The 236,702-nt window shown below is 46.9% G+C and overlaps 3 protein-coding genes, 1 long non-coding RNA gene and 1 pseudogene across 33 annotated transcripts; 3 read left to right on the top strand and 2 right to left on the bottom strand.

Annotated features, from left to right (window-relative positions):
* Positions 1 to 10,288: 10,288 nt before the first annotated feature.
* LOC102513514 lies at positions 10,289 to 10,943 on the top strand (annotated as a pseudogene).
* Positions 10,944 to 21,266: 10,323 nt separating this feature from the next.
* On the top strand, positions 21,267 to 95,000 carry USP48 (ubiquitin specific peptidase 48). Of its 5 annotated transcripts, none has more exons than XM_032495383.1 (27): positions 21,267 to 21,631; positions 44,496 to 44,616; positions 45,925 to 46,081; positions 48,907 to 49,034; positions 49,367 to 49,491; positions 49,977 to 50,085; positions 52,481 to 52,614; positions 53,302 to 53,384; positions 57,938 to 58,117; positions 60,213 to 60,338; positions 61,102 to 61,251; positions 65,474 to 65,671; positions 67,014 to 67,128; positions 68,065 to 68,192; positions 70,622 to 70,693; positions 75,321 to 75,445; positions 75,609 to 75,731; positions 76,193 to 76,254; positions 76,520 to 76,630; positions 77,207 to 77,337; positions 77,709 to 77,815; positions 80,348 to 80,452; positions 84,664 to 84,819; positions 89,544 to 89,669; positions 91,118 to 91,166; positions 93,371 to 93,397; positions 94,454 to 95,000. In XM_032495383.1, exons 1-27 carry the CDS (start codon positions 21,498 to 21,500, stop codon positions 94,474 to 94,476), a joined length of 3,105 nt encoding a protein of 1,034 aa, XP_032351274.1. In that variant the 5' UTR covers positions 21,267 to 21,497; the 3' UTR covers positions 94,477 to 95,000. The 5 variants fall into 5 exon arrangements, with proteins under 5 accessions (XP_032351274.1, XP_032351272.1, XP_032351273.1 ...); XM_032495381.1 differs by having other exon boundaries at positions 21,268 to 21,631; positions 68,062 to 68,192; XM_032495382.1 differs by having other exon boundaries at positions 21,268 to 21,631; positions 60,210 to 60,338.
* Positions 95,001 to 103,653: 8,653 nt separating this feature from the next.
* Positions 103,654 to 166,444, top strand: RAP1GAP (RAP1 GTPase activating protein). Of its 20 annotated transcripts, none has more exons than XR_004325394.1 (26): positions 103,676 to 103,766; positions 119,720 to 119,755; positions 138,443 to 138,536; positions 144,812 to 144,847; positions 145,816 to 145,863; positions 147,090 to 147,128; positions 147,609 to 147,794; positions 150,018 to 150,121; positions 150,384 to 150,462; positions 150,855 to 150,908; positions 151,991 to 152,074; positions 152,266 to 152,366; positions 152,500 to 152,629; positions 153,682 to 153,837; positions 154,304 to 154,375; positions 155,000 to 155,086; positions 155,522 to 155,659; positions 157,445 to 157,576; positions 159,511 to 159,588; positions 160,535 to 160,644; positions 161,611 to 161,766; positions 163,284 to 163,407; positions 164,119 to 164,221; positions 164,572 to 164,706; positions 164,977 to 165,017; positions 165,395 to 165,608. XR_004325394.1 is itself a non-coding variant. In XM_032495386.1 (26 exons), the coding sequence occupies exons 1-25, from the start codon at positions 117,584 to 117,586 to the stop codon at positions 164,983 to 164,985; spliced, it is 2,280 nt and encodes a 759-aa protein (XP_032351277.1). In that variant the 5' UTR covers positions 117,436 to 117,583; the 3' UTR covers positions 164,986 to 165,017; positions 165,395 to 165,608. The 20 variants fall into 20 exon arrangements, 7 of the variants coding, with proteins under 7 accessions (XP_032351282.1, XP_032351277.1, XP_032351279.1 ...); XR_004325386.1 differs by lacking the exon at positions 103,676 to 103,766 and adding an exon at positions 117,432 to 117,627 and having other exon boundaries at positions 163,344 to 163,407; XM_032495386.1 differs by lacking the exon at positions 103,676 to 103,766 and adding an exon at positions 117,436 to 117,627 and having other exon boundaries at positions 164,627 to 164,706.
* On the bottom strand, positions 130,172 to 151,936 carry LOC116668282. The gene is made up of 3 exons (XR_004325396.1): positions 151,925 to 151,936; positions 148,249 to 148,251; positions 130,172 to 130,269 (listed from the first exon to the last, which is right to left on the bottom strand). It is a non-coding gene; the product is annotated as an uncharacterized LOC116668282 (long non-coding RNA).
* A 12,709-nt stretch (positions 166,445 to 179,153) lies between the features above and the next one.
* ALPL (alkaline phosphatase, biomineralization associated) lies at positions 179,154 to 233,594 on the bottom strand. Of its 7 annotated transcripts, XM_032495377.1 has the most exons (13): positions 233,414 to 233,594; positions 230,551 to 230,637; positions 197,277 to 197,441; positions 193,781 to 193,900; positions 193,369 to 193,484; positions 192,154 to 192,328; positions 191,226 to 191,401; positions 187,841 to 187,984; positions 185,867 to 185,936; positions 183,680 to 183,814; positions 181,458 to 181,649; positions 180,873 to 180,992; positions 179,154 to 180,177 (listed from the first exon to the last, which is right to left on the bottom strand). In XM_032495377.1, exons 3-13 carry the CDS (start codon positions 197,335 to 197,337, stop codon positions 179,912 to 179,914), a joined length of 1,575 nt encoding a protein of 524 aa, XP_032351268.1. In that variant the 5' UTR covers positions 197,338 to 197,441; positions 230,551 to 230,637; positions 233,414 to 233,594; the 3' UTR covers positions 179,154 to 179,911. The 7 variants fall into 7 exon arrangements, with proteins under 7 accessions (XP_032351268.1, XP_032351267.1, XP_032351269.1 ...); XM_032495376.1 differs by lacking the exon at positions 230,551 to 230,637; XM_032495378.1 differs by lacking the exons at positions 230,551 to 230,637; positions 233,414 to 233,594 and adding an exon at positions 207,165 to 207,398.
* Positions 233,595 to 236,702: the final 3,108 nt, after the last annotated feature.

Raw genomic sequence — 236,702 nt, 5'->3', positions numbered from 1 at the left:
AACAAAGTCAAGGACCTTTAGTTTCTCCTCAAGGACTACAGATAATATTCTGAGCCATATCCTTTGAGCTGTTTTGCAGTTACCCAAACCTCTACCAACTGGAAGAAATTAACTGTATGCTGCCCACAAGCACGTAAACCCCAGACTGGTTGGAACCAGAAGGCTGATGATGTTGACTCCAGGTGACCTCACCCCAGCCAGTCAGAAGAATGTCCACGAGCTGATCACACACCCCTCATCCTGTATTTAAAAACCCTTCCCTGAAAGCCACTGGGGAGTTCGGGCTTTTTGAGCACTAGCTATGTGCACTCTTTGCTTGGTACCCTGCCATAAACATTGCACTTTCCTTCACCATGACCCCGGGTCAGTAGATTGCTTTCCTGCACCCAGGGAGGGGACCCAATTATGAATCGGTAACACTGGGGCTTGCCCATAGATACTGTGTGATGGGATATCTGCAATCTGCCATGAAGAACTGGCTCTGTGGATATTGTAACAGACATGCCATTTGGAAAAAGGATGGGCTGGAGAAATTGGAATCTTTATCCAGCTTGCCTACGGGAGATGAGCCGTGTCTGTAGACCAAGGACAGGCTGAGCTGCACTACTTGCTCAGGACAAGAGATGCTTTACCGAGGCATTATCCAGGACAGGATGTGCATGGTGGAAGGTGCCTACCATCTGGGTGAACATAGCGGGTCTTCTTGCTGCGGTTTGTCTTCTGAAACATACACTTCAAACTTTTGTTCATCCCTTCAGAACAAGATGGAGAAAGATCTCCTTGGTAATGCAAAGAATGAAGATGATTAATAGCACTTGTGCTTCCTGACACTGGAAATGTCAGCATGAAGAACTTGCTTTGAGAGAAAACTAGTATTAATGAAAGTGCAGTTTGGTCTAAAGCAAGTTCTTCATGCTGACATTTCCATTTCCTAGGTAGCAAAAGGTGTGACTGGAATGGAATGGAATAAGTCTTATGAGAAAGCAGAGCTTTTCTTTGCAGGTGTTTTGAAGGAGTAATTAGGCAATTAGCAGTTTTCTTTAAATTCTTTGAAGATGCTAAGCCCTGATAGAATGCTCTGGGATATGGGTTTGGAACATTTTGTTCTCAGGCTTTACAGCAGTTTCTGTTTTCCCCTGTAGCAGGTGGAAAGCTATCCTGGCCTAATGGAAAGGCAGAGCACGTAATCAGAGCACAGGTTACATGTCGTTGCCCACACAGCTTTGCTATTTAGGTGCTCAAGTTCATTTTCTCAACTAAAAAACAATTAAGTATTGTTACACTTTGTAAAATAGTGTTTGCCCCCTGACAAGATGAAATCTCACAAGATCTAAAGGAAAGTTTACCACCTGCCTTAAAAATTATAATATGCAAAACAACGGGGAAATTATAATATGCATCAGTTATTCAGATTTAATACATAGAACTAGACATTTCTACTTGTAAATAGCAGTAAATACACTGGTAGATGAAGCATGAGGCCAATGAGACAAATTTAAAGAAATTTTATTTTTCTCTCAGTACACAAAGTTGGTGTTGCTTTCAAAGTCAAATATAAACCTGTCAAAGTACTTTTGTTGGTTCCTTAAAAGCACCAGGGAACAAACTGATGTCTCCCTGAATTAAAAACTTCATGTAAATTCAGGAAAAAAAAAGTTGTTGGGATTTTTTTTTCTTATCCTAAATAAATACTCATTTTGAAACCTGGTTTTGTGTTTACAATTTCGTATTTTTAAAGAGGGCCCTCAAACTGTCTGTGCTTCAGGACCCAAAAACCTGGCCCTCAGGCAGCTCTCAGCCTGGTAGGGGCTTCAGATTAAACAAACAAACAAGCAAATAAATAAAAACAACCTTTAAATAAATTCCAATCTTAACAGGAACATGAGGTACCCTGGGAAGTCAGGAAAGGCTTCCCAGAGAAGGGCACTTCTGTGTTGGGCCTTGAAGGATGCATAGGACTCTCCATGCAGAACTGTATTAAATGTAGTAATAGTAACTTCCTGGCCCTTTGACTGGGCTCTGTGCCTGAAACATCCCTGCTTTTCATGAATTCCATGTAGACCTTTTCATATTTCTAGCAACCACTTCTTAAGTGTTTACAACACTCCAGTCACAGGCTGTAAGCTTGTCACATGCTTTATCACACATAATTGTCACAATGAACCTACAAAGAGGGCATGCTTATGAGCCTCATTTAAAGGATGAGCAATCATGGTACAGAGAATGATAATATATAAGGTTGGTAAATAAGGGGGTAGAATATTTCCCCAGGTCCCATTTCCTAGCTCTGTGACCCTTAAACAAGTGACTTACCCTCTCTGTGCCTCAGTTTTCTCATCTATAAAATAGGGACAATACTAAATATCCTACTGTATTGTTGGGAAGATTAAATTAAAAGAAGGATGTAAAATCATTTTTCAAATATCCCTGACATCTGTTTCCAGCATTGGAGATACATTATGGAACAAAATAAATGAGAATTCCACCCTTGCTGAACTTACATTCCAGAGAAGGATAAAGGACAAAAATGTATGGTGTGTTGAATAGTGATAAATATTAAGAAAAAAAAAACATAAAGCAAGGCCAGGAGATGTGAAATGTCAGAGAGATGTTGCAATTTTGATAGGATAGCCCGGGAAAGCCTCAAAAAAAACTGTCTTTCAAGAGCTGAAGAAAGTGAGGGAACCAGTCATGCAGTTCTTTTAAAAATATACTAGGTAAAGGGAATAGCAAGTGCAAAGTTCCTGAGGCAGGAGCATGCCCAGCACAAGCAACAACAGTGTGGAGTGAGTGCAGCAACGTAGAGGATGAATGGAGATAAGTCAGATCATGTAGGGGCCTCGAGGTTATTTAGGGACTTTGCCTTTTTCTCTGACTGAAATGAGAACCATTGGGCAAGGCCAGATGCTGCAGGACCAGACAGGAGATTATTTTAGTAAGTCTAGAACTGATGGTGGCCTGAACCAGGATCGTGAGAAGTAGTCAGATTCTGGACATATTTTGAAGGTACAGCCAATAGGATTTGTTGACAGACTGGACTTGGTGTGAAGGAAATAAGATGAGTCAAGGATGGCACCCTGGGACTTAACCTTAGCATCTCAAAAGATGGAGTTGCCATAACTGGGATGGGGAGAATAGTGAGAGGAGCAGGGCAGGGGGAGGATGAGGAGCTCAGTTTTAGACACGTTTGGATTAAGATGCCCCTTGTCCATTTCGGTGGAGATGACAAGTCAAGGTTGGGTCTCCAAGTCTGGGGTTCAGGAGGGAAGTGTGAACTGGGGATATAATTTGGGGAATAGTCAGCACGTGGATAATATGTAAAGCCACAAGACGAGGCGAGACTGCTGCAGGAGTGAGCATAGAGAGAAGAGGAGAGGACCAAATGGCTTGGACAGTGCCTAACCCTTCTGGGGAATTCAGTTCGTACCCATAGTGCTAGAGAAAATGTCCACTAGGGGGCAGTCAAAGCCAACATGAGGATGAGGAATGAGGAAACGTGAAGCGCACTCTAGAAACTGCCCCTGGGAGGCTGCAGGATGCTATCTATTCAGCTTAAGGGCCAGAGATGATGGCAGCTCACCAAGTACTCAGCATCTTGGGATTGAGGCGTCAGTCTCGTCACTACATGTTTCAGATAACTCTAGAGAAGGACAATTGTCCCACCCAATCAGCACACCCTTATTATTCTGTAGGATGGGTGAACCAGACTGGACATTTCCAAGGGCTCTTTCCCCTTAGCTCTTTGAGTCCTGGATATGGGCTGATGTTCCTGCATCAAGGCTGTCACTTCTCATCTGTCAAATTCTTCCACGCAACTTACAGTTTGATAAGCTACTATCAAATAACTATTCATTTATGACAATTCCAAGCCTGGTTCACTCCAGAAAAGCTCTGAGGCAGGTATAATCATCTCATTTTATAGATGAAGAAGCCAAGTCCAGAGAGATTAGGAGCCTTGTTCAAAGTAGCCCCGGAAACAGGAGGCAAAGTTAGGTGCCCATTTCCAAGGGTCTCGGGACCCCATTCTCTTTCTATTACATCATCCCACTTTGACTTTGAGTCCAAAAGTGACTGACTGGCCCTGCACTAGGAGCTTAAGGATAGGGGTAAAGGACACACCTCTGCCTTTAAGCAGCTCAGGGCCTAGGAGACACTCACAACAAAAGTACATTTCTGCATTATAAGAGACAGGGCAGAGGGAACACAGCCTCTGCTGGAGCAGAGAACATGGAAAATAATAAAATAATAAGAACTAATAAAATGAATAGCTAATAATTTATTAACAACATTATTATTAAGGATAAGTTAATCATAATTTACTGAGTGCTTTCTGTTTGCCCGGGACCGTTGTCATGCATTGGCTCATTTGCTTGTCACAATAATGCCATGAAGTAAGTACTATAATCATCCCCATTTTACAGATGAAGATGTTGAGACACAGGGCTACTAAGTGTAACTTGGAAGTGGGGAAGCAATCTGGCTAACCAGAGGAGGAATTTTCTGAGCTGAAGTCTGGGTAGAACCTGGCCAGATGAGGAGAGGGTCACCAGTGTCCCAGGCAGACGGAGAAGCGTGTACCAAGTAGAGAAGGCTTGGGAGAGCCCACTGTTGTAGTTTCTACCCTGAGAAAGTGGCCCCTTCTGGTCACAGTGGACTCAGCTCCCACACAGGCCAGGCATGGCATGAAGATTCAATTCACAGCCAGAATGCGCAGAGTTGGAGCTTGAATTCGGGGTCTTGCTGACTTCCAAGTCCATGGTCTTTCCAGGATAACAATGTTAGGCAAGATTTGTCAACCCTGAGTCCTGTGGGGAGATAGTTCTTCCCTTTCCATGATCCACATTTTAGCAAAGGTTGTTAATGCCCCACAACACAAAATTCAAAGATGAAATAATGAGATCAGAGTCATTTTTACTGAACTAGAGAAAGAAGACATAATGAGGTGAACCTAAGCCCTAACAAGTCATTAGAGGGGCCTGAAGAAAAATGAAGAGTGACAGCAGAAATAAAAATAAAGTGAAATATAATGTGCAAAATAAAACAAAATGCACAAAAATTAGCATGAGCTCTTATATAACACATTAGAAATCCCTGAAAGGATCTCTATATATCCAAGAAAATAATGTCTACCATAGATACTAGTAATATGTTTTTTTGTAATGCTAATATCTCCAGGTCACCAGATCACTGAGCCCAATTTGCAATTACTTGGTAAGGAAAACAACAGACATTTCAGAAACTACCTGGGATGTACAAATAGCCTATTACCGGCAAGGATTTGAGAATGTTAAATTCCCTTAGACTTTATTACATATGTATCATAGGGGCAGATTGAAAATATACAATAACTTGAACAGATAAACTCATAAAATATTTAGAATTAAAAGGATGGACAGTTGCCTACCATAAAATTGTAGAAGGGAGTAACTTAGTTAAGATTTTAAGTAAAATCTGGTCATTAGAGTAGAATCAATTAATGAACAGATAAAGGACATAGCCTAGGATTAAAAAAAAAAAAAAGTAGCCCTGGTGGGAAGGGAAATAGCTCAGTGGTAGAGCACATGCCTAGTATGCATGAGGTCCTGGGCTCAATCCTCATGTATCTCCATTTAAATTTTTTTTTAAAGTAGGAAAAAAAAGAAAAAAATAGCCCCTAAAATTTTTAGGATTACTTATTTGCCTATTGGAGAAAACATATTCTATGTTAGTCTTTTATAATATATCAAATCATTAGGGAAAAGAAGCCCAAGACTTTCCAAAAGGGTCAGAGAGCAGACATCCTCAGATGAACTAAAGAGGGCAGTATGGCATCATCACCCTGAGCACCTGCGTCACTGGAGAAGACAGACTGCAAGGACTCGTGGACACGCAGATGGGTCACTGTCAGTTAGACTTTGAGAATCAGGCAGCGTACTATTTCGGCCTATTAAACAAAGATATTTTCTTTTCTTTTTTTTCCCCTCTCCCCCTCTTTTATTGACATATAATTGACTTAAAATATTATATGTTTTATGTATATAACATCAACATTTTTATACATTGCAAAATGATCACCACGATAAAGACATTTTCTGATAGAGAAAACTAGCCCAAAAGGAAAAAAAAAAAAAAACTGGTTACATTCTTTATAATGTAAAGACTGTTGGTTACCCCAAAATAAGAACCAAGTTACTCATCTCAGCACAACCTAGACTCAGTCCTGACCAAACCTACCAAGTCCTACTCATCTAAAATGGAAATGGTTGGGGGAAGGTATAGCTCCTGGGTTCAATCCCCAGTACCTCCTCTAAAAATAAATAAATAAACCTAATTACCTCCCCCCAATAAAATAAATACATTCAAAAATAAAATGGAAATAGTATATAAGGGAAAGGACAAAGCAGGGTCCTCTGTTGAGGAGGCAGCATCTCAGCCTTGTTAGACCTGCCCCATGAGCGGAGAGGGCAGGGAACATCTCAGCCACCACCCTGGAGATGCAACCTCTTCTGAGCTGGAGCTGGGGCTGTGCCAGTGATGTGATGGTTCAAGGATGGCAGTGTCTCACTTACACCAAAAGGGATCAAATGGAAAGCAGCAGCCTTAATTTCAACCACAGGGGACACCCTGGCAGATGGAGGGATGAACAAGTCAGCCCAATATGATGATGAATTATAATCAGTTCAGTTGCCAATAAGTCATAGCTTACAGAAAGGAGATCCTAAAGTTATCTTGAGTTCTGATCCATGGGCAGTAGCCAATGGCCTGATAATTTGGTGCTTAAAGTGGAAAACAAATGATTGTCTAATAAACAGATAACCAGTATGGAGAAAACCAAAATGAAGGAATATGCATCAGGTTTGACAACCTTACATATTAGGAGACCATGCCTTAGTACCCAGAAAGACAAAACTCAAAAAGCAAATTCTTAGGAAGTAGATAAATTAACTGGAAATATAACATCAAAAATGGTTAACTGACAAAGTATTAGCTAGATGGGTTCCCCAAACAAATGGACGTTTGGGCCCAAACTCATCAATTAAATGATCAAGGGAGAGAGTCCTAAAACAGCACGTGCTTAAACATTGTCAAATCTGCCCACCTTTTCCCATATTATTTGACAACAGAAAAGGGGGCAAACAATCCAAAGAGCTAGCAGAGGGTTAATCTGGTGGGTAGACTACATCGAAGCCATGACTGAGTCACAAGGGAAACAGAAATGCCTGTAGAAGTTACTTCTTCAGGACTGGGATTTGCATAGATGCTAAATCCACAATACCAGACACCTGTTAGTGCCTCTGGAAGTGCCCAGACCACAGAGTCAAACCAGGCAATAAACTTTACAGTAAAGAAACTGGTCTAGGCCAATAAGAAGGAAATCATATGCCTCATAGTCCTACAGCATCAGGAACGGTAATAAGTTTAATGAGCTACTAAGGAAAAACCTAAATCCAGAGTAGGTAGGAAATAAATGAAAGATTGAACAGTGTTCTGATAGAGTAAGTCATCCAAATTACAAAATAAACAACTATCCTGACATCCTAGAGCTATTCAAACTGATACAGGAAAGGGGGGGGGGGCGGTGAGGATCCTTGGATTCCCTCAGGAAAGAATTCAAGAGACAGCCATAGGCTGAGTAAAAGTAGATTTATTTAGAGAGATGTACACTGGTGGAGGTGGGGGAGTTAAAGAAAAGGTGGATACACACTCCACAGAGTGCAGGCTGTCTCAAGGCAAGAGAGAAAGCCACCATGAGGTACCCTGTTGCTAGTTTTTATAAGCTAACAAGTGAGAGCTTATTCCAATTACTATAGGGAAGGGGCGGGGATACCCAGGAACTGGGCCAAGGCCCTCTCTTTGACCTTTTACAATTAGCTTCAGAACTGTCATGGCACCTTGGGTGTGGGTGTGTCCTTCACCATGCTAGTACATTACAATGTGTATAGTGAAGCCCAAAGTCCACTGGAGGTGGAATCTTCTGGCATCTTGGGCCTCCAGGTCTACTGGGAGTTGGGTCTTCCACCATCGGGGTACTAATTGCTGTGTCATTCCTTTAATAGCTGTGTTCTGCCCCCTCCCCTCCTGTCTCAAAACAATATAACCTACTTGAAACCCAGCAGGTTTGTCCCCCATAAATTAGCCCCCTAATGAAGGCTTTTCAGAAAAAAGGCTTCAGCCTCCTAGGCCTCCTCAGAGTTCCAAAGGGCAGATTCAAACAGTTGCTAACCAGGGAAGGGAGGGAGCATAGAAAGAAAGGAGGAGCAGTGAATAAACAATAGTGCAGCCTTGGGGCAGGGTCCTAGTTCCTCCTCAAGGGATATGCATAACAATATCTTTGAGGCCTGATGCTAGAACTAAGCACCCCCCCCCCACACACACACACAGATGGAGGAGGGTAAATTCAGGCTGAGGACCAGGTTCCTAGAATGCCACCCTGTTATCTCACCATCAACCAATCAGAAGAAAGTCACACATCCTGTAGCCTTCACCTCAAATTTTTTTCACCCGAAATTTTGTCTTTAAAAACTCTTACCCAAAAACCATCCAGGAGTTCAAGTTTTTTAAGTTCTAGCTGCCCATTCTTCTTGCTTGGTCCTTGCTAGAAAGCTTTTTCTGCTTCAAACTCCAGCGTTTTGGGTTGTTTGGCCTCATTGTGCGTCGGGCACATGAACTTAGGCTTGGTAACACTATAATCAAGTTTAAAGACATTAAACTTAAAGATTATGGGGGAATAATAATACAAATACAAGATACTTATGGCTTCTCTTTCAGAATAGAAAAGCGTTTACATTGACAACTCTCAGTAAGTTTATTATAACCATCTGAATTATCTGACAGTGTGTACCCAGTTTTCCTGTAAATAAACTGAACATAACCTAACAAGTGGATGTTATGAAATGGAGCAGGACCCTGTGGTGACCTCCCAGGTCCAAATCCTTTCCCTGTCCCCCTTCTCTGGTCTGTAGGAAATAACCCTCATTCAGCCTCCCAGGCCTTCCTTGAGTACCTAAGGGCAGATTCAAACAGTTGCTAATCAGGGAAGGGAGGGAGCACAGAAACAAAGGGAGACCAGTCAGGAAACAATAGTGCAGCCTCAAGGAACAGACACAACAGTATCTTTGAGTTCTTCTGCAGGGACTAAGGCCCCCACCCAGGTGGAGGATGGTAACCTCAGGCTGGGCCCAAGATTCCTGGAGCACTGCCCTGTTACCTCACCAATCAGAAGGAAGTCACACCCTGCAGCCCTCACCCCATATTTTGCCTGCTTAAAAACTTCTCCCCAAAAACCTTTAGGGAGTTTGGGTTTTTTGAGCAAAAGCCACCTATTCTCCTTGCTCGGCCCTACAATAAACATTTCTCTGCAACAAACTGGCATTTTGGTTTGTTTGGCCTCACTGTGGGTCAGGTACACGAACTTGCGTTCAATCACAGTCACAGCCTGACTGTGAAGATGATGAACACCCTGTTTGGATCAAACAATCATCAGATGCAGATCATGGACGTTTTACGATAACCAAAATACATCCTTTTAGTCCACCTAAAACTGTCATGAGAAAAAAAAAGCAATGGTCCAGTTTCACATGCAAGGAAAGAAAGTCTTGTGACCCCCTCAGATGACACAGATGAGGTCAACATGATCTCAAGGGATCTCAAATGGGGAAACTCACCCCATTCACTCAGAATAATGTCAATAGAAACAGAGCACCCACGTGGGCCCGTGTGGGCCTGAGACTTAAAACGTCACCTCACAGGCATCTAAGAGCAGACCCAACAGGAACGATGTTGCCTTCCTCAGGGGAGACAAGTGAACTAAAACATGGGGAAGATTTACAACATCATCAAAGGGTTCAGGGCCATTAGCAAGATTGGAAAAAAAAAAACCAAACAGGCTTAAGAGTGGATATCACAAATACTCATGGATGCTGGGCATGGTAAGCTGAAGAGAAACACAGAACAGTTACAACTAAGTTGTAATGGAGTTATGTCTTTTCCAGGCTTGGCTAGACTATGTGCCATGGGCATTTAGGGGTCTCTTGACATGACTTCAGTGATTGTACACATTGCAATGTTATCAAATACTTAACAAATATGCCTCGTTTGCTATGATTTTGATTATATTGATTCGGATATATTGTAAAGCTTAGTGTGACAGAGTCAGGGGGTGAGCATGTGTTTATGAATTATGTTCTGAGTTTGACCACAGCATCTTATTGTTTCCAGCTGTTGAGGGCTGCCCGCATTCCGGTGAAGGCCAGCTCACATCTTAAAAGTGTCAAAATATTAGGGTTGCCTCATTTGTATTTCTGTAAAACCTACAGCCTAATGGGTGAGGTGGCAAGAGCCAGTATGTACAGTAATCGTATCAAGGATCAACAGTTTTCTTTTTCACTGGAACCACCATCTTCCAGTAACTCTCCAAAATGACCAGCACAAAGGGAAAGAAGAGAGACACCCGCTATATGTTTTCCAGGCTTTTTGGAAAACATGGAGTTGTTCCTTTGGCCACATACATGCGAATCTGTAAGAAAGGTAATACTGTGGACATCAGGGGAATGAGTACTGTTCAAAAAGGCATGCCCCACAAATGTTGCCATGGGAAAACTAGGAAACTCTACAATGTACCCAGGACACTGTTGGCATTATTGTAAACAAACAAGTTAAGGGTGGGATTCTTGCCAAGAGAATTAACGTGCATGATGAGCATGTTAAGCACTCTAAGAGCCAAGAAAGCTTCCTGAAACGAGTGAAGGAAAATGATCAGAAAAAGAAGGAAGCCAAAGAGAAAGGTACTTGGGTTCAGTTGAAGCGCCAGCCTGCTCCATCCAGAGAAACGCACTTCTTGAGAACCAATGGAAAGGAGCCTGAACTGTTGGAACCCATTCCTTATGAATTCATGGCATGATGAGTGTAAAGAAAATAAAAGACCTGGACTGTAAAAAAAAAAAGAAAGAAAGAAAGAAAGAAAAGAGGATCACCACATTAGGGCTTGCTAAATTGCCTATGTGAAATAAAATTCACATTTTATGGCAAGGCAAGAAAATTGTAAACATAAAAATTTTTTCCAAATTCCCTTTGGCCTCCTCTCTCTCCACTGTGCATTGTGTATCTGCATTATGCATCAATCAAACCTCCCCCTCTGCAGAAATACCTGCTCAGTCATAAAGAGTAACATTCTCTTAGCATCAACAAGACAACTCCTTAAAAGATAATATTCCTTCACATGACCCACCAGGATGATGCTTAGATCTGGATTGTGTAAATTGCCAATAATATATCATTTCATGTACAGCCCTCTGTCTCATCAAACTTACATAACTGCGCCTTGATTTCTAACTGACAGAACAGTTCCCAGAGCTTCCTGAGATGCTCTTCTGGGGTTAAATCCTCAAATTTGGCCTGAACAAATTAGAGAGAGAAGACATAATAGCAAGCAAGTAAAGAAGAACATGGTCACTTCAGATGTTATCAATGTTAGGAGACAAGCAGGGACTTAACAGTTGAGGGTGAGAGAGTGTTACCAAATTAGGTCGCATGGATCTCTACATGGGTCCTAGCCTGGCTGAGGCTCCCCTCTGCCTTGGTGGGGAATGTGTTTTTTCCATTTGGGTTCGTGCAGCCAAAAATGATTCTGAGGCTGAGAATGAAGCAGCACAAGCTTTATCCAAAGGCTAGAGAATGGGGAAACAGGAACTTAGCTCACAAATCAACTTCCCACCGGGGGTACAATTAAGGCAAAATTTTAAGGGCAAGGTTAACGAGGTGGTGGTATATTCATTGGTTTTCTGGGAATAGGTGGAGTTCTTCCTGGAACTGGGGTGTCACCTCTTTTCTGCCCTTGCAAGGTCCTTTGGCATCTGAGTAGGAAGCCAGTAGAATCATCATGGCCTGGACAGGCAGAGTTCTTACTCAGCCTGACTGGTTGGTGGTAAGGTCATCAGGAGTCAACGTTATCAACCTTCTGGTTCCATGTGACTGGGGTCTATGTGGTCAGGACACAATTAACTTCTTCCTGGTAGGGGTTTCAGTATCTGCAAAACAGCTCAAAGAGTATGGCTCAGAATATTATCTATGGCCCTTGAGGACGTACTAAAAGTCCTTGATTTTATTTAATGGCTAAACTATTATTTTGTCTTGCTAGAATGTTTTCCTTTGTTTCTGCATTTTCTCACTTCTCTGACTAAATTTATTCTCTGTAATTTAGGGAGGCCTAGGAGGCTTAAGTTTTTCTATAAACAAGAGGCAGGCAGAAGACATGGATGGGTGTGGGGATCTGTTCCAGGGTGGTCCCATAGGGTCCTGCTTGGTTACAAGAGGGATATCTACTCTTGACAGGCTGGTCAGGGAGGCCTTCTCTGTGGAGGTGACATTTTGAGACAGGATGGAAGGGGGCAGGGCACAGCCACTCAAGGAATGACAGCAATTTAAAACCAAAATGGCAGAAGATTCAACTCCTAGTTAGCCTTGAGGATCAAGAGGTTTGACTTCTGGTAGACCTTGAGCTTCATTATATGCTTATTGTAACCGCGTGATAAATAACATGCCTGCAGGTGCCATGACAGTCCCAAGGATAACCGCAAAAGGCCAAAGAATGGGTGGCGGTCCAATTCCTGGGAATCCTAGCCCCTGCCCCAGAGTGGTTGGAATGGTCCTACTTGTAGGCATGTGAAACTACTGAGCCCATAAAAACTGGCAACACCAAACCTAGCGGCCCTTTTTCGCTCCCTCCTCTTTGGAGATGGCCCGCATTCTGTCTATGGAATGTGTACCTCCTTTTACTTTAACCTGAGCACCCAATTTCCACACCTCTTTCCTTACCTTTCTCTTGCCTTACACTCTATGCAGTATGTAGCTCTCTAAATAAATCTACCTTTACTCAACTGTGTCTCGCACTTGAATTCTTTCCTGTGCAAAGCCAAGGACCCACACTTGGTGGGGCACATCCCAGGGACTCAACCGAGACCTGGGACACAGCCTTCCTAATGCCCCACATCCGTTTTCCTGCATCACTTTGAGCTAAGATATGAAGGAGCCAGACATGCTAAGAGCTGGGGGAGAGCATTCGCAGGGGGAATAGAAGTCACAAAGGCCCTGGGGCAGAAAAGTATTTGATCCTGTGGCTAAAGCACAGTGAATGAGGGAACAGTAGTAGGAGGTTAGAGGTGGGAATGGCCAGATCATGAAGGGGGCTTGTATTTCCTATTACTGCTATAACAAATCACCAGGGCTTTAGTGGCTTAAAACAATTTCTAAGTCTGGAGGTCAAAAGTCTGAAATGGGTTCACTGAGCTAAAATCAAAGTGTTGGCAGGGCTCCATTCCCTTTGGAAGGTCCGGGGGAGTGCATTTCCTTGCCTTCTCCAAGAATCCAGTGCTTGGCTTGTTTCTCCTGCCTTCAGAGTCAACAGTGTAGCCTCTTCTCTGACTTTGACCCTCCTGCTTCCCTCAGATAAAATCCATGTGATTACATCGGGCCCATTCAGGTAATCCAGGATAATCTCCCCATTCTAAGATCTTTAACCTAATCTCATCCACAAAGTCCCTTTTGCCACATAAGGTAATATATTCACAGGTTTGGGGAATTAGGACATGGACATCTGTCTTACTCCCTTTGGGCTCTGTTAACAAAAATATCACAGACTGGGTGGCTTATAAACATCAGAAATTTATTTCTGACAGTTATGGAGGCAGGAAAGCGCAAGAGCGAGGCACTGGCAGAGTGTTCAGTGAGAACTCACTTCAGGTGCATAGAGGGCTATCTTCTCACTATGTCCTCATGTTACCAAAGTCAAGTTCTTGCATGCCACCCATAATGAGGCCAAACAAACCAAAATATCAGAATTTGGAGCAGAGAAAGGTTTATTGCAGGGCCAAGCAAGGATAATGGGTGACTTGTGATCAAAAACCCCAAACTTCCCTAAGAGATTTTGGGGAGAAATTCTTAATAGGCAAAATGTGGGGTGTGGACTGCAGGGTGTGTGACTTCCTCTGATTGGATGGTGATGAGGTAACAGGGCAGTGCTCCAGGAATCTTGGGCCCAGCCTGAGGTTACCATCCTCCACCTGGGTGGGGGCCTTAGTCCCTGCAGAAGAACTCAAAGATACTGTTGTGTCTGTTCCTTGAGGCTGCACTATTGTTTCCTGACTGGTCTCCCTTTGTTTCTGTGCTCCCTCCCTTCCCTGATTAGCAACTGTTTGAATCTGCCCTTAGGTACTCAAGGAAGGCCTGGGAGGCTGAATGAGGGTTATTTCCTACAGACCAGAGAAGGGGGACAGGGAAAGGATTTGGACCTGGGAGGTCCCTACAGGGTCCTGCTCCGGCTTCACTCACATGGTGGAAGGGGCAAGTAAGCTCTCTAGGGGCACTAATCCCATTTATGAGGGCTCCACCCTCATGACTTAATCGCCTCCCAAATGCCTCACCTCTAAATACCATCACATGGGGCTAGATTTCAACAGTTGAATTTTAGGGAGACAAAAACGTTGTCTATAGCAACATTTTGGGGGGGGGCATTATTCTGCCTACAAGCCATGGAAAGGAATTTAGATTTTAGTTAAAGTACAAAAGGATGCCAAAATGGAGTGACGTCTGATTTATGTTTATACTTCGTTTCCATTTTTTGTTGACTGATATAGAAGAGGGCCTAGAGCAAGTGCTAGAAGAACTCCAGCTGTGATATTGCGATTTTTAAGAAATATATATTGGGTCTTCCTCCACTTCTCACAAAGCTCCTAAAATCTTTGGGATCTCTGAAGTGATTAGAGTGATAAAGGTGCCTTTTGTTATTCATTATAAGCATAACTGCACCAGAGTTTATGTTAATGAGGTGACTTAGAAAGCCCCTAGGCAACCTAAACCAGGGGTCTGGTTGTCAGGGGAACCAACCCTGATTAAAGGACTGGAGCTTTCAGCCCTATTCCCACCCCTACCTCCCAGAAGAAGAGTTTGAGGGACTAGAGTTTGAGTTCAATCACCAACAGCCAATGATTTAATCAATTATACCTGCCTCCACAAATACCCAAAGGAAGGGGTTTGGAGAGCTTCCTGGTGGGTGAACTGTGGAGGTGCTGGCAGGGTGGTGGGCACAGATGGCATGGAAGCTCTGTGCCCCTTCTCAGGAGACTTACCCTATGCGTCTCTTCCATCTGGGTATTTCTGAGCTACATCCTTTTATAATAAACTAGTGATTAGAAATTAAAACATTTCTCTGAGTTCTGTGACTCACTCTAGAAAATTAATCAAACCTGAGGAGGGGTTGTAGGAACCTCAGATATACAGCTGGTTGGTCAGAAGTATAGGTGAGAACCAAGACTTGCAGGTGGTGTCTCAAGGAGTGTGTGTGTGTGTGTGTGTGTGTGTGTGTGTGTGTGTGTGTGTGTTGTGCATGCAGTCTTGTAGGACTGAACCCTTAACCTATGGAATCTGATGCTAACTCCAGGTAGATAAAGTCAAGAACTGAGTTAAACCGTGGGACACCCAGCCTGGGTCACAGAATTGCTCGATGTGTGGAAAACCCACACACCTGGTGTCAGAAGTGAAGTAGTGTTGTAGTGGAGTATTAAGAGTAGAGGAGACACCAGGAACAAGTTTCTTTCCTTACACCAGCATTTGGAAAGCCAATAGAAGAGGAAGAGGTGGCAAAGAAGACTGAAGGAGGAGCAGCCACTGAGGGAGGTGGAAAACCAGGAGATGATACTGCACAGAAACCAAGAGAAGAATATTTCACCATAGTGGGAGTGGTCATCTGTGTGAGTGATTTCAGAGAGCTGAGGACAGAGAGAACACTGGATCTGGTAACATGGAAGTTACTGTAACCTTGATAAAAGCCACTGTAGAGGAGTGATAAGGTCAAAGGCCAGATTGGACTTGGTTGAAAAGTGAATAATATCTGAAAATTGGGTTTGCCTCGGTGAGATGTCGAGACAAAAGACACAACTAAGCCAAAGAGCAGGAGAAGGATTTACTAATTGCAGCAAGCAAGAAGAACACTGGGGATCTTTCCCAAAGCAGTCTTCCCGAAAAGCAAAATTGTGGAAGATTAAGCAAAGGAGATGTGCATATTCATTAAGGGGCTTGAGTAGTTTATGTATATTCATGAAGGGGACTTGCACAAAGAAGGATGCCACACAGAATGGGGCAAAGGTTGACCCAAACTTTAGTTGACTGAAATCTTGAGGGTCAGAAAAGGTCATCATCATCATTCCTTAGGTTCCGGGGTCTCAGCAGGTAATTACCATCCTCCCTCTGTGTGGGAGCCTTATTTCCTGCAGAACTCAAAGACTGCCATGTATTTCTGTTGAGGAATAACTAGGACTCTGTTTTAGCCCTGAACTATAGTTTCTTGACTGCTTTTCCTATGTTCCTGCATTCCCTCACTTTCCTAAAGATCATTCATTACTGAGACTTGTTCAAGGTCAAGCATTGTGGCCAGGCTCAAATCACAAAATGGCTTAGGCCTTAAGTGGGTTCTCCTACATCAAGGAAGCCATGCCTGGTTCCCTTTCTCCAAGGACTTCTTATCCTTTCTGCTTACAACAGGAGATGAGGAAGTCTAGAGGATATAGACCTGTGCTGTCTCCTATGGTAGCCACTCACCGCATGTGGCTACTGAGCACTTGAATGTGGCAAGTTTGAAATGAGATGTGTTGTGAGTGTAAAATGCACACCAGATCGCCAAAATATACTGTGACAAAAAGAAAGGAGAGTATCTCATTAACATTTTTAAAATACTGATTTCATGTGGAAATGTAAACACTTTGGAGTATCAGTTAACTACATTATTATAATTTCACCTGTTTCTTTTTACCTTTAAATATGGCTGCTACAAAATTTAAAACTACATATGTGGTTCATATTATATTTCTATTGGACAGTGTTGAGGTAGATAATTAGTTCAATAATACTACTGTGAAGGGAGTCAAGAAATCAGAAGGAAAATTATTAGGGAATTTAACACTGCTGATTATTCCCATCTTCTTGAAACTTTCCTCTCTAAGCTTCTGAGATACTCAATTCTGATTCTTCTTATATCTAACAATTGTTCTCCTGAACCTTCTTCCTAGGTTCTCCCACTGTTCCTGAAACATGAGGTGAAGGAGCAGCCATGTGGCTGTACAGAAGAGTTTCAGGTAAAAGAAATAGCAAATGTAAAGGCCCTGAGGCAGGAGTCTGCTTGGGGCATTATGGAACAGGGAGGAAAAAGGCAGTGTTGTTGGAACAGAGTTGGGGGGAGGGAGACTGGTAGGAATTGAGGCCTGGACTGTGAGGTGTAGAGGGGAGGGCTTTTGTCATTCACTTTGAATTAAATGGGAAGTTTTTGGAGGTTTTTGAGCACAGGAATGCTCTTCTGGTTTATGTGCCAAGAACAAACTATAAAGAGATGTTGGGGAGGGGAAGATTTCCCCCTCAACCCTGCTGAGTTCTTGAGGCTGAGTAACAGGAGAAAAAGAGACAAATTTTAATTCATGCACATGGAGGTCCCATATAAATGGGACCTCAGAAGTGGCCAAAGCAGGCAGCTTTTATATTTTTTAGACAAAGAAATAACACATTGTGAGAAATTGATAGGACAAAAACACTTAGGTTTGGGATGCCACATTAGTGAAGAATCTAAATGAAGTTTGGGCTTGAGGCAGTTAATTAAAGAAGTAATAAGGTTTGTTTATACAGCCTTTACACCCAAATTCCCTAGCTTTGGCAATAAGGATGCACTTCTACCTCCAGATGCAGGAGTGCAGCTTTCACATGAGAGATTCCTTGCTTTCAGGGAGAAGAAAGGGGGCAGTCAGAGTGCATCCCTCTTGCTTTGGACATTTCTTAAGTAACTTTAATTCAAAATAATCAATATGCCATTGAGGCACATTTTTGGGGTGGCCTACTCTGGACCCCAACAGAGGCAAAAATGAAAACAGGGAGACCAGTTAGGAGACTTCTGTAATAATTCAGGTGAGAGGCCAGGGTGGTAACCGTAACTGCAGTGGCTGCATTCTGTATATATTTGAAGGCACCATTGACTGGATTTGTCAAAGGCCTGCATGAGGATGTAAGAGAAAGAGAAGTTAAAGCTGCCTCTAAGATTTCTAGAAAGATGGAGTTGCCACCTGCTGAGGTGGGAAAGATGACAGAAGGCTGTTTTGGGGTGACTGGAAGTAGAGTAAGAATATGTTTTGTCACAACATTGTAAAATGACTATAACTCAATTTTTTAAAAAAGAATGTTTGGGCCCTGTAAAGGGCAAAATACCTACAGAACATTAGAGATGCCAGGTGAGCAGTAGGATACACAAGTTTGGCATTTTGGGAGTAAGGTCATGTCTGGAGATATGGAATTTGGGAAGTCATTAACGCACACTGGTATTTAAAGCTAAGGGAGATCAGATCACCCAGGAAGTAAATGCAGTTAGAGAAGAGGTCCAAGGACAACCCTGGGCCACTCAAGTTTACAGGTTAGAGAGAAAGCAAAGGATACTGAAACAAGATGGCCAATGGGTGATGGGAAAACCAGGAGAGTGGTGTCCTACAAGTTAAGAGAAGAAAGTGTTCCCAAGAGAAGAGAGTGAAGAGCTAGGCCAAATGCGGTGGATAGGCCAAGTAAAACAGAGTTTAAGTTTACCACTGGATTTAACAGTGTGGAGGCCTTTGGTGACTTTCACATGGGTGGTTTGGGGGTGACAGAGGCCAGAGCTTGATTTACAATGAGTTTAAGGGGGACAGGAAAAAGGGAACTGGAGAAGAATATAGACCACTCTTTGCAGGATTTTTGCAACAAGGAAGAGCAGAGCAGTGGGATGGTAGTTGGCAGGGATGTGGGAGTCAAGAGAGGGTGTGTTAAACCTGGAAGAAATTACAGCATATTTGAATACTGATGAGAATCATCCAGTAGAGACTGAGAAATCCATGATGCAGAAGCAATATATCCTGTAAGATTCAGACTCAGGTCTGCTGTCCTTACATGAATTTCCCTGATATAATTTAAATGCACCGTAATAAAAAGTGAAATTGAAGGAGGATTAATAAAATGGCCACAGTTAGGCTAACAGATTGCTTATTCTTATGCTTGCCCTTAAAATGGTCAACTGACCTGACTGACCAGTTGCTACTCACAGTTTCAGGCCCACTGTTAAAACTAAAGCTATTGATCTTACTGTTTCTACTTTATTCCAGTAATTGAAAGTAATAATCAAGCTTGGTCTCTGAGTCCTTCTCCAAGGAGAAGGTTACAAGACTGTAACCTTACAAAATAGCCTGAATTGCCAAGAAGACCACACCTTGAGTACTTATGAGATAAAGAGATCTAACTGCTGGCCTCTACAGAATTGGTTGCCTGGAGGCATCATGATGCCATTCTGTCTTCTGAAGAGAAAATGATTCTGTTGCTTGTTATAGATGCTTTATTGTTTGAGCTATGGTTATGTAACCACCCCACCCCATTGCCAAGGTGGATTCACAGTTTTGAAGGCACTAGCCTGCTGTGAGTTCCCTTTGCCCAGCAAAGCAATAAAATTGCCTCTTTTCTTCTAAGCTCCAAGACCTTGTCTCTGGGTTATTTGGTTCATCAGGGACGGGGGCCGATCTTTCTCCAACAAAATCATCACCTTACTGCTAAACCTTCTCCTTCTGTACCTTTTATCTCACTTGGTAGAAACTTGATATGTTTAACTACCAAAGCTAGAAAACTGGTATATAGCAGTGAAGCACGGTGAATAATATTCACAATTTCAACATGTGCTAAGTGAGGGAATGAATGACACAGGGAGCTGTAAGTACCTAAGAAAGGGCTAGACTGGAAGGTAAACAGACTTTGATTAGAGCAACTTATCATCAAGTTTAGCAATTCCCAGTCCTAAATATCTTTCAAGTCTGTCTCCTCATTCCATATTTATTACACTACCCCAGTTCAGGCCTGCATTATCTCTGGCCTGTATTACTTCTATAGTAACACACTGCCTCTGACCTTGACCTAGACTGAGGGAGCTATACCAAATGCAAATCTCCATAATATTGCTCACCAGCTTTAGACTTTTTCAATGAGTTCCTCAGATAAAGGCAAAGTCTTGGCCTGCCTCGCAAGCCTTATGTCTCACCTCCCCATCTCAGAATTTGTGACATCACAGTAAGAAGTTTCTCCCTTCTATGCCTCTGTTCCTTGCAATACCCTTTGTCTGGAATGGTGCTTTCCTCTAACATGGGTAAGTTTTATTAAGGGTGGGTTTAGGAGTTACCCCTCCTTTGGGAAGAATTTTCTCAAGTACTCAAAACCTTCCAAGGCTAGGAAGGGAACTTTGAGTTTTTGCCACTCTCCCCTCACCCATCCCCAAGGGCAGGGCCACGTTTTATTTTCACCGTGCCTTCAGCGAACGATTGTCTAATGAATAGCACACATTAAGCTTCCAGTCCAAGCTTACCCAGTTGGTAAACTGCGGAGTCAAAAATTAGTGTTTAGACCTCCCCGCCCTGTAATAGGGCTCTTATTCAAATTACAAAGTCTTCAAAATCCTGACTCAAGCAATGCCCTTTACACTTTGCAAAACATTCTGATAAGCTACTCTTTAGGTCCTGAGGCAGGGATTGCGAAAAAGGAAATGTTTTCAAACTCTGGAGCTAGAAAAGGCCTTGACTAAAGAAAGAAGAAATCAGTAAATGGAGATAATAGTAGTGAGGAAGGCTCGCCAGCTGCAAGGATGACCTTTACGGTCAGAGAAACCCTGCCCAGGCACTCTGGTACGCCCCAGCACAATCCAAGGCACAGCCAGCCCACCACTTCGAAGACTACAAATCCCAGCATGCCTCGCATCCAGTGAGTGGCAGCTGGCATTGCATGCCGGGACACGTAGTCCAGTTCTAGATCAGGAAAAAACACAAAACGTCCCGTGACGTCAGGAGGGCTCGGGAAGAGTCGGAACCGGTCCAGGCTCATGTTAAACCTTATTCCAGGGAGTTGGCGTGGTTTCTTTGGTGACCCAAGTTTCAGGTCCCACCCTACAATCCAACGGACCTATGGTGTGCGTTGAGTAGCCTCTCGCGTGAATCCTTCACGGTTAAAGGGAAAGTACCAGAAGCCAAGAGTAAGCAGCCTTTGGGCCTCGAGGCGCCGGCTTGTAAGAGTAGTGGCTCAGAACGTTACCCTGCACAGGGACTGAGACGTTGCTTCCCCAGCAGCGCCGGTGAGGACTTGACAAGAGTCTCCAACCGCGGATTGCCCTACCTCCGCCGTCGGGCAGAGGCGCGGGAGGCGCAAAGGTTGCCGGGAACGCGCATGCGTCCACCGCGGCCGGGAGTACACCTCCAACGTCTGCGGGCGCGGGGGGTGTCGGGTGTCCGCGGTGGCGCTTTGCGGCCGGTCGTGCGGGTCGGGCGCGGGCGGGCGCGGCGGCAGTGGCGCGCACAGGTGATTGACTGGCCAGCTGGCTGAGGGAGCGCCTGGTCCTCTTCGCTGGCAGGTGGCGGAGCCCACTTGGGCGGCGGTGGAGGCGACGGCGGCGGCAGCGGCGGCCAGGCTCAGGAGGCATTCCTCGGGCCAAGGCCATGGCCCCGCGGCTACAGCTAGAGAAGGCGGCCTGGCGCTGGGCGGAGACGGTGAGGCCCGAGGAGGTGTCGCAGGAGCACATCGAGACCGCCTACCGCATCTGGCTGGAGCCCTGCATCCGTGGCGTGTGCAGGTGAGGCCCGCGCACCGGGCCTCGTGCCCCTCTCGCGTCGGACCTTGGAAAACAGGGCCGGGGGCCGAGGGTCTGGTTGCGGGAAGGAAGAAGGCAGCGGGTTGCGTGCTTCTAGCAGGCGTGGAGAGAACAAGGTGGGGGCTTCCAGCTTTCTGGTGTCTGGGCGACCTGGGAACGCAGTCTTCCAGGGCTCTGCACGGAGGTGATGCTGTTGAAAGCCCTTTAGAAAAGGTTCTGGGTTCTTATCTAGAAGATGGCGGTGGAGATGGTTGAAAGCAGGAGCTGAAAGCTTAGCAAACGTTGGTGGTTGGTATATTTTGGCCGAGGCTCGGGTTTTGGTTTGTAAAACGGGAACTTCTTCGAAGTGAGCTTCATCACTGTGTATCTTGTATTGATGTTGACGCCGAAGGCTTCATCAGTATTTTTGGGTAGGGCTTTAGAAAAACATATGGTTGGCCTGCGTCATCGGTACCCTTCATCCCCAGTTGACCTCCCCTCTCTCGATAATCAAGTAATTTTTAGCCTTTTTTTTTTTTTTTTTTTGGTGTTGTGGGGGTGGGGGTTGTTCTGACTCAAAACCAGTATACTGAGTACGAATGTGTGGATGCTGTTCTTCACTTCTTAGCCCTAGAACCTTGCTTTTATTTTTAGACGGAATCCTTAGCTGTTGTCCACCTTTCAACGCGGGAACTATAGTTTTTGTTCCGGAATGTTGCTGAATTGACTTGGCCAAGCCGGGCATGCTCAGTAGCCTTCTTTTGGCAAGCGTTTAGTAAAGACATTATGGAGTTTTTAACATTCCGCGGCAGGATCTGGAAGGAATGGAAGTCAAGGTTTAAGCTTTGGAGCTTTGGGAGAAGTGAAACAAGTTAGAGAGCTTCCATAAAGCAGATGAATAATTCCAAGCTCTGGGCGTCTGGCTCACAAGGAGGGCAAATCTAACTCCTAACAATCAGTACTGGAATGACAAGTCCGTGTATAATAGAATTAAGCTTCAGTCAATTTCTCCACAGTTAGGTTCCAGAGTAATTAAAAAATACAAACTCTTTCACTGTAATAGTTCTCATTTTGACGGAAGTAAAGGAGTAGAAATTGGCTGAGGTCACTGTAAGAGGAATGTCATAGAGGTGAGTTTTAAGCTGCAATTACAGGGTTCATATCCAAACAGTTTTTTTTTTAAACGACTTTGAGATATAATTCACAATATGAGTCACCCATTTAAAATGTTCAATACAGTGTTTTTTTGTTTATATATTTACAGGGATGTTCAGCTATCACCATAATCTGACTTTAGAACATTTCAGCCCCCCGAAAGAAGCCCAGTCAGTACCCATTAGCTTGGCAACCAGTCCTTCCACCCTGGACCACCCCCCCTTACCCCACAAGCTCTAGGCAACCACTGATCTACTTTCTGTCTCTGACTTTGCTTATTCTCGACATTTCATGTAAATGGAATCATAGAATATGTGGACTTTTGTGACTGGCTTCTTTGACTTGCATAATGTTTGAAGGATCATACTTTAATTTAAAAATTGTGCAAACATTTTTTTAAAATGCACAATGAAGTTTACCATTTTAAAGTATAAAATTCACTGGCATTAAACACCTTTACAGTGTTGAACATCACTGTTATCTAGTTCCAGAACTTCTTCCATCACCCTAAAAAGAAATTCCATATCCATAACCACTAATCTTTTTGTCTCTATAGATTTCTTTTTTTCTGGGTATTTCGTATAAGTGGAATGTCCCTTTTTTGTCTGGGACTTAGCACTTAGGGTACTATTTTCAAGGGTCATCCATGTTATAGCATGTATCAGTACTTTATTCCTTTTTATAACTGAATAATACTCCATTTGTGGATATACCAGGTTTTATCTATTCATCAGTTGATGGATTTAAAATGATAGATTTAAAAATCCCCCTCCCCCTGCTTTATTGAGGTATAATTGACAGATACAGTTGTATATATTTAAAGTGTACAACATAATGATTTGATAAACACCATGGAATGAATACCAAGAACAAGGTGTTTAACACATCCATTGCTTCACATAGTTAAGTTGATAGACATTTTGGTTATTTCCATTTTCTCGCTGTTGTGAATAGTGTTGCTGTGAACATTGCTTTACAAGTATTTGTTAGAATACCTATTTTTAGTTCCCTGGGGTATATACCTAGGGGTGGAATTGCTGGGTCATGTGATAACTGTTTAACACTGAGGAACTGACAGTTTCCAAAGTGGCTGCACTACTTTATATACTCACAATGTATGAGTATATCAGTTTCTCATCACACAGTTTTTATCTTTTCTGGCAGGGGGTGTAATTATGTTATTATTTTCTTAATGAAAGTACTGAGGATTGAACCCAGGACCTCATGAATGCTAGGCATGTACTCTACTACTAAGCTATATACCCTCCGCACCCTCCTTTTTTTTTTTTTTTTCTTAAGCCATCCCAGTGGGTGTGAAGTATCTCACTGTGGTTTTGATTTGCATTTCCCTGTTGACTAAAATGTTAAGCATCTTTTCATGTGCTTATTGGCCATTTGTGTATCTTTAGAGAGATGTCTGTTCACATCCTTTGCCCATTTTAAAATTGGATTGCCTTTTTATTATTGAGTTGTAAGAGTTCTTTATATATTCTGGATACAAGTCCCATATATCTGCAAGTATTTTCTCTAATTCTATGGGTGTCTTTTCTCTTTCTTGATGGCATGATTCGCAGCAAAAAAACGTTTAGTTTTGATGTACAGTAGTCGTATTTACCTTTTGGTCACTTGTGCTTTTGAAATCATGCCTAATCTGAGGTCCAAGCAATTTTTATTTAAATAACAGAAAGGCTTTTCCTACACACATAACTCTTTCCTTTAAGCATTCTTTCTTAGCAACAGGAGATTAAAGAATTAAATAAACATATCATCAATATCTTTTAAAAAATTCTTTATACAACAGATTGTTGTGAGATGCCAGAGCTGAAGAAGTGTTTAGCCATATTCAAAGACTAGATGACTCAGGGTTATTATTTACATTTCTGAAACTGCTTAGTACAGTCACAGCATGAAAGCAAGAATCCTGTATCCAAAGAATTCTGCACATGTTATATGTCTTAATTCTTAAAGCCACACTAATTTGCTAACTGTGAGGATCATAGTCAAGTAAGTTTCTTGCAGTGAAATTGTTGGGTAAGGGATGTGCAGTTTTCATTTTGATCTATATTGCTGAGTTGCCCATAAGAGTGATAGTTTCACTTTATATTTTTACTGCCAGTGTGTAAGAATGTCTCTTTGCCTTATACCATCATCATCAACACAATATGTTAATTACACTTTTTGATCAGATAAGTGGAAGAATGGTGTCATGTTAATTTCTTTTTGTAACAGTTAAGATTTTGATACGAATTTTCAAAGTCTGGACTTATACTTCTTGTTGTGTATAGGAGTATGTCTGTTTTGTTCTTATTAAAGAAACTGTACGTGACTATTATATTAAAACATTATGGAAATGTAATACAGTCTAGAAAGTCAACGTTATGCCCGTTTAAAAAAACACTTCATGGGGGAGGGTGTAGCTCAAGTGGTAGAGTGTATACTTAGCATGCACAAGGTCCTGAGTTCAATCCCCAGTACCTCCTCTAAAAATAAATAAATAGACCTAATTACCCCCCCACTAAAAATTAAAATAAAATAAAATAAAGAAAAGAAATCTTTAAAAACAATAGAAAATAAAAAAACACTTCAATGGCTTCTCATAGCTCTAGTTCAAAACTGTTAATGAGGACTGCTGGGCCTCACTCTTAAGTTTCTCTCTGTTGAGCTTTTCCTCTTGCTGGTGATCCAATGAAACCTTTCAGTTGGTTCATGTTTTCTCTCACTTTCACATTATTGGTCCCATTAACTTTGCTAACTTTCCCTGGCCCTCAGACTAAGTTAGGGGTACATTATTTTGGATTTTTTAAAATCTTAATTGTGGCAAGTTTTAAACACATACAGAAGTGGAGTGGATGGTACAGTGAACCCCCATGTACTATGCGGCTTTAACAGTTAACACGAGACAACCACTTGTTTTATTCTCATTGAGTGCTGTACTTTTACTACTTACACAACTTTAATCTAAAAATTACCAGTTTAATGCATGTTATTGGTTTAGTAAGTGTTTTGTGTTCTATGAAAACTGGGTCTTTGTCTGTTTTTGTTCATAGTTTATCTTTCTACTATCTTAGCACACTAACACTTAGAGAATTAGTCCGTAAGCAAGTTTTTAGTGAAAGTGAGAACCCCTCCTTAATCTCAGACTCACAGATAACCAATGTTAAGGTAGTATAACTACTTGACTTTTTAAAAAAGTTTCTTTCTGTGTATCCGTTAAATTCAGCAAATATTTGAGTGCCTGTTATGTGCCTTGCAGAAATAACTTTTTTTTTTTTTTGGCAGGAGAGGGAGGTAAATACGTTTATTTATTTTTGTTTTTTTAATAGAGGTACTGGGGATTGAACCCAGGACCTCGTGCTTGCTAAGCATGCGCTCTACCACTTGAGCTATTCCCTCCCTGCCAAGGAATAATTATTCTTTTATTTAACAAATATTTTCGGCATTTGCTGTGGGCTTGGTGGTAGTCTAGGTTGGCTCTGGGATAAAGCCCTAGAAGTTAAAGTTCCTTCCTTCATTTGTCATTTTAGAGGTCAGAAAGAAATAAACACTATAATTGTTATTTTACAGAAAAGAGTAGGGATATCACACTGTTACTTTTTTTTTTTTTTTGCAGGTTTTTATTTGATACTTTTTTCTGTATTAGTGCATATAGATTTGCCTTATTTTTAATAGCAATGTGCTATTTCATTGTGTAGAGGTAAATGTATTATAATTTAATCAGTTATCTGTGATGGATCTTTGTGTTTCCAGTCTTTGATACTACAGACAGTGCTGCTGTGAACCTCCCCATACATGTATCTTGGTAGAGTCAGCGTTCCCACTTAGGTTGCAAGGTGAGGAATTGCTGAGGTTAAGGGCATGAAGACTATTTAAATTTTGGTAGATGGTAAATTTCCTACCATTTAACACTGCCACTTTTATTCACCCTATTTCCCACCCCAGACATTCCTATTTCAAACGCTAGTTTGATTAGTGAAAAACAGTACCTTATTTTTATTTGCCTTTTTTTGCTAGTGGCTTTTAGTGGTTTTTTTTTTATATTTCTCCTGTGAATTGTGTATTCTGGATTGTTGATCATTTTCTTTCTGTTTTTCAGGAGCTTATTAAGTATTTATTTGTGTGTGTGTGTGTGTCGGGGGGTAATCAGGTTTGTTTACTTATTTATTTTAATGACAGTACTGGGGTTTGAACCCAGGACCTCGTGCATGCTAGGCACGTACTCTACCACTGAGCTATTCCCTCTCCCTAGAGCTTAAGTATTTCTGTTGAAGATATTTTTACCAATTTTTTTTTACTTTGGTGGTTTTTCCCTCTTTTTGTGTATTAAAACTCATGATATTTTTGTGGTCAGGTTTACCAGTGCTTTTTTTCTTTACGATTTCTGGCTTTCCCAATTCCAAGATATAGAAGTATTCACTCATGTTTTGTTATAGTACTGATGGTTTCAGTTTATGCATTTTAATCTTTGTCCTTTTAGAATTATATTTGATTTAGACAGTAAGGTAGGGATCCATCTTTTATTTTGCTTTTTACCAAATGGCCACTCAGTTTTCTTAAGCCGTTTATTGAATAATCTGGTCTTTCCCTCCTCCACTAGTTAAAAAGCCACCTTTATTATATGACAAATTCTTACATGTATTTGAATTTATTTCCCAGCTCTTTTCTTCCATTGATCCAGTATCTCTGTACTAGGACTACAGTTCTAATTACTTGCTAATTAAAAAAAAATTTTTTTTTAAATTTTTTTGGGGTGGGAGGTAATTAGGTTCACTTATTTATTTTTAGAGGAGCTCCTGGGGATTGAACTCAAGACTGTGTGTGCCAAGCATGCACTTTACTACTTGAGCTGTATCAATCCCCACCACTTGCTAATATTTTTAAAATATCTGATAAGGCAAGACTCTTCTTAAATTCCTCTTGAGGATTTTTCTAATATTGTTATTTAATTAAAATTTATTTTTTATATACAGAAAGTACACGAATCATAAAATTTACACTGGATGAATTATCACACAGGGAACAACGTATCCTATATCTGCCACCAAGATTGAAACAATGCTAGCATTCCAGAACACCCCCATGTCCTATTTTCTGCCTCCTACTGGTGACTCCTATTTCCTTCCTCAAAAGTACCCACTATTCTTAGTTTGAACACCACAGATTACTTAGCCTATTTTAAACTTTGTATACAATTAATTATACATTGTAGTTCCTTCCCTGTCTGGCTAGTTTTGCTCAGCATTGTGAGCTTCATCCACATTGTGAGTAGCAGCAGTATTTTAGTGCTGTGAAGAATTCCATTGTGTTATTTTATACTTTATCTCTTCTACTGGTGATGGTCATCTAGAATTTTTCCAGAATTTGACTATTATGAATAAAGCTGCAGTGAACATTCTTGTATGTATCTCTTGGAGGTGTATACACACACGTTTTTGATAGGAGAGGAATTGCTGGGTCACAAGTGTTTATTTAACTTTATTTAATAGTGCCAGACCATTTTCCTAAATGATTGTAGCACATTCTGCTCTCATGAGCAGTTTCTGAGAGTTTATTTGCTGCATATCCTCACCAACAGTTGGTATAGTCATTTTAATTTTAGCCATTGTGATACAGGTGTGTCATGGTATCTACCATGGTCTTAATTTGCATTTCTCCAGTGACCAAAGAAAGTGACCTGTTTCATATTTGACTATTTGCATATCCTCTAGTGAGATGACTATATGAAATCTCTTGCCCAGGTTTTTTATTTGGTTATCTTGATTTGTAGGAGATCTTTATTTTTTGTTACAGATGGTTTTATTGAATATATGTATTGCAAGTATCTTCTACTCTTGTCTTTTCACTCTTAATAGCATCTTTTGATGAACAGAAGTTCTATTTTCAGTGTAGTCTGTACTATATATTTTTCTTTATGGCTGTTGCTTTTTGGTGTGTGTATCTTGTTTAAGAAATCTTTACTTTTCCTAAGGTCCTAAAGATATTGTCCTATTGTCTTCTACAAGTTGTATTGTTTTTTCTTTCATAGTTAGACCTACAATCTACTTGGAATCGATTATTTATTGACAATTGAAAGTAAGGGCATCAAAGAATTTAAAGGTTTCCTGTTCCCTGTGACCTTAGCAAAGTAGAAAGGTTGAATGACTAATGTAAACATCTCCACTAGAAAAGGTAACAGCTCTAAGTGAAAGGGACATATGTAGGGAAACAAACACACAACATTAACCAAAGTATAATTTATCTTCTGCAAATCCTCCACACCTAATTTATTTCCTTTGGCTTCTGAGGTTATTGTTAAGAAAAAGCTAGCCTTATATTTGGGGCAGTCTAAATAAAGAAATGGAGTAGAAGAAAAGCCTCATGTGATCTAGCAATTCTGGAGTTTTCTGTGTAATGTTTATGAAAAATTCCTTTAATTTTTTTTAGTGAAATGAACTGAAGTTTAGGTTCCAGGACGGCACATAGTATGTTTTTCTTGTGGTTTTATGTATCTGATGTTTTCACCAATTGTACTACAGTCTGAGAAGCTGGGATAAGCTCAAATGAGATAATAAGTTAAATTATCTGTGAAGGAGTCTGATCTCACTGCTGACTTGATTAATTCGTTTCAAATAAAAGTCATCCAGAGAACAAGGTTATAATTTAAATAATTCATTTGGATTTTGTTCATAAAAACAACATGTGCATTTTGTATAGGTCTTTTTAAACTTAACATTAAGGATGTTTCCCCGGGAGATTATATAGTTTAAAAAGTAATTTCTAATCATTGCATAATTTTCCATTTTATATACCCTAGAGTATTTAACTACTATTTTTTTAACATTTTTTATTGATTTATAATCATTTTACAATGTTGTGTCAAGTTCCAGTGTTCAGCACAATTTTTCAGTTATTCGTGGACATATACACACTCATTGTCACATTTTTTTCTCTGAGTTATCATAACATTTTGTGTATATTTCCCTGTGCTATACAGTGTAGTCTATTCTACAATTTTGAAATCCCAGTCTATCCCTTCCCACCCTCCACCCCCCTTTAACTACTATTTTGTTGGGCATTTGTCTGCCTTCCTTTTTTCTTCCCCTCTTTCCCCTTTTTCCTCCTCTTCCTCGTCTCTCTCTCTCTCTTTTTTTTTTTTTTTTTGTTAAGCTCTTAATGTTGTGAGCATCCTTATAAGTAAAAATTGACTACTTTTATGGTTATTTTCTTAGGAAAAATTGTAAAAGTGGCATGGACATTTCATACACATTACTATTACAAGATTTGCTCCCACCCACTCTGCAGTTATATGAACTTCCCTGTCTCCCTCCTTGCCACCACTGAATATTAAGTTTTACAATTGCTGCCAACTTCATAAGTGAATGATGGCATCTTTTGATCCCTAGAGAAGTTGAAAGATTTTTTTCAAGTGTTAGGCCATTATTCCCTGAATTTGTATAAAACCTGAAATGTTTCAAGTCATCCTCCTTGGAGAACTAAGTCCCACTGTAAAGGGAGGGGGGCTACTTTTAAGTTTTAATAGTTAATTAAGCCTATTTAGAGAGGGAAAGACTTTCTTTTTAACTTGCACTCCCCCCAGCACTTTCCTGTTTGGGTGGTATCCTGTTAGAAAGTAGATTCATAATATTTCCAAGTAAGGTTACTTTTTAAATCCTTTTCTGCTTGGCTTATCCTCCTTTTCCTCATAGAAGCCTCAGTTTCAGGCCAACTAATTTGATATGTTAATTACAAGAGTATTGGATATACTGATCATTTTTACAGTTTTAGAATCCCAATTTTGTAGGGCCTAACTTTGAGGTTTGGAAAAATAAAGGTATTCAAGGTATTCCACTTTCATTAGGTGGCACAGCTTCAAAGGTTGATTGGATTTTTAAGCTTGAAAAAAAAATGCTTTTTTTTTTTTGGAATACCCAATACAACAGTTAACAAATTACTAATACTTCAGGAAAGCTTCTGTCCATGATGCTTTACATAAGTTTGCTGTTGAATTTTATTGACTTTGCTTTATCAGTTGCTTCTCAAAACTTTTTTGCCCAGGATTTCTCTGTATGTGGCAGAGGAGTCCTAGAGAGTGTGGGCATATGTGCTAAGGAACCTGTTTGTGGTTTTGCTTTTATTTTTGCTTTTATCTTATATGTCTAGTATCTGAGCTGTTGATATAATAATGCTAAGAGGAAACACTAAGTTCTTCAGTGACTAGAATCTAGAGTTTAGATTATGTTGTGTTTCAGGAAAATACGTGCTTTAGTCATTTAGGTATACAAGTTTCCTTTTCAATAAAAATTTGAAGTAAAATAATTAGCTAATAGTCTCATTAAGTTTAAATATGAAAGCGACTTAAAAAGTACACATTGAGAACTCTCATTCCTACATCTGTCCCCATCATCCCATTCTTTCAGATCCTCTGTAAGAAACAACTTTTATTTTCTGATTATTCTTTCAGTGTTTATGCAAATATAAGGAAACACAAACATTTTCTTCTCCCTTTTCTTACACAGTTGTAGCATACTACATACACTGTTCTATACCTGTAGACATGTCTCTATCAGTACCTAACAGCTTCCTTGGTTTTTTTTTTTTTTTAAGAAATTAAGGCTTTAAACAATTGAGGTAAAATTATATATGGTGAAATGTTCATTCAGGTTTTTAAAAAATATAATTTTAGAGCAGTTTTTGATTCACAGCAAAATTGAGCAGGAGATAGATATTTCACAAGTTCTCTCTGCCCCTGCACAAGCATAGCCTCCCCCAACATCAACACCCCTTGCCAGAGTGTTACATTTATTACCAATTGATGGAGCTACATTGAAACATTATTATCACCCAAAATTGACAGTTTACACTAGGGTTTACTCTTGGGTGTTACATATTCCGTGGGTTTGGGCATTACAGTATTCTACAATATAGTTTCATTGACTAAAATCCTCTGTGTCCTGTCTATTTATCCCTCCCTCCCCTGGCAACTACTGATCTTTATATTGTCGCCATTGTTTTGCTTTTTCCAGAATGTAACATAGGTAGAATCACACAGTATGTAGCCTTTTCAGATTGACCTTCACTTAGTAATATGCATTTAAGCATCCTTCATGTTTTTTCATGGCTTGATAGCTCATTTCTTTTTAGCACCCAATAACATTTCATTGTTTGGATGTACCACAATTGCTTTATCCATTCACTTAAGGACATCTTGGTTGCTTCCAAATTTTGGCATTTATGTGTAGAGTTGCTTTATAAACATCAGTGTGCAGGGTTTTGTGTGGACATGTTTTCGGCTCCTTTGGATAAATACCTGGGAGTGTTTTTGCTGGATTGTATGGTAAGAGTATGCTTAGTTTTATAAAAAAAAAAAAAAACAAACACACAAAAAAACCCGGCCAAACTGTCTTCCAAAAGTGGCTGTACCATTTTGTATTCCTAGCAGCACTGAAGGAGAGTTCCTGTAGTGCCACATTAGCATTGGGCCTTTTCAGTGTCCTGGATTTTGGCCAGGCTGATAAGGTGTGTAGCGGTGTCTCATTGTCTTTAATTTGCATTCCTCTGAGGACAGGATGTGGAACATCTTTTTGTATGCTTATTTGCTATCTGTGTATGTCTTTGGTGAGGTGTCTTTTAAGGTCTTTGGCCTTTTTCCTTTTTTGTTTTTTCTTTTTTTAAAATTTAATTTAATTTTTCGGAGGGCGAGATAATTAGGTTTATTTATTTATTTAATTCTGATGGAGGTACCAGGGATTAAACCAGGATCTCGTGCATGCTAAGCACACACTCTACCACTGAGCTATATCCTTTCCCCTGGCCTTTTACTTTTTTTTAAAATTTAAGCATAGTTGATTTATAATGTTGTGTTAGTTTCTGGTATACAGCATCATGATTCAGTTACGTACACACCCTATATATATATATTATTTTTCATATTTTTCATTGTAGGTTACTACAAGATATTGAATATAGTTCCCTGTGCTATACAGTAGGACCTTGTTGTTTATCTTTTGTTTGTTTGTTTGTTTGTCTGTTTTATATATAATAGTATCTGCAAATCCCAGACTCCGCATTTATCCCCTTTCCTTTCCACCCTGGTAACCATAAGTTTGTTTTCTATGTCTGTGAGTCTGTTTCTGTTTTGTAAATAAGTTCATTTGTGTCATTTTTTTTTAGATTCCACATGAAAGTGATATCATATGGTATTTGTATTTCTCTTTTTGGCTTACTTCACTTAGTATGATAATCTCTAGGTCTGTCTGTGTTGCTGCAAATGGCATTTCATTTTTATGGCTGAGTAGTATTCTGTTTTACACACACACACACACACACACACACACACACACACACACACACCCCTTTATCCATTCATCTATTGATGGACATTAATTTGCTTCCATGTCTTGGCTACTGTAAATAGTGCTGCTGTGAACATTGGGGTGCATGTATCTTTTTAAATTATAGTTTTCTCCAGATATATGCCCAGGAGTGGGATTGCTGGATCATACATGATAAATCTATCTTTGGCCTTTTTTTTTTTTTTTTTAAATTTAACGGAGATTGTGGGGGTGAACCCAGGACCTCATGTGTACTAAGCTTGCACTCTACCACTGAGCTATACCCTCCCACCTCTTTGGCCTATTTTTAAATCAGGTTTTTATTTTTGAGTTGGAAGAGTTCTTTTTATATTTTGAGTAACAGATATATTACTCAAGCATAATATGCTACTTTTACAGGTATGTCTTTTGTAAATATTTCCCCCTAGTCTGTAACTTGTCTTTTGCCTGGTAGAAGTTTTTAATTTTAATGAAGACCAGCTTATCAATTCTTTCTCCATTGGATTGTACCTTTAGTGTTGTATCTAAAAAGTCATCCCCAAGCCTAAGGTTGTCTAGATTTTTCTCCTATGTTATCTTCTAGGAGTTTTAGAGTTTTGTCTTTTACATTTAGTTCATGATCCATTTTGAGTTAATTTTTGTGAAGGTAGTTCATTGAGTTTTGATATATCCCCTAATCAAGATAAAGAACATTTCCATCACCCCAGAAAGTTCCTTCATACCCTCTTTCCAAGTAGTTCTTCATCTCCCTGAAGGTAATTATTCTGATTTCTTTCTACATGGATTTTCCAGTTCTTGAACTTGATATTACGGACTCTGAGAGCAGTTACTCTTTTGTGTCTGGATTCTTTTTTTTGATTAACATTATGTTTTTGAGAATCATCCATGTTCAATACGTCAGGTTTTTTGTTTGTGTTTTTGTTTTGGTGGGGGCAAGTTCTATGGTATGATTTTTTCGTACTTTATTCCATTAATGGGCATTTGAATCATTTATAGGTTTTGACTGTTGTAAATAGATGCTGCTGTAAACTTTCATGTGCAGTCTTTAGATACTTGTATCCATTTCTCTTGGGTCCTCATTAGGTGCACAGTTACAGTGTATACTGTTGTATGGATTAACCTTGGTTTATTTAACTAGTTCCCTATAAATGGACTTTGGGCTTTTTTCAGTCATGCTGTTACTAAGGTGCTTCAATAAATAACTTTCACTTTAAATTGTTTTGCACGCATACAGAGGAATCTGTAGAATAAATACCTATGTGGAATTGCAGGGCGTCAAGGGTAAATGCATTAGTAATTTTTCCTAGAAAATGGAAATTATCCTCTATGGAGATCATTCCATTTTTTAGCTTCACTATCAACGTATGAGAGACTGCCTGTTCTGTTTCCCCATGGGCTTGTCAGACTTTCTGGATTTGGGCTAATATGATAGACTAGACAAGATGTATTAGAGAAAATGGGCTAGGTTATGCTGTGGGAACAGATAACTCCTGAATCTCGATGCCTAAAACAACAAAGGTTTATATCTGGCCCAAGCTACAGAAAGGCATAAACTGGGGGCAGAGTGAGTGGAGATGGGGGAGGCTGGCTTATCCGGGTCACTTGGGTACCTGATGTAGGAGCCACCGTTTGAAACACTGTCAGTTCTGTTCTTCTGGAAGGTTTCAGTGCTAGTAGTTAAATGCTTGCCTTGACATTGCATGTGTCATTTCTGCTCACAATTCATTGGCCAGAGCCTGTTTCACGGTTCTACTGATCCAGTATCTAGGAGGAGAAGAGAGGAATACTTGGCATACTGCAGTGTTGGTTGTCACACAAGCTATCTGTTTACAAAATGAAACTATTCCTTTTTTTTTCTTTTTTTCTTTTTTTAGTAATTAGGTTTTTATTTATTTATTTTTAATGGAAGTACTGGGGATTGAACCCAGGACCCTGTGCATGCCAAGCATGCGCTCCACCACTGAGCTATACCTCCCCCTCAATGAAACTATTCTTATGACAGTGACTGAGAGCATCTTTTCATGCATAGGGGCCATTTTTATTTCTCTTTGAACAGCCTGTTGTCATATCCTTTACCCATTTTTATATTGGGTTATTCTTATCAATTTGTAGGAGTTCTTTATATATTAAGAAATTAGTTCTGTGACATGAGTTGTAAAAATTTTTTTAGTTAGATCATTGTCTTTCGTTTTTGTTTTTTTTGGATCATTGTTTTTTGACTTTGCTTATGGATTTGTTTGCCACACAGAAAGTTTTTATGAGATTGAATTAATGGATCTTTTATGGGTTATGAGTTTTGAATCATAGGAGGGCCTTTCTCATACCAATGTTATAAAAAAATTTGCTGATGTTTTCTTGTGTTGTTATGGTTTCAATTAATGTTTAAATACATTTGGAATTTGTACTGATGTATACTGTGAAATGAATCCAACTTTATCTTTCTTCCAGGTAGCTGCCTGGTTGTCTCCACCACTATTTATTAAAAGTTGTATCTTTACTCCATGGTTTGGATACCTTCGTCGCATACTAAATTGCTATATATATTTGGGTCTGTTTCTGAACTTTTTATTGTGTTACATTATTTAATCTTGGGGACTTTATGATTCAATATCTTATAGTGCTTAATCCCTCCTGATTATTATTTTAGGAGTTTTTAAAATTTTTTGTTCTATTCCATTATGTATCTGCTTCATTTAATAAAAATTTTCTCCTAATTTTTGTGTAAAACTTACAATCCATAAAGATTTAACATGTTTACCTCATGGCTGGGAATATTGGAGTTTGAGAAGTATGTCATGAAGTGTTTTGGGTTTTTTTCCCTCCTGTTTGTTTTGATTTTGTTTTTTTTTGACATGCAGGACTGAGCAACTTCAGTTGTTTGGTTTTTTTCTCAAATTGAAATCATTATTGTAGAAGGAGGAGGGCCCTCTAGGGGTTTGGTAGTCTGCCCTATGGTAACCTTTGAAATTCTGCTTGGGCACTGAGCTGTATTTTCTACTAGAGGATTTACTCACATTGTTTTAACAGTTAATTTACTTTTGGGAGTTTTTTGTTTTTTTTTAACCTGCTTTGAAAAATTGAAAACTTTGGATGAAAGTGCCTATTTTAATACCATCAAATGTTTCATGGCAGCTTGAATCTTAGAAGGATGAAAGAGAGAAGGCTTTTTGGTGAAAGATGGTCTTCCAGCCTTGGAACTCTTTCTAAAAGAAGAAGAGCAGCCATAGAGCCAGTAAACCTGCTTCAGGATGGTAGCTACACATTATGAAAGATGCTCAGCCAGGATTCTGTTGCTTAACCTGTCTTGTTTGCTGTGTTTATTTTCTCTTGAATTCTTTTGGTCAGAATTCAAATTTTCAAATGAAGTCAGGTTGTTAGGCAAATGAACATTTTACTAATTTTTAGATGCGTATATTCTCAAAACATTCATTACTAGTGATTCCCATCCTTCTTTTAAAAAATACTTTAAATGAAACCACATACATAAAACCTGATTTTTCTCTCAGTCCCCACAAAAATGACTGATAACAGGTACTGTTGATTTGAACTCTTAGATCTATTTTACATTTCAGGCACTCATTTCTCATCTCTTATAATTAACAGCATTCATGTTAAATGTCTCTGTTTAACTGCCCCTCCCCCATTTATACTTTGAAAATTTCCCATTAAAAAAAACTTAGAAACTTGAAACTTATTAAAAACAGGAGGAGCATTATAATTACAAGAACGACATTGATTGAGAAAGCAAAACTTGTGGAATCTTCAGATAATTCCGATAATGCACCTTGGTTGAGAAGCATAATGAGACGCTCTTTCTAAGATGCAAATCCAGTTATTTTTCTTCTTAAAATCATGTGTTGGCTCCTCGCTGCTTATGGAATGAAGTCCTAGCTCTCTAGTATTTGAGATCTTCTGTGATCTGGTCTAGCCCCAGGCTTCTCTGCAGCCTCATTGGCCTTCCCACCTCCCTCTCCCCAAAGCCTGTGTCTGTGCTGAGCTGCATAAGTAGGAAGACTTCCTTAGGGAGCCATGTGAGCCTTCATTGGTTTTCCCCTAGCTTGCTTCTCTAGCCTCTCTTTATAAGCTTTCCTAGGCCTGGAATGCGCTTTAATTCTCTGCCCGCATCTAGTGAATTCCTGTGTGCCCTTGGAGACTCAGCTTGGCAACACTTCCCTCCTATGAGATTTCTGGTGCAGCATCCTGTGCTTAATGCCACCAAAGCACTTAGTTCTCTGAAGTTGTCCTTTCACCTGGCTGTCACCTCCTGGGTTGTGAGCCCTTCTTTGATGCTTGGGACCTTGTCTTTTATTTCGATATCCTCAGGTCTTGTAATTCCTATCTGAGCATCTTGGCTTGACAGAATGTGTGAACCTGTAGCATCTAGTTGCTTTTATAAGATGATATGTTTTGGTTACACATCATTGTTTACTTGCACTCATTTGCAATGTGGCACACCTTGTGCTGGCTTGTGCTGGCAACATTTATTAGTTGCTGTTTGAAACTGTCCCTGCAGCAGCACTCTGACTGATCACAATCACTGGCTCTTTAACCCAGCATCACTTCCACCCTTGTTTTCATCATCTTCTGTTCTTTCTAGAGGCTGTCCAAGCAGAATGGTCTTACTGACTCATGAACTCAAGTTTCTGTAAATGTGAGTTTCCAAGGTGATCCAAGTTAAGAAAGAAAAACAGAAAATTTTAATGTTCACCTAACCCATCCCCTTTGTTTTTTTAATACATGAAGAAATGGAGACCTCTTTTTCTGTGACCCAAATAATGGAGGAGGGTTTGTTTTGTTTTCTTTCAACCAGTGCATAGGACAGGGAGGTGCCCAGGAATGTTGAGTTGGAAAGGGCTTGAAGTTAGACAGTGACTGCTGTATGTAGCTCCTCACCTTCTCCACCTGGCAAAGGACAAGGAGCCTGGGAGCCTTTTGAATTTCTCTTTACTTTTGACATCTGATAAGAGACCAGTTTGTGATTATGAAATAAAATGATAGAGAGACAAGAATATCCTTAATCAGAGGGGACTAGTTTGGAAGGGAATACCTAAACTAAGTTAATGGGTCTAATAATCCTAAGCAGTTGTCATTCTGATAGAGTGATTGACATTTGGAGTTACAGAGATGATTTGAAGTTTTCAAGGACAATTCAGACAATAAATGGTTTATTACTGAAACCACTTCAGTAATATTTGGTTAACTTTTTCTCTCTTTCCATATATATATATTCACATACACATATACAAACATACACATGCATACACAAATCACTTTTCAGAAGTCTGTTGGCTGCATTCGGCAAAGCCTTAGTATAGTCTAGGATCTTCACCAGAAGCAGGAAAAGTTAGCATGCCATCCTTCATTGATTCCTACCTAGGCTGTTTTGTGTGAAATGATGTCCTAAGGGCAAGAAACTAAAAGGTGTTGAGGAAGAAATTTTAACTCTTTAAATGACCACTCAGAGAGTTGAGATCTCCATCCCTTCTCACATTCAAATAATGAATTTTCTCTGAACTACATAGCAACTATGAAATCATTGATTATAAATTTCCATCCACTGTGCTGGAAGGCATACTCCTAAATGAGGAGATCTGTCAAAACAAGAGCTAAAACTACCACTTTTCCCTATGGCCAGTATGGGAGGAACTTAAGTCATTTGCGCCCCAAGATACCTAGCCTACTGTTTTTCCACTCCCCAGTTTTTTGTTTGTGAAAAATTGTTTCTTTTCTTTACAATTTTGGGCATCACTGCAGATACCTCCTTTTCTTTCTTGCCTACATCATCTAATCAGTTCTCAAAGTCCTATTGATTTCATCTCATTGATGTGCTTGAATTCACCTTTCTTCCATTGCATCACCATTGAATGAATAGGTTTAGGACTGCATCTCTCCCTAGGGAAATTGTTGTGTCTCAGGTGTTGTTCAGCTTTGGTCTGTCATTTACATCACTCCCAAAGTGTTCCCTGTCCTAAAATCACAGCAAATAATGTCACAGCTGCCTAGTATGTCGTATTAAACATTTTGGGAATCTATCCCCTGACTACCAATTTGGCCACTTGGTGTCTTATAATAGTCCTAGGAAAAAAGTACCCACTGGGGTTCTTCATCATTTTGTTTCATTGCTATAGTGTCATTGCATATTCTGTGGACATGTGCCCAGAAGTAGAAGTATTGAAACCAAGTGTTGGTGTTATTTAACATTTCGAGACACACTCAAGTTTTTCCAGAAGAGTTGTGTTTATTTACTTCTCTTTGGCAATGAATAGACAGTTACTGTCACTTTTACCGCAGTTCATCAACAGAAAAGTTTCTGCTGATTCCATAAGTGAATACATCTTTCATGGCCTCTTTTAAATTTACATTTCTCTGGAGCTGATGAGGGGCAAAGCTGTTTTTAAGAATTAGGAGATCTGTCAGAGACTGAAGTAGATTGTTGGCTCTTGGAGTGTTAATGAAAGCTTTATTTGGTTAGTCCATATTTGTTAGTTGAGGCTCTTAGATACAAGTGAAAGAAACTTGAAACTAACATACTCATAAGGGAAATACCTCAGGTAACAAAGCTAGGGAGGTATTTTTTAATTTAAGGAAGATTTGGACAAATAAAGCATGAATAGGGCAGGGAAACAATTGGGATAAGGAGTGATTCTTGAACCTCTTCCAGCTCTGTTTCTCATACAAATCAGTATGTTGATTTCTTTCTTAAGGCTGAGACAGCTAAGCTTCCCAAGCTCCACGCTATTCAGAAGGGTCTGCCACTGAAGAAAGATTGTCATTTTTTGGTTTATTGTTTGTTTTTCCCTTCCCTCAGTTCTCATTTGAAATATGAGGTCTTTGTTTTTGGGTGGTTGGTGGGAGCTGTATCTCAGCAGCTCTTACTAGAACCACAAGAATGGAGGAACAGTTTGTTCTCAAAAAGAGGCAAGGGGGAGTGGAAGAAACTAGACACCTACAGTAATAGGCACTTGCCACATAAAACAAAAATCTAGTCTTAAGCCAACTGATGCATAAAGTAACTGAGAGATGAGAGTGGGAGAGAGCCAAAGGAGAACCAGGTTGACCGCTCTTCATGATTTGTTTTGTTTGTGATTCAGTTTTCCACCTCTGATTCCACTGTAGGCAGAATGAAGGATTTCTGGGAAGAAGACCAATGGGAAGTGAGTGGAGTGTACAGTTATAAGGTTGTAGGGACTTACTATTTCAGAGAAGGTGAGTGGCATCACTCTACCTAGGTTAAATTGGGGCTCTATGTGACCTTGAAAATGTGACTTGATTTCTAAGCCAGCATTAGCAAATCCAGATGTTTTCTAGGACCAAGAAAGTTAGATAAATTTGAGTCAACTGGCTAGGGTTTTTACACATCAAACATATGTCTTGTCTCTCGTTTTCTCGAAACATACAACCTCCTTAATCTGTCTCTTCTTACCCTTTAATAGAAACAAGTACACAGAGATATTTTTCTGCTATAAGTAAATTGGTACAACCAGGATGGTAGATGATACTTGACACCTGTAGCCCATTCCTAAAGGGGGTAAAAAGGAGTTCAGGGCATTGGAGACTGATGAGTGGGAGAGGTTTTCTTCTACAGGGGGATTCCATCTAGTCTTCTGTACTTGGCATTCTGCTGTGCTGCTTTTTGGTTCTCACCTGAACTGTGGCCTTAGGGACCCAGATCCGCTTGGGGTTGTGGGGTGAGGCCCAGTGTTTTAAGAGATTCATGTCATCTACACTATGATGGTGTGATGGTGTTCTGGCTGATTGAACCTTATTTAGCAATACCTCGCCAGCAGTTAATTTAAGAAGACAAGTTAAAAAAGCAAAAACAAGAAAATAACAGTATTCTAGGGCCAAATAATGCACGTTGCTCCCAATTTATCATATCTGTTTTTGAAAGACTTCAAAGTTAAACCTATTGTATGACATTTTGAGGCCATAGCTGTCTGTATGTTTGTATTTGCTTTTTGAGGCCAACTTGGGACCAAGTATACAAGAATTATTTTGTGTGTTTGGGAGGGGAAGAGCAAGGACAAGGAGAGCCTACTTTTTGTTCATTTTCTCTATTTTGCTGTTTGGAATAGGAGACTAGTATCAGACCAGCTCCATCAGAATCGTTGTGTTTTGAGAGAATGATAATGTGTTTGACCCATAGGAGAGTGCCTGCCTTCCTAGCCAAATCCCGTGAAGATTGTACCCTCTTCCTTGTTTAAGAGGCGAAAGAACAAATGAGACTCAACAGAGCTTTGAAAAGCAGATCTGAAAGAATAAGTACCGACTTAACTTAGTTTTAGAGATGCATTTTCATGCTAGTAATGGATGCTAACTTTTCCTGTTCTGAAGACCTTGTAGTTCAATGCTGCTAGCTGTAATTTTCTTCCTAAAAGAAAATTCCTAATAAAGTCTTGCCTCTATTCCAAGGAAAGATTTTAGGTTGCTTTCCCTAGTCTCTGAATCAGGTTTTTTGTTTGTTTCTTTATATCTATTGATAGAAGAGAAAAATTACTCTTGTGTAAAAGGGAAAGTTTTTTTTTACTCGGCACTGTAACTCCCTTGTAGTCATTTCCCATTGGAGATGAGTTACAGGCACAAAAAATATCCTTTTAGATCCTTCTGTCACAGTAGATCAGTCCTACTTTTATTTCTTTAGTAAGTTACTTTCCAACCTGGCTCTGACATAAAACCTGACAAAACTCATAAATCGGCCAAATTTGTTTTCATTTTTATTTTTAAACCCAAGAAGGCAGTACGTTTAAGCAGAACATTAAAAATAATTATTTACTTATTTCTGGACTATGTAGTACTTTCCAAAGTTCTAAGTCTGAAAGATATAAAAGGTGATGGGAAAACAGAAAGCTCTTTCCTTTTTTCTTTAGCAGCTAGCAAATGGAGGTAAACCTCAGAGATGGTTGTTTCCAGTTTATAGTGTATCCTTTTATGTAAACAAACAGGTCTGTAACACCCATTTTTAAACACTGTTTTGTATCTTGCTTTTTTCAACTAATGATACTGTTACATATTACAACAGTAAGTTTCTCCATACCCTCCCCGCGCCCCTGCCCCCCACCCTGTGTTACAGTAGTTTCCATCATTTGGTTATATTTATCAGTTTCCTATTGATGGGCATTTAGGATATTTCCAGTCTTTTACTGCTATCAATAAAGCTTTAGTGGGTAACTTTCTGAAATATTCTGAACATACTGACCTAATAATGTCCTTCATAGCAAAAGAAAATCTAGGCTCATACTTTCAGCCAGTTGTTGTGTCTCTTAAGTCTCCTTTAATCTGGAATGATAACTCAGTCTTTCTTTGTACATCATGACACTGATGTTTTTGAAATTACAGGACACTTTGTAGAAAGTTCCTCAACTTGGGTTTGTCTGGTGTTGGCTCATAATTAGATTTAGGCTGTTCACTTTTGTTCACAGAAGTGATGTTGTGCTCTTAGTGCATCACACCAGGAAGTGCATCCTGTTGATTAGATCTTTTACTGGCTACTTATACTTTGATCATTTGCTTAAGGTGGTATCTGCCGGGTTTCTCCACTGGAAGTTACTATCTTTCCTTTTGTAATTAATGAGCAACTTGACTATGTAAATATTTTGTTACTTCTCAAACTTGCCTACCCTAGCATCCATTGATAATTCTCACCTGATTCTATTATTGATATGATGGAAGCCAAGTGGTGATTTTCTAATTCTGTCCTTTCTTCCACATTGATAGTTGACTTCTATATGGTATAGAAGAGATTTCTTGTCCATCCGTCTGGCGGGCCACCCATCCATCCATCTCACTATGGATTCCCACTTTATTCAGCAGGTTATAATCTCATTATTATTTTGTTGCTCACATTGTTCCAGATTTAGCCACTGAGAACCCCCTTTAAACTCCCCTTTACCATGTCCCTCTTGTTCTTTGAGTACGTCCTTACTTTTTGGGCACAGCAAGACGTTCCATGTTCATCTTGTACTTTGCCTTCTTAGCCTTTGAATCAGCCATTTCTCTAAGGAGCCTTGGGTTCTTCAAGTGGGGAATGTTTAGAAATCAAGATCTGGTTGCTAGGTGTGCTCATGTTATTGCTTTTAGGCCTTCAGCTGACCAAAAGCTATCTAGTTTGGGCTGCACAATTAAATCTAAATTTCAGATAGACAACAGATCCTTTTTTAAATATAAATTTGTCATTTATCTGAAATTCAAGTAACTACTGTCCTGTATTTTATCTGGCAACACTAATTTACCTATGTATATATTATTAACACCCTTGAGTTTAAACTTATACCTGTTACTCCTAATTTGTACTGGAGGATTCATTTTATTCTTCCTCTTTTTCTTATTTGTAACTTTCCTCTCCAAAATTTGATTCCCTTTATCCTCCATATATTCAGTTATTTGTTTAATTGCAGAATGTACAGAAAGTTTTTTTTAGAATTGTTAACCCACGTGTCTGTGAAAAGGAAGCTATTGGTTTGGTATTTGTTCCTTTTGTCTTTATCCTGAGACTACTAAACAAACTTGCTAATGACTGAGTTCCAGTTACTTGGGTCAGTGCCCCACCCTCTTCCTTTCAGGATGGGTATGTTACTCAATTGGAATGTTTCTGTTTGTGTTGAATTAAGGGTTCCCTCCATCCTTACTGATTTATTGTGTGTTTAATGTTCACATGGCCCCCAAATTCAGCAATGTGTGAAACAGTATATTCAGAAAAGTGTCACCCATTTCTCTTTCTCTCTTTTTTTCCCCCTAATCCCACTCATACTTTGGAGGTAACCAGTTTTCACTAGTCTCTGATTTATCCTCTTTGTGTTTTTCTTTCTGTTCAAATGAGCAGACACACGTATATTTGATTTCCCTGTCTTTCTTACGCACAAAATAGCATACTTATAGGTACCCTTTTGCACTGTGCTTTATACTTACTAATACATCCTGGAAATTGCTCTACATCAGTTCATAGAGATCTTCGTGTGTTTTTCATGTTACAGTGGTGTGGTACTCCATTTTGTGGATGTTTCATATTCCCCATGTTCGGTCATTCGGGTTGTTTCCAGTATTTTGTTATTACAAACAATGCTGTAATTTGAATAACCTAGTATATGTGTTTTTGGACTGTTGGAGGTGCGTCTTCAGAGTGAATTCTTAGAAATGAGATGGCTAGGTCAAAATAGCTGTGTATGTAGATTTGTTAGTGATTGTAAAATTCTCTGAGAATTCTACCAGTTCGCATTCTCATCAGCAGTAAATGAGTTGTTTCCTTACAGCCTCACAAACTGGATATATGTTATGCTTTCTCAGTTTTCCTGATCTAATAGATGAGCAACAGGTGAAAAATGATATATCATTCTAGTTTTAATTTGCATGTTTGTTATCATGGAACTGTGGTATTTTTTTATTAAATGCTTTTTTTTTTTTCCCCACAGACGAAACTGCAAAGGAAATCCGAATTGCTTGGTTGGGATTGGTGAGCATATTTGGTTAGGAGAAATAGATGAAAACAGTTTTCATAACATTGATGACCCCAACTGTGAGAGGAGAAAAAAGGTAAGCCAGTATTTTAAAGGAGATTCTTTGTGATGCTCCTTTGTGCTCTGTGCCTTTGGTCAGAAACCATTACTGATTTCAGGTAACCTATGCAGCTTTCAGATATATAATGGAACTTAAGACTCTAACCCACTTGACTTGGAACAGTTCTTAATGGTGTGCTTTAAAACAGGTAGCCGTGTAACCCAGTAAGTCAGTCAGTCTTTCTTTCTTTCTTTCTTTCTTTCTTTCTTTCTTTCTTTCTTCTTCTTTCTTCCTTCTGAAGACGTAAGGAAGGGAAGACGGAAGGAAGGAGGAAGTCAATAAGGAAAACTCCTTAGAGGACATGAAGGACTTCCTTTTTTTCCCTTCCTTTTATTTCCTTCCCTTCCTTTTTTTCTTTTTCTTTCTTTCTTTCTTTCTTTCTTTCTTTCTTTCTTTCTTTCTTTCTTTCTTTCTTTCTTTCTTTCTTTCTTTCTTTCTCTCTCTCTCTCTCTCTCTCTCTTTCTTTCTTTCTTTCTTTCTTTCTTTCTTTTTCTTTCTTTCTTTCTTTCTTTCTTTCTTTCTTTCCCAGTAAGCCTTTAAACAATGGTCTTAGTTAAATACTGATTCTCTGTTTGCTTTAACATTGCACGTTTTATTTTGAGCTCTCTTAAGTGTTAAGTCAAGGAAATAAGCTCCCATTTGCTTTCTTGGGCTTGTATTCTTACATATTATGCATACAACACATAGTTTTACTTTTTTTTTTTTTTTTTTTGGTGATTTTTTCTAACCGTAAATTTTTTTGGCATTTGCAAAATAGATGTATAGGTATTTCTTCTGTTAAAAAGATTGATTCTTTGCAAGTTCAGAAATTCTCAGTCCTGTCTTCGGAAAAAGTTGCAACCAACTCCCTCTACCCTCCATTTCCCAGATCTATAGGATAAAAAGGAACTTTTCTAGAAGTTTCACTGTGTCATTCTACTGAATGCTGGACTTCTAGGTTAATTGCAAATGAAAAACCTATGTGCACATGTTCAAAGCCAATCTTTTCAAGAGCCCACTGTCCTCTAAGTTAGATCTAAGTGGCTGGAGAAGACTAGAAGATGATTAGCAGACTAGAGATGAGCTGTGGTGCTGTCTTCAGTCTTTCCTGCTCCTGTAGTCACCCCCCCCCTTGGGACTTTCATGACAACTGTGCCCTAACCGGAACCCAGGAGAGGCTTATGGGGATTTATGGGTTGAGACAGTGTAACAGATTTTTAACCTGAAACTTAAGGCTTCTCATAATTTTTTTTTTTTACTTAAAAGGAGATTGATTTTATAACTACAAGTTTTGTGTTTTTGTAGAACTCATTTGTGGGCCTGACTAACCTTGGAGCTACTTGTTATGTCAACACGTTTCTTCAAGTGTGGTTTCTCAACTTGGAGCTTCGACAGGCGCTCTACTTATGTCCAAGTACCTGCAGCGACTACATGATGGGTGATGGGATCCACGAAGAGAAAGGTTAGTGGGGGTGGATGTGGGGAGGGCTCACTTATGAATACATTGCCAACTAGGCCACATCTGAACCAACCATGTAGGGGAAGCTTTTGAGTGCTCCTTACTTGCCAGGTGTGGTGCTAGGTCCTTGACAAATATTGTCAAGATTCAAAATTGTTTTTCCTTTTTTGGATATATTTACTCATTTATGCACCAAAATGGCAAATACTCAAGTGAAGGAAATATATTTGATTATTCTTATGTAGCTTATAGCTACAGTTTCTCTATGTAATATGCTGTGATTGAAGTCCATTAAAGTCTAGTGGTTGATTAAAAAGTCAGTCAAGAAAGCAAACAAGATTACTCCTTTCTTTAGACTTAATAGGTACTTCAGTGTAACCACAGTCTTTTGTCTTGATTCCCAAATAGACTGACTTATGTAAGACCCTCTAAAATTAAGATTAAATCAGCCAACCTTGGCAAAATTGGCCACTACATATGCGACTACACTTATTGCAAACTTAAAAGCCAGTTTCATACTGCTCCTACTGAAATAATTTAGTTTTTTCATGCATAGCATGTTGATTGTTACTGCTAACTGATATTTGTATTTAGAGATTATTCTCTTTGAGATGGAACTTCCATGGAGCAAACCAGATTTTTCTTTTTCTCAAAGCTGGGGAGTGGGTGGAGGGAAGTGTTTTAAGGTCTGGGAGCTCCAAGTTGAGAACTTTGGACTCTTGCTCATGTGTAAATCCTGTGCTATCTTTCATATGATCTTACTTGGGCACATGGCTCACATCTTTGGCTCTGACAGAGAAAAAAATAGGATTCGTAAGCCCCACATCTTCCTTCTTGCTGTCTGCTACGTAATGGTAACACTTTAGAGTTTTGGTCCTTGTAAATAGTAGTCTTTGCTTCAAAACATAGTGCTTGAACATTATTGTTTTCGCAAAGCTTTATTTCTATAGTTCTGAATATTTAAATCTAGATTAATAGTATGGTAGGTATTTAAAGAATTGTGTATGTAAAGGATGAGTAATGGAAAATGGATCATTTTTACTTTTTAGCATTGTTTTTATTGAATTATAAATTTACTGATGAGGTGACAGCTAAATAATAAGTGAAAACTAAATTTCTGCTTTGTAAAATGAGGTACCATGGTCTTTGGGTATTGTAGTTTTAATGTGTATCTTCAAGAATTGTTTTTTAAAACTTCTAAACACTTAAATTCCAAAGTCCATGATCTTGTTCTGATAAGAGTGTACATTTCTGCTATTAAGAGACAGTGCAGTATAGTGAAAGGAGTTTATGCTGGAAATGATGGGATCTGAGGTCTAATCCTGGCTCAACGACTCCCTTATTTTACAGATAGCAAAGCCAGCAGAGTCTAAGTTATCTAAGATCTCATGAAGTATCTACGGGTATAATAAGAGTTGGAGTAGATACAAACTTACTTGTAGCTTTTAACATCCTGTAAAGCCCTTGCACTCGAAGTAAGATTTTTATCTTTATTTTACAAATGAAATATTGGCTTCCTTTTCACAATTGGTGAGTCACAGTTGGTAGTAAAGAGATAAACCCTTCAAACCAGTCAGGAGACAGAAACTACACAATAATTTGAAAGAGAAAGAATTATTAACAGGAAATTAGAATAATGGGGGAATTGGTTAGTCAGGCCTGAGATCCAGACCTCACTGAAGAAAGCACTGCCTGTGCTCACCAGAAGGCCAAAAAGGTGTTGAAATGCCTCAGTTGGCTTCCCTGCTGGAAACTGTCCTCAGGGAAGTGCTGGGCCTCAGTCCCCTGCAAAGTCACCTGAGAAGGTATCCAGGAGGTCATGCATAGGGTGGTCCTTTGGGAGGGAGTGCCTCAGCAGAGGCATCCTGTTGTGAAGCTACTAGAGGAGATGCTGGAGGAAGCTGCTGGCCACTGCTGGCTGCAGGAACCCAGAGCCCTGAGAGAGCTGTCCCCTGCGGGAGCCTGGTGAGAGGCCCAACCAAACCCTCCAGTGCCCTCTGCTGACAAGACTCACCCGTGCACTAGCTGGCAAAGGAGGGATCTTTGCAGAGCTCATCTCTGTTAGTGTAGAGTAGACAAAGAAAGGTGGATTTGGAGCTGAAAGGCAATGATTTGATAACTGGCAGAGAAGATAATACTCAGTCTCTTTGCACTCTTGAAATCCATGCTCCCTATTTGCTTACCTTCCCCCCAACTCATTAAAACTTGACACTAAATTTTAGGATTTTGGTGGGGGGCAGCGGGGGAATTAGGTAGGTAGGTTGGTCGGTCGGCTGTCTGTCTATCTGTTTTTGGAGGAGGTACTGAGGATTGAACCCAGGACCTTCTGCATGCTAAGCATGCGCTCTACCACTTGAGCTATACCCTCCACCAAATTTTAGGATTTTTAACAGTAAATCATCATATACTTCAGGTTTGAATCCCTGTCCTTGAGATTGCTGTCATTTCCCCCATTTGTGGCAAGTTCACATTAATGAGACTATATTAAAGTATCAGGCCATTTTACATGAACAGTAAATATAGTATATTGTTTTAATTACTGGATTGGATGTTTTGGTGTGATTTGACACTCTAGAAACTAGTCGTAATTGCTATTGTTGTCTGTATAGTCTCTTGCCTTTAGGGGATGTATAGAGACAGCCATGGCTGTCTCATTATACTGTCAAAAGACATGATTACTAATTTGTTTTAAAGTTTTAAAACTATAATAAAAACACTAACATAGTTTGGATGTAAGGGTATTTAATTATGTTCTCATGTGAAGAGGAGTACATACTTTTTAAAAAGTAGCAGTTTTTTTTTTTTTAAACCAATCGTTTCTTTAATAGATTATGAGCCTCAAACAATTTGTGAGCACCTCCAGTACTTGTTTGCCTTGTTGCAAAACAGTAATAGGCGATACATTGATCCATCGGGATTTGTTAAAGCCTTGGGCTTGGACACAGGGCAACAGCAGGTAAGAGCCTATGATTATTATTATTATTTTAATATAAAAAGCACTCTTTACAATATTTATAGAAGGAAATGAAGAAATTTTTAAAAATTAATTATTTTTCTATTTTGAATTGGAGCATTTAGTTACTTTTCAGTATGTTATACATTTTCCTCGATCCCATTTCTGAAAATTAATATGTGGGCAGAAACTGATTCAACAAAGCTCTTGTCTTTATTCAGAAATGCTAAGTTCAAAGTACAGATAGTTTCTGGATTATTTGACTTATTACTATTTGTATCAAGTCAAAAAGCAGGATATGATTTCTTTTTTATTAACCCAAACTTGTGTTGTAGGATGCCCAAGAATTTTCAAAGCTCTTTATGTCTCTTTTGGAAGATACTTTGTCTAAACAAAAGAACCCAGATGTGCGGAACATTGTCCAGCAACAGTTCTGTGGGGAATATGCTTATGTAACTGTGTAAGTGTGTTTCCACTTTTTCATGATATATTTTATTCTAAGGCAGTTGCTCATGTGTTTTCTAATTTTCAGTTCAGTTCCAAGTTATGGCTTTAGTGGGTTATCTTGGGACCTGGAGTATTTATAGCAGTGCATTTCCATGGGAACATGTAAACAGCTGACTTGATAATTGCAGTTGAACCCATCCAGGTGTTGGGATCTGTGTCTGGTTGAGCTCTTGCTGTTATTTTATGGCTGTGATGTGAGCTGAAAGAGTAAGACTGGAGCCAACTGGAATACTAAGAGTAAAGTAACTCTTAACTGCATGGCCTCACCAATCACTTTCTGTTTTTATTTCTTTTTTGAGTATGCATAGTGTAAATGATTTCTATGAAAGAACTAAAATTATAAATGCTTATTTCTATCTTTCTAGGATGTAATACGGTAGAACCTTACTACTGCTTTTCCCACTCTGATCTTAATTTTATCACTCTCTTTTATTATAGTTGCAATCAGTGTGGCAGAGAATCTAAGCTTTTATCAAAGTTTTATGAACTGGAGTTAAATATCCAAGGCCACAAACAGTTAACAGATTGTATCTCGGAATTTTTGAAGGTATTTACATTTTGGTGTATATGTTTCTGCTGATTAACAATTTAAATGCTATTCCGAATTGTTTTTTAATGGATAAATTCATTATTTTGACTTTCTATATATGAAATGTCTTGAAGTGTCTCTATGAAATGATCTAGAAGAAACTTTGTAAATTATAAATTACTGAAGTAGGCTTCATCTTAAAATAACTTTTGGCTATTTCAGGTTATTTTATATTTAGAGTTATGTATGTGCAAAAACTTGTAATGGGGGAATTGTAGAGTAAGAAAATGTAAGCTATGTTACCATAAGGTTAGTTTACCTTTTTACGTTTAATGAGAACTATTGAAAGTGTTGAATGAAGATTTTTCTTTACATAAAAATTGGCCATTCTTCAACCCCTGCACTCCATATTCCTCTCTTTATGTATTTAGGTTTATGTAGAGACCCAGAAGTGGTTCCCTTTTGTTGAGAGTGGAAAAGTTGCTGAGAGGAAACCTTTGTTGACATGTAGGAACAGACATGTAGCACAGCAGATGAGCTTATTATATAGCTTCTTTTCCTAAAGTATCTTGTACTTACCCTACTTCTTTAGCACAGCCATTAGCATGCGTGAAGTACTCATTTATTGAATTCATTCAGCTAAGTATCAAGTGCTTGCTGCGTTCAGGCAGTGTTTCAGCTTTTGGGAATAACCATAGTGAATGAAGCGGACATTTTTCTGTTAAGAAGTTTATAGTATAGTATGTATAGGGATCTGCGAGGGCCGGCGAGTGTGTCAGCTGTAATAAGTGCTATGGAGTAAACTAAAGCAGGGGAGGGGGATGGCATATGGAAGGGTGAGTGAAGGTGATGGAGTAGTGAGCCATCCAAGAATTGTTTGGGGCAGATGAAATAACAAGTGCAAAACATGAGACAAAAATGTGCCTGGTGGTTTGAGGAACAGCAGGAGGCCAGTATGGCTGAAGTGAATAAACCAGGGGAGAGTGATAGAAGATAACATTGTAGGGGTAACTAAGGACCTTATCAGATAGGGCCAGGTAGATAAAAGCAAGGTCCTACTGTGTAGCACAGGGAACTGTATTCAATACCTTGTAATAGCCTATAAGGAAAAAGAATATGAAAAGAAATACATGTACCTATCTTTCTGTATGTATGTATAACTGACTCACTATACTGTACACCAGAAATTAACACAGCATTGCAAACCGACTATACTTCCATTTTTTAAAAAAAAATCTCTTCGAGGGAAAAAAAAATATAGGGCCAGGTAGACCTTTGTCAGAAGTTTGACCCTGAAATGAGATGACATGTGAGGGCTGTAAGCATAGGAGTGATATAGTCTGTTTTAATATGGATTACTCTGGCTGCCATCTTGAGAATAAACTGGTGGTGGGGCAAAGGCAGACAGAAGGAGTTGATGATGGCTTGGACCAAGCAAGGGTTAGCCAAAGAAGTGATAAGTAGTGTTTGGATTTTTCAGAGTAGAGCTGATAAAATTTGCAGATGGGATATGGAGAGAAAGAGAGGAGTCAAGGATTACTCCTGAGCAGCTGAAAGAAGGGAATTGCTGCGACTTGAGTTGTGAAGGCTGGTGGGAGGAGAAGGTTTGGGAGAGGGCTTAGAAGTTTGCCTTGGGGCATGTTAAATTTGATAGGTAAGGTATAGTTCAGGTGAGACGTCAAGGCTGGATAAAAACTGCAAAGGGAGTGAGAGAGACAAAGACCAAGGGCTGACCCCTGGGACATTCAAACATTAAGAGATCAGGGAGACAGGAGCAGCTAGTGAGGGATGCTGAGGGGGATGTGAGTTGAGAAGCACCCTAGAGCCAAGTGAATAAAGTGGTGGTAATAACCTGTACCAGAAAGCTGTTATAGAAACATAAAGGAAAAATTGTAATAATAATAAAAAAAAAAAACCACCATTAGCTCTAACATTGAGCACAATTAGCTTTCTATTGTGAATGTGGTTCAGTAATGTTAACTGTGTGTGTGGTATGAATTTTGTGTATATATATGTAATTTCGTATTCTATTTCCCTTATGTAGTTGCCACCCATTTTCACTGTTTCAAAATTAATTTTGCTGCATCAAAGTGCATATTTTATTTCTTTTTTAAACCTGCTTTCTTACAATTCCCAGAAATGGAATTATCAGGACAAAGGACCTAAAACCAAGTATTTTTATACTCATACATTTTGGAAAGAGGCACATCTGTTTTAAATCACTGTAGACAAATAATGTCACTCCTAAGCAATGCCTTATATCTTCTGTGTCCTTCATATTTATAATAACTTGATCTTGAATAGAAGCTATTAATTCATGAAATTATGCTTTGCATCAGAGATTTGATGACTTAAAACAATCTTTCCATCTTGTTTTAATTTTTTTTAAAACTAATGTCTTATTCCTGATCAGGAAGAAAAATTAGAAGGAGACAATCGATACTTTTGCGAAAACTGTCAAAGCAAACAGAACGCAACAAGGAAGATCCGACTCCTTAGCCTTCCTTGCACGTTGAACTTACAGTTAATGCGTTTTGTCTTTGACAGGTAAATGTGTGCAATTGTAGTGTTCATCGCTCATTGTGACTAATACGTACAGATTTTACCATAGACAGTTAAGAGCAAAATGCTTATAATTTGAAACTCAGGATTTGGTGATGAAAATTATAGATGGAGCCTATCATTTTGAAATGCCAGTATTTCATGACTTATCACAATATTCTTAAAGCCAGTCATATATAATTAAGAATTAAAAAAGTAGAGAATCTTTATTTTTTATTCTGAGAAATTAGTAAAAACTGCAAAGGCCAAGTAAACATTTGGGTAGGAACAAAATTACTTTGACATTCTGTATTATTAAATAAGAACTCCAGTAAATTTTCTACTCACTCTAATAGCCTCTATTTCCATGAGAATGTATCTTTTATTTTATAATTCAAACCAGGTAGTGTTTTTACATGTGCATTTCTTCTGTAAAACAGGAACATCTGTGGTTTCTTTTGTACTAAAATTAAAACTTCTGGAAATGTGCTGTTTGGAATTAGCACTTTAAATTCATACCTTTTAGCCTGTTGATTATTTATTGCCTAATTCTAAGACAGGATTATGTTTTGAGCAAGATTGCTAGATGAAATTACCTAGCTTCTACTGAGTTTATTAAAATAGCTGATAGAGCTTATATATTGTTTTATGATTGTTTTAAATATAAATATAATTAGCTTTCTTCTTGGTTAGGCAAACTGGACATAAGAAAAAGCTGAATACCTACATTGGCTTCTCAGAAATTTTGGATATGGAGCCTTATGTGGAACACAAAGGTACTGCTTTTTACTGAGTGGTGATAATTATAAATGTTCAGAGGCTGTGACTTGTGATCTACTTGTGTTAAGTACAGAATGGCAGTTACTACTAAATTTTATTTGGTAATCTCAGGGAGCAAAGTCATTTTAGGTGAGCTGAGATGTTACTTTCATTTTCTATGAGTAAGTACACAACAAAAATTAGATGGTTCATCAATATCTATATAATAGTATAAAAGAATAAAAATTGAAAAAAGATTTTGCTGTTCCTGAACTCACTCGTGTTACCTTAGCCTCAGTACCATATCTGAAATTCCTCATAAAATTAAGGGTCTTCAAGCTGCCTCCATTCACATTCTTTAAAAAACATTTCATCAAAAACATTAGGTGGCCTAGTTCCAGTATTTGTGCCGTAATTCGTTGGATCTCTGACCACTGATAAGTTGTGCGAGACTATGACACAGTCTCAATAATAATTTGCTACTCTTCTTTTCGTAGTTTCACCTCACCAAATGGGAAGATTCTTGTTAGAGAAAAGAAACATCTTGCCCTTTGTTTCGCCTGCGCTTACTGGGAGGACCATTTTACTTCTCTCTTAACATTGATTTTAAAGTTGGTTAAATTTTTAATATTGAAGTTAAACTCTGTCTCCATAAAAGAGGTTCTGGTGGCGGCTTTTAAATGGAAACAGGCCATAAAGGCATAAAACCTTTAAAAGAAATGATTGGGGAGGTTGGGGGAAATGATGTGGTAAATATTTAAATCTTAAAAAGTATGATGCTTTAACCAGACCTGTGGTTTAACATTCGCACCTCTGGAAGAAGGAAGCTGCTCTACACATTGCTACCGGGCTTTGCTACTGCTGTATTTGGCTGAATGCGTAAACTTAGATGTAGGTCACTTTATATAGTAGTTTGCTTCCTGACTCCTTTGTTAGGTAATTATTTGGAATTAGAGAAGCCCACTAGCTTAGTGGTTTCTCAGGGGTCAAAAACACAGGAGATGTAAAGTTATTTTCCTTGACTCCAGTTTATGATTTTGAATACTTCTTGTTATTAAATTTATTATATATTTGTCCAGTTTATACTGTACAGAAAAACTTTGACCTTAATAGGTGAAGAAACCTGTAGAAATATTTCAATATGTTGTCTTACTAAGTTTAATTTTTAAATGGAGAAATAAAAGTTTTTATTTTAGAATTGTTAACTATGACTTGTAAAATTAATCCAGTAGTTTATAGTTATAGACCTGTCTTTCCAAGGCTGTTGTAATGTTTGCTATACAAATGTATTACCTTGTATAAGTGGAATACTAGACATAAATTAGCTTGTTAAAATTGCACAGGATTCATTCTAGATGATTAGGAAAAATCAGAAAGCATAAAGAAGAGTTGTAAATAAAAACCATTTGTAATTCTATCAGCAAGATAACCAGTATTTATATTTTCCTATGTTCTAACTCATACGTGCTGCATACACACATGCACACAAAGTGGAAAAGAATGATATAAAAGGTGATCTGTTTTTAAAAGGAGAATTCATTTGTTTCTTTAAATAGTTAACCTGCAGATATGCATAGATATGTAAGCTGAGGGGTCCCCATTCCTTGAATGTTTCGTAGCTGACTCTTAACTCAACTCTTGCTGTATTTCTTGGGGATTTTAATATCCCTGTAGTCCACTTTAAGAGTGCATAAAATTCATAGAATTTTAGAAGAAACCAATTACATTTTAATGTAGTTGTCAAAATACTAAGACAAATTTGTAATACCGTAATCAGGTGGACACCAAAGAACAGATTTCAGTGGCTAATCAAAACCACCGTAACTCTTAAGTTGATGAGTAGAATGAATTGATAAGTATAAAATCAGATAATCTGCATTAGTGGTAATGTGGTAATGAAAATTGTGATGTCTGTTGTTAATAAAGTTACAGTCACCGCTAATACTTCTGTGGTTTATTGTCTTCATGAATAATTTAGGGAATGCTATTAACTACTGCTGTTGTAAGCTGTCTTTACCAGACCTCATAAGAACTCTCCAGTGATTTTTTGTCTCCCTATTCCCCTTTTGAGGGTCATATGCTACCTTGTCCTCCCACAGTTTAAATGTCATACATCTTATTCCATCATATCTTTCCTCCTCTTTTTTTAATTTAAACATTAAAATGTTCATAAAAGTTCAAAATACAGAAATGTATGGACAATTATCACAAAGTAAACGTCTTCGTGAGTACCACACGGGTCAAGGAGGAAAACATTCCTAATACTCCAAAGCCTCCTGTGGGCTCCTCCCAGTTACGGCTTCCTGCTCTCAAAATATAGCCAGTAACCTGACTTTTATGGCAACCACTTCCTTTTGAATTTTTTTCCTTTAACATTTTACTTTATGAGCTTGAACCATTAAACATTATAGTTTACCTTTTGCCTCCTGGGATATTGCCAGGTGAAGCACAGCCTGTGATTAAATCTTAATCTGCGCCCTCCCCTCCACCGCCCCGTCTTGGCCATTGAACACTGGAGGAAAACACCATAGGTGTGCCTGTCTTCTCAATCTTTTTATTTTGGAGAATTTCAAATTTAGGTGAAAAAATCTAATCTGTCAATTTTTATCTTTTGACTGGATTTTTTTATCTATTTATACTTAATGTAATTACGAATATTTCCTCTAATTCAAATTTGCGTCACTCTTTGTAGTTCCCTATCCCTTGCATATATTTTCAGGCTTCTCATTTCTCTAAACATAGAAACCCTAGGTTTATAACTTGGGGTCATGATGGACATTGTTGGAATATTATGCAGGTTTATTTTTGCTGGCTCTTTTACTGTTGCCACATCATCTGTACCTGTTATATCTGACATGCTGGTTATTGCACGTGGGAAATTTTTAATGGGGACTCACTTAGGGCTGGGATGAAGCCACCTTCTCCAGAGATACCTAGGTTTCTTTCTGCCAAATACCTGGGGTCATTACTGGTTAGGTATCATCCCAGACCAAGTCCAATGCTGCAGGTTCCCTTGCTCAGATATTTGGTTTTCTCCTCACCTCAAGAGTCAAAGTATAAGGCAGATAATTTTTCTCCTATTTCTGGTGTAGGGCAGGTTCATTTCTCCTATTTCAAACTGAAGAGCCCTAGTTTCATGATGTGAGTTCACGTCTAGACTTCTCACCTTTTGTGGATCTTAGCTTTTATCTAAGGTCCCACAAACCTCTTAACTGTGAAAAAAACAAAGTTCAAGTTGATCAAGTTTCACCCAGGACTCTCAGGAGGAAATTGTTTTCAATGTCCTCACCTCCCTAGCTTGCTGTCTTCACATAGTATTTGGCTTCTGAGAATTCTTCTTTTCTTGCCAACTGACCAGTGCATTTTAAAATATTTTAAAGTATTTTTATCTTACCCGGTATTTTAAATTATTTTCAGCTGGAGCGGGTTAGCTGGGCTTTGGTCCAGGTATTAATCTGCATTACTGTATCCCCTACTGAGCTAAAAAGAAAAATGCAGGACTTTGTCCTTTCAGTCAACTTCTGTGTCCTCCGTGCCTAAAACAGTGTCCAGTGTGTTTATATGTTGAATGAGTGATTTGCTATACCTTGTGACTCACTTCTTGTGGTTCACTGTATTATGGTACTTGTGTATGCTCACTATAAATTTTTAGAAGAATATTTAATGATGTGGAAAGATGTTACTGATAAATTTGTTAGAAAAAACTGCAGGTTTCAATGTTAATAGTGGTTGTATTTGTGTTGTGGGATTCCTAATGAATTTGTTTTCCAATTTTTACTAAGACTACAGTAGAAATGATTAACACAGATAATTTCTCCCTATAATTGGTTTAAGTTTACAATCCTTTAAAGGGTTCTTTTTCAAACTTTAAAATATTTTATATTAAAATATAGATGTTCATTCTTTTGCTGGTGTTTTGATGTTTGGATAAAGCTATCTCTTCTTGCATGAACCATTTGCATAGTACGTAGGCTGTGATGTGTAGGTTTTGTTTATTTAAAATGGAATAGGATCGTAAAATATTTAAAAAGAAATCTGAGTGCAGAACCAGTCTAGATTTTTGTTTCTTCCCATGTTGTTTCTAATTGTCTTGTATACACCTATTTTGAGAGCAATTTTCCTTAATGACTTAACTCAAATTTTTAAAAAGCATTTGTTCTTTTTTCTAGGAATTATAGTCTTTTAGCTTTGCACTCATATCTCACTAGGTTGTGCAGTTAATTTTTGTAACAAGTTGGAGAATATGAACAACTGATTCTTGGTAACTATATGGTCTGCCAGTTTATGCAGGAGGGTAAAATACACTACAGAGTGGCTTCATAACCCTAAGTGCCCAGAATGCCATAGCTTCCCATCTATGTATTTTGCAGAGGGACTAGATAGCTAATACAGTGAACTGCTTAAGACAATGTCTACTACATTACTTTGTAATTTTTGAAATCTTAGGTCACATGTTTTGAATTCTGTCAGATGCATAAAGAATTTTAATCATTTCAATTCAGGCTCAGGGTATAAGAAGAAATAATGTTATCCAAAATTTCTTTCATTTTCTCCCTTTCTACTTCTCCAGGTGGGTCCTATGTGTATGAACTCAGTGCAGTCCTCATACACAGAGGAGTGAGCGCTTACTCTGGTCACTACATTGCCCATGTGAAGGATCCACAGTCTGGTGAATGGTATAAGTTTAATGACGAAGACATAGAAAAGATGGAGGGGAAGAAATTACAACTAGGGATTGAGGAAGATCTAGGTAAAACCTTTAAGTTGTGAGTGCCCTTTTAAAATATAATTTTTTTTTTACAGAAACATTTGTGATAAATTAGAGCCCAAGATTGTTACGGACTATGCACTTCTTAAACACACATAAGATCTTTGAACATCTTTCATAGCAATGCTCATTTTTTAAAAATGATTTTTCTTCAGACATGGTTTCTGTGTCATGTTTTCAGTACAATTTGAAAAAGTTTTACTTTTAAAAAATGCACACCATTTTTATTAGTCAATTATACCTCAGTAAAGCTGGAAAAGAAAAAATGGAAAGTGTGCTGGGCTTGCCTCCTGAGTGGTACTCAACTCTGTCTTCACATTAGAAGTATTATCTATTTTTAAATCACATTTTAAACATATAGCAATCTTGCTCTCACTTTACCTAAGTAATACTCAAACTCTTAACATTTGCTTTTATATCTTATTTTGATATTCTACCTAGGAACAAAATTGACATGTAGCTTTAAATTGTGAGTAATTAAAATTTAGTCTTATTTGACTGTTCTTTACTGAGGTTTATTTGATCCATCTTATTTTTAGTCAGAGAATTGTAGGATTAAAAGCGTTGTTAAGGCTCTCCTGTCTATCTTCTCCGTATAGGTAGTCCTAAATTGTAAAACATTTGAAGAGAAAGACCCCACATATACTGAGGATCCCATTCTAATGTTTTAATGCCTCTCATTGTAATATGCAACTTACATTGCAGCTTTTAGTTCATAAAATCCCATTAGTGATTAATTGCTGTGAATATGAACATTTATGAATTATTTTATATTCCATCTTATAGAAATTAATGAACATCTTAAGTCTTAATACTTCTCATTTAGAAATGACCAACCTCCCTTTGCTTGTGCATGCTCCAGAGATTTTTAATTCCCAATGCCTGTGGTCTTCAAACTTACTGCTCCTGTATTCTCTATAGGAATATTGAACAACTTTGTATTTTATTGCACATTTTAAAATCCAACATTTTCATTATAAACTTAAGTAGCTCCAAATAATGTAAGTTCTGACAAATTATAATTATTGAAACTTAAACCACAACCTTACTAAGTGTATCCAAAATGAAATCACATAATAGAGATTTTATACACACATCATCCTTTTCAAAGGTATGAGAACTGGTCTTTTTTTATGGAAGGATGTTTTTAATACTTCCCCTTTGTCCTGTACTAATGTTTCCACTGAAGCTACAGAATTTTGTTCTAATGGAATATATTAAGTATTCTGTAATCAAAGCTCCAAGTGGTTAAAAAGTTCTTCTGAATTGAGCACTGTTCTTTTTCTTTTTCTCAAATAAATATTACTGCATAATTGATCAAACCAATATAAATGTGTTAGAAATTAAGCACAGCAAAATTGTACTGTAAATATATCTTTTGATGAGGTGGATAAAATTTTGTCAGTGGGTAGGAGGTTATATCCTTTTGTAAAGCAGGAGACAGATGACTGTGAAAGGAATGGTAGAAACCGTCAGTGGAACCTCAACTATGAGACAGAACAATTTTAGAAAAGTACATAGTGGATTGAGCATCTGGTAATTGATTCCCTGAGAACTATCCATGACCTCACACTCCTTGGAAGGTTATCCTGGGATATTCAAACTCAGTATGAAAACCAACTTCATGTGATGTACTTGCCATGTAAAACACTTAATAATGTTTTCCAGTTGCTACTGAATTCACTGAATTAGTGGCTAATCTTAGCATTTCATTTCATTTCTTTTTTAGTAACATGCTGTTTTATTTCTTCGGGCAAATCTGAATTAATTTTTGTAATTTAAGACCAGCATTAAAATAAATTCGTAGGTTTCTGCTGTTGTTGTTCAGGTTTATCTTTGTGAAAAGTAGTACTTTTCAGCTTTTAAAAATGGAAAATGGCAACCAAGCGGTCAATAAGTTGTTTAAATATCCAAACGTTAAATGAGTTTACTAAATTTGTATTACCTTTTAGAGTATCTGGGTTTGTATTTTAGGAGTTGTTTTCTGTGACCTTCCTTGTTCCCCTCCCCTGCAAAAGAATGAACAAACTATAGACATTCTAATTGAGTCATTTTTTTGGTTTTTCCATCTCAGCAGAACCTTCTAAGTCCCAGACACGTAAACCCAAGTGTGGCAAAGGAACTCACTGCTCTCGAAATGCGTATATGTTGGTTTATAGATTACAAACTCAAGAAAAACCCAACACGACTATTCAGGTACCAGGTAAGCAATTTTCCAGGATTAGGTAAGGCAAATATTTTGGAGAACCATTCTCAAAGGTCAATGACAAGAACAGATTGCTTTTATTTATAATGGTAGGTTGGTTGCGTATGGTGACTGGTGAAAGTGTACATAATCATAAATTTGCTTTAATGAAGTAAGTTTTTAAAACAAAGAGCTTTTAACAGAACCATTCCACTGACCTCCCTAAGGAAAAGTAAAAGCAATTTTAAAAAATCCTATGGATAGTCAAGAGATGTATTTTAAAAAGTTTTTGTTAATTTAAGTATAGTCACCTTACAGTGTGTCAGTTTCTGGTGTATAACATAACGTTTTCAGTCATTCATATACATACATATATTCGTTTTCATATTCTTTTTCAATATAGATTAGAGCCGTTTGGTTTTATTTTGTTCAATTTGCAAAGCACTTGTGGATTTTAGCCAATTAGTTATAAATTTTCTAGATTTAACATAAAGAAGAAAGAGCTGCTACTTGCCTAAAGGCAGTCTTAATTTGACTGGGGTTCTGGGCCGCTTGATAGTCCCAGTTGGCCGATGATGTCACGGAGAACCAGGTGGGGACATTCCAGATAATGACTTCAGATTTACTTCTGCCTGCGTCTGGAGGTCTCTCATAGAAAGGGAGATCCCAGTAGGAAGCTGCCACCAAAATCTTAGCCAGTGTTTGATGTAATTTAGAGATCAGCATGGTTATGTGTCTTTGAAAACAGTGTAAATTTTTTTTGTCTTAATGTTCTGAATAGCCTTTCTTCAGGAGCTGGTAGATCGGGATAATTCCAAGTTTGAGGAGTGGTGTATTGAAATGGCCGAGATGCGTAAGCAGAGTGTGGATAAAGGAAAAGCAAAGCATGAAGAAGTTAAGGAGCTGTACCAAAGGTTACCTGCTGGAGCTGGTCTGTAAGATATTCTGGGACAGCACTGTTGCCATTAAGTGCCTTGTTTCTTTTATGATGACAAATGTATTTGAACAAACTTTTCCCCTGCCTTTCCTTATAACCCATTAATGCCAGCTTATGCAGTATAAAATTACTATGTAAACTAGCAGTAACTTCATGTGTAGCATTTCATATAATTTTCATTATCATGTACCTTTAAGAATGGGAAGCTCTCAATAAATTAGAAGGTTTAGGTCAGCACTCTGCATATATGACTCTTGTAGGTATTTCTAATTTCTGAGACATTAACTTGTTAAAGAAAAATCTGATTGAGTTACTATGGAAGCTACTTGCCTAGTCTTATTTCCTTACACACTTTATACCCTAACAGTATTAATTGCCAGGCATTCTCTTATATGAGTACAACTTTTTTATGACACTATTAGGTTATTTTGAAACTTAATATCCAGTATTATATTAAGAATAGGAAAGCTTTATGCTGACTCCTAATTATTATCCCACATAGTCCAGCTCATTACTGTATATGTTTATTCAAGTTTATCCAATGCCTCAAAAAGGAAACTCCAACTTTTTAAGGCTTGAATGCCATTTGTAATAATATGTTTTATGTCATTTCATAGGCGTGAGTGCCCCATACCCAGCCCCTACTTTAAAAAGAGAGGCAACTTTACTGATTTTAGAAAATAAATACTCAAGCATAATTGTTCTTGTGGTTTTGTCTTTTTGATATCTCAGTTTTCCAATACTGGTATAACAAAAGATGAATATAAGTTGCTGAATCTGTAAGAATATCTCCAAACTACGTCTTAGTTTGAGTCTGACCTTTCTTTGTAACCTGTTAATCTCACTCTTGTTTCAAGGGTTGGGATTATCCTAAAGAATTAGACTGACCTTAATTTTATTGGAAATGATTTGGAAAAGAATATGTGATTCATATCTCTAAATTTATTCAAAGGAGTTGGGGCCTAGAAATCTATTTTCTGAACTTTATTCATAATTTCCTGTATTCACTGGACAAGAGAAGGGGACTTACTGGATCTAAACCAAAATGCTGTTTTGAATTACTCTTTAAAAGTACGTGGTCTGAAAATGTTATGTGTCAAGTTGACACTTGTGCTCCTCTTGCCTGTTTTGTCTATAAGAACCTGTGCTTATTTTCTTAGAATATGTATATATATTATCAGTACTTCTACCAATTATGAGCTTTATGATTTTCCCCAAGTATCTTCCCCAAGTAGAAAATCCATGTCCTAAAATGTTGTCAAATTGCAAAGCTAATGACCATGGTTCTGTGCTGCCAATTGAAGTCTTTTGGTGAAGTATTTTCTAAATTTTACCTCTGTTTGTGATCCTATCAAAAGAAGGGTCATTTATCCTAAAATATAAACCTTTCTGGGAACCTGAACTCTTTGGCCCTTTTTATTTAAATTGAAATAAATCATCTCTAAATAATCCTTAATTATTTCTAGGTAAGTTGTTTCAAATATTTTTGATGCTGTGATCTTTCTAGACTTTAAAACTTTGCAAAAGAAAATTCCTGTTCAAAATCTAGCCATTTAAAGTGTTTGTGTATATATAACTTTGAGCCATAATGTACATTTTCCTTTGGCAAATATTTTAACAATTTCCAGGTTCATGAAGTACTAAGATTTTATACAGTTTGTTATGTCTACCTTGATAATTAAAGTTCTCCTTCTTGTTTATTAGTTGACTATCCGTACCTTTGGAAGGTGATGCTTAGTAGTTTACCGAATCACAAAGAATAGAGAACATCTTTGAGAACCTGCCAAGAGTCTGTCTTTGGTACAGAAACATCCATAGTGTAAAAACCTCCCACAAGCGGAATCTCCCTTAACTACTGAGGCTTGTGCTCGACCTGGAATGTTAGGGAAGCTCTTGGCAGAAATGAATACAACTGTTTATACTGAAAATGGAAAGAAATACCTCTGTGACTGTAGTCACTCTTCTTCCATGGATCCGCCAGCATACTGAAACCAGCCCCCAGGATCTGGAGAACTGGTGGAGTTACTAAGTATGGAATTAATCATATTAGAGGCCCTCTTCCTGCTGCTTTTTACTAGAAAATCATACATGATTTTTCTTATTCTTATATCTTACATTGAATTCACATTAAACTACTCAAAACCAAAACAATAAACTTCACTTGGAAGTTTTCTGCAGGAACTTCTGTAGGGAATTGGAAAATGTCTTGAACCAACTGCCTTTGGGTCACATTGTTGCTGTGTGAGTCAGGGTTATCCTCACCCTGGGCTTAAAATTCCATCATACACCCCTTGGCAGGGCGTGCTTTGTACATTTTTATTATTTTAATTTAAATTTTAATTAATTTATTTATTTTGGGGTACATTTTTAGTTTTCCTAGATTCCTTTCCTGGTAAGGGTCAGGATTCTGATGGCTGTCCTTTCAGTTAGCTGTAGCAGGTGTCCTCTACCACCACCCCCTCCCCCAAGCTGCTAATGAAAGGAGAACCGTGGGGAATTATTCTTCAGTGTCGCCCTGTGTCATGATCCTGTTGGTGCTTCATTGATATCCTTGAGATTGCTTTAAAGTTCTAACCTATGTGACTATGCTTGGGGAAATAGTAGATGTGCTGTAATAAGGCTTTTATTTTGCTTCTTGGATAGGGATCGTTTATCTTTGCCTTCTTAAGATACTCCCGTGCACTCTGTCTGTCAGATTAAACTCTATGAATGGCAGTAAAATTAGGAAGTAATTTTTAATTTAACCATATCGTTTTATATTGTTAAATGCCACAACCGTGTTACCTATACTGTATCCGTAAGGTCTCCACTTATATATATTGTGTGAATGTACAATTAACTTTTCTATCTCTTTTCTTCCAAAAAGCTCAAAATGCTTCACATTATCTTATCTTTTACATTCAACAACATCCATGTGAGGTAGGTAGAAGGCAGGTATTATTACCTTCATTTTACAAATAAAAGACCTGAAGCATAGAGAGGTCAAGTGACTTGCTCCAGTTCAGTTTCTTGGTGGCAGAACTTGTTTTAAGACCTTGGCCTCAACCTGTATTCCTGAGCTCTTCCCCTGCAGCTGCATCAGAGCTGAGCAATCAGCCGGGAGGCTTTCAGCTTATAATTTACAGTTTTAGCCCAAGTAAGGGACTAAACAATTCTGAATTCTGTTTTGGTGAAAATTGAAATGTTTTACACTAAACTTAAAAAACGAAAGTTAGCTTTCTAGACTTGTAACTCTCAGGGAAGTGTAAAATTGGTCAAAATGGACTTTGAGTTGAATTGTCTTTCCCTCATCTCATCAGAAATAGTACCATAATACAAATACATAAATTCAACCTCTGTATGTTTTCTTCTATGTTTTATGCTGGGACTCACTGGAGATCTTTGTAAGTAATCAAAGCTGGCCCTTTATCTTTAATTTTGGCTTTTAGGGAGCCCTGGGACTCTTGTTTCCCAAAGTAAAACTCATTGTGAGGTTTAGTTTTGTCTGAAATTCTTACAACTTCAAAATTGATAATAATTCAATTGTAGTGCACTTCAGCCTGAAAGTTGTGTAAAATAGCATAATTTCTTAAAATACGTAACGGTGTAGTGAATAGATTGCGATACGGATTTGGGTGGGGAGATCAAATACCTTTTAATAGACATCACTGTCCTCTTGGATGAGGGAAAGTTCAGTGGTTGAAATGGACTGTAAAAGTGTGATTATAGCTGATGAGGTTAATTTTTAACTTAGAACCTAGTCAGACTTCTCATTTTAATTTTTCAGATGTATATCACACTTTGATGACAAGTGTTTATGAAAATCATGTATGATGTAAACATAGTCGGGGTGAGGTTATGTGATTTGCAAGCCAGCCTGGATTGTGGCTTGTAGTCAACAATCTTGGGTGTCCTGATCAAAGCTCTGCTGTGCTTATCAAGCAAGACACTTCTCTCTGTGGATACCTATTTTGTAGAATGTGGTTAATAATACCAGCCGACCTCATAGGGCACTGTGCAGACTCGTCCCTCCTCTGCATGGCTCCTTGAACTCAGAGTGGTAGTTACATGGAGCTTTGTGCTGTACTCATCAGACCTCTTCCCTGAACAGTCATTCTTCTTCTGGTTCTGCTAACTTTGGACGGAATTTACATTGCTTTTTGAGGAAAAATGAATGTATCACTTAGTCAAAAAGCTGTAAAAATACATAGGCTCTTTCCCTTGCTTTCTTCCGCAGAGCCCTATGAATTTGTCTCTCTTGAGTGGCTGCAGAAGTGGTTGGATGAATCGACACCTACGAAGCCTATCGATAATCACGCTTGCTTGTGTTCCCACGACAAGCTTCATCCTGATAAAATATCGATTATGAAGAGAATATCTGAATATGCAGCTGATATTTTCTACAGTAGATACGGAGGAGGACCAAGACTAACTGGTAATTCAAGATGTCTTCTCTGCTTAAAAAAGAGTAATGCGTTCAATCCTCATCATATGATCTTTATGATCATTTCACCCAAACTGTGCTTAGATCACATGTTTCTTACACTCTGCAAAGAGGATTTGCTACATAAAGTCAGAGTTAACCATATTATACACAGTATATTTATAATGTTAGAAATTGATACTGCTGGTTCAGTTTTGTTGTTTTTTCCCCTCACAAAACAGAGAAAATAGGAAACATTTGAGAAATCCATCTAGTAGTTTTTTGTTATTTTATACAATAATCTTTAAAGTGTTGGTTTGGTTGGTTGCACTTCTTGTTTCTCCCTTTAAGTGTGACTTCTGTGTGATCTATAGATTGTTACTTAGCTTATGGATGGAAGCTGCTTAATTCTGCCTTGAATATGAGCTATATATAACCACACAGTATCTGTAGTCTGCTCTCAGTTGCCTCTCCTCAAAGCATTTTTACTTTTTTTTTTTTGGAGGTGGGGGTACTTAGGTTTATTTATTAAAAAAAAATTTTTTTTTAATTGGAGGTATTGCAGATTGAACCCAGCACCTTGTGTGTGCTAAGCGTATGGTCTACCACTGAACTATACCCTCCCCACCAAAGCATTTTTACTTTTAATGACCATCTGGCAACACAAGGCGCCCTCCAATCTATAGATGAGTCTAATAATCAAAATCACATGACTGTCACCACCACCTCCACTCTATTCCCTAAATTAAATGCTGTTTTCTGATTGTGTACAACTTATTGCATTAAAAAACTGGCATTTAACTGCATGATTCTGGCCTCTTATATACATCTGGAGTTTTGCTTTCTAAATATCTGTTTTTGATTCATAAGCAATAAACTACTATGAGAAGATCTTTGTAAGAATCACGTTTCATGTAATTCCTAGAACTGTTTTGAATCAGGCCCTTGATGTTTCTTTTCCCTTTACTGTTTCAATAGTTAATACCCACATGAAGTTCTTAAATAATCAAGAGTACATATATAGTTGTCTGATACACTGACTACCCTCCCCTCATTTAGAGCCTCAATTATTTGATCATGGTCTTGCAAAACTTGCATCTAAACTTTGTAAAATATTGTACTTTGTGGCATAGATAGTTTTAACATTATATTATACCTCCTTATTCTTTATGCAGGGTAACACTGTTGCTGTCTTGATATTTATGTCACCAAAATAATTTAAGATGTATATCAATTTGCTATATTGTCAAAATTTACTTAAGCTTAGAACTATCCTTGTTTTTTGAATTGCTGAAAACGTTTTAAGAGGAAATCTGTATGTGAATGCACTCTGTTCTCTTTCAATCCCGTCCAGTGAAAGCCCTCTGTAAGGAATGCGTAGTCGAACGTTGTCGCGTGCTGCGTCTGAAGAACCAACTAAATGAAGATTATAAGACTGTAAATAATCTGCTAAAGGCAACAGTAAAAGGGTATGTTACACAGTATATTGTTAGATAAACTGAAAACCTAGAAGCTTATTATTTATGGATAATAAAAGAGCTGGGATTTGGGGAAGAAAGAAAGGTCATGAAGTGGGTGGCAGTGCGGGATCAGACTTTGGAGTGATTGCCACTGTGGCAAAAGTAAAGCTGAGTCATGGCCCTTGTGGCCGAATTCCATCCAATAGAAAGGTGGAAGCAAGAGAAGTAGATCTGAGGCCTGAGCAAATGAAGGAAGGGTGCTGGCCTGTGTTCTGACATGGAAATATGGAATGCTTATATTGGAAAACCATTCTAGCAGGCCTGGGGCTGTCCCCTTTAGAGAGGCTGAAGTAACCAGTTAACAAATGGTACCCAGTGGTGCATCCTTGTCAGAAACATCTGTGCTACTTGGAGTTTGTCGAACCCCATTCTGTAGAGTACATCTGGACTCAGATGGCATTTATTATATCTGGGTTTAATTTAAATTGTATATTTCCCAAAGAAAGATTAATTAGTTCACTATTTTTGGTTATTCCATGAACAGCTTCCTGAGTCCCCTAAATGTGTGTTTGTATATAGACGTGTGTGTGTGTGTGTGTGTGTGTGTGTGTGTGTGTGTGTGTACTTGAAGGCACAGCTGTATGTAGTTCTGCGTAGTAATCAAGTGAAAGTGGCCAGTTGAACAGTGTGATTGGCATACATTTAAATGAGGTTTAGGAGAAGCAGGGTAAGATTTATGATAGAATCAAAGTATTAGATACCTGCAATTTAATAGTGAGTAAAAATGGCCAAAATGAGGAAGTGGGTTTAAAAAAAATTGTCTGCACAGCAGCAGATACTGACTTCTAATTCAATTTGGTTGTGGCCTTTACACAGAAAGAAGGGATGAGGGGGAGCTAGGAAATGTTACTTGCATCATTTCACATTCGCTCTATTCCACAGCAGTGATGGGTTCTGGGTTGGGAAGTCCTCCTTGCGCAGCTGGCGCCAGCTAGCTCTTGAACAACTAGACGAGCAAGATGGCGACGCAGACCAAAGCAACGGGAAAATGAATGGCAACACCTTGAATAAAGGTAACATTTAAAACCTGTTACACAGATGGTTGTGAATCATAACACAAAACTGAGAGCATTTGTTTTTAGTAAAATGTTTAATTCCCATCCATGTAATTTCAAAGACAATTTTTTTAAATTTAAAGCTCTCCAAAAATATCTCAGGACATATAAAAGTATTTAAGCTATTGAAAGTGAGCAAGGGCTCAAGAACTCGGGAGAGCCATTTCTAATAACCTCGCCTGCCCTGGGCTTAGGTTCTTTCTAATTACCCTCAAGCAAGATTAATTGTAGCTTTGCTCCAGCTAAAATTTTTAAGAAAGGCAAGTCTGCCACACATTGCATAGTATATTGTGCACTCAGTACATTTTGGTTATAGATTATCTGCCACATCTATAGGCTGCCTTCCTCTCATGAATGAGCTTGAAAGTCTGTGTTATTTAGCCAGGAAAGAAGACAGGTTTTGAATAGCTTTTTACTTATAAATTCTTCTGACTTTTCTGAAGCTACGCGTTTAAATAGGAAATTATATTAATGTAAGTCAACCACTCAGTGTAATTTTGTAGTCAATAGTTTATAAGTTGTCAAGGGAAATTAAGGCATAAAACTTTATAGATTTAAAGTAGAAACTAGTGCTTTGATTGGTTTACAGTTCTTAGATACAATTAGTGATCCATATGCAATTATTTCACTTCCAGTTTTACCTCCAAGTAGTAATATTTACATACATATTCTGTATTTTCTGCATTCCAACATTTTAAACCATTTAATTTTATTTTGTGTGAATCTTCCTGTATCACTGACTGCCTTAACGGTTTGAGAAAATAAATAGAGCAGAGCCACTGTTAGTTTAAAACTGTGATTTTTAACATTTTCAGATTTGAAGAATGTTTTCCTTTTGGTCAAAAGTATTTTGTGCTATGTACTTCATTAACTTAACATTAGTTTTAAAACACTATGTTGTACACATTAAATTTATTTAGTATTGTACATCAACTACCTCACTAAAAATAAAGAAAAAATTAAAAACCTACTTTTTATGTGTCCTGTGACTCAGCATGTGAAGTATTTATTGGGTGCTCTTTGAAACCTCTTTGTATATCAGTGACCTTTCATCCTAAGTAAAGTTGGATGCCATAGTAGAAAGTGCCTTGATCTTGGCCTAGTGTAAAAACCTTTTTTCATGTTGCTTTCTGAGTAAAATGTTTTTCTTCCCCCATAGAAGTAACAGTCAAAACTGAAATCCCTTCTACCAGATCTAGTTACGGAAATAGTGGCTTTTTATAATGGTGCTTGTTTGGGCACAGTTTATGCATCTTCCTCTACAAAAACATGCAGTTTTTAAAAATTTAGTGGCTGCATTTGATTGTGTATGTATATATATACATATATATGTATGTATGTATATATATATATAACCTATTTCAGTTTTTTACAATTAGTACATAAACACAGATGGCAGTGAGCATCCTTAGATGTCCTTGTACCTACTTTGTCTAATTTTCACATTGTGTGACACAGAAGCAGAGACAAATAGGAGACAGAGAGACAGGTCATGTCTTGTCTTGTGGTCATGTCTTGTCTTTGCTCATTTTTCTACTTGAGCTTTTTAATAAATAGTCTTTATATTAAGTGTATTAAAATTTTGTGCTTGTATAGCACAGGGAACTATATTCAGAATCTTGTAGTGACTTATGGTGAAAAGAATATGAAAACAAATATATGTATTGTTCATGTACGACTGAAGCATTGTGCTGTACACCAGAAATTGTCACAACATTGTAAACCGACCATACTTCAATAAAATATATATATATACAAAAAAAGAAAGTTTGTGCTATGTACATAAGCTGGAAAATCCATGGATAACTATTCTAATCTCCTTATACTTATGGCTTTTATTTGATCCTGTTCTCCAGTATACGCAACTACAAATTGACAGTGTCACAGTGTAGACAAGTAGAAAAAGCAGATATTAGGAAAAAAAACTGTTAATAGGAATAAAGAAGTTTTAATTATGTACATTTGACATTAAAATTTAAGTGCCTTTTATATTAGCCTGCTAAACCTTTCTGTTCTACCCCTAAAAGAATAGGTGGGTGAAAGTGACATGACATGCAAGTGATTAACCTGGTTTATATCACATTCTCAGTACCATGACTAGAATTAATGGAAGGATTTGTGAATTGTTTTTCAATTGGAAAAAAATGCATATTTTCTTGTATAACCGAAAGATTTAAAAAAGTGAAACAGCTGTTCAAATTTCCCCTCCTCTTGTAAGGGAAAGAAATGAAACACTTCTTAGCAGAACTGCGTAGGAATCACTTGGGGTCTGATTTTTAGAATGTTTTAAAGTTTCGTTTGTTCAAAATTGTTGAGTAGTGTCTTTGCTACTTTGATTGTTAAATACAACAGCTACTGCAGTTGTTACCTGTGTTTCTTTTGATTAGATGAATCAAAGGAAGAAAGAAAAGAAGAGGAGGAGGAGTTAAATTTTAATGAAGACATTCTGTGCCCACATGGTAAGGCAGAAGTGTGAAACTTTCATTGTTAGTCTGACTTTAGCATGTCGTAAATATTTTGTTAAATGTTTTACACTCCGAGATTAGGTCCTAATGTGGCAGCCATGGTGGAGTAACTGGTTTTCTAAACTGTACATTTTCTTAATGCTTCTGTTCTCTTACCCTTTTAAACAGCCTCTGCTGCCTGCTTTCAAGCCAATGCCCCTCACACCTTCTTGCAAAAAAATTTAAAAATAATACAAAACAGGATTTCTCCATGTTCTGCAGAAGAATCTTTGTCACTTACCACATTGAAGGGCTTTCTGAGTTTCAAGGAGAAGAATTTCAGTTATTTCCCATGTCTGTGTCTGTCCAATTTGAATACTTGGAAAACAGTATTTGTGTATTTCTTCTCCTCAGGGCTATTGCTGCTTTAGTTTATTAGACATTTTTTGACTAGCTACTATGTATTATATACTCTTAATGATAACTACCAAATCCTTTTTAATTTTTATTTGGTTTTAGTGAGTGCTCACTTGTAATAAAATAACTATTTTGCAAGGGTCTCATTACATGACATGTGATTTTCCATTCTGTTATCACTCGAAGTCAGAAGGGTGTCTACTTCCCAGTACCTCACTCACTTACTGTTTTATTTTGTTTTTTTTCTAACTCCACCCAGAGAAACACTGGACCCAGAGAAGTTGAGATGTCAGGGGTGGATTTGTTAACCCATGTTTGCATGTCTTGCTGTGTGCTAATGTATTGCTAGTACTCAGAATTCTTGTTGGTCCTAGTAAGTTCTTTATTCTAGTTTTTACTTCATGTCCTCATTATGAATTGGCACATGATGCCTCACATTTCCCCATACACAGTAGTTCTTTTATTTATATCAAGAATCCCTGGTGATACTAGTGATAGTAGTTGTCACTTGACTGATACTTTCGTGCTGGTCTTTCTGGATGCGATCTCACTGCACTTTACTAGCTAGGTGACATTCTCATTTACTGGCCACACAGCTAGGAAGATAGGGGATGAAGGGTCATCCTGCAGTATGGGATTGGATCTGTGGATCCCAAGGCCTTCTGTTCTGTCTCCCAGATTGTCCCCCTTACACTAGTAGTGCATAGTAGGAGCACAAATATGAGCATAGATGTGAACCCCTGAGTCATAGAGAGATTGCGTAAGTAAGTAGAGGCAGGCAAAGTGAACAGCCAAAGTAGATTTTTCTCATGTTGCTTTCGTGTCAGCTCTTTTTATTTGACCTTTGGAGCACAGATGTAGACATAGCATGAGTGCCTCCATTTTGAAAGTTGAGGAATCTTTTGTAAAATACTGAGTTTTCATGCTTGGTGCTGCTTAGCAGGGTGAAACAGTGCCAAAACTCAGACTGTCGTCTTTCTCCTCAGCTCGCTGACATTTGCTCTCAGCCCACCTCTCTCATCTTGTCATTTCTGTATTACAGTTTTGACTAGAAAGCATGGCAGAGCTGAATGTGATTTCAGGACTCAGGCTGCTCCGCTCAACTTGTCAGAAAGTATACACGAGCTTTTTTTTTTAAGAAAAGGTCTTTTAGCTTGAGCGATCCAGCGGCATTTTGTTACTGTGCCTTATCATCTAGGATTTCAAAAGGGTAGTTCTGAGCTCTTGCTTTTGCAGACATCACCCGTCTATACTGTATCCATGGGGTCAGGTTTTTCAGTGTAGGATATGGGACCTTATTTAGAAACCTGTTTCACTCTTTAGGTTTATATTAAGACTTGTCCCTGAGATGTGATGGTCATCGTAGTAGTACGAATAGTAGGAAGATGATAGTTGGACATAATTGAATGTTTACCACGTGCCTGGTAGTTTTCCACGTGTATAGTTATAAACTCATTTCTTGTGTCTTATCTATCCACCTTTAAGCTTCTAAAATATTTGTTACCATTACCCCGCCTCTGTTCTCTTTACTGTCATTATGATTTTATATCTTTAAAAAAGATCCCCTTACTGTGGTTTAGTGGTGTTTTAGGAGGCACTGATAGTAAATGCAATTTTAAAATATCATTTTTATCTGGAAGCCCTTGTTTGAATTTTCATATTTTTATAGCAAAATCCTTATTTCTAAACCCTGTGCATATTTATGACAGATTCTATGTGAATTAATCATGGATTATATCCCATCAGATGGTTTATTACTATCAAAGAGCTCAGCATTTATTGCAGATACTCCATATCCATCAGGCTTTCTTATCCATTTCAGTTTATGTTCATTTAAGTGATAACTTGCCTATAGCTTACCTTGTTTATTACATTTGGTTTATTTAGCAGTTGATAAATTTATTTTATTTTATTTTTTACAAGTTCTTTGGATGTTCTGTGGCCCAGATTATTAGAGTTTGAACTAGATTTTGACAGGGGCGGGAAGAGGGGAGGATTTATCCAGAATCCAAAGTCATTGTTAACTAGATTTCTATTTTTACCGGAAGAATCTTTGAGGATTAGGTCATCCAATTATGTTTGGTGAATTAAATCTCGCGCAACTAGTTTGATTTTCTATTGGGAGATGTTGCTCACAAGATGAATTTGATTGGCTTTCTTTTTTCAGATTTAAGAATAGTGTTATATATTGCAGGATGCAAGTCCAATTTCTAAAAATTCATATGTCACAAGTAAAAGTTGATTATTGTGAGGTCATAAACAGTATTCAGATATATTAAATTTAGTTGATATGAAACTAAATTTAGAAACATGGTTAAGAGTAGAGTGGATGACTTTGTTTGCTACCACTTTCTGACTGCCCTAAAATGACTTATTAAACTACTGATTTCAGAAATAAATTTGGGTTATTCTTTTCTAATCATCTGAGTGATATACGTCCAGCGTTATAACCAGTCATAAAGTAAAGGTAGTCTTACATCAAAACAAAAGGCAGTGCATCCAGAAAGTCTGTGGAATCCTGTTTAAAATATGTGTGTATGTGTATTTCTACTATGTTTTCTTCATTCTATACTTTTCTGAACCAGTTTGGGTTATACCACATATGTACAGAAAAAGAGTACTTTTTTTTTTCATAGGAAACCACTTTAAAAGTATAATTGCCTTGAAGTTCTTTCTAAATCAGGTTATACAAATCTGCTTTACTATTTTTTTGTGGTTGCATTATGTATCACCATAAAGACACACTAAATTGGAGTTTTGATAATTTAGTCAACCTTTAAAAGATAATAAATTCCCTAATTGTGTCTGAGGATAAACTTTTTGATGTAAGTTTTTATAACCTCAGAGAAAATTTAACAGCCTATTCAGAAAGAAAGTTAATTTTTACATTGTGACCTGTTTTCTCTGGTAGTAAGTATATTAAAGCAATGTAATCTTTTATATTAAAGCAATGTAATCTTTTCTTGGGATTAGTCAAAGCTCAGTAAGAGGTGAAGGATGAAGTTTAAAAAATCCACTTTGAGGTTATAGAAATTATGGAGTTTGGATGAGACAGATCTGGTTTCATATCTTGGCCTCATTCACCAGCTGCAGTGACCCTGGGTGTATTAATTTCTCTTATTCTCAGTTTATTATGTAAAACACATAAAGCAAAGAAGGATGCTTTATCCTTACATCAAAAGAAGCCCCTGGCTTTATTACGCTTAATAAAGTTACCTTGCCAATGGGAGTAGAAACAAATGTATTCCTTTGGAAACTTGAAGATGATTTTCTGGGTAATGAACCATATAGATACATACATGTAGTTCATTAATTATCTACTGGGGACAGCTGAAGCAGTGCAAACTAGAACCACAAATGGAATAAGGGGTAGAGTGGGGAGAAAGGTCCCGGAATGCTGGAGGAGGGGCTCCTGAGATTGAGGGTCACTGTCCTCTGGGCCTTCCTGTGATCTGAGGAGAAGAAGGTGATATGACTAGTACCCTGCTTATTGTCTTCTGGGATTTTTAAGGATCATGGGTTCGGGGTGTTCGTAGTAGCAATAAGAAACCAATTGGATATTGATTGGAGGTGGTTTTCCAATTGAAAAGTAGATTGCTTTACTATTAACTGTTGGTCTCTAACTTAAGAGAATGGGACTGAAAAGGTTGGGCGCAACCTTAAAAATAACCATTTCTTTTCAGGATGATTTTAGTAACATAATAGAATCAAATGGGAGAAAAATATTCTGCAGGAAATTGTGGCATTGGAATGTAGGTGGAGGTGAAATGCTGTTGAACAACCCCTGTGGTGGCACAGGGACTCCAGGATCCCTGGAAGCCCTTTTACTGCTTACTTCGCTGCTGGCAGGAAGAAAGACCTAGATTATGGACGAAGGAATGGCTGGCTCCTTTAGAATTAGATGAAGTTTAAGGCTTTTTTGGAGATTTTGAAACTAAGGGAAGAGAATTATAGCACTTTATTTTGTTTTTGGTGGGAGGTAATTAGTTTTATATATTCATTTATTTTTTTGAATGGAGGTACTGGGGCTTGAACCCAGGACCTCGTGCATGCTAAACATGTACTCTACCACTGAGCTATAGCTTCCCCCCGAGAATTATAGCACTTTAGAAAGGAAGGAAAAGAGGCCCTACAAATTTTTTCTTACATTTAAGAAAGGGGAGATCAATTTTTGTTGGGTATATTTTGATGCCTCCCCCCCCCCCCCTTTTTTTTTTCAACTCAGGGGAGTTATGCATATCTGAAAATGAAAGAAGACTTGTTTCTAAAGAGGCCTGGAGCAAACTGCAGCAGTACTTTCCAAAGGCTCCTGAGTTCCCAAGTTACAAAGAATGCTGTTCACAGTGCAAGGTACTGAATGCTGTACTGACATCTGTGGAAATGACATGCCACCTCCCTGGATTGACTTCCCAGGAGATTTAACACTGTGCTTTTGATGGGGGTGTAGGGAGGAGGCATGTCCTGTGCTGTCAGCAGGAGACGGTTGATTGCTTCCTGTTTCACTCTTTTTCAGATTTTAGAGAGAGAAGGGGAAGAAAATGAAGCCTTACATAAGATGATTGCAAATGAGCAAAAGACTTCTCTCCCAAATTTGTTCCAGGACAAAAACAGACCGTGTCTCAGTAACTGGCCAGAGGTATAGTGATTCCCACAAAGGACAGAATTCACCTCACCTTTTTAAGGCCCCAGTGAACTATTTCACAATAACCCAGAGCTTCTCTAATTCTCATTACATGAAGTATAGTTCTCTAACCAGGGAGATTTTACTCTAGCTTGTGATTTCTTGGTGGAGGACTATATTTCAGTTTTAGTTATGAAACTTAAATAGGAAAGCATTTTTGGAATGTTTATGGAAACATTTTTCCCTATAGGATTTAGGTTAAGAATGCAGTGAATTAATGTATGCTTTTATTTGATTTTTATATTCTAGTACACAGATGTCCTCTACATTCATAGGTGTATACATCTATCAAAATTCATCAAATTGTACATCTGAAATATGTATAGTTTACTATATAGAAATTATACCGCAATAAAGTTGTTTTTTAAAAAATGCAGTGAATTAATGGATACTTTTATCTGATCTTTCTATTCTAGGACACAGATGTCCTCTACATTGTGTCACAGTTTTTTGTAGAAGAATGGCGGAAATTTGTTAGGTAAAACCCCACAGTTTCTATTTCCTTTTTTGTTGTTCATTCTAATATTTTTAAGAATTCGTGGATTCTGATCGTGGTACCTTACTTTTACTAGCATATACTGAAAACTTTATCTTCTGATAATTTAAATGAATAATCTTGAGAAACACATTTAATTAGTAATATTCTTTTAAATGTATGTAATTTTAAAATAGTCATCTTAAAGACCTTCACTGTAGTTCTGTAATAGTGAAGTATATCGATCCTCTCTGTCTCATTTGAATAGAAAACCTACAAGATGTAGTCCTGTGTCATCGGTCGGAAACAGTGCTCTTCTGTGTCCCCACGGGGGACTCATGTTTACATTTGCTTCCATGACCAAAGAAGATTCTAAACTGTGAGTTTCTTTTCTTCATGTGATTTTTGTTTCTAATGGTTAATAGAATGTGTTTAGGAAATTTCTTGACTGACATAAACAATCTTTTAAGAGTCTGGGCTTTTGTTGAATTGTGGGGTGTTTTCCTTTGATATTCCGTACCAGATTGAGAACACTTGTCTTTTTTAAAAAAGGAAAGAAAGAAATAAAAGACTGCTTTTCCACAAAAAGCCAAGAGGCTGCCCGAGTCTACCTTGTTCTTTGTTTCTTCTTCTTCCTGGAGCCCTGCTTTCTCCTTCTAAGCTGCTGGTAACCAGGACAGTGTCTCTAGGTGGCACCACACAACATTTATCCTTCTGCAGCTAATTTCTTTACTCAGCTTAGACTCTTGAGATTCAGCCATGCTGATTCATGTAGCTCTGGTCTATTTAGTTTGATGGCTGTGAGAGCTTTTTTCTATATGAGAAAAGACACTGTTCCTTGTTGATGAGTCTTTTCCTTCTTAATTTCCTTGTATTAAATATTGGTTTTGATAATTTTGGATTATGTTCTTTTAATTTCCATGTGTCTTAAAGCATGTTGTGTTTTTTTGCACAGTATAGCTCTCATATGGCCCAGTGAGTGGCAAATGATACAAAAGCTCTTTGTTGTGGATCATGTAATTAAAATCACGAGAACGGAAGTGGGAGATGCAGACTCTTCAGAAACACAGTATATTTCTGAACCTAGTAAGTTTTCATACTGTTCTTGGTTTGTGTAGTTAAAAGTTGACATTTTTAAGGGGGGAGGAAAGTGTATACCAATATTGTATTCTCTGCTTTATAACATTAAAGATCATGTGGTGGTCCAACCAAATACTGCCAAGGTAGGAACTATCATATAGTTGTGTGTGTTTGTTGACAGTAAACGGATTTAATTATTATTATTGTTACTAATATTATTATCATCATCATACAGTAGTATACAAGAATTAACAAAATATGTGGAATAGTTTGATAGATATTCACTGGTTACTTTGATATGCATTTTTAGATCTTTCATTCTTTGGCAGTAATTCCTCAGCTACTGCTGTTTTATTTAATTTTTTTTTTTTTTTTAGAACTCTGTCCAGAATGTAGAGAAGGCTTATTGTGTCAACAGCAGAGGGACCTGCGTGAATACACTCAAGCCACCATCTATGTCCATAAAGTTGTGGATAATAAAAAGGTAACAATCCCTCTTGTGGCCGTGACTGGTAATGATCAAGTCTACTTTTTGATTTGCTGTTAGATTTTCACTGAAGACTGTCTAAGCTTGCTCTCGCCCCATCCCTCACTGCCACCCACCAGCCATTGGGCCTGAGTTGAAATTGGACCAGAATTAAAAACAAATACCTAGAAGATTTATGTAGATTTAGTCCATTTTTAATTTGATACACAAATAACTTATTGACTGTCAGCTCTGTGCTAGGAATGGTCTTGGTGCTAGGGATCAGTGGTGAAGAAGGCAGACAAGGTACCTGCCCCCAAGAATATTTGTACGTAGTGAGGAAGATCAAAAATAAACCCATAACTATTTACAGTAACCAAGACATGGAAACAACCTAAATGTCCATTGACAGATGACTGGATGATGAGGTTGTGGTATATTTATATAACGGAATATACTCAGCCGTAAAAAATAATAAATTAATGCCATTTGCAGCAACATGGATCTACCTGAAGATTGTCATTCTAAGTGAAGTAAGTCATTCTAAGTGAAGTAAACCAGAAAGAGAGAAAAATATCATATGATATTACTTAACGTGGAATCTAAAAAAAAAGACGAACTTATTTACAAAACAGACTTAGAGACATAGAAAATAAACTTATGGTTAGGCGGGGTGGTGGGAACAGATAAATTAGGAGTTTGAGATTTGCAGATACTAATTACTATATATAAAGTAGATGAACAAGTTTTTGCTGTATAGCACAGGCAACTATATTCAATATCTTATAGTAACCTACAGTGAAGAAATATGAAAATGAATATATGTATATACATGTATGACTGAACTGTTATTCTGCACAGCATAAATTGACACAACATTGTAAACTGACTGTACATCAACACATAAAAAAATCTTTGAAAAAGAAAAAGAGGAATAAACCCATAAATTCATAAGATGATTTCATGTAGAAACAAGTGTTTTGAAGGAAGTCTAGCAGGATAACGTGAGGCACTGAGAGAGATGGAGGTGGCAGTGGTAGACAGGGAGAAATTGGGAAAATGCCTCGGAGGAGGAGTTGTTTTACCTGGGCGTTAACTGTCAGATCCAGCCTGTGACACCTAGTCCAGACCAAAGCATAAGCCTAATGTACTCACGCAATAGAGTGTGTTGGAGCACCACTGTCCAGTGGAACTTTTCTGCAGTGATGGAGATGTTCTGTTTCTACACTGTACACTATGGTAGCCACTAGCTACATGTGACTGGAGCATTTGAGATGTGGCAACAGTGCGTGAGGAATTTTTAATTGATTTAAATTTAGATAACCACGTGTGGCCTCTGGCTACCGTAGTGGACAGGACTGGTTTAGAGAAAAGTTTCTTCCAAGGAAAGATAGTGATGTGTGATTAGGGACCAAGTTTTATTTTAAGGATTTGGGATCTTTTGGTGTGCATGTTAGCTACTGGAGGGTTTCAAGCAAGTTCATGGTGTGATCTCAATTATGCTTTGAACAGGTCAGCCCGGCAGTTGTGTTTGGAATTGGTGAGGGCGTAACAGGAATAAGGGAGGTCAATTTAGAGCTTCTTGCATTGGTTGATCTAAAGGATTGGTGAAGTAGGCAGGTATGGGTATATTTTGGGAGCAGAGGTATTCCTCTGGATTGTTTTTGGAGCATTTTTACTATATTAGGGATGGCTCTTAGGTAGATTCTGACTCAGATCTCTGGATATCTCATTAATTTGATTCCATGGTTTTGGAATTAAAATTCTTTTTTTAGGGGGAGGTAATTAGTTTTACTTATTTATTTGATGAAAGTACTGAGGATTGAACCCAGGACCTTATGCATGCTAGGCATGCAGTCTATTGCTGAGCTAGACCTTCCCCTAGATAAAATAGAATACATTTTATTTGATGGTAGTTACCAAACACATCATTATAGAAGGATAACTTAAAAATTATTCTGTGTATTCTGTTATGTTCTGCCCCTCTTATTTGGTTGCTCTAATGGTCTAGGGTTCTGCTTCACAAGTTGAATAAAGGGCTCCATTTTCTAATTTGCTGAGTATAAATGTCTCAATTTTTCCCCTAGGATTTTCTTAATGCGTGTATATGTTGGTATCTAGTATAAAATAGTATCCAATTTAGCTAAAATTTTATTATTTATTTTTAGTTTAATATCAGTATTTCATTCATTCTTCATTTTTCTCAGTCTTAAGGAGCATTGGGGCTCCTATATATACTTGAAAAGTCTTGAGCTAGAGAAAATGTAGAGCAACTTAGAACTTCCGCAAAATAACATCATTATAAAATCTGATCATAACTATTCTGTGCAGACTGCTTACATTTATGGTGAATACATTAAATATAAGAATAACTCATAGGATAAAAACTAACATGTTAAAAGAGCACAGGAAACAGAGAATCTTTATCCTCTGTCTGGTCTTTTATCCTACCATTGATAAAGGTGTCTCTCCTGTTGATAAAGGTGGCCTGCACAGCTTGTCTTCCTGGTGTCTGACCTACTTCTCTTTCTGTCTTACTGGCATATTCAGGTGATGAAGGATTCAGCTCCAGAGCTGAATGTGAGTAGTTCTGAGACAGAGGAGGATAAGGAAGAAGCCAAACCGGATGGAGAAAAAGATCCGGATTTTAATCAAGTACGTGTTGAAGCTGCTCTTCATTGTTACATATTTTGCTGTTCTGAAAGCAGTGTCTCCAGCCCCTGGACATCGCTCCGTAGCCTGTGTAGGATGTTGGTTCTCAGCACCCTTGTTTTTCCTCTTTCTTTAGCTGGGTAGCATACTGTAGCTATCCTGATCTCTCATGAAAAGCCATGGACTACATGACTCCAGAATTAATATATTTCATACTTAACAAAAGGATAAAATACACTGCAATGATGAAATTTTTAGCTGGAAAGACTAAAACAAGACCCATAAACTTGGTTTGTTTCTTAATCATGGAATCTTTAAGTATGAAAAAATTATTAGCCTCAGATTCCCTCGTTACAAACAAAATAAACAATAGCCTTAATAATGGAATTTATAGGAGATTTTTGATCTCTAATTAAAGGTGTTAGTCAAATGACTAGATCAGATTTTGTTTTTCATTTTTCATGTGATGAACATAAATTCTTCTATTAAATTGCCTATTTTCTGTGTATTCTGTTAACGTTCTACCCCTCTGATTTGGTTGCTGAATTATATTATGCGTGTTCATAGTGACATTGGAGAAAATTGTCTTAAGAACAGGAAATGTGTTTGGTTGATATTTGGTATAGGTAAGTTCGGCTTCTCAAAAAGTCACACCATTTTATTCCAGGGAATTCTGGATTTAAATTTGTGAAATTTCTATTCTAATTAGAGTTTAGTTTTAACAGAGGAGATATTTGTTTTCTTTCTTTACTGCTAAAATATAGTGTAGTCAACTTATGGTTAATATCCTCCCTGAAGGAATAAAAGTGTTATAATGGCCATCTGCTCTATCTGTTACAGAGCAGAGATATCTGGGTTTGTTGGCCTGTCTGTACACACTGATACTGTTCCTTCATTTTCAACATTGATTAAGAAAGTCTGAAAAGCCCTCTTGACTTGAATCTTGGTCTCCCTGAGGTAAATGTTACTTGTAGTTTCCCAACTGGTATAAAGAGATATGTCAGCATTTGTTTTTCATGGCTTGTTGGATCTCGCAAAATGTTGGCTTTGAAACACCCCCATGAAAGAACAGTCATGCACTTTCAAGCACCACCCACCCTGCTGACGGTGATCAGCCACAGATTTGTATTTCAGTCCCTCAGTACTGGAGGACCCCTTTGTCTCAGTGCTAAGCAGATCGATACATTTCATAGGGATGCAGGTTTTCAGTTTTGTGGGAGGTATTTTCCTATAATAAATAATGCTCTTATTAAAACCTGTGTACATGTATGCCTTCTGTTCCTTCGGATGGTTTTTGATATTATTGAGTTAAATAATAGACCTTGAATAGGAATTTGCAAACATAGCTTTGCTGCCTTTAAGTTGTTTCACATCAGCTTTTTTCATGTCGTCATCTCCTGTACAGTCCATTTTTCAAGTCACAGATTTACAAACTAGTATTTGCTTTTTCAGTTGGTATGTTAAAAGGTATCTGTGTGTGTGTGTGTCCCCATCCATCCCAAGTTAGGACTCCATTCTCTTTCATTTCCTTGTTTTAAGTTTTGTCTCTTGACAGTATGGTTTAATAATCAGTTGGGAGTCTGTTGTTTTGATAAACTTTGTAATTACTTTGCAAAGCTTCATATATGTTCTTACTGTCTGTAGTTTCTGTCATTTCAAGCCTTACTTTTGAGCCTAAGAGTTATTTAGAAAACTATTTCAAAAACATTATCAAGTGATTTAGATTCTGGGGAAGCTAATGTTTTTGAATATGTAGTTCTGTTCACTGGTGTCACAACCACAGCAACTTTTAAAAAATGGATGTGGTAGTATTCTCCTTAGTTGTGGGTGATGAGATTCCACATTTACAAATATGGTGGAGAATATTTGTTGAGGAACATTGTTTTTTATGCTTTAATTATTTTTTATACTTACAATTTTTTTCTGTCTTCCTTGTTATTTTTTGGGTGTTGTAAAAGTCTAGAATGTTTGAAATATTTTTGTTTTTCAATAAAGAAGCATTACCTTCCTTTTTGAAAAGAGTAGATGGTCCCAGAAGAATATCAAGCCTTTTCCCAACATCAGCCTCCTTAAACCTTTTCTTTGTAATAGTTTGCAGTATCTCAATATATAGCTTCTGCAATTGCTGTTTTAAATCCCTGTAATGTCAACTGATGCATTTCTGTTTGTCCTTAATGGAGATGAACAAATCCCCTTTCCTCTTTTCTCTAAGCTAGATCAACCCAGTTCCTTTGACTTTGACCTTATCCACAATTTAGATTAATAATGCACCCAGTATTCGATATTACTTAGGTAATTGAAAGCCTTCTAAAACCAGTGGGTTGGTTTTTGTCAGATAAGTTGGATTTAAATTCTATGGATTTTTAAAAAAATAGTAATTCTGGGAAAAGCTTTTAGACCTATTTAAAATCACAGTCATTTAAAAAAAATCTTGTTTAATGCTCAGCGCTTTGTTATTTGGTTGTGTTTTCTATTTGTAATGTAAAATTGTAGGTTGTTTAGATATTTTCCCTTCTGTTCCTAATTGTGAAATTTAGGTCCAGTTTCACCTTTGAATAGTCAAGATTGAGAAAAATGTTTTATCAACTTTGTTTTTGTTTTGTTTTGTTGTTGTTTTGAAGTCCTTTGTTGACCTGTGTGCTTCTTTAGTGCTGAATCTAGCCTTGTGCAGCACCTAGCCAGTCGACTGTCACCCTGAACACATGCTCTTCTGTGTTTACCTCTTGATCCTCTCTGCTGTGTAAATCTCTGGAGCTCCATTGACAATGAATATGTGGCATCTGTGTCCATAAATGACCCCTAAACCAGCCTGGTTATGCACAGCTGGCACTCAGTGACAACCACAGAAGCCAGAGCCAGGGCTTGAGGGTTGCCTCATCCAGACTTAATTAAACCAGGGGAAAAGATTATTTTTAAAATCCTGTTTCATTCATTCCCTGGCCTGGTTAGCAGGAGAATCTTGACTGTTTATTAACCTTCTTGATGAGGCATTTGTTGGAGTATTGTAGAAAGACATTTGGTCCTTATCCATTATTTTTTCTTAAACCTAGTACAGTATTATTACGTACCCATATGGATGCCTGTACTTTTTGCTGAACCGTCTTTAGTTAAATTGTGTCCATCGTGGCATTTTACCTCTAAATTCTTAAACCAGCATGCCAGCAAGGACAGTATCCTATTACCCATACTGAGATCTCTGCAGCTATCCCAAATATGTCTTGAACAGATTCTAACCTCTCCACCCAGCATACAGTCAAGATGTGCACTGTTTTGTACCACTCTACACTGTAGTCATCTCGATCCTGCCTCCCAACCTTTTCTTGTTTTCTTGTAGATTATCCCGCATTTTGGATTCATCTGATTGCCTCTTTATGTCACTGGTTTTAAATTATTTCCTTTCCCTGTATTTTCTGTAAATTGGAACTTGGGTCTAAATGTTTGAGATTCAGTCTAACAAATATTTTTTGCAAGAGTGTTTCATAGGCAAAGCTATGTATTTTGTGATTGTGTCAAGAGGCACAATGTCCTGTCCTGGTTTTAGTTAAGCTAAATTTGGTGTCTTGATTAAGGTACTGTCTATCATTTTAAAGCTCTCAGAAGTTTGTAGTTTCTGTGTCCTTTACAAAAAAGGAGAGAAAATATTTAATACAAACAAATTAGGATTCAGGGTTTTTTAATGAATAAAATTGAGTAATATTAAAAATTTTCAGTTTATCAGAACGTGTTTTTCTGATTTGAGGTCAAACTTATCATTTTGCTTTTAAATGTCCTTTTTATACTACACACATTTTTAAATCCTAGAGCTTACATGCAGTTAGAAGTGTATTTCATTTATTCTTTTTAAAAATTTCATGTGAGCTTACTAGGAACCTACTTTGAGTTCCTAGTTGTCGTTGTTGCCTATTTTTTTTTAATCTTTAAAAAAATCATTTTATTATATTTTGAGGTTTTCCTTTTTTTCTTTCTATCTTTTCTTCCCTTCCCCTTAACCAAGGCACTGGGAATTGAACCCAGGACCTTGTGCATGCTGGGTATGCGTTCTATCAGTGAGTTGTACCCCTTCCACCCCCGCCCAATTCATTGTTGACACTGAATCTCAAATGGTTAAGGGACTGATAGGTAAGCTGCTTTTGCCTGTCTGATGAACTTTATGAGCAGGGGTCACAGTATCGATAATTTCAGTTCTTCCTTTTTTTTCCGGATCTTTATTGTAGAGCAATGGAGGAACAAAGCGGCAAAAGATATCCCATCAAAATTATATAGCCTATCAAAAGCAAGTTATTCGACGGAGTATGCGGCATAGAAAAGTTCGTGGTGAAAAAGCACTTCTTGTTTCTGCTAATCAAACATTAAAAGAATTGAAAATTCAGGTGAGGAAAATACAACATTTGCTTAAGTATGCTCTGTACGTGGAGGACCTTTGCAAGTTCCTGCTTTCTGCCTATGTTTCTATATGTATCTGTGTTTTCTATCAGGGCTGAGCCTTTAAACCGCTATCTGCTCAATAGTGTTGGGCCACTGAGAGAGGTCTTTTTTGGGGGGGAGTAATTAGGGCTTTAAAATTTTTATTATTTGTTTGTTTTGTTGAAGTACAGTCAATTACAGTGTGTCAATGTCTGGTGTACAGCACAATGTTTCAGTCATGCATATATATATACATATATTCATTTTCATATTTTTTCCATTAAAGGTGATTGCAAGATATTGAACATAGTTCCCCGTGCTATACAAAAGGAACTTTCTTAAAGTCTATTTTTATATATAGTTGCTAACATTTATAAATCTCAAATTCCCAACCCCTTTCCCCAGTAACCATGAGATTGTTTACTAAGCCTATGAGTTTTTCTGTTTCGTAGATGAGTTCAGAGTGTGTCCCCCCCCTTTTTTTTTTTTAAGATTTCACATATGAGTGATCTCATATGGTATTTTTCTTTCTTTCTGGCTAACTTAGGATGATGATCTGTAGGTCCATCCGTGTTGCTGCAAATGGCATTGTTTTATTCTTTTTTATGGCAGAGTAGTATTCCATTGTATAAATATGCCACAGCTTCTTTATCCAGTCATCTATTGATGGACATTTAGGTTGGTTCCATGTCTTGGCTATTGTATATAATGGCTGCTATGAACACTGGGGTGTATGTGGAGGTACTGGGGATTGAACCTAGGACCTTGTGTATGCTAAGCACGTACTCTACTACTGAGCTATACCCTCCTGCTGAGAGAGGTCATTTTTGATTTTAGAATAATGCCTGCAGGGTCCCTAAATTTCTTTCTTTAGAAAGACTTAAAGTTTTCAAGATTAGCCAAGAATCTTTCTATGCAGGTTCTGAGTAGCTTTCCAATAATAATGAGAAATACTGAGATCCATTTAATCTATTGCACATCAAGAAGTTTCTTTTCAAAGGGTCATTTTAAGAATGCCTTTTTTTTTTTTTTAAGGGGTAGAGATAATTAGGTTTATTTATTTACTTATTTTTAAAGTGGAAGTATTGGGGATTGAACCCAGGACCTTGTGCATGCTAAGCAGGCACTGTATCACTGAGCTATCCCCTCCCCTCAAAGGTTCATTTTAGATCATTCTCTCTCCATTCCCCCTCCCCTAAGAGCTGATACTACCGCTCTTTGCACATCAACCCAGTGCGTGCAATGCAGGCATTGTGAAAACACTTCACGATATTGTTTCTCGGTAGTAATACTAAAGGACTATAAATGAGTATGCCAATGGTATGTCTCAAAAGCCAGGAAAAAGAGGCTGATAAATTCAAGATGTCCATGAAAAAAATCTGGCCCTTTATCTGTTTTAGTCACTGATACAGATCCCAAAAGTTGACCGAATTTCCCTCTTTGCTACTTTCATGTGGCATAGTTTACTGGATCTGCATTTTTTTCTTTTTGCTGATATTTATCATTGTAATTGAGGCAAAAGTACAGGCTTTCTTTGAGTGTGTTATATGTTCCAGATTTTCCTGGGAACGGTATTTCCCTTGTTTGAACCCACGGCTCTGAAAATAAACGTGTTGGTGTAATATCTTTACTCCGTTATTGTAGCTTTTTACACCCGAGAAAGCTTGTTTCTATCGCTGGCTTTCTGTCTGTCAGTGGTAAACCTCGAACATTCAAAACCGTTGAATTACAAAGAGAGTCCCTGTGGATAAAGGCATTTTCAAAGCCTGTAGCTGCTTTTATTGTGGACTGCTGTTTTTGAAGAATAAATCAAAAGTCAGCCAAAATAACCTCTATCTAGAAGCATGTTACCTGCACAAATGAGTTATTAGAAGGCAGCAGCTGTTCACAAGAAAACCCCCAGGTGTGCTATTCTTGCACGGCTTCTTTGCAGTGGGCTTCCTCTCATCTCCCACCCTTGCTTCAGGGATCACCATGATCCAGGCAGTCAAAAGAAAGGGCAGTGAAATGTAATTTCCCTTCACTGCACTGTGGTGGTAGCTTTGAAGCTCCTACTAGATGGGACCTTTTAGCCCAGCAGCCTGGGCACTGCTACAGTGTGTTCTGAGCATGCATGTGATCCTCAGGTGGGTGACTCTTTACATAAAGTATCTCTTTCATGTTTCACGGAGCCTTTCCTCTAGGGGAAACCTTTGGAAAACTAATGTTTTATTCTACATATAACCGTTTTATAGTTGTTTAAAACCTTAATTGGTGAAGTATTAATTCATCCACCTATGAGATCATAAAGTAAATGAAGTACAGTTTATCCATCTCCTCTTGCAGAAGATGCTCAGTATTTTAATTGTATTATTTCATTTTCCCAAAGCTAGATTCTGAATAGGTGGTATTGCTTGCCTTAAAAGGAGGACATTTTCCTTATTTCATTTCATTTCCTTATTTCCTTATTGCATTTCCCTATTTCTGCCACATACATGGCCTACAGGAGCATAGAGCTGCTCATCTGTAGGAACAGGGTTTTCACTGATCTTTTTTTTTTTTTTTTTTTATCCTATTTATAATGCTTCATTTAATTTTAAATCTTTGGGGGGGTAATTAGGTTTTTATTTATTTTTTTCTTCTTGGAGGTGCTGGGGATTGAACCCAGGACCTTGTGTATTTTAGGCACACACTCTACCACTAGACTATACCCTCCCCCTTTCATTGGTTCCCTTATGCTCTGTGGATCAATGGTGCTGCAGTCACTTTGTTAAACAGAACTATAGAATGTTAATTCTACTCCAGCATTCTCCTAGCACTTACGATTTATGAATTACCATACCACAGGCCTCCATGCCTTTGATCAGCCTGTTCTCTCATTCTGAAATAGCGTTTTTTTCCTTACCAGTAGGCACTTGTTCATCTTTCACAGCGTCTCCTCTCCAAACCCTGTCTTGGCCTCCAGTTGTACAGCTGACCATTCCTTCCTTTGTGCTTCGCTAGATCCCATATGTACCTTCTGCCACCATCTTCACTGCTTAGTTTTGTCCTCACCCTTACGGCCCCTTCCCGGGTGGGATACTCACTTTTATATTTCCAATATCTAGCACAGTATTTAACACGTGGTAAGTACATCTTCATTAGTTGTTGAGTGAATTTTAAATGTCCTTGTCTGTGTGCTCAAAATATAGTGTGAGCATCAGCCCTTCAGTGATGGTACTCCAGTCTTGAGGTATTTACTGTCAGTTCAGTCTCATAGGGAGGCGTAGAGACCATATACATCACATTTAGGCTTGAGAACAAGTGTTTCCTACAGCCCAGCAGCTATGGCATCGCCCACTTTAAGTTGGTGTCAGACACCTCTACTGTAACTGCTTCGTGGGTCTCATTCAGTAACCTGGGGCTGGTTGCCTCTGCCCGATGCCCACGTGCTGGGCTGGCTTTGGCAGAACTGTCCCGTACGTACTCCTCACTCAGCAGAAACAGGCTTATTGTTTCATAGGCAGTTCATTGATGACGTCAGCACACTTCAGCCGCAGATCCCTGTTTAATCGACCTCTGCTTGCTTCGCAGGGGCTGATGTCCTTCTGAGAAGTTCAGTTACGATTCTGACCTAATAGTTGGGGAGGAAGCCTGTGTTGTTATCCTTGTTCTTACTTATCTGTGTGCTGTTAATTCAAATCACTTTACTGGTCACGGTCTTCCCAGCTTGGAAAGCTCTTGGGCCCTATTATATACACACGTTGGTTGAGGGCTGCTTGTTTTGTCTTTCCAGAGTAGAGGAATAGAGTGCATAAAAACGTAGGACGGTTCCCAAATAACATCATGGATATTGGGTAATGAAAGATACATGCAATAGAATATATCCAGTGAGTATGTAATTATGAAGCATAATAAAATGAATACTCTTGAACTCACCCTCCAAGCGAAGAATCAGTACGTATCATTGAACATACCTGTGCGTGGCTCTCTGAGTCCAACTCCTTGTCCCCCGGTGGTAATTTCAACATGGACATGAGAAAGAGTAAAAAATTTTCTTAATTTGAGAAAAAAGTTTAGATATTATCCGTTGTAGTCTTTTTGAATGTATTTAATTTTTAACACTTGGCTAGAACTGGGGTGGCGTATGTGTTCCCTAACCTTAAGAATTTAATATTTTTGTTCCTAGAGGCAAGACTTATTCTAAGAATATAGGAGAGTCCCAAGGGCTGAATTACATAGTCCAGGCTGTTTGCTAAGGGAATCAAAATAAGAGTCCAGATAGCCTGCTGGTTAATTTAAAGATGGTTTTATGAAAGAATTTGGGGTTGACTTGATATTAAAAGGATGTGGAGCCTGGGCTAGTTGGAGCGAGAGTGATGGCCTCGCCCAAGCCTTATAACCAAAGGAGCTGTCAGCCCAGTCCCACCTTCTGCCCCTTTGATTTCTCCATACCCCCACCCATGGAGAGGTTGTATTGTGCTGAACAAAGGGACCTGCGGGTGTAATTGTTGCCTTATTCTCTACCAGACCTCCTAAGGCTGTTCCCAGATATATTGGGATTATAGTCCCAATAGGAATGTAGCAAGTGGGCTGACTGCAAACAGTGATATCTTTTGTATTCTGAATTCTCTTTTTTTCTTTATTGGAGTCTATGCATTATTTATTCAAATAGAGTGTAAGTCCCAGTATTTGGCTTTATTCAGACTTTGTTTCTTTTATATTGGCACAGATCATGCATGCGTTTTCAGTTGCTCCTTTTGACCAGAATCTGTCAATCGATGGAAAGATTTTAAGTGATGACTGTGCCACCCTTGGCACGCTTGGTGTCATTCCTGAATCTGTCATTTTGTTAAAGGTAGGTAACCGCTCTTTACTTGAGGGATTCTAGAAAGTTTTAATGACACACACCCAAACATGCAGCGGTGGTTAAACTGCCTCGGGTCCTCAGCAGGCTGTGGTAATAAGCCACTGGCCTCTGGATTCTTCATCTCTGGCTGAGCCACAGGAGACTTAGACGGGGTCATGACCTCATTGGGTCATGTGTGGTTTTCATAATTCTTGTTTAAAATAATAGATCCAGGTCCCATCCCTAACTTCTGGATCAACAAATTGCTTAATCATACTTCTACTATTAAAGCATCCCTGCCTTTCCTCTCAGCTCAAAAGTACCAGCTAGTCACGCTAGGAAACAAACAGATACAACACTCATTGGTTGCCTTATGGGATTCATTTCCAGCGTATGGAAACTGGCTTTGGGTGGAATGGATTTAGGAGCAGTGGGAAGGTGTATTTTAGAAAGTAGGGGCTTCTGAGACTTTGTCACAGGAAAAGAATCATTGAACCAGCCTCATTAGCTGTATCCTACCCTCCCTAAGGTTTTGATTCCATTAACTTTTGTTTGCCTCTTTGTTTTTTGGTGGCTAGAAGGCTTACCGTTGCATCATGTGGTAGGATATTTGTCAGGGTTTTGAACTGTGAAATATGTTCTTCATACCATAGAGCTTTGATTCTGGTCAAAGTTAGGCCCCAGAAATGATGATGCGGACCCACATCTACCCCTGCATGCACACACACCCACCTTGTTCTGCTACCTTCCCCCACCCTCTGTTTGCTTTTCTTGGAACTGTACGTTCTGTGGAATTATTTTGAAAACTTACTTGCTTTGCTGAATCTTTAGGACCCTATCTAAAATCCTAGAAACAGCCTGTATTATTAACGGGTTTGTACTTCCAATCCGATGGGCAACTAGGGTGCACGCTGGTCATTGGCCTCTTTACTCTTGCAACTAATCCCACCACCAGCTTGGACTCTGCACTGGCTTCCGCACTAAAAAGGACACGGGTGTTTTGTTCTTGGTGGTTGCGAAGGAATGAGAATGTATTTTTAACTTAATTGGCATTTTTAGAGGACCGTTCTGACTTTTTATTTCTACCTAACTTAATGCTGTCACCACTGGCATCTTAACGCACATCAGTTAACTGACATTTAGTAACCTCAGGGTATCTGAACATTTCTGCATCTAAAGGTGTTTGAGGAGAAGGAAAACAATGCCACATCCAATGTGTGGTTTTGAGGGTGATGAATCTAGACCCCTCATTGACGGGGCATCATCCTTTGTTAATCTGGGACACCGCTGGCTGTGGCTTGAACCCTTTTTTCTGCCGGACAGTGTTTGTATTTGTGTCTTGGAGCAACACACTGCTCTTCTCCTGGGCCACCCTTCAGTGTGAGGAGGATGGGACGTGCTCCTCCTCCTGGCTCCCACTCCTTTGTGGTTTTGAATTGTCTTCATTTGTTTTCTAGGCTGATGAACCAATTGCAGATTATGCTGCAATGGATGATGTCATGCAAGGTAAAGACCAGTTTGTTTCAGGAATTTGTTGACTAACTTGTTCAAAGAAGGTGGGATTATAGTTATTATGTAGACTACAGTATTTTTACTTATAACCTTGAAAAAAGCTTCCATATATTGTTAAGGTAGGTAGAGTCTTAGATCCAAGATCATTATTGATCTTAGGAGATCATAGAATCTCTGATAATTTAGAAAGTGGAAAGCAGAGAGAACAGTAATTATCTAGTTTACCCAAGGAAATTGAAATAAATGTATGGCTGCTGATGGAAGAAGTAAACAAGAAACAAGGCTAATTGAAATCACAGAGCCTTAGACAGGTACACGGGAATTGGAGGCCCCAGGTGCCTCTGAAAGGAATAAACCTAAAGAAAAATTGGAAACTGTATAAGGAGTTAGCTTACCACCCCGCAGATCTTCACAGCCTCTCCCTTTACGTCCATGTCACTGCCTCTTCTCAACCTGCACCTCCGATAGGCTAAAATTAGAGTATGTGTTTCAGCTCTTTGAAGAAATAAAACTAGAAAGATGAGAATGAGGCCTGTTATGCACCAAATAGGGAGACCACCCCCCAACCCTTTGTTCAGTTATCAGTAGCGCATCTCTTACCTCCCACACCGAAAGGAAGAGATTTTCCTCTGGGGAAACTGGGGCAGTTCAAGAAACTAACTTACAAATATATATATACATACATATGTGTGTGTGTGTATTTTGTTTTTAAGTGGTTCATCTCCCAGTGCCCTTCAGTGAAGCCCACCACTGCCCACCAGACAGAATTTTCAGGCATCTTTTTAGTACCTCACACTTAGACAGGCAGAAATGTGCAGCCAGAGAGCACCAGACAGTTCAGCAAAGAGCATGGAACTAAAAGATGTCAGGCTGACTTTTTATTTCTACCTAACTTAATGCCGTCACCACTGGCATCCTAACTGGAAAAAGGAACCCAGAGGAAATAGACACACAGGGAGCATAAAAAAGCTTACAAATTAATTATAAGTAATATGGAAAGAGCAGACAAATTAGGGTCTGTATTTAGGGAACATTTGGAGAACGGAAAAAAAACAGTCAGAAAAACAAACTAATGTAGCAATGCCTCCATGATTCTGAGGAAAAGTGAGTTCCAAGTTAGAACTGTGTAACACAACAGACTGTTTGCTACTCACACACTTGATGGCTCCTTGAACACACGTAAGACCTCAGAAAATTTCCGTCATGCACCATGTGCCAGCATACTCTGGGAGGGTCTGCTCTTGTTAAACATGAGAGTAAATCCATAAAGAAGTCAACAGTGGAACCGGAAAACGGGGATCCGTCATAGGAGTAGATCCTTAGAAGATGGTGAAAGGAAATTCCAGGACAGAAGCTCTGCAGCAGGCAGTGAACTCAGCGCATCCAGATTGGAGCGGTGGGATGCAGGCTTTGGCAAAGGATGTCCCCAGGGAAGAGTCGAAGTGATAGATGACTGTCTTGAGGTTCACAGGTCTTCTAAGAGTTTACAGAGGAATTGGAGATGGTACAGAGAAAAATGAAACACATAAATAATGCAGCAGTTACCAACCCCAGAAAGACACAGTCATACCAGACAAGAACCATAACCAAGGATTTGAATGCTAAGCAGTAGTAATGTAGTTTAAAAAGGTAAACATTGGAGATTGGCTTTAAAACAACAACAAAAAAAATCACTGTCAGGAGGATGGGCTAGGGGGCAGGTGTATATAAGAGGTGGTAGAAGAACTAAATTTTTATCTTTCAGGGAGGAAGTTATTAAATATTATCTAAAATTATGAATTAGCAATATAAATATGTTATTTAGAAATAAAGAGTTTAAATACCAGAAGAACTGGCTGCAGGGGTGCAAAGTGGTTCCATGTAGAAAATGGGAGTGAAAGGAGGATGGGGGAGAGGGGGTCTGCCGCAAGGCTTTCTCCAGGCCCCCCTTGGAATCATGTGGAATGTTGGCTCTAGTTATGACTTTTGTTCTCCCAGTATCTGACTTCTTAGACGATGCATATGTGTTGCTTTGATAAAAATAAAAACAGAGAAAGAATGTCATCCGGTTATTATCTGTAACTTCAAAAGTAATCGTTATAGGTGAATAAGGGAATTAAAAGTTACTTTGAACTTTTCGTCTTCAGGCATTGAAGTGAACTTATTTCTCTCTGTAGTGACAATCTTTTCAATTTAGAATTCTTTTTTCCCCCCTCCAGTGTGTATGCCAGAAGAAGGGTTTAAAGGTAAGTTACATTTGTCATGTTTTGTTCATGAATGTCAGAGTCACATTGTAATTTTCTATTAAAGTGAAGCCTATAATTCAGTTTCAAAATTTAATTCAATCTGAGTCTCGTGACTGAAATTAATTTTGGTTAAATGCATTTTTCATTCAAGCTTCTTCATTATCTGTTTCAGCGTTCAGGCCTCAGATAGGGCCAGTTTGTTAGACTTCTACTGCCAGATGCCCAGTCTGCTTTTTTTTGCTCATTTCGGGGGAAAGTTGGGGATTTGGCCAGTGGCATTTTGATTTTTATACTTAATTTTTTTCCAGTTCCTCCTATCAGTCCCATCTCACAGCAAAACAATTTGTGTGTAACTGATAAGAATTCAGGGAGAAGAATTTGCTAAATTGTATCAGGTTCTGCAGAAAGCTTTTCGTTCATCTATTTAGAGTTAAGGCATTTCTTGGATTATCACTTAGGATGGATAAACGGCACTGCCTCATACTACATCTTGGCCATTATAGTTGTGCACACAGTCGAATCCAGACCTTTGATATTTACAGATTTAACTGTTGCCATTTTGATTCTTTGTGGCCTAGTCCAGAAGTCCACGGCACATTGTGATTTTGCAAAAGAATGAGTTTGAATCAAATACTAGGAGTTCAGTGCTAAAGCGAACAAGTGAGCCAAGACACTGGCCTAAATAAAGCCTCCCTGTCAGTGTGGCTTACTTGTCTACACATTCCCACTATAAAGAAACTCCTGGTGTGGTTAGAACAAAAGAAAGGAAAGAAAAAAAATTATGAGAAATGGCCATCAAATGAAAGCATGAATAAAATCTGGTTAACTTGCGTGGAGATAACGCGTAGGAACCTCATGGCTTTCAAGCAGAAACGTCCTTTCACTGAAAGCCTGGCGTCTGCTGATGCTTCCTCTTATCCTTCCACGTCAAGGGGCTGCTGTGCTTGTTTATTAGGTTGGATATTCCCTGTTGGTGATGCATTCTTGGCAGATGGAATTCATGAATTCTTAACTTGTAGTTCACAACTGTGCCTCCACGTGTGTTTCTTTTCCCAGGTACTGGGCTGCTTGGACATTAATATTTTGAACACTTGCTGACTGCTAAGAAATGACCAGAAGGGAAGAGGAGTTTGACATGTTAGGGCATTAAAGCAAAGGTGGATTTAAGAATTAAGCTATTACATGACTCTTCCAAAAGGCAGAAAACCATTCAAAAGTGACTGTCCCAAAATGCCTTATGTCAAATAAAGCAGATTGCACTGAAGGATATCAGACTTGAAGGAAATGTTTCAAATTTTATATTTAACGGGGGTGGTGGGAGGGAAGGGGGCAAGTAAAGACTGAAAGTTTTAGTAGCAGTATCAGTAAATCATGTTTACATATGAGATTTATAGTCATGGGAGGGAATAAAGTTCTGTTATATTTCCTTGCTCGAGTTTCGTACCAGAAGCATTGGTCCATAAAGGATTTGTATCCCAGTAGACAGGACGACATTCTGCTCTGAACTAAAAGTGATTCTTTAGAGACATAACCTGCTTACCTACCACTACCTGTCTTTGATTCATATTTTACTTTCAATAAAGCATGAAAGTGAAGAACTTGCCATAATTGTGGAAAAGTGTCTTCAGATTAGAGTCCTCTCTGTGTCGGCTCCAGTGCATCTGCCTCACATGTTGCCCGGTGGTCTCTTAGTGTTGAGTAAAGGAGGGGTGCACCTGCATATCTCCTGCAATAAGCCAAGGGATGGTGTCTCATTTTTTGTGTCTCCAAAAGCTTTTTATTTTCATGCATTTCAGAAAGAATGACGAATGTTTATTACATGCGATAGCACCCTTCTCCAGTTCTGCTGTTATTCAAATACACCCTGCACTTTTGAGAAATCTGATCACCTTATCAGAAGAGCAAAATGGCTTGAAATACATTTGGGTAACATAAGGCTTTTATATAAAATTTATTCCTCCCACCCTGCAAGGCCACCATGTCCTGGATCTCCCTTCTCTTTTGAAAGCATTCTTTGGAAATGCCCAGAAAGGATCTTTTAGATCACACTATTTTAAAAGGGGGGGAAAAAACCATATATGTTTGGGGGTGCCATCTTATCCAGCTCAGGATTATTGTTGATAAGCAGCACATAACCATAGCAATATACTTAAGAATATTGAGGGGTTTTTAAATGGAATTGAAGACTGGAGGGTTTTTTGCCGTATGTTGTATGTACATGTTTGTGGCAGAGATGCTGACTCTGGTGTCTCTCTTGCTAACACTTTTTTTAGCCCTGGGTTTATGCTTGGTTCCCCCAACTCCAAACCCTCCCTGTCCCTTTTCTGAAAATTTAAACTCAAATACTGGTTGGAGGAGGCAGGGTTCAATTTGAAGACTAGTAACCTTGGCAGCCTCCCTTTTGAATAGCTCTTTTTATTAGAATAATTTTGGCTGTTTGGTAAAATTACAACTTCTTCCTTATGTTTCTCTGTGTTTACAGTGTCTTCAGTCTGTGCCCCTAAGGAGGCGCAGGGTGTTTTTAATGAGTCTGCTTAGAAGAGTGAGCTGCATACAAACCATCCTAAGGTCCCCCCTTGAGGTCAGCATAGGGAATCATGAATAGCTAATCCTGATTTTTATTTTTATTAAATTTTTTTTATTTTTCTAATCCTAATTCTTTAGATCTCAGTCTACCCACACCCTTTCCAAAAAAAAAAAAAAAAAAAAGCCAGAACATAAAATAACACACCAAGCTGCTCCAGGAATCGGCCCTCAGAGCCCAGCCGTTTTCTTCCTCCTGCCCTCACAGCGTAAGCTCAAACTACCAACACTACTCAGAATGTCTTTCTCAGGCTAAAGATGTAACACATCCACTTAATCCTTGATGCAGCTACTTCCCTTTCCCCAGGAAGAATCTGAGATATTTTTCCCACTTTGCTGTTAATAACAGTTTTAAAACATATTACTTGAGTGTTTTCCCCTCATGGAATGGTGCAGAGTAACAGCATGTGATAATTCTTTGAGGCTGACAGCCCAGTCTCAGTACTGCCTCCTTTATTAACTGCCCAGCAGGTGGGCGTGGGGTGGGCCCTGGGGGAGCAGCTGCTGCTCCAGGAATCGGCCCTCAGAGCCCAGCCCAGCCGTTTTCTTCCTCCTGCCCTCACAGCGTAAGCTCAAACTACCAACACTACTCAGAATGTTGTCTGTGGCCCCAGAGCACTAGCAGCATGTCAGAGCTTCACTAGAAATACAGGAGCTCAGGCCCCCAGACTCACAGAGTTGAGATCTGCATCTATAGGCCAGGTCACCCCTGTGCTCTGAGAGGTTGGGAAGCCTTAGAGTGGGACCTCTTCCCTCCCATAGTCAGTTACACAGCAATGTATACCTGCTATAGGTGGCCTGCATCACCACCCTCTCCACTTTGTACAGGGGAAACAGGTGCAACATGTAACCTAAAATCCTTGCTTTTTCTGTGTATTTATAAATAGATGGAGATTGGTTGTTTTCTGAGCTGTGACCACGTGAAATGCAGAGACTCCTATCAATTTTTTTGTGTCGTTTATGTGTACTTTTTTATATTAGACAAGTCTTCTGTGGAAGGTATAATGAAGTTTGAAGTTACGTCCATCTGCCACATCTGCCACCCCCCCCCATATTTCTGTCCATTCATCAATCTCGAGCTAATGCGGACAACATACCACCTTGGTACAGGTTCTGTTAACCTGAAATATAGGTTTCCACTTGAATGTCTTCATTCCTTGGTGGAATAATTATCTTTCTGCGTATTAATGAACTTTATTGTTAAGAATCACAGTTACCTTTGTGTCAAATTAAAAAGAAATGAATGTCCCTTTGTTTCCATGGAGTCGTAATCCAGAGTGAATTTTCTATTACTTTAAACGTACTGTTGGTTCGTCTGTATGGTCATGGGCTTGTTGACCAGACTCGGGTTAATAATTGAAGCTAATGCTGGGATTGAGTAACCCGTTTTAAATACCCAAAGGATGATTTGTCTCTGTCCAAACAAACTGCTGAGGTGGAATGAGCACCAGAGCCTGTCTTTCCTGTTACAGAATCACGCAGGAGTGTCACATCCTTTCTCTCTGGCGTTTGAGTTTGTTTGGTGGCGTTACAAGGGACCAGGAACAGAGTTCAGTCTGATAAATAGCCAGGATTTTCATTTTAAGAAAATTCTCACCGTTTTGCCAACACCCTGCACCCCGACCCCCAACTCGGATGCAGCGTTTTGTCGCCAGCTGCCTTTCTGATTCTGAAGGCAAGCAGTTCGCCACCCTCAAAACCCAGACATTGCATAGATGCCAACATTAGCTGGGGTCTGATAACCAACATTATTGGAATTCTTTATTCATCAAAATACAAGTTCCAGATATTCATAAAATGGTGCCACTTTGTATGATAGATACTTCACTGAGCAACAGCTTTGTGCCGAGTCCCGGGCGCCAAGGAGGGAAACACAGAAGCCGACCTCTCCGTCTCACACATCCCACACAGTTGTGGTTTTTCCCCAAGTCTGGCTGGTGAGTTAGTTGGGCTGAGGGGTCCTCTAGCTGTTCAGAGAGCATGTACGTGTGTAGGTGAGTACTGAAAGGGCAAGCTTGGTAAGTTGGGTCACCTGTGTTCCGGGTAATTTCACCATTTACCTTGTAACTAGGGAAAGTTACTTAGCTTCGCTTCTTTGTCTTAGCTCCCTTATCTCTTAGAACAGGGCAGTATTTGCTGCCTTGTTTACCCTCCCACACTCAGGAGCAAGCAATAAAAAATATTGTTGGGGTGAAATGCTTTGTATGATTTTTTTTTTTTAAATTAGACTCTAGCCTTTGTGAGGAAATTCTGTGAAATCTTTTCCCTGAGTCTTTAGAAAGGTCTTCTAACGACATAGCCAAGCTGTCTGGAACCTCCCACTCTGAGAATTTTAGGATGTACCTTATGCTGGACACCCTTAGACTTAAAATGATGGCTGCAGAGGTGTTCAGTCTTCTGTTACATAAATATTTCTTGGCCCCCAAGGAAAGTGAAACTAATGTCCAGACAATGAGCCACCTTGATTCTGCTTCTTTTTTGCAGGGTCGTATTGAAAGATATTTGAAACACGTTTAGAATACTGGTTGAAGATTTGTCTTTGTGATAGGCAGGTCTTGCCCCAGAGGGGCAGTTTCCGGTGTTTTGATTGTCATTGCCAAGAATATCAGGAACAGGTGCCGGGAGCCTGGGAGGCAGGCACCGGGCATCGTGAAGCAAAGCAGGAGACTGGCCAGTGCTTCAGGCTACTTCCTGATCTGAGAGTCGTGTTTTTCATTCTTCATGTACTTCTTGAGGCCCAGTGAATAATATTGTTCAAGAGTAGAGTGCGTGGAACAGGTGTTTCTTGTGCTTCCCCTTCCCCAGCAAGTCAACCACATGACCAGTTTTATGAAATGAATGCAGTGTACTGCCATCCATGTCACATTCAGCACTTTAAATGCATACGTTTCAGACAAGGTGGTGACATTTCTTCATGTGATAAGAGTTAAGTATCTCTTCTGAACCTCATTAGGTTTGGGGAAGAGGGAGGTTGCAGAATTCCTCTTGTGAATCAAGTCGTCTTTGCAGCTTGCCGGAAGTCGCCTGGTGACATTGTTCTGCCTTTAGAATTGGAACCTGCACCAGCTCATTACTGGACTGAGCCTTTGCTGTGTCCTACTCAGCGCAGACACCACCACAATCCCCAAATAAATGGATGTTGTTGCCAAATGGGCTCCATCCACAAGCACCAGTGACACGTGGGCTCTTCTCCGGCTGTGTTTTCACACTTTCCCTTTCATGAGGCTGTCTGATTTCCCCCGAAGTTAGTTCCGAGAGTTTGTCCAACATAATTACAGTATTGCTCTCTAATAGAGGGCATCATCTGTTTGCCCCCATTATGCTTAAAGGGGGGAAAAAAGTGCTTTCAAGGATTTGGCTGAGACTGTAGGCTCAGGCCTTTGAAGTGAAATTGCTCTTGGTCAGGGAGGGAACCAGCAGCTGGAGTGGCAGCTTGAATTCCAGATCTGCCTTAGTGCTGCCAGGCAAGGCAGGCCCTGGGCCACAGGAAGTGGGGGACACACCCCAAGGAAGCCAGAAGGTCTGAGCCGCCGCTGCCCGGTTGAATCCTTGCCGGCTGGCATGTGGGCCTCTGCTTGTTTGGCTCTTGGTCTCCCCTCCCCCTATTCTAGTGTATTTGTATTTGTAACCCAGGGAACACTGAACTGCTACCAGCTCTCTTTATGATCCTGGACAAGTGTGTTCCCCTTTGGGCCTCTAAAAGGAGTTTGGATGTGTAGAAATTGTTAAGGACAAACTAGGTGGAAGGAGGCAGGGAGGCTGCATCTCTTCAGCTCCACTCCCATACCCACCCACTCCCTTGAAGTTCCCCGGTGTGCACTTGGGAAACTGCCTACCTGGATCACCTCTAAGGACTTCCTCGTTTTATCAGTATGTGAGTCACTTTGACTGGTTGGTTTGGAGTTTTTGCTGCATCTTCTCTCCCAGTTGTAGCACGCACTGGTTCTGGGTGAAAGAGGCTTCAAGCCGTGCTAAACTGTCTAGAATTCTGGGACTAGAGTAAATTATTTATTTTTGTCTTAACTGGGAGCTGGAGTTAGGGCTGTGCTGGATATTCTGACTGCACCTAAAACAACTCCAAATCCCAGAAAATGAATTAGCCTAATTAGTGTGAGACTGTTCTAGCTCCCTGAGGGCAGGGGCTCTGGCCATCTTTTTCATCCTGTCTCCCACAGTGTGTCACATAAAATGCGTTCTCAGCAAGGAATAATAGATGAACACCAGAATCCACTGGAAGCTCCTGCCCAGCAAGATTTCTGAGAGTTTTCTGTTACTTTCGTGTGAGCAGTGCTATCCCCACTTTTGGGCTTGTCTCCTTTGTCTTCAAAATGGGGACTTCTTGGCTGTGTTCACAGTGTCATCCAAGAGTGGGTCCCCCAGTGTTACATTCTCTCTGCTGTATCTCCAGCATCAGCATGGCAGCCCACCCAGACACTGAGGCCTCAGGTTCTTGACAGATACGTTCTGGAGCTGATACCCAGTCCTTATCCAGTCACCAGAATGGACCTACCTTCCAGCTATTCTTGCAGCCCACACTCCTCTTTACCAGCCCCTCCCAGACCTGACTCAGTGTTCTGTAAACAACATACTTTGGGGACCTACCACTTGGGTTTTCTCCCTCTGCCTTTTCCACTGGGTGGTCCCCATCCCCATCCTTCTCCTTGTTGATCTGGCCAGGGAGGGGTGAGCAGAGACAGGAGAGTTATTTCCAAAAGGCATCGTTCCCATTTTTGGACTCCTGCTTGCATTATTCCAAGTTTACTGTTGTGCCACCCCCGTTTTCATTCTCCACCCTTCTTAGATGTCAGATTTTTTGAAACCAGCTTTCTTTTTACAGCAATTGGGAGGGAGGGCAGGGGTGGTGGCTTGGTCGCAATGTATTAAGCGTTTGGAAAAGAAAAGGCTTGTGCCCAGAGTCAGCCATGCGTGAGTGGTCAGTCTTGAGTGGTTTGGATTGAAATAGGGCAGGGAAAGCAAAGCTCTGGGGCCTTCATCCAATCTTCCCTTCAATACCCTGGCTCCGTGCCCAGCCCCCTATGGCACGTGCTTGCTGCCTTCTCCCCAGGGCCCCTGACAATCTCAGCATGCTGCCCCCCAGGACACAAGAGAGATTTATAAGCCTCATGCATTGAGGTTTTCTTTAAAGAGGAAAATGCTGTAATTGAAGCACTTGGTCATAAAGAAATAGAGAGGCCTGGCACAAAAGAGCCTTCGTTCTTTGACCTACTCCGCCAGGATTGAGTACATTCAGTCCCTCAGTGCCAATAGGATCCTAGGCCCTTGGGGACCTTGGGGTCTGCTGGTCCAGACCATGAAAGGTTACAGCTGCAACTCCCCGCTTAGTTCATTTCCGTGCCTCCCCTGCCTCTGCTGGCCCCTTGCCCGAGGCACCTTTGTCTCCACTCACAATCTGGGATGGTACCATCGGCAGTGCCTTCGTGGCCAGAGTTGAGAGGCCAGAGGGGAAGAGGGCTCTTTGGGGGAGTAGTTGGAGAAGCAGGAAGAGGCACTGGAATTTTGATGGGAACTGAATTCAGGGGTGCATCCAGCCTAGCATAGAAAAAAAAGATGAAGGACAGGAGGAGATGTGGTGCTTCAGAGAACCCTGGAATTTGTGTGCACTTCCTGAGATATGTGAGCCCTGCTATAGGCAGGCCAGCCCAGTGCATGCTGCCCTGGAAGGGCTTTGGGCTTTCAACCAGCATTTCCTAAAAAGGATTTTATTTCACCAAGCATCTCAGGACCAGTGCCCTGTACAACATACTGGTCTGGGGCAACTGCTGCTACGAAATTCCTTCTGCACCACCTCTGGAAGTGCCTCGGCCAGTCTCGTTCAACTTCTTCCCTCTTATTACAGCTTTAAACCAAACTCTAAAGCCCTGATGCATCCTTAGAAGGATCCAGGCTCGCCTGATGCTTAGGTAGGAAATCACAGGGCCCCCAGGGTTGGGGTGGGTCCAGAGTGAGTAGGTGCCTCTCCAACAGTCGACTCTCAGAGCCCCAGCAGTTTTCATTCTTCCCTGGCAACTTTGTGCTACCAGCACTATTCAGATGTTGTCTTGGACTAGAAATGCTGCCAAGCTTTATTAGAAATGCAGGAACTCAGGCCCCAGGCCCACTGAATCTCTATCAGGCCGCTCCTATGCTCTTAGAAGTTTGAGAAGCCCTGGGCTCGGAACTCTTTCCCACACATAGCTGGGGTGAGCCTGCAGGAGAGACAGAAAAAACTGGAAAGAACTAGTGCCCCAACTCTACTTCGCCTCTGCCTTTTCACATTTGTGGAGGCGGTGGGGGGGGGGTCAGATGAGGGTGAGGCACAGGCTGCTGTTCCCCTTTAAGTCTAACCTCTCTTGATTGGGTTGAGGATCGTGGTGGGGAAACGTGGTCCTGGTTCCAGCCCCTGCAGGACTGAGAACTCAGCGGCCTGTACGTCTCAGATCATCCAGAGGCTGATGTGTTACTGAAGGTCCCAGGTATTTTCCTCAGTGAAATGCAGTTCCCACAGCTGGGAAAACGAGGGGTGGGGGTGGAAGTGACAGTCACTTGTTAAGCACACAGCAGGTGCTCAATAAATATGTTGAATAAGTGAATACAAGACTCAAATTTTCCCTAAATCCTGTCTGTGAAGTGGTCCTTTTGACTTGCTGCCCTTGGAGGGTAGATGAGATGGAGGTTTGTCTCAACCCCTTTTGCAACCTCAGTTTCCCCAGTTATTAGAGCAATTATTTGAGATCCAGAGGTCTCAAAGATCCCTTCTAAAGTCAATGTTCCATGTGACTTGGGGCTACCTCACAGCACTGGCCCTGGTAGACATACTGCCTGTTTCCTTGGTTCATCTACGATGGTTGTCCCTTGGAGGGGAGCCCAGTGGGCTCATAACATGGGTTCTCTTCAGTGGGGATGGATGCCCGGGAGCTTCTCACGTGTCCGCAGTGTTGCTGCTGCTGCTGCTGCTGCTGCTGCTCACTTGCATGTGACCTTGGGCAAGTCTCTTCCCGCCTGGGCCTCAGAGGTCAGGTTAAGGTGATCTCTGTGGCCCCTTCCTGCCTGGATTTTCACTCTCTCGACTCCACTGTCCTGCTGCCTTCCCTCCACTACCCCTTTAAGAGCGTGGCCTGAGGTTCGCCACTCCCCCCGCCCCTCGCCGCCTTCCCTGTTAGGTTGGGAGTGGGACACGAGCTGCCCAATTCAGGGAGGATGTCGGAGAGCCACTAACGGGCTGCGGAGTCATCGCGGGGCCTCAGCGAGGACGCGCGCTAAGCGCCCATGCGAAGGATGTGCGGCGAAGGTACAGCCTCCTCGCCCAGCTAAACCTGTGCACCTTTTCCTTCCTCCCCGCCCCTGCGGACACGCGGAGTCCACGCGAGCCCAGAGAGTGGCCCCCACCTTTCCCGTCGCCCCCATTTGCCCCCCAAGTTGTCCCACTCTCCTTGGAGCATGGGCCCTGTCCATCTAGCCTTGTAACCTTGCGCCAGTGCTTGCCCTCAGGTTCTCACTTTCCCCACCCGTAAAATGGGGGCGCAGAGCGCCCGCCTCCGGGACCTGTTGGAGGCGGCCAGGTGGGGGCCTCCGCCGCTCCCGCGCCCGCGGCTCCAGCTCGGCTCCGGCTCGGGCTCCGCAGTGAGGGGGGAGCGCGCCGGGAAGGAGGCTCCGTGGTCACGTGACACCCCCCCAACTGCGGCGGCGGCGGCGGCGGCGAACGCCAAGCCGCGTCCGAGCAGAGCTGCAGCGGCTGCCGCTGGCACCGGAGTGCCGAGCCCAGGACGCCCCCGGCCCAGGCCCGCGGGTGAGTCCGCCCCGCCCGGGCGGCGGCCTTGGGAAGGGGAAGGGACGGAGGTGACTCAGGCTCCCCTCGGCTGGCAGCTGAGACCCCGCGCGGGCGGGCCGGGCAGGAGGATGGGGGCCACGAGCGGGGACCCGGGGGCCAGGGCCGGCGGGGACCGGGAACAGGCCCTGGTTGGCCGCGGCTGCAGGCGGGGGACCGAGGGTCAGGCCTGGGCTGAGCCGGCTCAGTCCCCCGCCTCCGGGGGGTGAGTCCAGGCCGCGGATCAGGGTCTCGGGTCCCACCCCCCTGCGTGGGTGGGGGTCCCGTGTTCCGTTCATCCTGTGGATGGGGCGCGGAGAAGTGGGCGCGTTCCCTGGATCCCTCCGGGAGGGGCCTGGCCACGACACCCCCCAGGAAGAGGCTCTCAGGTCTTCGAAGGAGGGAAGTGGGGGTGGTCCAACGATCCTGAGCTGAGGGTCAGTGAAGTCCTTGCTTCCCCAGGGACAGCGCGCACCCCCGCCCCGCCCCGTCTGTGACCCGCCGCGGAGCAGGGCACCCGCGTCACGCGGTCGGGCGCCCCCTCGTCGCTTCCCCTGGCGCCACAGGATCTGAGGACTCGATGGGAATCCACAGGGCGGTCCCCGCACCCCGCAGGCACTTTGGTGCCAGCCGTGGGGCGCCTGGGCTTCGGGAAGATATTTTGTGTTCACGCACGCACGCACACACACATACACCAGCTCAGGAGGTGAGCACACCTCCTCCTTGGTGATTAGACCCCGACCTGTGCGTGACCCCAAGATTTTGTTGGGATGGACCACAGGCCTGGGGGTGGAATCAAGGACATCCCACCCCTCACACATGGCACATGGCATCTAGCCCCATGCTTCATTCCCCTCCCTCACCAAAATCAGAGGGGGGGGGGCACTGAGAAAAGCTGGGCCAGGACAGAGCAGGAGAGAAAGGCAGAGGGAAAACGAAGGAAGGGGGTTATCATTTCCTCCCCAAAGGGAGATGAGCCCCTGGCTCCAGGTCCACCCTGCCCCAGGGTAGGGGTCCCTCCTTCCCCAGGGTGTCTGGAAGAAGAAGCTGGACCAGGGCAAAGGCCACCCTGAGTTTCCTAGCTGATGAGAGGGAAATCAGCCAAAGAGGCCCCTGAACAGGGAGAGAGCAGCAGCTGAGTGGGGCAGGTGGTGGTCACGCCCAGCTGGCCCAGAGATACCCTCTCAATCCTCTATCCAGGATCTCAGTCTCTCTCTCAGACCTCCTGGCACTTGGAGGGTCTGGGGAAGCAGAGGGATGCCTTAATGGCCTTGGAAAAAATTCCAGGGTAATGATTAATCCTCAGGTGGCAAAGTGCCTTCCTCACCCACAGCAACATTTCAAGGAGGGGAACTGAGAGATCTCCATTGCACAAATGAGGAAACTAAGGCTCAGAGAGGCTAAATAAACTGCCCAAGGTCACAGAGTTGCCTTTGGCTAGAATCAGTTCATTGACTCCTGGTCCAGGCAGATCTCCACAGCAGTGGGATGGAGTGGCTCACAGGTGACACGCTCTCTTGTGCTGCACAGGGTGGGGGTGGGGGTGCATCTGGATGGAGGTAGGGAGGCTGGATCAGGTTGAGGAGAACTTCACCTTTCTTTAGGGTCTGAAACTCAGACCTCCCCCTCCCAGAGCCTTGTGCTTGCTCTGCCATGGCTGCCCACAGCCATGGTGATGTTCCCACCCTGGGACCTTCCCAGCTCCCAGCCTTCCTTGGGCAAAGCTCTCCTCTCTGCCCCTGGGTGTCTGCCTGGCAGGGATCTCCAGAGACCCCTCTCCTGGCCCTGTCCATCCTCCACCCACTATGAGACAGGAAGGATTCTTCCTTTGGCCTCTTGAAATGCAACCAGTCTCCTTTTTGGTCCAGGGTTCTCTGCTGCTCCTGCCTCAGGCCCCCAGCAGTGTCCGCGCAGGCCTGGGGTGAGGGAGCCCGGAGACTCTGCTCCACCTCCCTCTCACTGGGCCCCACCCCTGCCGGCTGTCATGTTCCCGAGCCCAGAGGCCCTGTGAGGACTCCTGGGGCAGGTCTGTCTTTCACACCACCTGTCTGTCGGCGGAGGCCTTTGTCCTGCCGTCAGACGCGCTGAGTAGCCGCACGTGCTGCACAAACAGCCGAGACCCGTGCACAGCCAGACACAGACACAAACACGCTCCGATGCACAAATACCCCGAGACCCAGACACCGGAACACACCGCACACCCTGGCTAAGACTCCCGCCTCTCCCTCTGACTGACCTGGCAGATGGAGAGAGACTCCGTCCAGACGTCGTGTACACACAGAGGTGGAGGGTGTTGTCGGCCAGGGCCGCCTCCAAAGCCCTCATCGGGCTGATAACTGCTTCCATTATCTCCTCTAGGCCACACACATGATATACACTCAGGAAGGAGCACTAGGAGGCCCCACACCCTTAGAAACGAACCTGGCAGATATGCACACGCACCCACCCACACCCAGGCCACCGCGGGTGCACACACGCGTGCATTCCATCAGCTTCCTGCGCGTGGGATGTGAACTCAGCACCAACCTGGGAGGGGGTGGCAGAAGCCCCTCTGACCACCAAAGCCTGACCCCCAGCAAAGCCTCAGCCTCCCATCTTCCCTCTTTTCTGGTTCCTGTGAACCCTGGTGGGCTAACCCTGGGAATCCTGGGAAACTGCCTGGTCTTTCCCCCTCAGTAGACCTTCCTCTCCTGCTCGCCTTCCTCCAAACACACCTGTCAGGTTGCCAGAGAGCATGTCTCTGGGCTGCCCTTTTGCTACCCCTGAAGGTGCTGCTCTACGGGCCCCTCCCAAGACAGGGCACCCCCAGCCCAGGCTCCATGCAGCCCTGGAGTTCCCTTTCCTTCGTCACCTTTCCAGGAGGTCTTGCAAAGTCCTGTTTTCTGTTTTGCCTTCCCAGCAAGGCTGGGCGCCAGGTGGTGTGAAGGGAGGGGAATCCTCTGAGTTTTCCTCTCTCACCTCCTCACTTGGCAGAACCTCTGCCAAGCTGGGCCCTGACACCCTGGCTGTGCCTCTGGGAGGCTGGCATCGCTGAGAGGCAGCTGCTGGGAGGTGCTTCTGTGGGCTTGGATGTGGTGTCCAGGGCAGACTGATGCCAGGTGGAGGGCAGCAAGGGCTCCGGGCTTTGCTGTTCTTCCCCGGGGCTTGCCAGGGCACTGGTTCTGAGTCCAGGCCTGGCCCTGCCTCTTGCTGGCTGTGTGGCCCAAGGAAGTCATTTCCCCTCTCTGGGCCCGCCTCCAGCTCTGGGAGGCATCTCAGCCTGCCAGGGAGTGTGAGGTGTGAGGTGGCAGCCCTGTGCCAACAAGGAAAGGAAGTTTGGCTTTGCTGGGCAGTGTGGGCAAGAGGCGGCCCCTGGCTAAGGACTCCCAGCAGATTGAAAACTCTGGGTCCACACCAGGTCAAGCAAGAGTTGCCAGTCCAGGAGCTTCCTGGGGAGGCCACCCTGGGGTCAGCGGAGGGGGACTTGAGGGCAGGGGGGCACTGCTGCTGTAGTTTACATCTGTGGGTATTTTTATGCCCCCATATGTGCTCTATTTTTAGGGCTGCAGACTTGTACTTGGAGGCAGTGACTCAGAGAGGAAGGGAGAAAAGGCAGGGGGTTGCTGATGGAGAGACACCCCAAAACAGGGAGGTTCCACTGGGACACCAACCTTCCCCACTGGAAAGAAGGAGCCAAGCTTGTGATGCTCCCACTGTGTGCTGGCACAATGGTGGGGACCCTGCTGGCACAGTCATGAAGCATTTAGAGTGTGTCATGTGTCCCAGGGGCAGGAACAGACATGAGCTGGGTGTGGCATCCTTCTGTCCCTGCCACAGCCCAGTGTGGTGCTGCTGTGGCAGGTGAGAAGGCAAGGCTGGAAGAGGTCGAAGGACCTGGCTGTTCTTCTAGTCAACACCTCTGCCGGAGTGAGGCCACCCTCCCTGCGGTCCCCTTTTGGAGGAAAATGAGTTCAAAATCTGACTTTGCCACTGACCAGCTGCATCACTTGAACTTCTATTTTTTTTAATCTGAAAAGGGGGGTCACCAACTTTATATACCTGATGGATTGTTTCAAGGGTTAAGAAGATAAATGTAGGCAAATGCCCAGGGCAGTATCCAGCTCATCATGGACATTTGTTGTGGGCTCAGAGGAGATGGGCTGGGAGTTGTCAGGATTCCAAGTCCGGTCTCTGATGTGTGACTTTGGACAAGTCACTTAGTCTCTCTGTGCCTCATTTCCTTCCCGTAGATCAGGGATGATAAGCCCTTGTTTGCCTGCCTACCTGGGAGTGTTGTTTGTGCAGATCAGGCATGATGGCTGGGAGCTGCTTTGAAAACACAGAGCTGCACTCACAGACATGAATGCCCAAAAGGAGAAACAAACACCAGAAAAATATGGAGAAAAATCTTTTCAAAAAAACCTTCAAATATTTTATTACAGCAAGAAAAAAATAAGCCTTTTATTCAGTGTTTTGGGGCAGGAGTTGCTTCCATAACTTCACATTTCCAAGGCAGTTGGCATTGCTCTTGTCACATGAGATGGGTAGTTTTTCCCCTTGGGGAGTCAGTGCTTGGCACATAGTAGGTGGTCAACAAATGGTAATGGTGGCCATGGGTGGAATTTTGAGTTGCGTAGTGAAAGGAGGAGTGAGGGTATTTCTGGTGGTGTGACAGCTCCAGCGTGAAAGGTGGCAATCACGACACTGATTTGGCTTCACTTGAAGGTGTGTGTAGGGGTGAGTTGGAGTCAGTTTGTTAAGGAGTTTGCACTTTCCTGAAAGCCAATGGGAAAACCATTGGCAGGACTGACTGAGCGTTCTGTGGGCAGGCCTTGGGGTGCTGGCTGGGCACAGTTCTCTGCCTGCCTCTGCTGTGTAAGTATAGCTCCATTGCCTGTTTCCCTGGGTCTCATTTCCCCCCTGTATGCAGAGGAGAGAGCGCCAGCATCTTCCACCCCAGGGACAGGAGAGAGGACCAAGGCACCAACCAGTCAGGGAAATAGGGGGCTATCTTCTGTGCTGGCGATCAGGAGACCTGTGTTCCGCCTCTGACCTCCTCCCACTAGCTGTGTGACCTCAGGCAAGTGGCTGGCATCTTCAAGCCTCTCTTTCCATCTGTGCAATGGGTAGGTGCAGTTGCTGCCTTTGCCGTGTGACTCCAGTGAGACAGAGCTGGTGACCGTGCTGTATGACCTTAGGTATGTCTTATCTCTGGAGGTATCGTGCTGTTTCTTGTAACTACCTGTTCCTCAGGCTCCCCTGAGAATCTGGCGCTGCTGGGATTTGGAGGGGGGAAACAGACTCCTGGGTGGCCAGAGAGGCCATGACCGTCTCAAGGCCACCGGAGCCACATACCTGTTGCAGCCAGGCTGTTGGGGGCGTGGAGGGGTGAGACCTGAGGGTCCAGCCCTCTGCTCTGCTCCTGAGTTCTGGGCCCCAAGTATGCAAGAGAAAGACACCCCCACCTCAGCTGAGAGGACAGCCCTCTCCAAAACCCCACTCCTCTGAGTTGGAGCTTTTGGGGTGGGGTGGAGGGTGGTCTTGGGAACTTCTCTCTGCTTGCAAGCTCAGTGCCAGAACTGTTGGGGCAGCCCCAATTCCTCCATTTTCAAAAGTAAAACATGTCATTGACCTGCAAGGGGCTTCCAGGATGAGGCCCAGTCTGATGGCAGACAAGCCTCCCACCCTGCTTCCTCTTCCCAACCTTGGGGGTCCAGAGAGAGGCCAGCCACCCTGGCAGACCACTGCAGCCCCTCGTGCCAGCCCAGGCAGCCTGCTCTGGATGCCACAGGGCTGAAGCTCTGGGTAGGTGGGCTCCAGCCTGGTCCCATTTACCACGTGCCTCCACCTGAGATGTGGGAGCTTTTCCAGGTGCATAGGGGTGCCCTACAGTCCCTCCCCCAGGACTTCAAGCCTCCAGAAACAGGACTGAACAGAGCCCCTGGGGCAAAGCCCTCACCTGTCCCAGTCACTGGGAAGGGCCCCAGGCCTCCCTGGCTGGATAGGTGTGGCCTTCCATGGTCCTCTGAGGGATCTGCTTTCTGCCCTTGCCCCCAGCTACACAGTTGGGGTCTGCCCTGTGTCGGCCAAGGTGGGAGCTGGCTGGCTGCCTCAGGGATTCCAGGAGTGTTCTGCCAGGGGAGAAGCAGAATGGAGGCTGAGTGACAGGATGCAGGTGGGGGCATGAATTAAATACTTACAGTGAGTGGTCCCTGGGCTAAGCTCTTTTCATGGATCTACCTCATTTAATCCTCAGAGCAACTGTCATTAGGCCCATTGAAGCTCAGAGAGGTTAAAGAGCCCGCCCAAGGTCACCCAGCTGGTGTGTGGCTGAAGCTCAGATTTGAATTAAGGGCTGTCTGACTCCACTTTTAACCACTTTGGTGTACTGCATGTAGGATTAGATGGGGAGGGGGAATGGGGCCTAGTTCTGGCAGGGGCAGGGGTGGGCTCAAACTCTGGGGCTGCCCCACATTCAGGACCTGGCCCTGAACCTCCCAGCTCCTCCTGCCTCCCTTTTCCCTTCCCTGTGGACCGTCCATGGGGCTCAGCACCCCGGGCTGGGCTGGGGAAAGTGGATGAATGGGGAGATTTGTTGGCAGAGGTTCCCAGGGACGTACAATCCCATAGACCCTGGCTTCTCCCGACCCCCTCTGTCTGCATGAACTCCCAGCTCAGAAAACGAGAAATCCTCAGTGTCAGAGCTGGAGAGGAGCCCATGGAAATCGGCTGGTCCAACCCCCTCATTTTACAGATAATAATTATGATGATTACACCCGATGGTGGTAATTCACAAAGGGCTTTCACATCTGGGTTGCCTCCATGCACACCAGAGCCCTCAGGGCTGGCAGGACTCCTGAGGCCATTGTTATTCTCCTCACTCTGTGGCTGAGGAAACTGAGGTTTAGAAAGGCAAAGAGATGGGCCTTGGGGCACACAGCTGGCCAGGGAACTGGGCTCCAAACCCAGATCTCACTTCCCTCTGAGATTGCACTCTCCTGGTCTCCCTGAGGCCCAGGGCCCACATGGTGTGGCTCTAGGACTGCATCCTGCATTAGGGGCATGCTCTCTGCGGGGGCTGGTCTGAGAGTTCTGCCTGGGCAGGAGGCAGGTATCAGGTGAAGCTCTGGGACTCCCATTGATGCCCGCCTTCCTCCCTGTCATGGAAACACACTCCCCTTCTCCATTCGGAGAATATAGACTGAAGGGCAGAGCTGTTTTCTGGGCACCTCTCCACCTCCCATGCCCCCAGAGTCAGACTGAGAAGGCAGCTTGGAGAGCCCTCATTTTACAGAGAATTTCACTGGGGCTCAGGGAGGGTAGGGAGCTGCCCACAGTCATGCTGACCAGGTGGCAGAGCTGGGCCCAGGACCCGGGTCTCCTGACTCTGTGTGGCTGTGCTGGCACATGTCCAGGAACAGCACTGAGGGCAGTCCCCACTTACTGGGTGCCTACTGTGCACCAGGGCTGAGCAGCATGTATTTATTGAGCATCTATTATTTGCCCTGGGGAAGTGCTTTGTGAGGCTAAAGCTGCGAGGAAGGGGAGATAGGGGCTTTTCTGTGAGGGATGTGGGGCCCCAAGCAACCACCCCACCCAAGCCCTGAGGTGGAGGAGACTCTTGGGCCTCCAGGGGTGGCATGAAGGGCAGCGTGTGCAGTTGGAAGGGCTTTCTTCCTGGCAGGATGCCCCTGAGAGTGACTCAGAACTGAGTTAAGAGCCTAGAGAGTCTACAACCACTTCTACTTCCCTGGCCCTTGGGCAAGTCACTTAGCCTCTCAGGGCCTTAGTTTCCTGGTCTGTGAACTGGGGATGATAATATCACCTGATTCATAGGGTGATCATGAAGACTGAACCAACAAGAGTACTTGGTGTAGGGCCTCAGGAACGGGTAGCTGTTTTTGTTGATCTGCGGTGCATATGTGACGGGGGATGAGGTCTTGAGGGGTGGCAGGAGAGCTGGATCTGCCCTATTTGCAGGCCTCAGTTTCCCTATCAGTCATGGCTGACATAAAACTCTTGCATAATCTGCCTCAGGGGGTTTGTTGTGGAGATCACAGAGGTCCCAGGGTGCGTAGGTGCGCCTCCGTGATCTGCACACGGAAGGAACGGTTCCCGGCGGGGAGAGGAGGAGAGGAGGCGGCAGGAACACGGTGGGTGGCAACACAGGTGCCACCATTGTGGCACGCAGGTGTGTCATTGTGAGCTGGGAGAGGCGCGGCAGTTTGCTCCAGGGAGAAGAAAAAGATGCAGGTTCTGGGGGCCACCTCCGCTCAAAGGGAAGATTGAGGAGTGCGGCGGGGCCGGGTGGCCACGGGAACGCAGGGCGCGTGCTCCGGAAGCTCTCGGGTCCCAGCCCTCCCCAGAAGAGATACCCGGGGCGCTGTCCCTGGTCCTGGAGCCCGCCTGGCCCTCTCCATGCAGTTCCCATAATGGCCAGTTGAGGGCGTCCGAGACCGCGGCGGACTCCCCAGGCCCGTTTCAGAATACGTTTTTAAAGAGCATTCTTTATTTTCCTGTTATGGTATTCCCAGATAATAAACCTACCCACACAGACAACTTTAAAAAGCCAAAAGGTATACCTCCCTCAGAGAAGTAAAAGCCCTCACTTCCATAGATGAATACTCTGGCATGATCATAGGACCTAATAAATTAACCAAATGTTTGCACCTGTTTGCATATTAAAAAAATACCTTTAGATTTAAGGATAGAAAATCTTATCGCTGTACCTGATCTCTAGTTTAGAATGGCTCTAGTAGTTACATCTTTGGAAGATTCAGTACGTATTAAAACCACACTAAAATAAATATCCGTATGTAAACCAGAGTTAAGTTGTAGAATGGGATAATCAGGCCTTTCCCCCATATGTATGTCTGGGGGGATATCTGATGCACGACGGGTCTCCTTGGGTGGGACTCTCCCCAGCATAGCTTTCGTGGCCCTCACCCACTGAATGGCAGTGGTGATCCCCAGGAATTGCTGAGGACCAAAACCACCATCAGGTAATCCCCTAATGCCCTCCAGGGGGCAAAACTGACCTCCTTGAGAACCAAGGTGGGGGCCTTGGCCGGCTGAAGAGGGGCTCACAGAATCCCCAGCTGGCTGAGCGAGAGCATGGCACCTTAAGGTATTGTCAGGGCATCCCGTCCTCCATCTTATAGATGGAATAGAGGCCCGAAATGGGAAGAGTTTGTGCTAGGAAACACAATGAGTGACCCGGGTGAGGGGGTGCAGCACAAACCAGGTCCCCTGCCCCCTTCTCTGCCCCCAGCACAGGGCTCAGTCAGCTCAGCTGCCCTGAGTGGAGCTCTGGACATATGCAGTCTCCCAGTTCAACTTACCTGCTCCTAAAAATGGGAGGGGAGGACCATGCCCTTAGCAGGGGAGTCGGAGAGGGCGGATGGCTGAATTCCAGCCTATAATATGTGAAAGGGGTCATGACCTCCCCTCTCTTTGGGGATGCAGCAATTGCACATCCCTCAACCCCTACCTTTATTTCTTCCCAGTAGTTAGCCGGCACTGTGTGTGTGTACGTGTTTGGTGTGTGCACATGTGTCTGTGTGTCTATTTTGTGTGAGCATAATGTGATCTAAGGATGAGTGGACCTGTGATTTCTGTGAATGAGTCTGTTGTCATTGGCATGTATTCACACGTGTGTACAAACCCAGCCACAGTCAGTAGGTGGGCATACACTGATTTGGTACCTGTAGGTGTGAGCTGGATTTGACCTTTGCTTGTGTGTGTGCATGTGGGTTTGCAGTGTAGGGGCTGATGTTCATGTGAGCATGTCTGCATGCATATGACCTTGATATGATCTCTGTAGGCATGAGTTGGATGTTTTTGTTTACAGTACAAAGACAAGTGCACGTGTGACCTGGTGAAGTTTCTGTGCAGGTGTGCACACATGTCCACCACAGACTACATCTATCTTGTTTACCCTCTACTTCTAGTTTCTGAACAGTGTCAGGCACACAGTAGGTATTTGAGCAGGCAGAGGTCTCAGGAACTCATTGAATAGGATGGAAGTCTCAGAGTCAGGGTGGCTGGTTCAGTAACCTCGGTGAGTAGCTGCTTGGGGTGAGGGTGTGAGCCAAGCCACACCCAGCCCTCCCTCCCTTCCCAGAGGTTGGGGGCCTCTCAGGAGACTCCTTTTCCAGGAGCTCAGGGTCTGCAGCATCTTGGGACTGAGTGGGTGTGGCTTGGCTAGAAAGGCCATGAGCTAAGGATAATGATGCTTTGAACCCATGAAATTCTCTCAAGGCAAATGCATTTTTCCATTATTATGTCTCTGACCCAGCAAAGTGAGAGTGGGTGTTTAACAGATAAGCAAATTGAGGCCCAGGAGCAAGAACTGGTTAATGCAGAGCCACACAGGAGGCTGCCTGGCCAGGCAGGAAGCTCAGGACTGCCCTGTCTACTGTTCAGGATGCCCCTTGCAGATATCTTATATGGGAAAGACTAAGGGGAGGGAAGACAGGGAAGGTTGCTGGTGAGTCTGGCAAGAACTTACCCACCAGCCTCAGCTGGAGCCAGGCCTGAGATCTTCCCAGGAGCCTCCCCCACCCTAGGGTTGGAAAGGGGGAAGCTGGAGGCAGGTGGGTGGAACTCCCAGAGTTCAACCCAGGGTGAACTTGGAAAGGGAGCTCTGCAACCCTCCACCCCTGCACCCTTCCCTCCTCCTTCATACAGTTTGAACAACTTGGGTGCAAATCTGTGAGGCCCACAAGTAGAGGTTTCCTCCTAGAGGTAGGGTCTGGACCCTGGAGGGCAGCCTGGCTCTGGTTTCTAGGGAAGAGGTGGGGAGGGAAAGGAAGAAGGGAGCTCTGTCCCACTGCAAAGATGGCAGTGGCTTCCCAGTGCCAGTCGGTGAGCACCAGCTCTGTGCTGACTTAAACTCCCTGTCACAGTAAGCCAGTGGAGGCTGGATGCCGGAGGGCCATTAAATACAATACAGCTAGGAAGTGTCAGAGCCTGGTCCAGCACCTACACCCTTACTGTGCCGCCTCTGTGGATGTCTGTATGTCTGTCTTGGAGGTTGTTCCTTGTGCCCACACACACAGATCTGCCCCCTTCTTTCCAAGAGCTACATATGCTGCATGGTGGAAATGGACCTCAATTTATTTATCTGGGTCCCTCTGGCTGGCCATTAGTTTGTTTTGGAACACTTACTAAACTAATGAATCTTTGCTAACTCAATGAAAATGGTGATTTCATGTAGTTCAGTCTAATACAAATGATGCTGCCGCAAGTGTTTTAGTTAACAAACACATGTGATTCAAATACTATTCTCAATGCTTTATAAGTATTAACTTAAGGCAAAACCTTTTGAAGTAGGTACTCTTATCTTCATTATCAACCCTATTTTGCAGATGAAGAAGTTGAGGGAGAGAAAAATTAAGTAACTTGCCCAAGGCTACACAGCTGATGAGTGGGAGAGAGCTGGGATTTGAACCCTGGGGGGTTTCACAAGAATGAGGATGTGTGTCTGCCTCTCTGTCCCTTGACCTTGGCCATTCATCTTCAGGCTCACCTGCAGTGATGTAGAGGGTGAATTCTTGGAGGTGGTCGTGCATGTTAAGAAGGTGCATTTAAATTCAGCTATTGCCTGAGGGACAATGAGCTGGGCAGGGAGTGCCCTGTGTGTCACTGGCTGAGGGACGTGACCCCCCCCACCCCCATCCCACCCCCAGCTCTTGCCAATGAGGCAGCTGCAGCTGGTCAGAGCCCAAGAGCCCAGAGCCCACACTGGGCTCTTTGTCTTTGGTGGGAACCCTGCAGCCCCCATGGCCCCTCTCAAGGGCCCACTGTCCCAGCACCAGCAGGGCCTCCCGGGGGCCAGGCCCGGCTGGGAAACTTGGCACATTGGAGGCCCTTTGGCCACTCTGCCAAGTGGACATGCAGAGCCCACTCAGGGATCATTCCTGCTGAAAAGAGGCTGGTAAGGCTGAGGGCTACATCCAATTAGATACAGCCCTCTGGTTGGGGCTGGAGTCCTGGGTCCCAGCCCTGACACTGCACACCCCTTACGACCTAGGCCCAGCTCCTAGTCCTTCCCTCCACCTCAACTCACTGGGCAGCCCTGCTGCTGCTACCACTTAGGAAGGAAACACTTCCTCCTTCCTCGGGCCGATCTCAGCACGCCTAGGGTTTGCCCCTTGGGAGTACTACCAGACTGTCCTGTGAGGAGTGGATGTCCCATGCTGCCCAGGAATCCAGAGCAGAAGGAGCCCAGCCCTGGCTCCAGAGCACCAAACCAAGGGGGTGGTTTTAGGGCCGAGGAGATCACGCTTGCCCTGCTGAGGCTCAGAACTCTGCAAGAGGCTCTTGAGGGTTTCTCCACCCGCCAGAGTGTGTGGAGAGGAGAAGGGGTCCAGGGTGCAGCAGAGAGAGGGGCTGGAGGGGGACCCCCCCCCCAGAAGAGAAGTAACTGCTGTGAGCCAAGTTCTGTTTCTTCATGTCTGAAATGAGAAGATTGCTGCGCCCCACTCCCTGCCTGGGTGAGGCAAACTATGGAGCCCTGTACCCAGACCAACCATTTCCCTGGGGAAGACAGAGCTGAGCCCTGGCTCAGGGCCCAGGCGGAACAGTTCCTGAAAGGCTTCTGAAGAAACCCTGCCGCCCTATCCTTGTGCCCTTGGGCATCCTTCCTCCCTCGTCCCCCAACTGCATCTGTTCCTTGCAGTCCCTTTAAACAGAAAACTCCATAGAAAACCTCAAGGTTCTGGGGTCCTCCCTGACTGCAGGGGTAGGGGGCAGAGTGAGTGTTCTGGGAGGGGTGAGTGAGTTCTGGGGGCAGGGCCAGTGTCCCATGCCTCCTGACACATATTTGGGGCATTAAAGACAGCTTCCTGTGGGGTGGAGCACTGGACTGTGAGTTGGGTTCGGAGGAAGAACTCAGAGTGTTTGTTGAGTGAATGCATGACCGGCTCAAGGACTCAGAGCCCAGTTTCCTTCAGAAGGTTGCTGAGTGAATTTTCAAGGAGACTGGATGAATTTTCATGAAGAAGGTGGAGCATCTCCATTCCTGCTCTCTTCTTCCTTACCCGGGCAAAGGGAGGCTCTTGCGGTGGGGGTTGGGGTGGGGCAGGGAATGAGAGTGGGCAGTAGAAGGGCTATTGGGCATTCTGCTCCTTCCTTCACTCATTCAGGAGCAGAGTTCCTGACTCACAGTGCAGCACTCTGGTAGCTGGCATTTATTGAGCATTTACTGTGTGCCAGGCTCGGGTTGAGCACGCTACAAATATGAACTTATTCCATCATCACAAGGGCCCTGGTAGATTAGTTCTATTTTACAGATGAGAAATTCGAGGTACAGTGCAGACCATTGTGACCCTGGGTTCCAAATTCTTGAGCCGGCCCTCTATGAGCTCCCCATCGTGATGGGGGAGGGGGCAGATTCGCCGACAGAGCCCAATGGCTCTAGGGGGGATGGAAGAGAGAGTTGCCTCCAGAAGGTCTGCAACCCGGTACGCCCTGGTCTGGGAGTGAAGGGTTGGCCTCGTCCTAACCGCTTCCCCCTCCGCCCCCACCGCCGAGGCCCCGCCCGCCCCTCCCGCCTCCCCGCCCCGAGGTCCAGGCTCGGAAAGTCCAGCGAAACCCCCGCCTCCGGCCCGAGGGCGGCGCGAACAAGCGGCCTTTTCTGCGCGCGGCTGCCCCCGGCAGCTGGCCCGCAGCCCGCGGGGGCGCGGACAATCCCTGGGCTTGTGGCCGGGGGCGGGGCGGCCTGGGTTGCCAAGGTGACCCGGGCGCGGGGAAGGCGGCTCCGGCTCGGCGCGGGCCGGGCGGGCGGCGGCGGCGGCGGCGGCTGCGGCGGCGGCACCATGAGCGGCCGGAAGCGCAGTTTCACCTTCGGGGCCTACGGAGGGTAGGTGCACCGGGTGGGGGCGCCCTTGCGCGGGGGTGAGGGGGCGCGTGCATAGGGGTGCGCGCGCCCGCCGGTGTCTGCCTTGGGTTTGGGGAATTGTGTAGTTGTGAATTTGTGCTTGTGTGTGAGCTGTTTGATGTCAGTGCATAGCTTGTACGGTCAGTCTGTGTGTGTGTGTTCCTGTGTGCTCCGACTGCGTGCACATGTGCACGTGTGGGAACGTGAGTGCCCGTGGGCATTTCTGTGTTTGTGTCTAAGTGCGTGACAGTATTTATGTGACTGTATGTGGACAGGCAGCCTGGGCCTGTGTATGTGCACTCCTGGGTGCGCATATAGGTAGTGGGGGTGGGAGGAGGCAGGTCTCGGGGAGGCCCTGCAGGAGCCCGGGACTTGGCCCCTGAAGCTGCTCTGGCCCTGCATTGAGGTTTTGGAAGAAGGGAACCTAGAAGCCATTAGCAGACACCCGCCAACCCCTACGCCTGGGCACCTGGGCTGTCCTTAGCTAGAGCTGCCTGGCTCTCAGGAACACCCTCCTCCCAGGGCTGCTGGCTGCCTTGGCTTGGAGACCTGTGGAGGGGAGTAGTCAGAGTGGTGGCTGGCCCAACTTGGGGTCACTTTCCCTCCTGACTCTAAGTGCCCACCTCAGAGCGGTGCAGAGTTGGGCTGGGAGAATCCTTGCCTTAGGAAGCGCAGAGATTTGGTAAATTGTAAGGAAGGGCCAGAACCCCTTTCCTGGCTGGCCGAGTAGTTAGTTGCATAATCTTCACCAGGCCCTGACTCCCTGCGGTCAGAGGGACACACAGGACCCACCTTTTGGGTGCAGAGCATTTGGGGCTCATGCATGTAATGGTGCAGGACATGTCTGTGAGCTGTAGGAATTGTATCCAAGGTGTGTCACCTCTTTGGACACTCAACCTCCAAGGGGACCCTGGCAGAGGGGCTGGGTGGGGTGTGAGACAAGAGGGCTGCCCTCCCTGCCTAGGGCCCTGCCAGCCATCAGGCCATGGGCCTGGGTTTAGCCCTGAGACTCCTGGTCCCCTGACACCGAGAGGTAGCACGGGGAGTGGGGCTGCGTTCTGTTGTGTGACCTTGGGCAAGTCCTGGCCTCTCTGGCCTCACTTTCCCTATGTGCAGAGTCCACATTAGCTGATCCCTGGGAGACCCCAGCCATGTTTCTTCAGAAGATCCCCCTCTTAGCTGGCAGAGTCTGGTTTGGAGCCCCTTTCCCATTCTCTTCTGGCCTCTGGCAAGGAGGTAGGAGTTGTTTGTTGTCCCAACAGCTGAGCCCCTCAGCCCCCAGCTGAGCAGGAGGATGGAGCCAGCTCTACCCCAAGGTGCCCTCAGAGGGCAATGAGCAGAACCTCGGGGAAGGGGCACAGACTGTTTACTCTTCCTGAGGCCGGACCTGGAGGGATTTGGGAGAGACAATATCTGGGAGTAGTCCCTGAACTCTGGAGGCTTGAGGTCTTTCTTTGGCTCTGCTTTGAGGGGCCGGGTGTGGGGGTAGGGGGTGGGCAGGGCAGGACGGGAAGATCCTCATGGGTCTTCTGCTCCCAGATTCCCAGGCATTTGCCCCCCGTGTGGATGTGAGTGAGCTCCAGCTCCAGCTCCAGGATCGAGGCAGGCCACTGGGGGAGTGGGGAGGGTGGTCTTCTTGTCCATCTTTATAAACACCCACACTCTTCAGTTCTGCCTGGAAACACTCTAAATTGGCCCCAGCCACACCCCTACCTTGTTGCTCTGACCCCAAACTGCTGTAGTCACTGTCCCACTCCACCTGTTACAGAATCTCCCATGCTGACTCCCACCCCTGTTGCCACCCCATAGCATGGTCCTGGGCCCCTGCTTCCCTACCCCCTTATCCCCAATGCTGCCTCTCTTCCTTATTCCTTCACTCCATGCCTTCACATGTCCCTAATCTGACATTAGGACCCCTTCAGCCTACGGGGAATGATGACTGCATCAGGCACCAGTACCTCCTCCAGGCGCCTCTGGGAAGGTGGTGGTGAGTTGGGGTTGGCTTGATGTGCTGGCCAAAGCCTGATAAGAAGGGGCTGCCCCCTCACCTGCTGGCCCTCTTGCTGTGTTTCAGGGTGGACAAGTCCTTCACCCCTCGCCGAAGTGTGTGGTGAGTACTGAGGGTCCTTGGGAGGGGCTGGGCTGCTTGGCTGAACTTTGGGGACATTCCCAAATCACTATCATCCCCTATAATGCCAGACCAGACCCCACCAAGCCTCCATCCATCCTCTGCAGGTGACAGGGTGGGCAGAACCTCTTACTAGCTCTGCTGCCCCACATGGTCTCCCCCACAATTCTTTCTGGAGCTCTGCCTTGAAGGCAGGCAAACTAGGTTAAATCTTAGCTCTGCCACTGCCTGTGTGATCTTCAGCTATTCATGTACCTCTCTGAACCTCAATATTCTCATCTGTGAAATGGGGATTAAAATGCCTATTTAACAGAGCATAAAGCTGTAAAAAAAAAAAATCGAAACAGGGCCTGTCATATGTAGGCCCTTCCTGAAATTGTTTCCTTCCTTTTCTCTTTTCTATTCCTTCCAGTACTGGTTAATTAAACTTCATAGCACATTGTTTAAAAAAAAACCTCATCTCATGGTGGCTCCTGGCTGCACTAGGGATGCCTTTAGCCTTTTTGCTGTCCCCCAAGCCCTCCATTCCCACTCCATACAGAACCTCAGAACCCCCTCCTCCAGCCCATTTCCTGTGTCTGAGGCTGCCTCTCTCTGGAGGAGGGAGCATCCACAGCTTCCCCAGCACTGTAAGCAGTGGGTGGAGGTGTAGCCTCACCTCGGGATTCACCGCACCCAGATGCCCCAGCAGGCGGGTGCCTCCCGGCTTCTCTGGAACCAGCAGTACTTGGGCTGGCTGCTCCTGCTGCCACTTCAACTCCAGCAGGAGAGCCTGCAATGGCTCTGGCTCCTACTTCCTGCCCCTGCTGAGGGCTTCACGGGGTCCCCAGGTCCTGCAGCACCCCCCAGCTGCTAGATGACTCCTGTCTGGCACCATTGCCCTACCTGCTGCCAGAGCCCCACTTGGAAGCCACACTGGGGCAGGAGGCACACAGGGTGTCCAGGGGCTGAGCTCCAGGGCCTGCCCTTTTATTTTCCTTCGATGCTCTCTGTGCAACCTGGGACCAGCTACTCTCCCTCTCTGGGTTGTATCTCCTGCTGCTGTGCCTCTACCATGTGCAAAGTCAGTTTGAGTGTCTTCTATGTGCAAGGCCATAATCTAAGCCCAGAGCAGGGTTAGGGTGAGAAGTAATACAGATGGAGGTGAGGAAGACACTTTTTCCATCAAGGAGTTAAATAGTAATAACCCAACAATTGCTATTTGTCCAGCACCTGCTGTGCACCAGGTACTGTTAGGTGCTTGAACCATATCACCTCACACAATCTTTCCCATGTCCCTGAGTTAGCTCTAATTAACAGATGAGAACAGTGATGCACAGAAGGGGGAAGTGACTTACTCAAGTTCACACAGTTAGTGGCAGAGCTGGGGTTTGAATCTTGATCTTCCAGGCTCTGTCTGTGCAGAACCCAGACTCTCAGTCACTTTGTCCCAGGGCCTCCAGGCCACAGGGCAGGTCTCAGTGAGAGATGCTGTTGAGCGAAATCTTGAAGATGGAGAGGTGATCCAGAAAGTTCACTCTAGGGAACACTCTAGGGAGTCCTGAATGAAGAGTCAGAGATGAGGGTCTAAGATTGACAGTAACAAACTACTGTGTGACTTTGGGCAACTCCCTTCCCATCTCAGGCCTCAGTCGACACACTTACAAAGTAGGGTTCTGAAATGGCAAGAACTTGCCTATTACCCACAATGCCTTGCCCCATGGCCGCTTGTACCGGAGCTGCTGTCCATGGTGCTAGCCCCTGGGCCCTCCGTTACGCCCCAGCCTGTGCCTGGCATACAGTTATTGCTCTAAATGGAGGTCACTCTAGCTATTAATTATGATTTCCTGGCATTGAAGGCCTGTCTCCAGCCTGGGACTCACTTCTCCCATGCCCTGCATTTCTGATCGATGAGAATGTGGCCCTGTGAGCACCACCTCCAGGCTTTTGCTCACATTGTCCCTCCTCTTGACCCACACTCTCCTCCCATCTCCACGAGCCTTCACCACACTTCCAGCCCATTTTTATCACCACTTGTTGAGTGTTTCTTTCCTGATCCCCATACCCTGTTTTTCTCTCCTTAGAACTAGTCCTTCTGCTTATCACTCTTGTAGAACACACATTAATGCTCATTCTTGAGGTAGTGGAAAGAGCATGGCTTTCAGAGTCTGACACATGTGGATTTGAATCTGCCTCTACCACATACTAGAGATGTGACCCTGGGCAGGTCACTCTCTCTCTCGGAGCCCCACTTGATAATCTTTGATGAATTGGATCTTTCAGTGAGTTAACTTCAGGTGAGTTGAACATATACACTTAACACTGAGGTGCGAGACAGGCTCTGAGGGCCTTGAAAGCAGGAGTTGCTTGAATTACTTTTGACTTAGGGCCACTTTTCAGCGTGAGTCCCATAAAAGCTGGACTATACTCTTCTCATCTCTCTGTCCTCCACACAGTCTTGTACAGCTACCCAAACCCAGTAAATGCTTAATGAATGTTTGTGGGATTGAACTGAATGTGTGTAGAGAGTGGAACAGGTGAAACTTTGTGAAGTAGGCTGGGAGGGCTTCCTGAAGCGGGTGTGGGTTTTCCCCACCTATTTTTAAAAAAGGATTAATAGTAGAGGCTTGAATTAAGGGAGCAGTGAGGCCTCGTAGAAGCCAGACGTGATCATGGCTGGTTTCCCCATCCCTTGCCCTTCATCAGCAGGTTATCTGTGTGGAGGAACACAGAATAAGTGTGCAAATGTCAGAGGAATGAGGCTCAGTGGGAGGATCAGGAGCCAGTGGGATACTGGATAACTCTGGTTCTGCAGCCTTAATGGGGGCTGGACATTTAAGGTCGGGGGAGGAAGGAGATGGAGCAGTGTCAGGGTGAGGAAATGGCTAGCTGGAGCTGGAAGTACCCTGGAAAGAGGAGAGTCAACTTTGATCTTAAAGCTGGGACCCTGGGAGGAGGAGGCAGGACCTGGCAAGGATTAAGTGCCAGTGGTGTGCTGGGCATTTTACTATGGTGGTCTCATTAAGTCATGATGACAATCCTGAAAGTTTGCCTTAATGTCCCTACTTTTAGAGGCCAAAACCAAGACTGAGAACATTGAAGGCTCTGGCCCAGAGTCACACAGCTGGCAAGAGCTGGATTTGAATCCAGCTTTTTCTTCTGCCAAGGAAGGGACCTTGGCCAGAGTTGAGGAAGCCACAGGAATGAGAAAAATCCTGGCTGTGGGGTAAGGAATGAGGGGGACAGTGAGATGATCCTGAATACTTCCAAAACAGAGGTCACTGCGCAGCCCCAGGCCTCCCAGCAGGAGGGCCCATCTGGTCACTGAGCTATTTCCCCATGACGCAATGGGACAAGTTGCTCGCGTATATGAAGCATTTCCTGGGTCTCAGGCCTTGGGCTGAGCACTTCATCTGAATTATTTCATTCTATCCTCACACCAGCTTTACTAAGTAGAGATTATTACGACCCATCTCCCATTTTACAGATCAAGAATCTGAGGCTCAGAGAGGGGACATGGCTGGCCCAGGGGCACACAGTGAGTGGTGAACCAAGACTGGCAGCACCATGAGCCTGAGCCTGTACATTTAGCCTTAGCTCTCCTGGATGCTGCCTGTGCTGAGTGGGGGGCTCCAGTGGGCAGCCCCTGTCCTCAGGTGGCTCCTTTCTGTAATCATTTAGCCGGAGGCCCTGGGGGCCTGTGTGCTGCTGTGGGAAGCATGAGGCTGGCCTCATTAGTGGCTCTGAAATGCCAGGCGGGCACAACCTACTGGGTCTCCTCATCTATTATGCATCTGGTGGGCAGGCTCCTAGTGGGCAGCTGGCAGAGCACAGGATGGGGGAGCTAGCTGCTGCTTCCTGAGCCCACACCTGCCACCATACCTCTGGGCAGGGATCCCCCAAAGTGAATGCCAGGGCAGCTCCTGCCTCATTCCCCTGGTCCAGCCTAGGTGAGGTTGTTCCCCAGGGGACAGGGGCATGGATGCTGGTCCCTAGCTCATCAGCCTGCCTGTCCCAGCAGCTACTTCTGAGAGAGGCTGGGACTTTGATTGAGCTGATGGTCATCTGGGACTAGGGTGGGCAGAGGCGGGCTGAAATAGTCTTAAAGGCACAGGCTCCTGGCTGCATAGAACCTCAGAGTAATGGAGTCACGGTCATTTATTCATCACTGATTTAGCCACAGGTAACTACTGAGCACCTACTATATGCCAGACACAGATCTAGGGATTGCGAAGTCAGTGGAAAATTAGACAGGCTATCCCTATCTTCAGAGAGCTTGATTTGGTCAGTTCCGTACCTCTTTGAGCCTCAATTTACTCAATGTATAAAATAAGGAGTAGGGGAGACAGTCTATAAATAGACAAAAAACAAACTATGATGGTTGTGTTGAATTTTAAAACAAGAGTACATGCTGACAAGAGCTGATCCTTAGCTGGAGCTTACCTGGCATGCTGGGCTGTGCTCCAAAGCCCTTTCCATATTACTGATGGATTTAATCAGTAATTTAACAACTCCATGAGGCAGGTACTGTTATTATCCCCAGTTTAGGGCTGAGGAAACTGAGGCATGGAGGGACCAAGTAACCTGTTCAGGGTCTCTTGGCAAGGCTGATATTTGAACCCAAGCAGCTGGGCTCCAGTTTGCACATCACCCTGTACCGTGAAGCTGCAGGAGGAGGGAAGAAGTCATGGAGGACTCCCATGGAGGACTTTTTGAGGAGGGGAGGCATCTGAACCAAAAGAGAAGAATGAGAAGAGCTACTTGAGAAAACAGCAGATGCAAAGGCCCTGAGGCAGAAATGAGTTTGCTGTGTCCCCAGAATAAGGAGGAAGCTGGTATGGCTGGAGGGATGTGGGAGAGGGAGGTCAGGGGTGGGTTAGGGGAGAGGGGAGGGTCTAGACTGAGAGTCTTGCAGGCAGTGCAGGAGTTGGGATACAACAGCAGTGACTGACATGCAGAACCACTGAGTCTCAGACTCCTAGCTTTGTAAAATCTTAGAATCAGAGAACTTGTGTCTCCTAGAATCTTTGGAGATGGAAGAGATATTTGAGGCACCCTCGTATGGCCTCCCACTTAATAAGGAACCCTCCTTTGATTCACAAGCCCTTTGAATATTGGAAGAAGACTTTGGGGGCCTCCTGAGGAAAATGTACCTTTATTTTCAGTGGCTTCACAGACCTGTTGAAGCCCACCATCCCTGGTTGAGACCATCATGACCTCTTGGCAACTCCTTGACTAGCCCTTCCTTACTCACTCCTAGTGATAGGAGGCTCACTACCCTTGAAGCAGCCCATTCCACTGCTGGGAAGCTCAAATGGATGTCAGAATTCTTCCTTACTTAAAATCAGCTGCCTGAGTCTAGATACACCCTCTGTGTCTCCAACCCCAGGCAGTGGCCCTTCAATGAGATAAGGATGGGGATTGTATATCCCCAGGACCACTCTTTCTGGTCTAAACAGTCACTCTTCCTAGCCCTCCCTCCTTTTTATTGTCTGTTTGACTCAGCTTGTGCAGGCCTTGAAGCCCCCTTAGTTGTCCCTCCTTGTCTTCCTATGAGGCCAGACAATGCCTATTTCTAGGGAAGGCCACTGTCTGGGCAGAGAGCACTCCTAGGAGAGACTCCAGACCAGAGAGACCCCCTCTTCCAGGAAAGAGCCTCTCTAACTTAAAGAGATAAGAGAAAATCTCCTCCAGATGGGTTTTGATCCTGCGACTGCCGTTTTCCTGTGTCATCTTGGAAAGTGAGTTCCCATCTTTGGGCGGTTTCGCCATGCCCCCTTCAGCAGAGTCAAGAGGCAGAGTGGTCCTTGACGGCTCTTGCAGCTCAAGGTTCCCAGTCTGGTTGGCCCTGCTTGCCTCTAGGCTTAGATCCCTTTGTTTGGGTGGTGCATGGAAAGATGTGGGTTCTATTTTTCAGGCAGATCTGAGTTCAGCTACCAACTTCAACTTTTTTTATTTGCTGTGTGGCCTTGCCTGAGCTACTTTGCCTCTCTGAACCTCCAACTATTCATTACAATGTGAACCAGACTGCTTACCCCATGGGGGACTTAGAACGAAATAAGTTCACTCTGTGCAGTCAGTGGATGTTTTCCCTTTCTCTGAGCATTTGCATTTTGAGAGAAAAGACTCATTAAACCAAAGAGAGACTCATTAAAATTTTAGTGCTAGAATTTTAGACACTGTGGAGGTGGCTTATTTGAGGCAAAGTGATTAAGGAGGGGACATTTCCAATATCCCCAAATCCCCATAAAAGCTTTCCTCTGCTCAGGGTCTCTCCCAAGACAGTCATTCATTCATTTAGCAAATTAATTCAACACATATTTAATGTGGGAATGCCCTCTAAGGGCCAACCAAACCCCATGCTGGACACTGGGGACATGGTGATGGAGATGATAGACAAGGCCACTTCCCTTGTGGAGTTCCAGGGCAGAGGGAGAATTAAGAAAGAGACAGTTCTAATGGGGGTGATATGTGTTGATGGGGGCAGATTTGGGGAGTTCTGAGAGGTCAAAGAAGGATTCCTCCTCCACACCTGGGAATCAGGGAAGGTTTCCTGGAGGAGGTGAACCAGAAACTGAAACCCGAAGAACAAGTTGAAGTGAACCAAGTGGCAGTGTGTCTGTGTGTGTGTGGTGGGGGAAGGAGGGTCAGTGCCAACAGAATGTTCCGAGAAGAGAAGGTGGAAGGTCAGCAACGTGGAGGAGAAAAACATTTGGTGGCACATGCTAGGCACAGGATGGAACTAGATCTGGCAGCAGAAGGTGGGAGAGGCAGCCACTGGCTCATGTCCTTACCAACATCTTTAGGACTTCCTATGGGTGCTTCAGAGAGTCTGAACCCCCAGTGGTCTTTGCCATGTAGTCCTTACAAGCTAGGCCCTGCAGTTGGGGCAGAATCACTCAGGGTGTGGACTCTGCCGTCTGAATTTCACTGCCTGCTGGGAGGTGAGACCTGCCCACATGTGAGCATGCTCCCAGCCATGGGCACTGACCTTGACACTGACCCTGAGAATGCTGACTTTGCAGCCAGCCGGGCCTGCGCTGAGTCTTGGCCGGGTGACCTTGGGCAGTGCCTCCCTGGCTGAGCCGTGGTTTCTTTCCTTGTGCAGCAGGGTTATTAGTTGTCCCCACCTCAGGGTGAATGAGAGGAGTGAGGAGGTGCTTTTAAAGGGCCAGGGTGGGGAGGGTATTGCTCAGTGGTAGAGTGTATGCCTAGCATGCACAAGATCCTGGGTTCAATCCCTAGTACCTCCACTAAAAATAAATAAATAAACCTAATTAAGCCACCAAATTTTTTTTAATAAAATAAATTTAAAAAATAAAGGGCCAGCCCAGCCCAACAGTGCAACTCTTTCAGATCACCCAGTAACCTGGAGAAACAGCACTCTTATTCTCCGAGGCTCATTTTCCTATCTATAAAGTGGGAAGATTAGTTACAAAACACCCTGACGTGCTGGGGTTCTAGTGTAGTCAGATGGTTCCTAATCTTGATGTGGTCTGACTATTTGCTGTGTGACCTTGGGGTAGAAACTTAACCTCTCTGAACCTCAATTTCCACACCTATAACGAGAGACAATATTCACCTCACAGGAGTCTTTCAAGTCTTCTGTTAGCTGTTTGTCATTCAACAAATACTTATCATGTCCCTACCACGTGTGAAGTAACATGTAAGAACTGAGACTACAGCAGTTAGCCTGATGGACATGGTGTCTGGCCTCATGCAGTTACTCTCCAGTGTAGGAGACAGATGTAAAACAAGCTAACAGACAAATAAGGTGATTTCAGACAGGAAATGAGTAGTAAGTGATGGGGAGGGTGGGAAGGGTATCAGAGAGGGCCTCTCAAGGCCTGAATGGGAAGGAACTGGCTGTGGGAAGGGTGATCCAGGCAGAGGGCTGAGTACCTGTAAAGCTCTTGAAGTGGGAACAAGCTTCTTTCCCCATTCCAAGTCTGGAACATTCCAGACCAACTCCTGGTAGCAGGTGGAAGGCGGCTGAGCAGGCAGCGGGTTTGGAGGCCCGTCTTCTCTCAGATTAAGAACTGCTGCCCAGGAGGCAGGCCTGGGGGAGGGAGTGGGCTTTGAGGGCAGGCATGCAGGACCAGGCTTGAGTTGGACCTCGGGCGAGATAGGATGCAGGTAGCAAGGGTGGAGCCCTCTGCAGGGCACAGGCAGGGGTCAGCCTGGTGACCACCTGGCTGAGCCCCCTTCACAGAAGTATTCTGCAGTCTGGTACAGAGACCCTGGGCCTGACTATTTTAGGGGGAGTTTAGGGGAGAGGGTCAAGGGAACTTAGGCCTGCTTTCTCTCTCACCCCAGGCAACCTGGGCCTGAGCACCAGCCACAGAATGCCCAGCCTTTCCCAGATGTGGCCCAGCCATGGGCCAGAGGTTCTTTGGGATGCCACCTATGTACACGCACAATTTCCCTGCTCACGTTCACAGACTTGACTCTTGTCCACGCAGCTTTGTCATGCACGTAGAGTTATAGAATAGATTCTCACTCGTGCAGCAGATCGTAAGTGGGCATCAGCTGTGTGCCAGGCCCCAAACTGATCTGGTCCTTGCCCGAGGCAGCTCCATTTCTAGTGGGAGAGACTGATAGTGATCTAATAATCACACCATGACAAGTGCAAACCAAACTGACAGACCCATGACAGCCTAGGACAGGCTTCTGGGAAAGCTTGTCAGGTTGAGGGGCAGCCTGACCCAGTCTGTGGAGGGGGCTCCAGAAAGACTGGGTAAGAGTGTAGCACGTGAGGTGTGATGGGGGAGGATGGGGGAGGGTGTAACGGGAGAGGGTACAGTGTGTGCAAGGGCCTGGAGGTGGGACAGACACTCAGGGTCTCATGGGCCACGTGAGGCAGTCTAGTCTCCCTCCTGCATGCGGTGGGAAGCCACTGGGGGCTTTTAGGCAGGTGGATGACGTGATAGACATAAACATGCTCGCACACAAGCCCACGCACACCCCAGACACGAGCGCTTTCTCTCCCACCCACGTTTCACGTTCCTGCCAGGCCTCCCACCTACATCCTCATCCAGAGCACACACCCTCTCGCACCACCAGGCAGCGCTGCAGAGAACCCCATGCTGGCTCCCAGCAAAAGTGTCAGACAGTCACCCCACCTGCTTGCTGATTTTGTGGGGCAAGGCCCTCTGATCCAGCCAGGATCAACCTTTGCACACTCTACATTTGCACATGCCCCAACCCACCCAACACGTGCAAGATCATAAACTTCCCTGCACGTGGCTGGTGGCTTCTAGCTTAGGGAGTACTTTCACATGCGTTATCTCATTGAATTCTCCCAGCAACGCTGCAGGGAGGAATTACCAACACCATTTTACAGCTGAGGAAACCGAGGCTCAGAGAGGTGAAACGACTCGCCTCAGGCCACACAGCTAGAGCTTGACCTCATCAGGATTTGAACTCTAGTCCGTCTGACTTCTAGCTGGGTACCCTGGCCACCCAGACTCAGGAGCACTCAGCTATGAACCTCTCCGCTCCAGGCTTTCACTGAAAAGATGGCAAGTGACCTTCAACGCCACATTCTTCCAGAAACATGTTGATCAACTTGGAAAGTTATTTTGAGCCCCAGTGTGTGCCCACCCGCCTGGTGACCCTGAGGCCCTGAGCGGGTGGTTCCAGGGGTGGAGCTGGGTACCTGCCAGCCTGCTAGTCTGGGGCAGCTCAGGCAGGGACCTGAAGGCAAGAGCAGAGCCTTCATTTGCATTTGCAGATGAGGTGGACAGGCTTGTCCCCCGCACAGGCTCACCCTCTCTGGCCTGGCTCCCAGGACCTGACAGCTGAGGTCCCAGGGTACAGCCTCGTGCCCAGCAGCCTGGACTGCTTCTCTCCCACCTGTTTCCCTCCCTGTCCCTCAGAGCAGGGTGCCTAGAGTGGGGGGAAGAGCGTAGGCTTCAGAGGCAGCCAAAAAAACAAGGGTCAGCCCATCTCTGTCCCTCCTGGCTGGGGGACCTTGACCATGGTTTTTAACCTCCCTTGGTGTCAGCTTCTTGGAACAAGGAGTTAAGAGAATCTCCTTAGGATGATTGAGGAAGGTGAGGGAGTCAGGTACTCAGAGAGCTGACTCGTCCGGCTCCGTTTTTTTATTCTTTCACTATTTTTTTTCTGATTACAAAAATAAGAAGTGCTCATTGTAAAAATCCAAACAATGCAGAGAAATGTATCCTGTAGAAGGCAGAAGTTCCTAGTGAGCCTGTTTCCCAGAGATAACCCATACGAACTTTTACACATAATTTAAAATTTTTACAAGTGAGATTTTTGTGGTACGATTTGCCTTTTTCACTTAACTGTATGCCTCAAATCGCCATTCCCGTCAGGGCTGGGACCTCCCTTGTTGTCACTGCATGGTGCCCTATGGTTTGCGTGTGCCTTGATGTATTTAACCAGCTTCCAGATTTCAGCTATGGCAAACCCCGCTAGAGTGTATGTCCTCTGTTCATATATTTTTGTGCTTTTTAAAGGTATTTCTGGAGGATAAATGCCTAGAAATGGAATTACTGGGCCAAAGAGTACCCCCATTTTCACTTTGAATAGGAGGGGCAAAAAACCGACAGAGAAGTAACAGCAATCCATGTGCCCCTAGGAGACCCAGGAAGGTCTGTTTCCTCAAAATAATAGGAACTTATCCACCGCCTCTGCCCTCAACCACAGGTACCCTAGAGTCAAGAGGAACCGATTCCACACATGGGAGGCACCTGGCAGGTCATCTAGTGAAGCTCCATGCTCCCCTTACTTTTCCTCTTCCCGCACCTTAGAATCTCCCCCTACGTCCCTGAGAGGATCTGCCTGCCTTTGCTTGACGGGGAGCTCATTACCTTACATGGCTCTATTTATCACACTGTTTCTTGTGTTGGACTCCGGTGTACCTTCTCACAGCTTTCACCCAGGAGCCCTACCTCAGTCCTCAGCAGCCTGCAGAAGGAAAGAAAGAAGAAAGGAAGAGGGAAGGGAAGGCCAGGAAATGCTCATGGTTAATGTTTACATACTTTATATGTATGAACTCATTTAATCCTCATGACAACTGTTGGAGGCAGACATTGCTGTTATCCCCATATTATAGATGAGAAACTGAGGCTCAGAGAAGTTAAGTAACTTGTCCAAGGTCACACAGCTGTTAAGTGGTAGAGCTAAGATACAGTCTGTCAGATTCCAGGGTCCACACCTCTGATGTTATGCTGCCTCTCCAGGCAGGAGCCTGTAATTTATTGAACCCCTACTGTATACTCTGCTCTAGGCTAGTCAGATTGTACACATAATATCAAATTTAGTCTATGCTACAAGCATGTAGAGTAGATATTACTATCCCATTTTGCAGATGAGGAAACTGAGGCTCAGAGAAGTAAAGGCCCCCTCCACACCCCCTGCTGGGCTGAGTGGTCCCTCCAGCGTTCTAGTTTCAACCAGTCCACGGTGGACTCAGCTCCTAGTTTTTCATCCTCCCATTCACCCTCTGTGGAATGTCAGAGCTGGGCCTTAGTGTCATCTAGTCTGTCCCAGTTTCCAGTGGAAAGTGCTTAGAGAGGTTATGGTGACTTAATCCTGCACACCTGGCAACTTGGAGGCAAGAGCCAGGGCTTCTCCTTGTGCCTTTAGTTAGGAGATAATGACCTTGTCTCTCCGCAAGGGGCTTTTGCCTTGGCCTGGCAGGGACTTCTGCTCACCAGTGGCCTGGAGCCAATGAGGTGGCAAAGCCAAGGCTTAGAAGAGGGAGGGATGGATTTAACAAGGCCTCAGCACTGGAGGGTTCAGCATCTGAGCAGTGAGGCCGCAGAACACCAGCACAGCTAGAGAACAGTCCAGGCGGTATCACTGGGATTTGCTTCCAGATGGGGGAGGCCTGGCTCACCCCGCCTTCTATGCCAACACTCAGGACCATTGTCTGGCCCAGAGCAGGCATCAGGACATGTGTCCTGAATGAGTGACTAAGCATAGGAATGAAGGGCACATGGGGGAGTGGGTGGGTGATGGAGTGAGCAAGCGAAGGAATGCATGGAGTTCAGGAAGGGAGAGCCCCTGCGCTACAGAGGCTGGGAGGGACAGTAAGGTTAACGGCGGAGGCGGGGTGTGGGTGCCTGTGAGACTGCATGTGGGCATCAGGCAGCAATGGGTGCTGGGAAGTCCCTGTGCGTGGGCTCCGGCCCTCCTTTCCCTGGGCGCTAAGGGCGGCAGCCTGTGCCAGCCCAGCAGTAAGTTGCCCTGTGCCCACGTGGGCAAGGAGTAAAGCAGCTGGGTTTGGGCTTTGAGTGTGATACCTTGGGCAAGTCATCACCTCTGTTCCGGCTTCACTTTTCTCCCACATAGAATGGAGGTAACATCACCTGCCCTTTGGTTCTTTGTGAGGCTGTTGAGAGGGTCTAGAGCAAAGGAAGTCTGTAAACTGTAAAGTGCCAGGCCAGGTAAGCAGATATTATTACCCAGCAGGAATAGGCCTTGTGGCCAGGTCATCTCAGGGTCACTCCTCCCTCCTGCCCCCTGTGCAGGGAGGAGTCAGTCCCCAGGGAGGCAGAGGTTCAGGCTTCAGCCACTGCAGGGCTTGGGCCACCTGGGCAGGGGAGGTGCTGGCGGGCAGCTGGTGGATGGGAGGCCTGGTTCCCAGGTGCTGTGCCCTCGGGTGGGGGCCAGTCCCATGACCTACTCTCGGGGCTGCCAACCTGTTGTTTGCTCAGGAGGCCGCTGCCTGGCTCAGCTCCAGGATCCGGGTGTCTCGGTGCTCAGCCAGCTCAGGATGAGGGTGGGGGCCCCCGTGCCACCTTTCTGCTCACCTCCTCTGCCCCGCCTAGCGCCTGAGGTCCTCTCCGCCTGCCCCAGGGGGACCCTGCCAAATTGGCCACTTGGCAGCCGAGACCCTGGCCCATCTTGCAGTCCCCGCGAGGCTCTGACTCCTTCTCTTTACAATGGTGTGAAAATAACAGCAGGCCTGAATCAGGGTTGTGGTAGGATTGCGGGACATCACAGCGCTTGGCTCTCCCTCCCCCACCCCCCGCCCCCCCAACGCTCCCTCTTGAGTCCTGGCTGAGGTCAAAGGTGCCTGGGGAAGGGAGAGCCAGGAGCAGCCACGCCTGTGTCCCCCAACCCCTGCACCTGCTGCCGCTCTCTCCATGGGCCTCCTCCAGAGGAGGGGGCCAGGGTCCTCCAGCCTAGCTTCAGAGATTCACTCACAGGCTGCCCCTGGCCGCCTTTCCTGGCACCTCGGCAAGGCCAGGGCCAAGTAGTGCCGGATGGTTGCGCTCCAGAGACAACGGGCCTCTGTGGCCCCCCAGGGAGGGGGCAGTTCCAGGCTGGCCTCTAGTCTCTGGTTTCAGGAGATTAGGGTCCCTTTAGACCTGATACCATGGCTGGAAGACACAGGCAGCCTCCAGAGCCCCATCCAGAAGGCCCTCTCTCAGGGGAGTGAGGAGCCGCAAGAGCAGCCCTCTGCATCTCCCTCTCACTTCTAGGTCTGGCCCCCTTCCACGTCCCCCCGCCTCCATATGAATCACCAGGTTGGTAGAACCAGTTGGTCTCAGGGAGAGTCAGGGACCCAACTCTGGTGACCAGTGGTCTGGCCTGGACGCCTTTGGTTCCTGTCCCGGACTAGCCCCCGATAAATCCTTCTCAGCCCTATGTTCAGTGACTGGCTGAGCCCCTCCCAAACCCCCAAGTCTGGTTTCCCAACTCGTGTGTGTGCTGTCCGGCACCTGCCCTGCTCCCTGTCACAGGCCTCCTGCCTCGGTGGTCGTAAGTCACCTATTCTGGCCACCAGAGTTTCACCTGTTTCAATTGAATTTTAAAGCATAAATAGTCTACCAGGCAGAAAAGATGGGAAAGGGAGCCCCCGGCAGAGGGCACAGCCTGTCAGAGGCTCAGCAGCAGGACACAAGTGGGGCTTGTTTGGAAAGCTGCCTGCAGCCCAGCCCGGTTAGGACAAGGTGATGGGGACGGGACAGGAAGGGGGTGTGAGTGGAGATGAGAATGGGAGAGTTAGCAGGGGCCATACCCACCTGGGGACCTCACTCAGGGCAGCTATCTCTGGATGGCCAAAGGGCCAAGCCCTACTCACAGGATGGCCCAGCCACTCTTGGTGCCCTGAAACGGTAGGGTTCTCTAGGAGAGTGGCTAACAACAACAACAACAACAACAACAACAACAACAACAACAACAACAACAACAACAACCACCACTTCTACTGGGCTCTGCGGGGCTCACTCACTCTAATGCAACCTTAAGGGGTGGGGACATTATCTCTCATTTTGCAGATAAGATAAAAGACAGGGCCCTCCCATCAACTCTTCAGCTGGTTAACAGATGGGAAGCAACCCAGGGAGACATCTGGTCACCTGTCCTGCGTTCCTTATCTCCCCAATCACACCTGGGTGTGACCTGAAGTTTCGCAGAGTGTGAAGCCCCCCTGAAATGCCCCCTACCCCAGTGCAGCGTCTGGAGCCCTGGACTGGTGGTGGCCTGGTTCTAGTTCCCAATCTGCTCCCACCTTGCTGGGTGACTTCGAGATGGTGGTTTAACCTCTCTGAGCTTCAGTTTACCCTTCTGGGAATTGGGGATCCTAGCGACTGCCTTATCTCCTGCTCCAGTTCCGGTGAGACTCCCAGGAGTGAACAGATAAAGAGGGCTTTTGAAAAGTACAAAGAGCTGCACTCACGACAGTGCAATTATTATTGTCACCTCGATGTGGAGCTAAGGGAGGGGGAGGAGGTGCAGTGAACCGTTGCCAAGAAACCCCGGAGCTGTCAGCAGCAGCTTCCGGCCTGGCCCATCCCACTCAGGAGCTGGGCCACTGGGCACCCCCACCACTACTCCACCGCACCCTTTCCCAGGGAGGGATGGGCACTCTGACGGGGGCGGAGCTGGGGCCAGCTGACTGGTGGCCATGCACCTGCAGGGCCTGAAGGTGACCTTGGAATGTGCCTGGTCCAGACTCCAGGTTGGCTTCAGCTTTCTGTGTGACCTTGGGCAAGTCATCTCCTCTCTGGCTGCTGCCTTTTCCTGTGTTCAGGTGTCCTGTACTATAGGCAGGTGTCCAGGCCAGACAGGGCAGGATTGGAGCTGGACCGAGGGAAGTTGCTAGCTAGTGGCTGCAGGAGCCAGGGACCACGGGGAGCTGACTGACAGGACTGAGGGCCTGAGTTGAGAGCGGCTGTGATGTGTGTAGTGTAGTAGAAGAACCCCGGGCTGGAGTAAAACCTTGGCATTGCCCTTTCCCTGGTGTGACCCTGGGTTTGTCACTTAACCTCTCTGAACCTCAGTTTTCTTATCTGGAAAAAAGGATGATAATAATGCAACCTCACAAAGCTGCTGTGGTGATTCAATGAGACAATGCCTGAGCAAACTGTAGAGAGCTGTGCAGATATGACATATGGCCAAGGGGACGGGAAAAGTAGGGAGAGGTCCCCATGTCCCAGCTAGCTCCAGGCACTTCCCAGCTGCTGCATGTGTGGGAGAAGGAAAAGCATTTTAAGCTGAGCCAGGCCATGGGGTCAGGAACGTTTTCAGAGAAGCGAGGAAGAGGGCAGAGACTTGGGGGACCTCATGTGAATGGAAATGATGGAAACCTGGAGACAAAGGTGGGATGGGAGAGAAAGAGGAGGGACAGAGAGCTTCAAATTCATGAGAGGGAGGAAAATTACCAAGTAGGGGGAGGTCTGCAGGGACCAGAGGCAGAGGGGAATGAAGGGTGGGCTAGAAAGGTGAGGAAGAAATGGGTGAGAGGTGAGGAAGTCTGAGAGAAGGAGGAGGAGGTCAGGGGAGGGGAAAAGGGTAGGGAGGGAGGTGAGAGGCTGTTTATTCATTTCTTCAAAGGTATTATTGAGCAACACTATTTACTAAAAGGCAGTGTAGTATAGCATTAGGGCAGCAGCTAGACCCGATGGTTAGGGGTTCAGAGCCTCTTGATTTCCCTTACTGTCATTGTGACCTTGGACATGATGCTTAGCCTCTCTGTGTCTTAGTTCCCTCCTCTGAAAGATGAGGGTGAAATGAGTTAATAACAAGTGAAGCAGTTAGAGCAGGGCCCACACACAGTCCGTCCTGTACCAGCATGGCTGCCTGGGCTGTCACTGTTATAATCACCTTGCCGATGCGCTGTGTCTGGAGGGCTGGCCAGCCATGCTGGGAAGTTCAGATACTTGGCTCTGCAGTGAAATACCTGGGTTCAAATGCCTGTTCTGCCTCATTAACTGTGTGACCTTGGGCAAGTTGATATACCTTTCTGAGACTCAGTTTCCTCATGTGTAAAGCAGGTAGTTTTTGAGTGCCTGCCTCACTGGGGAGCTGCAAGAATTAAGAAAAATCATGGAAGGCACAGGGAGGCTGTGGCTTTTGTTATTATTGTCCTTCTGTCCCTGCAGGGTTGGGATGGTTGAGGGCAGGCTGGGCCCAGAGCCTCTGATTTCCTGCTCTGTCCTCATCCTGGAGTCCCTCCCTTCCCCTGCCCCTTAGGGCCTCAGCAATGGCCTTTTAGGTAGAGGAGTTGCCTCTGAGGCGGGGGCTCTGGCCAGCTGGGAACTGGAGAGCTGAGGGCCTTGGGCAGGGTTCCAAGGGAAACCAGAGCCCTCTTGTCTTGCAAGATCTACTGAGTCCTGGGCCAACATGAGCCGTGGCATCCAGACACAGGGAAACTGAGGCAGGTCCTAGAAGGCGGGCGTGTTAGGGAGCTGCTGCCAGGCTGACCTGCAGCGGCCATGGTCTGAGCCTTGGGGCATGAGAAGGGGTGGACAGAAGGACAGTGCCTGAATAGCTTAATCCTGGACAAAAACCTCCACTCAGCAGCCAGGGCCACCAAGACAGTGGTCCGCACCATCCTGGGCTTCAACCTCAGGACTTCCTGGTCCTTGGACAGCCTCTGCTCTCCATCCCACTGGCACTGGCCTTGCTCAGTCAAGAGCATGGGCTTTAAATTCTGACCCTGTCACCCACTTGCTGGGAGAAGTGGCTTCGTCTCTCTGAGCTTCAGTTTCTCCATCTGTAAAAATGGGGATAAATAATGCCAACCTCTTAGCACTATAGTGAGGCTGTAACATGCCTAACATAGTTCCAGGCACTGGGTAGGTCTCAAGAGTCCCCATAGCAGCCTCAGTGGAATTTGCTTGGACCATTTCTATGGGCCCCTTTTCACTCCCCCCTCCCCAGATTCTCCCCAAGTCACTGCACCTTATAATCTATAGGAACCTTTGTTTAGGCCATTCCCTTGCTCACAAACCTTTACTGCCTTCCTACTGCCAACATTCATTCACTCATTTACTCATCCATTCAACAAATTCTTAATGAGACCCTAATGTGGGGAGCCAGAGTTTACCACGAATGAATGGATATCAAGGAATTCACTGGGTAAATACCTACTAGCTTCCCAGGCTCTGTGATGAATTTTTCATGGGAACTGAGAATGAGAGAGGTGTGTCACTGACTTAAAGTCACACAGCAGGTGAGTCCCAGCAGGCCTGAGACTGTCTCCCTCACACTGATGCCACAAACCTAAAATGCCACTGTCACCATATCTATCCTCTGGGTCAAGCACTGCCCAGTGCAAGGCCCCCTTTTAAGATCCCTGCACCCCTGGGAGGTGGAGAGGCATCTGGTGCCTGTAGCAGGGCTGTGGGGCCATCCCTCTGAGCCATTTCTGTCCAAGTAGCTGGGCCCAGGGGAGTCAGCAGCAGGGCTCAGAGCTTCCTCAGGGTCTTCTTCCTGCACCAGGTTCCCACATTCACTTCCCCTCCTGGGGTGTGGCAGGCCCAGCTCCACCTGACTCAAGCCCGATGTGAGCTGAATGACTCACCCTCTCAGAGCCAGCCTCGGTGGAGGGACTGAGGTGGGGGTGCAGACACATCAGGGTGGCCCTGGGCAGTGGGTGGAAGCCAGGCCTGCTTGCCCAGCCCTGGACGACCTGGGTCCCAGGAACCACCAGGCACTTCCTCTTCCTGACCCCAGAGGTGGCCTCCTCCTAGGCTTTCTAGGGTAGCAGGAGCTGACTTCACCCTCACCAGACCTGCTTCCTTTCCTCAGGGAGGGGTGTGGGTGTGGGCAAAGAGTCTGGGCTTGGAGTCAGTCAAGCCTCGCTCAGATGCTGGCTCTGCTGCTGACCAGATGTATGACCTCTGCGTGCCTCATCATCTGGAAAGTGGGAATACCATTGCGGTGACGAGTCTGTGCCCTTAGGCCTGGAAAGAGGGGCTCGGCACAGGGCCTGGCACATAGTAGGCCTAATGAGTGTCGGTTATTGTTATTACCACTAACCATAGCAGTGACCAGGGTGCTCTCTCAGCCTTAAAGCTACTATCTCCCTGAAGGCTCTGGGGGGTGGTGCTTAGAGGCTGGGGTACCCCTGCTTAGTCCAGAGGTCAGGGTTCAGCTCTTTACAGCAACCCTCACTGCCCCTGCCTCAGTCTACCCATCTTTAGAATGGGCTGTGGACATCCTCTTGGCTGGAGTGTGGGTTAGGGAGGCCTAATAGAGAGCTTGGAGAGAGACTCTGTCCACATCTCTGATCTCCGGGGAAGGAGAGCCTGTTTGGCAGCCCTGTTCAAGAAGCCCCTCCTCTTTTGCCTCCTGGGGAACCAAAACTCCCTCCTCCAAGATACCTGTCCCCCCTAATGTCTCCCACTCTGAGAGTGACTCTTCCTCCCAAAGTTTACAAATCTCCCAACCTGGGGCCCTCCCTGACCTCAGACTCTTCTCTTTCAGGAGGAGTGATGGGCAGAACCAGCGCTTCCCTCAGGCACTAGACCTGCCACGAGTGGACTTAGTTCCCTCCCACACTGCTTCACCCTACCCTAAGGTAAGTGCCCCCCTACCCACAGCCCCTGGTCCAGAGACCCCCCAGGGCTGACGGATACCTAAGAATGAGTACTGGGCAGAGGTAGAACATTCAAGTAGATGCTGCTTGGGGTTTAGCCCCCACAAGGGGACACCACTCCTCACCCCTGGGTGAGCCTGGTACAGTCTCAGAGGTTGAACCAGGGCCTGTAGCACTATTGGGGGTGGGGGGCAAAAAAGCTGGGGATAAACTAGCTAAACAGCTATTCTTCCTTATCCTCATCATCAGCATCACCATCAGTCTCCTCAGCTGTAAATCAGGTGTGATGATAATACCCCACCTCACAGGGCTACTGTGAGGATTAAACGCAAAAGTGCTGATAAAACATTCCATGCACAATATCTGGCACAGACGAAGAGCCCTACAAATGAGGCAATTATTTGTTGTTATCATCAAAATCAAATGTTTGCCCAGCACTTGACCTGTGCCAGACTTTGTGCTGGTCACTGAGGTGCCAGAAATCAATCTGACACAGACCCTGCTCTCAAGGAGCCATAGCCCAGTTAAGAGAGAAATTGCTAAACAACTTACAAGAAGTGTCAAATACGAGTAATAACCACTAGCATTTATTGAGATTTACTATGTGCTAGGTGAGTACTTAATGCTTTATATGCCATATCTCATTTCATCTTCAAACTATAAGTACCATGTACTTATGTGAGTACTATTACTAGTCTCATTTTGCAGATGAGAAAATCGAGGCTCAGAGAAGTTAAGTTACTTGCTCAAAGACACACAGGTAGGATGAGATGGGGCCAGGACTGGAACTCAGGCTGTCTGGCCGGAGTGCCTGGTCTGGTGGCTTCTCTAATGCACTGGATACTCACTTTTGCAGTACACTTTACTGTTTCTAAATCACGTCCACAGACATCATGCCTCTTGGTCCTTTCATCAAATCTTAGGTGGTAGGCAGTCTCCAGATGAGGATCCAGATGCTCAGAGAGGTGAACTGGTTTTCCCAAGATCACACAGCCAGGAAATAGCAGAGGCAAGATCTGCCAAGCTCTTTCCCCAGAGATCTGACCTGGAACAAGGGCCATCTACCTCTCCTAGGCTGGGAGGGCATATAGCCAAGGAATAGTGTCCATAAAGGGGATCACCACCTCCAAGGAGTTCCCAAGTGGAGGCCCTAGGGACCATGTTGGGGGTTCCTGAGATCCTCTCCTGTCTCTGCCTGGGTAACAGCCCAAGACTAGTTCATGATCCTGCGATTTGGCAGGGAAGAAGTGACTCCATGGCAGCTGGGTTCAGGAGTGAGGCTCCCATCTCCTCTCCCCCAAGCATCCAGTAGGAGGCCTGGGTTCTCTTCCCATCCCTGAGCCTCAGTGTTCTTATCAGAAAAATGAGGGTTAGAACAGCCCATCGCCCTGAGTCTTGCCTTCTCAGATTAGCTCTGAGCTGCCTCCCCTCAGACTTCCTGGCCTCTGCCCAGTTTGGCTAGAAGCCTCCGTTTGTGCCAGTATAGCCCAGACGGCTACGGGCTCCAAATTGCCCCACCCCGACAGCCCACACCCACCCCAGAATCAAGACACAGTCTGTAGATAGAATGATCTACAGGAAAGGAAATCAGGGCCCAGAGAGACTGAGTGATCCGTCCGGATCCCCAGCAAATCAGTGGTGGGGAGGAGAGTCCCAGGCCTGTGACACATTCTCCATCCCACTCTGCCAGCTCTGCGCACGTTTATCATGTTGATGGTGGAGCTAGTCTGAGGGGCAAGTGACTCCCTGTGCCAATGGGCAAATCCCTGCTCCTCTCTGGGCCTCAGTTTCTCAACTGTGAAACAGAGCTGACAGTTCCTTCTCTACCCACCTTGCCAGCTTGCAATTGGATGATGACTGTGAAAATAATTTTGGGAAGTTGAAATTAGGAATCTGAAATATTACCAGCTTCATTACATTCCCAGGGCAAGACAGAACACCCAGAAGGGACATTCCCTTCTCATTGGGAAGCCACATTTGTACAGACACTGAGCTACCCAGGACCCTGATCCCCTGTAAGAGTTTTTCTACTGGAGGATTTAGGAATCTGCACACATGTACATGCACAGTCTCCCCACACCTACATACATGGATACATTCACATGACTGCAAATGTATTCAGATGCATGTGTGTACAGGTACAAACACATAAATACATATACCCAAGATAAGATGTCCATGCACACACAGCCACATCTGGTCTCAGAGTTACACATACACACAGCTGCATGCACATACGTGCACACCCTCCACTCTGGGGACACAGACATCTTGGGGATGCAAGCAGGTCTTGCCTCCTCCCAGTGTGGGAATGAATATTTCTTTGGTTGCATTTCGATGGGTGCCCGGAAGTGCTCAGGCCTGGAAGTGCCTGTGTGAATCAATATTTGCTGCTGTTAATTATTAAAAACAAAGCTACACCGTGTCTGGAACACACATCTCCAGAGTTCCCCCCCTCCAGCTTCCTGGGCTCCAGTCTGACCCAGGGCCAGGTCTGAGGGAAAGGAAGGCACAATGCCTTCCTTCCAGGAGCCCTTGCCCCTGGAGATGGAGAGTGGTGGGTAGCTGCCAGGAGCTCCTTCAGGAAGCTGAAGAGAGGATGGATACTGAGCTGGTGGGCAGCCCTGCCCTGCAGGGTCTGAAGCAGTTGGTGTTGACTTGGCCACAGCTCAGGAAGCAATTGCCGCTTTCCCAGCATCTAAGGAGGGGGTGCTGAAGCCCTGCACCCACTGTACAGTGGCAGACACAATGTAGGGTCAGCCGGTAGGGCCTGCAGAGGCCTTATATTTTACAGATGGGGAACCTGAGGCCTGCAGAGGTGGCAGGGACTCACTCAAGTCTACCCAGCATGCTGTAGCAAGGACAGAGCTAGAACCCACATATCCTGAAGTCCTCTCCATGTGTGGAGACTTGGCAGCTCCTGTTCCCTCCCTCCTCCAGGATCTGGGGCAGTTAGGGACAGGTATGAGCATGGGACCTGGGGAAGGGAGAGTACAGGCCAGCCATTGTCAGACGTTAGGGGGCGGGTGAAGGTGAGGAGGAGGGAGAGGAAAGAGCTCCAAGCCTTTCCCTGGATTCCTAGTTCTGATTCTGTGTGATCTTGAGCGTGGTATTTTATGTCTTGGAATCAATTTTCTCTTCTGTAAATTGAGGATGCCACTCGTATCTTCTGAGTCGTGGGGAGAAGATGAGACTTGTAAAGGGTCCAACATTAAGTAGATGCTCAGCAAAAGCCCTCTGTCTCCAAGGTAAACCCCTCCACCCCTTCCTCCCCGGTTTCACAGCCCAGCCCAAGAAGCCCGTCCCTGAAACCCTGAGGCGAGGTACCCAGAGTCTGGGAAATTAGAGGCGGGCTTGGGATGCGCTGGAGAGCCTGGGGGTTCCAAAGTGCCCGCGAGCTGAAAGCTCCCAGCGCGCTAACAAGAGCGCGCAGGCGCAGTGTTCAAGGACCGCACCGGGGCGGGGCCTCCTGTGTCCCCGCCCCGGATCTCCGAAAGCCCCGCCCCTGCCCCCGCGCCGCCCGTACCTGGCGCCCCGCCCCCTCCGGGCCCGGCCGGCGGGCGAACTAAGCTCAGGCAGCGGGTCCCCGGAGCCCGGAGCCGGGAGCGCGGAGCTCGGCGCTGCGGGGCCCGGGCGGGGGCTCGCGCGGGCCGGAGCCGGCTGGGCCAGCTGAAGCGCCACCGGGTCGGGGGCCGGGGCCGGGCAGGGCTCGGGATGGCTCAGCCGCGGCCCCTGGCGCCCCCGGGCCGTCCGCGGAGGGGCTCGCTACCCGCTGGGGCCGGCTGGCAGGTGAGGACCAGGACGAAGGCGGCCTGGCTGAGGGGGTCCGCGGGAGCCAGTCAGCCCGACTTCCTCGGAGACCAGCAGGCTCTGCCTCAGCCAGGACGGGTGTGTGAGGCTCCGTCATGGAGGGTGTGTTAGCTTCTGGGCTAACACCCGGCCACTGCGGCCACAGGGCACACCCCTGCCTTGGGGTCTCGGGCCTTGGGCTCTTTCTGCAGCTGCCTATGGAACAGAGTGCCTGTGGTGACACTGTGACTCTGGGCTACAGGGGCACTCTGTGTGTGTGTGTGTGTGTGTGTGAGAGAGAGAGAGAGAGACAGAGACAGAGACAGAGACAGAGACAGAGACAGAGACAGAAAGACAGAGAGACTAGCCTCTGGACCACTTCATCTATCCCCTCCTCCATTTAGGAGGGGTCTGAATGTCACAGTGTAACTTTGCGTGGTGCCCTGAGCCACTTTGCTCACAGCCTTTCATGTTTCAGAGTGCCTGATGCACTAGCAAGCCTGTATCTGTGGGTGTCACTTGTTGCTGTGTGTGTGCTCTGGGCGACAGTACCATGTGTCAATGTTTATGTGACTGTGACTCCTGGTGCTTTGTTCCTGGCCACGTTAGGTCACCTGAGTGGGGTACTCTGGGAGACATCATTGCACCCCATCACTGTCGTGCTGGGGCTGTGCTGGGCTGAGGTGGTGTGGCTAACCCAGGCACAGATGCTGATGTTTCTGTTGTATAAGGTGTTGGGTTGACAGGTGTGTTTGTCTCCCTGGACTGCAGATGTGTGCCTGGTCTCTGCTGTAACTGCCTGTGGAATTGTCTCTTCCAAGCTCAGAAGTGTTGGGTGTGGTCAGAGGGGTCCATGGGTCAGCATCTCCTGTGGACTCCTGTCATGCATTTTACAGGGTAGGTTTTGCCTCTGTGGGCAGGCCTTAGAGTGTGCACATGGGGTGTCTGTCTCGTGATCTTTAGCAGAGCTCCGCGCGCGCGCGCGCGCGCGCGCGCGTGTGTGTGTGTGTGTGTGGTTCAGACCTGTGCCCCTCATCCTTGGTGATTAACCACTCCTACAGTTGCTGCCTGCTTTTTCTTTTTCTCAGAACTCCTTTTATATTATGGGATCAAGTATGTCATGTCTGTTACACAAGGTGTGTGACTCTGATGTGGAAGGGTGAACTTGTGCGTGGGAGTGGGGCTCTGTGTCTCAGTTTCCATGAACATACCTGCCTGTATCTGTGAGTGCATGTTATTGTGTCTCTCGGCATACAGATGTGAGAGTGATTTTGTGGTATTTGTGTAGCTTCGTGAGCAATTACTGATGTGCGTATCTGCATAGGGCTGGGTTTGCATTTGTGTGTGTGGCGCTTGCAGGGCATGGACCTGTGTGTGTATGTGAGTGAGTGTGCTGTTGTGAAATGTAGGACACTGACACGTGTATTTGTATGTTAGCATGTAGCTCTGTGCCTAAGAGTTGATGTGTACAGACCCAGTGGGTTTGTGTGTGTGGGTTTGTGTGTGTTTGCTTTCTTTGGTACAGTGAGACTGCGTTTAAATATTGGTGTACAGGCTGCTGTGTTTTAGAGGGAGAGAGAGAGGGAGAGTGTGTTTCTCGGTGCACAACCCCATAGCAAATGTGTGTGAGCTCAGCCAGTGCTCCCACTGGACTTCAGGAGCTGACTGAATTGAGGCCTTGGAGGTGCTGGGGGAGGGGCACCATCCTAGAGACACTGGGGGTTCCCAGGCCCAGCCCCCAGCCCCGCCAGCCTACAAGGATGCTGCCTTCCAGGAAAGCTTGTAGGGAGTTGGCGCTACAGAGGCTGAAGCTGCCAAGCACAGCTGGCAGATGCCCAGGTTAACCCTGTGTGTGCCCTGGCTAGCCTCGGGAGAGGCTGGCTGGAGCCTGAGTGGGGAGGAGGGGGTGTGTGTGGACTCACACCCAGGTGTTGGGCCAGTGGGACATCCCAGCATTCTCTCCCCCAGCAGCGCCCCCAGGCCACACTGCTTGGGAGAGAGGGTGGGATCCTTTTCCAAGAGAGGCAGGTGGAACCACAGACCCTCCTGTGAGGATCCCAGCCGGCCTTTCTCTGGCGCTGGGACCTGGGGCTCTTCTGAGAGGTCTGTGGGCTGATCCTGGCACTGCCACCCTTGCAGTGATATGGGGGAGATGTCTCTCCCCAAGGGTCGCAGCCCTCTTTGTTTGAAGCAGCAGCCTCCTCCATTAGGGAAGGGGACTGAGTGGGGTGGGCTGCCTGGGGAGGGTGCTGGGCTTTGGATGGACTTCCCTTGGCAGTTGGTCAAAGTCTGTGGGTCAGAGGCACAGAGTCCCGTCCTATGATGTCCCCTCCACTCCCTCTTGCTGCTCGGTGGTTGTTCAGAGTTGGGGGACCAGGAGACTCGGGCGTGGGTGGAGACTTCTCGGGGACTTAGCAGGATCAGCTGGGCACCTGAGGGCTGACCTGCTCTCTCCATCTCTGTTGCAGAACACAGATCTGTTTGCGATGATTGAAAAGATGCAGGTGAGGTGGGCTCTGTAGCCTGTTCTGGGAGCCACAGAAGGGGTTGGGCTGGGGGTGAGGGGGCCCTTGCTGTATCTCCAGCCCTACATCTCTCTGAGGATGGGCCGAGAGCCCTTATACACTGTGCCAGGAGGAGATGGTGGCAGTGTGTGGTTGTCCAGAGCCTTCTGCCTAGGGGTCAGAAGAGAGGATGAGGGGTTAATGGTGCCCAACTCTCTGACTGACCCAAGGGCCCAGGCCCCACTTGCGTCTCCCCAGCTCCCCTTCCCTGTATAGGTTGTTGGGGTCAGTGCTTCAACCCACCCCCACATACACACACCATCCCCCATCTCCCAAGATGCAGGGCAGGCTCTGCAGGACCCCCATGTGGAATGGGAGGAGGGATAGATGCCAGGGCACAGGGCAAGGGGCAACCGGAGGCTCTGCTGCAGGTAGGGGGAGGTGCTAATGAGCTAGGCAGTCCCCCCCAATCTATCTGACTCCTGCCCAACCCCCACTCACCAGCCCTGGTCTTCCAGGCACTTGTTTGTTGTTTTATTTGGGTATGTGTTGGAAGGTGGACAAGGGACTTGAACAGACCTTAGGAGCTTTCTCTGATGTCCGTTCACCCTCCAGACCCTCTTCTGTGCCATCTTCCTGCTTCTCTGCCTCTGTTAGTCTTTCTGTCTCTACCTCTCCCCCTCCTTCTCTCTCTCTTTCCCTCTCTCCCCATCACAAGCATGCACACTGCCCCTGCCCTGACTCCCGGCGGCAATATACAGGCACAGAGCACCCAATTCTCCCTGCTGCTCCTGGTCTCCCTCAGTCCAGGTTGCTTCCAGGAGGGCCAGCCCTGCAGAGGCCTGAGTAACCCTGCCAGCCAGCACACTGCCCTGGGAGCACCCCCACATCACCATCTCCCTGGAAGGGGTACTGCCTCTGGTGGGCATGGGAGGGGTGTAACGGGGTGTGCCTCCTTCTCTTTGCAGGGAAGCAGGATGGATGAACAACGATGCTCCTTCCCACCACCCCTCAAAGTAGGTGTGAAGCTGGCCCCAGTCCCCTCTTCTAGGGGCTGTCAGCTTCCAGAACAGCGCTCTCCAAAGGGCTTGGAGGGAGGGGGTTGGGAAGGGGAGGCAGACTCCCTCTCTAGGGTGGGGGTAGGGCCTGGGAAGTGCTGCCCCAGCCAAGCAGCCAGCCCTGGAGAATCCCGCACCCTTTCAAAGTGGTCTTACTTACTGTGGGCTAGGTCCTGGGGCCAAGAGCATAGCAGGGTGCACCCAGCCCTGCCCTCTAGGAGTCTGAGATGTGGAGAACCCTTCCCTTGCTATAGGCCAGGGGCCTTCATTCCAGCTCCTCCCCAATCCAGCTACCCCACTGCAAACTCACCCTGCCTCTCCAGGCTTCCCCAAATTGAAGCCCCATCCCTCACGACCGCCTGTTATAAAATGTTTTCTTTGAAGCCAGTTATGATCAGCAGCTGCAGGAAGACTCAAACCCAGGACCCAAGAGACTTACCCTCTCCCACTCCATGTATCTTCTCCCTGGGAGGGCTGAGGGGGAGGGGGAGCCTGGTTGCCCCCCAACCGTCATGAAGAGACTAACAGGAGGCTGGGGACTGAGGGGATGTGAGGAGGCTCTTATTTAGACTCAGAATTTTCTGGGGTTGGAAGCTGCATAGCCCCTCCAGGTAGGCATACGATTCTATGGTTGGTGATTTGGGACCCCAACAATCTAAAAAGACTGGTGGCTGGGCCTTGGGGAGTGGGCTCAGGGCTGCAGGGGTGAGGGTTAAAGTGGGGTTCATGGGCACAAGCCTAGTGCTTTGTCCAGAGCAGGGGTTCTCAGAGCAGCATCAGCATCACTTGGGAGCTTGTTAGCCTTTAAATTCTTGGGCCCCACCCAGACCCACAGCATCAGAAACTCTGGGGTTGGGGCACAGCAACCTGTGTTTACGAGCCCTCCAGGTCATTTTGATGCACTGAGAACCACTGGTCCAGAGGCAGTGAGCCTCCTTTTCCCCAGGCAGAAAGAGACCGAAAAGAGGCTGCCAGCACTCAGTGAGCTAGGCCTACCTCAGCCCTGCCTCGTGGAGTCACCCCAAGGCAAGCTCTGCCCTACCTGTGAGATGGGGAGCTGAGGACACAGCCCACCTGCACCCCTAACCAGCAGGGCTGGCTGGACAGCAGGCGATTTGGGGAGGCTGGAAGTAAGGGCAAGGACCCCACCACAGCTGCGCCTCTGCCCTGCTTGTGTTTTGCAGACGGAGGAGGACTACATTCCCTACCCGAGCGTCCACGAGGTAACTGGACCCCACTGAGCTCATCTCTACCCCAAGTCCAGGAGGCGCTCACTCAGGGAGTCTGGACACCTGGTTCCTCCTCTCTGTCAAGAGCGTGACCACAGGTCTTGCTGTAGGGGCTGGAGACTCAGTTTACAGGCCCAAGACTTCAGAGCCCATCCGAACCCTTGAGCCTCTGAGCTAAATATGTTAACTTCTCCACCAAGGTCTTGCTCCCAGCTCTACCTGTCCCCTCCCTCCAGCACCCCCCAGTCCTTTGAGACTGGGACATGGGGCTCTGTGCATCTGGGTTGGCAGTGGGAGGGAAGGTGCCTTGGAGGGGATGGACGTGAGCCCTGGGACCCACAGAGACTCTGGGCTGACCCCTAGTACTCCTTAGCCATGGTAGAAGTGGCTCCAGGTCTGAGTTAAGGGGTGTCCTGGGGCCCCAAGCGGGGTACAGTGTGGGGTGGGGTGGCTCTCAGCTGAGTCCTCCTTCAGGTCCTGGGGCGAGAAGGGCCCTTCCCCCTTATTCTGCTGCCCCAGTTCGGGGGCTACTGGATTGAAGGCACCAATCACGAAATCACCAGCATCCCAGAGACGGAGCCACTGCAGTCACCCACAACCAAGGTGAAGCTGGAGTGCAACCCCACAGCCCGCATCTACCGGAAGCACTTTCTCGGCAAGGTGGGTGGCTCACTGGTGTTCAGGGGCTGGGCTGGGGAGATAGTGGGTCACAATCCAGCCCTGGGGGAGGCTGGGCCTGAGGGGAAGCAGAATCATGGGCTGGGGCTGGGTGACAGTCCCAGAGCTCTGAGTTTCAGGGAGCATGTGTGGTGGATTCATTCGATCAACAAACATTTATTGCAAAAGGCAGTACTATGGCATAGGGGTTAACAGTAAAAACTGCTGTTTGAATCCTGGCTTTTGAATCCTGGCTTTGCCACTTACTACACAGGATGTCAGGCAAGTCATTTACCTTCTCCGGGCCTCTGTTTCCTCATTTGTAAAAATGGAGATACTGATGATACTCACTGCATGACGTTGCTGCCAGCCTTTAATGAGTTGATGTTTGTGAGGTGTTCAGACTGGCATCCGGCACCTAGTAAGTGCTCAGTCAAGGTGAGCAAATAATGAGCACCAGCTGTGTGCCTGGCCCTGTTCTAGGCACCAGGTATACAGCAGCAAACCAAACAGACCCAGGTAATTCCTTGGGGTGTTGGGGAGCTGTGTGATCTCAATCTGGGCCCAGGGCGTTGGCCAGACGCTGGTGGGTATTGGTGCTAAGGTCGGGGGCCCCAGGGAGGGAAAGGGAGAGGATCCATTGTGACTGAGACTGAACCAGCAGGCTCAGGTTCAGGAGCCATTGCCTGGGGACAACCCCAGAACAGGGCATGGGATTCCACCTCCCAGCTGAACCCTGTGGGTCAAGACGGACCTGCATCCCAGGAGCCAACCCTCTAGAACCTCTTAGTTGGGTCTGGCAGGTGTTGGGATCTGGAGGATTGTGTGGACCCAGCGCATAGTTGGTGCTCAGAAAACTTTGCTGAAGGAGTGATGGGACAAGTGACAGAATGAAGGTGGTGCCTTGAGCACAGGAAGATTTGAAGAGGCACAGGCTAGGGGCTCAGAGAAGACATGATGACCAGGGTCAGGTTAGCAGCACAGAGAAGAGGGGTCCCAGAGGCTGGCAGAGAGGCAGGGCCACTCCTGACTCCAGGTAGGGTGAATGGGGAAGCACTGGGCCCTGTTCTGTCAGAGGAAGGAGGTCAGGGTGACTTTGGGCATTGACTCCCTCGGACCCTGAGCCCACTCTCCTTGGGCTCCTCTGGGTCTGGCCAGGGGGTTCTGGGGGAAACTCCCTGCTCTGAGGACTTCATTGCAGCCCTCCTTGCCAAATGCTGGCCACTCCCTCTCTGCAGATAAATCCAAACATTCGAGGGTTTCCATCATTCTATGCCCAAGCAGTGCTGAGGGGACTCTGCCCCAGGCCCCTGCAGACTGCCCCTGAGCTGTGGATTTGTGAGGTGTATCCCCTGGCCCCTCTTTCTCCTCCCCCACTTTGAGCACAGGTGTTCACATTTAAGCAGGACTTCCTTCCACAATGACTGCTGGGGCGGGTGTGGCTGGGGAGCCAGCCCCATTCCCAGGGCCTGGGCTGGAGGGGAGTCCAGGGCCAGGTGGGCTGAAATCTTCTGGCACTCCCAGCCTTTGGCTTTGAGACTTCCCCACCTGGAGGTGCCAGCCCTGGGCTCCTGTCTGAGGGGTGCCATCCCTGCTGCAGCTTCCCCTGCTCCCTCGGGGGTATTTCTGCCCAACCCTGCAGTTTCTCCAGGTGAGGCAGGAGGGTAGGAACCGGCCTGGTCAGCCACCCGGTATGTGCATGAGATGTTTCATTTCCTCATTCTCATGGGCCCTGGCTTCAGGGGCCTCAGAGCCATGGGTTGAGCAATCAGTCAGTTGACATATTTTTATTGAGCACCTACTGTGTGCCCAGCCCTGAGAAGAGCAGGGGCTGGGAGATAGCCGTGTAGGTACAAATGTGGTCCTGACTTTGCTGAGGACTCAAGAGAGCCAAGGTTACTACAAACATTCATTGTACACCTACTCTGCACCAGGCACTATCTCTTTCAGTTCCTGCCACCCTTCCACAGGGTAGTTGGCCTCACTCCCATTTTATAGACTGGGAAACCGAGGCACAGAAAGGCAAGGTGACCTCAGGTTACCCAGCTGGCAAGTGGCAGCGCTGGGATTTGAAAGCAGGTCTGTCTGAGGCAGTGTGGTGTTAGCCGGCACACCTGCTATTTGGTAAAGGACCTCCAGTCGGAGGTAAGTTGGCTTTCTGGTTTGGTTTCTGGAAGTCTCAAGCCCAGCCTCACCCACTGCCCTGGCCCCTACCTCCCACCACAGGAGCATTTTAATTACTACTCACTGGACACTGCCCTGGGCCACCTTGTCTTCTCACTCAAGTACGATGTCATTGGGGACCAGGAGCACCTGCGACTGCTGCTCAGGTGAGGGGACCTGTGACAGCAGGGAGGGCTGAGGTCTTATAATCTAGGAGCCCATCTCATTTTACCCACTCTTCTAATTGAGGCCTAGAGAGGGCCAGGGATTTGCCTGAGGGCACACAGCACATTAGTGCCCAAGCCAGGCCTGGCCCCCTTATCACCTCTGGACCTCCCTGGGGTCTGCCCTCTCTGGTCTTACTTGGTGTGGAGGAGCTCGCATCTCCTTTCCCACTGCCTCACCTCTCACTGGGTTTTCTCCTCCCAGGACCAAATGCCGGACATACCACGATGTCATCCCCATCTCCTGCCTCACCGAGTTCCCCAACGTGGTCCAGATGGCAAAGGTGAGGCCTCTGATCCTTCATGTGAGCCCCTTTGGGTGCCCCAGGTGGGCACAGAGTGGGGCTGCAGCCTCGCCTTTGCACACCCTCATCTTTAGCCCCAGATTATAGCCTGCATGTTGTGGCCTGTCTCCAGGGTCCTGCCTCTCACATGTTCGCATGATATCCACATGCTGGCATATATTCAGGGCTCCTGTCCTCTGCCTGTGTACTCTTTAGAGCGTCTTTTGGATATAAGGGACCCCAGATCTCTGAACTCTATTCTGAGTGACAGCCCCCAGGCCTTCTTCAGCCTTGGTTGTCCCCTCTCCGTTTCTCCTGCTGTCCTCCCCCAGATCTTGGCCAGGGAGGCCCAGAGGCCTCACTCTCAGGCCCTCCCTTATCTCCTCCTGCAGCTGGTGTGTGAAGATGTGAATGTGGATCGATTCTATCCTGTGCTCTATCCCAAGGTATGGCTGGATCTGGGCCCTGCTCAGTGAGGGTGGGTGGGTGGGTAACTAGAGGACTGAGTGTTTATTAGGCATCTGCTGTGTGCAGGGTACTTCTCCTAAGTTCTCTCATTTAATCCTCACAATAACCCTGCAAAGTCTGCAGTTTGTGGAAGAGGAACCAGAGGCCCAGAAAGGTTTGGTGCCATACCGAGGGATTCACAGCAGATAAGGAAGGCCTGCATTTGAACTTAGTATTGTCCACCTTTGAGGCGAGCCTTACTTACCCTGAAAACTCTCAGTGCCATTTGGGGATCTTCCCAAGGGTAATCTGCACCCCTGAGCCAAGGCACTCCCCTAGCCTTGCCTTCTGACCCTAGAAGGGACCGCCATAAGTGCTGCCCCACAGACAGCAGCTGTGGTGATGGGTGCTTGGTTCAAGTCACTGTGACAATGTGGGATAAAGGAAGGCACTTCTGTCTTCAGCTAGCCAGGGAGGCTTCTTGAAAGAGATGGGCCTTTAAAGACCCTGCACACCCTGTGGCTCTGACTGAATTCTAGAGTGAGGTCAGGTCCCTGAAGGGTGGGGTGGTCCAGGAAAGTCCCCTGAAGGAAGGGGCCTCAGAAATTAGACCCCACCTCTCAGTTACAGAAGAGGAAACCGAGGCCCAGGGTGGGGAGAGGAGCTTGCTCATGGCTCCACAGCACATTGAAGGGGCTTGGTCCTTTCTAGAGTGACGAGCTGGGTTTACAGAAGAGTCAAGGAACGAGCTGGGTATTAGAGCAGAGTAGAGGTGGGAGCTTATGGGCAGAACTCAGGAGCAATGAGCTTAAGCTTCGGAATCCAACAGAACTAAGTTCAAGTCCCAGCTCTGCCACTGGCCAGCTGTTGACCTTAGGCAAGTAATTGTGTAACCTCTCGGAGCCTTGGCTGCTTCATCTGTGAAATGGGGGCAGTAGAAGGGCCTCCCTCACGGGCTTGTTCTGAGGAGCAAATGAGATGATGCATGTGGAGTGCCTGGCACAGTGCTTGGCACATAGGAAGAGCGATAAATGGCAACTGGAGAAAGCAGTGTATTTCACCCATCATCCTCTCCCCGCAGGCTTCCCGCCTCATTGTCACCTTCGACGAGCATGTCATCAGCAATAACTTCAAGTTCGGAGTCATTTATCAGAAGCTCGGGCAGGTGTGCTCCTTGCCCCCCAACCATCAGGCTGTGTACCTGGGACCTCCGACCCTTGCCAGGGAGAGCACCTGCCCAGGGACTCAGAACCCCAGGAGCTCAGGGGCTGCCAGAGGTCCCCCTTCCAGCTTTCCTGGGTGTGAGTAGGGCTAGGAGCTCCAGCTCGATGACCTTTGCCCTCTGTGTGTCCCCAGACCTCTGAGGAAGAACTCTTCAGCACCAACGAGGAGAGCCCCGCCTTCGTGGAGTTCCTCGAATTTCTTGGCCAGAAGGTCAAACTGCAGGACTTTAAGGGGTGAGTATTGGGGTGGGATAAGCTGAGGATAATCTGACTCATGCCCGTGTGCAGGGAGGGAGCCCCCACCCTGGCCCCACGGAGGCCGGGCTGGGGCTGGAGACTGAGCCGTGGCCTGGGGGGCCTGGGGCAGGTTCCGAGGAGGCCTGGACGTGACCCACGGGCAGACGGGGACCGAGTCTGTGTACTGCAACTTCCGCAACAAGGAGATCATGTTTCACGTGTCCACCAAGCTGCCCTACACAGAAGGGGACGCCCAGCAGGTAGCCTGGGCACCCACCCACCTGCTTCCCACCTGTCCTCCTGTCCCCGATTTACCCGTCCTTTCAGCGTCCACACACCAGGCTCAGTGGGCCCTGGGATAGAGAGATGGAAATGATCCAGTCCCTCCACTTGTGGGCTCTAGTTGGGGCAGGGTGACAAGCTGCTGCGATGTTGTGAAAGCCTCAGTTTCCACATCTGTGAAATGGGGATAGTAATGACACCTACCTCATACGTGAGCAGAAATGAGGGGATGCACATAGAGTGGCTAGAACAGTATCTGATAAAGGGCAGGAGATCAGTAAATGTGAGTATTTTCACAGGGAGTGAAGGGTATCGTGGGGTCATATGGGGATGCTTAGACTTGGCAGAGGTGGGAGTCAGGCAAAGCTTTCAAGATAAAGTGACTTTTAGGCTGCAGAGGAGGTGGGAGAGGGAGGCGGAATGTTCCAGGGGAAAGAATGGCTTCCACCTTCCTCGAAGGCCTGGAGATGAGGGAGCACAGGGCATGTTCCCGGAGCTGAACTCGGAAATGTGTCACCTTGTCCTAAGCTTCCTGCGGGGCTGTCTACCTTACCCATGCCCCCGTCCGAAGGGTAGTAGGGATAATGTGAGAAAAATGGAAATGTTTATTTCTTATTTTTGGTGTCTTTTAATTTCCTTTTAATAAGATCCTCTGTTTACTTCAGCAACATAAATATATACTGAGTGGAACTTGTTTGTTTGAGAGGGGCAGTGTTTGGGGTATTTAGGCAGGAGGAGGGCTGCGAGGTAGGGCCTGGGGACCAAGAGCCTTGGGTTCAAGTCCCCTAACTCACGGTAGGGCCTTGCAGGGCACTTTTCTCTTGGTCTCAGTTTTCTCGTCTATCATAGGATGCTAAGAAAACGAAAATGATTTTAAGACAAGTTTCTCACCACATTTGTTAGGGGGGAAGCAACTCCTTAAGTGTGCCCTCTGCCTACCCTAAGCCCTCCCACACCCCTGCGGGCACCCTCCCCGCGCCCAGTGGGCACCTCCCTGTCCAGATGGTAAAGGCTGTGGCCCTGTGCTCAGTTGCAGCGGAAGCGGCACATCGGGAACGACATCGTGGCTGTGGTCTTCCAGGACGAGAACACGCCCTTTGTGCCAGACATGATCGCGTCCAACTTCCTGCACGCCTACGTGGTGGTGCAGGCCGAGGGCGGGGGCCCTGACGGCCCGCTGTACAAGGTGGGTGATCTCGGAGCCTCCCAGGGGCAACAGCCACTGCCCCAGCTGTATCCCTGCCCTCACTCCCTGCGAGGCCTCTCTGAGCCTCAGTTTTTCCCAGCTGTAAAGAGGACTGTCCGGAGGGCTGTGAGCCCCCCTCTTGCTCTGATGATGGGGGATTCCCATCTGGCCCTCTCCACTCCCCAAAATTCCTCCCCTCAAAGAGGCTGGTTACCCTCCTCTGCTCTATAGCCTCCTCCTCTTTCTCCATCTTCATGATTCCTGAGATCCTCCACCCCTCCCACCACTCAAACTCAGGACCAAAGATGGAGGAGCTGAAATCCTGGGGTTTACCCACCCAGTCAGCCGTCACGGAACCTCCCCCGCCAAGAGGCAGCACGGGGCCCAGCATGGAGCAGAATAGCAAGGTGAATTAGGGGTTTCTGGCTGGTGTGGGGATCCACAGGACAGCTGCTCTCTCTTCCAGGTGTCCGTCACTGCACGAGACGATGTTCCCTTCTTTGGGCCACCCCTCCCAGACCCCGCTGTGTTCAGAAAGGTGAGGGGCAGCCCCCAGCCCCATCATGGGCAGAGCAGGACTAAGAGGGAGGGGGCCGAGGGGGTGCACATTCTGCTATATGAGGTCCTGAAGCCCCACTGTGTACCAGGGCAGCTGGGCCCCCCAAACTATGTAGCTCAGGCCTGGCTTTTCTGTTCATCTTGATAAAAAATACGACCTTTATTTACAATGTCACAGGGCAAACTGTATCGTTTCATATTTTGCACAGCAGAGTCTGTGGCCTTTCCTCATTTCCACTACCTTTTTGACAGTTCCAGTCTTCTAAAGTGTTTGGGGAGGGGGGCACACATTTCTCTCACCTCTCAGAAGCCCACTTTGAGCTTTGGCTTCAGCCCCTCCCCCATCCCCCAGATGGAGGCAGTAGGAGACCCCAACCCAGCTCTCCTGAGGCGTGGGCAGCCATGAAGGGCACAGGGGGCTCGTGGGTGCCTGGGCTGGGGAGCTGAGCCCAAGAAGATCCCTTCTGGGAGTGAAGAGGGTAGCCCCAGAGCCCAGCAGGGGTGCCTCAGGAGCCCCTGCCCCCAGCTCATCATCAGGGCTCAGCCCCTCCTCTCTGTGTTTGCCTGACCCTCCCTTTCTCTTCTCCACACTGGGGGCTCCCAGGGGCCTGAGTTCCAGGAATTTTTGCTGACAAAACTGATCAATGCTGAATATGCTTGCTACAAGGCAGAGAAGTTTGCCAAACTGGAGGTGAGGATGGGCTCTTGGGGCTGAGTTGCCCCTCCCCCCAGAATTCCCGCCCTGCCCCTGAGGAATGACAAGCCATGTTCAGACCTTGGCCTTAGAGGGGGCTCTCCGGGGGAAGATGGATTTATGGATGAGCAGGACTAGGATCAAGGGAGAGGAAATAAGGATTCATAAGGAATGCCCAGGAGGGGCTCGGAAAGGATGCTGTGGAGGAGGGGGAATCTGGGGGTGTGGACATGAAGCCAGATCTCAGCGGGGCCACTTGAGCCCTGGGGGCTGCTTGAGCTGCCGAGGGGCTCAAGGGAAGCTGGCGTAGGCATCCGGGGCCCAGGCCCACTCCCCACTCACTCAGAGAAGGAGCCGGGATTCTAGATGTGGGAAGAAGGGCTGATCCCTGGGGGGGTCTGGTCTCTCCTGACTCCCCGGCCTGGCCCACAGGAGCGGACACGGGCTGCCCTTCTGGAGACGCTCTATGAGGAGCTACACATCCACAGCCAGTCCATGATGGGCCTGGGTGGCGACGAGGACAAGATGGAGAACGGTGGCGGGGGCGGCGGCTTTTTCGAGTCTTTCAAGGTGAAGGGCAGGGTAGTCTACCTGGGCACAGAGAGGCAGGGATGTGGTTGGGGTGGAATCGGGGGTGGAGTTATGGACGAGAGGTAGGGTGTGGCTAGAGGCAAGCTGGCATTGGAGATGGAGTCGGGTGGGGGAGTGGCTCGGGGTGGAGTTAATAGGCATGAGCACAGGCTAGGTGGGCAGGTACCTGGGGTAGTGTCTGGGTGGTGGCAAGCCTCAAGGTAGACCCAGCCTTTAGGGTGGGCTTAGGCGCAGAGGTACTGTCTGCGCCTGGGATAGAGCCGGAGGTTGGGAGTTGTAAGGTGGGCTGTGGCTTGGGGAGGAGTTGATGGTTGGAGCTGGGGCCTAAACTTGGGGGTGGAGTCGGCCTGGGAGTTCTGAAGGTTGGAGCCTTTACGGGGGCATGGAGGTAACTCTGATATCAAGGGTGACAGCTGCTAGGTCAGCAGGTGAAGAAAAGAGGAGGAGGCCTGATTGAGAGAAAGAAACAGATCCGGGAAGGGACGTGAGCCTAGTGGCCATAGGAGAGGGACCTGGCCTGCGTGAACTTAGGCCCATGTGACCCACCTGGCTGTCTCTGGTTTAGCATAGTATTAAAAGCACAGACATCCTGGGTTCAAATCCCAACTCTGCCACTTACCAGCCTGAGCATTCTCTGAGCCTCAGTTTCTTTTTCTGTTGTTTGGGATAATGGCAACTCACCTCATATAATTGTTCAAAATTATTTGTAAAGCAACTAGATTAGTGTAATGTAAGTTAGGAAGCAAAATGCAAAATGCTGCGCATCTGCCTTCAGCAACTACTATCCAAAGTGAGAGGCAGGTGAGAAGGGAATTCCTCTTCCTCCCAAAGGGCCCGGACTCCGCCAGGCTGCAGGTCCCCAGGCAGCGGCCTCTGCCACCGTGTCCTCCACCCACAGGAGGAGGACTGCCCATCCTCCAGGTGCCCAGCCAGGCTGGCGGGGCCTCACCTTTAACCCAGGGCAGGCCACAAAGCTGGAGATGTGGGTTTGCATAAGAGGATTAGCCCAGCTGCCCAGGCCTGCACTTGGCTGAGGTGAACAGACCGTCTTTGAGAAAGAGACCTGAGGAGAGCCCTGCCTCTGCCCAGTGGAGACAGTGGGTGGGTGGGGTGAACATGGGTCTAGGGTGTCTTCTCTGAGGGAGGACTCCAGTGGCCCCACATCTGGTGAGTGCTGGATGGTGGAGCTGGATTAGGTCACAGACTTTCTCAGAGGCAGTGGAGCCCACAGTTAAGGGTTTGGTGTCTGGGTTCCAGACTCACTTCTGCGTCAGTTTCATCACGAGTAAAATGGGCGTGGCAACAGTGCCCGCCTCCCAGGGCTGAGTGAGTGAGAGCACAGGTAGAGGACCCGGCCCCAGAGTGAGCCTTCAGTGCAGACTGACTGAAAAAATCAAGGGAGGAGGGAGAGAAGGAAAGAAGAAGGAAAGCACACTCTAAGAGACCCTAAAGGAAGAAGCAGGTTTCTGGAGGGCTCTCTATGCACACTTTTTGTCACGACCCAGCACCTTCTGTAGTTCTTACAACAACCACACGAGACATCATAAGGCCCAGAGGGTCAGAGGGGTGAAGTGGCTTGTCCAAGGTCACTGAGCAAGCTGGTGGCAGAGCCAAGGCCCACACCACCCTTTGGCACCATGTAGACCTGACTCTTGAGAGGCCTCATGGGAAGGGACTTCCTGGGGTCATCTCTAGTGGCTGTGGTGGCCCCTGGGTTTCCCCAGGGGGTGGGGCCTTATGAAACCCCCTCTGCCACTTTCACAGCGGGTCATCCGGAGCCGCAGCCAGTCCATGGATGCCATGGGGCTAAGCAACAAGAAGCCCAACACTGTATCCACCAGCCACAGCGGGAGCTTCACACCCAACAACCCCGACCTGGCCAAGGCGGCTGGAATAGTGAGTGCCCTCCCCCGGGGGCCCCCAGCTCTCCCCTGCCTCCAAAGCCTGGCCCCACCTTCCCCCACTGCCCTCCTGTCTGAGGACCCATCCTGGGCTCTAGACTGGGTCAAGCCACTGCTCTCCATGGGGTCAGGTGCCCAAGCCATGACACTGGGGTGCTGAGGGCCTGTGGCCCCCTCCCCAGCCCCTTGGTCCACCCCTCCTCCTGTCCCCTTATTCAGCTGTGACATTCTGCGTGTCAGCACTGGGGCAGCCTCTGTATCACTTTCCTTATGGAGCACCTACTGTCTGTCATATGCTGGGAATTGGGCTGCTATATGGGCATCTCCTGTCAAGCCTTGAGTTTCTGGGAGCACCTACTGTGTGTCAGGCTGTGGGCACGCACTGTGTGTCAGGACCTGGATTTCTGTGTGAGCATCTGCCTTGTGCCTGGCTCTGAGATGCTGGTGGGTACCACTGTGTGTCCAGACTTGGGCTGCTGTGTGAGCACCTACTGTGTATTAGGACCCGGGTTGCTGTGTGGACATGCACTTTGTGAGCACCTACTGTGGGCCTGGCCCCGAGTTTCTGTGAGCACCTATTGTGTGTCAGGTCCCGGGTTACTGCGTGGATCTGACTCTGTAAGTGTCTGCTGTGTACCCAACCCTGAGCTGCTGTGTGAGAACCTGTTATGTGTCAGGAAGTGGACGGCTGTGAAAAGCCCTGGATGCTAGCAAATACTCACTTTGTGTCAGAAAATGAGCTGTGTGAGCACCTACTGTGTGCCAGGGCCTCTTTGGTTGTGGCTATCTATCGTGTGTCAGGAACTGAACTTCTGTGTGAGCCTCTCCTGAGTGAGCACCTACTGTGTGATTACTTACTGTCTGCCAGGCTCTGTGGGATTCTGTTATTAATACTAAGAGGATGTGCCGGGCACACAGGATGAATAAACCCTTCAGCTGTGGGCCTATCTGCTTTCCACTGCCCAGTGGCCACCCCCCAGCACTGCACCTGCTGCTCTGCTGCCCCTTTCCCATCCATTTTTTCTTCCTTCCATCCACCCATCCACCCATCCATCTCTCCTTCACTCCACTCACTCACCCATCCACCCGCCCATCCATCCATCCGTCCATCCATTCGTCCATCCATCTATCTATCATTTATGGACTGTCTGCTGCATGCCAAGCAAGCCCTGTGCTCAGTGCTGTGAAGCTATGTCACGTGGCAAGAGGGACCCCCCCCCCAACTCCCATCCCTGCCCCATGGTCTGGCCTGGCCAGGGGAGCAAGGCGAGTCCTCTGTTTTCCAGCAGTCACCAAGCCCACTGTCACTGGAGAATCGGGCCCACTCTCCCCCACCCCGATTCACCAGCCACTCCCTTCCTGACCAGAATGGCCCAGCCTCCTGTGGGTGGCTGTAGAGGGGCCCCAGGGACAGGGCCAGACCAGCAGCACCCACCATGGCAGTAACCAGACCCATTTCTGTTTTTGTTTTTGCACAACTCTCCCCTCTCTTCCTGTTGCTTCCTTTTCCTTCCACTCTCTCCTCTTCCCTTGTTTTTCTTTCCCTTTCTTTCTGCCCCTCCTCTTCCCCTTGGCCCCTCTCGGCCTTCTTGCACCTGTGGATTCTCTCCTCTTGCACCTGCCTTTTACTCCCTCTCCTCTTTCCCACTGCTCTCTGTCCATCTCACCCCCGGGTCCATCTCTGTGTCTGTCCGTTTTTCACTTCTCGGGTGACTGTTTGTCGATCTCTCTCCTGTGTTCTCCATGTGTCTCCTCTCCTTCCCTCCCTTGGCCTTGGCCTTACAACCCCCTGCCCACTCGCTTCTTTGTTTCTCTCTGTCTTTCCCTCTTCCCTTCCTCACCTCTCCGTGTCTCACCCTCCCGCCATCTCTGTCTCTCTCTGACTCTCTGTCTTTCTCTCTCTACCCCCCGCCCTCTGCTGCTTGCCAGTCATTGCTTATTCCTGGGAAAAGTGCGAGTAGATTCGGACGCCGGGGCAGTGCCATAGGCATAGGAACCGTGGAAGAGGTTGTCGTCCGCGGGGCTGCCGGCTCTGGAGGCTGCCTGCACACGCTGTTCTGCTCGCTCTCAGGATGGAGGCCATATTGGGGACGTTTCCCCACTTCCCCCGGGACAGGCCGAGGGCGTGCAGGATGGAGTGCCAGCAGCTCTGATGGCACTCAGCACCTGCTTTGGGGCCTGGTACCTGTGCCAGAGCCAGTGCCCCCCCACCCGAGGCTTCTGGCCCTCCCCTGGCCCCTGGGACTCTGGCCCAGTCCCTGCCAGGATCTGGTACCCAAAGAACCTATGCCCAGCCGCACGTCCCCCAATATCGCCGGTTCTGCATGGAACACCATCGCTCTTCTCAGCCCTAACCCCGTCCCAACCATGAACTGGCCTGGGGGTTCCTGCCCCTTCATGCCTCCCTGGGGCCCACCTTCCTGCCTCCCCAGAGTAGCTGGGGGCATGTTCGTCCCATGCTCATATGTGTGGAAACTGAGAGGTGTCTTTCCACTGCTGGGCCAGAACTTCCCCTAGCCTGCTTGGAGATTCCGAGGTGGGGCAGGGCTGGCATGGGGCAGGGGCTTGGGTTGCTTCATCCACTCTCCCCACTGCCCTTAGGCTGCAGGTCCCATGAAGCCCTGGGGGCGGAGAGGGGCAGCCATTCTGAGGACTTGTCTCCTCCCATCCCAGCCCAGAGCCGCTGTCCAGCCCCCTCGGGCCTCTGCCCTTCTCCTGGACTGAGCTCACGGGTCCAGACCTCCTGTGTGATTTCATGGGGCCCTTTGCCCTCACTGGGTCTGTTTCCTTATCTGTAAACTTGGACGGCTATCTCTGGAGATGGACAGCTCTCTTGTTTTTCTTGCTCATTGTCTCTGCTTCAGGGCCTGGGGCAGCAGGGCCCCAGGGTGGCGTAGGGTGGGTCCCGGGCTCCTGGGGCAGGTGGGTACTGAGTTGGGGCCTCTCCCCACAGTCACTGATTGTCCCTGGGAAGAGCCCCACGAGGAAGAAGTCGGGCCCATTCGGCTCACGCCGCAGCAGTGCCATCGGCATCGAGAACATACAGGAGGTGCAGGAGAAAAGGTGGGTGGAGCAGAGTGGGCAGGAGGGGCCTGCGTCTGCTCTGGCTCCCTCCCTGACCCCCACTCAGGGGCAAAGCAAAGCAGGCAAGAGGGCGTGCCCGCCCTTCTGCCCCTCTGTCCCCACCGGTGACAGCTGTACGGTCAAGTCCCTGCTGTGTGCCCGGCACCAGGGCCAGCTGGTCACCTAATGTGAACCGCTTTCATCCATTCCCAGTTCTGCTGGCTCCTTGGGGTCACATCTTGCACATCAAGGAGCTGTAGGTCAGAGGGGTCAGGGGCCTGCCCAGGTCACACAGCTGGTGAGAGGAAGAGCTGGGACTTAAGACCTGGTCTATGGAGGTCTGTAAGTGTGGGCAGGGTGTGGATATCGCTCCATATTAGCAACAGGGAGCCTCTGGGATGCTGAAGATAGTTCCTGGGTGTGAATTCTGTCTCGACTACATTGGGGCTATGTGACCTTGGGAAAGTTACTGTACCTCTCTGAGCCTTACTGTCCCAATCTGAAAAATGCGGAAAAGAGCACAACCAATGGCATGGGGCTGCTGCGGGGGTGCGGTGCAGTGCATGCGAGGCAGGGTGGCAGGTGCACTGAGGCCTCAGGAGTGGAGCTGGCACTGTCCTCACAGGCACAAGAGCCCAGAATCCCATGCCTCCAGGGTTCCAGTCTTAGCTTTGCCATGTCCTAGCTGTGTATCCCAGGACAGGTTCCTTCCCATCTCTAGACTCCAGTTTCCTTATCTATAACAGGGTATAGTTGTACCCCCATTTATGGGGAGGAGGACATGGGGACTGTCCTGTCTTAAGTAGCTGCTCCTGCCGTGCCTGTCCCTCTCCTTGGCCAGGACAGCCAGTGAGCCGCAGGAACTGCTCTGGGGTTGGCCCCTAAAGATACAGGGTATGGGTACGAAGCAGGAGGCACCCCTGACCTCCTCTCACCACCTGGGCCTCATTCTACCCTTGATGCCAGGCCCAGTGCTGAATCCCCCCACTGCCCCTGTGCGCCCCGCAGGGAGAGCCCCCCGGCTGGCCAGAAGACTCCAGACAGCGGGCACGTCTCACAGGAGCCCAAGTCGGAGAACTCATCCACTCAGAGCTCCCCAGAGATGCCCACGACCAAAAACAGGTTGGGGCTCGGGGCATGCTGAGCTGGCGGGCTTGGGTGTGGCGGTCTATTCTCTCTACCCCCTGTCCGGGCCTGGGGCTGCCCGGGAGTGTTGACACAGCCACACCAGGGCAGCAGGGAGGCCTGGGCACTCTCTTGAGTCCTCCTTTGATGCACACTTGCTGAGCGCTTTGTGCATGCCAAGCTCTGCAACACAGCAGTCAGCCAGACATCCAAAGCCCCTGCCTCCCAGAGCTGATTGTCCAGTGTAACATAACCTCATAAGCTATTTCTAGATAGTGATAATAGGAGGAAAATAAAGCAGTAGATGTGATGAAGAGTGATCGGATGGGCAGGGGGTTAGGTGGTGCTCAGGGAAGATGTCTCCCAAGGGGTGAGGTTTGAATTGAGAGCTGAGTGCGGAGTCAGCCATGTTAGGACTGGCACAGCAGAGGCAAGAGGGTTCCAGGTAAGAAGCACAGCAAGTGCAAAGGCCCTGAGGCATGTTGAAGGATAGAAAGAAGGTCAGTGCAGCTGGAACCGAGTGAGTGAGGTTGGGCCCAGGTGGACATTGCAATGCTGGTGGTGAGGATGAGGTCGGAGAGGTGGGCAGGGGTGAGATCATGGCTTTGGAGACCATGTGAGGATTTTAAATTTTATTCTAAGTGTGGCAAGGAGCCTTTGGAAGATTTTAGTTAAGGGGAGTGATGCTTTAAAAAGCCAGCCTGGAGGCTCCCCTCCATTCAGTGCTCCTGGCTGAGCCCCTTCTATGTTGGCTTCCAGGGGTGTGGGTTGGGGAAGGGTGGGATGTTGAGAGGACCCAGCCTGGCCTGAAGAGTCAGGCAGGTGAACAGAGAAGTAGGAAAGGGCAACAGGGACTAGGAGAGAGAAAGCTGAGAGGACAGGATCATTCCCACAGTGAGGAGGAATCAGAGGAATCCTGGCTGGTTTTAGAAAGGTGAATTTGCTTTTTGGAATTTGAGGGAAGGAGTGAGACTCCAGGCATCAGACACCAAGTCCTTGAGCATGGAGCAAAACTGGGAGAGAGTTAAGAGAGGAGACTGTGGAGTTGAAAGGCCTCGGTCCTACCTGTTCCCCAACAATGGCTGGGTGACCTCGGGCTATGCGGCCACCCTCTCTGTACCTTGATGTTTGCTCACCTGTAAAATAGGTCTAATAATGATAGCAATGAGATAAATCAAGTAAAAGCATTTAACACAGTTGGTGGCACAGAGCAAACATGCACTAAATGACAGCCTTATTGCTCATAGTTTAGATTGAACATCCATCCAAGGAAATTGGACTTTATCTGGGGCAGTGGGAAGCCAGGAGAGGGTATTGAGAAGGGAAGGGGCAGGATGGGATCTATGTGTTAGGAAGGACAGTGGCATCTGGGAGGCTCAGAGGCCCAGGGAGCTGTAAGGGGACACAAAGTTGCTTGGCTGGCTGCGGGCTGGGCCGGGAGGGCAGGGGCATGCGGCCTTGGCTCGGGAGGTGCCCGGCGTGAATGCTGGCTGACGGGGTGCTGTCTGCGGCAGAGTGGAGACAGCAGCTCAAAGAGCAGAAGTGTTGAAGGACTTCTCCCGCTCCTCGTCCAGTGCCAGCAGCTTCGCCAGCGTCGTGGAGGAAGCAGAGGGTGTGGACGGGGACGATACAGGCCTGGTGAGAGTCCCACGGAGTGGAGGTGCCCACAACAGGCTGAAGTGGGGGGACTGTCCAGTCTGTGGAGATGCTCTGGGTAGAGACATGAATCTGGGTGTGGCTGAGTTGTGATCAGGGAACCCAGCCCAAAGGAGTAATGTGGGCTAACTGTCCCTCACTCTGAAACCTTCCATAGCTCCCCAGTACCTCCCACAACCCAATCTCTGAGACCATTGAAGATCTAGTCCCTCCCACCCCAGCCTCATCTCTTACCATTTCAGCCATAATGCCCTCCTTTGCAGTCCCCAGTCCCCCACAGACCCTGGGCTCCGTCCTTCACACCTTTTTGTCATTCTGTATTCACCAGTCCTTCAGTGGGCGCTGTTCCGTGCCAGGCCCTGTGGCAGTTGCTGCACATGCAGAGGGGACAGTGCAGACAGAGGCCCTGCCCCATGGGGCTTAGGTTCTAGAATTGTATTAGTCTCTTCTCAGCCTGTCTTTCCTCTAGGGCCGGGACACTGCCTGATTTCTCTTGGTGCCTTGGCCCATGAAAACATCAGTGAATGTTGAATTAATGAATGGGAGTGTGTGTGTGTGCCCAGGTCTGGTCTCCTGTGGTCTTCATCCTCTTTGCAGGGGGGCCTGGGTGGGGGTTGTGGATTGCAGTAGGGGTGGGGAGGGGAGAGGGGGATGAGGGCTGACCTCCCTCTTTATCTCCTCCCCCATCCCCAGGAAAGTGTCTCATCCTCAGGGACACCCCACAAGCGGGACTCATTCATCTATAGCACGTGGCTGGAGGACAGTGTCAGCACCACAAGCGGGGGCAGCTCCCCAGGTACTGGGCCCGGGGCTGCTTCCCTACCACAAACAGGGCCACTTGTGTGGTGGGTGAGGGACAGGGCTGGGCACAGAGGGTTGAGACCAGTTCTCATACCCTGGGTGGTGGGCATGTAATGGGACTGCCCCTGACATGGGGGACAGTGGGCTGGTCTCTATCCAGCCTAAGGTGGTTAGGTGGCTTGGAGGGCTGGTGGCTTCTGGTAAGGTCTTGGAGGATGATGGGGGGAGGTGTAAAGAAGGGAGTTACGAGTGGGATTCCCTGAGGGAGGGGCTGGGCGGGTAGGGGAGCACTCGTACCGACCGCCCAACCATGCCCCCATCTCCCTGGTGCCTCCCCGCGGCCAGTGAGGTGGCTCCCTCCTGCCTCCCTCCCCAGGCCCCTCTCGGTCACCCCACCCAGATGGCGGCAAGTCGGGGGACCCTGCATGTCCCGAGATCAAGATCCAGCTGGAAGCATCTGAACAGCACATGTCCCAGCTGGTAGGTGCAGCCACCAAGGGCCTGGCTGGGGTGGGGACAGATGGCTTGGATGCTGGTCCTGTGTGGAGCCCCACCTGGGAGGGGGTTGGCTGTTGGGGAGAGGCATCAAGGGGACCAGGGATCCCCAGGATTGAGGCTGGACCAAGGGGTTTCCCTAAGCCTGGAGGGGTTGGGCTCATCCAGCCTGGGCACAGCCGGTGACTTCTGTTTGCCTGTCGCCCGTGTCCTCTGCTCTATCACCTGCCTTGTCGATGTTCTCTGCCTGTGCAGGGCTGTTAGCCAGGCTGCCCCCTGAAGGTGACACTGAGCAGGTCAGTCCCAGCCCTCAGCTCCTGTTTGGTGGGGAGAGGGTGGAGGTGGGCAGGGGGTGGGCCAACTTCTCTCTCTTCCTCTGTCATGTCTCTGGGCTGAGAGCTATGTATCTCGGTTTGACTCCTCTGCCACTCAGTTGCTAGGTAACCCTGGGCCTCAATTTTCTTATCTGTACAATAGGGCTAATAGATGCTGTCTCAGCTCTGCCCATGAGTTGCTGAGAGGATTTGATGGGAGTCTGAAAGGAAGTTGGGAATTGTTGGGAGGGAGGGGTCTGGGGGGTTCCCAGTGGGATGGAAAGACCCAGAGCCTGGAACTCCAAGGGCGGGCCCCTCCCACATCTATTTGCCTGCCTCCATCTCCCTTTACCCTGCAGATGAGGCCACAGAAGCACAATGTGAAGCTGCCGTGTCAAATCCAGGCAGACAGGACCTCCGCCCCGAGGCCAGTACCAGCCTGTGGGCTGCCCTCTGCCTCCACAACCCTCCTCTTGGCCCACAGTCTACACTGTCTCTGCAGGGCGGAGCCGTCCAGACCTGGGAGTGGGGAAGCTGCTGGCACCATCCCCACCCCCTGGGCTGGGGGGCCTGGCTGGGGCAGGGAGTGATCTGTTGAAACAGGACTCCAGGCCTGGCTCACCCTGACCCTAAGCCTCCCATCACCCCTGGGTGCCCCTCTGGACTTAGTGGGAGGGAGGTGGAAGGGGAGATTGAGACATCTCAGTGCATACAGAGCCTGCTATGGAGGCAGTGGGTGTGAGGTGTGGTAGAATGAGCACTGGACTGCGAGTCCTAAGTCCTAGCTTTTGATTTGGGTTCTGCTCTGTGACCCTGGGCAAATCACTCTCCCTCTCTGGGCGCGTCTGCTACAAAGGGACGAGATTATTTCAGAGGTCACTAAAGACTGTGATTCTGGGCACCTGCCCCAGAATGGAGGGTTGTGACCCCAGGGGCCTCCCATCACCCCACCCTGCTTGTTGGGGTTCCTGGGGCCCCAGGTGGGCTGAGGGGCAGGGAGCTGGCTGTGCCTGTTGCCCCTCCTGGACCCTCAGATCTGCCACTGCCCTGTGCACTGCCTCCACGTGACAGACAAGTGACACCCTAGTGGGGGAAGGGGGACCTACCTGGCTCCTCAGCCAGCACCTAGCTTAACCCCTGCCATCCCATGCTCCTGGGCACTCCAGGCCGAGGGGTCTCAGCTGGCCTAGAGTTATGGGCCTCACCTTTGCGCCACCCCCACCCTCCATGGAAGGGGCAGCCAGGCACAGCTGCTGTGAGTCCACATCCTCGTGTGTGTCTGTCCACACTTTTTAGGCGCCACGCCAAAGGCCAGCCCTCCGGCCCCAACACCTATTTTGGAAGTCCCCCGTGGCCGTGTGTATGTCAGTAACAGTTGTACAAAATAAATTCTATTTATCACTATTGTACCCTGGGTTGGACCTGGCTTCATGTGACCCTACCCGGATCAACTCCAGACAGATCTCAGTGGCTCCAGGGTGGAGGGGAAGAGCCTATCCACCCCCTTGAACAGGACTGCTGGGTTTGGGGGCACCTCCAAGGCCAAACCACGGGCTCCGTGTCCACCAGCTGTGGCCTCCTCCCCATGGCGCGGCCCTTTGCCCCTCCTTGTTCTCCTCTGCACAGAGGGGAGACCATGGCTTTGAAGTCAGGCAGACCTGGATTGGAGTCCTGCCATTGTCTCTTATTATCCAGGTGGCACTGAGAAACTTACAAGCTTCCCTGAGCCTGTTTCCACTTCTGTAAAATGGGAGCCTCTCCCAAGGGTTTTTCCTGGGGATTCATTGAGCTGGTGCATATGAAACACCTCGCACATCTGGTGCCCAGTGGGGTGCTCAAGGATCCGCTTTCCTCTCCTTTCTCTTACTCAGTGAAGCCCAAGGGTTTCCCCTAGGTGGCCACCAGGGGGCGCCAAGGGATTGCTTACCCAGACTGACGGGGCGGGGAGATGGGGACCAGTCTGCCCAGCTGTGGAAGCAGCACCGGTGCAGGGCAGTTAAAATGAAGGGTGATGAGTGCCTCGGGGGGATAGGGGCACGGGCATGGGACGCAGCCTGGGTGAAGGAGGAATGGGAAGACTCCAGAGCACTGGTGCCTGAGCATCCTGGAAAGGCTTAGGATAGTGTCCCTGAGGACGGAGGTATAGGTGCAAAGGTACTGAGGCGAGAGGGTGCTGCTTGCAGTTGGAAAGGGAGCAAGCAGTTCTGAATGATGGGAAGGTGTTGATGGAGGTAACAGGGAGATGGGCAGAGATGAGGCCAGAGGCCACGTGGCTTTGAGTACCAGACCAAGGGGCTGAGGGCAGTAGGGAGACATGGAGGATACAAAACAGGGAGCACCGTTAGAAGACAAGTGTGGGCTGCTGGTGAAGACTGGCAGTGTCAGCCCAGGGAAGGGAGGACCAAGGAGGAGAGCTGTTGCTGGGGACAGAGAGCAGAGGGCAGCCAGGAGGACAGTGGGCAGGTCTAGAAGGTGTTGGGAGGCCTGAGCATCTGGACTAAGGGCCTGATGAGATGTGGGGCTGAGGGAGGAACTGAGGAGTCTCTCAGGGGTCCAGCCTGAGTTTGGGGTGAATGGAGGTCTCCCCTAAGGTAGGAGCAGGTTGAGGGATTTTGGGCTTGGGGGCAGGCGCAGAATTGGGTTCTAGTGGGACTAACCATCCCTTGGCCTCACCCACTCCCCACCACCAGCCCCCATACCCTCCCCAGGATGATGCTGAGTGCACCCACAGGATCTCTTGATGGGGCCCTGCTGTGACCCTCAGATGGTGTCTGGGGCCACCTAGGGGTAGTGACTCACATCCGCTCCCCAACCCCGCCCACCTGGGCTTGGCTCTGGTCTCAGTGGGTCCCCTGCTAACCATGCCCCCTCCCCTCCTGGGCCTGTTCTCTAATCCCTGGAGATCTGGCTCTTCAGCACTCTCTGCCTCAGTCTGTTGCCCTTCTCCTCCCATCCACCACCAAAGGGCCAGTAGCCACAGTTCAGCACCAAGACCAAGCAAGAGCTTAGCTCTGAGTTTGTTCACTTCCCAGCTCTGCGACTTTGGTCACATGATTTTGGCTCCCTGGGCCTCAGTCTCTTCATCTGTATGGGGGGAATGTCCTGCCCTTGGTATCCTGATGTAAGGATTCAATAAAGTGATACCTGGTAAGGTTCTTGGTGTAGCGCTAGCACACAGTGGGTTCAAAAAACAGTGTGTGTGTTGTGTGGGGGGGGTGTGGGGTGCAATTAGCCATTCATAAGGACCATCTCCAAAGCCCACATCGGAGGATGTGGAATCAGCTCTGCTTGGAAGGTGCCAGGCCAGCACAGGTGTCTGGATACGAGGCTTTGGGGATGTATGATTATCAGTTGCTTCCCTGAGTCTCAGCTTCCCAGGCTTTGCTGGGGTTCATGATGCTTTTAGAAAAGAGCTCAGGCACCCCCACTTACGTCCTTTTACTTTTATGATGTGGTCCAACCCACAGCTCTGGCCCGCAGCTGAGCTACAGCTGAAGCAGGGGGCAGCTTGATGAGCAGAACCTGCCTTTGCCCCTCAGTCTGCCCAGGTGCTGCCAGTCCCCAGAAGCCGGAAGGGCCAGCCTCTGGGCTGGGTTTCAGCCTGGGCCCCCACCCCACCCCTCCAGGCTCCAAGGGGGAGGCTGAGGATGAATCTGGCCTCTGGGATCAAAGTATCCAGCACTGTTTCTTTTGTGCCAACGCCAGCCCCGTGCTCGTCCTGGGTTCTGAGGTGGGGAGGGCGAGCCGGGACACGGACCCGAGGCTGAAATTAGGGCTTGGGCGGGGGGCACTGGGCTCCAGGAAGCTCTGGACTCTGCTTAGAAATAACTCTGGTGGTGGAAATGGCAGCCAGAGGTTTCTCCAGACGCAGGAGGCGAAAGGCCTCCGTGGAGGCACTTGGGCGCCTGGCTGACCCGACATCCCCATTATCCCTGCCTCAGAGCTGGGACCTGTCTCTCCAGGTCTCAGTTTCCTCACCTGCGAAACAGGAACAGAGTCCTACCTGTTACTGTGAAGAGGCTGTCGTGGCCTCTAAGGCACCTAGCGTAGACCCCATGCCCAGCAGGAGGGGTCCTCCCTGCCCCTCAGCAGCTGGGGTGTCCCTACACATTCACAGCTAACCCTGGGACAACTTTGCCAAAGAGACGGCCGCAGGCTCAGGCCCGCCCAGTGCCAGGGGACTGGGACCTGGGTGTTCTCTGCTGCTCAGGCCACAGGGGGTACTTAACCAGGGACCCTGGAATGTGGAGGTTCCCTCCCTCCTTCCCTGCACCCGCCCTGCCAAGGGGACAGCCAGGGACGGAGCCTCCTGAAATAACCAGATCTGGTTAGCAAAGCTAATTTTAAAAGCCACTCTGGCTGCCCCATGGGCCCTTCTGGGAAGCCATGAATGTCCCTGTGTTTGCCCCTGGGAGGCAGGGCGAGGGGAGAGCAGCAGGGGCTGGGGAGGACTCCCACCCCTGACAGCCAGTGCAGGAGACCCCAGGCTGCCTCCCAGGACCTGCCAATCCAGGGCCCAGAGCCCTGGTCCAATACTGGGGCTCAGGGCCCCAGCCTCTGCCCTGGTCCACTCAGAGAGAATCCTGGTGGGCTCTCAGGACCCTCTACCTCTGCGCTGGCCTCCCTGAAGCAGTTCTGGGCAGGGGGCCTTAAACTCTTTGTCTCTCTTTGTCTTGACTCTAATGTTGTCTCCATCTGCTCACTCTCTGTCCCTTTACCTCTGTGTCCTGCTTCTGATCTTGAGGTCCCTCTCTGCAGCTATGACTCTGTCCCCCTCTCTCTGGGTCCATCATGCAGGAGGCCCCAGCAGCATTCCTGACAGCTTGTAGGCTGGACTGTGCAGGCCAGGTGGGGAGCAGGTGTCCACCCGGGAACTGGAGCTGCAGATGGGGCCCAGTGGCAAAGGACAGCAGTCCTGGGGGCCAGCAGGAGCTGTAACTGTGCTGGCAGGGGCTGTGTCCAGGCACGACCTGGGCCATCCGGCCAGGCCAGGTGCTAACAGAAGGAAAGAGCTCCAGGGGTAGGGTTGCCAGATTTAGCAAGTAGAAACACATGGAGCCCAGTTAAATCTGAATTTCAGATAAACAAGGGATGATTTTTAATTTAAGTATACCTCATGCAATATTTGGGATGTACTTAAACTAAAAGTCATCCCTTGTTTATCTGAAATTCAAGTTTAATTGGGTATCCTGTATTTTCTCTGGCAGCCGTATCTGGGGAGGCGCTAAGAGTGGAGGCATTTCTTAGGGACAGCAGGTTTTATAGACCGTGAGAGCCCCCACCTGGTGGGGGTGTCACAACCAGATCCTGGAGAAATCCCAGTCTGATGGGGAGGCAGAGCTCCTGCCCACAAGGAGCTTTCTGTTTTCTGGGGTGGGGACAGTCCCCGGGAGCATGGTTGGTGAGGGTGCACGTGACACACGGACACCAGTCACCTCTTCAGTGGAACCGTGAACATCTGAAGGGAGGGTCCACGTGTGTTCTCTGCTGAGTCCCAGTGCTTCACCCAGGGCCTGGCACATAGTAGGGGCTTCATAAATATTTGTTAAATAAATGAAGAATTCTCCCAATCCATACCCAGCAGGGGCTCCAGCACCCTACCTCCCAAGCTCCTTGTATCCAACTGCAGTATGCACTGCCCCTCCCCCAGGGGCTCCCCAAGGTGAGCTGCAGTGGGTGGGAATGAGGCAGAGGGCATGGAGAGAGGAGGCCCCTACCCGAGCCCCACCCTAGACCCCAGTCCCAACCTGGAGTCCAGCCCAGGCAAGGGTTCAGGTTGGGGGTGGGATCTAGGGCAGGGTGACCTCTGGCTTCCGGCATTGGGGGCTGGGTGGGACTCAGGTAGGAGGACCAGCCAAAGAGCTGCTGCTCAATCAGGGGGATTCCTGGGACCCAGAAACTTGGGGACCTTTGTTTTGGGGGAGGTGAGATTTGGGCCTTTTTCTGTAGTCCATTAATCTCAGGGGTCTCCCTGGAGGGGGCAACTAGGGAGGGGCCTGTGGCTTTCCCACACCTCCCCCAGGGCAGAGTCCTTTTGCTCACTCCTTCATTCATTCACTTGCTGACTCACTGGGATGGCCTGGCTCCAGGCCGGGTGATAAAGTACTGCAGCATCTCATCTGGTCCCAATAGGAACACGCCTGTTCCAGGGCTGGCCCTGCCACTGGCTCCCCAGGTGACCTTGGGCAAGTCACTAACCACTCTGAACCTCAGTTTTCTTGTCCTACGAGGGGAATAATGCTGGTAGCTCCCTCCTAGGCTACTGGGAAGATGTGGGATGATGCCACCACACAGTGAGAGCTTCAGAAGCTTATTTTGTTATTACTGTTGTTGTTATTATTATCAGTGTCATTTCGAGGCCCTGGAGGACTGGGCAGGGAGTATCTGGCAATAAGGCCCCGGGTCCAAGGCCAGTGTCATGCTGAGCCCCATTTTGTCTAGGGCTTCAGCCATCTTGGCCCCCTCCCCTCCTTTCCAAGGAATCAGTTTCTTCAAGGTGCCTCTGGCTTCTAGATCAGCAAGAAATCCTTCGGAGCAAACTAAGAATTGGGGATGGAGCTTGGAGCGGCCATCGGGAGGCACTGGCCCCCAAGACTGCACTGTGAGCTGCAGCTGGAACCCGCCTGCTCTGGCCTCAGTTTCCCCAGTTGTCCAGCGAGGGGGCGGGGCTGGACGTCCTGCCATGGCCTGGATGGGGCCCGCTGTGTGTCATCCTGTTAGTAACGGGTTAGCTCCGAGCCTATAATCACATCTGCCCTGGGAACAACTAACAGCGTCTCTGTAAATTGAGCTCTAATTGCGGCTTTTAGTGGAGTCAGCTGCTCCCCCACCGCCCCTCCCCGCTGCTCTGAATCAGCTAGGTTGTCCCGGCCTGCCCTGCCAGGCCCAGGAATCCCCTAGGATTGTTCTGGTTCCCACTGAACCAGCGATGGGTCAGGGATTGATGTCCCTCTGGGACCTGTTGTGTGTGAGGCTCTGAGCTGCGTGCTTTCCATGCAGCGGACTTCAGGTCATGTCACCACAGCTCTGGGAGGCAGGGGCTACTGTTTTTGCAGAAGGGGAAACTGAGGCACAGAGCAGCAAAGTCACTTGCCCAAGGTCACTCAGCAAGAATGTGTCAGAGTCCGGACAGGTATCCAGATCTGATTCCAAGGCTTTGTTCCTGGCCTGCAGCTGAGGAGATATGCCCCACCCCAGCTCAGTCAAACTCCCTCCCCCGGGGGTGCTCCGAGCCCCTCAGTTGCAGACTTCCCCATCTGCCTGGCGTTTGTGGACGCACAAGGCCAGAGGCATCTCCCCTCCTCGGGCGGGGCGCGGGCCTGCGGTTTCCCTGTTTGTTCTGGAGATCCCAGCTGCTTCCCTGAGGAGACAGCTAGCGGTTCCCAGGCCACAGCCCCTCGGGCGGAGCCAGACCACGGCTGGCCAGCCTGGGAACACTGCCTGCCAGCTCTGCTGGGCTCCGCCAGGCCCTGGCGCTGGGTGGTCTGGGCAGGGGCCAGGGGGGTCCTCGATCCTGGCCACGAGGCAGGAGTCACGGCTGGAGCCAGGCTCGAGGCTGTCCTGCCAGGGACCTGGAGGGGTCCTGAAGGCCTGGGATGGCTGGATAGGCATAGACATTGACCTCGGTGGGAGGGAGGCCAGGAGAGAAGGCCCCAGGCCCCAGCTCCCACTGAGGGCCTTAAGAGGAACACCCACCTCCTTCAGGATTGTCACTGCTGGATAGTTTCAACTCAACCACTGAGTTGGTTCAGACAGGAGCCCTCCTAAGAAGCTGGTGGAGATGCCAGGGTTGGCTGGCAGAAGACCTAGCACCCAGCCCTGCCCTCCTCTGGACCTCAGTTTCTCCATCTGTACAATCGACAGGGGACAGGACTCCCCGCTTGACAAGGGCTCTGCCCGCCAGACATGCTGTGGCTGTGGGGTGGGCAGCCCAGGCTGGCAGAATCTCAGGTGTTCTCAAATTCATTTTCAAGGGCTTCTTCTTGTCTCCACCCCCAAAGTCTTGGAGACCCCCTATACCTCAGACAAAGCTCCCTCTTCCCAGCTCCCTGCAGTGACCACCCGATGGGGTAGAAAGAAGCTCCCATGTGTTTTGGAGTCTGACAGACCCCAGTTCAAATCCCGGCCACTGGCTCTCCATGATCTTGGGCATGTCCCATCCTCTCCAGCCCCACAGCCTTAAATGCCATCATGACCCTCATCCTTCCATCTCCAGCCTGGGCCTCCTCCTCTGAACTCTAGACTCTTATTCTTTCCAGACTCTGTTTTTTCTTTCTGACTGCCTACGAGAATGTTCACTCCAAAGTCCAATGGGTATCACCAAGCTAATGTGATCCAAACCAACTCTCTATTTCTCCCCACATCTGCTCCTCCACTGCCAGAAGTGGCTCTCCGCCCAGGTGCTCAGACCCAAAACTCAAGGGGCATCCCTGATTCTACTGTTTCCGCCCCTCCCTGTGTTCAGCCCATCAGCAAGCCCTGTTGGCTTCAAGTCCCAAACGTGTCTGGGATCCAGCTCCTTCCCACCACCACCACACTTAACTGGTCCAAGCCACCACCACCTCCACCCCCAGCAACAGAAAGGCCTCCAGACTGCCCTCCGGCATCTGCTCCTGGCATTCCTGGTCCTTTTGCATGGCAGCCAGCGGGATCTGTCCAAAGCATAAGCTGGATCTTGTCACTCCCTGCATCTAACCTTTCCCTGCAATAGAAGATGCAGGCTTCAATTGTGTCCCACATGACAGTTCCTGTTCACCCCTCCCACCCCATCCCCGCCACTGTCTCCCCTTTCTCTGGGCTCCAGCCACAGTGCCTTATTTCTGTCCCTTGATCAAATTAAGCTTATTCCTGCCCCAGGGTCTTTGCACTTGCTTTATTCTACTTGGAACAATCTTTCCTCCAGCTCTTTGCAAGGTCACCATCTTACCAACTGGGTCTCAACCCAAATGTCATCTCCTCAGACAGGTCTTCACTGACCAACAGCTATAGCAGAGCCCCCAGTCACTCTCTGGACCTTGGTTTGTTATCTGTAAAATGGGCCAGCACCAGTGCCCTACCTAAGAGTGTGGAAAGAGATTGCTAGGGGAAGCAGGGTGGCTGAGTGCCGGTGTGAGGCAGCACTGGGTCGCTGTGAATCCTATCCTCTCGCTGGCACCTGCAGTCCCAAGGTATGATTGACCCTGAGCTGGCTGGACCCAGGGTCAGGAGGGTTGAGAATGTTTTGCCGGAAGTAAAAGCCGGGCTCAATTTACTGTGTGACTTCAATTTGGTGGCTGATCCTCTCTGGGCTACCTTCCTCCCTGGTCTGCAGAAGCTGACTCCAGCCCTGAGCTTTGTCTAGGGGATGCTGGAAAGAGGCCTGTGTCCCAGGAGACCCCTCAGGAGGGGAGGGCTCAGGGAAAAAAGCCAATTCAGCACTGAATCTCGGCCTGAGGGTGGGTGTCATGACCACACCTGTTCATGCCTTGAGCAGACAGTAGCTGCTCAGACCTTGGCCCTGAGAGGGCTCTGGGAGAAGGGGGACTGATCACACCTCAAACCTTGCATATCCCGCCCACAGCCCTCTTCTCATCCTGACCTCAGGCCACAGCCTCATAGCTGCCCCTCTTCCCCAACCAGGTGACAGATGACCTGAGTGGGCAGGAGGCTGATAACAGGGCCCTCAGCCAGAGTGTTCAATCTGGGCTGGCCTCGGAGACCTTTTCCCCACCAGGATGAGGGCACAGGCCCCAGAGGACAGGATCACCGTCCCTGATGCCCACAGCCCTGCCCCCTAGAATCTTTGCAGTTACGATTCTGACTCCCCCTTCTTTGTTTTTTCAATTTTTTTTTATTGAAGTGTAGTTGATTTACAATGTCAGTTTCAGGTGTACAGCAAAGCAGTTCAGTTATATATATACATCCATATATTTTATTTTTCAGATTTTTTCCATTATAGTTTATTATAAGAAATTGAATATAGTTCCCTGTGCTCTACAGTAGGTCCTTGTTGTTTATCTATTTTATATGTAGTAATATGTATCTGTTAATTCCAAACTCCTAATTTATCCCTCCCCCCTTTCCCATTCGGTAACCATAGTTTGTTTTCTATGTCCGGGCTGACTCTCCCTTCTGCTCCTCACCCTGCACGGTGCCAAAGGAGGCAGTGACATGATTAAACCCAGCATTCTGCAGCCACGCTGCTTGGCTTCACATCCTCCTCCATCTCTTGTTAGCGGCGTGACTTTGCATAAATTATCAAATTTCTCTCTGCTTACATTTCCTCATCTGTAAACTGGGGACAGTAATAGTCCTTGCCCTCTGAGAGTAACTGGGAGGGTAAATGAGTGAAGTGTGCTGTGAGGTACTAGAGGCACTAGGAACAGTGCCTGGTACTCAGGGGGCACCATGAGATGTTTGCTTCTTTGCCTGCAGCTGGCGTTTCCACCAGCTCAGTGATCCTGAGCCTTGGTTCTGGTGGGCAGGAGGGAAAAGAGACACTGGCCAGTGGTGGCCCTCAGCCCAGATTGCCCCTCCTGGGCTTCTGGGTCATGTGTATGCATCCCATCCCGAGGCTGGGGGCAGACGGCTGTGGAGCCAGAAAAGAACCTGGCGCTGTGATCAAGGCAGCATCACAAGGGGGCTCCAGAAAGCCACACAGGAACTCAGGAGCCCAAATCCTCTTCTGAGAACTTAATCTCCCCACCCCACCCCCAGATCAGCTGGTGCTAGGTCTTGGTGGGAGGTCTTGGGCTAATTATAAATGCTGCTGGCTTGGGGATCTCACTATCCCATCGAAGGGCTTCTGTGGTTGATGGGGCCAGGGTGGTTTTCTTTGGAGAGATTAGCGCCTTGGAGAGGGTTGGGGGAGGTGGACTGGGTGTCAGGCAGACCTGGGTTCAACTTGCAGCTGTCACTTACAAGCCATGGAATAGGTCACTGCACCCTGCCAAGTCTCAACTTTCTCATTTGTAAAATGGAGATGATGTTGCCCACCTCATAGGATGATGGGGGTGTGTGTGGATGTATACAGTGTACCCCCAAGGATGGCAACTTCACTGCCATGTCTTGGGTGCTTAGTAGGGTGTGTGAAGCATTGTAGATCTGAGTGATCAGTTTGCTGACAGTCCATCCATTCACATGTTGGTCCAGTTTCCTTCCTCAAAAGTAGAAGCCAAGACTCTTGGGCACAGATTTAGGGCCTGTTTCCTCTTCCCTGTCTCCATGGCCCCAGCTTCTCCATGGCCCCAGCTTCTCCTGCCTGGCCTGTTGTAGCAGCCTCCTTGCTGGTCTCCCAGCCTCTAGTCCTTCTTCTCAAAGCTGCCCTCAAAACTGGCAGCCAAGATGATCTTTCAAAAATGATGCTTATGCCTCAGCTCCAGAACCTTCCATGGCTCCCCAGGGTCTTCATGGTCTGAGGAGCACGTGACTTGGAAGGCACCCTGAGCATAAGTGAAGCTGAGACAAGATAGCTTGAGCTTCCTACACCCCTCCTTACTGTAGAGCAAAGGTTCCCAATGCTGGGGAGGAGGAGAATTTTGTTCCCTAGGAGTCTAGTGAGGAGGGACCAGGAATTTTGCTAACCATCCTATGATGCACAGGATGGTCCTCACAACAGAGAAACATCCAGCCCCAAGTGTCCAAGGTTGAGAACCTGCTGATGTTGTTGGTGCGAAGCAGCCGCTCAACTGAAGACTACATTTCCCAGTCCCCTTTTGCATCTAGATGGGATCATGTGACTAGTTCTCATCAATGGACTGTGAGAAGTGATGTGTGTCACTTCCAGGAGGAAGTGGTTAAAAAGCAGGCCAGCACCATCGATGTGCTGGTCAGATGGAACTTGGATACGTGTTCTAGTTAGAACATCTGGAACTTAGAGGAGGGCAGAACCACATGGTGGAAAGAGCCTGGGTCCCAGAGGCACCACCAGATGTTTCAGATAGAAATAAGCATATTGTGTGAAGTTCTGGATTTCTCTTTAATAGAAGACAGAGTTATCTGGACGACTGGAGGAGGATTTATCAGCTTACCTTTGTTCTTCCTCCTTAAGAAAGCATCTTACAGTTATCCTGAGCCTTTAGTTCCATGGGTGCTGATGGGTAGAGCTGGGACCTCTGCCTGGATCCCTGGTTTGGATTAGGACCCAGAACTGCCAACAGTTAGAATGAAGGGGTGATGAGTGAGCTGAAGGTGCAGGGGCCCAGCTGGGGTGATGGAGGCTTGAGGAAGGCTCTGGAGCAGTGGTGCTTGAACACCCTTGATTCCTCCTAAACCATGGCCTGCAATCCGGGCAGGAAGAGCTGCTTGTTCCTCATGGGATCCTAAGCACTATGAGTTTGGCACTGTGCTGAGCACTCAATACTCAGAAGTAGGAATGGATCAGCAAAGTTAATGAACTCTCCCAAGTTCATAGAAAAGAGAAAGTGATGGAGCAGAGACAAGAGTCCCTATCTCTCTGACTCACAGCTTTTGAACTCCTTCAGTGTATCCCAAAGTTTAACAGATGATGTTGACGCCTTGTTTGTATCCCTTGAGCATTTACTGTTCCAACACATGCCTGGAGGCTTTCTCTCAGCCCTTCCAGGGGTGGTTGGAAGGGCCAGGGTGTTCATTTTCCCCGGAGTGGCCCTTAGCCAATGAGAGATGAGAGCTGGGGACTAAATACCGCAGCAGGGTAACTCTGAGATGCAACTTTTATGCTGTATCCTGGAGGCCCACAGTGAGACTGAGTCCTAGTTGCCCATAATGGTAACCTGCTTAATAACACACCCTTTATCGGCTTTCTTCCCCTCCCCATCTCCCCTCCTCACTCTGCGTGGTGCTCTCTGGGTTCCTTTTACAAACTACTTGTACTGAAATCCTTGTCTCAGAGTCTGCCTCTGGGAAACTCAACCTAAGACACAAAGTATTGTTTGCACAACCTGAGACATGTAAGTTGATTTTGGGTGGTAGTGGTGAACTTTGAAAAACAGACTACTTAAATGTGAATTTGAAGAAGTGTTTAGGAAATGATAGTACAGAGATATAAAAGTTGTGAAGAAAAGCAAATGAAAATGCTGCATTATAGAGTTGAAGATGAGGGGTCTCTGGCCTGGCAAGAATGTAGGCATATAGTTTAATTTGTCATCCCAACTTCAGCTTAGCTGTGCTTCCCTTTTTGCCAGGACTGTTAGGAAGCTCAGAGAGAAATCTGCTCAAATGAGTCTTCATCCCTGAAGAATGCTCTGTTTCTGACAGTTTTTGGTCTTCCCGAGTTCATATTTAACTGTCGTGTGTTATGAGTCATTAGTACTGGCTGCCTTGGAACCTTGTTGGCAGGAGGTTGGAATGCATTATAAACAAATAAAGGATGTCATTAAGTATAGAAGCTTTGTAATTAAATCTCAGCTCCACAATCTTGGGGACCTTGGGTCACTCACATCACCTCCTGCACCCCTGGTTTCATCATCTGTAAGTGTGGGTGATGGGGGCCTGCTTCCTAGTGAGGATTAAATGAACTGAATGCATAGACGCATCGAGGACAGAGATTGGTGGACGATAAATGATCAGTGTTAATCCTTAGCATTAGTATCATTATTGGGACTTTCATTCCAATGAGGGACAAGGAGCCAACTCGGGGAACTCTGTATACCCCCCAATATCAGGTGTAACCCTGAGTCTAGTGTGACATCTAGGCTGAAGCTCTGTGAGAGCAGAGCGCTGATCACCACTAAAATTCTTTAAGACCTAGTACTATGCTAGCTCATACTCAGTACTCGAATGGCTGGATAAAGAAGGAGCTATGATGGTCCAAGGCAGGCAGTTCTGTTTGTGGGCGCCGTGCAACAAGGCTGTCCCAGGGCCCTTCAAGGCCTTTCTGCTGTGGGTTTCAGGGCACAGAGGCACCCTTCTTTAATCCTCACAGCACCCCTTGAGTGGGCCGTCTCCCACTTTACAGATAAAGAAACGGAGAGGCAGAGACCCAAAGCACTTTGTCCAAAGTCATGCAGGTAACGAGTGGTGAAGCCCCCAGGTCAGCTGGAGACCCCTTCCTCCCTTCCCAGCCCCACCTGCACCCCTGGGCCCTGAGTCGGGTTCTTCCCAGAGAAATGAGCTTATTTCAGTCTCTTCCTCACTGACCACAAAGACTCAGTTCTGTCCTCAGAAATATTTGGAAAGTTTTATTTAAATGTTTTGTGTTCCCTTTTAACCAACACCAAAAAGAGAAAATTTTTTGGCTGATTCAAACAGGAGAGTCGCTTCAGAGAGGAGCTGGCATGTGTGTTCAGAGCTGGGAAGTGTCTGCTTGGCCAGGTTGCTCTTCCCAGCCTGAGCCACCCTGGGCTTGGACGGCCAGTCCCGGGAGCTGACTTCCGGGGAGCCCCTGGCAGCCTTGGAATGAATGAGTGAGCAAATCCCCATCTTGAACAGAAGGACTTGGTCTCCCCTGACCTTAGGACGGGGCTTGGGGACAGGGCCACGCACATGGTGGGGCCTGGTGGGTTCTAGAGGAAGGAGATGGGGGTGAGAGGGTCAGATCCGGAATGTTCCATAGAAGCTCCAGGGCCTCTGGATCTGGAGAAATATGTTTGCTAGAAAAATAAGATGCTTTGAGAATTTCTGCAGTCTATGCTCTCTGCCTGCCCAAGAGAAACCTACCCTGTTGGCCAAAGGGGCAGCGGGTTGGGGCGACGGCTGGAGGCCAGGAACTGGTCTGGCCCCAGTGGAGGATTCCAGAGGGGAGCAAGGCAGGCAGCAGGCAGACTTTGGTTTCCTGGGTCCCCTTTCTGGCAGCTGCAGAGGCTGGGGAGGCCCTCGCCTCCCGCCCCTTGAGGTGTGGGCTGCCGGGCAGTGGGCAGCGCTGGGAGCGGGAGGCCAGCCGTCCGTCATGGGCTGGTGGGTGCCTGGGCCCTGGGCCCTCAGAACAGGATGCCCAGGGGGAGCAGGGCCAGCAGGAGTGGCAGGGGGCCTGGGGAGGGGCTGCCCGACGAGCTGGCTGAGGCACAGTGGTCACGGTTGGCACCGATGCAGGCGGCGTAAGCCATCACGTGGGGGATATAGTTCTGCTCGTGGACGCCGTGCAGCAAGTGGGCCATGGGGCCCTTGGCGAAGACAGCTACGTCCTCCCCGCCGTGGGTCTCGTGGCGCAGGGGCACGGCGGACTGGGCCTGGTAGTTGTTGTGAGCTGCGGGCCAGAAGAAACTCCAGGTGAGAGCCTACCAGGGGCCTGGCACTATTCCCCTTCTGTTCCCCTTCCAGGCTGGCTCGAATGCTCCCACGGTATAGAAGACACTGAGGCTCATCGTAGGGAAGTCACTTTGCATGGGGGCCACAGGACTCAGGCCTGAGTCTGTTCTGACACAGAAGCCTGCATTCTCAACCCCTAGACCTCATCTGGGCCATTTGGATTAGAAGGGAAGAGTCAACCCTGGCGAGCTTCTTATCATTGGCTGTGCCATTTGACCCCAGGGGCCACTGGGGACATCATGTACGAACGAACATTCAATAATATGGAATTGGATAAGCAAACTGGGAAGGCTCATATACTGAAATATTATACAGCAGGTAAAAATGACAGTGTACCACAGCGAGCACCCGCACATGCCAGGCACCTCACCAAGCTCATCAGGCCCGTTCAGTCTTTCAGACAACCTTGGGAGGCAGACACTTTTATGGAGGAAAGTGAAGCTAAAAAGGCGAAGTCTTGTGCCCAAAGTCACAGAGCTGTTAGATTTCAGGAGGGGATTCAAATTGACATTGTTCTGACTCAAGTCTTGGCTATTCTGAGATCCCTGGCCTTAACCACAGGACTACATTGTCTCCAAGCCCACCCCTGAGGGATGCCCTGTCCCCTCCCAGCCCTGCGCCTTGCAGTCTCACCATAGTCCACCATGGAGACATTCTCTCGCTCACCACCCACCACCTTGTAGCCAGGCCCGTTGCCGTACAGGATGGCGGTGAAGGGTTTCTTGTCCGTGTCGCTCACCATGGGGGCCAGACCTGCATAGGGAGGCGTTGGTCCAGAAGTCATGTTGGAGCACCAGGAGTACAGTCCCCAGCCCTCAGCTTGGCAATTCTTGGGTCCCCTTTCAAGGATGCCACCTTCCAAAGCCAATTTATTTTCCAACCAATCATCCCTCATTTCCACTGTGCCCATATCCCTTCCATCTGTTGGTCCGTCCATTCATTCATCTCCATCCTTTCCTCTCCCCTGTCCATTCATCCATCCTCTCATTCTTCTACCCATTCATCATCCAGGTAGCCATCCACCCAAACACCCATGCATTCACTTCACTCTATCCCCCGGTCCTGTGTTCTCTACCTGTCAGGAACTTCTCCTCCCTACCCAATTCTGAGTCTCACATGTGCCAGGCCCTGAGCTTGCAAACACTGGCACCCTACTCTTGCTCCCAGATGGCAGACCCTGGGAGTGCCTAGTGCCCACCCCAATGGAGACCCACCTACCAAAGATAGAGTTGCCACGGGGGGTGTACCCGCCAAAGGTAAAGACATGGGAGTGGTCAGCAGTGACGACGGTCAGTGTGTCTTCCACAGAGGTCATGGTGCCCGCTTGCTCGATGGCCCGGTCCATCTCCACCGCCTCGTGCAGCGCCTGCTTGGCTTTGCCCTCATGGTGCCCGTGGTCAATCCTGCCCCCTTGAACACCAAGGCAAAGGCTTCTGGTGAGATCTGACCCCCAAGCCCCATCCCACAACCACTGGGTCAGACTCTTTGCTGGGGATTTCCATGGGCCAGGCACCTCAGGCCTTTGACACAGCCATTCAACCTTTACAGTAGCTCAGAGTTGCTGGATCACAGGTCCACGTGTGGAGAGGCTTTAAAGCAGCTCCACCACCCCATGCTACTCCCAGCACCGCTTTTTCAGCTGCTTGGAGTCTTTGAAGCCCTCAGAGAGGTAGGGAAGGGGCCCAACATGCCTGAATGCCTACTAGGAGCCAGGCATAACAAGCTGATGTCTTGCAGAAATGGGTACAATCAGCTCCATTCACACACAGAGCAGCTAAGGCTGAGAGTGGGGAAGTGACGTGTCCAAGGTAGGATCTGCTGGGATTTGAATTCAGTTGTGACTCATTCTAAAGTCCTGTTTTTCCATCTCCACTTTGAATACATCCCCTCTGAGCGTAAAGCACACTCCAGAAGGTGAAAAGTCCTCAGTGCCTGGGCAGTGCCCACAGCAGCCTTCCACAAGGCCTGGGGAAACCTGCACCCCATGCCACCTCCCCCAGGTGAGCACAGGAGGCCTGGCATTAAACCTGGCTTAAAGGTCACGGCCAAGGCTGTGTGACTTGAGGGAACGCCTCCGCATCTCCACCAGAAGACAATGCCTGGGTGGACACTCCCAACTCTGAGGGTCCTGAGCCTGGCGCCTGCCTGCCCTGCCTGCCAGCCAGCCTGAGCCTCACCACGCTGGGCTGGCAGAATGGCAGGGTGGGTCCCTCCTTTGTTGTGGTTCTGGGAGCAGTTGGTCTGGCAGGCCCTGTCCTGGCCAGGCTCACAAAGAGAACCGTTCCCGGGGGAGCCTGTGCTCACCACCGCTGGTTTCTGGCTGGTTCCTCAGCGTCAGAGCCCTGTTCAGGGCCAGGCGAGACCGCCGCGCTTGAGTGGGAACCCCGGGGTTTGGCAGGCAAGCAGCCAAGCTGGGCTGGCGGCCACTGGCCTCTGGAGGGTGGAGGGGCCCGAACACGTGTGTATGTGTGGTGGGAGTATGTGGGCAAACATGTCCGTGTGTGTGTGTACATGTAGAACATGGAAGACAATGGTTGTTAGCACTCTGGAAGATTCTGGAAGCTTTATCATTTCCTCTCACTTCCTCTTGTTATTGACTTACCTATTGTGTAATCATAATAATGATAATAATAGTAACACTGAGGATGTATTCTCTGCTGGGCCCTGTTCCAAGTACATTATGTCTCTAAACGTAGTGGATGCTAATAACACTTCTTGGAAAGGGGGCCTCATTTTACAGAAATGTACAGGTAGAGGTCACATGGCCAGTGGGTGGCAGCATCAGGACAACAACCCCTGGGCCTTGCAACAGCGCTGGGAAACCCCATGAACCTCGGCACTGCTGCTTCCCAAAGGGTCTGGTTCTCCCAACCCAGGGACCCAAGATACCCCAGGGCCTGCCCGGGCCTCCTCCTCTCAGGGATAGGACATGGATCTGACCTCGGTCCCGCACAGGCCCAGTGGCAGCAGATGTCCACTGTCCAGCTGCAAGGGCTCCCGCAGACCACTGGGAATCTGCAGAGGAAGACCCTGGGCCTGTGTCCTTGGGCCCAGCCAGGCAGCTGCTCAGAGCGCAGGTATCTACCAAGGCCTGCTGATTTGTCTTTTGGGAGGAATGAAGCTGAGGGGGCCTCATGCCCCTCCAGAGCCAAGCCTTGGGGAGGGACCCCTGAAAGGAAGAAACCTGCTGCCTCTCTCAGGAAGCCTTCCTGGACTAGTAAGCCTAACGTCCCATCTCCTTGCCCAAAGAACAGTGTGCTGGGCTGGGAGCTTCAGCACTGCCCCCTTCTCCTCCAGTCGATAACCCATCCTCCCCAAAGGAATTTCCCTGCTTACCCTCAAACTGGACAGTTGTCTCTGAGAGTTGGACCGCCCTGCCCCCTGAATCCATCTGGAAGTTCCCAGGGAAGCAGTCCTACAGCCAGGTCTGAGGCCCCTACCTTCCACCAGCAAGAAGAAGCCTTTGGGGTTCTTGTTCAGAATCTTGATGGCCGTCTTCACCATCTCGGAGAGTGAAGGGTCAGTCACATTGTTCCTGTTGAGCTCATACTGCATGTCCCCCGGCTCAAAAAGACCTGAGGAGGACCCGGGAGGAGGTGGGGGTCTCAGGGGTGCAGTCTCCTCACATGCAACTTGGGGGCAGAGTCGGGGGAGGGAAGCTCATCTGGATGGCTCTTGTGAGCCTGAATTGTGCCAGGTGCTTTGGGAGTGCTGCCTCCTCTCCTGTTCATAGCCACGCCACAGTGAGGGGGACAGCTGTGTCCACCTTACAGAGGAGGAAACTGAGGCTCAGATGTTTCATAATGTGCTATTTTTGGTTGCTAAGTGGGAGATCTGGGGTTCAAATCCATCAGCCCACCCCTAGTCCTAAGGGCCCTGGACACAGCACTGTGTCTTCAGGCAGAGGACTATGTCCTGGGCTCGAGCAGGCAGCCTGGGTATGTATCTATCTGTCATTTACAGGTCAGGTGGGGAGGGCACAGTACCCTGTGCAGTGAAACAGTAGAAGGTTTGGGGGTCACTGTCCCTTCTGTTCACTGAGCTTGGCTTTTTCCCTTGTGAAATAAGAAGAGTGGTCCACTCCTTGCCCATGTCATGATTCCACGTGTGCTGTGTTGGGGTTTCCAGTCCTGGACGTCCTTCCAGGACACCTTGCCCCTCCATGAGTGTGTGCAGCCAAAGAAGTGCTCACTCTATGCCACGTGCTATTCTAAGTGCTTTGGAAGATGCATTCTAGGATGCCGCCAGATAATCCCTGCCTCCTGGAGTTCATGCCCGTGTGTGTCCATCCCTCACTGACTAGGACTAGGCTGGACATCCAATGGAACACTGCAGAAATGATGGTGTGTGACTTCTAGGCCAGGACATAAGACACTGTAGCTTCTGCCTTGCACGCTCTTACATTTCTAGCGGAAGCCAAGCGCCACGTTGTGAGGGCGCTCAAGCAGCTCTCTGAAGAGATTCAGGAGGCAATGGACTGAGGCCGGCTGCCAACAGCCTGTGCCAACTAATTAGCCATATGAGTGAGCCATCTTGGAAGCCCCAGCCGCAGCGATGCCTTCAGATGACTGCAACCTCATGAAAGACCCAGCTAAACCACTTCCAAAGAAACTGTGGAGTAATCAAGGTTTAATCTTGTTTTAAATGGTTAAGTTTTGGGATTATGTTATGCAGCAACAGATAACTTACACATTAGTTCATTTAATCCTCATGACAACCCTAAGGTAGGCCCTGTCATTATCCCCATTTCATAGAAGAGTCATTATTTTTTGCTTTATAGAAGAGAACACTGAGGCACAGAGAGGAGAAACCACTTGCCCGAGGTTGCCCAGCTCACAGGTGGTAGGAGCTCACAGGATCTGAACTCAGCACTCTGGATCTAAGATCCACGAGTGGCACCGCCATGCCCCCAGGTACATACACAGCTCTACACAGCCAGCGTGGGGTACAGGCTGTGTGCTGTGTGACCCAGGTAAGCAGAGGGCTGTGTGTATGCCTGGGGGATCCCCCAGGTGCGCAGCTCTGAGCCCATAATCTCCAACGACACACCCAGGACCCAGGGGCTGTGATCTTTGGGAAAGTTGGCAGGAAGTTTTGCCACCACTTGCTTGGCCCAACAGCCAGGAGGGAAAGAGGACCCGGATGTCTACATGGTGGTGCTCACAGTCTTGTTCCTCCTAGCCTGGAGGTGCCCCCAGCCCCGCACCTGCTTCCCACTCCCCAGAAGGGAGGGGACAACCCTAAGTCAAGACCAGCAGAGACAACCTAGCTGGCTTCCGCCCTGGTCACAGAGCAGGGCTGGCTCTAGGTCCCCCTGCTCCACAGCCAGGGATCTGTCCCGGCTCCAGCTCTAATTGGCTGTGTGGCATGCCAGGGTCACTTTCCCTCTCTGAGCTTCAGTTTCCCTTTGTGCTCAATGGGGATATTCACCCTGCATGGCCAGCAGATTTCAGATCTAATTCTATGAACCAGAACCCTTTCCTCACCCCTCCCAGGTCCTGGAGCCTGAGGGCAAAGGTCCCTAAGCAGGGGTCAGCCTGGGACCTCATCCCCCAGGGCTGGACTCACACAGCCCCAGCCCCAGGGTACCCAGCTGGGTGTCCTCCACTCCACTCTCCTCTACTTACCCAAGAGGTAGTCCACCATGTGCGGGTCCAGGGCCAGGAGTTCAGTGCGGTTCCAGATATAGTGAGAGTGCTAGGAGGAAGGGCCGGTGTCAGCCGTGCTGGGCCGGGGGAGTCGGAAGAACTGACCCTAGCTGGTCTCAGGTCTGGGGCATGCATTTGTTTCCTTCAGTCATCTAACAATCCCTCCCTGAGGAACTACCATCCTGCCCTCAAGAAATGGCAAATAAACAGGCAATTTTAATGCAGGGAGATGAGAATTCTGAGAGGAGGGGGCGTTGTGAGGCTACAGACAGGATCAGGGAGGGCTTCCTAGTGGAGGTGATGTCCTAATGGGGCTCTGGAGGACAAGTAGGAATTAATCAGCCTGGGGTCTGGGAGTCGAGTTCCAAGCAGGGGGAGGGATCAAGGAGTAAAGAAGAGGGAGGTGTTGGTTGCAAGGGGCCTTGAGCGCATGCTGAGAGGTATGGGCTATGTCCTGAGAGCTATAGGGAGTCAGAGAGGAAGCAAAGTCCTAGCTCTGCCCTGGAGACCCCGTCTAAGAGGGGTGTTGGAGGAAGAGCTGCTTCCCCAGGGCACAGAGGCCATAGGAAGGGGATGGCCAGCTTGCCCGGAGATGGCACCATTCAGGTCTGAACTGAGGTTCCCGACTACCAGGAAACAGCTGTGTATCCTTAGGAGAGCCCCTTGCCTTCTCTGTGCAGTGGCATTGGGATCAGAAGTTTTCAAACCTCAGGGGCTGTTATGGGAAGGAGAGTGGGAAGGCTAAGAAACTGGGGCTCCCCTGCTGCCCCCCACTTCACTGAGATGATTTCTCCTGAGTTTTCTCATTTGACCTTCACGTCACCCATACAAGGTAGGTACTATCATTCTCATTTTACAGATGCGGATACCGAGTGACACAGAGTGAGGGGTAAAGGTGAGAATGACACTGGAACCCACACTCAGGCATGATTTGTGAAGACTGTGTGATTTATTTGAAACACCACAGTCATATCCTGTCCAGTCCAGTGAGATGGGCCCTCTCTCTCCTGCTTGGTGTCTAGATGGAACTCCAGGGTAAGCCCCTGCCTGGGCAAGAAGGATTAAGCTCTGGTCCCATGCTTCAGGTAGAGAAACTGAGGCCGGGAAGGGCAGCGTCCCTCTGGCTTGGGCCAGGAAAGGGCTCCGGCCCACCCCGAGCTGACTCAGAGGGAATGGGAAAGGTTCAAAGCGGCTCGGTCCCACCCCCAGCAACCCTGGGGGGCCATTCCCCGGCCCCTACCCCCACCTCGCTCGTGACCCAGCCCCATCCCACAAGGCCTCCCCGGGGGCCAGTCCTGGAACCCTCAGAAACCCAACCCCAGAGTGACATCAAAGTGGCTGCCAGGCTGCTCCCCACTGTCTTCAGCCCTGACCGCAGTCATTTCCAGACCCCAGTGGCCCCAGGCCCAGCGGCCGGCAGACGGACTTTAAGGGCCAGAGCTGCCCCAGGAGCCCGTACTTAGGTCTTCCCACGCTCTGGCCTCCCTGCCCCAGCACGTGCCCTGGCCCTGGCCAAGGCCACATCACAGCCTGGCCCGCACACTCCCCTCCCTGCCACCCCTGCCTGCAAGATCCTCCCCATACTGCCTCCTCCTCCCCCTCCTCCCCTTGCCAGGGCTCCTCAGCCCCTCCTTGTGGTCTGTCCTCTCTGGGTTCCCGTAGGTCCTGGGCTTCTCGCCACCCGAGCACACAGTTTTCCACATTTTCTCAACCATCTGATTCATCCTTTGGACCTCATGCCTACCAGGGGCCCTGCACACAGGTGGACTGACTGTCCGCACAGGTCGTTCCTTGGCTGACCACCTACTATGTGCCATTCATATATCTTTTAGGCCCTCTAAACCCACTGAGGTAAGAATTATGACCCCATTCTACAGAAATGAAAACAGATTCAGAGAGGGCTCCCCAGCCCACTGCGGGCCCCCGCGGCCCCCTGGCCCCCGGACAGGCTACCTTGTGTCTCGGTTTGAAGCTCTTCCAGATGTCGATGAGGTTCAGGCCATCCAGCCTCGTGCCCCTGGCCTTCTCGTCCATGTCATACTCCACATCGGTTCTATTCTTGGGGAACATGTACTTCCGGCCGCCCCCCATGATCACCTAAAGGGGACAGAGCCATCAGTACCCCGGGGTTCCAGGACGTCCGGAAGCTCCAGTGGCCGCGCTTGGACAGCTGGGCTCCTGGAGCCCAGGGGTGGAGTGGCTGTTTCTCCTGCTTGGCGAGTCCCGGCTTCAGCCCGTGAGTCCTCCCTGAGCCTTCCCTTCTCCAACTTGCAGAGATGAAATCATGAGTCTATTGGGACTGTGGTTTGGGTTTCTGGCTGAAACATTGGAGCTACTGATAACCTCCCTTACCTGGCTTTCCAGAAGCCTGACACACAACTTCGGCTGGTATGAGAATAATACCACTTACAGGGCATCACTGTGTATCGGGCACTAAGGGCTTGAGATACACGATTTTATTCAACGTCCTACCAAGGCTGCAAGGGAACCTGTGTCACTTGTTTTCCCAATAAAGAAATGGGTGCAGAAATGTGATTTCTTTCTCCCAAGGCCACACAGCCAGTAAAGGGCAGAACCAGGATTCAAACCCAAGGCTTCTTCCACCCTGGCACCAGGGCCCTGCTGCATCCGTGGAGCTGAGGATGGGGACTCCAAGAGCCTCCTCTGCTGCCAGTGAGAGACAGAGTGCCCGCAGGCGAGAGGCCCCCAGCCAGGGAGGCCCTGGGGCAGCCCAGCTGGGAGCCTGGCAAGGAGCAGGCCAGCGCCCACGTCTGTGTAGTCACCGCCAGGCTAATTTTACCCACCGGGCTGACCCTCGCGGGCAGACGGACGCGGGACTGTTTGTTTTCCTTGGGAGTCCATGTTTGAAGTCCTGACTATTTTTAAAATGAGAGCCAAGAGCATAACAGCCACCGCCTGCGGTGACTGCCACACCGGTGTCCTCCTGTCACCGTGGGCGTCAGCCCAGGCCACTGCCCCTGGCCGACACCTTGGGAGAGCACAGCCCAGCGACGGCTGGCCTCAGGTCCACCATCCCAGGACTGGTATTTCATGGGCCCCCTTCTTGACCTTCCATTCCATCTCCCTCTTCAGAACCTAGCTTCCACAGGGCAGAGGGGGAGCCAGGAGCCCAGGCCGGTGGTGGTACAGGGGGGGAAGGTGCCCCGGGACCAGCCTGGATCATGAGGAACCGGAGAGGGCTTCGAAGTCAGACTTGGGTTTGACTCCTGACTCTATCGTGTCTTGACCAAAGGCCTGTCACTTAACCTCTCTGAGCCTCAGTTTCATTATCTATAAAATGGAAATAATGCCCACCCCCAGGACTGTCCAGCCCCAGGACTGTCCCAGGAGGACAAGGCAGTCACGCAGTGCAGTCCTGGCACCCAGGGGTGGCCGCCAGTGGAAGGTATGCTCCAGGTCAGAAGGAATGGAGATCAGAGCCTTTCGGTGGAGGCAAGCTCCTCACTGCCGGCTCCAGCCGGGAGCTCTGGGGGTGGGGCAGGCTGTGAGAGGAAGGAGAAGGGGACCCCGGGTCACTGGCCCCCTGCCCCCACCACTGTTCCCACAGAACCTGACCCCTTGGCATTTTCAGAGTGGAAAATGAAGCCCCCAATCTTCTTGCCTGGAGCCTCATCATTTCCAGCCCCAGCAAGAACTTCACACACTCATTAAACTCCCAAATAACAGACTTGCTGTTTGGCTTTGGGGTTTGGGTTTGTGTCTTTCATTTTTCTTTTTTTCTTTTTTTTTTTTAGCAAAAGATATTTATTTTCAGGGCGGACACCAGGGTTTTTGTTTCATGTACAGCATGGGGGCTGGGGGGCTTCGGGGTGGTGGTGCTGCAGGGGCAGATGGGCGAGAAAAGGATGAGGAGACTGAGAGAGGAAAGGGAGGAGGGCCAGTCCTCACAGCGGCCCCGCCTCCACACTCCCACCCTAGCTCATGTCCCCACACCTGTGCCCTCTGCAGACGCCCACCCTCCACCCCCACCCCGGCTGGAGAAGACCTCCCTTAGGCTCCTGTCCCCTTCCCAGGCTGCTGCCACCAAATCTCTCTGAAGAGCAGCCCCATAATTACACCCTGTGCTTGTACAACAAATGTTCTCACATCCATGACCTCATCTCGGTCTCCAGAGGCCCTGGACAGGGGGCAGGTGGGGCTCCCTGTTCCTGCTGCACAGGTGGGGACACTGAGGCTCGGGGAGAGGAAGTGACTTGTCCCCACAGGAAGTGACATGAGTTGGGCAAAGTCAGAATGGCGGCTCAGCCTTGGCTATTTGCTCTCCCAGGAGCGGTCAACAGGACTGTCTGTCCCAAGATGGGCAACTCACTCCATTGCTCAGAAAACAGAAGTCAGGCATTGGTAGAGGGGCCAAGTGGCACTTAGAAACTTAGGGGATGGCATGGGGTGGGTCTGGGAGCCAGGGAGTTAGTCTGGGGGTGGGTAGAAACAGAGGTAAGGGGTAGGAGGGACCCGGGGGCTTTCTTTAAGCCTCCCTGAACCCTCATCCTAAGCTCAGGAGCCGAAGTCCCCTTGCCTCTCCACCAGCCCCCGGCAGTGGGTAACAGCCTGAAAAAGGAACAAGCCAGAGGTTCTCATTTCAGAACAGAGTAGGGGCCCATCTGAGCACCAGGCAGACGATGCTGGGGTGTGTGTGTGCAGAGCCTTCTCAGTATGTCAAAGCTTGTGTTTCAGGGCAGGGACATGTGGCTGCTTGTGCATAAACGCTACCACTGTCTGAGCACTCACAAGGTGTCATGCCTGGTGCCGAACTCTACAGGATTATTTTATTGCAATGGGCTTACAAGGTAGGAACATGTCACAAAAGGGTCATAGAAGGGAAGTCTCACAGAGGTTAAGTAACTGACCCAAGGTCATGCAGCCAGCAAACAGCAGGGCGAGGATTTGAACCCAAGTTTTAAAATAAGAGCTTATGCTAAGCACAGCCCACACCACCTTATTCCTCTGGGCGCGTTGGCTGAGGGCAAGGGACGTGTGCCTGTCTGTGCATGTGGGAAAGTACAGGGCAGGTACTCCCCTCGGATGGCACCGTGTCACCCCCAAGCTCCAGTGCAGTGCCAGTTTCCAATTTACAGAATAATCCCTGGGCGCCTGGTTCTTGGGGTGTGGTGGCGGCCACATCAGGGTTCATCCCTCAGCCCCACCGCGGAGAAATCCTTCAGTGCCTCCCTGCCCCAACCACAAATCCCCTAATGGGCTGGGAGCCCTCCCAGGTGTGTGGGGAGCCAGGCCAGGCTGTGTTTCCTGGGCTAGCCTAGACCTGAGGCCCCCACTTCACCAGCCTCTGCCCTGACTGCGCACCCCCTACTCCACTTGCCTCAATATCCTTGATGTTGTGCATGAGCTGGTAGGCAATATCCTTGCAGCCCTGGCTCAGTGCCTCCGGGGGCATCTCGTTGTCCGAGTACCAGTCCCGGTCAGCAGAGTGGGCGTAGGCAGCACTGGGGGTGGCGTGGTTCACTCGCGTGGTGGTCACGATGCCCACAGATTTCCCTAGGGTGTGGGAGAGGAGGGGTTGGCTCGTCTGGAGATGAGGGTGTCCAAACTGCCTCCTTCCTCCCTCTCCTAGCTGAAGACTGGTCAGTTCTGCTGTCTGCCCGGGCCCCAGTCTCTCCATCAGTACTACAGGCAGGGATGGTGGCTTCCGAATATCCTGGCAGCTCAGACACTCTACCTTTGTGACCTGAGGGTGAGCTACGAGCACCTGGGCTGGAGTCCTTCCCCCCTTGGAGAACCTCCCGCCGAGCCCCACTCCTGCTGCCCTGCAAGAAAACAGGGGCCCTTTCTAAGGGCTTTCAGGTGGAGTGTGGTTCTGTCTCCTATGTCAGTTGACCTCATACCCTGACTCCAAAGTTCCTGGGGGTGTGGGCCAGGGCCTCCCATTTCCAAGGAGGAAGGGAGAAGTAGGCATTTCCAGAACTCCCATAGGACCAGCGCTGCAACAGGTTCTGTACTTTCCTCGCGCCAAACCTATGAGGGGGCTATATTTTCATGCCCATTTTATACTCAAATAGACTCAGGGAAATGAGCTGGGAGCAGAATCCACATCTGAGTAACCCTTTAAACCACTGGACTTCGCTGTCATGGAAGAGAGCCCACGAGTATTCCACAGAGTCCCAAAACATCAGAGCAGGGAGAGCCCTGGAGAGCATCTTTCTATCCTCTCCCCATTGTACAGTTGGAAAGATCGAGGCCCAGGCAGGTCACGGAGCTGGGTCCTGTTCTCTGCTGCTGCCCCCACTCACCCGCATCCTTGGCCCAGCGCAAGATGGAGGTGACCTCATTGCCCTGAGTGGTGTTGCATTGGGTGCGCTGGGTGGCTGCGCTCACCCCCACGGTGCCCTCATTGGCCTTCACCCCACACAAGTAGGCAGTGGCAGTGCCCGCGCTGTCAGGGACCTGAGCATTGGTGTTGTATGTCTGCAGGTGGGAAAGGACAGTCAGGAGATGGCCTGGCCTTGGCCCATTTTGTTCCACCCACCCCGACTCACACCCTGGTGCACGGGCTTGAAGGAGACAGGCCTCTTGCAGCCTTGGCTGAGCCCTGCTACCCACCGAGGTCCCTCCAGAGCCCCAGGGTCACTTAGCTGCCTGCTTCCTGCCCACACCCTGTGCCTTGGCAGCCAGGGTAGCAGGAAGGAGTGAGAATGCAAGACTCCAGCATAGGGAGACTTCTTTCCGGGTCTGGGGCTGGGGCTGGGGCTGCAGGAGCCAGCAAGGGGGAGGGGGAGGCAGGTGGGTCCCAGAGAAGGGACTGGGAGGTGGGTTCTTGAAGGAGTGAGGGGAGCTGGGGAAGGGAAAGGAAAGTGACGGGGAGGCAGGACTTAGAATGGGGAGATGGGGAAGCCCCCCTCCCACCCGGCTCAGACCTTGAGTAGAGACCCTGAAACCATCTGCCTGTCTGCCTGCCCCACCAGCCTGAGAGCCCCTTGAAGGCCCAGAAAACAGTCCCTGCTTTTCCCCCAGTAGCAAGAACTTCCACTTTCCATCTGCGCTACCTTGGGAGGGAATGAATGTGACAGAACCCCGGCGAAGAGTACACACTGTGATTCGGTTTACATCAAGTACAAAAGCAGGTACAGCTAATCTATGGTGTTAGAAGTCAGGGGGCAAGGGACTGGAGGGGGTGTGGGGGGACCCCTGGCTGCCATCATGTCCAGTTTCCCGACCTGGACACTGGTCATACAGACACACGCAGTTTGTGAAAATTCACGCCGTACATGTGTCCACGTCTCTCTAGGTATGTTACATTTCAACAGATTTTTAAATCAATGAGCTGAAACCCACAAAGTCTTGGGAAGCAGCTGCTGCTGTCCTCACTTCACAGTGGGGCCCAGGAGCCCCCAGGAGGGCTGACCGCCTTGTCAGCAAGCTTGAAGGATCCAGTGGATGCCAGCCCCCTGCCCTTTCGTCCACGTGCTGCCGAGCTGAGAGGAGGGAGGCGTGGGGCTGGAGCTCACCTTGGAGAGGGCCACATAGGGAAACTTGTCCATCTCCAGCCTAGTCTCCTCGCCAGGGCTGTGGTGGAGCTGACCCTTGAGGATGCGGGCGGCTGTCACTGTGGAGACGCCCATCCCTGCGGCAGGGGTGAGGGGCCTCAGTCTCTTGGGCTCCTTGGCTATCCAATCAGCCCTCTCAGGTACCCAAAGCTCCCTAGTTTGGTGCCAAGGCAGGCTGGGCAGTGGGCACCGGAGCATCACTAGGTGGCCCCTCTCCTCCTTCCCTCCCCAGACCATCAGGGTCCACAGCCTGGCCCCCCAGCCTCTTTAACACGCCCGCCCAGGGCCGCAGCCTCTTCAGTACAGCCCCATTCACCTCCACCCGGCTCCCTGGGCCCCCATCCAGCCCCTCCCTTGGGCCCCCAGGCCTCACCATCTCCCAGGAACATGATGACATTTTTAGCCACATTGGTGTTAAGATTCTGAAGCTTCAGGGCATTTTTCAGGGTCTGCTGAGCTTGGTCTCTCCAGTACTTGGGGTCTTTCTCTTTCTCTGTACAAACAGAGAGGTAGAGTTATTTGGGAGCAGGTGGGGGCAGCTTCCCATCCCCAGCCATTGAAGACATCCCAGCTTCTTATTCCTGAGAGCAGGGCTGCAAGCATAGGCCAGTCCAATCCTCCAAAAAAGCCTGTGGACCCTGCATCTTCTCCCCACGTCTAAGACCGGAGACACAAGGCTCAGAGACACCAAGCAACTCGCCCAAGGCCACACAGCTCTGGCAGACTCTGGCAGACACTGGCAGAGCTGGGCTTCACTCCAAAGCCCACGCTCTTTCCTTCCACCCAGCAGAGAGACACTGTGCTAAGGCAGCAAATGAATTGTGCTAGCACAATTAGAAGGGTAATGTTTAACCTATTCAAGAGAACAAACTACTTCCAACTGCAGGAGTCCCCAGATGTATCCAGCCATCAATTATAAACTGCTTGGCTTATTCATTAAAGTAGGCTCAGCAGCAACCTGACTCAGCCCCAGCCCTCTAGCAGGGCTGGAAAGCAAGACTTGCCTTTTGTTTAACATATCAAATTTAAAGGGGCCACCTACAATCTCACTCCTGTTGGGATAGATCAGCAAAGAAGACGTCCTGTGTCCCTAATCTTGAGAAAAACTGGGACCAGGAATGCCCCCTTTCTCTCTCTCTCCTCCCTGGGCCCAGCCAGCAGTCAATCGTCCAGCAGAAAGAACACTGTAGTGCCCGAAAGACCTCGATCAAAACCGCAGCTGGGCCAAGTCCCAGCTGTGTGCACAAGCCACCTCCCTGAGCCTCAGTTTCCTCCCCATCAGATGCGGTTGTCTATCTCTTCTTCTCAAGGTCCTCACGAGGACCGGATTAGATAAAGCCAGAGACACATCTGACCCCAGGAGGGGATCAACACCCTGCACCCCCAGCAATTCCAGCCCAGATCTGGAATCCCTTTTCCTTCCAAACAGAAGCCCAGGATCCCTGTCCACAGGGGTCAGGGTCCCTCCCACCATCTGCTGGGCTCTTCTCTGTACTTGGGCCCCATCAAACCTCCCCATCGGAGCACAGAAGCTTAGAGATGGGAGCTTCTTGGGGATTCTCTCTTTCCATGGCCCCCGCTGCATGGATGGGAAGGCCGAGGCCAGGAGAGGTGGGAGGGTCTTGTCCGAGGCCATGTTGCACGTTCGTGAGCTGAAGACACAGGCCTCATCCCTTGGCCCGGCTCAGGCCCACGTTGTGCAGGTGAGGAGCACGGCTCTCCTTCTTACACACGTGTGGTATCCAGGCACGTGTTCGCACACAGCGGGAGCTCCTTCACCTCCCCAGCTTTACAGGGTTATTTCCTCCACATTACAGAATGAGGAAACGGAGGGTCCTGAGATTGGAGCTGTAGCAGAACGGGAAACCCACACATCTTGGTGGCTGAGCTCCTGCCTCGGGCGAGCAGCATGGATAAGGAGCTGGAAGGAAGTGTTCTCCACCTCCAGCCTGGGATGCATCCACACCCTACTCCTCCCCCAAGAGGCCCCCACACACCCCGATCCCTTAGCCCACTGTCTGCACCCTGGCAGCCCCCAGTGCCAGCTCTCTCTTCTGAAGGAGTCTGCGAGCTCCCCAGTTTCAGATCTCACCACAGGCAGCGCGGCTGAGGACCTGGAAAGAAGTGGTAAGCCTAGGGGTAAGCCCAGTCACTTCCTTCGACATGGCAGGGGTTGGGAGGGGCACAGGGAAGCCTTTGGCATCCCATGACTGAAAATGTTCGTTCCTAGATCTGGGTGGTGGTTACACCACCATGGGTATACAAATCGGTAAAAACTCATCAAACTATACATTTAAAATTCCTGCACTTTACTGTAAGTCACATCTAATCTTTTTTTAAAAAAAGGAAAAAAAAATCCACAATGTAACACCACTCCACACCCATCAGAATGGGAAAATGAAACAGATACAAAAAAAGTTGAATCTCTGAGTATTTGATAACCTTTCATTTCGTCACTTTTTCATCTTTTCACACTTCATCCATCTGCTCACCTTTCATCGAGGTAGGTTCTCAGTGCTGAGAAAGCAGGGACCCGGTCCCCAAGTGACCTTGGGCCCCCAAGGACACAAGAGGAAAGGCAACCAACGTGGGAGCAATGGCCTGGGAACCCAACAGCTCAGGTTCAGTTCCCAGGCTTGCTACTGACTTGCTGTGTGACCCGGAAGGGTCAGTCCCTTCTCTGCACCCCAATTTCCTTATCCATTGAAATATATTCCTCCTAAGAGTACCCACTCTCTGCCTGACACTGTGGCTGTCCCCTATAATTCCCACAACAACCCTAAGGAGGAGAAATTATCTCCACTGGGCAGATGGAGAAATTTAGGCTGGGGAGGGCAAGTGGGGACTTCGAGCCACTTAATGGACTGAGCCAAGGAGGGCTCCCCTCCTACAACAGATACTGAAAGATCAGCATGTAGGCCGTTCTCCCTTCTGAGAGAGATGGACCACACTCTGTCTATGGAGTGTGTGTCTACTGAGCACCCAACCCCCACACCTCGTGGCCTTTCTCTTGCCTTCTGAAACAGCCTTCACTCTATGAAGCATGTATCTCTCTAAATAAATCTGCTTTTACTCAAAAAAAAAAAAAAAAAAAAAAAAGCCCAGCATATAGCTTGAAAAAGGAAGAAAAGGGGAAAGAGAAATCCCTAGGAGGCAGAAATTAAGGCAGGAATTCAAAACCAGAAAGGTAAACAGGAGCCCCTTGGGATGTCAGACCAGATACAGGTTGAGGCTGAAACTGTTTTCAGGTGTATGTTTGCCTCGGAGCTCCGGTAGGGGTGGGAAAAAGTCAGTCATGGGAATTGTGAACTCAACTCTAAATCTGAGCCTGAATTTACAGTGTAGTGAGGTCTGAATTTATAGCGTAAGAACTGAAAACTGAGAAGTTAACATAAACACTCTGACAGAGTTAGTTGAAGAATCAAACACAACCCTGCACCATAGAAACACTCTCGTCTGAGTCTCCAATAGGGAACAAAACAAAAACAAAATGAAACTCCTGCTGAAGATGAGTTTACAAGCAAGAGTTACAAATATAAGGAAGTGTACTACCGTGAGGGAGAGTCAGCAAACAAAACCAGCAGGAGGCTTAACATTCTAAGAACTTGGAGAATAAGTTCTAGTTCAGATTCTTAGAGATAAGAGAGAATAGAAACCCCAATTAAAGAACAGGATAATATAAAGGGGAAAAAAGTGACCTTTCCAACACTAGCACATGCAATAGCAGAGCTAGGATTTCCTGCTCTGAACATTTGTTTCCAGCTCTTAAATACTTTGGATGGTTCTATAACCCTGGACACAGTTACTGCCCTCATCCTATCCCACCTGCACCAGGTCTCCCCTCCCTCTGCCCTTGTCCTCACTCCTACCTGGCACTAAGGAGTTGGTAAGGCAGGTGCCAATGGCCAGCACTAAGAGTGGTGAAATCATGGTGCACTCCAAGACCTGCCTTCTCTCTGGAGCCCAGAGGTACGATGGATGTGGGTGGGAGGGTATGGGTTGCCAGTGGTCAGCAGTTAATTGATGTTCCAATCCTAGGGGGGAAAAAAAAGACACGTGGGCCACAGCTCCAGGGTTCATTTGTTCATTCACTTATTCATTCATTCATTCATTATTTCTTGAGCACCTGTTACAGGACCAGGTATTGGGATGCAAAACCTAAGTGGTCCCTCCCTCGGGAAGCTTAATCACACGAACAGTTGTGCAGGAATAAATGAGTTCCAGGCTGCAAAGTGGTCCCTTCTCATTTCCCAAGTGAATTCCCACTTTTAATCCATCTGAAGCCCAGAACCTACCAGAGCTGTCTTTCTTTGGAGTGCTTCTCCAACTGCAGGGTGCATCAGAAGCTTCTAGAGGGTTTGCTGAAACAGATCTCAGCACCCTCCAGCCCTCGTCCAGAGACTGCATTTCTAACAAGCTCTCAGGCGCTGCTACTGCAGCTGCGGGTTTGTGGACTCCACTTTGAGAAGCACTGTTCTCGGACATCAGTCTTCAGCCTTTAATTACCCACGCCCCAAGCACATTTAAAAAAAATACTATTAAAAAAAAAAAGACTGGAAGGAAATATACCAAAATGTTAACTATGGTTTTCTCTGGGCAGTAGGACTATGAATGCTTTTTCCTCTTGCTTTTAATTTTTTTTTTTTGGTCTAAATTGTCTAAAATAAGCTTGTATTAATGACTTAAGAATGTTTTTAAATTGTGGTCATCCTGTTAGGATCACAAGGGATAATCCTACTGGCAGCTGAAAAATGTACTAACCTTGTTGTGTATAAATGTTACCGGAAGAAGAGGAATTTTAAATGGCAAGCGTTTCACTGGGAAATGTTATTATTTCCACCAAAACTAAGATAAAAATGAAACAGCGGTGATGTGCAACATTCTACCATTAGGCAGAGGGTCGTGATAGATAAGAAACCACTCGAAAAAACGACCTTGATTCAACCTTAAAAACCTGCGTGGGGCACACCCATGCCCAGAGACCGGGTTCACGGGCCCTGCATCCCACAAAGCACCCAGAACGCACCAAATATGCCAACCAATTGGACACCCCTGTGCTTTTCTACTCCCTTCCTTGTCCACCTGGTTCCTTAAAAATCTGGGGTAGGGGGTGGGGAGGGGAGCACAGAAATTGAAAGGAAATAACCTTCATCTAATATCTACCAGCACTTAACTCTGACTGTTGGGATTTCAGATGACTTCCAATTTTTAAGTCTATTTTAGTTTCCAAACGTTTCTAAAGTAAATTTTAACATCAGGAAAAGAATGTTATTAAATTGATATACAGTATCAATACAATCATTGCATGGACTTCTCTGTTTTGAATGTAATTCCTTCCTGGCCCATCTCATCCACCACACTGGGTGCTTCTAACAGCAGGGACTTTGCCTTGTTTGTTTGTACTCTAGTGCTCAGCACAGCAAATATTTACTGAAAGCCTGTGCTCTAAGTGGAGGAGGTAGGGATCAATCACCCAAAAATATTCCCTCTGTCGGTGCAGAAAAGTCCAAGTGTTGGCAAGGAATTGGGACTACCAGAGTATCTGTTCACTGCTGGTGGAGTGGAGACTGGTACAACCACTTTGGAAAACTGGCAGCATCCACCAAGCTGACACCATCCATACACCCTCTGACCCATTCAGCGCCAGCAGAAGTATGCACGTGTGTGCACCAAAAGACACGTATAAGAATGTTCATAATGCCTCAAAACTGTGACCATCTTCAGCAGGATGAATACATACATTGTGTGGGTTCACAAGACAGAAATCTACTTAACAATGAGAATGAAAGATTGACAACTCCATACACCAACATGGATGAATCCTGCAAAGCTAAGGCTGAGTAAGGAAGCCAACCCAAGAGCACATACAGTGTGAGTCCAATGATATAAAGTATAAAAGCCCAGTGGGGAGGGGCAGAATAAAGGCAGGGGGTTAAGAGGTACAAACTACTATGTATAAAATAAACTATTATGTATAAAATAAAATATGTATATTATGTATAAAATATTGTACAGCTCAGGGAATATAGCCAAAACTTTATAATCACTATAAACGGAGTATAACTTTTAAATTGTGAATCACTCTACTGTACACCTGTAACATATAATATTGTATGTCAACTACACTTTGATTAAAAAAATTTTTAATAAAGTATAAAAACCAACCAAGGGTGCTAGAAGACAGGATAAAGGCTGCACTCGGGGTAGGGGTTGGGGCACAGGGAAGGTACAAGGTGCTGATAAATTCTGTTGACTGCCCTGGGGCTAGTTACATGGGTGAGTTCAGTCTGAAAGTCCAACAAACTGTCAATTTAGGACATAGACATTTTGCTGTATGTATGTTACACTTTGATAAAATAAAAACACTATCCTCTGAGAGCTTATATAAACAATCCATAAAGGACATAGAAGAAATGTTCACCTTTTATAAAGGCTTTCACCATAATAACTTGTGCAGTAGACAGAGAGGGATGTATGAGCTCCTTTGTAGATGAGAAAAACAAGGCTCTGAAAGGAAAAATGACTTGTCCAAGGCTACAGAGAAGCAGGTAGCAGAGCAGAACTCTAACCACAGAGCTGCTGATTCCAGAATTAGCAACAAGGTTACCATGGTGACCCTTCCAAAGGTGGGGCTTCACGTTCACCAACTGTAGGATGAAGATTTTAAAATTTAACCCATGTATAGATTCATGTAACCTCTACCACAATTAGGATACAGAAGAGTTCTACCACCCCCAAAACTCTTGTGTGGTCTCTGTTTTCACAGAAGCTCCCCCATGCCTATACCTGGCAACCCCTGCTCTCTTCTCCATCACTATGGTTTCAGTTGATGTTGTATTAAATTTGTAGATCAATATGGGGAAGGTTTGCATCTCTGCAATGTTCAGGCTTCCAATCATGAACACAGTATGTCTCTGTGCATTTAGTTCTTGCAGTCTTCAGCATATAATCCTATACGTGTTTTGTTAGGTTTATACTGTTGTATTTCACTTTGGCGGGGAGCTATTATAATAGCATTGTTTTAAACTGTTCATTGCTAGTATATAGAAATAGAATTGATTTTTATGTTTTGCCCTTCTGTGACCTTGTTAAACTCACTGGTTCTAGTTTTGTGTGTATGTTTGTGGATTCTTCACCATCTTTGATGTAGCCAAACATGTCATTCACAAATAGGGACAATTTTAGTTCTTCCTATCCAATCTGTATGCTTTTTATTTCTTTTTCTTGCCTTATTGCACTGGCTAGGTCTTCTGGCACCATGTTGAATAGGAGAGGGAAGAGTGAACAACCTTGCCTTGTTCCTGATCTTCGAAGAGAAGAAGTCAGCCTTTCAGCATTTGGGGTGTTTTGAGGTATGAGATAGATTAGATTTGGTGGGGGAAAATCAGGAACGTAGTTTTGGACTTACTGAGTTTGAGGTGTTCTGTAGAAGTAGCGACATCAAATGGACAGTTGGATATAGGCATCTGGCATCTGGGAAAGAGGTCTTGACTAGAGGTATACACTTGGGGACCATGGGTATGTAGGTGACATTTAAAGCCTTAAAGAAACTTGACAAGATCATCTAAGAAGAGGGAATGAGGAATAGACAACTATGAGAAAAGACCTCAGAAAACCAGGAATTGAAAAGAATTTCTTTAACTTGATAAAAAGTTTATATAAGAAAAACCCTACAGAACCATCATATTTATTGGAGAAATTTTTGGCATATTCCCTTTAACGCCAGTTTATGATGATTATAAAGCTCTGGGGGCAACCTCTAGGTCCATAGCCTAGGGAAGGAAGTTGTAAAGAGTGGTGGAGGCAGTATCTATGTGGTAGTGGTATTAAAACTAGAAGTTAAAACAGTAGCATGGATGGAGCTTAAAAACACAAGATTGCTGTACCCTGTATGTCAATGTAAACCACACTCCTATACACAACACGGCATAACTTGCAAGGACACTGATAAATTCAGCGTGGGGGCCTTTGGGGAGTTGGTGGGATTGGTACTGGGGAGCAGGGATGAAGGAGAAAATTAATAAATAAGATAACTGACCTCATGATATTACCCCCTGCAGTGAGAAATACAACTTACTCAACTTACTCAACTCTCTCTGAACCTCGGGTCCAAAACAAATACATAAATAAGGAAAAATAAAAGTGAAGGGGAGCCCCGGGAGATCTAAAGAGCTTATCCAGCCCTGCATGATTATTCTTACTTGTTTGCCTCTCTTTGTTAGCCTGACGCTTTGTGAGACTAAAGATCATCTTCCCCATCTCATAATCCCCAACCCCATGCACATAGAAGCAGCTCAGTAAATGTTAACTTAATGAAAAGCCCCATGATTCAGGCTGGAATGCTCTGAATTTTGGCCCCAGGGATGCGGCATTGAGAAAGGCCTGTTCTGGAGACAAACAGGTACCTTCTCCCATTGCCTCCTCCTGGAAAGGAGGAAACCTAGGAAACCCTTCAGAAGCCAGAGTCTCCCCTGCTGGCTCCCCCTCTCGGCCCTTACCCCCACTCAGAGGCTCCAAGTCTGCTCTCTGGCAGCCCTGGGTGATGGGCTCCATGGGGCCCAGTCTGGGGCTCTGCAGGCCCCGGCTGCCCACCACCCTCTGCCAATGCCCTACCAGTTCAGAATGGTGCCTCCGGGTGTGTGCCAGCCCCATCGCTCCCCACCTCCCAGCCCAACCGTCTCTGCCAGGCTCCCAACTACGTGCCCTGATTATTCATGACAAGTGTGCAGAAGCCCTGGCTGGGCTCTGGCCCTGGAGGAGGAGCAGTGACTTGGCGGGTCAGGGGAGGGAGCAGAGGCTGGGCCTTGGCACTGAAGACTGACTCAGCATCCTGGGACAGAGGGCACCGGAGCCCCTTGGAGTGGGCAGAAAGCCAGTTCTGGACTGGGTCTCAAAAGGTCCAGGACAAACGACAGAATAATAGGACTGATAAAAAGCACTACCACTTCTTGGAGACTCACATTGTACCCAGCCCTGTGCTAACAACTGTTTACATCTGTGATCTCACTTAATCCTCACAAGTATTGTTAGCTTCTGTTCTACAGTCTAGGAAATTGAGCAAAGGATCTCAGCTCATCTACGGCCAAGTGCAACTGAACCCCAGGCTGACTCAACCTCCCTGGGCCTCGGTTTCCTCACCAAGGAGAGGGAGAGAGACTAGTGCCCATCCTCTCTCTATCCCACAGGAGCAAACAGAAGCCAGATAAAATTTAGGGCAGGAGACCTGGCAGGGGAGGGAGTTGGGCCAGGGTGAGTTCTACCTGAGTGGCCTGGCCAGGCGGCAGGTGAAGAAGCAGACCAGGCTGAAGGTCAGCGCCAAGAGGAGGAGGCTGAGGACCGTTGTGAGGACCACATCCAGGGTGGGGGACAGGAGAGCCATCCTGAGTGAACAGGGCCCCACGGAGCAGCCACGGCGCCCTGTACACAGTCACACTAGCCTTGGATGCTTGCGCCAAAGCGGGGTCAGTGGCCGTGACCTGGTTTTGTCCCCAGGGTTAATCTTTGGGGATTAGCCCAGGAGGGATGAAAGGGGAGGAGGGACAACCCACGAAGCTCCCCTCCCCCAGCCCAGTCTTTCTCAACCTGAGGCTTGTTCATTCATCTTTATTCATTCATTCTACATCCCCAAACATTTACTGAGTACCTGCTGGATACTTGGCTCTCTTCTAGGTGCTAAGGACTCAGTGGGGATCAGGACAGACCCCGTCTCTGTCCTCTTGGAGAGTCCTGACGGGCCACGGTAGGAAAAAGCACCTACTGTGTGCCAGTCATTGTGCTCGGCACCTTGTGGGATAAAAGCACAGAAGGAAAGGAAGCCCTAGCTGGGGCCAAGATTGTATTTCCCCCTGCAGCAGTGGCCACTCCATCCCATTTACAAGCCCAGGAGCTTGAGTCTGCGATGAACCAGCCAGAGGGGTGAACCCATACCTAGAATAAGAGGCACTGTTCATTAAAGTTTTTTTTATTTTTAATATAGTTTTTTATCGAGTTAAAGTCAGCTTACAATGTCGTGTCAATTTCTGGTGTACAGCACAATTCTTCAGTCAAGACACACTGTTCTTACTGAGCACCAACTGTGTGCCAGGCCCCGTAGGAGCTAGGTACTAGCATCCCCACTCACAGATGAAGGACACCGAAGCTCAGAGGTGCAATGATGGAGTTGGAATTTGAACCTAGATCTGCCAGCTTCCACAGCTGGAACCCCAGCCCCTGCCCTATGTCAGAACTGGGACAGCACCAGCCCCGCAGGGCAGCAAGGAGGCCTCAGTCAAGTCTCAGCCAGGTGTTGGCCCAAAGCCAGCCATCACCAGAGGGTCAGCACACAAAGCTCCTGCCTGGAGGGGCCCTTTCTGCTTCCAAAGTGTCCCCTCCCCCTTTTCCATTCTCTCATGGGTTCCAACAACATCACATGAAGTCAGGATGGTGATTATGGTTCACTTCTTACAGATTCAGAAGCTGAGGCTCAGAGAGGTGAAGCCACTGGACACACACACAATCCGGAAGCCAACCCAGCTGCGTGCCTATGTGACCAGGCCTTTTCCAGTTACACTTCCTGCCTCCTGGGACACCTCAGATCCCATGGTACAAAGCACCCAAGGTTGGAGGGAGATGTTTTATCCTCTCGGTGCCAAGGAAGGGACCCTATTCCTGGCCCCAGAAATGCCACCAAGCTCACCATGAAAACAGGAAACCAGTCACATTACTCCATTAAACCTTTTTCTTTCTCACTTTGCATCAGATCCTCAAATTGCATCAGATCCTCACCACATCCTAGTGATACAGGCAAGGTGGGGTCAACAGCCTCATCAACAGATGGGGAGACAGAGGGTTATCAGGGAAGTCAGCTGACACACAGCCAGCAAATCTGGTCCAAGTCCTACCTCCATCACTTCCCAGCTGTGTGATGTTGGGTCACTCCCTGCATCTCTGAAGCCTGCTGCTTTATCAGTCTAACATTCATCTCCCATTCAGGAGAGCCCTAAGTCAGGCCAGGCGCAGAGTATGACATACCCCATCTCACCTGAATACTTATCACCAACACTGAGAGCTAGATACAGTTGTCCCCCTTTCCAGGTGAAGAAATAAAGACCCAGGGGGCGGTGGCAAGGATGACCCAGGGTCACGCAGATGGCAGGTCCTGAGCCAAGCCCTGCTCAGGACTCCACACGGGACCTACCCGGGGCCACCCCTGCTTCAGGCTGTCTCCACCACAGCTCACCCAGAGACCCTCCCCACCTCACTCAGCTCTCAGGCCTGAGACACCCTGAAAGGATCCCCCACTTACCAGCCTAATAAATTGATGTGAGACCCAAGGAGCCTCACCTGTGCTCACTAGCTGTAACTGGTGGGCCCAGGGGGACAGTTATTTGTCCTTGGGGAGTCCTGGTCTAGAGGTCACAGTCCAAGAATGTCTGGGCTGGGAAAGGTCCTTTGACTAGATTTTCCCAAATGCAACAGACCACAAAAATCACTTAGGGTGATTGTGAAAAAAGGCCCCAATCCCAAATGGTACCCAGGGAGATGTAAAGAGTAGGAAGTGTATGACGGAAATTTCTGGGGTGATGGACATATTCTTACAATGATCTAGGAGGCAGCCAGAAGTGTGTATATATGTAACAATCAATCCAGGGGCTAGTAACTCCCACCCTGCCTGTATCGTTAGGTGTAATAAGGATCTGATGAGATCTGAATTAAGGGAGTGTTGGGAAATAAAAGCTATCACGGTGATTGTATTCAAATTTTTAAAAAGATGAAAAAGACAAGCAACTGCTCCCTCCATTCATTCCTAGTTCCTCCATCCCAGACCTATTCAGTCAGGATCTCCTAGGGCAGGGCCTGGCAAGTTATTCTATGAACAGATTAGTTTGGGAAACATTGCCGTAGAGATTGGCCCATTGCCCAGATGGGAAGACTGAGGCCTAAAGAAGATGAAAGACTTACCCGGGGTCTCCCAGCTGCTACTCTCCATAGACACACACAGGGAACAATCAGAATCAGCCCGGAGCCAGTGCCTTCTGGGCTGTTAGCTGGGCCCTCTGGGCTCTTTTAAGGAGCTTTGACTGAAGAGAAAAGCTGAATGCTTCCTGTGCTTCCGGTGGGTGGGGGGAATGGGATGGGGATGGGAGGGGGTCCTGCAGCACCCAATTGGGCTGCAGCAGCTGCTCAGGGAGAGAGTGCGGTTAAAGATTAGTCCAGGAACATTTCAGCTGCAGGGTCAGAGAGAGGGGGAATGGAATCACTCTCTCAGCCAAGCCCAGTGTCTCTGGCAAGCCTTGCTGGCCAGGACTTTATTCATTCACTGACAGAAGCTATTTATGGCTGCCATAAAGCAGCCTCTGGGTAAAGGGCTCCGGAAAGAATCTGTGATGGTCAGAGTGGGCTGCAGGTCAGACCCAAGGAGGGACTTCTCCAGAGGGTGGTGGGCCAGGTGCTGGGATGGAGCAAGGCTCAGACCTCTAGCCACTGACAGCACCCCATCTCAGCAGATGGGGGAGTGCCCAGGGAGGCTTGCTGTCAGCCCTGCCTGCTGCCAAGCCGTTGCATCTTTAGGGCTCTGAGGAGATGCCAGCTGTCCCCTGAGCACCTCCAGCCTCAGCACCTCTGCACACTGCGTTCCCTTGTCTGGAACTGGTCTGGAATGTTCCCTGCTGTCCACCCGATAAAGTCCTTCCATCACCCTTCCCCCTCGACCTCAGCTCTGATAGGCTGCCCCCAACTCCCGCCACAGCCCAGATGATAGTAGTTACATGGCTTCTCCCCAAGCTCCCAGAACCCGGGTGCTAAAGACCTTGGTGGCATTTATCAGTCTTAGAGAATCGTGGGTGGTCACCTCCTCACCACGGCATGAGCTCCTAGAGGGCAGGGGTCTCACTCTGCAGATGGCGGATGGCGGCAGGGGCGCGGCCGGCAGAGCCCAGTGCACGGCCAGCCTGGCCGGGCAGGAATGCCCGGAGGTGGGTGGAAGGGTGGCGGGTCAATGGTGAGGCAGCTCAGCAGCAGGAAGAGTGAGCTCTGGAGCCAGGACTCCAGGTTCAGATCCTGCCTCTGCCAGGGACCCCACCCCCCTGTGCCTCAGGCTTCTCATCTGCAAAGTGGGAGAAGAATGGAAGCCCTAGGGTCGTTATAAGTATTATATGAGTTATTACCCAGAAAGGCTTAACACAGAGCCTGGGACATGGTAAGTGGGCAATGTATGTCACCCAGCAGCCATGATCACAGGGCAGGGAGGATGGACTGAGGGGCAAGTGGGCAGGTGAGGGGCTGGAGCTGAGAACCAACAGACCCGTCTCTGCCCACTCGGCCAGCAGCCCTTCACCCCTGGCCTCACCGCAGGCTGCCTGCCTGGAGGGCTCCACAAAGTCTTTCTAACTCCAAGGCTCTGAAAACCAAAAAGCTTACCTGGCTCCTGTGCACCTGCACTTGGCGGGGGCTGTTAATTGAGGGGTGGAGGTCCCAGTTCCTATAGACAAGGGGCACCATGTTTCCTGAGAGGACCAGGACTCACTCTCTCACACACATAAACACAAACATCCCATCAGGCAGCCTGGCGCTTTCTTTTCCTCTTGAAGGAGAAAGAGAGAGAGAACAACCAGGGCCAGCCCAGAAGGCTCCCTGGGGGCGGGGGCGGGGGTGGGGGTGGGGGTAGGGAGCTGGGCTGGAAGGATCCCGAATGTGCAAAAGTAAGGAGGCAGAAATGCAGTGTTTAGAGTATTTAGAGGCAGCTGGTGATAGAGGGCAGGGAGGCAGCCAGGACCGACCTCAGAGGGCTTTGCTCCCTCAGCTCAGCCTCTGGTCCGGAGCAGGTGCTTGGCATGCCCTGCCTCACTTACATGCCTCCTCGCCAGCCCATTTTGCAGGGAAGGACTCTGAAGCTCAAACGGTCGGCCCCTTGCCCAAGACCACACAGCAGAGCTGGAATCAGAAGCCCCAAGGGTCTCTGGGAGCCAAAGATTTCTCTGGGGCTCCCTGGGACGCCTGGACAGTCCTGATGCCACAAACTGGCTCTGTGGGCAGAGGACTGAAGCCAGTCAAGGTTCAGCTGGTGGGAGGAGAGCTGGCAGCAGGGAGGTGGGGGAGGGAGGTGGGAGGGCCCGGAGACAGCATGCCTGTGCCTGGGGTGGCTGGAGCGCACAGGCAGCGGAGGGTCAGGGATGGGCATACAGTCTCCCACCATCCCATGGACAGGACATGTTCTGTCCCAGACCACCTTGCTCTGGGACAAGCCTGCAAGCTGAGTGGAGTGGGGGTGGAGCACATGTTATGTGTCCCCGAGGAGATTGCCACCCCCTGCACTCGGGCACCTCACTCAGCAGTGCTTCAGCAGGAGCCCCTCTGGTACCAGGAGACGAAGCCATCCCATCCTTGCTCTCACAATGAACAACAAGAAAAGGAAGGCACAGAGAGGGTACACAACCTTCCCAGGGTCACACAGCAATCAACAGCAGGGAGGGGTCTCTTCACTAAACAGCTAAGATTTGAGGGGCTATTACCAGAGGCCCAAGGCAGTCTGTGAGGCACAGCATGGATGACAATGTCTTGGAATTCCAGACAACCATGATTTCTAGCAACTGAAAAGAATATTTCAAACTGAGACTATTCTAGAAATACCCTTATTTTACACACTGTCATTTGTATTCATTAATTAATAACAGCATACCTTTTCATAGCGCTTGCTAGGTGCCAGGCATTGTTCTAAACACTTTACCTATATTAACTCATTCAATATCCACAACAACCAATTAGACACGCACTATTATTATCTCCATTTTACGGGTGACAAAATGGAGAGTTAAGTATCTTGCCTAAGGTTGCACAACCAGTAAGTGACCAAGCCAGATTGCAAACTCACTTGTGGACATTTGTCTCCCAGGGCCAAGTGTAAACTAAAGCAGCCAGTAAGAGTGGAAACAAACCACATTTATTCTACCTGCAATGCGTACATCGCATATTTGTAGATGAAAGGATTACACAAAGCTACCATTTGACTCATACTCACTTTTGCACTCTTCCCAAATGTAATTTTATTGTATATGCATCATAGCCGTTGAGGGAGGCCTTCCTCTTACCCACCCCTTTATGCAAGAGCGGTGAGGTGATTTGCCGGAGGCCACACATAAGAGAGTGGCCGAGAGTCACATCTAAGACTGAGTCCAAGTCCTTGATTTGCACCGCAGGTGGCCTGCCCTGCAGTGGGGACCACCTGGGACATGCAGTGCGGGGAGGGGAGGACCTTGGCTGGAGACTGGGCTCCACTCCTCGACAGGATAGTGACCCTGGATACAACTCTCCTCCCCCACGAGCACCTACTCCAGCTGGTCCTCACGTGAGACACGGGACTACCATGGCTTTTCCCAGTCCCCGCCCCCAGTGCCCCACGAGCCCTGGCAGCCTTCCCCTAGGAGAGGAAACGTCTGTTCCACAGATGGCCCCACACAGGCCCTGTAGGAGGAGGCTGAGGCAGCTCTGGACTTCAGGGAAATAGGCCGTGCACTCGTAGCCTTCTGGGCCGCAGCCAACACAAGCAGTATCCCTGGGTGGCATGTGTTGCGTTTCTCGAATGCCCAGCTTGTGTCAGAACAGGGAGTACACGGATGTTCCCAGAGACAGGGGTCGCTGCCTTGGGCCCATGATAACAGTGCTCCTCCCCTTCCCAGAGAACCTTCCAGCCGGTGGAGGCTCCTGGCACTACTACACTTGATATTGACGGTGACCCCGGGAGGCCCAGGGCAGGGATGCGCCCCGACCCCTGGACAGGAAACATGGGCCCACGGAGGTGAGGGTCCCATGCAAGGGTGCACAGCTGAGCAGAGCTGCCATTGCTGACTGGCTTTGTGACCTTGGGCATGTCACTTCCCCTCTGGGCCTGTTTTCTCAGAGGTCCAATGGGGATAATCACAGTGAGGGCCTATATCACTAGAATTTCACAGCAAATAATGAGATAAAGGCCCAGGGCTGGGTCCGTATTAAACACTCAAAATAAATGTTAGCTAGTACTAGGAGTGGTAACAAGTTTGCCAGGCACTGTTCTAAGTGCTTTACAGGCATTATTTCGTCTAATCCTCACAGCACCATGTGGTAGGCGCTATCTTGCTCCCATTGTACAGAGAAGTTAAGTAACTTGGCCAGGATCACACAGCTGTTAACAGGACACTACGAAGAGAGAAGGGGAGAAACTCTTAATGAAGCACCTACTATGCGCTGGGTTCCAAGAACCCAGTGAGATGGGAATTATCAGCTCTGGGTCAGAAGAGAAAACTGAGGCTCAGAAAGGGGGAGGGAGGTGCAGGGTCACACAGCAACCACGTGGGAGAGCTGGGATGCAGGCCAGGCCTGTCTGGCTCCACATCCAGTGTGCTCGCTACCCCCATCCCAGTCACATGCCGGGACAACCTCCATCACTGTCACTATCACAAACGGCAGACCCCTGATGCCTTGGCCACCTCCGGAACAGGGAGCCCCACGTCAGTGTGCCACATGATCTCCCTCTGCCTCTGTGTGTGTGTGTGAGCACTGCAGGACTCCCATTGTGTGTGCCCAGCCCCGTGACCGGTCCTCACGTCAGGCTGCTCCCTCTGCCCTCAGACCAGCTCCATTTGGGCTTTCACATGATTGCAGCCTCCTCAGGACCTCTCGCATCTAGAATGGGTGCTCCCTCCTTAAAGGGAGGGGCTTCAGTCACATTGGCCCCCACCAGCCCTGGTCAGCCCGCCCTGGTTTATAATTTTACACAAAGAGGCTGAAATGGGTGGGGACAGCTCAGGGTTACAAGTCAGAGTCCTGACCAATTACTCAAGGGCCATTTTCTCATTGTAATGCAGGGATAATAAATGCCATTCTGCTTCCAGTATTGACTTCTTGGGAGGGAAGGAAATTTACAAACTGTAAAGTGCTATGCAGATGTTTCTATGGCTTTCTGCTTCCTCTTCTGATGACTGTAGTGGATATTTGCTGTAATTTTTGGCCACCCAGAATCCATCCCCCCTTCCTAACAATACCACAGTTTCCTTGGGAAAGGATCCTCTTCCTTTCCGCCTGTGGTTTGGGTAGGATTGATCCTACCCCCAGCAGCTCCAGGTGGCTCCTGATTGGCTTAAGCTGGAAGAACAGCTTATTGTGTTGTGAGGGTGTGGGCTGGTGGGGAGGGCACTGTGTGGAGCCTGAAGACAAAGCAAGCTCTCAGAAGGTGGAATAGAGAGATGCAGAGAATCTGAGTTTTTGATGACATTGCTTGAGCCCCTGGATGCAGCCATGCCTGAAGCCTGTCACTGAATATCCCAGTTACATGAGCTAATTAACTCCCCTTATTGTTTTCTTTGGATTTTCTGTTACTTACAACACAGAGTCTGATCTCAGAACTCCAGTTCAGCTAGTTTTTCTCAGTTCCTTACACTGTAAGCAACCACATCGTGTCACTCAGCCAGCTGTTTCTACCAAAGGAGAAAACTTACAAACAAGCTAAAGATGGGTCAGTAAATTTCAAGTGTGTGGTAAAATGAGGACAGTCAATACAAGTTAGGTTTTCTTGGAATCTATAAACTTGTAGAATTGTAGGAGGTCTTTGGGCAGGATTTGCCTAAAAGCCATACTGCATGCAGGACTCAGACCTTCCCTTTCCAATAGGTTGTTGTCAGTTGAGTTTAACAACTCCTTGGCCACCAGGTTCCAAGTATCTGCTGTGTGCCTGACCCTGGCTAAGGGCTACAGGTACAACCTCTGCCTTTGAGGCCCTTCAGTCTAATGATGATTGGTCACAACACACATTATTACTGGATTTTACCCAAAGCCCTAGGAGGTTGGCATACAGTGAGATACTGCTACACCCATTTCACAGAGGAGGAGACAGAGACTCAGGGGCAGTGACTTGCCCAACATCTCTCTACTAAAGAGGGGTAGGGCCAGGGCCAGGCCAGGCCCTCACATCTGCCTGGCTCCAAACCCACTGTTTTTTTTCCCCTAGGCTTTTGGGGAGTCCAGGATGGTGCTGGGACTGTCATTTCTTTGAGGTAGTCTGCACCATGTAGGGGCAATCAGAATGTTTCAAAAAGCTAAAGAAAACAGGAAAGCCAAGTATCATGGGCTTCCTGTTTGCCCGAGGGTCTTGGCTCCATGAAAAGTCCAGCACTCAGGCCTATCCAGCTTTACTCTCCTAAGAGGCTCCCCTCTTACAGGCTGTGGCCAGACAGGGGCCAGCCGCCACCCTGAAATCCAGGCGCCAAATGCTTTCATGGGTAACACTTGGCACCCCAACTAAGCTGTCCTGGCCTCTCTGGTGTCTCTGCCTTGTATCTCTAAGATCCAAATGACACCACCTCAACATCCCCTGCGCACTAGGGTCTTCTCTAGATGTTATTCAATCAAACTTCCTTTGACCACTGTTTATTGAGCACCTACTAGATGCCAGAGGCTGTTCTAGGTGCTCAAATCCCTGCTGGCAGGGAGAGCAGGCAACAGGAAAACAGGTAAAATCAATAGGATGCCAGGTGGTGGAAAGTGAGATGGAGAAGAAAGGCAGGAAGGAGAGGCAGTGTTTGCAGTTTTAAATAGAGAGGTCAGAGAAGGTCTCACCAAGAAATCATCTCGCTGCAGCCGTGAAATAATCCCACACAGCTGAGAATGTGATTCCCAAATTGCAAATCAGGGAACTGAGGCTTCAGGATTAAATCGAGTCCACACATGCCAATCTAACCAGCCGTGGAACTGAGATGCTGGTGCGGGAGCCGAGGGGTGTTGGGCTCCCACAGGCCCTCTCCCCTAACTCTACCAAATGGTACTGGCAGCCCTCTTGCAGGCTCTGAGAGGTAAAGCCACATGTCCCAACCTGCAGGAGTACACGACGGCGCTGGGGTTCAGCCCCAGGGACACCCTCTGGGACTGCAAGACCAGCATCTGCTTCTGCGGGCTTCGCCCTCCAGCTTCACCTCTGGGCTTGTCGAATCTCAGTCCTCCTCTTTGCTGACTCTGTGTCCTCCAAGAGTACTGCTCTCTTTCCCAGAGCCCCTTTGGCTCCCTATCCCAGGTCATATGAGCCCCTAATTGTCCAATCCACCCTGGTTCTGCCTCCTCAATTAACTTCTGGCCCATCACTAAACCTGCATTTGCGTGAAACCTACAAAAGACATCCTGTGGACAGCCTAGGGCAGGCGGACAGCTGGAGTACATGTGTAAGGGGGAGGGGGGAACTTCTCACCGAGCTTTCTATCTGGATTTGTTCTGTAATCCCCCAAACCCCAGTCTAATCTTTCTGAACACTGTGGTGTAGTGGAAAGATCTTGGCCACAGAGGAGGTGAATATGGGGTTAAGTCCTGGCAATACGGCTTTGAAAGTGACTTTATGTCTGGAGTTGCAGGCTCCCTATCTGAAAAACAGGGTTCTTGCGAAGTTGTTTTAAAGATAAAGTGCAGTGGAGAGTATCTATTAAGCAATAAAATTATGTAGAATTTTAGAAAACATTTAGCAGAGTCCAGCAGCAGACAAACATCAAGAGTTGCTGAGTGGAATGAAGTCTGTATAATGGTGAGCAACCACCACCAGCAGAACAACAGCTGCATTCATTGTGCTCTTACACTGAGGTAGGCACTCTTAGTATCAACCCTATTTTAGAGAAGAGAAAAAAAAGCACGGAGAGGCTAAATAACTTGCCTGTGGTCACACAGCAGGCAAGTGGCAGAGTTGGGATTATGAACCCGAATTGTCCAACCCCGAAGTATAAGGTCTTAACTATTATGCTAGGTTAGGAAATGAGACTTTACGAGTTGAAATAACTGCTCATTGAAACACAGCGATTAAGTCTAGAACCTTCAATTGTAACCTCCGCACCAGCTTGTCAGAAGTGAAGGGGACTCTAGGAATAATCTAACCCAACACTTTCATTTTTTCCCAACAGAAGCCTAAGGTCCAGAGAGGTAGTGTGACTTTCCTAAAATCACACAGTCAGTTAGTTGAACAAGACAAGCATCCTGGTTTCCAAACTCCAGAACCCCACGGCATCACTAAGTATCACACTGACAATTAGAGGCCTTCAGGGAAGGAGTCCTCAGGATGGCATCAGAATTTTTCCAGCAGAAATGCAGCAAAGGCAGACTAAGCAGAGGGAACAGCCCATGCAAAGCTCTGGAGGCCATGAAGTCTTTTTTTTTGGAGAATAGTGAGCTGTGAGGTGCATGCAAAGGTTGGGGCAGGAACAGATAAGGCTGGTTTTTCATATTAAGCCATATTTCATATTTCCACATGGTTCTTTTATTATTTAATATTTCTCTTATTCCATTTTACGTTACCAATATTTTTCCTTATTTCTTTTGTATGTTTCTAATGTTAATTTAAACCTCTTAGTCTATCTGTCCTAACGTCGTCGCTGACTCCAATGCTATCTCTAGTTGCTACTTTTCTTTTGAAGCCTTTGTGCTCTGGCTGGAGATGCGGTGGGGGTGAGTGTTTCTCTTAGAACTCACAGTGAGGGAAGACATATCGCTCCTGACCCCTCTTCCTCAAATCAACACCAGAGTAACAATAGAGCAAAAATAGAACCACTCATCCTAGGAAATCATGGAGAAAACGGAACCTCCTGGGGAGAAGGAAGGGGGTTTTAAACGTGTGTGCAGGGGTGGGGGGTGTGGATGCAGCCCCAGGAGCAGGGGCAGGGCTAGTCTTTAGGGGGTGGAGAATACTGTAGAAAAGAAAATCGGATTTGAGCTCTGCTCTTGCCTCTTTTGCATCAAGCCTTCCCCAGCACAAGCCCCCCGCCCTGCCACATGCCCATTTGCCCTAGAGAGACCAAGGCCAGCATTCTCACTTGGACACACGCAGCCCAGGAAGATGGCATGAGTGTCTGCCAGAGTGAATTCAGGGCAGTGCAGAATTCCAGAAATCAAGAGGGAACAGGCCTCCACAGTCACTCCATCATCCCTTCTCTTCCAGACCAGGAGGCTAGTGGATTCTGACCTAGGCAGACAGCCCCCTCCCCTGGCTGCTTCCTTCTAGGATCTGGAAAAAGAGGCTCAATCCTGTGCAGTTAGTTACTCGGGGAGGGGGACTGGCAATGTGCAGTCCAGTGAGGAACTATGTGGCTCTGGCGCCTGGGGGTCTCCACTCGGACTGTCATCTCCTTGGGCTCATCAGTGCTGACAGAGACTAGGGTCAGGCTTGGATTCTTACCCAGATATGCAGCACCAGACAGAACAGCTCAAACCCTCCGAGGAATGAGCTCACAGGTTAAAGAACAGGGAATCTGAGGAGTCCAATGATTTCAAAACAAACACAAACTGATTAGAGATACCACTGGAATTGTCCCTGTTCAACAGAAGGACTGAGAATTTAAAAATAAGCATTAGGAACACGGCAAGGAAATAAGGAAAGATATTAGTGATACAAAACAGAACATAAAAACGTTATGGGACCCAAGTGGAAATATTCTATGTGAAAAACTAGTCGAAATAACAGACATAACAGAATGAACTATAGAATGGATACCTCAGGAATGAAATAGGGAACTGGGGTATCAGATGGAGGAATATTTCCAGGAAGAAGCCAGGAAGGATTAAGAAATAGAAAATACGAACAAAAGGGTAAGACATCAGTAAAAAGTTAAAAACATCCACCTCAATCTTACTCCATTAATTTGAAATGGATTATAAATTTAATTATAAAAGCCAGAACCATAAAGCCTCTAGGAGAAAACATAAGCAGATATCTTTGCGACCTTAGGGTAGGCAAGGAGTCCCAACTTCACTAGAATTTTTTGATAAATGGGACTTCATCAAAATTTTAAATTTCTGCTCATCAAAAGATACCCTTAAGAAACTGAATAGACAAGATACATAATGGGAAAACTACGCACAGTATATAAGCTCACAAAGGACTTGTATCCAATAAATAAATAACTCCTAAAGTTGACAATAAAATGATTAACAACCCTGCCCGCCCAATGGGCAGAAGACTTAGCCACTTCAAAAAGAAAACATACAAATGACCAAGATTTCATGGTGTTTCACATCTTTAGTATCAGGTAAGTGAAAATTAGACCCGTTTAACACCCACCAGAATGACTAAAACCAAATCAAAATGATATGCAAAATCAAATATTGGCAAGAATGTAGAAAAACGCAGAAGTCTTATATATTGCTCATTTGTTGTGTAATAGTGCAGTGACTTTGGAAAAGAGTCTGGCAGTTAACAATACACTTATCACATGATCCAGCAATTCCACTCTTAAGTATTTGTTCAAAAGAAATGAAAGTACACCTACTCAAAGATTCATTGGTTAAGTGTTAACAAGAGCTTTATTTATAATACCCCCAAACTGGAAACAGTTTAAATGTTCACTAATGGATGAATGAATAAACAATGGCAGTATATCAATACAGAGGAAAACCACTTAGCAAAAAAAGGAGAGAATTTTACTGAGGCAGCAAACATAAGATGAATCTCAAAAACATTACGCTAAGTGAAAGAAGCCAGACATGGAAGAGTATCTGCTGTATGATTCCATTTATACGAAACTCTAGAAAAGACCAATGTATGGTAAAAGAAATTGGAATAACGATTGCAATTTGAGAGGGAAAATAAACCGAAAAGGGGTGTAACAGAACTTGCTAGAGAGATAGAATTTTTTTCTTTAATCTTATTTTGGGGTCATGGTTACAAGGTAATGTAATTTGCCAAAACACATTGAATTGAACACTTAAGATCTGTGCATTTTATTGAATGAAATTATACATCACCAAAAAAAAAAAAAAGAGATGGAAGTCTAAGTGTCAACATCTAGATGTTAGGAGTCCCAGGAGAGGTAAATAAATCAAGGGAGGAGATATTTGAAGATAACCTTGGAACTGAAGAAAGTGAACAAACACAGTTGGAAGGGGCCCCAAATACAACACACAGGACAGATAAGGAAAAATGCACACTTAGAAATATCAGAGTGAATATCAAAAGACAACAGAAACATTCTAAAAGTCTGGGGGAAAAAAAAACCCAATGGCTTGCAAAGGAATAAGTACCAAATTGAATTTACCAAAGTACCAAAGGAAAAGAATTTGAACTGAGAATTTTATATCAAGCTAAACTGTCATTCAAATGTTAAAGGCTTAAAAAAAATTAATAAAAAATAAAAAACCCAAACCCCAAAAATCACATTTCAATGGCTCAGGTTTATACAAAAAGACACCCCCACCCCCAAAGAAAAACAATTTTGAAGTAACTACTTCACTAACAGAAACAAATTCCACAGGTGACACTAAAGATATGTGGAAGCTAAGCAAATAGTAAGGTTTAATGTTTTTAAAAAATTCCCAGATCAAAGAAAAGAACAAGACGATTCTATAAACTGAAAACTCCAGACAATCTCGACATGATGTTATGGCGGCTGAAGGACACGTTGGTGGAGTATAAGGGCTGAAAGGGAAGAGAGAACCCACGGGGTGTGAGAAAATGCTGATCTCGTCCTTGGAGGAAAAAGCTATAGCTAACAATTTTTTTTAAGTAATAAAACATTAAAGTGAAACAGAAAAAGCAAGATAAATTGAAATTAAAAAGTAGGGCAGTATAAACAAAATACACACACACATTCTTTTCAGGGACACTCAAGCATTTAAAAAAAAATTAATCACATACCAGGCCACAAAGCAAATCTCACATTTTAAATAACAGGTCTTCGCACAGCCCACATTTTCTGATTTTTAAGTTTCAAGCTAGTTTTTAAAAGAACAAACAATTCCTCATACACTTAGAGATTAAAAACACCCCTAAATAACTTATGGACCAAAGAAAAGTCATAGTAGAAATGAAACAGTACTTAGAACTGAATGATAATAAAACACTGTATATCAAAAATTGTGGAATGCAGCAAAGAAAGGCTAAAAATTGATGACCTAAGTGTCCAACTTAGGAAATCAGAAAAAACAGAAACTCAAAGAAAGTAAAAGGAGATTATAAAGAGCAGATATCAACAAAACAGAAAAAAAGATTAAATTGAAAAGATCAAAGCCACAAGCTAGTCCTTTAAAAAAGTCAATAAACTTGAGGGAAGATTAATTTGAAAAAAAATAAAAAATAAAGAGAAGGAGAAAGAGATAACACACAATTATTATGGAAAAGAGGAATACCATAAGAAAATGCTATATACAACCTGATACCAGTAGATTTGAAAATGTAGATTAAATGCATACATTTCTAAAAATATAACTGACCAAAACTGACTCAAGAAGAAATAAAGAACCTGAGTTTAAAAATTAAAACAGTAGTTGAACTCTTTCCACAAAGAAAACAATAGGCCAAGGAGATTTTGTAACTGAGCTCTACCAGACTCCAAGAAACAAATTATCTCAGTTTTACTCAGATTTTTCCAGAGAACAGTAAAAATTATTACCATCTAATTCAATGAGGCCATAATTACAATATGAAAGCCAGAAAAGAAGAAAGCCAGACAATTACAGATCCATTTTATTCATGAATATTGATAAAATAATTCTAAACAAGATATCAGAGCATAACCAACATATGTAATGAACAATTTAGGCTTATTTTATATTAGAAAATCTTTATATGTAATTAACTGCAGCAACAGATTAAAAGAGAAAAACTTTATAATCATCTCAAGATACTATTCGAAAGCATTTAATATAATTCAACACAAATTATTATTTTTAAAAAGCTCTCAATAAGTTATGAATAGAAGAGAACTTTAACTTGAAAAAGGAATTTATAAAAATTCTAAAACACATACATACTAAATGGGGAAATATTAGAACAATTCTCTCTAAAATAAAAAACAAGGCAAAAAACAAGACAAGACACTATAAACCTCTTAGAAGAAGACACAGACAAAACATTCTATGACATAAATCTTAGCAATGTTCTCCTAGGGCAGTCTACCCAGGCAATAGAAATAAAAGCAAAAATAAACAAATGGGACCTAATTAAGCTTATAAGCTTTTGAACAGCAAAGGAAATCATAAGCAAAACAAAAAAACAGCCTAAGGAATGGGAGAAAACATTCGCAAAAGATGAGACTGACAAGGGCTTAGTTTCCAGAATATAAACAGTTCATACAGCTTAATAAGAAAAAAACAAACAATCCAATCCAAAAATGGGCAGAAGACCTAAACAAGCAATTCTCCAATGAAGACATACAAATGGGCAATAAGCACATGAAAAAATGCTCACTACTGCTAATTATCAGAGAAATGCAAATCAAAACTACAACGAGGTATCACCTCACGCCAGTCAGAATGGCCATCATTAAAAAGTCCACAAATAATAAATGTTGGAGAGGGTGTGGAGAAAAGGGAACCTTCCTACATTGTTGGTGGGAATATAATCTGATGCATCTGTTATGGAAAACATTACAGAGATTCCTCAAAAGATTAAAAATAAGACTTACCATATGATTCAGCAATCCCACTCCTGGGCATATATCCAGCGGGAACTCTAATTTGAAAAGATACATACACCCCAATGTTTACAGCAGCATTATTTACAATAACCAAGATATGGAAACAACCTAAATGTCCATCGACAGAAGACTGGATAAAGTTGTGGTATATAATGGAATACTACTCAGTCATAAAAAATAATAAAATAATGCCATTTGCAGCAACATGGTCAGACCTGGAGAGTGTCATTCTAAGCGAAGTAAGCCAGAAAGAGAAAGAAAATACCATATGATATCACTTAGATGTGGAGTCTAAAAAAAAGACAAATGAACTTATGTACAAAACAGAAACAGACTCATAGACATAGAAAACAAACTTATGGTTACCAGGTTGGGAATAGGGTGGGAAGGGATAAATAGGGAGTTTGAGATTTGCAGATCCTAACTACTATATATAAAATAGCTAAACAACATGTTTATACTGTATAGCACAGGGAACTATATTCAATGTCTTGTAATAACCTCTAATAAAAAAGAATATGAAAATGAATATATGTATGCATATGTATGACTGAACTATTATGCTGTACACCAGAAATTGACACAACATTGTAAACTATATTTCAATAAAAAAATCAAACAAGGCACAGGTACCTAATACTACCTTTTAAATTTAAGATTGTACTAGAAGTCCTAGACAATGTAATAAGAAAAATAGTTGAAATCAAAAAGATCTAAAAATACAAAAGAAAACTATCATTATTTGCAACTGATTGTCTACACAGAATCTACAGACAAATAATTGGAAATAGTTCAGCAAATTAGCTTGATTAAGATCAAATGTAAAAAAAAGCCTATTGCATTTTCATACATCAGCAACAAAGAGAAGTGAAAAAGTTCTCCATTTATCTATTAGAAAGCATGTACATGAATAGTCATAGGTGCTTTTCCTTCCCTAGCAAAAAGCTGAAAACAACCCAAATGCCATCAACAAGAAATCAAATAAATAGAAATTGTGGAATAGTAACCCAGTGGAATGTTATGCAGTAGTTAAAAAAAATTACAGCAACATGCAACTATTGGATTGATCTCTGCAATATAAGACTAAGTGAAAAAAGCAAGTCCCAGGAGATGATGTAAAGCATGATACACTTTCATAAAGTAAAACTATATATATTTTATATGATATATAAAACACACTGATACATGACGTTAAAAACTAATCAAAGAAGGCAAAGGGAATGAGAAATTTCGATATATATGATACATAAACCTGTGTGATAATAATACTAATACAAATACTAATAAAATATTAATCAAATTTTTAAAATAATAATTTTAAAAGGCAAGGGAATGGGAAAGCCCAGACTCAGGATAGTGGTTACCCCACATGAAGAAAGGTGAGTGGGAGGCAGATGGAAGAGCCCAGAGGAAGATATAAATTACTGTCAACATTCTAGTCCTAGTATTGAATGATGGCTCATTGGCATTTTACGTTTATTTTTAGTAATAAAATAGACAAGAGTGTCATTATGGATCAATGGGGAGAGTGCTTGAACAAAGATCATGATTAATCCACTGAATGATCCCAAGGTCCATAAAATAACTTAAATGAAAACAAAAATGCTCAGATAATATTCACATTTTGCCAAACACTATCAAAATTTCTCAACACATGTCATATCTCATTGAATCCTCAACAGTGTTATGAGCTGGAAACCATTACTGTCCCCATTTTATGAGTAAACTGAGGTTCGGCCACTTGGCCAGGGTCAACCATATGGAACCCAGGCCTCAATGACCCTTAACCAGGTCCCCATACCTCCCTGAGCCTCACCTTCCACCTGTCGAAGTAGGTAAGGTACGTAACTTTCTTGGCAAACAGTAAGCGCTTAATAAATGTCCGTCTTAATTCAGCGGACCTGTGTGGGCACCTTGGAGAGAAACTGGTTGGTGGCTAGGGGACCTAGATACTGTCCCACTATCTCCCTTTGTGACCTCAGAGGGTCACTTTCCCTCTCTGGGCCCTAGCCGCCCCATCTGTGCATGGAGGGCCGGAGTAGCAAACCCCAAAGGCCATTCCTGCTCAGAGTGTTTTTAAGGGGCCATCCAGTAAGCAGGAGGTCACCCATCCCTTACTTCTCCTGGCAGGTCCTGCTGATTCTTCAAGTCAGGTCAGATGTCTGCAAGTTCTGGGGCAGCCCACCTCCTGACATCATCTCCCGGTCCCCTCCCTTCACCACTCAGACTTTCCATGCCCTGTTCTCTTCCCTCAGGGGGTTGGGACTGGCCATTCCCCTGCCTGGAACACTCATCCCCCAGGTCTTTGCTTGGCTCACTCCTTCTCATTCTTCAGGTCAAAGGCCACCTCCTCTGAGTCCTTCCCTGCTCATGCCGGGTGAAGAAGCCCCCACCGCACCCCAGTTCCTCACTATTTCACAACCCTGTTTATTTTCTTCACAGCCCTCATTACTTTCTGAGACTAACTTAATTTTACTTTATGGTCTGCATTACAGAGGAGCTCCAGGAGGCAGGACAGTGTTCTTCACTGCTGCAGCCCCAGCACCTAGAACCACACCTGCCTACAGAAGATGCTCAGTAAACATTTGTTGGGAGAAAAAAATTTTTAAAAAGAATGCTCCTCCTTCTGCAGAAATCCTTTGTGGACATTCTGCCCAAGGCTTGGTTAAGCGGTTCCTTGGGTCCCACAGCTCTTGCATGTCCCCTTCATCCTGTACCACCTGGGACTCTGAAATGTCATCTGTTTACATGACCCTCTATCCCTATACTAGATGCTCTCTGAAGAAAAAAACTAGACCAGATTCATCTGTGAATTCCAGCACCCCGCCCTTGGCCTAGCAGGCAGTTGGGCTAAGCAAGGAAATATTTGTTGAATGAATGAATGACTGTTTTCTTGCACCCATCTTTCCCTCTTCCTGACTCTGCTTCCTCCTTTCTCTAGCCTGACAGGAGCCAAGAGGTCATACCCTGGTGAGCTGACAAAAAAGGCCACTCCAGCATGGATTTCCTGAAACGGGGACAACCCCTCCTCCTTTTCCTAACAGGAGCCACTCAAAGCAGTAAGGGGACAAAGTCCAAGGCCAGCACTGCCTCCTTTACAGGAACTGCCTGGGGCCTGCCCAGCAAAGCCAACTACACAGGGTTTCCCTGCACGTCGCCCTTGCTGACTGGAGAACATCACCAGATGAGGAGGCTGGCAGGCCTGCCTCGGAGCCCCAACTAGACGCCTTGCACAGCGAGCCCTGGTGGGCCGGGAACCAGTAGGGAAATACTTGATTATTCAAATCGTGTAGCTACCCAACAGGAAGGGATCCGCTTCCTCCGAAAGGGTGAAGTGGGGCAGGCAGGCCAGCCCAGGATTTGGGGGTTGAAGGGGGAAACTGCAAAGTTCTCACACAAACCAGTGCTCTGAGATTTCCCACCCTAGAAAGACTCTGGAAGCCTGAGACGGGACCCCAGAAGGGTCAGGCCTGAGGCCAGAGCCCCGGCCTGAGGCTGGGGCCAATCCCCCACTGAGGATTCTCAGTTAGCTGGAGCTTCAGCCAGGCTAATTGCTCTGGCCTCCTCCTGGCCCTGGTTCTGGAGACACCAGGACTGCCCCACTGTGCCCCCTAACCCAATCCATCCCTCCCTTCTCCCAGGACTCATACAGCAGGTAGATAAACTCTGCATCCTCAGCTCAGAGGGCTGGGAAGTGTCCTGTGGTCTATTCCTGCCTTGCACCCTCTCCCCGAGCCAGGCTCCAGAAGGACCATTAGGTTCAAGAGGAGTTTACACATCTGGCCCGCAGAGATTTACCTAATATTTATTAAGTGATTACAGGCCCACACTTGAGCCAAGCTGCCTAGTTTCAAATTCTGGCTTAACCACTTATGAGCGGCAAGATCTTGGGCAAGTCCCTCCCCTTTTCTATGCTTCTATTTTTCACCTACAAAAACTGAGATTCAAGTACCTACCCTGAGGGGCGGTTAAGAGGACCAATGAAAAGGGGACATAAAACACGTACTAAGCAGGCCATACACAGACACTCAGTAAATGACAGCGCTTAGTATTATTAAACAATTTTAGATTGTTTGGAAGCAAGCCTGAGTCTCTGCACAAGACGTCTTCATGACAGACACGTTTTCCCTCACCAGAACCAAAACCAGTCGGCTCAGAGCAGACTGAGAGGCAGAGGGGAAAGCCCCCAGGCCTGGGTTCAAATCCCAGCTCTACCACCCACTGGCTCCGCAACCCTGGGCAAGTTATTTAACCACACTGAGCCTTCTTTCCGCCTCTGACAGACCACAGCAGCACCTCCCTCGGAACAGTCACGGCCCTCCCTCCTCAGGGATGCTAGTCCCCGTTGCTACTGGCCGTGTATGCAAAGTGCCAGGGGATTAGGGAGCTGACACATGCTGGAGCTGCCCCAGACAGGGGTGAGGTGATAAGTTGGTTTCCCTTCCTGGAAACCTCCATCTGGGCTCAGCCTCAGGGCATGATGCGAGAAAGGCCCTCGGGAGAAGGGAGAAACTCCCCTCCACTCCAGGGATCATGTGGTACCAGGGTTTACCCTCACATGGGCCTGCCTGCCAACAGCCAGCCCCGAGCAGAGGCGCGAGGGAACTGACCAGCAGGAAGCTTGGCCGAGCAGGCAGTACAGCCGACTCCACAGCTTGGTGCCGGGCCCGCCTGTTCCTAACAGTTTCCCAGGCAAGTGAGCACGTTTCTGTTTCCCAATCCGCGGGGTGGGGATGAATATAATGGTGCTCACCTCCCAGGGCTGACAGAGGAGTAAATGAGTTCCTAGGTCTGACGCGCTTGGAGCAGGGTCTGCTCCTCAGGAGGTGTGAGCTGTTGCTGTTACAGTCACTCATGACCGCTTGCGTTTCTTCCGTGAAGGCTCCCCTGGCTTTCTGCAGCAGACTCAGGTCTCCCTCCTGTGGGCTTCTACACAGCGCTTGATTGGTGCCTGTTACACCCATGATGGTCACAAGACCTATTATGTGCTCGCCACTGCATTAGGTCTTTTCTAGCCAGGAGGTGTTTCCTAGTCAGGGGACAAATGACCACTGGACTCCCCTACTATTGATGACCGTGGGCTCTGGGGTAGGGGGTTCTGTGCTAGGGAAAGAGGTTGGGGGAAAATGGTCCCCTCATTGTATTACTTAGAACACATGTGTCCCGAGAGTCAGGAAAATATTTGTATTTGGTGCCAGCTGTGTGATCTAAGAGAGATTACTTAACCTCTCTGGGCCTCTGTTGTGAGGATACATGAATAAATATAAGTGAAGCAGTTAGAGAGTGGTTCACAACATATTTAAAACAAACACATATTGATGTATGTATCAATTATTCCTCTGAGTACCTCTCATGGACACAGGAGGAAACTGAGGCATGGGGGTCACACAAGGTCTTCAATCCTAAGAGCTGTTACTCCTTGCAAGTATTCATTCATTCGCCAAGTATGTATTAAGCGCATAATATGCACCAGGATGCATGGTACTTATAGATTCAGCAAATGATGGTTGGTACTATTTTTAAAGAAATTAAGATTGTTTGGCACTGAGGGTATACCTGTGAACAAAATGGACGAGAAGATTGGTCAGAGGTATGATGCTGGGGGAACCCATACCTGACCGAGACCTGAGCTACCAATAGTGAAACCTGCTTGTCCTGCTGCCAATTATCAGCCACAGATCTGGGAAGGGCAGCCGGGCTCCGCCTAGAGTGGCTCAGGTGTCAAACCCAGCAGGACAGCCTTTCCAGATTCCCCCAGGAAGCAAGCCTGGCTGAGCTGTGGAAACCCCTGCCAGGTGTTGCCGTCTTTCATTAACTCAAGGTCATTGGATACTTGCTGAATGCACGTACCTTGGGATTCACGAATGACTCAAATGGGGTTCCTGCCCTCCAGGAACTCACACAGAGCCAGACACTGCGTGGATGATCAGCTTACCAAGGGCTGAAGTTTTCTAAGCAAGATCTAGAAAAGAAGCTCTGATGCCAACTGGCAACACAGGCAGGGAGGACACTGCTGGGGAGGGGACAGCAGGTGCAAAGGCAAAGATGCCAGAGGCTGGGGGACGCATCTGAGGAAAGACCATGAGCCTGGGATCCTGATCTGAGTTTGAGGGCTAGTTCTGCCATTGATTGACCTGAGCCTCAGTTTCCCTTCTGCAAAATGAAGATAATAATTTATTGGGCTGTTTTAAGGATTCAGTGAGTTCATGAATAGGAAAGAGCTTTGACAACCAAAAAGTATGATAAGAGCCTGGAAGCTGAGGTTGGGAGTATTAAAATGACTCATCCAGGGTCCCATGGCTGATTAAAACAGGAACTAGTTTCAGGATATCTAGGATGGGGGGGACAAACCCAACCCCACCTCAGCTGCAACACACCCGAGTTCCCGTCTCCTGCCCAGGCTCTCCCTGGCCATCCCGCAGCCCAGCAAGGACCATTTCCTGGCTGTGTGATCCCCGGTCCAATTTTCTAACCTGCAAACATGGACATGCCATTTGCTTTGCTACTGCCGTGTGTTCATGGAAGGTTCTGTGTGTGGAAGAGCACCTTCCACAGGTGAAGAAGTGTCCTGGTCACGAATGAGAAGTGATGATGGTGATCGGGGGAACAGCCAGTGCAGAGTCTGGCAGTCCTCGGACTGAGCCAGGGAGGGGAGCCGCTTCAGGGCTGCACGGATGCGAATTCCAATCTCAGCAGCTCCCCTGTTTCACCAGCAGGGAACTTGGGCAAAGGACTGCATCTTTGAGTCATTTTCTTCACTTGAATAAAGGTTGTTATAAGGCTTAAAAGCATGAATGTATTTAAAGCATTTAGCAGAGTGGTTTGGTGCATAATAAATATTCAATAAATGTTAATAACTCTTAATACTATTATTACTGCTATTACAGGTATTATCTTTGGAGGATATTATTTGGAAGAGGTGAATGGAATTCTTTCCAGGATGATCTGAAAGCAGCCTTTTCCTTTTCATTCTTACTTTAAGCCTGGGTTGCAACTGGCCCCAGAAACCAAACCCCCCGCCCGCATCCCCTTGAGGACTGAACATGGACACACCTGGGTGCTCCATGAAAGGTCTTCACCCCACACCAGAGGCAGGTTCTGGCACAGTCTAGCTCAGGGTTCCTCCTGCTCTCTCAGATCAGGAAAAGAAGACTGAGAAGCACAGTGACACTGACTTAGGCGCCACCCTGGGCCTGTCCCTTCTCTGCCTCTGCTCACACTATGCCTAAGTCTAATTTGGTTTGGAGATGTCTTCCAATCTTGTGTGCCAACTCTAGTGAGTTGATAATGACTGCCTAGAGGACTGCATTTAGAAGGAACTTGAGGTTTAGAAGGAAAGAGAGCAGTGGTTGATTAGTGATGTCTGATAAGGGTGGAGGACAGGAGAGTGGCAGCATGTGTGCCAACTATTTGCCATGTATGAGCTAGAAGAGTCCTAAGGCCTTGCCTCACTCAAACAAGCCATACTTGTCAGGCAAGGTAACTGAAAGCCAAAAGAGGCAAAGAGACTTGCCTAAGGTCACAAAGCTCAAAGTGGCAGGGTTGGGATTCAAACCCAGGCCCCTCTGGTTTTCTAAGAATGCTTCTGCTAAGACTGTCATATTCTTCCTCCTAACTAGAAGAGGGGATGTCCAGGCCAAGACCCATAGTCTGGAGAACAGAAGCTGCTGTCCAATCAGGAGTGACTGTGCTAGGTCCCCTCCCTCTGAGGCATCCCACCCCACATCACTTTGCAAAACCCAGAGATGGATGGTTCTATGGGAAAAAACAGCAAGGTCCCCTGGGGGCTAGTATCCAGACAAAAATTTGAATCCAGATGCTAATCTGATTGGGCATAAGGGCATGAGACCTGATTTTGGGTCTCATCTCTACTTTCTAGCTGTGTGACCTTGAGAAAGGTCACTCAGCTTCCCTGAGCTTTATTTTTCTCCTCTATAAAATGGAGAGGATAACAAGTTAAATACAGTAAGGTCACTCAGAGTCATTAGCTCAGTTCCTGACATACAGTAAGACCTTAAGTGTTACTTGTAAGGATGAGGTCAAGAGAAAAAATTAAAACACACAGCATTGTCACAAATACTACTCAGGTGACTAAGGCAAGGGCTCTCAGATGAGCTGTTGAGAGGAACCTGTTTACCTCTGTTATCTTGATTGGCTAACTGATGCTGAAATATGAATTACTATATTTAACAATTTCAAAATTTCAAAACAATTTCAAAATTTCTCTTTTAAGTTGTTTATATCATTCATGTCACAAAGAAGGAAGCAGCCTTGGGTGGGTGGATTGGCAATGGTAGGGGATGAACATGCATATTTCCCATTTCCCAGCTGGGTGATTTGGTGCCTCAGCTTCCTCATCTGTAATGTGGGATAACAGCACTTGCCGCACAGGGCTGCTAACACTGAATGAGGAGCAATGTTATCAGGTAGAGTCTATGGACATATAATGAGCAATTGTGTGTGCAGGTGGAAATGGGAGCTCAGAAGAAACAGAGAGCTGTTACAGAAGTGCTAAGAAGGAGTGACAGAGGGGAGGGGTCTCAGAGTCAGCTGAGACACTTTCTACCCAGAATGGCAGCAGATGAGTAAGTTATTAACTCCTGTATGTTAAGAGGTCAGTAAGTCAAAGAGGGGACGGATAGAGGAAGAAAGAGACAAATGATACTCAGAGACGCCAGGTCTGACACAGTTCACTGACAGCCAGCATGAGGCCTAGAGGATTATAGGACAGGGATCTGAGGACCTTAACCTGAGGTCTGGGAGAGTACTCACCCTGCTGTTTTGTAGACAAAGTCAAAGGTGGATCAGAGAAGGCAAGAACTTGACTTAAAAAGGAATACATGTATGTATAACTGAATCACTATACTGCACATCAGAAATTAACACAACATTGTAAATCAACTATACCTCAATTAAAAAAAAAGTCACACAGCAGATTCTTTTAAATGTGGGATTTACAGGTTTGCAAATAAAAGCCTCCTAAACACTTTTTTAAAGGACATAAAATGTTTGCTGGGCTTGTCTGGCAGCTTGCAGACCTGGCCGGGTGAAGTTCACCCACCTGAATCCCAAACTGAGATTTGGGGGGATGGAGACGCTTCTCTCAGACAAGCCGCGGGTCAGGGTCTCACTACAGGTTTGCCAAGGAAATAGCCTCCCAGCCACCACCCCGCTCTCCTCCCTTCCCTGGATCGGGGCACGGTGACAGAGGCACCCAGGGGAGGGAATTGGACCCAAGGTATCCGTCCCCTGAGCCACAACTGCAGAATGGCAGGGGTGAGGGTAGGTGAGGATCAAAGACAGTGTGGAAAGTGCCTGGTACTCAGCGGGTGCTCACAGGATGCTGCTTCCCACAGAGTACGTTCCTGAACAACTCTGCAGGTGCAAGGACCAGGGGCCCTGGTCCTCAGGGCTCCCCCTTGTTCATCTTGTACCCCCAGAGCAGTTTGCTTGCAGAGACCTTCTAGAAGCTCATGCTAGGTGGCTGCCTCCAGAGCCTTCACCAGGAGCCTGAACCATGAGGCTTCCCAGCCTCCCATGCTGCCCTCAAGCTCTGACACAGCGATTTGGAGATCAGGTGCCTGCCAGTCATCACCACGCCTCGGCTCCCAGCAAAGGGGGCAGAACAGAGAGCTGTGGGTTCAGTGTGCAAGATGGTGTTTCCTATCTGTGAAGCAGACACCAATGCACAGGGCTGTTGGGAGCATTAGGTGAGGTGGCAGATGTCAAAGGAGTCCCCTCCCTGAGGGGACACTGTATTCTCTAGATTGAAGCACCCAGGGTTGCCTGTCCCCCAACAGCTGGGCCCCAGGCCCAGCTCTCTGAGTACTGACAGGCTGACGATGTCAGCCCCAAGTCTCTATAGCTCTTAGCCTCTTCCCGGGACCAGCAAAGCAGGAGGGAAGCTCTCTCCTCCAGGCAGACATGTTTCAGAGATCCCGCCAGGCCCTGGAAGAGAGACTGGTGTCCATGTGTCCCACATTCCTACCCTGAGCCCCTGGAGGGCTGGCCAAGCCTCAAGCACCTAACCCAGAAATTGGAGACTCTGAAGGCAGGCAGGAATGGCAATGAAGCAAATGGGCTGGGTGAGAGTGGGGCACAATGGGGACTGTGGAAAAGTGGACAGAGAAGCTGCTAATCAGCTCAAGCCATAGTGGCCAGACAGGATGCAGCCCAGTGTGGTCACATCTTTTGATCTTTTGAGAAAAGCCAGAAACCCTTATTTTTATGTAAAATAAAACCACCTGTTTTAGCAACACCAACAACTAAAAGTTTTAAAATCACATGGGAGTCAACAATTCCTCCACCCCCACCACTTGCTGCCTTGGGAGGGCAGTTTGTGAATATGTGAGGACCAACTGAGTAAGTTAGACCATCCCAAGTCTTAGGGATGTCCCCAACTGTTGCTCTTCAAAAGCATCCTGGCTTACAGATGAGGAGACTGAGGCTCACAGAGGGGAAGTGACTTGCCCAGGGTCACACAGGTAGGGTATCAACAGTTCAAGGACTCAAACACTGTTCCTCTAAGTTGAGGATCTTTTTCTACCAACCCACACCTGAGGTCCTCAGGTCCCTGTCCTGTAATCCTCCAGGCCTGCTGCTGGCTGTCATAGAACTGTGTCAGGCCTGGCCTCTCTGAGTACAATTTGTCTCTTTCTTCCTCCACCTGTATCCACTTTGATTTACCAGCCTCTTAACATACAGGAGTTATGTGTATCCTTCCTTGAATAATTCTTTTTTTTTTTTTTTTTTTTCAAAAAATAGATATATTAAGGATATACTATGGAAATGATACACACCAAAGTCAAGACAGTGGTTGCTTTTGGAAAGATCATGGGTGACCTTGGGCAAGCCCCTTCCCACCTCTCTGTACCTCAGTCTCCCTGATCTGCAAAGCAGCCAGTTAACAGAGAGCCTTTAAATCCCTTCCAGCTCTGAAATTCTAGGCATCTATGTCTCCTCTCTGACCAGTACTTTGTGACCTCAGATGAATATAAAATAGTAATAATAATAATAATGGGGACAGCAAGTCTATGGTAGCCAGGAAGGAACACTACAATTTTTAGTGAAACTTGACTCCTGGTTACTGGAATTCAGAAGGAATGATGGCAATAATACTCGAGCAGTTTAACCACCATCCGACAGTTAAACAAAAACACATCTGGTTTAACTTCGTTTTCCTCATCTCCTCCTCCCCCCATCCCCTACCCTCATCTCAAATTTTACCCCTTAATTTGAGAAGTCAAATTAAATGCAAACAATTGATTTCATGCCACAGTGAGGTTGAGAATTTCAGCATGGAAAACTTTAAGCATGACTTTTTTCTGGGAGCAATTATGAAATGTTGGGAGGTGGCATGAGGAGGTGGAAAAATATGGAGACTACCCTTGAATGTTCTTTGGACACTGAGCATCATAGTTGGGGGTCTACTATGAACCCAGCAGTCAGAGAGGCAAAGTGACCTGCCTTGGGTCACACAACTAGGGGTGGGAACCCAAGATGCTGACCCCAAGTCCAGTATTTTCCCTCCTGTCTAGGTCTTTGTAACCTCACAAGGCCTTCTCTCTGGCCCTATGGATCACCTGGTATTGGCGAAGAAACTGTCCCACAGAGAACATTAACTTCTCAATAACAATCACCAATTCTGGTTCAGCCCCAGCTGAACCATTCAGTGGTGAAAAATCATTTATGATGTTGCTGGCTCATTACAGCAACTCTGCAAAGTATTGTTAACCCATATTATAAATGATTTCCTCACCTGAGGCTCAGAGAGGGAAAGAAACTTGTCCAGGGTGACACAGCAGTGCTGGAAATGAACCTCCAATCTACTGCCCACAGCTGCCTTCTAAAAGTGAAGACATCTCTTTAAAAAAAAAAGAAACACACACACACACTGCACAGCCTAGCTCCACCCTGCTGAGGACGAGGACAACGACGACAAAGACGTAGCACGGAAAGCTGCGTCTGCATTCCTGTGGCCACTAGGAGATTTCTGAGTGCTGGTTCTCAGCCTAGCGTGCTCACTCTCCCCGTAATGTTCTCTTCCAGCTCTGAGTTTTGTATTAATAACTTCAGCTGGATCTATTTCAAGGTGAGAACTCCGAGCTATGCCACTGGATCCTGCCCCTGGATTGAGAGGCCTCATCCCTAAAGATGGGTGCAACAGGAGGATCACTAGAGCTGATCACCAGGGCTCCAGCCCCAGCTCCCCAGGTAGTATCTGTGTGTCTCTTGAACAAGACACTTTCCCTCTGCAGGACCAGCTTCCTCACCAGTAAAGTAAGGACTGTATCTAGCTTGCAGGGAATGTAGGATATGTAAAGCACAGGACAGGCAGGGCTTGAGTTTGGTTTCATCCCATTTAAACAGAGGCAGAGGGCAGAAGGCACTGCTGAGAAAACAGCCCCAGGCCTGTTCCCAGCAAGGAGCTCCAGGCTCCTGGCCAAGGCTGTGTGTAGGGTAATAGGAGATGGCACCTGAGTGTAGGCAAGGAGATCACCATGCCACTCTACAGCCCAACCCATCAGGGAATGGACAAGACCTAGGAGAAGGTGGGTGACAGGTTTCCAGGGTTCAGAGGCAGTGATATAACCCTACACCCAGTCTCAGGGTTGCACTTTTCTGCTGAGATTAGAGCTGATTATAGCCAATATTTTCTTAAGCACAGGCACCAGCTAAACACTTTGCATACATAGATCATATTTGGACATCACTGCTGGTAAGTACTATTTATTGATCTTCTCAGCTTAAAGGAGGAGACTGAGGCACAACAGGGAACAGAACTTGTCCAAGGTCAACAGCCAGGTTGCTCTTCTATGAGTGAAAACCAAAGGTTGGCCGACCAACTTTACCCGTGTTATTGCATTTTAATCTCCTTCCTTGTGAATTGCTTGATTCCAATTCCAAAATATCCATTTCAGAGCCTGAAAAAATTGTCATGTGAATGTCCAAATGTCTGTTTAATTTACTGCTGCATTCCTAGCACCTAGAACAGGGTTTGGCACAAAGTTTAACAAACTTTTGTTGAATGAAGATAGCATTTTGTTTCTGGCCTCAGTTCAGTTTTATTCCTCACAATAGTCTTATGAGCGTGGCATACTCCCCATTTTGCAGGTGGGGCCACAGACACCGACAGGGGCCATCATCCAAGCCTGTCTTACTCCAGGGACTGGAAGGTTAAGCAGCTGTGTTCAGGGGCCTTTTCTGCTTAGGGAGTTCAGAGGCATGAAGTTTAAGAAGACGAAAGGAAGCAGAAGGCCAAGGTGAGCAGGGGTGGGGAGTGGAGTGGGTGGGGGTGGGAAGGAATAAAGATTTGAAGAGGGCAGGTCTAGCATGCATGTGGTGGTGGGGCATATAAGATTGAACACTGGACAGGCCAGAAGGAAGAACCAAGGCTCAGCCCCTCATCTCTTGGGCAGTACAGTGGAAGTGGGAGATGAAGGTTGCAGGGTTTAGAGTCTGGGTTCAAATCCTAGTCTCACACTTGCTTAACTTCCCCAAGCCTCAGTTTCCCCATTTGTAAATGAGATGATGCATGTGAAGTACTGGGGTGGGCCCGGCACCCAGTAGGTGGTCAATAAACAATTGCTGTCATCTTTACTGGTGTGGGAGCCAAGCCCTTGACCCCCTGGGAAGCGTGGCCCACCTGGGGCTCTTTTTTTCCAGGGCCCAAAGGCCCCTTCTAGCTTAAGAATTGCCCCTCTTTTGATCTCCTGGGTTTTCCCTCTTCACCCACAGGCCTTTGTAAAGACCCCCTCACCAATCCCATTCTGCGTAGGAAAAAGGTCAAAAGGGACAACGTGGGGGAAAGTACAGGACTTTCCTTAGCTTCCCACCCTGCCAATGTTACTATGCATTTAACCCTTTCTTATCAAGACTGGGCATGGGCACTAACCCTGGGCAATCAGCTCACTTGCACACGTCCAGAGGTGGATCGCAGACTCCCTCAGCTTCAGGAGCTCCAGAACCGTGCCCTATGGCTGCTGTGCCCACCTCCAACTCCCAGACATCAACACGCCCGTTATCGTCCCTTCCCGCCCCCCAACCCCGCCTCCCTGCGACTCTTGACCCGAGATTCTCCTTCCCTTTAATTCTCCTAGCTCTGGCCCAAACTCCTTTGGAACCGCCCCACCTCCCCCGGCAAAAAGACCAACCCCTGCCCTGTGGGGGCGCCGTAGCATGGGTCAACCTGAGTCTCTTGATCTTGGATCAAGGGGGTACCACAGAAGCTGCTCAGGCACGGGACACCAGGAGGAGGTGCCTAGACTGAAGGTGAGGAGTCTCCGGCAGCAGCCCGGGCGGCAGGAGACCCCAGGACTGCAGAAGCGGTTACGAACGCGGTCCCCTTAGCTCGCCGGCTCCGCGTGCGCTACGTCCAACTTCCAGCCGGGTCCAGCACGCCAGCAGGAAGCCTCGGATGCGCGCGAGTGCGGGAGCGGGACAGGTGGCTGAGGGTTCCAAATGGGCTGCCTTGGGCAGTGTGGGGACGTGGAGGTCCCTGCCCTGCCATTGATATCCAACCTCGCCACCATCCCCTGGCGAGCAGAAGATGTGGGAGGGGCCGGGGATCGACCACTTCCCCGGGAGTCCCGGGCGCCCGGGGACCAGAGTGGAGTCCTTACCTGCGCAGAGTTCGTGGGTGAAGGCCTGTCCTGGCACAAGTGGCGTGACTCGGTGCCCTGGGACCTAGGTCGCGGAGTGGCGGGAGCCGGACGCTGCCGGGTCCACCTCCCCCGCGGCCTTATAAAGGCGGCCGCGGGGCCCGAGCACGGCCCGGGCAGCCCTCCCCTCCCACCTCCACCCCCGCCCCCGCCCCCGGCCCGGGCTCCGGCCCTCCCCTCCCCCGCCCCGCCCCGCCCCCGGCCCCGAGTCCTGCCGTCTGGTCCCGGCGCGCGGCCAGGGCGCCCCCTGCCGGGGAACGGGACAACCTCTCACTGCTTCCCGCGCCCTGGCTGGGCTGGGGCACCGCGCTGGGTTGGGGCGGGAGAGGGTGCTGCCGCCTCCGCGCTCTGCCGCCCCCGCCGCTCTCGGGCTCTCTCCGCCTCCTGGCTTCCCCGCGCAGCCACCTCCCTCCCCCGGAGCTCCGGCTCTGATTCCATCTCCGTCTCTTTGTGGTTGTCTTTATCTTTGGCTTCAACTTCCTTCTGTGTCTCTTTGTAGCTCTCTTTCTCGCGCCTTGTCTTGTTTGGCCCTCTCTGTGCATCTTGGCTCTTTGTCCGTCAACCTATAGGTCTCTTTTTGAGGTCTCTTTCCATCTCTGCCCACGTGTCCCTCTCTCCGTCTCTGTCCACCTGTGTCTCTGGCTCTCCTCCCTGTCCCCTCTCTCCTTCCCACTGCAGACCGGACCACTGGCCTGTTCCATTTCTCCTCTACCCTTGGGCTGTCTCCTTTGCTAGAGCCCCAGGAAGTAGAGGGAGATGTAGGAGGGGTGGCTTTGGGGAGGTGAGCCTCGCCTAGGCGGGACCACCTTTCTTAGAAACTATTTCCTCTTTTCTCGTTAGAGCCAACCAGGGTTGCTGCAGACTGCATCGTAGCCAGAGCCCCAGGACCTGCCTCCTGGGTCAGGAAGAGGAAGCCTACACTTCCTAAGCAGTGGAGTCTAACAGCCCAGGTTCAAGACTCCACCCTCCTGACCTTGGGCAAATCACTTGAGCCCTGTGGCCTGGCCTGCCCTTTAATAGGCAGACATCATCTCCCCTGGCTTACCTTACCACGTTCTGAGAGGCAGGTTAATATGAGACACTGGTCTACAAGCGTACAGGAAATATTAAAGTTCTAGATAAAGAGACGGAGGGCAGAAGGAGACTAAGGCCAGAACAGAGCGGAGAAGGTGTCGACACCAGCAGAACTGGTACCAGCCCAGAATTCTCTCTTTTACCTACTCCATGCCAGCTCAGGGCCAGACATCTTGCATACATTATCTCCCAACAGCCCCATTTTAGAGATGAGGAAACAGAGGCCTAAAGAAAGCCCGCAGGTGGTTTGTCAGTATGATTGGAACCAGAACTGGGGCCTGGTGCCAGAAACCAAAAATGCCTTTGTAATTCTTTTCCTTTTTTCTTGTATTTTTAGCAACAGATACTGCTGCTTTATTTACAGGAGTGACGTGAAGTTTCCTTTTGGACATAAGTTTATGTTTTTAAAAAGCAGATCAAAACATTGAGAAAACATTTATTTATGTATTTAATGGATCAGGTTATTATGGCAAAAATCACGGAGGTGGTAAGTGAATCGAGTTCAGGCAACAATACTTTTGCGTAAGAAATTGTGGGTGAAAGCAGAACAGAGCCCCACTGCTGGGAGAGGTTGTGTAATTGCCCACAAACTCCAAGAAAGGGTTTACAGATATGAAGAGGCTTGAGATAGTATCATCATCAGTGAGCCAGGGGCAAATCCCCAGGCATGAGAAGTCTGCCTGCGCAGCCTGGACAGAGGCTGGGAGACCAGGGCAACAGGAAGGTGGGAGGACCCCATTTCACCTATCATGGGCCCCCATGCCTGCCCCTGACTTCCAATCTCCCCAAAGCTATGCGGGATAGACACTCTTGGTTGCACTATGTGGCCAGCATTGGCCCCTCTGGGTGATTTTCCCGCAGGTATCCCCTCCACTACCACCTTGGACGTCCAGGGATCGGTTATGAGCAAGAGTGACCACTGCCTTGCCAGCCCTGCCACCTTCCTCCCTCCCTCCTCTTACTGTACTCCTAGGCTCTCTCCTCCAAGAATTCAACCAAGGTGGGGTCACCCAGCAGCCATTGCCTCCCCTGCTCCCTAGATGCACCCCTCCTGGTACTGTCGACACAGCAGGAAGGATGCCTAGACCGGAAACCGGGGGCCCCCATGTTCCAGCTCTGCCCTAGTTTCCTGCGTGAGCTGAGCAAGTCACTTTCCCTGTCTAGGCTCAGATTCCCTCTGGCTGGTTGGACTGAACAATCTCTAGGATTCCAGGATTCCAGGACCACGCGACTGTTAGAAAATAGTTCATCACATTAGGTTTCTCTGCATCTGCACATACCATGTCTCTGGGGGTTTGTTTCCTTTTTGAAAAATAAGCAGATCAGACTGCTTGACCTCCAAGCTCCCTTTGTTCTAAGAGCTGATGACCTCATTTTATTCTTACAACAGTTTCGTAAGGTTGACCGGCAGACATTTATAATCCCTGTTAGAGATGAGGAAACCGAAGGCCAGAGTTACCCAATGGTCTGGGATGGAGCCAGAGCTTTTTCTCCTCATTTATTTGTTCCTCATTTATTAAGTGTATGCCATGAGCCGTGTGCCATGAGCCCCGTGCCTTGAACAAGGCCTGAAGCTCACCAGGCATCAGAAGCTGAGTTAGAGTTGAAAAGAAAATTTTCTCTTTTCCGCTGACCCTGGGGAGGCTCTGCAGGGAGAGTTCCTGAGATGGAGAGCAGAGGGGTGTCAGGTCCCCAGAGTGAAGGATGCAGGAGAAAGGATGGAGAGAAAAAACAAAACCCCAAAGCCTATTTATGGGGGACAGGGCAGAGTCAGCTCTGACCCAGGGCTGGAGGATAGCGTGCCTGAAATCGAGGTGGATATTTAAAGAGGAGGGGGTCTGGAAACCCTTGGTCTCTTTTGAGCCTTGGATTTGAGAGATCATTTTATGGTCAAGCCCAAGTATAAACTCAAGTTTCAGCCATCTGACTCCCAGAGCCACCTTCAGCCTCTCCTTCAACTCAGTAAAACAAGGAGATGGAAGGGACCAAGAAAGCTGAGGCAATACCATTAAACCAATGGTGCAGCTGCCCAGCTTCCCGAACACCAACTTTGTGTGAGGAGCTACTCTAAGTGCTTTGTACATTTTAACCTCACAACAACTCGACAGACTAGGGACTTTTATTCCCACTTTACCAATGAGGAAACTGAGGCATATACGAGCTGTCACTTGCGGAT

This window comes from Camelus ferus, chromosome 13 (assembly GCF_009834535.1).
Source record: "Camelus ferus isolate YT-003-E chromosome 13, BCGSAC_Cfer_1.0, whole genome shotgun sequence".
Taxonomy (NCBI): Eukaryota; Metazoa; Chordata; class Mammalia; order Artiodactyla; family Camelidae; genus Camelus; species Camelus ferus.
Note: the sequence above shows the minus strand (reverse complement) of the source record. Positions and strands in the feature narration are given on the sequence as shown.

Coding starts and splice junctions, on each gene's coding strand:
- USP48 (XM_032495380.1), top strand. CDS start 21,498: ATGGCCCCGCGGCTACAGCTAGAGAAGGCGGCCTGGCGCTGGGCGGAG. Junction 60,339..61,101: donor CACGACTATTCAGGTACCAG/GTAAGCAATTTT, acceptor TGTTCTGAATAG/CCTTTCTTCAGGAGCTGGTA. Junction 75,732..76,192: donor GTCTCAGTAACTGGCCAGAG/GTATAGTGATTC, acceptor TTTCTATTCTAG/GACACAGATGTCCTCTACAT.
- RAP1GAP (XM_032495385.1), top strand. CDS start 117,584: ATGAGCGGCCGGAAGCGCAGTTTCACCTTCGGGGCCTACGGAGG. Junction 152,367..152,499: donor AAACTGCAGGACTTTAAGGG/GTGAGTATTGGG, acceptor GGCCTGGGGCAG/GTTCCGAGGAGGCCTGGACG. Junction 154,376..154,999: donor ACCCCGCTGTGTTCAGAAAG/GTGAGGGGCAGC, acceptor GGGGGCTCCCAG/GGGCCTGAGTTCCAGGAATT.
- ALPL (XM_006188299.3), bottom strand. CDS start 205,375: ATGGAGAGTAGCAGCTGGGAGACCCCGG. Junction 183,815..185,866: donor CATGGTGGACTACCTCTTGG/GTAAGTAGAGGA, acceptor GGTCCTCCTCAG/GTCTTTTTGAGCCGGGGGAC. Junction 180,993..181,457: donor CCGTGGCAACTCTATCTTTG/GTAGGTGGGTCT, acceptor CTCCCTATGCAG/GTCTGGCCCCCATGGTGAGC.